The following is a 254574-nucleotide window of genomic DNA, read 5'->3' on the forward strand; positions in this document are numbered from 1 at the left end:
GTGATGGCCGAGCACAAATAAACAAAAAAGGAGGGGATGTAGGATTCATACAAGGTTTATGCGCTTGGCAACATTCAGGGCACACCCGGAGTGTTGTGCTGGACCTGTGCACACACAGCTCCTTTCAAGGGCATCAACCTTGGAATCTCGCCCAGATGACATGAACCGTGGGAAGCCTCCCAGGACTGGGCTCAAGGCCCGAGAGCAAGGACTGCGGTAGATAGAAACTGGTAAATAAGAATGTTAAACAAAGCCAGTTTATTCCTTTTATCTGTTGGAGAACGTAATGCGCGGGGGGAGAGAAAGAATAAAGGTGGAATGCTGACAGGCAGAAGCCTGTTAGCAGACCAGCCGCTTGCTTGCCAAAAGCTCTGTGCTGTCTTGTCATTGAACCGCCACACAAGAGAAACGCACAATGGGGAAAGAAAAGAACGGCAAAGATAGCAAATGCAGTTTCTGTTTCTAGCTTCTGACTTTCCCTTGCAACCTTGCTACTAGAAAAACACAAGCACAGCACACTCTCTTATCAGCCACTCAGAAACATGGCAAGATCATACCAGCACGAGGCTGTTTAAGGCACTGCATTAGCTGCCTGTCTCGTCATAGGCTTACAGCAGTGTTGCAAAATAGGCAGTCTTGACTAGCTAGGCCAGACTCTTATTAGACAGAAGGCAAAAGGAGAGGGATAGAAAAGAAATAAGGCAGGGAAGTAAAAGGACTCAAGGGTGGGTGAGGGATGACAAAGTCTCACATTGCAGGTGGTGTTCAGGATTTAGCCAAAGCTAGTGGATGTGGCAATATCATCTGGGTCCCTCTCTCTGTCTTGGTCTGGTCATGGCATCTCTCAGGATTAGGCTTAAGGAGGGCTGGGGTCCCAGGAGGTGGTGGGGGATGGCAGCCATGATAATGCTTACTGCAGCAGTTGTGAACAGACAGACCTCCTTCTCCTAATTTTTCCCCCAAAGTCATTTCCTTTTGAGCATGTCCAAAGGGAATGTTAGACAGAATAGTCTATTCTTGGTGTCCACCTATAGGCCTACTTTTCAACACACCGTTTGTTACTGATTTTTGGTTTTACTTTTGTTTACCTGACATAATTTTAACACGGTTCTTGACTAGTATTAGTAAAACATTTTCTGTTTAAATTAATTGTTTTTGTCTCCTCTCATTTTTTAAACAATTTTATAGAACAGATTATTGTGATAGTTTATGAACATTCACTCACTTCTTAAAGCTGATTTTACAATTGGGGGAAACTTGTACATGCAGTTATCACAACAGATCTAAGTCTAATCTGTTTCACTGCCTATTATTTGTAGTACTCCCTCCTCTCGGAATATGTACCATGTTAACTAGGTTTCCAGTCTGCACCATAATCACTTTTTAGTCTTGAATCACAGCTTTTGGTATTCTCTGGCTTCTTCAAAAGCAAGGCAGCATTGTCAGTATAGTCTTGGTCAGTGAACACTTCTTGATCAACCTTGATTCCAACGTGTGGGGCGGCAAGTCCTAATACCCAGTCGATGGCTCGCTGTGGTGAGAATGCACCCTTGCCCTGCCCAAGGTTGTACAGAAATTCAGCAAAAGCCATGAACCACTACACACTTTTGCACTGGTACCAGTGTGAAGATAGTGCACCAGAGTGAGCAGAGCTTCTGGGATGCCAGCTCCTTTCTGTGCATGCTGAAGTGCTGACCTGTCAGCTGAGTCAAAAGCCACGTGTAGTGGATGGTTCGATTCTCAGTGCAGCTCAGCCAGAAGCTGGAGGGAAAGACAGCATCAATTGTCGAGTGCCCAGCAGTGACAGTTGATTGCTGTGGATGACAGCGTCTGTTGAGGAGTGGCTGCATCCTGCCAAACAGGACATGAGCGAAAACCTTTCAGGGGAAGAGGGGCGGCTAAGAGGGTACAGTTCCAAGTGCGGTGTTCAGATACTACGGTGTTGAGTGGCATGAATAACTACACACATTAGATAATGATTGTATCTAAAAGGCAGGTGGGGAATGAACTTTGAGGTCCATGGAACAAACTGCAACTGAGCAGTGACCTAGGAATAATATCCCTTTTCAGGCTGCAGCAAGGCTAGATGTGAAGGAGGATAAGATGGTACGAAGGTTTCCAGAGAGCAGGTATAAGCCCTGCTCTGGGAATACTCCAGGTTTAGGAAGCCTCTGCACCACCTTTATAGGAGCAGCACCCCCCACTTCAAACTAAGGATGGGGGCTGGGGGGGGCGGGGCAGGCATTCTGGGTTGATCCAGGGGGTGGAGGAAGCATAGCAGAAGTTTCCTACTGCTGCAAGCTCCATATGGACTGTGACAGTAAAGAGTGTTGCTTGGGCCTTCCCTCTCCTGCACTGGGGACTAAAATAGCTTGTGCAATCCCATAACTGGAAAGGCATAAGCCACCTTCCCTCAGTCCCTGAGGCCCAGGGTTGAATTTGTCCTTTTAACATTGACCAGGTAATGCAGCTAATCCCTCTGCATCCTATCGCAAGAATTATGATTAAGCCACGACATTCATCTTGCTTAGAGACCTCTCTCTTCAAAGATATTTTCATTTTCTTCCTTCAGATTTGTTTGTAATTTAACTAAAGCAGATTTTAGAATGAAAAGTGGATGTCTGTTTAAGTGTTTCCTTCCTCTACTGCCTATTTCCCATCTGCTGTTATAATCCTTTGCATTTGGCATTGTCTTCACAGCAGGCAATCGGTGATGTTACGCACAGGGGATTGTGACTGCAGGTGGAACAATAAGCAGCAGTAGTAGATGGAACTTTTCATGTGCATGTATAGAGTAAACTTTTTGTTTCCGAGATCAGAAAAGACAAATGCAGAAAATTGAACACCATGAAACCTAAACTAACAGCCACCTCCATTAGAACTTCTCCTAAGCAACCAGTTGAAAATTGCCATGTTGCTTTGGTACATTTTTGCTCAGCCTTTAAAGAACATCTCTATTAAGTAACCTAGTTTTCAATGATCCCTTGGGTAGGGAGATGTCACTGAACAGTAAGAAGGGCTGTTCAGAACTTAACAGCTTCACTTTAGGGGTTCATGTGAACATTTTTCTTCAGTTTCAAACCACATGACATCAAAGCCCCTGACTTTCCCTTTCAGTGAACCTTTTATTTACTTACTTTTCTTCACTGAAGGGCATTTAGGATGAATTTTTTAAAATAAACGGATCTCAATTTCATTTATATCGAAGTGCCACTCAGTAAAACCCAAAATACAAAACATTACAGTAGCCAGTCAGACTTCTTAATGTTTTCTCTGGGGTATAGTTTTCTACCAATTCCAGCTGGTAATTTACACATTTATTTCCCTTATTTTGTACTGTGGCTTTCCTGTTGTCTGAAAAGTATTATCTGAAGTGGGCACCTGTCTGAGAGATGTTAACCTCACCAGTGTTTACTTGACTATTAGAGAGACAAGGTGGATGAAGTCATTTCTTTTTTTGGACCAACTTCTGTTGGTGAGAGAGAGCTCTATGTAGCTCGAAAACTTGTCTCACTCAGCAACAGGAGTTGGTCCAATAAAAGATATTACCTCACCCACCTTGTTTCTCTCATATCCTTAGGACCGACACAACTACAACTATACTGCATGCTTTGATTATGGCATTTGCAGTACTCTCTATATTTTGAATGAGAAGTACCATTGTAAGCATATTTACTGTGGGTGATAAATGTCTAATTTTTAAGTGTGCCAGAGTGGTTGCCTCCCCTCCCCCCCCCACACACCCTCCTGCCCCACTTGATTCAGGATTTGCTATTCTAGTTGTCAATTTGTCTGAGAATTCATTACCCTTATATTTTGCTGTGTTTGCATATATAAATATATATAGCTTGTCTGTTCTCACCATAGAGCCTGTACAGAAGCTGGCATTTCTTCACCTCCTCTGTCTTCTCCCATTTCGGCATTAAAGATATCATGAAAGAAAATTTAAAGCCCTCCTCACTAGATTGATGAGTCAGTGTGCGAAGATCCTCTTCTCCTTCTTGGTCAGGTGGAACCCATCTCTTCTCAGCAGACTTTCCTCATGGAACAGCATCCCATGGTCGAAGAAGCTGAAGTTCTCCTGTTGACACCATCTGTGCAGACATGTATTCAAAGTTTAAATAAAAAGAGAGAAGTGGGGATCTGCCAGTAAACACGGTAAAACTTGGAATCTCATGCTAATTGGGGTGGGACTGTACAGCTGAGAAGGGGAAGCAGAGATGGGAGTGGACAGATGGGGCGAGAGAAAGTTGTCAAAGATGTGCAAGGAACACTAAAAAGATGTTTTAATGTTTCCTTTTATATTGAACCAAGGCCAGCTATCAGGGATTGGTGCAGGACTAAGCAGCTGAAAGCAGGCAGTTGAGACGGGAAGAACAGCTGCTAGAGTATTCTCAGTTCCTACTTCTTTCTTTTGAATTATGAGCTCTGAAAGCTGGGATCTGGGTGGGGAGTCTGCAGCTGGAAAGGGGGAATTGGGAGGAGAGGGGGAATAGCTGCCAGAAACTTAAAATAACGTATTTGCTTAAAATTGGGCTTTGATTCAGGTTAGGCAGGTTGAAAAGGGTTTAAAATGGGCAGAATATAATATAACTGACCTTATTTTCCCCATACTGAGTCTTGAATTGTGGAAACAGACTAGGGTAAGTCCAAGAAGGGGGCTGAAACTAAGACATCAACAGAGTGTGTTGTCTTTGCTTTTCAACCAGTATTTCCAGAAATTACAGTGGCAGTCTTCAGTGAAACACGCTGCTTCAAATGATCCCCTTCCCGCAAAGAATAGGTCCATACAGGTGACTGGGGCCCAGATCCACAAAGGGTCTTAGGCATCGCAGAACATAGATAATCACAGGAACAACATTGAAATCCACAAAACCTTAGGCCTGGTTTACACTACAAAGTTATGTTGATGTAAACTCCTTTGCGTCAACCTAATCATGCATGTGTCTACACTTAAATTTGTTGCCCACTAATTTAAGTGCCCTGTTATGCCGATGTAGCAGTGTTGAGCCATGGTCGATGAATGGAGGTTGACATAGCACAAGTGTAGACACTGTTACCTATGCTGACCTTAACAGTCCTCCAGAAACTGTCCCATAATGCCCAACACTGACCTCTCTGGACACAAGTGTGAACTCCACTGCCCAAGGTCATGGAGACTGGAAGGCCGCCCCCTCCCATGAATTTTTGAAATTCCTGTTTCTGATTGCCCAGCTTGGCGAGCACACCTAGCAGCTCTCCATTGTTGAGTGCAACTGCCTAGCTGACCATGCTGGCTCTGCACTCCAAACACATGCCTGAGTAGACAGAGATACTGGATCTCCTGGGCCTGTAGGGAGAAGAGGCTGTGCAGGCAGAGCTCTGTACCAGCCATAGTAATGTCAACTTCTGTGAGCAGATTGCTTAAGAGATGCAGGAGAAGGAGTATGATGGGGCCAATAGCGTGAAAGCCAAGGAGTAGCAGCAGGCATACCAGAGAGGCCAACAATAGATCCAGTGCAAAGCCACAGATCTGCCACTTTTACAATGAGCTGCATGCCATACTTGGCAGAGATCCCGCCACCATCACCTCCAGATCACTGAGGATACCTCCAAGGAGCCCAAGTCACAGTTCCCTGCTGTGACCAGCAAGGAAGAGAAGGGGGATGGGGATGAGGAAGAGAAGGAGGAAGGGGGATAGGGGATAGGCGACTGAGGGATCCGGCTGTTCAGCAAGCCAGGACCTATTTTCACTCCACCACAGTCCAGCCATTCCTGCCAGTTTAGCACTGGAAAGCTCGATGCAGGTCAAGGTAAGTGTGTAGATGAATTGTACATTACAGGGATGGCACCTTTAAAATAGCAGGACACAGCTTTTGACTTTTCATTAATTTACTTATGCTAGAAGAGGTAGTGATACAACCAAGAGAAAGAGTTATCTGCTTTTCATTCCCCACTAGAGTTAGGCAGGTTGGGCCACATGGAGCAGTTTGTTTATGTACTTAGGGATATCCCTGGAATCATCCTGAGAGATCCCGATGAATTTTCATGGAGGGATTCTGCAATCTTCTGCCAAAGGTTTTTAGGGAAGCCTGTCTTATTTTGTCCTCTGTGGTAGGACACTTTCCCACACCAGTCAGCAATAATTCGACACACACCATTGAAATACACAGCCTAGAAGCATGCGGGCCCAAACAGCTTCAAGTCACCCAGTAGCAGCTGGGCTCTCTCTGCCTCTGTTACCCACAGGAGTGAGATATCAGCTAGAATCACAATCATCTGTAGAAACCAGTGCCAGTATTCAATGACATTACCCTATTCTACAAGATTCATGCTGTGACTCACTCTCTATGTTTTTATAAAAGTATGCTGATGAGTGTGAATATAATGTAACTAAAATATGCTTCATGCAAAAGGTCTCTTGTAAGGTATCATTACAAAGCGTATAATCTACTGAGTGTGGTCATCCTGTTTGTATAAATGTATCACTCTTGTATCTGAAACTAGAAATATGAAATATAACTCCGAGGGCCTATTGTAGTTATGCAAATTGTGGGCCATTAATGGTGGTTTGGAATCTTGATGGCTCCCATCAACCAGGACAACTGACTGTGGATGGCTCTGTTTGCAGGCAGGCCTTTCTGTGAGTCAGGCTGGGAGGAATGAAGGCTTGGGGTCTCACAGGAAATGTGACCTGGTACTGAAATCCATCTTAAACCTGGTGCTTTTCCATTTAGGGGGGGACCCAGAGAGACAAAAGATTCCCACCTTGTGCCAAAGCCATACAAGGGGGTGGAACAGAACAAGGGAGGGAGCCATCATGAGGAATCCCCTAGCTACCACCTGAGCTGGAACAAGGGCTGTACCAGGGGAAAGGATTGTGCCCAGACTAGGAAGGTGTCCGGTCTGTGAAAGAAACTTATTGAAACATCTCTAAGGGTGAGATTAAATTTGTTTTCAGTTTTTATTACTGTACTAGACTTAGACTTGCGTGTTTTATTTTATTTTGCTTGGTAATTCACTTTGTTCTGTCTGTTACTACTTGGAACCTCTTAAATCCTACTTTCTGTATTTAATAAAATCACTTTTTACTTATTATTTAACCCAAAGTATGTATTAATACCTGGGGGGTGGGGGAGAGAAAATAGTTGTGCATATCTCTCTGTCAGTGTTAGAGGGCAAACAGTTTATGAGTTTACCCTGTATAAGCTTTATACAGGGTAAAACAGATTTATTTAGGGTTTGGACCCCATTGGAAGTTGGGCATCTGAGTGTTAAAGGCAGGAACACTTCCTAAATTGCTTTCAATTAAGCCTACAGCTGTTAGGGGACGTGGTTCAGACCTGGGTCTGGGTTTGCAGCAGGCTAGCGGGTCTGGCTCAAACCAGGCAGGGTGCTGGAGCCCAAAGCTGACTGGGCAGGAAAGCAGGGGCAGAAGTAGTCTTGGCACATCAGGTGGCAGCTCCCAGGGGGTTTCTGTAATTCAACCCGTCACACATGCAACAAAGCAATTCCCTCATTTTCCCTAACCTCTGGCAGGCCATGCTCACCATGGCTGGTGCTGGGACTGATGCTGTGCACAAGCAGTGCCAAGCAGAAGTGAGAATGTAGTGCTTAAAACTTTACGGGAGTGAGTTCTGCATCTTAAGTAGATGAATAGACTGACAATGGTACCTCTGGGTGTTTTATCTGCAGCTGCTGCCATTGTGGCCTTCAGGGTCTCCCCCTCCACACTTGCAGAGCTCCTGAGCCAGATAAGGAGGATAAAGAAGAGAACGCAGGATGACATGTTCATTGAGATCCTGCAAGCCAGTGCTGCATTAGACTATGAGCACAGGGCCTGAAGGATGAACATTGTGGACAACCTGGAGAAAGAAAGAGTGGAGAGAAGAAAGGCTCAGGAGTTCCAGCAGAAAAAGGAGAGCGAGATGTACCAGGACACAATGGGGCTTCTTAGGCAGCAAACACAAATGCTGCAGCAATCCCAGGCTCACCTCCCTCTGCAGCCCATTGAGAACCCAATATCAGAACCTCCCTAAATCACCCCCCGTCAACGTTGGGTATGGCATCAGAGGTCACTGCATTACCCCTACCACTCCAATCCAGGGAATGTTAAAGACAATCACAGCTTCACATACAAGGACCTGTGAAAGCCTAGGTTCGTGTATGGGTAGCTGAAATGGTCATGAATGTTCTTCATAAGTTCTATTCTCATAATTAATTAAGGTTTATTAAGTTTTAAATATATTTGTTCTAAAATGTCACTTTCTTTTTTTTGTACAGAATTCTTTTACAAAATATATGTGTAACTTAAAACATAGATCATCTTTATAAGTTTGCAACATCCGCTTCTGAGTGATTTGCAGGGCTGAAAGTGACCAATTCAATGTGATACAACTCATGGGATAAGCCACAAACAAAATTAATAGATATATTGATAATGTTATATATCTATATGTAAGGCAAACACCACACAATTCCTAACAGGCCACAAAAGAGCTGAGCCAGGTAGAGCACACTACAGCAAAACACTATTAGTGGCTCACTGTTAAAATGTTCTTTCAAAGCCTCTTCTAATAGCCCTTGTGTCTGGCTGTTCAAACTCACAGACAGTCCCTGGACATCAGCAGAAACTTTCCCCCCTTTGCTTCACATACATTATGCAGGACATAGCAGACAGCTACAACCATTGGATATTTTTCTCGCTGAGGTCCAATCTTATGAGTAAAACAACACCAGCATCCTTTCACCAAAAGCACATTCAACTCTTATTCTGCACCTGCTGATCTGGTAGTTGAATCATTCCTTGGTGCTGTCGAGATGGCCAGTGTATGGCTTTCTGAGCCCGGGGTCACCCAGGATTACTATTGGCATTTCAACATTCCCAGTGGTGGCATGCACGTTTCTGAAAAGTCCTGTGTTCTTAAAGATGCAAGTATCATGCACCTTCCCTGACCAGCCCATACTGATGTCAATGAAGCGATCTCAGTGATCTACCAGTGTTTGCATAACCACTGAAAATTACCCCTTTCTGTTGATGTATTCTGTGGCAAGATGGTCTGGTGCCAAAACGGGGATATGCATGCCGTCTATTGCTCCACCTTGCGCATCCAAAAGTTCTGCAGCCAACGCTCACCTGGATTTAGATGTGATCCCACCAGTCGGTGCTCATTTCTCAGGCCAAGGAGCTGCGCTCCACCAGCTGCTCCATGAACATCACCAACAACCCTGAATTGGTTCTCACTATGTCCCACAGCAATCTGTCCTCCAAGAAATCATCATGTTCCCCACTGATTCAGTTCTTCTTGCGGCTCTGCAAATACTGCAGGATCGGGCGCCCTGTGCTTGCAACGCTCATGACACTAGTGCAGGGCTGTGCAGGCTCCATGCTTCTGTCCAAGATGGTGGACAGCGAGGAGGGCTGCACAGGTTTGTGGGATTTTGAAAAAAGGCACAAAAATTATGCAATACATATAACATTATGGGATGGAGTGGGTTGCAAACTAAGATCTTGATTCTTGCTTCCCATCATCCCTGCATGACTCGTTTCGGACTCATCATGCATTGGCATTTGGACCCATCATCCCAAAAGACAGTGCACTGGACAGTGGTGAGTTGCACAATGGGATATTTACCCGTTGTGCACCTCACTGTACATCACTACAAGCACTCCTGGTAAGTATGTGCTGCGCTGATGCAAGGAGACAAAATATGCATGCACACAAACAATGTATTAACTGTGGCAGCTTTATGCCGATATAACTTGCATTGATATAAGTTTGTAGGGTAGATATGGCTTGAGTTAGGCACCTAGATTTCTATAAAATGCATGAGGAGAGATACACATCTTAGACCCTGATTTAGAAAGCCAGTATGGTAGGTGGGGAGCTGCGAAAGCTAGCCAAGGATAGATGATGACAAGAGGGTGTCTGCTAAGCTCCACACCTCTCTCATGGAGGTTGGCACCAAAGTCCAGGCAGCAGGGAGGTGCATAGCTCTACTTGTGATCCATGAACTGGGGGAACATAGGCCCTTGGCTACCTAAATTGTGTTCAGGATCCAAAACAAAACAGTGGGTGGGAAGGACCACCACCCTTACTGCCTTTAGCATAGTGGATAGGTCACTCACCCCAGATGCGGGAGATGCCCAGTGACCTTTCAGGTGAGTGCCCTATTGTAGCCTATGGAATATTCTGAGTGGGGCTCCCACAGTTTCTCCTACTGAAGTTGTTCCATTTAATTAAATACTTGTGTAAGTAACTATTAATTGGGCCAGAGAGGTGGTGGATTCCTGTTCAAATCCCTGCTCCCGCTTAGGACGTGGAAGGAGTTGAATTGGGTGTTTCCCACATCCTGAGTGAGTACCCTATCTATGAGGTGAGCATAAAACACACTGCACACAACAGCATGAATGAACCCTTAGGCCATTCCAAAGGTCTTAGTCCTGAAAGTAAAACAGCTGGTGCCATTGCTAATGTAACCCACACACCTCCTGGGTGTGGAGCTGTAGCTCACGAAAGCTCATGCTCAAATAAATTGGTTAGTCTCTAAGGTGCCACAAGGACTCCTTTTCTTTTTGCGAATACAGACTAACACGGCTGTTACTCTGAAACCTGTCCCATCTAGTGGCACCAAGAGCACTTGGAGAGAAAGGTAAAATGAGTCTGCTCTACAGCCTTAGCTAACAGCCAGCTGGCTTTTAGCTCCTGCAATAGAAGCCCATGCACTAAGCTCCAGAAGCACCAGGTTCAATCCTGCCCGCTGGCAACCGGGGTCTGTTGGGGTTACACTCACACAGTGCACCCAGAAAGCAGGACTCTCTAACATTGCAGATCTGTTAGGAGTCCTCCTTATGCCTTGTCAAATGATTTATGAGACAGTTTCTGAAGGAGCTATTTCTAGATTTGGCCTTCACAGTTGGCCAGATATATAAGAATCTGTTTACAAGTGTCAAATCAATGGAATGCTAACAAGTAAATGTAAAGGGAACTAAACAATCATGTCTGCTAGTGCTTCACTTTGAGTTTAGAACTATTTTGAAGCAAAACCTAACTTTTTACAAATGTATCTGGCTTTTGTGTCAGTTAATTTAAGACACAAGAGACTTTTCAAGTGACTTCAGAGCTGATTTATTAAATTAAAAATCAGTGTGCACTAGTCAACGCTACAGTATAAATAAATGCCCAGTTTCACTCCTCCAGAGCCACAGGGAGGCATAAACATGGAACTAACATGTAGAACTGATGAACGCATGTTTTCCTAGTTTGGTCTTTCTATTCTGTTTTTGCATGCAGGAAATAATATAAAAGACAATGATCCTGTTCATGGAGGAAAAAGCAGATAAAAGTGATACAGGTATGAATGCAATTTTAAACACATCATTCTGTATACATAATTTGGGCATGTAGAGATGATGAACGCATGTTTTCCTAGTTTGGTCTTTCTATTCTGTTTTTGCATGCAGGAAATAATATAAAAGACAATGATCCTGTTCATGGAGGAAAAAGCAGATAAAAGTGATACAGGTATGAATGCAATTTTAAACACATCATTCTGTATACATAATTTGGGCATTATGACTATATAAACCATCAGACATGAACTCCTCCAAGTAGGAATTGAAGATTATGTCAACTAAAAGGCATTTTTCCTTTCCAATAACGTATCATGTTAGATCTTTGACCCATTGTCACTGTGACGGGATGTACCAGGCATTTGCTGTCCCCTCCCAGAGGCCTTGCTGCCTTGACCTATGAAGCTGTCCTTTTGAAAGAGAATAGCACTAAGTTCTGACTCCAGCAGTTGAATCAGAATCAGCTCCTGGTGGAAACAGTGAGACTTGGTTCTTGTGACACAGGCACTTCTTGATGCAACACTGAGCATCCTGGTGCCAGAGTGCTGGGAGGGCAGGCAGTGCAGCCCGAGCCAGGGCCGCCGCACAGGGGGACCCGCAGAGCGGGAAGCATTGGGGGGCCTACGGGCAGCGTGTGGGCGGGGCCACACCTGGCTGTTTGGGGAGGCACAGCCTCCCCCAGCCTATGACATCCACTGCCCATGCAGCGACTTTAATAAACGTAGGAACTTCCTGGGTAGGGAGTTCTCTAGTTGCTGCTTGAAGTATGGCTCTTTTTGTATTTGTGTCCTCACACTATGCTTGTGTTGCAGAGCACCAAAGGAAGGGCAGCACTCAACAGCACATAGTTTTTAGTGAGCACTTTTGTATTAGGTGAGTTTCAGGATAAAACCCAGGGGCTGAACTTGGAAAAGGGAAAAGAGCGTTAAGCAAGAGTTCAAGACAGAGCTGCTTCTCAGTAACAGAGCGGTGGTGCCTTAACTGAGGCCTGGTCTACGCTATACAGTTAATTATGTCACTGATTATGACAGTGTACACACTACAGCCTTTCCCACCGATGCAAGTGCCCTGCTACCCCTTCGAGAGGGGTAGTACTTATGTCGGTGTAGTTAGGGCGATGCAGAGTCTGTGTAGATGCCTTACTTACATCAGCTGTTGGCTATCTTGTCAATTTCATGGCTCCATGCTGGAGTCCTGAGCCCGGCTGCCCCAGCTACCTGCTCCCAGCCGGGCTGCTGCCCAGAGGCTCCTCGTTCCCGCTCAGGGAGCTAAGAAACCCAGGTAGCTGTCGCCCACTGCCAGGCAGGAGCTGAGAGCCAAGAGCTCGGGGAGACAGCTGGGTTTCCGGCAGGGACCTGCGCAGACCTGAGAGCCCTGGCTCTCAGGCCCCCATACTGCCCCTCTTCAGTCAGTGGAAGCACTCCTGGTGAGGATACATACTACCGACAGAAGGAGGGTAGTGTGGACATCAGCTACTGCAGTAATTACTGCGGTGGCTTAAGTCGACCTAACATAGGTCTACTTAAGACTGTGGTGTAGACATGCCCTGAGACTTCTGCAGGAGGTAGTTGCTGTGTGCAGCTTTGGCTATGTCTACTCCAGGTAAACAGGTCTTCTGTATATGTTGTAAGTAAACTCATTATACTAAAAATACCTTGATTTTGTGCCACAGATTTCTGCTCCAACAAGAAACTGACCTGTAAGGGCCTGAAACCTGCTACTGCTTGGCAAAGGGATAGCATATATATCCATCATATAGGTTATCTCAGACAGGGTGCTCTGCTCGTTCTTTTCTTTTCTTTGTATCATATCAGCCGGCCCACATAAAACATACCATCACTAAAGGGAGTTATAGGAAAATTTTTCCAATGAAGGTACATTTTGCTACTGAATGACCTCTTGCAGCAATTGTAGAAAATCATAAACTAGTCTGTAAATTGTTGCCTAATGTAATGGTGCCTAAATCCCAGAGTCAGGCTCTACTGGGATTCACAAAATCCCTGCTCAGCTGCTGCCGAATGCTGTAGGTACCTAAAATGGCTCGGTGCCTAAATATTTGCAGTAAACGCTGCCTAGGTGTCTATGTTTCTGCCAGTGTGCATGTGCACTGCAGTCTCACCCTAGGCATCCAGACACCTAAGTCCCAGAATGATGCACAAACTGGGACAAGACAGGCATTTCTCCACCTAACTTGCCTGTGGGGTCCAAGCTAGTAAGTGTGCTCAGAGCTTGTCTACCAGATCAGGCCCCCATAGAGGAGCTTACATACAACAGCCAGGGGAGGATGCCAAAGTCTGGGCTGGAGGGACGTGCCTCCCTCTGCTTGGGAGTCTCAGCTGCAAACCCTTTTGTGGTGTTCGGGGCCTATGCCATTTTGAGTAGGAACACTATGATCTCCCTCAGAACTTTTAGTCCAGTGTTTTGGGCACTCACCTAGGATATGGGATACCCCTGCTTCAAGTTCCCCTTGCGCTTGAGGAGAAGGCATCTGAACAGGGATTTGTCACCTCTGTCTCAGGTGAGTGCCCTACCCCCTAAACTATAGGATGTTCCGATGTGGCATTTCCTCAGTCTCTCCTGTGGCATCTGTTCCACTGAGGATACACAATTTAAAAATGTCATTGGAGCAGGGGGACTGGCTCCTGGGTCTCCCGTGTCCCAGATGAGTACCCTAAACACCTGGGCTAAAAGTTCTGAGAGAGGTTAATGTCCTCCTCCTCATCAAAATGGCATAGGAGTCCAACACCAAGAGATCTGAAACCACCAAGTGGAGGGAGGTGCCTCTCTCCAGCCCAGACTTAGGCACCTATGTCTTTGAGAGCGGTGAAGTGTGGGACACACCCCTCACCTTGGCAGCTCCCATTGGCTAGCTTAGGCAGGGAGCCACCTAGCATGCTGTCTTTTGCAAGTCCCATTCCGATGCGCCTATCCCTCCCCATTCATTGTATAGGGATCCAAGGCACCTAACCCAGGCTTTGTGAATACCACAAAATTAGGCGCTTAAAAGTTAGGCATGATGACTCTGAGTTCCTATATAAATCTAGGCATTAGTCCCTTTGCCTTGAATTCCTTGCTGTCACATGCAAAATGTGCCACATGTGGGTCCCTTAGTTTGTAGGAATTCAGCGGGTTTGGAGACTGAAGGACACTAGTGTTCCAGGAACTAACATACTTATGAGTACGACATATAGACAGTCACTTTTTTGGTTCAGTTTGATTTGGTTTCCACTCTTGTACTATGCCAAGAAGCTGAAATCTCACACATTGAATCCTGTGAACTCGTCTATGTTGTTGTTGATTTTTTGGATGGTGATGTTAATTAGCTATTTGTCTTAGTTTCTTCTAGAGTGTCTGTAAATATGAAGATGAGTTGTAACATCTAGGGTAATAAGAAGTTATATGCTGTTGCTGCTCACTCACTTTCTTTGATGGCTTTTTCACCTAAGTATTCTATTAGGGAAGAAAAAAAAATTAAGTTAACAAAAAACCATAGGGAAACATTTTATGTATAAACTACAAGCCAGAGTAGTAAAAAGTACTAGGAAGATGTGATAATCAGCACACAAGAGAGAGAATATTTACACTCTTTCACTTCCCATCCCTGGGAAACAGAGGGAAATTCACCACGTTTTATTGACTTGGAACTGCTTAATTTTGGCTTAGATACCAACATGATAGGCACTCCAGAGAGAGCGAGAGAGTGTGCATGTTTTATCCATGGTTTGTACTTTAGTTTTCACTATCTCTCTGCTTTCTTCCCTCTACATTTCCCCCTTTCTCCCATGTCTACCTTGGGTCCTCAGGGATTTTCTTCTTTACGGAAAATACTCTACTTCTCTCCACTGAGTTTGTTTGTTTGTTTGTGCAAGTATTCTGCCTTTTGTGCAGTGTTAAGGAATGTTTTTGTCTGTAACTTTGGAGGAAGTAACCCAGACAAACCACAACCCAATTAATTCTTGCTTTTATTTTTACATTAAGCATGTACTATACATTTCCAGCACATACTACAAGTCAAATCATGGTCTAAATAGGCATTTTATTAATGCAGCTTCTCATGTGAAGCTATACTGTGCAATGAAAAATAACATAAATGGTATTTTTTCTGCTATTAAATATATGGTGGAAATGAGGTTAAATGAATACTTCTCCATTGTGGATGGTCTCATATGTTACATTGAATAGGAAACATTAATTATAAAGGTGTAGTAATGAAGATATTTAATCATTTATTTAATCATACAGTTTGCACTCACTCCTGCTACATCATTGTAAAACAACATAGAACATTCTAGCTGTGCCCGTGGTGATGGTATTTTCTGTATCTTTCACCATCATTGTAAAGTAGGGAAACTGAGGCATGGTGAAGTTAAATAATTTATTTCAGGTTATCTAGAAAGTGTACGGCATAGCAAGGAACAGAACCTCACTCGCCTAAAGCCTATGTATATACCTGAACCCACAAGACCACTCTTTCCCCTAACTACCTCCCTTTTCATACCATCTATACTCTTCATCCACAGGAGCCTTTAATAGGGCCTAATTGGAGAGGGGCATCGTACTAATCAAAAATCCTAGGTCAAAAATGACACCAATGGTGAACCAATAAAAAAGAAGAAATGAAATCATGAAGCTAAGATGTACGAAAGAATATGAACAATGGGATAAAACACAGGAGAGGTTTTTTTTGGTTTATTTATATAGTGTGTTTAATATAAAGGAAAATAGTTATGACAGCTTGTACCAAGGGCTCCTCACTCAAAAAACAAAATGATTCTAGCATCTCACTTAAACTGATATAAATCTGTATTATTTAATTCCACTGAATTCAATGGTGTTACACCAGTGTGTAAAAGCTTTAAACCAATACAAGATCAAAATTAGGCCACAATGTCTCAGAGGGGATGAGAGGCAGAGAGGGACTTACGTTTATCTGTGATGGGAGAGTTCCTATAATGAAGTTATTGTCTACACTTGAAAGTCTTGCATATTTAACCTTGCTGGCGAAACTCCCCAGTGTAGATGTAGTTATACTAGTATAAAGGTGCTCTTGCCAGCATAGCATAGTCTAGTTCAGCAAAGCAAAATAATCCATCCCGGATTAGACCTCTTATATGAGTATAATTATGTCCACACTAGGGCTTTTACCAACATGTCTATGTTGGAAAAAATCATATCCCAAGCTGATATAGCTATGGCAGGAAAACTTTTAAGTGGAAACCAGACTTTAATGTTTTAAAAAACATGACAAGCTAATCATGCAGAAAATAGTGGCTCCATTAGTTACAGGCCAGGTTCTGATATCGTTTGGCACATTAAAGTGAATGGAACTACTTGTGGATTAAGGTGCTACTCAATGTGAATAATGGTTTCAGACTCTGACCTCTGATGTGATTAGACATCTGTGTGCAGCAAATATATAATATGAAAAGCATGCTCTGTCATCTTTTTAACTACTGTGCATTGCTCTGTAGCATCAGACTGGGAGCAAAAACAATCCAGAGTGGTGACATGTTAAGAATGGCTATGGGATGAAAATCAAGTATATAGAACAGAAAAAAGGTTGAAAATTATCTAATTGACTAGATGCGCTTATAGGATGTGTTGCTGAAGAAAGCACTCAAGAACAAAAGCTGTCAGAATCGGCTTCTTTCTTTATTATGCATAAGCAAGACTTGCCCAGCTTCTTTGGCTGATTGGAGAGGGGTTGGTTGGAGGATAGGATGGCACAAGAGGAAAATATAATGGGTGTGATCCACGAAGGCTTAAACACCCAAGTCCTGATTTTAGGCACCACTGTGATCCACAACACCCCCTCTTGGCTGCAGCCTAACCCTATGGGCACCTAAATTCACTTGGCACCTAAGTTTTTTCCTCGGGGCACTGCAGCCTCACTCTTGGCACCTGGGCACTCTCCTCTGCCTGAGCACGGGCACTACTGCCTTATGATACGTGTCTAGATGTTTGTCTCTTGCCTAAACCTCAGAGTGATTTGCAAACTGGGAAAGATAGGCATTCAACTGCCTAAATTGCAGGCAGAGGCCCAATCTGGTAAGTGGCTTCTGACCATGCCTACTGGATTGGGCCTTTCAGGAAAGTTTACACAAATCAGGCGTGGGGGAGAAGAACTTCCCCTTCTCCCTTTATAACCTTTATCCTAGTGGACAGGACACTTGCGTAGGATGTGAAAGACCCCTCTTCTAGTCCCTCCTCCTCCTCCTGTGGGTGAAAGAAGGAATTTAAACAGGGCTCAGTGGTCATCTCTCAAGTGAGTGCCCTAACCACTAGGCTATAGGGTCATTCTAAATATGTCCCTGCCCAATTATTTAAGTACTGTATCACATTATTTAATTAAAATGGAATTGTGTCAATAGGCGAGACTGAGGAAGACCCACACCAGGCTAGTCCGCAGCCTAGTGGTTAGGGCACTCACCTGAGAGGTGGCTGATTCTTGCTGAAATTCCTTCTCCCTCTCAGGAGGAAATGAGGAGGAGGAGGAGAATAATGACCTCTCTCAGAACTTTTAGCCCAGGTGTTTAGGGTACTCACCTCAGATGTGAGAGACCCAGGAGCCAGTCCCCCTGCTCTAATGACGTTTTTAAATTGTGTATCCACAGTGGAACAAATGCCACAGGAGAGACTGAGGAAATCCCACATTGGAACATCCTATAGTCCAGGGGGTAGGGCACTCATCTGAGCCAGAGGCCTTCGCCTCAAACGCAAGGGGAACTTGAAGCAGGGGTATCCCATAGCCTAGGTGAGTACCCAGGGGAAATTGAACTGGGGGGTTTCCCATTCCTGGGTGAGTATCCTATCCACTAGACTAAAGATTATAAGGGAGAAGATCCTCTTCCCCCAGCTGTTTTTGCTTTGGGTCCCACATAATTTAAGTGGCCAAATGTCTATCTTCCGGCAGTTTCTGGACCACAACTAGAGCTAGGTGCCTCCCTGCAGGGCAAACTCTAGGTACCCATCTCTAAGAGAGGAGTGAGGCTTAGTGCACACCCCTCTAGGCAGCATCTCCCATTGGCTAGCTTAGCTGGCTCTCTGCCTAGTGTACTGACTTTGTGGATTGCATTCTAAAGTGCTTGTCTCTCCCCCACTCATTGTATAGAGAGCCTAGGCACCTAACTCAGGCTTTGTGGATCTTGGTGCTGTTTCTGTGATTTTCTAGGCAGCTAAAATGTAGGTGCTGTGGTTCTCGGCGTTGCAATGCCTAAGTCCCTTCATGGATCCCATTCAATATATGTATTCACTCACTAAATGACACAATTAATTACCTTGTTTCCTTTGAGGTAGACTCTTGACATTTGGTACACTCATACTTTCTAGGATGTTGAGAACAGGAAAAATCCCAAAAGTGAAATTTGACTTTTCCATCCGTTATCACCAAAATGCCATCAGTCATTTCATGTATGCAGTTTAATTGTAGCTGTGTTGGTCCCATTATATTAGAGAGACCAGGTGGGTGAGGTAATATCTTTTATTGGATCAACTTCTATTGGTGAGAGAGATGAGCTTTCGAGCCACTCTGAGCTCTTCTTCAGGTCAAGTCTTGAAAGCTTGTCTCTCTCACCAACAGAAGTTGGTCCAGTAAAAGATATTACCTTCCCTACCTTGTCTCGCTAATCAGTCATTTCAATCAGTTTCCACCCATGCAAGCACCCTTTTTATGTGGCAACAGTTTAGAAATATCACGAGGCCTCCAGTTTGGAGAAATGAAATGTCAGCTAGGTACACACATATCTCTGTAGGAGTATGTGGAAATCAAGGTTAACGCCAGCATTTCTAAACAGACCAAAAGAGAAATCATTTTCCAACTGACATGTGGACTGTGCTGGCAAACATTAGTAGCATAGAACAAGTGAGCCATCGTACTCAAATGGAATCTATGTGAGCATTTTATTTCTAAAAGCAGATTTTCCTAATTTTTTAATAGTGAGAGAGAAGACAAGTGGGTGGTAGATGGTCACTGATCATGCATTATTTTGTTCACTTGTATGGAGCAGGGAAGAGAAATGAATGCCCTGATCCCAGCCCCTATCCTACCACAGGAGTAATAACTTTATGCATGTGTTTGCAGGATTGAGGTCAAAGGCTCTGTGTGACTCTGGCAGACCAGATGCCAGCCTATGTCAAAGCCCAGGGCCTCACTGAACACTAACAAGTGCATAGCTGGAAACCAGTCTGGCTTATCTCTGGGTTAGTATAGTTTCTTAGAATATCTGTATCCCATGGTATAAAGTTACATTGAGTGTTTGCATTGTAAGTCTCTGTAATTGTGTAATTCACCAAACAGGAAACGAAGCATTAATTAGGGTAAAGTGCCTGTCCTGCACAGAAGATGTCCATCTGAAGGCAAATGAGGTATTGTGTAGCATCAAAGGACAGAGACTTCATTGATTGCATTCCTAACTTCCCCCAGGAAGGGCAGACCTATGCATGAACTCATCCCATCAGCTTCAATTTTGGGATGAAGGGGATAAAAATCCCTGACAAGGGTCTCTTTATGCTGTCTGGACTCTGAGGGGCAAAGATTCCTAAACATAAGCAAGAGATCCTAATGCTGCTTGGCACGCGACAGACCTAAAGGAGATATAGAGCTGCTTATTATATAATCTTATATCACCTTTTTAGATCTAAGATTGTAACTCATTTGTGTGTGTATGTTTCCTATTTTAGACTTGTAAATAACTCTAATTTCTTTTCTTAGTTAATAAATCTTTAGTTTATACCAGATTGGCTACCGGTGTTGTCTTTGGTTTGAGATCTGAGTACAATTGACCTAGGGTAAGTGACTGGTGTTTTGGGACTGGGAGTAACCTGAATATCATTGTGATTTTTCATGTAAAGTCACCATCTACTGCACAATCCAACTTGCTTGAGTGGCAAGATAGACTGGAATGCCCAAGGGGTCTGTGACTTCATGGTGAGACTGATACAGTGCTTTAGGAGTTCACACTTGTTACTGGTTTGGTGAAATCTAATTATAGAACATATAACCGGTTAGGGGTTTCTGCCCTAATGTTTGACAGTCTTCCCTGAGGTTGGCACTCAGAGACAGCATGACACCCTGACTGAAGCCCATTGAAGTCTTTGGATCCAATCCCAATGAAGCAAACGCACCAGCAGTAAGAAGACCAAAAGTAAAAGCACCTTTTATCAAGGAAAGCAACAACATGAGAGAAGTAAATCAGTCTATTAATTCTTAATGCTTATTCAAACCTGTGAAATGAAACAGGAGCAAAAAAACCTTTTCCTCTTAGCTATACATAACCAGCAATTCAGGTGGTGGGAAGTGGCTGTCACTGAGCCCCTACAAATATTTTTTTGTAAAAACGTCAGATATTTTAATTCCTCTTTGACATCACAGGTATTTCTACACGTACAAATCATAGTAATATTATAAGGTACCCATTATGAAGCAGGTAGAATTGAACAAGTAACAAAGTGTTAGAGTTCACTTAATGAACATATGGCTGGAGATGAAAAGAGTCTTTGCATTCTTTAGGTTACTGCATCTTTTTCTGACAAAATCCTCCTCTTGTGAATCCACTGCTTGGAGACATTTAAGGCCCCAATTCTACAACTATTTATATACAAGCTTAACTTTGTGCAGATGGGCAGACTTGACTTCATTGGGACAGTTCAGGTATATACAGTTTAAAAAGTAAATCGTTGTGAGATCTGGGCCTAAGTCTCCACCTTCATCATCTTGAATGCAAATTTAATAAATTAAAATAAATTGAATTGTTCCTATTATAGCCTTTTATTGCCTATAGTGTTTTGAATAGCTACACAAAAATGAAAATCATATTATTAACTGTAGACAAAGACTAGTTAAATACTCACTGAAAATGTTCCAGAGGGATGACTGATAAAATTTAGGATTTTGTATTGCTTCGTTAACCTTTCTCATATACATCCTAATTGCTACCTTGCTTTGCTATTGTTCATCTCTATAATTATACTATTTAGCTCTGGAAGGCAATTTTTGAGATCCGGATGGTATTACAAACACCAATTTTTATTATAGTATTCTTATTTTAGCAATCCCAAAGTGCAGGAGTTAAAAACAAAAAACAAGCCCTGTATTGTGTGTTTCATTCTTCAATTTGTATTTCTTGATCAACTCTGATTTAGCAGGCTGTAAGCTTTTCATTTTTTAAAAAGTTTTCTTGAAAATGATTGTTGGTAAAATGGTAAAACGCTCATACAAGACTGACTTTACAGGAATAAAATGATGTTGGATGCAGAAATGATTTGCCAACATTTGGATTGCACCCTCAACAGTTTGCGGATGACACTAAACTGGGAGGAGTGGTAGATACGCTGGAGGGTAGGGATAGGATACAGAGGGACCTAGACAAATTGGAGGATTGGGCCAAAAGAAATCTGATGAAGTTCAACAAGGACAAGTGCACAGTCCTGCACTTAGGATGGAAGAATCCCATGTACCGCTACAGACTAGGGACTGAATGGGTAGGCAGCAGTTCAGCAGAGAAGGACCTAGGGGTGACAGTGGACGAGAAGCTGGATATGAGTCAACAATGTGCCCTTGTTGCCAAGAAGGCAAATGGCATTTTGGGCTGTATAAGTAGGGGCATTGCCAGCAGATCGAGGGACGTGATCATTCCCCTCTATTCGACATTGGTGAGGCCTCATCTGGAGTACTGTGTCCAGTTTTGGGCCCCACACTACAAGAAGAATGTGGAGAAATTGGAGAGAGTCCAGCGAAGGGCAACAAAAATGATTAGGGGACTGGAACACATGAGTTATGAGGAGAGGCTGAGGGAACTGGGATTGTTTAGTCTATGGAAGAGAAGAATGAGGGGGGATTTGATAGCTGCTTTTAACTACTTGAAAGGTAGATCCAAAGAGGATGGATCTAGACTATTCTCAGTGATAACAGATGACAGGACAAGGAGTAATGGTCTCAAGTTGCAGTGGGGGAGGTTTAGGTTGGATATTAGGAAAAACGTTTTCACTAGGAGGGTGGTGAAACACTGGAATGCGTTACCTAGGGAGGTGGTGGAATCCCCTTCCTTAGAAGTTTTTAAGATCAGGCTTGACAAAGCGCTGGCTGGGATGATTTAGTTGGGATTGGTCCTGCTCTGAGCAGGGGGTTGGACTAGATGGCCTCCAGAGGTCCCTTCCAACTCTGTTATTCTATGATTCTAACAGGTTTCAGAGTAACAGCCCTGTTAGTCTGTATTCGCAAAAAGAAAAGGAGTACTTGTGGCACCTTAGAGACTAACCAATTTATTTGAGCATGAGCTTTTGTGAGCTACAGCTCACTTCATCGGATGCATACCGTGGAAACTGCAGCAGACTTTATATATACCTAAGTCTGCTGCAGTTTCCACGGTATGCATCCGATGAAGTGAGCTGTAGCTCACGAAAGCTCATGCTCAAATAAATTGGTTAGTCTCTAAGGTGCCACAAGTACTCCTTTTCTTTTTATGATTCTAACATTGCCCACAATGCGAATAACGACCCTGTCCAGCATGTACTCATAAACAGGATGCTTTATCTTCCCCTCCAACTCGAAAAAGTCCCTGGAAGAAAGCAGAGGGAGGCGGCATTGGGGGGAGGGCTGCTGACCAACTGTCCAGAGGTGGCAGATGCATCCTCATTTCCGTCCACCTTTAGCCCAGGGGCCCTCCCTGAACTTGGCCGAATGATTTTAACTGTTTCCCTTTAAATTGCAGCTCAGAGCACGCGCCGCGCACAGCCTGCCGAGGAGCCCGGGTGAGGCGCTAAGGAGCGGCTGGTTTGCACAGCCCAGGTGCAGTAGGTCTATGGGGGATATTAAATGTACTGGATAACCGATCTCCTAGCTGCTAACCCCCGGCACTAGAGAGCGGGGCTCCCCTTCGCTCTAGCCCGAAGAGCCTCACTTTATTGTGAAGTCCTGTGGAAACGCTCTGCAATACCCAACATTTTCCTCTAGTCGGAGCCCGCTAGCCCCAGGGAAGTGACACGCACTAACGCCGGCTCCTCACGGGCTGGGCAGGGAGCGGAGCTCCCGGGAACGCAGGGAGTCACTTGTCCATCTCCAAGCCTCTTCCCCTCCCCCGCGGCCCAGGAGCCAGCCGCTAGGCTCGGCCGGGCATGAGTCCCTCTTGAAGCCCCCGCCCCCCGGCTCCCACCCCGCGCCACCCCTCTGCAGGAGGCTGCCAGCCGAGCGGGGCGCAGGCAGCAGCAGCCATGGGGCGGCGAGGAGGCGGCCGCTGAGCGTCCCGCGCCGGGACGAGATGGGGGGAGGCGATTAGCGGCGCCGCTGCTGGGACCGGAGCTCCGTGCACGGTGGCGGGAGAGCGAGAGCCGCCCCTGGCGCCCCGCGGCTGGGAGCTCGCTTGGAGCAGTCAGGTACGGGGTAGCTGGGCTCGCTCCCCTGCCGTGCGCGCTCAGCCTGCGCTGGCTTTGCAGGGCTGCCTGCTCGCCCGCAGGGCTGTTGTTCCGCCGGCGGGTGTAATCCGATCCGTCCCGTGCAAGCGGGGGTGTGGGCAGGGGGGTCGCTCGGGGCACGCTCGGCCCTGCTGCTGCGCTGCTATTTTTAGCGGCGAACGCCTGGAAGTTTGGACACGCTGGCGAGCGCCGCGGGCCGGTACGGATGGGCCCCGGGCTGAGCCCAGAGCGGGCTCCCTGCGGCGGGGAGGTGCGGCGGCGCGCTGGTGAGTGCACCACGGGCGGGTCCGGGGCGCCGCTCCCCGCGCGGGGCTGGGCTTGCGGCCGGGCGCGCGTTGCCCTGTGGAACGCCTGGCGGCGAGGTGCCCGCGCTCTCCCTCGCCCCGGCCGCCCACAGGCAGCCCCGCCGGGGGCGGGGGGGGGGGGCTGTTATCGGACAGCGTGTGAAACTCGGGAAAGTTTGGCCAAGCCCGCCTGAGCCCGACAGCGCCTCGGCGGCGGGGAGCCGGAGCCTGGGTGCCGCTGTTCGCGGGGCGCGCAGCCCTGGCCCACAGGGGGGTGGGCAGGGCGCTGGCTGGGCTCAGATGGTAGGTGACGCGAGCCGCGCGTGTCCAAGCGGGAGCGCTGGCCCTGCACAGGTTTGTCGGCTGTTTTGTTCGCTGTCCCTTGGCCAGGCTTGTGCCCATCTCCGCGCCCGGTGTAGCTCTCCCTGGCCCGTGCTAAGAGGGGTGCCGTGGTGGCTGTAGTCAGTGCGGAGAGCAGGTCCCAGGTGGACACAACGTGCAGTGCAAGCCCCGGGGCGATGCCGGTGGGTGCCTTGCTCCCTAGGAGGGGGGTTGGCCGGGAAGGGGAATCTCCTTTTGGCTTGGCTACAGAGGCAACGTGTAACTGTTGATAAGGGGGCAGGCGACCACCCCACAGCGTAGCCTCGGCATCTACAACCGAGGTTTTCAAAGAGGGGGTGCCCCAGTAGGGGGGTGCAGAGGAACGTTTGGGGCAGAGGCACCAGGCGGGGCTCGGGGAGGGGGCGGTCTCACCTCAGCGGGCCACCCAGCCCATCTGGTGGGGGGCACAACCAAAAATTTTAACTCAAAGTGGGGTTATAGCTTACAATTGTTGGTTGTGTCTCCCTCCCGCCCATCCAGACAGGCTGAGTTGCCCCCTAGGTGAGTCGGGGTGGAGATGGTGGTCTCTCCCCCAGCCCTGCGAGAGCTGGCCCGACTCGGCCTGAGTGTTCCAAGGGGGGGACGAGCCCCACAGTTAGAAACCCTCTGATAGAAGTTGTGCTAAATGGAAGGCAGGGTGAGCCCCACTGCAGTGTCAGGGGAGCAGAGCCCCTGCTATAGGAATGGGAGAGCGGCCTCTGCCCTGGGAACAGGCCTGGGGTATTCGCCCCAGGGTGGTCTGCAAAGCAGGTGGCAGGAAGTGCTGGGACTCCAGCAGCAGGGAAGGAGAATAAGCCCCAGGTAGCAGGCTCAGCTCATAGCCAACCGCCCTACTGCTTCCTCCCTCACTGTGCTGCTCGGGAAAGTGGTGAGTGCTGATGCCAGGGAGAGCCACTGGATGCTGGCCATCTTGGGGAAAGGCATGCCTTGCCCACTCCCATTGCTCTGGGGCTGTGGGGCAGAGTCTGCAGCAGCCCCTCTAGATGGGTCCTCTCCAAACATTTAGCTGTTGCTAAATGGAAGGTAGAAATCTGGGGGGAAGGGGCACATGACCCTGTGTCATCCCCCACCGTTGCCTCTGCTTGGCTAGACTGCCCAGCTGTGGTGGGAGTTCTGGTCAATCTCTCCAGATTTAACACTCTCCTTCCCCCACATTCCCCACTGCCCCAAGTTTCTTTATTACAGTTCTTCCTGTGAACATATGTATTGCTGCTGTTATCTTGTTATAACAAATCAGAATCAAGGCTATAGCCAGGTGGAATCACATTGGAACTCAGAGATTGCCGGTCTTCCTGTGACTGGGAGTGGATGTGTCATTACACAAAGTAAAACTATTTCCCCTTGTTTATTCTCTCCCCCCCCACCCCCGTTCCTCACACATTTTGGCAACTGCTGGAAATGGCCCACCTTGATTATCAGTACAAAATGTTTTTTTTCCCTCTCCTGCTGGTAATAGCTCACCTTACCTGACCACTCTCATTACAGTGTGTATGGTAACACCCACTGTTTCATGTTCTCTGTGTATATAAAATCCCCCTACTGTATTTTCCACTGCATGCATCTGATGAAGTGAGCTGTAGCTCATGAAAGCTTATGCTCAAATAAATTTGTTAGTCTCTAAGGTACCACAAATACTCCTTAACTCAGTATGTTTAATATATTCAACCACAGTTGCAGTTTGCTCCTGCCATATCTCAAGGAGCAGCCCCATAAAGACACCATGGATCACACATTTGCTCTGTTATTCCAGTTTAAATAGTTGTAATAACTTAATTGAAGCCAATGGAATAGCTCTCTTTTACACTGGTGCAAGTGAAAGCTAGTTCTTAACAAATCCTCCTGTCAGCCTGCCAGCAAACATTTAATAAGATAAATCAGAAAATTTCATTGAGAATATTTGTGAAATTGATGGACGTTTAACTTGAATTTAAAAAAGACTTTTAAATACCTGTTCACTCACCTCAAAGCTGAAAACACTTTTGGACATAGACCTAATTGGAACAGATTTGTGATGAGATATTGAAAAGATTTGTTTGAGACAAGGATGCTGATGTAAATGACACTATTTAAAATATGGAGGGAGGGATAAAGGGAATTGGAATTAAAATGTCTTGTTGAATCTCATCGAACTACATGAATGTTTATTGAAAGCTGTCCCATCTAGCTTAAAAAAAGAAACCGATTTAAATAGGAATGTTCTATCTTTCATCTCCTCCACGTTATCTCAGCCTCGCATGCCAAGAATTGCAACATGTTAGTTAATATATTATGCTGGTACATTTTAATTATAAAGGGTGTGCAAACAAGGCAGTTAGTTGTCTTTTCAACTTTTAATGGGTTTCCCTGGGAAGCCTGCTGTAGAAAGTGCAGGTAAATGTTCACCTATTCAAGTGAGTCACCAGTGTGGTTTTGTTTTGTTTTGTTTTCCATTTGAGCTGGAATTATTAATTTATCCATAGTGGTAAACTTTTAGAAGTAATTGCTAGCGATAGGCACCTGGCAAATTCCCTAATTACTACCATGCATTGTATTTTACTCTTGTCCATTATCTTCAGTACTGATATAATTCTGTCTTTAACACTTGAAAATCCTACTAATATTTTTGTTTTAATGATGTACAACAGCATCAGTTGGTATCACCATATGTGGAGTTTTGCTATTACAGTCCAAGCGTCTGATCTTACACACACTAACAAAAGTAGTGTTCATAACTGCAAGTGAACCATTGGATCCCTTACCGCTGTGGGAGGCAAAAAAAGCACTTCCTCCAAAGAAATCTTCTTCCTCCAGGGTGGATCTGGAGCTGCCAGAAGCCTAACCCCCCTACCCCACTGAGGTGTGGAAAACAGAAGTTCTCACATGGGGCAGATTCTGCTCCCATACTCCTGTGAAGCAGCACTTTCCTCCACAGTTAGCTCCACTGATTTCAGCAGGACAGGGCAGAATCTTACCCTCAGAGTGTGGGGGAAGCAGGATGGAATAAAGAGAGAACAGAACAAACGGACCCCTTTTCAAACAGCCAGGGGTGGGATGAGAGCCCTTCTAGCCAGTAGTCTGGAGACTTAAAAAGTGTTTTCTTGTTAGCACAGATCTTGGGGATATTGGATTTATAAGGTTTTTACTTCCAAGTTCATTTTCCTAGGACTGTGCTTAATTTTATGTAAACATATTGTGACTGGTTCCTCCTGGGGTGCCACCTTGAACTGGGGTACCACTGAGCCCCCGACTCACCAGTCTGGCTTCCCTCTCACACTGTACAGCTGTGACAAGCTGCAAAGCCCTCCAGTCTATAACTTTCACCAGGTAGGGGTTCACCCAGCTGCAGTTACATGCGGGCTCTCTGACCAGCCCCTGCATAGGAAGGCTATAGCTAAGGCAACTCCCAGCTCCTCAGGCACTCCCTCTCCCCCCAGAGTATAAACCCAAAATGATACAGTCTCATAAAATTCACCCCCTCCCGCAATGCGGAGAGGAATATGCAACAGCCTTTGCCCCTAAGTTATAATTCCCACACACTTCACTCCAATTCACCAGTTTAGATAAAGCAAAAACAAGTTTATTAACTATAAAAGATGGATTTTAAGTGATTATAAGTGATTGCAAACAGATCAAAGCAGATTACCTAGCAAATAAACAAAAAAACACAGCTTAATTTATTAAATAGATTGGATATGAATAACAGATTCTCACCCTAAGAGGTGATATAAGCAGGTTGCAGATTCTTAAGGGGCAAACTGCACTTGCTTTACAGCTTGGAATCCCCAGGTGTTTCAGTCACAGGTAGAAATCCCTTTAGTCTTGGTCCAGCACTTCCCCCAGTTCAGTGTTTGTTCCTCAGGTGTGTGGGGAGTGAAGAACACCAGATGATGTCACTCCCTGCCGTATATAGCTTTTGCATACAGTGGAAACCCTTTGTTCCCAAAGCTTGGTTCCCAGACCAGTCTGGGAAAAATACTGACATCCCAAGCTGGAGTCCAGAGACATGTGGTCTCATCACATGTCGTTGTAGAGTCCTAGCAGCCATTGCTTGGAGGCTGTCTGTTGCGTTCTCACGAAGGTTCCCCAGGTGGGAGATAAGCTTCTCCTAAGGCCTATTATTTTTTCCTGATGGCCCATGGCCCTGAATAGGCTCTTCCCTACCCACTATCTAGACCAGTGCTCTTCACTATTTTTGAAGTGGGGGCCACTTTGGCAAAAAAACCTTCAATATGAAAGCCACATCAACTACTAAATTAATGCCTTGTTTACTGCTCCTTAACAATGTAATGTTACAGAGCCACTCGTGTAACTAAAACAAAGTCTACGTGTACAGTAAAACTATACTCCTTTTGTAAAATAATAACCAGGAAAATATATGGAATTAAAAAGGCAGCTATGCGAGTAAATCTTTTAAGAGCAGAATAATGCAAAACTTACTTTAAAAACTGGATGAGTGAAAGTGTGTCTGTTCCTCCTTGACTTTCTTCATGCAGTATTTGTAATCTGTCATTGCAATCGTAGTAAGGCAGTCCAAATGTTCATTGGTCAATTTGTTCCTCTGTTTTCTTTTCACCACTCTGGCTGGGGCTGAGGGCTCTAGGGTGGAGCTGGGGATGGGGGGTTCGGGGGCTCAGGGCTGGGGCAGAGGGTTAGGATGGGGGGTGAGGAGTTTTGGGGTGCAGGCAGGAGAGGTCCACAGCAGTCCTGCAAGCCCCAACTTTCTCCCCTCCTCAGTTCCTGCCCACCCCCTACCTGCCTCCTCTCCAGGTCCCTGCTGTGTGGCCTTTTAGAGCTGCTGCACGGCTATTTATAGCCTAGCCACACTTAGGGTTGATGGGAGCCGCCACTGGCTCGCGGGCCTTGTGATGAAGAACACTGATCGAGACTGAAAACATCTTGTCTAGTGGGTGTTACCCAGGTGTAACTACATTTTAAATACAGATACATAGTCAATATTCATAACTTCAGGTACAAAAACGATACATGCATTCAAATAGGATAATCATATTCAGCAAATCATGACTTTTCCAGTGACACCTCACATGACTAATCTTACATAAAATAGATCATAGTTATGCCATACTCATATCATAATAACATCACTGTGAAGAATATGGATGGGGTGCAGTGTCACACATATATACTAATTAGATGTGACCCTTGCTTTTATCAAGTTGCTCATGAAGCTGTTTATTGCTGCAGAAATGACTAGTTGTTGATTTATATGAATGGAAAACCTGTCTTATGAAAGGAGACTCAAGGAGCTTGGCTTGTTTAGCCTAACTAAAAGAAGGTTGAGGGGAGATATGATCTCTCTCTATAAATATATCAGAGGGATAAATATCGGAGAGGGAGAGGAATTATTTAAGCTCAGTACCAATGTGGACACAAGAACAAATGGATATAAACTGGCCACCAGGAAGTTTAGACTTGAAATTAGACGAAGGTTTCTAACCATCAGAGGAGTGAAGTTTTGGAATAGCCTTCCAAGGGAAGCAGTGGGGGCAAAAGATCTATCTGGCTTCAAGATTAAACTCGATAAGTTTATGGAGGAGATGGTATGATGGGATAATATGATTTTGGTAATTAATTGATCTTTAAATACTCATGGTAAATAAGCTTAATGGCCTGTGATGTGATGTTAGATGGGGTGGGATCTGAGTTACCCAGGAAAGAATTTTTTGTAGTATCTGGCTGGTGAATCTTGCCCATATGCTCAGGGTTTAGCTGATCGCCATATTTGGGGTCGGGAAGAAATTTTCCTTCAGGGCAGATTGGAAGAGGCCCTGGAGGTTTTTCGCCTTCCTCTGTAGCATGGGGCACGGGTCACTTGCTGGAGGATTCTCTGTTCCTTGAAGTCTTTAAACCACGATTTGAGGACTTCAATAGCTCAGACATAGGTGAGGTTTTTCGCAGGAGTGGGTGGGTGAGATTCTGTGGCCTGCGTTGTGCAGGAGGTCAGACTAGATGATCATAATGGTCCCTTCTGACCTTAGTATCTATGAATGCTCATGTCACATTTAGAATATCAATCGGAGAGTCAAGTTTCAGAGTTTGGAATGTTGCATATGTTATTCCAAATGCCAGATTTTCATGGATAGAATATATGTGAGGAATTCTTGGTACTTAGGAAGGTCTGTATTACATTGACCATTTGTAAATGTTCCAATGCCTAAAACACTGCTAGACAGACATTGTTGCAATTTCACTTTAGGTGGGAAGCAATAAGTGAGCAATAACAAAGAATAGAACGGATGAGGAATGGGTTACCACAATGCAACTGTGTGGTTACTCAGCTAAGTATGCGCATGTTATGATGGTTCAATAGAAGATTTGGGTTTCTTTTTAGTTAAAAGATGTCTTATTGGCTATCTTTTTATTGGCATGACCAATGAGGTGACTGTGTAGGAAGGATTTGAATGAGGAAAGAATAATGGTCTGGCAGAGCAGAATTGGGATGGTGTCCTAAGGTAAGGGTCAGTGTGGGAAGAGCAGGTCAAGGGGCATTGAGTCTGCCATTGCTGGGAAAGTGCTGGAGGCAGAAAGTATCGTATTGCATCAGCCTACCTTGGCAGGAACAGACTAATATTGGGGCTTGAAGGAACACTTTGTGCTCAGATTGTTTACCACAGGTTGTTTACTGTATATGAATCCTGAAATACAGTGGCTGCTTACTTACAGATCGTTTTGATGTGTGAAATGTAGAACACTGCCTATTCTTAAGAGATTAATGCTCAGTGTATGAGAAATGGACTCGTCACATAAATGAGAGAGGCCATCCCTTCCCAAAGACAGATGTTTTCCATATCTTGTTGTCCCAGTGTATGAAATGCTAAATACATTTAAGCAGGTGACCTTTTAAAAAGGAGTCACAGGAAAAGAAACAATAAAACATGTAGTTGATAGTAACTTTATTTTTGTTAAATATCTTAGAAAACAATATAAACTTCAGAAAGGCTTAACAATACTTATGAGCAGGTCTGCAGGTTTGTCATGTTGTTGAAAATGTCAGACACTGGGACTTCTCTGTTTGTCTGTTACTTCTGAGCTGGAAGGCTCTATGTGGGTTAACTCACTGGCCTGGTTCAGATGGGAGGCCCTGAGGGAGGGTCAGAGAGTGAGCCCACGCCGCACTTATCCTGAAGTTTCTCCAGTGTCCTGCAGGGCTGGGCCCAGCTCCCTGGTCCAGGTGTTACGACCTGGCACATGGAATTGTAGCACCTTTCACTCAAATTTGGCCTGTCCATCCCTTCATCATGATGGAAGGTCATCTTGGGCTAACTTGAGTGGTGGTGTGGCCCTGGGCACCAGGTTGCAACACCTGGAGGAGGACCAGAGACATCCCAGAGGAGTGGACAAGGGCAAATATAGTACCTATCTCTGAAAAGGGGAAGAGGGACAACCCAGGGAATTATAGATGTCATATTAACTTCAGTACCTGGAAAGATAAATATTAAAATAATCAATTTGTAAGCATCTAGCAGACAATAAGATAATAAATAACAATCATTGTGGATTTGTCAAGAACAAATCATGTCATACTAACCTAATATCTTTCTTTGATAGGGTAACAAGCCTTGTGGATTGGAGGGAAGTAGTAGCTATATCACATCACGACTTTGATAAGGTTTTAATACTGTCTCACTTGACCTCATAAACAAACTAGGGAAATATAGCTTTAGACTAACCTAGTATAAAGTGAATGCACAACTGGCAACGTTTCACAGGCTGGGAGGGCATATTGAGTGGGCTCCCCCAGGGACCTGTCCTAGGTCCGGTTGTATTCAATATTTTCATGAATGGTTTGGTTAATGGCATAGAAAGTACACTGTATCGTTTGTGGATCCTACCAAGCTGGGAGGGGTTGCAGGCACTCCGGAGGACAGGATTAGAATTCAAAATGATGTTGACAAACTGGAGAAATGTTCTGAAAGAAATAGGATGACATTTAATAAGGACAAATGCACTTAGGAAGGAAAAATGAAATGCACAAATAGAAAATGGGGAATGACTGCCTAGGAAGGAGTACTGCAGAAAAGGATCTGTGGGTTATAGTGGATCACATATGAGTCAACAGTGTAATACTGTTTGAAAAAAAAAGCGAACATCATTCTGGGATGTATGAGCAGGAGTGTTTGTAAGCAAGACACAAGAAATAATTCTTCCACTCTACTCAGCACTGGTAAGGCCTCAAGTGGAGTACTGTGTCCGGTTCTAGGCACCACACTTTGGGAGAAAATGTGAACAAACTGGTGAAAGTCCAGAAGAGAGCAACAAAAATGATTAAAGGTCTAGAAAACATGACCTATGAGGAAAGATTGAAAAAATTGTGTTTGTTTAGTCTGTAGAAAACTGAGCAGCAATGTAACAGTCTTCAAATATGTAAAAGGTTGTTAAATAGAAGAGCATGATAAATTGTTCTCCTTAACCACTGAGGACAGGAAAAGAAGTAATGGGCTTAAATTGCAGCAAGGGAAATTTGGTTAGACATTAGAAGTTTTTCCTAAACTGTAAGGGTAGGTAAGCCATAGAACAAATTACCTAGAGAGGTTGTGGAATCTGTGTCATTGAAGGTTTTTAGGAACAGGTTAGACAAACACCTGTCAGGGATGGTGTAGATTGGGGTGGGCAAACTTTCTGGCCCGAGGGCCACATCGGGGTTGCAAAACTGTATGTAGGGCCAGGTAGGGAAGGCTGTGCCTCCCCAAGCAGCCCGTCCCCCCCATCCCCCTCCTCCCACTTACTGCCCCCGACTGCCCCACTCAGAACCCTCCAGCTATCCAACCCCTCCTTCTCCTTGTTCCCTGACCACCCCCCCCCCGACTACTCTGACCCCTATCCACAACCCCGCCTCCTGACAGGCGCCCCAGGACTCCCATGCCTATCCAATCCCCCCACCCCGCCCCGTTCCCTCTCCCCTAACCGCCCCCCCAGACCCTCCGCCCCATCCAACTGCCCCTGCTCCCTGTCCCCTGATTGCCACCAGGAGCTCCTGCCCCTTATCCAGCCCCGAGTCCCCTTACCATGCCGCTCGGAGCAGCATGTCTGGCAGCAGTGCTGCCCAGAGCGCTGCCCGCATGGCGGCGTGACTGCGGGGAGGGGAGCCAACGGGGGAGGGGCCGGGGGCTGGCCTCCCTGTCTGGGAGCTCAAGGGCCGGGCAGGACGGTCCCGCAGGCTGGATGTGGCCCACGGGCTGTAGTGTGCCCACCACTGGTGTAGATAATACTACTTAGTTCTGCCTGTGTGCTGGGGGCTGGAATAGATAACCTATCAAGGTCCCTTCCAATCCTACATTTCTATTATTTCCTTTTATTTTAAGAAATTTTGCTTGTTCAGCCTAATTTTGTTTTGTTTTTAAGACAGAAAAGGAATACAGATCTGAAGTTAGCTTTGAAAACTATGCCATATGTACAGAACTCTGTGCTTACTCTAGCCCCTATGGACTGGCTTCATAGTCCAATGGACTTTTAGTATTTATCCCTAATCTACAAATAGAGCCAGGCACACATGGATCTACTGCCTGTTGGCCAGTATGCGGCAGTTCTGGTTTCTATTCCATACAGGGTCTATCTCCACCTCATACAAGTGCAGTTGAAGAACTTGGTCAGTACTTAATGGAGTTTGGGGGCTGGATGAAAGCTAGCTGACCGAAGCTCAATCCAGATAAAGTGGAGATAATATTTACAGGCTGGGGGATGTAACCAGAGGAGTTATCTCAATTAAAGGATTGTGCCTGGTAGTTTTTACCGCTATTTGGAACCTGGATATTTTGCTTAATTGCCCAGCTTTATTGCCCATCCAGCTACTTTTGGATGTTCATGTAGCAGACAAGTTCCCGTGTTATGGGCTGCAGCTGGCAAAATATCTGTCCTTTCCTCTTTTGGATGCACACCTCACCACAGTGATTCATGCTTGTGTCTCCTGAAGATTGGCTTGCTGCAATGAGCTCTACACCTTCAGATGATTTGGAAATTTGGCTTGAAGCTGGTGCTGAAGGCTTATTAAACTGTGCTAGTTCAAGGAACATGTTATACCTGTGCTGCTTGATCTAGGGTGGCTGCCGGCTTGGTTTCGGAGTGAAGTTCAGGATATTGGTTTTGGCCTGTAAAAACCTGAATAATTGGGGTCTTGAGTTCCTGTGAGACCACTTGTCACCTCGCATGATGCTGCAGCAGATGTTAAATGAGATGCATGAACTAATAAAAGAGAGGGGACTGGTGAGAGTGCATACTCTGTGAAGGATTCTCAACTCTGCAATACATTTATCTTCCTCTCCTCTCACGCATGTATCTAATAGAGCTTTGTTTGGTTATCTTCAGGACCCCCTTCAAAGCTTCTCTAGCCTTTCTGGGGGAGGAGGCTGTTGGATAAGGAAAAGATGAGAGAATGAATGGGATGTGGTGAGTTGGATACTTTTTTCACAGCTGATTTGGCCTGTGGAGTTTACTAAAGGTTTGTGTAATTATTGTTCATCACCTAGTGTAGTAGGTAGATGCTTATAAATAAATGCAAGTAGTTTAAAAAAAACAAACAAAAAAACCCCTCATAGGTAATACTAATGACAGACTGTGGACAAAGGATAATTTCAGTTCTAAAGCCTACCACCAAGTTCCTTGATCTGTCAGTTATATCCGGTGTTCTCAAACTTTTTCTTTCAGAGGCCCCCCCTCAACATGCTATAAAAACTCCAAGGCCCAGCGGGGACGCGGGAGGGTCCTTGGGCATAGGTGTAGTTTTACTTCTATTTTGGGGGTACAGGGGCTGGCAGGGCTTGAGCCAGCTCCGCACAGTGGGGTCCAGGGAAGGAGTGCCACCTCCACTCCCTGACTCACCTCAGCAAGCCAGCCAGGGAGGGTGCAACCAAAAAATATAACTCAAAGGGCTTTGGGGGGGGCGGGGGACGGGACTTTTTAACTCAGTTTAAAAAAAACCCAACACGTGTTTAAAAAAAAATCCTTCCTCCTACACAACTTGATCAAAATGAACTGACATTTAGGCAAAATAGTCTACTTATATCCCTATTCACTGAATTGGCATACTGTAAAATTTCCCTGAATATCTTAACTCCTGTGAAATCTCCATGAAAGAAGCTGCAGTCATGTGGCCATTTATATACAGGCCACTGGTTCAACTGTAGGCACTGGTAACTTACACTACCGGAATAATCACCACTGTGTGGGCACATAGCTATAGGTTCGTGGTCCTGGAGCCCAATTTGTGGGCACAGTAACTGGATGAGGGGCTACTGGAGTTGGGGAAAGAGTTGTCAACAAAGTACCTGCTGACATTGCCATAGTGGTCCCAGCCAACATTCCCATAGTCACACCATTTCCTCTTGGTGGTGGAACTGGAGCAGGATACATAGTTGCTGGCATGCCATAAGGCTGCACAGCTGTGGGGTGATGGATTATGTGGGGTGTTGCTGCATATCAATGCTGCGTCTAGTAAGTGCCTTTGGATTCTGCTGTGGATAGGCACTTCGAACCGGATACACAGCAGTCTGGTAGGGGTTGGGTGATGAAGAATAAGGTGGCACTGCACCACTGGTGGGTAAACAGGATACTTCATATGGTGTTTCTGGTGTATAACCTGTTTGGAAGGTAGGATTTGCTCCTGGGTACACGTTGGGGGAATAGGCAGGGAGAGCTGCTGCATAGCCCATTGAGAAACCAGTTGGATAACCAATTCCTTTGGCATTTGCATAGGGAACCCCAGAAGATTCAAGACTATAAACAGGATTCATGACTTCAATAACGGGCTGCGGCGCTTCGTGGCAGCGGCCCCGGCTCTGGCTCTGTCACTCGGTGTCTGCTGCAGCCCAGGGAATGGGTGGAGCCTCGCGGTCGGAGGGGGCGGAAGCTAGAGCGGTGGCTGGGGCCTGGGCCTCCTGCTGCTGTGTGATTTGAAAACCACTCAGGGTACATGGAGAGGGGTAGCTGGGGGCTGTGTGCAGGCATGGGGGTAGCTCGGGATGCAGGGAGGGGGTAGCTGGGGGCTGTGTGCAGGCATGGGGGTAGCTCGGGATGCAGGGAGGGGGTAGCTGGGGGCTGTGTGCAGGCATGGGGGTAGCTCGGGATGCAGGGAGGGGGTAGCTGGGGGCTGTGTGCAGGCATGGGGGTAGCTCGGGATGCAGGGAGGGGGTAGCTGGGGGCTGTGTGCAGGCATGGGGGTAGCTCGGGATGCAGGGAGGGGGTAGCTGGGGCTGTGTGCAGGCATGGGGGTAGCTCGGGATTCAGGGAGGGGGTAGCTAGGGGCTGTGTGCAGACATGGGGTAGCTCGGGATGCAGGGAGGGGGTAGCTCGGGATGCAGGGAGGGGGTAGCTGGGGGCTGTGTGCAGGCACGGGGGTAGCTCAGGGTGCAGGGAGGGGGTAGTTAGGGGCTGTGCGCGGACAGAGGAGTAGCTCAGGGTACAGGGAGGGGGTAGCTAGGGACTGTGTGCCAGCAGGGCTCCCCCTGCGGTGGCTGCTCCCCGAGGGCTCGGCTGCCCCAGAGCTGGGTCACCCTGTCCAGGCTGCTCTTGCCGGCTGCATGAGCAGTCAAAGGGGGCAGCAAGCTGAGGAGCTGCCGCAAGCCCGGGCACCAGCAGCAGACAGGGGAAAGCCACAGCTGCCTGCTCCATGGTACCACCTCTCCCCACCCCGCTCTGGCTTCTGACCTATGACTTGGCCAGAGGGCCGAACCTGAGGCAGACTGGGAGAGAGGCGGAGAGGGCTGGAGCTGCCCCCGGGACTGCCACGCTCTGGGTACGGCACTGAGTTATGGTCTCTCATGAAATAGGATCAATTCAGTAACATCTAGGCTAGAGGGAGAAACAACATTAAAAGTGTGAAGTGCAGATTGGCATGTGCCCAGTAATTCTGTGGAGGAAGCCATTGGGGAGGGGTGGGAATGCATTGTATGCATAGTGAGACTGGAAGCCTCAAAAACAGAAGTCCATGCATTAGCTGCAACATGGTAATAGTGAGCATTTAGATAGCATGTTCCATGTGAGATATCAAATCACATCTCCCGCATGATTTAGGTATGGTAATGCATCAGCAATATTGATAGTGATCAGATTGGCATAAATTTGATTATTCATATAGGACCTGATCCAAAGTTTTCATTCACTTCATTGAGATTCATCCTAAAAGTTCTCAAGCACCGTCAATTCCATTGGGACAGGTGGGTAGTCCAGACCTTGCAGGACGGGTTTAGAGAAGGGTTGCCTTTCTTGATTCTCAAAAAGAAAAGGAGTACTTGTGGCACCTTAGAGACTAACCAATTTATTTGAGCATAAGCTTTTGTGAGCTACAGCTCACTTCATCGGATGCATACTGTGGAAAGTGTAGAAGATCTTTTTATACACACACAGCATGAAAAAATACCTCTCCCCACCCCACTCTCCTGCTGGTAATAGCTTATCTAAAGTGATCACTCTCCTTACAATGTGTATGATAATCAAGGTGGGCCATTTCCAGCACAAATCCAGGGTTTAACAAGAACATCCGGGGGAGGGGGGGAGAAATAGGAAAAAACAAGGGGAAATAGGTTACCTTGCATAATGACTTAGCCACTCCCAGTCTCTATTCAAGCCTAAGTTAATTGTATCCAATTTGCAAAAGAATTCCAATTCAACAGTTTCTCGCTGGAGTCTGGATTTGAAGTTTTTTTGTTATAATATCGCAACTTTCATGTCTGTAATCGCGTGACCAGAGAGATTGAAGTGTTCTCCGACTGGTTTATGAATGTTATAATCTTGACATCTGATTTGTGTCCATTGATTCTTTTACGTAGAGACTGTCCAGTTTGACCAATGTACATGGCAGAGGGGCATTGCCGGCACATGATGGCATATATCACATTGGTGGATGTGCAGGTGAACAAGCCTCTGATAGTGTGGCTGATGTTATTAGGCTCTGTGATGGTGTCCCCTGAATAGATATGTGGGCACAGTTGGCAATGGGCTTTGTTGCAAGGATAGGTTCCTGGGTTAGTGGTTCTGTTGTGTGGTATGTGGTTGCTGGTGAGTATTTGCTTCAGGTTGGGGGGCTGTCTGTAGGCAAGGACTGGCCTGTCTCCCAAGATTTGTGAGAGTGTTGGGTCATCCTTCAGGATAGGTTGTAGATCCTTAATAATGCATTGGAGGGGTTTTAGTTGGGGGCTGAAGGTGACAGCTAGTGGCGTTCTGTTATTTTCTTTGTTAGGCCTGTCCTGTAGTAGGTGACTTCTGGGAACTCTTCTGGCTCTATCAATCTGTTTCTTCACTTCCGCAGGTGGGTATTGTAGTTGTAAGAATGCTTGATAGAGATCTTGTAGGTGTTTGTCTCTGTCTGAGGGGTTGGAGCAAATGTGGTTGTATCACAGAGCTTGGCTGTAGACGATGGATCGTGTGGTGTGGTCAGGGTGAAAGCTGGAGGCATGTAGGTAGGAATAGCGGTCAGTAGGTTTCTGGTATAAGGATTACAGACATGAAAGTTGCGATATGACAACAAAAAAACTTCAAATCCAGACTCCAGTGAGAAACTGTTGAATTGGAATTCTTTTGCAAATTGGATACAATTAATTTAGGCTTGAATAGAGACTGGGAGTGGCTAAGTCATTATGCAAGGTAACCTATTTCCCCTTGTTTTTTCCTATTTCCCCCCCCCCCCCCGGATGTTCTTGTTAAACCCTGGATTTGTGCTGGAAATGGCCCACCTTGATTATCATACACATTGTAAGGAGAGTGATCACTTTAGATAAGCTATTACCAGCAGGAGAGTGGGGTGGGGAGAGGTATTTTTTCATGCTGTGTGTGTATAAAAAGATCTTCTACACGAAAGCTTATGCTCAGATAAATTGGTTAGTCTCTAAGGTGCCACAAGTACTCCTTTTCTTTTTGTGAATACAGACTAACACAGCTGTTACTCTGAAACCTTTCTTGATTCTGTGACTTTTACTTTGCATGTTGGTGAAGGAGATTTGAATCTTAGCTCTTTAAATACGACAAGGTAGTAATAGTGTGAACATCAAAACCATGGCTTTTTTTCTCTGGCTTCTTGATTAAGTTTTTTTTGGGGGGAGGGCATGAGATGAGGCAAACAAGGTCTCCCATCCAGCACGTTGTCTTCCTTCTGTCTCCCTCCAAAACCTATTGCAGTCAATGGACTTCATACGGCTTAGGATCAGGTACTTTAAATTTCTAAATTCTCTCACTTTCCAGCACCAACTGCATAGCATGTATAATACAGGTGGACAAACAATGTAACCGCTGGAATAACAGGATCCTGAATTGCACCTCCAGCAGGAGAGTGGGGTGGGGGGAGAGAAAACCTTTTGTAGTGGTAAACACCCATTTTTTCATGGTTTGTATGTATAAGAACAACTTCTGTATTTTCCACAGTATGCATCCAATGAAGTGAGCTGTAGCTCACGAAAGCTTATGCTCAAATAAATTGGTTAGTCTCTAAGGTGCGACAAGTACTCTTTTTCTTTTTGCGAATACAGACTAACACGGCTGTTACTCTGAAACCTCTGACATGTAATTTTGCAAAGGTTTTCACACGATAACAAGGATCAGGTTCACATGGGCCTGTTGTAGTTCCTGAAATATTCTTGGTGAGGTAGAATTTCTATTTTATTAGAAGTTTCTAGTGCTGTGATTTCCAGATCGCACATTGATTGCACTGCTGTGTAATAGTCACAGTTCAGCAACCCCAAACTGGGCACTGAGAACTGAAAATAGGTATTTCTGCATCACATATTTAGTTGTGATACAGCTTTTATTCATATCTCTTCGTATGAAATGTGTAAAGTTTGTTTAGTGTCGGTCATTTCTGTTGACTTACTGTTTCCTTTCTCTTAAGGCTGATATGGAAGAAGGATTCTGACTAGTTATTTACATCTCTGAACTTATTAAAACAAATGAAATATGTTCCTATTTGAAAAATGGCAATTTGCCAAGGAGCCGTCTTTGGCAGAGACTGCAATGCAATAACTGTAATCCTGGGGTGTGTAGGTGAAAGTTTGAGAAGTGAGAGAGCACAGAGAAGAATGCAACAGAGAAGAATCTTGTTTCTGATCTAATTAATCAGACACTTTGGAAGCTAGCATGAAAATTATATGGTTTCTCCCTCACTGAGTACGCAATATCATAGAGACATGGTAGGGACTTCATTGTTATCTATCAGTCTGATTCTGTTCTGTTTCCCTCCTCCAACCCATATGAACTTTTGCTTCTCAATCTCTGGGGCTGAAAATTCATCTACTTAGTCCCAGCTCATAGATGATTTATTTATTTATGGGAAGTTGACATGGGCTGACCATGGGAAGGGATGAAGAAGTAGAATGAAAGGGAGCAGAGTATCCTCATAATCCCCTCCGCTTCCATGACTTGTGCTGCATGAACATCAGTACTGGCCATGAAGAAGAAGGCGGCAATTTATGTCTGTTCTACAGGGAAGGGCTGCTGTTATCTTCTGACTATGAATCTTTGAGCAGTTATGTTAAAAACTATCAGCAATTTGGCCAGAATCTGAATTTGTGTTCAAAGTAGGGCTGTCGATTAATCACAGTTAACTCACATGATTAACTCAAAAAAAATTAATCATGATTAATAGCACTGTTAAATAATAGAATACTAATAGAAATTTATTAAATATTTTGGATGTTTTGTATATTTTCAAATATATTGATTTCTATTACAACAGAATACAAAGTGTACAGTAATCGCTTTATTATTTTTATTACAAATATTTGCACTGTAAAAATGACAAACAAAAGAAATAGTATTTTTCAATTCACCTCATACAAGTACAGTAATGTAGTCTCATTATTGTGAAAGTGTAACTTACAAATACAGATCTTTCTTTTACATAACTACACTCACAAATAAAATAATATAAAACTTTAGAGCCTGCTCAGTTCTACTTCTTGTTCAGCCAATCGCGAAGACAAACAAGTTTGTTTACATTTATGGGAGATAATGCTGCCCTCTTCTTATTTACAATGTCACCAGTAATTGAGAACATGTGTTTGCATGGCACGTCTGTAGCCGGCGTTGCAAGGTGTTTATGTGCTAGATATAAAAATTTTATTAAAGGTAATGGTTAAAAATATATATATATATATATAATATAATACATAGGTTGAGAAAAGAGTCTCTGTACGTCTGGGCATAGTGCTTAGATTATCCACAAATACAAAGTTTGTTTTTAAAAGTCATATGATACATAGAGCACATAATCGGCAATAACCCAAATTTAGGTCGATAGATTTAACAGAAGGTTAGATATTAGAATCCGAATACTTGGGTACATCACTCATGAAAAGTTGTACCGAGATTTTTTTGTGGAAAGCAAAATATATCAATGAGTGGAGATTGTCCCTAGTAAATGAGGATTAGGTAGGTTGTCCATTTAGAACAGGGGTGGGCAAACTATGGCCCGGGGCCCACATCCGGCCCTTCAGACATTTTAATCCGAACCTCAAGCTCCCGCCGGAGAGCAGGGTCCGGGGCTGGCCCCACTCCGCGTGTGCCTTTGCTCCACATGGCTCCCAGAAGCAGCATCATGTCCCCCCTCCGTTTCCTATGTGTAGAGGCATAGGAGCTGGAGGTGGACGTGCCGTTGCTTCCGGGAGCTGCTTGAGGTAAGTGCCACCCGGAGCCTGCACCCCTGACCCCCCCCTCCTGCCCTCTGAGCAGCCCATAGCACCCCCCTGCACCCCCAACCCTTCATCCCCAACCCCATGCCAGAGCTCGCACCCGAACCCCCTGCCCCAGTCTGGAGCCCCCTCCCACACCCTGAACTCCTCACTTCTGGCCACACCCCGGAGCCCTCACCCTTCCCCGCACCCCAACCCCCAATTTCGTGAGCATTCATGGCTCGCCATACAATTTCCATACCCACATGTGGCCCTCGAGCCAAAAAGTTTGCCCACCCCTGATTTATAAAATACAATCCATGAGGAAAGTATCATCCCTCCTAGTATTGCCGATGTCCAGTGATGTGTCCTATGTAAATGTCCCTCAACTACCTGATGGCATCTGACACCATGAGTTGCCGCATCAGCTGAGCGTAGCATTGACAGATTCTGCATTCTCTCAGCACTCTTTCGTTACTAGGGTCCCATACACCCAAGGCTCCGACGATCAGTGTGTATCTCTGAACCTGGTAACCCATAGCTCTCAAAGTTTCGGCCAGAGAAGCATATTTCTCTACCTTTCGAGCTCAGGCATTGTGAAAGACTGAGACCCTGTTCTGGAAGGTCACTGTGACGTCCACCATGATGATCTTCTTCCGGGCCTCGTTGGTGATGACGGTGTCCGGTCGCAGTTGGCTGTTGGTTCCGGAGATGGCAGCATTTATGGCAACCTTCCCCCACGGGTGGCAGGATGGCTCTGCCCAGGCAATCTTGGATGGTGTTGTGTTGCAGCTGCCAAGCTCTCGAATGGGGTTTCCAGCTACACAGGACATGTCCATTTTTGGGGCTGCGCAGAACAGGAATTATGGTAGAAGGGTATGAGTTTCCCAGATGAACAACACCGACTTCTTCATATCTCCCACAATGTAAATATTTGCTCACAGACAGGTCTGATTTTGTGCACTGACTTTTGACTCAGCTCCCTCCCAGTTTTCGTTTTGTGGTAAATTGCATTTTCCTTTCTCCCACCACCTTTAATTTATGGTAGTGTTCTTCAACTGAGCATTACATGGGGCTCACTGCAGAGTCCATCTATGCTGGTCCTGATCAACCAAAAGAGTAGCTAGCTGTACATTCCTTCCTCCTTCCTTCCTTCCCAGTAGCCACAGGATAATGCCTTCAGAACCCTCTCAGTCCTTGCTGTCCCTGAGATTGAGAAATTGGCCTTTTGCTTTTTGCATGGGCCTGTTCCTATGCTGTTGCGTGCTCACATCAATGTAAAAAAGGATATACTTTCAGTTGGTGGCTTTGGATTTTCTGGCTCTGACCATTATCTGGACAGAGATTCAGGAGACCTGGGTTCCATTCCAAGTTCTGCCGGTGGCCTCCTGGATGACCTTGAGCAAGTCACTTTACCTTCCTGTGTCTCCAATTTCCCCATCTGTAACACTGGAATAATGATATCAACCTTCTTTGTAAAGCCTTTTGAGATCTACGATGCCAGGGTTAGGCATTTTTATTATTTGTCACAACCTGAATGTTATGTAAAACTTTTTCTTTTTTCTCTCATTATTGGCTGTGCTAGTCTGTAGAAGACAGCCATTTCGTAGTGATGGATTTAACAGTCGGCAAAGAGGAAGGGCAATGGGGATGTGCCATGGGGACTGTTAGAAAGAATTATCTGGGAATCGGGAGGCCTTGAACAGTGTTGTTTAGTCTTAGATCATCAATATAGTCAAGCATGTAGAAGCTGGGAAGTAAAGATCCAAGGCTGTCACAAAGCACCTTAAAGGGGTGTGAACCATCTGGAGTTGGTAGAAGGCAGCCAAAAATGGGGAGTATAAGAGGACAGCCACCACCTTTGGGGAGTTGAATTTTCTGGGGAGTTTAATTTTCTACAATTGCTCAAAGTTAATTTCAGTGAGATTGCATTATGGCATTATCAAGGCTTTATTGAGTGCACTGTAATGTGTATGAAGAGTTATTAAAGAACAGAGCAGTCTCAGGGCCTCTCAGCATAGTAGCTTCTAGATTATAGTACACTCTTATTTCTCACATTTGGGCTTGACTCTGGCTTTTACAGCCATATTAATGTTATGGGTGGTGAGGAAGGGGAGGGGATGTTTTATTTTTCCTAGGTAGCAATCTCTGGAAGCATTATGCCTGTGGTGGCTAGGAGCTCGATACCTTCTAAGTAGCTGTCACCAGCAGCCTGGCTATGACTGCAGAATAGGTATAGCATGTGTTTTTTGCAGTGCAGCTTGTAAGACAGCAACTGTGCGTGGGGGTATGGCCCGGCCTCTACCCAGCCATTTATCCTGGGACAGTAAGTGCTGCCTGCTTCTCTAGCATCTCACGCCCATTGTGTTCTTAGTGCTGGCTTCCAGATTAGAGCAGAAGGAAAAGTCATGCAGTCCAGGGTCTTCAAATTTATATTTGTCTCATTATAGGGCAAAGCATTATGGGTCAAAAGTCATGTTGATGGATTGACTGCAGAGTTGAGTCTGGTGTGCTTTCCCTTTTTGCACACCCTTACGCCTGGTCTACATTACACAGTTAAGTTGACATAAGGCAGCTTACGTTGAACTAATTACTTAAGTGTACACACTACAGACTTGCCCTGCCGATGTAAGTGCCCTACTACACCGACCTAATAACTCCACCTCCATGAGAGGCATAGGGCTTTTGTCAGTGTAGTTAGGGTGATGCATCGTCTGTGTAGACACGCATTACTTATGTCGGCTGTTGGCTGTCTTGTCAATTTCAGGGCTGCATGCTGGAGCTGTGAAATTGACAAGAAAGCCATGCAGCTAGAGCAGGGGTAGGCAACCTATGGCACAGGTGCCAAAGGCAGCACGTGAGCTGGCCACTGGTCCGGGGGGGACTCTGCATTTTAATTTAATTTTAAGTTAAGCGTCTTAAACATTTTAAAAACCTTATTTACTTTACAACAATAGTTTAGTTATATATTATAGACTTATAGAAAGAGACCTTCTAAAAACATTAAAATGTATTACTGGCACGCGAAACCTTAAATTAGAGTGAATAAATGAAGACTCGGCACACCACTTCTGAAAGGTTGCCGACCCCTGAGCTAGAGCCTGGCTGCTCCCCACTCAGGGAGCCAAGAAGCCTGGGAGGGAGCAGGGAGGCAGCTGGGCCCCCAGCACGGTGCTGTGCAGAGCTGAGAGCCCGGGTTTTCAGCCTCCCACATTGCCCCTCTTCAGTCAGTGGAAGTGCTTCTGATGAGGACGTGCACCACTGATAGAAGGAAGGTAGCGTGGACATCAGCCACCACAGTAATTACATAGGTCGACTTAAGTCGTGTAGTGTAGACATGCCCTTAGAATAAATACAGTGCCAAATAATAGTTGCAACCATCAAATTTTGTTTTCATTTTAAAGGTAGCATGCTAAATGTAACAGTTTCCCAATTACATCCGTACAGGGGCTCTTTTCTTTGCAGCTAGTGTGATCTGTTGAAAGTTTCACATGAATTAAAGATCCTTGTGAGCTATGAATAACTACCTAAAGAGCCAGACCAGTAAAGTTCCCTTATCACCATTCAGACTGTTACTATGGAGGCAGTGAAAATCTGTAAGGGGAGAAAGCCATTAACTCATATTTAATTGCCTCAGTGACTGATGCTGTTAGGGGGTATGAAAGAGTCAACAATGCAGAAACAGTGCATCATTGTTACTAGAGTCCAATTTGCCTGTTAGTGTAAGACCCAGTTGGCAGCAGGTCTGTCTTGTACACAGAGAAGTTATATCAGGTTCTTCACAGCTTTATTGTTAAGTAATACTAAAGTACCTATGCAAGCATTTAGGACAAACATGCATAGGATATGCATACAACTGACAGTCCGGTGACTGGAAAAAGAGATTATTTTATTCTATTATGACTTCCCCATGTTCTTTGTTGATAAATAGAACCTGAAAAACTCTTATATCTGCAAGATCTGACCGTAAGTGAGTGCTAGTTCAGGAAACAGGAAATTACTCAACACCCAGTGTTGATCATTGGAAGAGTTCATTTAATTTTTCTGAGATCTCTGGCACCTAACCAGAACCCTAGATATTCCCCCAAAAATCCAAAATTGAAATTGCCTCATTAGAATTACATGCACATGGCGAAACACTGCATGCACAACGGTTTGCACAGAAGCACAACAGTTTGCACAGAAGCACAACAATTTGTACAGAAGAAATTTTGTGTGCACACAGCCTATCAAAAACAGGGAACATTGCTCCCCACCCAATCCCATCTCCCAGTGTACTGTCAAGAAAAGATGAGCTCTTCAGTGTGTCCAGAAAACTAACAAGTTGGGGCTCTGACAGATCAAGCAAGAAAATTCCAGAGTCTTGGAGAATATCCTGTTTCAGAGTAGCAGCCGTGTTAGTCTGTATTCACAAAAAGAAAAGGAGTACTTGTGGCACCTTGGAGACGAACAAATTTATTTGAGTATAAGCTTTCATGAGCTACAGAATCCGATGAAATGAGTTGTAGCTCACGAAAGCTTATGCTCAAATAAATTTGTTCATCTCTAAGGTGCCACAAGTACTCCTTTTCTTTTTGGAGAATATTCTGTCAGCCACACATCCCTCCATCTCTGCTTTCATTCAGAGCAGCAGTGGATACAATAAAATAAAAGTAATCAGTGCAGGCAACTTGGATGACTGGAGAGAAACTTTTTCCTTCTCAGTTATCTGAACTCTGCCTCTGTGGTAGGTTGCCATGATTCTCTTCTTTTTGAATTAAAAATTCCAATTGTGCATAAAAGATTTGATGCAAAAACATTCCATATTCGTACATATTAAGCATTAAGGCCTGAGTGCTTTTAGTCTGTATGTCATTTTATGCTTGTTATAGCTAATTACGTTCTGGCACATACTTGGGAGTTCTACAGACTGGAAAATACATTTTGGTGGTGTTTTGTTTTGTTACAGAGAGCCAAAACTTTCTTTAATTGCAGCTGAAGATCAAATTATTTTGAAGGTCTACAAAGATGGCAAAATACTTAGAGAAATAAATGTGTAAACATAATAGACTTAACTTGCTGTTCTCCGGAAATGTAATAGGCTTAATCCGTTATTGTCTGTAATCATTTTGTCTAGATTTTTACGTTTTGTAACTGAAATTTAGTTGCCAAACAGACCAGTTGTTTTCAAAAGATTAGGAAAACAGTATCTATGAATTGCCTTTTATGTATTCTACCCATTTGTATAGACTATTAGTAACAGATGTTTAGAAATGTGGCATTTGCATGCAAAATTTTACACACACAGCCAGATTTACCTGTGATAACCCTGACTCCGGACTTCCGCCAGTGTGCAGTTGAAATAACTCCATTGAGGCCAGTGGAGTTAAAGCAGTGTTAAATGCAGAAGGCAAAGGCATATCCAATCCTGTATTGCTGAGTTAGGAGTACCACTTTCATCAGTTTCCAGCATTTTACACCAAGTATCTGTGGAATGCCAAGACCCAGGTGGTTTTGTTTGTTTAGAATGCTACAACACTCTCCCCTCCCATAGATCAGATTTCTCAAGCTAATTTTTCATGCACCCGTAACTATGATCAGAGAGTGACACAGTGGACAATATTTAAATTCTGTATTTTGATTAGCATATTTTCAAACATAAATACGCTCAAAAGATTGTGACAGACAACAACGAAGGGATTATAATAAGAGATCAAATCTCCACCAGTTAGGCACACCAGAGCACAGCTGACTATAATTAGGTTCGAATAGGGATCATGTTGTCTAGTAGAGGCTGGTACTATTCCTATGTGGCTGTCTGGATTACATCACAAGATTTACTTCCTTTTCATGCTCAGACACGTATACTTAATTTAAAAAGGAAAAATTTGCTCTGTTATGCTAGAAACACTTTATGCTTTTGTAGTATTATTACACTGGGATGGTTGCTGCTACCATGCAATCCATTTGGGGAAAATGAAAAACCTGGGTTAACTCTGCTGGGAACACTGGTTAATGCCATTGAAATCAGTGAGGTGTATTCTTGTCACAATAATGTTGTTAGGGTGAGATTCCTCTGCCTCCAACTGACAAAACCTGATTGTAGGGGAACAGTTTAGGGGCAGACTCAAAGCTTAGAGTAGGAAATGGAGTAGTTCTTCTGCGGCTATTACTCCACCTCTGGGTTTGGAATAGGAGCTGTGCTCTGCACTCACACCATACGTGAGATTTTTTAGCCATTGGATCTATGGCAGGGGCACCAGAGCCTTTCCAAAAGTGGGGGGGGGGTTGGGGACCCCATCCCTCCTCTCCCCCCAGAGGCCCCGGCCAAGCTGGAAGCCAGAGCAGGGGGTGGGGGAAGAAAAAGTAGCCTCCTGCCCATGTCCTTCCCCGCCCCATCCAGGGCAGGTAAATGGACCCGCTCCTCACAGCTGCCAGGCAGCTCTCCCCGACCTGGCTCCAGATGGGGTGGGGGCTAGGAGCTGCAGCCTGACCATGGTAAGAGTCGCAGGGGCACCTGTGAAGAGCTGGGGTGGACCCTCCACCCACCCTGGGCAGGGGGTCAGGATATAGGCTGAGGCTGTTCTCAGCGGGGCCCCCGCACTGTGGGCAGGTGGAGGGTCTGCCCCGGCTCCCACAGCTGCCTGTGCAGCTCTTATCATGGCCGGGCCGTGGCTCCAAGGGCCCCTCCAGGAGCCAGAGCTGGGTCGGGGAGTGCCACACAGGCAGCTGTGGGGAGTTGGCATGGAGTCACGGACCCTTTACCTCCACCTGCCCTGGGCCAGGTGGGGAGGCCAGGGGGCGGAGACATGGGCCAGGGGCTATTCTTCAGCCTCCCCACGTTCCGGGCAAGTGGAGGGTCCGCATGGCTCCCACAACTGCCTGGGCTCCATGTTGGCCTTGCCAGGGGGTGGAGCCTCAGGGGAAAGAGGCAGGGTCCACCCCAGTGAAAAATGGATGGGTTATGGCATCACTGACCTATGACAACCCATGGCAACATGCCACACTCCTCTGCCTGCCTGCCTGCCTGCCTGTGATGAACCAGCATGAAGGCTGTTTCCACCAAATACTCCTTCATATTCAGCCACTTTGCACAATGCAATCATGGTGGCTACAATATCTGTCTTCATTATTTTAGGTACTTATATGGTCCTCATTACTCTAGTATCTGAGCACCTCAGTAGCTTTAATGTATGTGTCCTTACCTCTCCCCTGTTAGGTAGGGCAGTGGTATAACTGAGACACAGAGAGATTGAGTGAGTTGCCCAAACTCAGGCAGAAATACTACACTGAGGGTTTTGTACAGCCCTTGCATTGCTAGGGGAATTTCAGCCTTGAGAGAAATAGTACACAGCTGTAGTAGCCAACATTTTGAAACATTGGTTACTCAAAGTTTATGCACCTAAATCCACATATGGATATGTACTTGGTTAAGTACAAAACTCTCCTAATCTTCATCTGCGCTAAACAGATTATTAGATTGGTCTGGCAAATGGAAGCAGAAAATCTGGCCCCAGGTTCCATTTTACTTATGGCTCATATAGTGCCATAAGTATAACTTATAATTGGTAAATTGTGCCAAACAAATAACGAGATCTCTGCCCTGGAGAACTGGCAGTCTATAGACATGTGTTGACACAGTAGGATAGATTACAATAGACAGTAGAACCTCAGTTACAAACACCTCGAGAGTGGAGGTTTTTCGTAACTCTGAACAAAACATTATGGTGGTTCTTTCAAAAGTTTACAACTAATCATTGACTTAATACAGCTTTGAAATTTTACTATGCAGAAGAAAAATGCTGCTTTCAGCCATCTTAATGTAAATGAAACAAGGACAGAAACCGTTTCCTTACCCTGTCAAATCTTTTCCTTAAACTTTCCCTTCATTTTTGAATAGTTTACGTTTAACACTGTACTGTATTTGCATGGGTTTTTTTTTTTCTTTTTCTTTTTCATCTCTGCTGCTGCCTGATTGCGTACTTCTGGTTCCAAATGAGGTGTGTAGTTGACCAGTCAGTTTGTAACTCTGGTGTTTGTAATTCTGAGGTTCTGCTCTAATACAAAACAAACGCAGTTGTGTGTGGCTGTGTACATGTTTTGTCTTTTAAATATTTTATATATTTTTGCTGGAGAGCAAAATGCCTTCTGAAATCAGACTCTCCCCAAAACTCAGCTGTGTTTTTTCTACTTTTCTGAAATGACTGTAGAAAAAAATACTTTGTAAGGGAGACCTCCAGCTTTAGCTACATTGGGCTTTGTCATACTTGGTATGAGTGGCTTTTAATCGTCATCACTGAGTTAAGTGCCTGAAATTAGGGATTTGTAAGGGACCAGTGAATACAACCTGATGTGTAGGGTTGCTAGGATCAAGTGATGTGAGAAAAAGATACACGTGCACAAATGTCTGTGTATATATGTGTTACAGCTTTTCATATAAATTTGATAACTGCTCTAAGTTGTTTTCATACAGTGCCAGTCGTTGTCATGTTGATATGCAGATATCAAGAGGCCACTGAACAGACATAAAATGTAGTCTACCTAAAGTAAAACTGGTCTCTGCTGATGTCTGATTCGAATGCAGCTATATATCTCTTTTATATCAATTCTGTTCCTATTGATTTCAGTGGAAGCTGCTTTAGAGAGCAGAATTTGTCCTGTTAATGAAATAGTGGGTCCCCATACTTGGTGATTTCTCACTGAGCTATTGTAACAATGTGTCTGGTTCAGGTGATGATAAGAAGCCTATTGTGTGTTACAGTTCATGGGGTGTGCGTAGCAATAGTATGTAGACTGGAAGGTAGATTGTTTTGGAAGACTCTGCCCCTCACATGTCCTCTCTAGGAGGAAGATGACAATCCTGTGCCCTTGAAACAAGCTGGTCTCCAGAGGTTATGAAAACCATGGACAGGATTCGCTTTTGAGCCATTTTCAGATGATGGGCTGCCTCAGTGCTGCTATTGAATGTCACAGATATGATACAACAATAGTTTGCTTGCTTATAATGATACTTCTTTAAAAGCATGCGTCTCCAGGCTCTGGGGAGGAGGAGGGGTTACACCAGGGTGATAAGAATTAGGGAAAAAACAACAGTAAGGATAATGGACTAGTGCACCCAGGTTGTGTGTGAACAGGCCGATGCAGATAATTGCCACATTTATCTACTTATGGAATTTCTGTAGTGCTCACTGCTGTAGTATTGGAGCACTAAATACAGTAATTTGAACAATCCCCTCCCCAGCAGACTTGTTTCAAGTGCCCCAACACGTTTTAAATTAAATTTTAAAGACTTTTCATCACAAAGCGGCTGGGGCCATCTTTGGACATAGGCTTCTGAGGGTTATCTTCATCTGCTCCTACCCTTTTCCCCACCTCTCTCCTTTTGGTTCTGTGTGTAAGTTATTAAAATGCATTGTATTTATAATACAGTAGCCTGAAGAGGGCCCCATCTGAGATCCGAGCCCCATTGTGCGAGGCACTGTACACACACACAGTAAGAGACAATTCTGCCCCGAAGCGTTCACACTCTAAATAGACCACTTAAAAGAATAAGAGAAAGGAATGATTTTAACCCCTTTGTACAGATGGGGAACGGAGGCACAGAGAGTAATTAAACGACTTGTCCAAGGTCACACAGGAGTCTGTGGCATAGCCGGAATTTGAACCCAGATCTCCAAAGGCACAATCTGCCTTAACAACAGTATTATACTTCTATAAGTACTTAAGACCAACTGTCTGGATGGTTTTGGTCTTACTAGTATTTATTATTCTACTCTTTTCTATAGCCCCCATTACTATAGTTTCTAAACACTCCTGATACACTGATTAATAGCAGAATGTCCGTCTAAAACATTTACACGTATGATTAAAAGCAATGAGAAAACTAACTTGAATCATGCAGATTCCCTAACTGTAAACACTCACGCTCCTGCCATTTAAGGACAGATCTTTCTCTTTTCTTTTCTACTTTTATAGTCCCCAAAACAAATATTTGAAAACTGCTTTAGTGAAAGACTGCCTTTATCTCCAGGCTAGGTGGTGAAATACTAAAAAAGCTCTACTTGAGGAATCTAGATCAGTTCCAGCAGTTACATTAGCATGACATTGAAGCGCTGCCCCTGAAACTGTCCTTTCAGATTAAATGTTTAAACAAGGTCCTGCTTGTTTTGTAGTCTGTAAAGATCCTGTCAGGACTTTTCTAAGGATTAGGGTGGTACCTGTGGTGTCTGAAGTAAGCCACTCACATATAGTTTCCCTTTTGCTCCTAACTGAAGCTTTTCAGGCTTTGCAAAGACAAATACTAAGCTGGAGGCTGGTTTTTCTGTCTCCGGGCTCTCCAGGGGTAGCAGCTCTTGCTCTTCCTGAGGTCTGTTGCAAAATGAGAATGTTCCCTATGCCTCTGGAACTGAGTCAGACTTGTAAACGTTGTTAACTGAAGCAATACTGAGTTCAGTTTCTAAAATACTTGGAATCTAGTTGTTGACTTTTGGGTACATAGGGTCGTTGCTCTTGCATAGCACAGTCTTGCGTTAAACTTCCAGATGATCCCTGTACATGCTTTCTCTGTTTATTCCCCTTCCAGAGAAGGGTTTTTCTTGGAAATCCAATGTTAGCGTGTCTTCCAATTTGTGCCTAGGGTGATCAGAAAGGGCTATAAAAGTGCTAAGTGCCGTTGATTTTGCCACTGTGGAAGGTTTGGAGTCATGGGGAGAGTGTGTGAAGGGGGCTTGTCCCTGGGTGATGAGGCGAAGTTGGCAGCTGAGAGATGTGAGTGGAACTGAGGTCAGGGATGTTTGCCAATGTGGCACATGGGAAGGCTTGGCAGCTGGGGGGAGGGGCTAAAATTACTGACCAGTGCTCTCAAAGGATGGATGACCTTGTGACTATCACCTGCTGTACTTATAGCTGCCCACACACATTATCTTTCCAGCTTGTCTCATTACCCTGTATGTCTCACCCTCTATCTCCCTTTAAAGTTGACCTTGGAGCTCAACTGCACGTGTGCTGAGCATTGGAGCCAGAATAGTCCAGTGCTTTGAATTGCGGCAGTGTGGGCTTCCCAATTTTAATTATAATTTTTTTCCAATTGTCCTTTCGGTATGGCATGCCAAATTACAAAGGTTTGCAGAGCGCTGTGAAGATGTGAATGGCTGTGTACTAGAAGTGCTGTTATTTACAAAACAATCACTGTTAACTTAAATTCCTTTCCCCTGCAGCAGGACTGCTGTACTCACTTTGCACTGCAGGCTACCTATACAAGTAATATATATGAAAGACCCTTTTTGCCTGCTAAATGAATTCTATGGTGAAAACTATATTTATATTTATTTAATTGTATTTAATGTATTTATATTTAATTAAATATTCCTGAAGCAGGCAGTGGAGAGATGTGTTTATAACAGCTAGGCTACTACTCTGCATTCTAACTGATCAAGGGAAGCTGGGAACCTACTTGAGAAATGGTGTCAGCTGTATGAGTTTCTGCTACATTACTGGTCAGTTCAACTGGCTGAAAAAAGGGGCTGGCATTTAGAAAGGACACAATCAACTTGAATTTTGCAAATAAAATGTTTTGGTTTTTTTTTTTTTAAATAAGCTTGTTGGTTATAACCCACCATAAATAAACTGTCCCAATTTTTTTTATTTATTATAAGCTGCAGAATGGAAAAGCTCTTGTGTTCAGAAAGGTCTTTTGCGTGGACCTGTAAGAGGTGAGCAAGAATGCTGAGGTCAGTTCCTCATCCACATTTCTCCCAGGCCTGGCTCATGATTTGTGAATGCTTGGAGTTGACAATACATTTATCTATAAATATGGCCCCCATCACCATAGCATTTGAATACCTCTCAACTATTTAAATAGAGAGAACAGTAACTCTCTGTGTGTCTTTCTCTGTCGTCTTAGTCAAGCTATTCATAGCTGAGAATTTGACAGGGCTTTTGTTTGCTGGGTGTACATGAGTGGGTGTTCTGTGTGTTGTTGTGTGTGTGCAGAATTTAGACCTCCAACCCTCTATAGTGAGCTTCTTGCAGGTAGACCCGGGCCACTGATGTCACTTAGGCTGATGTGCATGAGTCTGCCTGACCAGCACTCATTGCAGGACTGGGCAACAATGGGGGAAGGCTGTGAGGCACACTTTGAACTGGAAATGCTAATGGGAAGAATTCTGTCATTGCAAGGTGGAGAAGAGAGCAGCAAATTATCAGCTGTGAAAACACCATTGTTTATGTTTTGAGTTGTAGTAGCTATTTCATTATATCAGAAACTGGGCTTTATTGTAAACACAAACATTAATTGTATTTGCTTTCTTGAATTTTTTAAATAAGTGTTTTGCTAATGGGCCATTGTCTGAACCTTGCACTGTTATTAAAAAACAAACTGCATTCCAGAGTTAAGCAGCTTTTGAAAACAAAGAAATCATCATCTCCTCAGTTCTTTCCACTGTTTCTTTAAACAGCAGTAAAATCAGCTAGCTCTGGCATCCAATTATCTTTGAGAAAGATATGAATGTTAAGTTGACAGCAAGAGTGTTTCCTTTGCAATTTACAGGTACCTTGAGGGTGCTAATAAAGGGCTTGTATTAAATGGAAAACTACTAATAGATGGCAAGTCACTTTTTGCCTAGTTCTAATTATATTTCCCGAACTTTCTTCCTTCTTAGATCAATTGATACTTTCAGGTTTTTTTATCTCTTTCACTACAGTCTAAAACCAACCAATGTTAATACTGCAACATTATAGGGCCTGCTCATCTTGCCCCCAAGAAAAGCAAGCAGTGCAGTTTATCTACTGGTCCTATCCAGTGTCACTGCTGAAATGTACATTGTGGGTGCATGCTCACTTAACCCAAACACAGGATCGGCTTCTCAGTGTTCATGTCTGCAAAGGCACCTAAAGCAGTCTGTGTCTGACATGTAGACAAACTGAACTACAGTATTTGCCTTCCGTGTTGTGATATGAATAGGTACTAGACTGTGGGAGTTAAAATTTGCCTTGGTTTGAGACTGGAGGGAAAGAAATGTTACAAAAACATCCTTTTAAAAACATTTGTCTATATCAAAAAGTCCAGTTCATTTAATACATGTAAAAGTTTTATATAGTTAATATCTGTTGGGAAAGACTTTGTGGGGAGGAGAATGGAATGTGTTTTGGCACAGGAGAAAAAGGTTTTGTTGGAAATATTTCATCATTTTTTTCTCTGATTATTTCCATCTGAAATTTCAAAATAATCAGGGTCTTTCTGAAAGGGAAGGAGGGCCTGTTTACGTTTTTTTGCAGGTTTTTTTTAACCAACTTCCTTTGATAGTGTTTTTATTTTAATCTGTAATTTTTTTTTAAAGCATTGCTGGATTACCAAGGGTTATGTCTGTCCATGAATGGTGTGTGAGTGGCTCTAAGCCAATTAAATTTTCCATTTCACTTTATCCTGTGACTTCAAGGAAGAAGAAGAGAAGCTGAATGAGCAGGACATTAGAAATGAAAGTTATAGTTAACATTATTTCATAATAGATGATGCTGGGCACCCTAGAAGAACTAATGAGTCGTGCTCTGTCTGTTTGGAAATGTTGTAGTACAGTATTTAATTAAGCAGCACTCATTTTCAAGAGCAACCTACCGGAATCATATGCAGTTCTTTAAAACACACACAAGTGAATTCCCAGAACCTTCATACTCTGTAAATAAACTCTGTTTCCAGTGAGTTCTAATTGATGATGGCAGTTAATGCAGCACCTGCTGGCTAGCCCTGGCTTTTAATGACAGCTGTTCGAAACTATTCATTGTAACAGCAGGTTGAGTTCAGAAAAAACATTAAATTAATTTTTAATACTTTATATTTCATTAGAGATTGGAGAGAGTGAGAGTGGAAGCTCTTTGTGACAGAGACCTTGTCTACCATTTGTGTTTGTAAAACGCCTAACAGAATGGGTCTCAATATGATTGGGGCCTCTGGAACTACCATAATATAAATATTAAATAATAATACAGGACCATTCTTCCTTCTCTTAATTTTGGTTAGTGGCAGAGTTTCTCAGGCTATTCTAAAATAGGGACATAGGCTTTTCCCTACCCTAGTAGGTCATTGATTCATTAGGGGTTAGTTCTTGCTTACCTTACTTATGCAATTAGTCACAGATTCATAGATTCTAAGGTCAGAAGGCACCACTATGATCATCTAGTCTGAACTCCTGTATAACACAGGCATAGAACTGCCCCAAAACAATTTCTGTCACTAGAGCATATCTTTTAAAAAAAAAAATAATCCAATCTTAAAAATTCCAGTAATGGAGACTCCACCAAGCTCCTTGCTAAGTTGGTCAAATGGTTAATTATGCTCACTGTTAAAAAATGTATTCCTTATTTCCAGCTGAATTTGTTTATCTACTTTTGGGAACTCCAGATCAAAGACCCATGATCTGTCTAAAAGGGTGGAGTAAACTTGTCATGAATGTGCTTGTTGTGAGCTGAAGCTGTGATGAACTGAATGCATCCGATGAAGTGAGCTGTAGCTCACGAAAGCTTATACTCAAATAAATTTGGTGGTCTCTAAGGTGCCACAAGTACTCCTTTTCTTTTTGCGGATACAGTCTAACACGGCTGCTACTCTGAAACCTGTGATGAACTGGTAACCATAGGAACTCCCTCAAAGTGGGGATTGAAGGACTGCTCTTGCCAGAATCCATGTTAGGGTTGTGGTTAACTCCATTAAATTTATTAGCTTGCGTGTAGGTTCTTTTATTGTTTAAAATATGTTTTTTTCTGTAATGCTTTTTACCTTGAGAATACCTGCATAGGAAGAACTGTGGTGTAACTTTTACCTATAACCATCACTCTGTTCTCAGTCGCTGAAAAGAAAGCAAGCGGGTCTATTTAGGCAGACTGTCTTTGCTGGGAATAACATAGTGAAGGCAGGGAACTGTTTAGCCTGCACATATCGTGGTCAGAAGAGAGTGAGATGTAGGTCTTCACCCAAGAAAGGCTTCCAGCTCCCCGCCTGTAGCCTGAGATTGGGAGCCCTTACTGAACAAGTGGAGGGAAATACAGGGGCAGTTACTCTGAACTGTGACACCTGGCATTGTACAAATATCAAATAATTAATCCCTAGCCAATAATGGCCTAGTCAGCTCTTCTGTAATGCATGTGGAGGATGAGAATTCAGTCCTCCATCTTGCAGTCAGCATGCACCTAGATGTCAGAGGTTTGATTCAATTACCTCTATCACAGAGTGTGTAATTAGAAACATTGGTCAAAAAGTTATCCAGCTAGGATATCTCTCATGGTTTTGTGTCCAATTTTTCTCTTATTTCTCAGCTGATAGTTTCTTAATTTTTTTGCATCCGGAATAGTCACTTACTGCTAGAGAGGCTAAGTTTAAAGGGACATGATCAACTTAAAATCACATCTAAATTCCTTTTAACCTCCTTTGTTTGATTGTTTGTATTACCTTAATGTCTAGGAGCCACAGACCAACATTCCCATTGTGCTAGGCGCTGTACAAATACAGAACAAAAAGACAGTATTTATGCCTTAAAATGATGGTAGCTGAAAGATTAGTGAGAATATTTTCTCTCTTTTGTTTCCAGGGTATTTACTTTGTACCTATGAGAGCACTTTGTACATAGTTGCTTTTACAGTTACCCCTGACTAGTCGGTTTATCTGGCTGCTTACATCAATGGGGGAGTGAAAAACACTTTGAAAAACAGGGAAAACATATTTGTGTAATCACAAAACTTAGCTGGGGTTTTGGGGAACAGGTGTAACCCCTGAAAGAACTTTCACATCAATGTTGTTTTTAATTGACTGGATTTAAAGTTACATTCCTTTAAAACGCAATAGTATGTGCTTCTCCAGTGGCTAGTGCATGGCCCCTTACCACCTCCCATAGTGTGCTCTTTTGCTCAGGCTTTACTGATTGTGTCATATTTGTTAGCTGATTGGAACTATCTTTTTAATCCTTAGTACAAAAATAAAAATGACCTGATGTGGTGATTATTGTCAGTCCAGTGCTGTTCAGAATGTAGTACTCCAACATGCACTGTGCTGTATACCAGTGGTTCTCAAACAGGGGTATGCGTACCTCTGGGGGTGCGCAGAGGTCTTCCAGGGGGTACATCAACTCATCTAAATATTTGCCTAGTTTTACAATAGGTTACATAACAAAGTCTAGCAAAGTCTGTACAAACTAAAATTTCATACAGTGACTTGTTTATACTGCTCTATATCCTATACACTGTAATGGATGTACAATATTTACGTTCCAAGCAATTCATTTTATAATTATATGGTAAAATTAGAAAGTAAGCAATTTTCCAATAAAAGTATGCTGGGACACTTTTGTATTTTTGTCTGATTTTGTAAGCAAGTAGTTTTTAAGTGAGATGAAACTTGGGGGTGTGCAAGACAAATCAGACTCCTGAAAGAGGTACAGTAATCTGGAAAGATTGAGAGCCACTGCTATACACTAGTCCAGAGAGAGTGGGAAATGATGAAGTTGTATATGAGCCTTGGGGAAAAACAAAGCAATCAAACAATTCACCCTGCAGTGGAGTGAGTGCCATTTAAAAATTGAACATTAGTACAGTATAGTGTACACCTTGCTCTGGTGTATATAGTCTAAATATAGGCATAATAAATTACACTTGCTATTTAAATTTTAATGGCATCCTCTGTGTCGTTTAAAATAGTAATAGTTTCCAGGGTTTTTGCAACTAGTATTGCAACTAGTCCATAAGCCCCATCTATACTAATAAACTGACCCATTTGGTGAGAACTGTCATGATAAACTTTCTGTAGATCTTTTGAATTACCCTGTAGAATTTAATAGTTATATCCCTGCTCAAGAATTATATGGAATGATTAAAAAGGTCTGTAGAAAGTATCTTGTTCTTTATTAAATTCTGTAGAGTTTCAGCATCATTTTTATGCAATTCTATAACATTTCTCGAGAACCCTTTTGATTTCATCCTTATTAAATTCTTTAGGACTTATTTAGAAGTGCTGTAAACAATTCAACTACTCTTGTGAATGGGGCAAAACAATTTCCAGGAACTTGTAGATAGCATGATGATTTTCTCAAGAATGCTTTCTGCAATGGTGCTGACAGTGATTTTGTCCCATCCTGTTAGTCAAACTGTCTTCAGCTCTAATTCAGCAGACCCACTGCTGTCAACATGTGTAAACAGGGCCAGACAGTACCAATCGGTTTTGCATTTTCCCGGTATGAATTTGTATCCTGGTTATTCAATCACATTTTCAGCAAGTGGTTTCATTGAACATTAACTCTAATTTCTCGTGTCTTTACTGGTGTCTGTCCATTCTAAACATTCTCACAAATTAAAGACAATAGACAAACTCATTCATTCTATAAATCCCTTGCATGTCTTAATTCCATGTTATTTGCCTGTTTTTAGTTGTTTTTAGTGGGCTTTTGAATAGCAAGAACTAGCTCTCATATAGTGCTTTTATCCACAGATTTCAAAACACTTTATAAAGGAGGTAAGTATTATAAACCAGGGGTGGCCAACCTCAGTGTGAAAAGGAGCCAGAATTTACCAATGAACATTGCCAAAGAGCCACAGTAATATGTCAGCAGTCCCCCATCTGCTACCCCGCTCCAGCCCCCAGCGCCTCCCCATCCCTCCCCACGCCTCCTGCCCGCCACAATCAGCTGTTTTGCAGTGTGCAGGAGGCTCTGGTGGGGAGGGGGGAGGAGCGAGGGCATGGCAGGTTTGGGAGAAGGGGCAGGAGTCTTGGGGGAAGGGGTGGAATGGTGGCAGGACTTGGGGCAGAGCAGGGGGTTGAGCAGTGAGCACCCCACAGCACATTGGAAAGTTAGCATCTGTAGCTCCAGCCTCGGAGTCAGCGCCTATACAAGGAGCCGCATATTAACCTCTGAAGAGCTGCATGCGGCTCCAGAGCCACAGGTTGGCCACCCCTATTATAAACTCTCAGTGGCCAGACGAATGCACTCCATCCTCTGGAAGTGGGTGGTTTTTTTTTTTTTTGTCACCATGAGCAGTAGTACTTGAAGTGCTTCTCTCTTCCTGCCAGTCTTGCCTAGATTCAGATTTACCCAGTTGTTCCTCATGTAGGTGCACTGAGAAAGCTTGGAGATGGGACATAGCTTCCTTGCAGATCGATTTCTAGCTAGGTCCTTAAGATGGTCTGGCTGGATATTCAGTTTGTGTCCATCACTGATACCCATGTGATTGCTGGCAGTGTAGCAGCATTCCATGGTAAAGGTGGTATGGAATTCATTAGTCTTTCATTCTACGGATATGGCCGTACCAAGAAAGCTGCCAAAACCAAACCAGTGCTAACAGAGGCAGTTGCTGTGTTCAGCTTTGAATATCCTCACTTCTGTTCTGATCCTGCTATGTAATATAGAGGAGCTGACAAAGATTGTTAGAATTGAAAATGTCAATCCAGTGTTCTTATAGGATGATGAATCTAGGATTCATATAGATGATGAATAATACAAGGTTAGATCTTGTTGGCATGCCACAGGTTGAGGGCTTTGGAGACTGAGCATTATTTGTCCATAATCCTCCACTGGGTTCACGCATCTTGGGAGCTGTGAAGCTCCTCTACATCAACTTGCAACTGCCATCTTCCTCATGAAACCAGAAAAGAGGCCCAATAGCTTCACTCAGACCTTTATTTCTTAAATGTTTCTGCCCCCTTCCCCTTCTCTGAAAAAGAATAAACTTATTTAGAAGAAGCTTTGAATTCCTTGCCTTCCCAGCCAGCTCACTATCTGGGTCTTATAATCTGTCACCTAGAAAGAGACAGGGAGACCAGGTTAACCATATTAATTGATTCAAGCTTCGAAATGCTTCCTTCTGAATAACAACAAAACAAGGCTCAGTTGACTGGCTGTCTGCTTGTGTACCCCAATTTACAAAGGCAACTTGTCACAAGGGAAAGAAGGAATGGTTGGTTCTTCTACAGACCACTGAATCAGACAACAAGCATATCATGCTCCTTTAGCGGTCCTTTGGCATAACTGTACTGCAAATGTTGGCCTTAGTTTTCAGATCCATTGACTTCACTGGATTTATGGATTGACCTCTGAAAACCAGGCCCATAGCCTTTCAAGAAACTTAGTTAATTTTCTCTCTCAAATTATATTCTAGTGTGTGATTTGATGTAACCATACGGGTATCTATTTCTAAGCTGGATAACTGGTGAAAATTACAAGAGCTTTCGTACATTAGTAACTAGCATAATATGAGGTCTGGAATTCAACTGTTTCTCACCGTCCACTCTGCTGATTACTGATGCAAGTTTCTACTTCAATTAGCAACCAAATGTTGTGTGTCTTTGCATTCAAAGCCTCTTGCATCAAAGAGGAGCTGAGAGAATTACAGAGGAAGACAGAGAACAAAGAAGGAAAAGCTAGTGATCCGTAAAACCAAATTGCTAATAAAAAGATTAAGTTTAAACCAGATTAGCTACCTTGTAGACCTGAAATTTTCAAAGCAAATTATTGCCAATGATGTCAACCCTCATGAATGAATCAGTGCTATGCATTGTATGGAGTAGTTTCACAGCAATATGTAGAAATTAGAGCAAGAGCCTAGGAGTCTAGAATTATATGTTCTATTCCCATCTCTGCCATTGATTTACTGTGTGATCTTGGGCAAGTCATTTCACTTCTCTGTGCCTTCAGGTATCCACCTGTAAAACATGTAATGAGCTATACAAACCCTATACTGAGCAACATGGGGTTAATGAGCTCATCTGGGTTTAGATGGTCCTGCCCCATCACACCTGTGAGATGTCAGACATAGTGGGAGGAGCCTAAAAGGGAGAAACAGAGCTCCTCTAAGGGCAGACCAGAAAGGAGAGTAGACCTTTAGATCTCATTTCCTGGAGAGAGATGACCTAAGACAGGAGCTCAATAGGTGACTGCTGCCTGATGGTCCCTGAAGGAAGGAAGGGCTGGTGGACTGGCTTCCCTACTGGCTAGCAGGCTGTCCTGATGCTGACTCGTCTTGATAGAGGATTATTGCTCTCTGTTTGTGAACTCAGTTTAGGGCTGTAGCCTTAGCTCAACTTTGGAATGATTCATTGTGTCAGTTCCCCTTTGTTCTGTTCACTGACAACCCCAGAAGGCAACTGTAGAGCTGAGCCTCTTAGGACTGGAGCTGGAGTGGGAGAACCACTTGGATGTTGCAGAGCCTGGGTGAGTACTGGGATCCCACCCAGAGCCTAGGGGGTCCCTGGGGGAAGGAACTCTGGTGATAAACAATAATAATAAAGTCTACCTCTGTGGCTTACTCAGTTGGATGTAAACTGCTTTGGGATCATTGGCTGAAAGGTGCTATAAGTACAAAGTGTTCTTAGCTCTGTTAGTTTTTAATTATACAACTGAAATTGCTGCTCTCAGAATGTTAACTTTAAACAGAAGAACTTTTCCCACAAGCGTGTTCAGTACAAACCTGGGGCTAGAATGAGTCATTATGTTCAGCGCAGAGTAAGAGGTGGTGTGTAGTTGCACAATGCAGGAGGAACAACGGGAAGGACTTTTGCCTTTGAGTCGCCCTTCTCCTTGCTCTGGGTAGGGTATAAGTCACTCCACCACTTTTCGGGCTGAGGTTCGCTCCCACTCTGTTCACCCAGCCAACTGTTGTGGTTGGTTAGTAGGGGTCTGCTCCTCCCCCCTGTATCTCGCCATACCCTTCCCACCCCCTTGATCACCAGGGGGCATATCAGGCACACAGCTACTGCTTTACCTCTCCACATGGCTGGAGCTGCAAACTGGGCAGCTTTTCCTCAGCCAAGTAGGGGAGAAATGGGGCTCCACATAGCCAACTAAGGGCTAAGGACAATCTAGCCCCCTGTAATTGGTTAGGGAGGTGACCGCCTTGATTACTGATTTATTCAAATACTGGTTTCTGCTGTTACTCCTTTCACCCCCATTTGCTGGTTTATTCACCTGTGCGTGTTGTCTAATGCTAGACTGTGAGGTCTCTGGGGTAGGGACCATTTGTCTAGAGTGCCTAGTATAGTTGGCTGCTGATCCATGGTCGGGGTCCGTAGGTGCTACTGCAATAGAAATAAATAAGTGGTTGTCATACAGGGTATTTAAAGAACACCTCTTGAGTCAGTCTTACAGTTGAGGATTTACAATTGGAAACAGACTAGGCCAGTAAGATCACACTTGCCTAACATACCTATCTGGATGTGGTTCTTTTATTAAGATTTCAGCTGCATTGGTTTTTGAGGGGCTTATTTTGAGGACTTCTCAATTCCAGGTCTGGATCCACATTTGGCACTTGTTCGTCCTCTGCTGAATTAAGTCTTTTCACACTACGTTTCAAAAATAGGATTGGATACCATGCCCTTTCGTTTTGCAAGTTACGGTACTGAATTTAAAGGGATGCTGTCAAGATAGTTAAAACAAATTAAAATCACAGCAGTCTGTATGAAAACTTTGGGAGACAGATCTGACTACTACTTTTTTATCGGTAATGCTAATGTCCTGGAAGGAATCAAGTCTTTTATGGATCTAATCGGTACTTTAATTGGAGGCTTTTGTGTAAAGGTCAGAAGGGACCATCATTATCATCTAGTCTGACTTCCTGCATGATGCAGGCTACGTAACCTCACCCACCCACTCCTATAATAGACCCATAATCTCAGGCTGAGTTACTGAAGTCCTCAAATCTTTATTTAAAAACTTTAAATTACAGAGAATTCACCGAAAAGGAGTACTTGTGGCACCTTAGAGACTAACCAATTTATTTGAGCATGAGCTTTCGTGAGCTACAGCTCACTTCATGAAGTGAGCTGTAGCTCACGAAAGCTCATGCTCAAATAAATTGGTTAGTCTCTAAGGTGCCACAAGTACTCCTTCGAAAAGGAGTACTTGTGGCACCTTAGAGACTAACCAATTTATTTGAGCATGAGCTTTCGTGAGCTACAGCTCACTTCATGAAGTGAGCTGTAGCTCACGAAAGCTCATGCTCAAATAAATTGGTTAGTCTCTAAGGTGCCACAAGTACTCCTTTTCTTTTTGCGAATACAGACTAACACGGCTGTTACTCTGAAACCAGAGAATTCACCATTTACATTAGTTTAAACCTGCAAGTGACCCATGACCTATGCCGCAGAGGAAGGTGAAACACCCCCAGAGTCTCTGCCAACCTGACGCAGGGGAAATTTTCTTCCTGACCCCAAATGTGGTGATCAGTTAGACCCTGAGCATATGGATAAGACCCACTAGCCCAGGGGTCGGCAACCTGCAGCACGCGTACCAAAGGCGGCACGTGAGCCAATTTTTACTGTCACTCCACTGCCAGCCGGGGTCCCAGCTGCCAGCCCTGTTCAGCCCACTGCCTGCCTGAGTGAACAGAACCCCAGGCCGGCAGCAGGCTGAGCGGGGCTAGCGACCAGGACCCTGGCTGACAGGAGCTGGCAGAACCCCAGACCAGCAGTGGGTGAGCTGCTGCCGGTCTGGGGTTCTTTCTGCCACCCAGCTCAGCCCGCTGACAGTCTGGAGTTCTGGCCGCCAGCCCCTTGCTAGCTGGGGTCCCAGCCATCTGCCCGTTCAGCCTGCTGCCAGCCTGGGATACCAGCTGCCGGCCCTGCTCACCTCACAGCTGGTCTGGGGTTCCAGCTGCGCAGCCCCCTGCCAGCCGTGGTCTGGGCCTCTGTCCCTGCTCAGCCCTCCTGCCGGTTTTGGGTACTGGCAGGCAGCCCAGGGCTCTGCTCCTGGCCTGGGCCCAGCGCTCTGAAGCCCTTATCAAAAATTACACTACAATTAGCTTAAAAACTTGAAAACTTAAAAACTCTGTTTATTACAGTAATCATTAAAAAATGTATAAAGTTAATAAATACATAGGTTTGATGAAACAAAATAGTTGTACTTATGTGCCTGTGCTTAATTTGTATTTTCGATGATTTACCTTCTAAAAAATTCTCACGTCTCGCACCCCTAGAAAGGGTATCTTGCACCCCCAGGGGGTGCGTGCACCCCAGGTTAAGAACCACTGCACTAAACTGATAAGATCTGCATTTTAATTTAATTGAAGCTTCTTAAACATTTTAAAAACCTTGTTTACTTTACATACAACAATAGTTTAGTTATATAATACAGACTTAGAGAGAGAGACCTTCTAAAAACATTAAAATGTATTACCGGCATGCAAAACCTTAAATTAGAGTGAATAAATGAAGACTCGGGGCACGCTTCTGAAACGTTGCTGACCCCTGCACTAGCCAGACACCTGGGAAAGAATTCTCTGTAGTAATTCAGAGCCCTCCCCATCTAGTTTCTCATCACCGGTTATTGGAGTTATTTGCTGCTAGCCATCGCAGATCAGCTACATGCCGTTGTAGGCAGTCTCATCGTACCTCCCTTGCATAAACTTATCAAGCTCAGTCTTGATGCCAGTTAGATGTTTTGCTCCCACTGCTCCTTTAGAAGGCTGTTCTAGACTTCACTCCTGCATCTAATTTCAAGCCCAAACTTGTTGATGGCCAGTTTATATCCATTTGTTCTTGTGCCGACATTGGCACTTAAATAACTCTTCTCCCTCCCTGCTATTTATCCCTCTGATGTATTTATAGAGAACAATCATATCTTCCCTCAGACTTTTTTTGGTTATGCTAACCAAGCCAAGCTCTTTCAGTCTCCTTGCATAAGGTAGGTCTTGCATTCCTCAGATCATCCTAATAGACCCTCTCTGCACCTGTTCCAGTTTGAATTCATCTCTCTTAAACATGGGAGACCAGAATTGCAGACAGTATTCCAGATGGTCTCACCAGTGCCTTGTATAATGGTATTAACACTTCCTTGTTTCTACTGGAAATACCTCGCTGGATGCATCCTAGGCCTGCGTCACATTGATGAGTGACCGTCATTCTGTGATCAACCCGTACACCCAGGTCTTTTTCCTCCACTGTCACTTCCAACTGATACATCCCCAGTTTATAACAAAAATTCTTGTTGTTAGTCCCTTGCACTTTGCACTATTAAATTTCATCCCATTTCTATTATTCCAGTGTACAAGGTCGTCCAGTGGATTTGGGGCTTGGAAGATTGAGATTCAGTTCTTGATTCTGCTACAGATTTCCTGTGTGAAGTCATTGGGGCCTTTAGGTGCTAATGCAATACAATGATACTTATTAAGAATACATCTGCCATGTAGAGGAACTTACTGTGAGGTTTAGGCTCTGTAGTGTGCCTGGGCTGGCAAAAGAGCCCATAAAGTTTGTGTGAGGGACTTTATCTGACTGTCCCATAACATATGGGAGTTTGCCCAGTCATTCTCTCCTCTGGGTTTCCCAGTGTATCCTGTCCCTGACTGTCAATTTAGATCATAAATTCTTTAGAGCAGTAGCTATCTTCATCTTTTCTCGCATACAATATCAAGAATGATAAATAATGCTAATAACATATCCCAAAAACCAGAGCAAATAAATAGAGCACTTAGTATTTTAATTTCCTTAGCACCTCCAGGCCCCAATGAAGACCAGGGCCCTGTTGTGGGATGTAAAGTGTTAACACAGCAGTAAGCCAATCCGTTCCTCAAAGAGGTCATGTTCCAATTACAAGGACAAAGGGCGGGAGGGTAAACAGGCACACAGAGGGGAAGTGATTTGCCTACAGTCATTCAGCAGGTTTGTGGCAGAGCCAGGAATAGAACCTAAGTCTTCTGAGTTCCATGCTACTGCTCTATCCACTGGCCTACATTGGCTCTCTGAGCAGAGCCTTGGGAAGGGCATCTAAGCTGCAGCACCATCCTCCCATCCATCCCCACTCCTTCTCAGCCACAGCTGTGATATGTAGCCCCTAATCCTCTTAAGATCTCTTCACAACAACCTCCACCATCACCATCCTAAATATATTTTTCTGTAATGTTGATACGTTTCTGCAAGAGCGCTAATGCACTGGTGGGACAAGTGTCTTTTTATGTAGAACGTCTAAAGAGTGTGATTACCTACAAAAGTGTTCCTTTTTCTTTAAAAGATGCTGGGTTATTGTTAATGACTACAGATTTATAAGTGAGGCTAAATCTTTGCATAATATAACAGTAGTCAGACAGAATCTCTACTACTTAATGACTTTCTAATGGATTCATCATTCAAGTGTTTTTTTATTTTTTCTCATTGTGCTATGTTATATTATGCCACTGATTTCTGGTAGGCATCTAACCATTAGAAAATGGCTCAATTTGAATGACATATCTTGGAGGTCTCATGCTGCCAGTATTAAAACATGCCTCAAATTTCTAAATATCATGGATGGCTTCCTAATTCAACAAATGTTGCAGCCAACATGGGAGGATTCTTTATTAGACCTTGTCCTAAGAGATAAAGAGGAACTGATCACAGAACTAAAAATTCATGGTAGCTTAGGTACAAGTGATCGTGACCTGATCACATTTATAATGTGTAAACAAAATAAAGTCCAGACCAGTAGTATATATACTTGATGCTTTAGTAGGGCCAGTTTCACAAAGCTGAAAACAATTTTGAGCCACATCAGCTGGGAGGAAGACTTTAGTCGGAAAAATGGGGAATCATTTAAGAGCACCTTATTAGATGCCCAAAAAGCCACAGTCCCACAACTGAAAAAGAAGGTTGTTTTGGCTTAAAAACTGACCGGGTTTAGAAGGAAAGTGAAGGCAGCTATTAAAAAAAATATGGAAGAAAGGGGAAGCTGATATTAATGCATATAAACCAGAAGTTAGGAATTGTAGAAAATTAATAAAGGATACAATAAATCTATGGCCAGCAGAATTCAGGACATAAAAAGATGTCTTTGTAAATATATTAGGAACAAAAAGAAACCCGACAATGGTATTAGTCCATTACTAGATGGGAATGGTAGGATTATCAATAATGAGAAAAGACAAGTGTTCAATAAATATTTCTGTTCTGCATTTGGGAGGTGGGGGGAGACTGATGATGCAGTTTCATCTAGTGATAACACACTTTCCATTCCACTAACATCTCTAGAGGATGTTAAAGCTGCTCAAAGTAGACATTTTTAAATCAGCAGGTCTTGCATCAAGAGTTTTGAAAGAACTGGCTGAGGAGCTCACTGGACCATTAATGTTGATTTTCAATAAGTCTTGGAACACTGGGAGAGTTCCAGAAGACTGCAAGAAAGCTAGTGTTGCGCCAATCTTTAAAAAGGGTAAATGGGATGACCCAAGTAATTATAAGCCTGACGCTGATGCCAGGCAAGATAATGAAGTAGCTGATATGAGGGTCTTACAACGTTTGTTTGGTTTTTTTGGTGGCCTTACAGTGTGGCCACCAACTCTTGCTGGTGGCTGCTGTTACAATTTTAACTACAATTCCTAATTAAGTTTAGAAAAGACAAAGAAATAAATATGCACATATACATGTCCAAATCATTCCAATTTATTTATGTTGGGATTTTTTGCAGACTCAGTAGTAAAAATAACGTACACTTGTCTCTCTTCTTTACTGGACCTAAACAGAATAGAAACACAAATAAGGCATATTGCACATTCTTGTCTTTGTTGTTGTTTCTTTTGTGGTTTTGGTTGTTTTTTTTAAGACTTGCTAGCTAGTAAGTCTGCTGTTGTGAAAAGTGATATTAACAAATATCACTTACTCAGCTCTGGCAAGCCCAGGGACAAATTTAAGCCCTAAATGGGGAGGTGGGTAGGGAGGCAGTGGGGGTCAGAGGCAATGGAGAGAATGGATGGGGGGGCAGGAGAGGCAGTGGGGCCGGGGGGAATGGATGGGACCCTATGGAAGGTGGGGAATTCACTAGCAGCCTGCTCCTCCAGCATTTGTCTCTCCAAACGGGGACAGGACCCAACCCCTACTGGTAGCCTCGGGGTAGGGGCCACTGCTTTGCCCCTCTCCCTCAAAGCTGTCCAGGAGGCTGTGGCCGCCAGAAAAGCCCCTGGTGGCTGCATTGAGAAATGCTGGACTAGATTAATAAAGAATTAAAGGGAGGTAATATAACTAATGCCAATCAACATTGGTTTAAGGAAAATAAATCCTGTCAAACTGACTAGATATATTTTTCTTTATGAGCTTACAAGTTTGATAAATGTAATGGACGCAACATACTGGGACTCCTGTGAGGTGCTTGATTCAGTACTGCATGACATTTTGATTTTTTAAAAAAACCTAGAATGATATAAAATGAACATAACACACATTAAATAGATTAAAAACTGGCTAACTGATAAGTCTCAAAACGTAATTGTAAGCAGGGGTTCATTATCAAGCAGATATGTGTCCATTGGGGTTCCCCTGGGATTGGGTCTCAGCTCTAGGCTATTTAGTATTTTTATCAATGACGTGGAAGAAAACATAAAATCATCACTGATGAAGTTTGCAGATGACCCAAAAATTGCGGGAATGGCAAATAATGAAGACAGGTCACTGATTCAGAGCAATCTGGATTGCTTGGTAAACTGGGTGCAAGCCAACAATATGCATTTTAATATGTCTAAATGTATACATCTAGGAACACAAGATGTAGGCCATACTTACAGAATGGAGGACTCTATCCTAGGAAGCAATGACTCTGAAAAAGATTTGAGTGTCATGGTGGATAATCGGCTGCACGTGAGTTCCCAGTGTGACACTGTGGCCAAAATAGCTAATGTGATCTTGGGATACCATCTCGAGTAAAAGTAGAGGGGGGATTTTACCTCTGTATTTGGCACTCATGTGACCGCTGCTGGAATACTATGTCCAGTTATGGTGCCAGCTATTTAAGAAGGATGTTGATAAATTGGAGAGAGTTCAAAGCAGACCCTTAAGAATGATTAAAGGATTAAAAAACATGTCTTATAGTGATAGACTGAAGGAGCTCAATCTGTTTACTTTAACAAAGTGAAGGTTAAGGGGTAACTTGATCACAGTCTATAAGTACCTGCGTGGGGAACAAATATTTAATAGTGGGCTCTTCAGTCTAGCAGAGAAAGGTATAACGTAATCCAATGGCTGGAAGTTGAAACTAGACAAATTCAGATTGGAAGTAAGGCATAATTTTTTGACAGTGAGGGTAATTAACAATTTGGAACAATTTACCATGGGTTGTAGTGGAGTCTCCATCACTGACTATTTTAAAAACAAGATTGGATGTTTTTGTATAAAATATACTCCAGAAGTTATTTTGGGGAAATTCCGTGGCCTGTGTTATACAGGAGTTCAAACTCGATGATGACAGTGGTCCCTTCTGGCCATGAAATCACATCATGAATCCCAATCAGTTAAAATTCAGTCTTGCAGGACAGCTTTTCCAGTCTCCTTTAATGGCAACAATACAACTTTGAGTGCTATCTATGTGTAGTGCGGTATTCTGTTCTACTCTAAGGCCTGCTTTACATCTAAAAATTAAATTGATCTAGCCAGCTCGCTTGGAGCTATGAAAACCTGTGCACCTTCTGCAGGGTTGTTAGGTTGACCCCTGTAGATGCCACTAGGTCAAAGGAACAATTCTTCCCTAGATCTAGCTGCAGCCTGTGGTGGAGGGGGATTGCCACCATTGAGGAAAAAAACCCTTCTGTTGACAGAGGAAGCTGTGCTGCTGTAGTGTAGGCATATGCCGCTGTAGCTATGCCAGGATAACCCCACAGTGTAGATGCAGTCTCCTCTGGCAGCAGGGGATTTCCGTCAGCGTAAGAACACCATGTTCCCAAACCATAGTAGCTAGGTCAATGGAATCATTCTTCCACCGTCCTAACTGCGTCTACACTGGGGGCTAGGTCGACATAGTGGGTTTTGGTTTTTTTGGTTGGTTGGTGGTTTTTTTTGTTTTGTTTTGTTTTTTTTTACACTGGTGTATCTACAAAAAATAAAGTTGCACCAGTGCAACCAAACCTTAGTGTTGCAGTCAGATAAAAAAGTGAATAACGCTGGTGCAGCTTACCCAAGTTCCCCTGTCTTTTTACTTACCTGTCCAGCATGTCTATATGAGGGGTGAGCACTAGTGCAGCTGCACCATTTTAAAAAAAATCCTAGTGTAGGCAAGTCCTAAAGTTAATGAGCCTTATGAGTTGACTGTAAATCTGGGCCAATTGAAAATATTTATGTGAAAACCTATCATACAACTTGGTAAAAATGCATGGGATTTAGACTTCTAAAGGCCAGATTTTTTTTTAAAGGGTTGGAATTAGTTGCCCTTAAAAATCTGGCCCTTAGAAGTGCCACGTTCCCTTTGAAAATGTCATTTTGGCACTCTGGGAAAATTTTACCTAGGATCTATAAATTCAGAATGTGTGACTAAATACATCTTAAGTGATTTGGGGGAGGGGTAAGGAAGAGAATATCTCTTGGGTTTTTCTTCTTAAAGAATCATTCAGTCACTGAACATATTCAGTGTTAATGTTTTGGAGTCCTGGATGCCTTTCAAGTTTCATATGCAGAGAGCCTTCTATTGTGTTAATTATCTTTCCCTTCAGTAAGCAAGTGTAATTTTACAAAAGAAATGATGTGGGTATCAAAGCTTTGAATTTGGCAGCAAAGATCTGTGAAGGAAAATAGGTTACTAAACAGTTCCTAATTTTAAAGAGGAAAAATCTTTTAGGTTTGATTAGCTTTGTTGAACTGTAAATAGCTGTGTTAAAAAATTATTTGTGAATAGTTATCTATATCTGTAGCTGGCAATGCCAAGTCACTTATTTTCCAAAGCAAGGTGGCCTATGCTAAGAACTTATGTAGATGAGAAATATTGATTTTGTTTTAATTATAATACAGAAATACTTTATTTTTCATGGCACAGAACATAGCTGAAAATAATTGTAGCTGATACAAAACAACAAATAATACTTTGCACTTCCATCAAGTTTTTCATCACAGGTCCTGGCAAAGTTTTAACTAAGCATCCAACATCTATAAACTAGATAAGGAATATTAGGACTTAGGAACAATTCCATCTGTAGGCGATTAACTCCATGTGTGGACACTTGTTCCAGATTAAGAATATCATCTTCTTCTTTAGCTGTTTTCACCTATCTTAAGTATGTCCATGGCCCCATAGCTGCAGTGTCTGAGCAGCTCATAATCCTCAATGTATTTATCCTCACAACATCCCTATGAGGTAGGGCAGTGCTATTTACCCCAATTTTACAGATGCAGAACCAAGGCAGCACAGGAAATCTGTGGTAGCTCTGCAGATTGAACTGGTCTCCAGAGTCCCAGGCTATTGCCCTAACCACTGGATAATTCTTTCTCTCTTCCACATCTGCCCAATGGATGCCTGCTTTGGTATGTATTAGCTGCCTGAGGGCTTCACCTAACTTGCATAATGTGAAGCAATTTGCAGCAATCCTCTTCTTTAATATTTTATTTTGGGTTTATAAAATGGTCTGAATAACACCAATTCTTATAGACCAATCCTAGAAGAACAAGAAGTAACTGAGTCACTACTTTATGGCCTGATCCAACTCCAATTAAATTGATGGAAAGTCAGACCTTGACTTCAGTAGCATTAGGATCATGCCTTAGTGTCTGTCTGGGATTGCAGCTTCTGCTTCCCACCCCATCTACTCTTCCATAACAGGAAAAACAAATTGCATTTTCCACACCAAAAATGCAAATGGGAGAATGGATAATTCTTTAACCAATGGAAAAATCAAGTAAGATAGGCAAATGGAGTGAAAGTAAAATCATGGAACTGATTAAACATCTAGTAATGCATAGATGTGAGGTCTGAGGTTTGGAATCATTCATGCATCTGAGGGGCTCCCTATCCATAATTATGTATATCTTCCTTTGCTGCAACAGCAGACCCACAGCTGTCTTGTGCCTATTCACAAGAGTCAGACTTAACAGTGATGTGCAGTGCAATGGAAAAGCTACTGCTTGGAGAAAGAAAATTTTAACCATGCGATTAATAGATTGTAAAGCTAAAAGGGACCATTATGATCTAGTCTGGCCGCCTGCAAAACACAAACCAAAGAACCATATCTGGAGTTCTTGTATTATTATTATTTGTGTACTACAAATAGACTGCAATTGAGATCAGGGCCCCACTTGTTAGGACCTGCACGTATACGTAGTAACGGGTAGTCCCTGCCCAAAAGAGCTTACAATCTAAGTAGACAAAGACTAAGGGTAGGTCTACCCTGCAATTAGACATCTGAAGTTGGCCTGATGCCAGCTGACTTGGGCTAAGGGGCTGTTTAATTGCGATGTAGACATTCAGGCTTGGGCTGGAGCCTGGGCTCTGGGACCCTGTGAGGTGGGAGGATCCCAGAGCTCAGGCTGCAGCCTGAGCCCAAATGTCTACACTGCAATTAAACACCCCCTTAGCTGGAGCCCTGTGAACTGAATCAGTCACAGGCCAGCTGTGGGTTTTTAATTGCAGCATAGACATATCCTAAGAGTAAGAGGAAAAACCGAGGCACAAAGTGAAGTGTCTAGCTCAGAGTCACACAGCTGAGATGGGGTCAGACTGTAGGTCTCCTGACTCTCAGTCCATTAGATCAACAGCTTTTGAACTTGCGCAGTTAGTTCTAGTATGTAACTGGCTCTCCAGTCTTCGTACTGTAGCACATTTACTGTCACAATGTAGTCAATTATTCATCTGCATTGTATTTCTAATGTAAAACATTGTTTTAAACTACAAAAACCATAATGTCTTTGCATTAATGTACATACTGTAACTGGGGATCAGACTCTATTTTTGCTCTGTCTGTATTTTGTTTTATGCCAAACCAAATTAATAACCTCCAGACATTTATTTGCAATACACTTTTGGAATTGCGTTACACAGTACTTGATTTCATTTCTGGTATTTGTTATGAAAATAGTAACAAAGGTTAACTTATATTACAAATGAGGGCTGTCCAGATCTTCACTCACCTTTTCGTTTCTTTCCTGTTTTTTCTCTTAATATGTTTTGAGTCTATTAATTTTATTTCAAGATACTTTGCTGTTGTATCGTAATAGCAGCAACCCCTATTTTAATTAATATTAATTATAGCATGAACAAGATCATTATTAATACTCAATATTCTGTTCTCATGAGTGTGACTTTCAAAATCTATTAGCTAAATTATGGTCCTGAGAGCCAAAGAAATGCTGGGGAAGAAGAGGGGGAAGCACCTGTGGTTAACCCAGCACTAGTAGGAAGGGGGTTATTACATAGAGGAAGAGCTGCTTGCTAGTTCGTCCCCCTGTCTTGTCTGCAAAGTATTTTATGTTGCATTTTTCGAATGAGTGTTCATTGTTCCAAGTGGCCCCCTCTCCCCATTCTTCTGTCTGTGTGTAGACTGTCTGTGATCTCTTCAGGGCAAGGCTCTGTTGTGTAAAGCATTTATCGTACTTCGGAGGACTACGGGTTGGACTTTTAAAAAACCTCAGTGATGGCTTAACCATGCTCCCATTGAAGTCAACAGTAAACCCAATTGACTTCAACTGGAGAAAACTTAGGCAAGCAATAAGCACTTTTGAAAATCCCTCCCTGTCTAAATAGTGGCTATACACTTGTATAGTGTGTGCTGTTTAATCAGCACTAGCTGCTCTTAGTGGTGGTGTGGTGGGACCATGGCCATCATTGTACATCATTGTGAGCAGCATTTGCAAGACAATTGTACATCATTGTGAGCAGCATTTGCAAGACCCTACTTGTGCTCAGGGAGAACAAGTAGATGTAATATGGCAGTCTTCTGCACTGCAGTATGGGTGGGGATGAGGTGCTCCCTGTGTCCTGTAATTACCACCATCTCCTGGAGTAACCATATTTTTGCTCTGGTAGTAATTGGGTCATAGATTCTTTATCTAGCGGAGGCAAATGTGTGTGTAAAATCATGTGGTTCTCTGGAGAGTCTAGCGTATGTAAGATTTTTTCAGCAATGTTATAAAAAAAAGAGAGCATTTACTAGTGACATTTGAGTGTTGTTAATGTTATATGTAGCAGACAAAGGCATGAGACTCAGTGGCTGGAAGCTGAAGCTAGACAAATTCAGACTAGAAATAAGGTGCATATTTTTAATGGTGGCGATAACTAACCATTGGAACAACTTACCTAGGGATGTGCTGGATTCTCTGTCACTAGAAGTCTTCAAGTCAGGGTATGCTTCTAAAAGATATTCTATGGGTTTGATGCAAAAATTACTGTGTGTAGTTCCTGGGTTTGTGTTATGCAGGAGGTCAAACTATATGATCATAATGGTCCCTTCTCTCTTACAATCTGTGGGTGAAATCTTGGCCCCATTAAACTCAATGACAAAATTCCATTGACTTCAGTTGGGCCAGGAATTCACTCGATGAATCTATTTAATATATTAAAAACTAGGAGGTAAAATTTATTGATATTATTTTACTTTTCTAAGGAAAAAAAGTGAGTCTGAGTTAAAAGGTACAAGGGTGGGGTTTGCGGGGGTTGTTTGAAGCTGGCTGTGTGATTTTTTTTTTTTTTTTTTAAATCTAGATCAGAGGTGTGTTTGCCAAGTATATAGCAGAAACAAGGAGGGTGAGGTAATATATATTATTGGACCAGCTTCTATTAGTAATAAAAGGTATTACCTCTCCCACCTTGTCTGCCCCATATCCTGGGCCAACACTGCAAACAAGTATGTAGCAAACAGTTTGCTTCCATTGCAATTAAATGCTAGGGAGATGGAAAGTAGGAGTGTCAAAAGCAGATTTTGTTCTAACTTGGATGCTTATGATGTTTTACGTATAATAATTAGGAGCCATTGCATGGCAGAGTAGTTTTCTGTTATAACTGCCTTCCAGTGTGGATGCAGAAAATATCTTATCCAAGAAGTCAAAATGCACTCAGGCCAGAAAAAAAACATTTACGAAAATGGATTTTCCTTTCACTTCTCCAGTCTATGACCAAACCCCATTCCTGAATACACTGAGATGGAGCTGCTGTATCATTTTTTCACCATTAAAAATTCTTCCTGGAAGTAGCTTGATAGTGAATGATTTAGTTACATTTTGCAATATTTTAACTATAATCATCTAATGTTATTTTGTTTCACGTTCTTCGTTAAGAAACTCTGGAAAGAATCCCACAATTTAATACAAAGCCAAAACTTGGTTCCATTTTAGTACTTGGCTTCTATTTTAATATTTTAAAGGTTGCATGTTGTATCAGTCAACTCTGATACCCCATTAATTACTAAAATTACTTTACCTCTGATTGTTCTTTCTTGTATCGTGCTAGTATTACTGCATAAAACTGACGGCACACAGACATTTATCATCAGTCTGTAGTTAAGTTGATAAACTTAATAATTATACACCAATATAAATACAGTCAGATTGACTAAAATAACTTTCCCTGATAGCTTTCTGCATAAATCCATTGCTCGATTGTGGTGGTCAGGTAATGGACGGTTCATCACATAGATTTACAAGAAAAAACTGAAGAGTAATAGGACTTGGACTTTATCATGTGAAGATGTAAACCCTGAGATAAGCTTCTCTGAGACAGCTAATTTGATGAACCAGTGTGCTTAAAAACACAAAAGATCACAGCGTGGAGCAAAAAGATTGAGGTGATGGTTCCTAAGAGCTGCACCATAGGTCTCCGCCTTCTAGGATAATTGAGACTCGGGGGCACTTCTACTGAAAAGGCACCTCTTCCACGGTTCCAGCTACCTGAACAGAAAGGTGCCCTCAGGCACAGAAGCTAACCTGCATGGAGAACCTCAAGAAGAGAGTTGTGAGGCAGGCTAGTAGGACAGCATGTGAAAGCTACTGCTGCTTTTGCTATGCCTGTGCTTTGAATAAATTAACAACTTCAGCCTCTAGTGTTGCCAATCCAATATAGGTTTGCTCAGGTTTTTGTCCCCCTACCCAACTGAGGTCTTAAGTCTCTGCTATGGTCCATCCCCCACCTGAAGGGCTGGGGCCTTGTTTTGCTTCCGTGGGCTTTGCCCAGTTATCAAACAAGCTACAGTAAAAGTTGTTTCAGAGTAGTAGCCATGTTAGTCTGTATCCGCAAAAAGAAAAGGGGGACTTGTGGCACCTTAGAGACTAACACATTTATTTGAGCATAAGCTTTGTAGTAAAAGTTGTGTTATCCGGCACTTCATCAACCAGAAAGCTCTATTAACCGGCATTTCTGGTATCTCCCAATACAAATCTTCAATCTAGTAACTGGGACTAATATACTGCCCAGGAGGTTGTGCAATTGCACATTCCGCACTCAACTTTTATGCAAAAGAGGCAGAAGACAAGCAAGCAAGCTGGTATCAGGGATTTATTCAAAAAAGCAGCTTCCAGGGTATGTCATTGGGCTGGATCTGTAATGACCCTATCTCCTGCACTTTCTACAGTACATCAACCACGATAGTTGATGTTAATAATGATGATCCTGAGGCACTGCAAGATCTTGAAGTGCCTTCTGAATTATTAAAGAAAGATTAAATTATGTTCAGTATAGTTTTAGTGTTCAGTATATTTTTAGTGGTCTGGGTATATGCCAGTGCTGCCCATAGTGATATGAAGTGTCATATGATAACTTAATGTATAGAAAACTTTACCTGTATACACCTAAGTGCTTCAAGAAACCAACCACTGTACAGTGCAGTACGACTACTGGATTCATGAGTACCTGTATACTATTTTACACTTTATTCATTTTATTGTATTCGAATTCTTTGAAAATTGGTAAGTATAACTCTTAGTTAACCAGAATTTTTGACTAACCAGCACCCGCCATTCCTCCAACATGCTGGATAACAAAGCTTTTACTGCAATACCTTTGTGAACATTTAACCTAATTTTTTTAAATTAAAAAATCATTTAGAATTCAGCCCGATGTCTGTGATCACTACATTTTTCTTCTTTTTTTTTTTTAACCTGTGTGCATGGATTAAATTTCATTGCATCTTCAAGAATTTGCTGATTATGAATTATGTAATTATGAAATGGTGAAAAATGTTGGCATTTAGCAATCATCATTAGATTTCAAGGTCAGAATTCCATTAAAATAAATGGTGGAACCTCACATCTTTTGTTACTTTTAATTCTTACTGTGCTCGGCTGGAGGTCCAACAGGACAAAAGTACAGCCATGCATGGTTGGCTTCACAACCAGAAGTACTAGAAATGTCTTTCTCCTTTGTATCTTTCCCTGTATTAGTATTATAGCAACATTTATGGATTTCTTGCATCCATATCATCTCAGGTGATGAAGAAACTTTACCCTAAAAGGGAACGAGCTATGTCATTCTTTACCCCACTTATGTAATGCAGGCATTCACAACCTTTTTCTTTCTGAGGGCCCCTCCCCAACATGCTATAAAAATTCTGTGGCACACCTGCACCACAAAAATATTTTTCTGCATATCCAGTAGATTAAAAGCCAGGCTCAGCGTTAAAGGATAGAAAGCAGGGCAGTTGTCCAAGGCCCCATGCCACAAGGGGCTCCGCAAAGCTAAGTTAGATTCATCCCCACACGGCAGGTTCAGGCTTCAGCTTTGGCCTTAGCCAGCAGGGCTCAGGCTTCGGCTTTCTTCCCTGGGCCCCGGTGACTCTAACGTCAGCCCTGCACTCTGGTTTATTTTGACAGACTCCCTGAAACCTGCTCGTGGCCACCCGGGGGGCCTTGGACCCCTGGTTGAGAACCACTGGTGTAATGTGTACAACTAGAGATGAGCTGTGTGCTGCAGGATGAGTGGAATGCAGTGAAGTGTGTTTGCAAGCCTTTGACAAATTTAAGTCCAAGATAATTAGTCCATATCTAACTGAGGCTGATGTGAAACAAAAGCATCTTAGCTGATAGGCCAATAATAAGCATGTTTTGTTTCCTCCATCACCAGTCAAATTGTTGAATTGGTATGCAGCTGTGTGGGCTAGAATTCGGAGTGCCAGCTGTGGTTTTAGGAGCTTGAAAAGAAAAGAAAATGTGATTTATGGTAAAGGAGACTGAAGTCACGTGCAGCAATGATCACGTGGCATTTTCTCTTGGGAGGCAGAAGCAGTGAATATAATTTTCTTTAGCTAAGAATAGCCAAAGCCAATTTTCCAGTTTAAATCCGGAAATGTGGAAGCATTGTTCTTTTTTTCTCCATGTGGCTTTAACAGTTTTTTATATGATACAAGCTAAAGAGTTTAGAGGGAATTGTTAATACAACTGGTAGAGAGAGTGGCTAAAGGAAAACAGTATTCCATGCAGAAATAACCTAGGTTTGTTGGTGGTTTACAAGTGACAACTTGTCTACACTATAAATACAACCATGTCAGGGGATCTGATTACAACACTCTTGCCCCTAACTTAGTCACAATACAGTTCTGATTTGTAGTGCAGATGGGACTGCGGTGCCCAGATAGCAAGTATGAAAAATAGGGACAGAATGTGGGGGGGTAATAGGCACTACATAAGAAAAAGCCCCAAATATCAGGACTGTCCCTATAAAATCGGGATATCTGGTCACCCTAGATGGGGCTATGATTTGTAACTGTGCTAAAGCTTTGAGTGTGACCAATGGGTCTGTTTTAGGCAGGCCCTAAGAGAAAAAAGTTTTGTACAGTAACACAATAACTCCATTATATTGTATGTATCAGAGGTCTTTAGTGGACACCCAAAACATTGAGGTAAATAAAGTTAGGTTGATTTGGGAAGCCACCCAAACAGCTGGCTAACATGATTTTGGGGTGTTGGTTGCCTTACCAGCTGGTGTCCTCACTGGTCCATAGTACCAACAACATGCTGTTCAGTGTGCTTCAGAGTCAGAAATTGTCTGACACAGCATTCTGAATGTGTAGATCTTGGAATGCCATGAAAACTAGAGCCTCAGGTATATAGCCTATTTTAGGATGAATGTTCCTGTTATTGGGTTGTGTTATGTTAGAAAAACATAAGGTCATGGGTGCAGAGAAGAGCTGGCTGCTTCCTACACTTAGCTCGGAGCTAATCAAAGATTGCACTTAACAATTTTTACTGACCTTGTACATTGCTATTTTGTACAGAATCAAAAAGCTTTTTGCCAAGACCAGTAAATGCTATCTAGGTCCCTGGGTTACACAACCTCTGTGATGTCAATTCTTGTTTTCACAAAGAATCCTATCAGCTGTATTAGGTTGAATGTGCCTTTGTGTGAATATCCATATTGATTATGAAAAATGTAAATAGCCTTCAGTATTTCAGCATTCATTGCCGTCTGATTCATGTGCAATGTTCATTGTTAATTCTGCTGTTGACAAAATGCAACCAATTGTGGGGACTCTACAGTCCATTTGCAGTGGGTTTTTATGGAAGGGAATGGGCTTTAAGGGCTGAATCCAAAGCCCATTGAGGTCCATGGGAGTCTTTCCATTGACTTCAGTGGGTTTTGAGTAAAGCCCTAATTTACCAGAGGGAAAGACAAAAGAAGTTTTTAATAATTAAGAATTATGGTTTTGCTCGGCAGGTGCAGGCCCAGCATAGGTGACTGACTACAAAGAAAACAATGTAGTGATTTATAGTATTAGTGGTGGTATCATATAGTAGTCTAGTACTAAAAAATATGTATATCATTAGACCCCAGTCCTACAAAGACTTACACACATGCCTCAGTTTACATGCTGTGAGTGCTACCATTAACTTCAGTGGGTCTGTCGCAGTCTGTCTAGATAAGTATGTGAGCAGGTCTTGGTAGGATAAAGGCCCAGGTGGCTATACTTAATTATGATAGAATCTCAGTGTGCAGCGGTTCTAATTTCTTCGTCTTCCCACCCCCCCATCTTCTTCTAATGAGCACTGAGACACAACATTAATTTATCAGCAATATCACTATTCCAATAAATTACCTTCCATCCCTTAGAAACTCCACTTCCTCCACTTGTTCCTTACCTGTTTGATATAATATTTGTCGTTTGTTAACCTTTTGTCCCAGCTGATTTTAGTGCCTGTCAGATATTATGTATACTCGTTCGGTAATCTTCTCATTCCTGCTATCACTGTACAACACGGGTTTTTTTATACCTCATGTCTCTCTTTGTTATCTATGATAATCTTTGTGCTTTTTTGCTCTTGTACACTGGCCCCTTTCTTTTTGTTTGTTTAGCTCCCAGCCTATCTGTTGCTATGACATGAATAATCATGAGGTATATGATGATTAATCTTTAAGCACTTCTAACAAGTTTGCTTTGTGCTGCTGCTCTTTTCAGAGCTTCTATTTTGAGGTCAGAGCATGGCTAAAAAGCTAGTAGAAAAGAGCTGATCTCTGCAGGATACAGAATTTGGGGAAAAATAAGTATAGGACACTACTTGAACTCCACCCACAAGATCACCCTCCACACACAATCCCTGAAGAGCTATATGTGTTAACACAGTTGATGTTTTAAATTTATCATTTAGCTTCAGAGTTCCATTCTGATGAACTGGAGAGTTCATATCTCTTGGAGCTGTTGTTTTGTCAGCCCATCTGATGATTTAGGAACATTAGATTGCATTTAGAAGGTGATCTTTGCAAACACAGAGCTGGAAACAGTTCAGGGTGCGTGTTCGTGGGTTTTTAATAACAGAAGTTTACATGTTGCAGAAACTGATAGGGTACCAGAAAAGTGTTTATATGGCATATTGCCACTTACCGGCACACAAAAAACGAGGAGTTCTTGTGGCACCCTAGAGACTAACAAATTTATTTGGGCATAAGCTTTCATGGGCTAGAACCCACTTCATCAGACGTACGAAGTAAAAGATACAAGAGCAGGTATAAATACATGAAAGGATGTGGGTCGCTTTACCAAGCGTTAGGTCAGTCTAACGAGATAAATCAATTAACAGCAGGATACTAAGGGAGGAGAAATAACTTCTGAAGAGATAAGAGAGTGGCCCATTACAGAGAGTTGACAAGAAGGTGTGCCTGTTACCTGCACAATGTGACTCTTGGTTAGGGGTAGCTGTAACCTGCTGCATTCTGTGGGCAATGTTCTGCCCTCGGTTACAGCAGAGCAATTTGCTGAAGACAGGGGAGCTGCATGATTGTAACTGAGAAACACCGTTTGGCTACTTGTGTTAATTCTTTCAATTGTTCCAAAGTTTATATTTTTTTAAAAAAGTGCAAGCAGATCAGCATAAGGCTGAGAAGTTCTATGCAGAATCACAGGACAGGACTAAGGAAGAAAGAGCCATGGGAGTTGTAATCAGTGAGGAGGGGGTGTCTTTAAAAATCCTGTAACATCTAAAGTTTGAGACAGTCCTATTCTAAATACTGATATGAGTTCCCTGGGTCTGTTGCAGGTTTGGGTTTCCAGGCCATATCCGTATCTGCTGTTTCATTAAACCAGCCCTGTCAGCTTCATCATCAAATAAAGTTCCAGTATCTTAAATAGCCAAAGAATCATTAAAGGAAAATGAAACCTGCAGTAGTGCTACATGTATCAAAGAAACATCTGTAAGATGAGAAACAGTTCATGGACAGTTAATGGATGGACCAGGCTGAAGATAACTGCTCAGACTTGCCTTCACTGCCTGTTCTTGAAAGTTATTAATTAGTAATCAAGGAAAACATCTGTAACGCTCTAGGCAAATGCAAAGTATTGATAGATGTGCACAACTAAATACGAGAATTCTAAACACCACCCTTCTCTACGCTTACTCTTTATCCATCTGGATATGTCTCCTTGACACAGTCTTGATTTTGCTCCCAAAGAAACCTATCTTCCAGATTTACATTAGGACTTTACCTTTCTGGAGCATGAAACATCCAAAGCCCTCTAGCAAAGTGACAAAACCCCCTGCCATTCAATTGTTACCTTTTGTTTCTGGGTAAATTCTGTTAGGGTGTCTGTGTAATATGATTCATTTCACTCCTGAAAGTTGCTTTAAAGAACAGCTTTTCTTTCCATCCCTCCCTGAGAGATCTTAACCATATTGCTCTCTTCTTGTCTGCTACCTGAGAGCGTGAGGGACTGAGACCAAGAAGAGTGGGAGGGGAACGACTGTTCCACAGTATCTTCTGGCTTACATAGCAAAACTGTCTGCGGTTACAAGTGACTATTGTTATAATTCATCAGCACAGCTTGGTAGAAGAAAGGAGAGACCTGTAGTTGGTTAGTCCTGTCCTGGGTAACAGGTGTCACTGTAGACAAGGGCTTTAGAATGGTAAGGGTCCTGCAGGTTACTTAAACAGCTGTGCAACAGAGAGCTGGTAATTGAATTGTGAAGCATTACTATTGTAGGATTGTTCAGAAAAAAATCTTCTTTCCTTCCAGGCCTGGACTAAAAGAACGGACCACCAGAGCTATCATGAGTGAAGGTCCCTAATATCCTGTAACATTCTTACATTAAATACATAATATTATGAAAGTCCCATTGGTGATGTCCCAGGTTGTCTATTGAATTCAGAATGTCACTCCTTCTTCTGCTTTCTGCTGAGTTTCTCCACATGAGTGATATTGCAGCTCAGGAAGTGACAACCTATACAAGCAACAAGAAAATCATTCAAATTCAAATTGGATGATTGACTGGTTCTCTGAGAATGGTACAGGCAGAATATTTATCTAATGTTCTGATCTGTGGCTGCATGAATTCTTAGATACTGCAGTTGTCCCCTGAATCATCTATGTGGCATGGGGAATAGAACTTTCAGCTCTTCCATCCGAAACCACTTTTCTCTCCCACTTGAGCTAAGGGAGAATATCCAGCTAGCTTAGTCAAGTTGCATGTACATTCCAGCCAATAGATGGCAGTGAAACATGACAGTTCAGTATGCTCAGCTCAGGTGCAGCGGGGATGGAATAAATGGATAAATTAGCATAAATGCATGCATGGGAGCAGTATTTTCAGGATTTCTTAGTTTCTTGAGTGTTTCTTAGACTGTAAGCTGTTGTTGGGAGGAACAGTTTCTACCTTTTTATATAGCCTAGCATAATACATCTGCAACCCTTATTGGGGATTGTGGATACATGTTGTAAATCATAAATAACAAAGTGAATTTTCTTATAACAGAGAGATGATGAAAGAAAACATTTTGGCAGATGAAAATGCTTACATAGTGGGTATCAGCTGTAAACCCATGTGTGATGACTCACTAACCGCTGTGTGCAAAAGTGGAACAAGAAATAACTTCAATAATTCAACTCATGCAGGATAATGATATGAACTCCCAGGCAGCCTGCCCTGCAGAATGAGCACAGGGCTGAGAGTAGGACAACCCTGAGTTCATAGTTGGCTCTCTACTTGTCACTCAATCGGTAGTCTTGAGCAAATCACTTAAGCTTCCTGTCTCAATTTTCCCATCTATGAAATGAAGATATTGGTACCCATTTATCATATAGCAGTGTTGTTGTAAAAATTAGTCAATATTTGCAGAGTGCTGTGAATGGGTAAATGTCCTATAAGTGGTATTATTGCTATACCCTGTCTACCCTTCTCCAGTGACTAAAACATGAGTTGTTTGAATTACTACTTCACAACACACCAAGGCATAGAGAAATTCATAATATCTGCCCCCTTTGTCCTGAAGCACCCTATACTATTTGGCCACTTGTTATAGCTTTGTGTTACATGTGCATGTGCATAGTGATAACAGATTCGTGTGCCCTCTCTCTGTTACTACACTACGCTGCCTCGGAATCCTGGCTCTCTGCTTGTACTCCTGTTATCCCACTCCCACCTTTGGAGTAAAACACTCTGACTCTATTCTGCATGGATCTATCTTTGCCCTTTATTAAATCATCACAGCAGCAAACAGAAGGGACAGTATGCTTGGCTGTACAGTGTGACATACAGTTGCGGCTATGCTCATATGAAAGCAATGCACAAAAGCACATTAGGGGATCCTGGAGGGCTGTCGTGGCTGACAGGATGCACCTGCTAGAAGAATGAGAGAGCAGTATCATCACTATGTAGTCTTTTGTTCGTGACTCAGCAGTGACATGTAGGTAGGGAGATGAACAAAAGACAAAGTCTTTACCACATTTTACTCTGACATCCCTCCTGCAGCCTTGCTATAATAAGATGTACTGTCATGAAGACTGTGCAAGCACCTAGTGTTGTCTGCTCTTCAAGTTAAGAGATGGATCATTAGTCTGCTCTGGGGGAGCTAGTTACAATATTTTAGCAGTGTGACTTTCTGAATCAATGAGTCAAGGCATGTTGGAGGGAAATCCTGGCTCCACTGAAGTCAATGGTAAAAGTCCTATTGACTCCATCAGGGCCAGGATTTCACCCATTGTCTTTAAATCCAACAATCCTTTAATGCAGCCAGTGCCTACGCCTTCCCCTGGAGCCAGCTCCAGGCACCACCACCCGAGAGCGTTGTTTTCTTTTTCTTTCCTTCCCCCCAGCTTCTTGTGAATGCCGGGCACCTACAATGAACTGGTAAGGGAGGGGAATGCCATTAGGGGTGTGTTACTGTAGCAGGATTGCCAACCCCAAGGATTCAAAAATGAGTCAGGGCTCAAAAAATCATGATACTGGCTTTAAAATTAAGAGATTTTAAAATGATAAAATATCAGTTTCTTTTTATTTGTCTTTTAGTTTCTGAGCCTTTAAGATGCACTTGGGTCACATTTTCAATCTTTTCTCTGTAAAGATGGGGGCTAGAAATATTTTTTTAAATGCGAGCCGACTTTCTGACCTAATCAGTTGATTCCAGGAGCAGAGGCTTCAAGAGATGCAACAAATATCATGAGAGTTGTAATTAAAATCCATGAGTGTTGGCAACACTGCAAATAGATAGCTCTGAAATGGAAAGGTCCATGCTGCCTTAATAGCTATCTTGATGGGCCTTCCTGTGGAAGGGGTTTTACAGCCAGTTGGTGTTTAATTCCTAATACACCCCTATCAGTCAAGGACCTATCCTTCTGCAGCTGCTATGGAATGTGGAAGCATCTCCATGGAAACTTCATTCGCTGTCCTGCATCCATTGTACAACCGCCTGACTTCTTCCCCAAGTTCCATATCCTCCTCACCCAGACACCCAAGAACGTGGGGGGGGGAGGCTTCATGCACCGGACACCCAGCCACTCCACTCCAGAGGATGACCCAAGCAACAGAAGGCTGTCATTCAAACAGTTTGATTTGTAGTGTGGCTACAATAATCAATGTGGCCTCGTCCTTCCCTCCTCCCCCACCCCACCCGGGCTACCTTGACAGTTATCTTCCTTTTTTTTAAATTAATAAAGAAAGAATGCATGGTTTCAAAACAATAGTTACTTCATTTTGAAGGAGGGAGGGTGGTTGGCTTACAGGAAATTAAAATCAACAAAGGAGGCGGGTTTGCATCAAGGAGAAATATACACAGCTGTCACACCGAAGCCTGACCAGTCATGAAACTGGCTTTCAAAGCCTCTCTGGTGCGTAGCGCACCTTGCTGTGCTCTTCTAATCGCCCTGATATCTGGCTGCTCAAAATAGGATGCCAGGCAATTTGCCTCAACCTCCCACTCCGCCATAAACGTCTTCCTGTTACTCTCACAGATATTATGGAGCACACAGCAAGCAGCAATAACAATGGGAATGTTGGTTGCACTGAGGTCTGACCTAGTCAGCAAATAGCGCCAGCAAGCTTTTAAATGTCCAAAGGCACATTCTACCACCATTCCGCACTTGCCCAGCCTATAGTTGAACTGCTCCTTACTACTGTCCAGGCTGCCTGTGTAGGGCTTCATGAGCCATGGGAGCAAGGGGTAGGCTGGGTCCCCAAGGATAACTATTGGCATTTCAACATCCCCAATGGTAATTTTCTGGTCTGGGAAGTAAGTCCCTTCTTGCAACTGCTCGAACAGCCCAGAGTTCCTAAAGATGCGAGCGTCATGCACCTTTCCTGGCCATCCCACATTGATGTCAGTGAAACGTCCCTTGTGATCCACCAGTGCTTGCAGCACCATTGAAAAGTACTCTTGTGGCTTATGTACAGTTGGCAAGGTGGTCTGGTGCCAAGACAGGGATATGCATTCCGTCTATCTACCTACCACAGCTAGGGAAATCCATTGCAGCAAAGCCATCCACTATGACCTGCACATTTCCCAGAGTCACTACCCTTGATAATAGAACGTCAGTGATTGCATTGGCTACTTGGATCACAGCAGCCCCCACAGTAGATTTGCCCACTCCTGATTGATTCCCGACTGACTGGTAGCAGTCAGGCATAGCAAGCTTCCACAGGGCTATCGCTACTCACTTCTCAACCGTCAGAGCAGCTCTCATCTTGGTATTCCTGGCTTCAGGGTAGGGGAAAGCAACTCACAGAGTTCCAGGAAAGTGGCCTTACGCATGTGAAAGTTTTGCAGCCACTGTGACTTATCCCGCACCCGCAACACTATGCGTCCCACCAGTCTGTGCTTGTTTGGCAGGCCCAGAGTCGGCATTTCACTGTAGCAACCAGCTCCACTGCCACCATGATGTCCCAATTGCCACAGCCCGTGCTTTCAGGAATATCTGTGTCCACGTCCTCATCAAAATCGTCCTTGTGCTGGCATCTCTTAGCCCAGTTCTGCATATACTCCAGGATAATGCACGAGGTGTTTACAATGCTCACAACAACAGAGGTGAGCTGAGCGGGCTCCATGCTTGCCATGGTATGGCATCTGCAGGAGAGCAGAGTTGCAGAGGAAACAGTGGATGATGACGGATGCCACGAGAATAGATATTTATACAGAACGACGAGGGGACCTGCGAGGTGGATTCATGGCACCTGGAGAACAGAGTTGCAGCAGAAGCGGTGAATGATGACGGTTAGCACTCGTACTGCACCGTCTGCTGACAGCCGCACCCAGGACACAACAGCAGTGGTGATGGTGAGCTGAGTGGGCTCCATGCTTGCCATGGTATGGTGTCTGCATGGAAAAAAGGTGCGAAACAATTGTCTGCCGTTGCTTTCACAGAGAGAGGGGTGACTGACGACATTTACCCAAAACCACCCTCGACAATGTTTTTGCTTCATCAGGCATTGGGAGCTTAACCCAGAATTCCAATGGGTGGCGGAGAGTGCGGGAACTGTGGGATCTCCCTAAGTCGATGCTAGCCATGGTAGTGAGGACACACTCTGCCGACTTAATGCACTTAGTGTGGACATATGCAATCCACTGTATAAAATCAATTTCTAAAAATCGACTTCAAGAAATTGACCTAATTTCGTAATGTAGACATATCCTTTGTCTAAGGAAAGAGATCAGAGTTCATCCCCGCCTCTCTCTGCTCCAAAATAAAAGCAGGCAAAGGGAGAATGAAGTAGAAAATGACACTGACAAGTGACCTTATGCCTGGATTAAAGGGATGGATCCCTTTGAGAATTGCCCTCACATTTATATTTTTAATTTTAGAAGCCCTATTTTGCAATTCTGTAGTAATCTTATCCTTCTGGAATCCTGCGGTACACAGAGGATTGGTGTGGTGACCTATAATTACCCATTTCCTGGACTGATGGCCTGGAGTAGCTCAAATGTCTGGGGCATCAAACATAAAAACAAGAGTGCTCAGTGATCTCATTGTGGTGTTTGTGCTTTGCCTAAAGTCCCCAAAGCATGTTTGGACAATTGGAAATCTAACTTGGTTCTGCTGGAACTGGGAAAGGACAAGCTTTACAGCAATGTTCCTTCTGTATTTGGCCCCTCAGGCTACAGAGAAAAGACCCATTTAAGGAACACGTGGGCTCAGTTTGCAAAGTTGGTACTGAGGGCAAAAACAAACCAACATAAAGTCCTGCCACCAAAGAACTTTCTCTTGTTTAGCTGGCTAGTTAGACCATCCATAAGTAAAGATTCATTTTTGTGGTAAGGGTGGGGTGGTTTCATCATTTAGTCTTTGCCCTACCACAGATGGGCAAGCTAATGGCTGTTGACATAGATGCTGTGCCTTTCCTGCCATGTGCCAGCAGTAGCTCAGACAAAAGAGGCCGCCTGGAGATACTCTCTCAGCCAAGGAGCCAACAAATCACCATCACAGTGAATCTGCTGTAGAAAATTTCTACATGTGAGGTTCTTTTTTTGGTCTGTTTTTTGTTTTAACATAATTGGCTAAATACTTAGAGAGAGAGAAAAGAGCCCATTAAAATGTTAAAGTATCATGAAGCTATGAAACTTCTTGGTCAGAGCAAAGTCTTGGTAGCCTGGAGTCTTCTGTAGTCTTAGCTGGACTGAATAACTTCTTGTCACCTTGGAATATCAGGTGACTTCCTTGTTTCACAGCAGTTGGGTCAGTTATGAAACTGGGTAAACCCAGGGCATCACTGAAAATCAGATGCAGCTCCATGCTAAGCTTCCACTGGTAAATAAATCCCAGGGAAGAACGTATAATGCAAAATGCACATGTGAGACTTGTGTGTATACATGTTAATTTAAATGTGTGTATTTTTCCTGCTGCTGTCAATTTGAAGTTAATGATTCAAGTCAAGAGGTGTGGGGTTTTTTAAACTGACTTATTCAGGTTATTCCTGTTACTAGCCATTTCTACTGGATTCTGTTTCTAAACTTGAATCTACTTAGGGAAGTCTGGAAGCAACATGGGTTGGTTGTTTGTTTTTTAAGTAATTGCTACAGAAATTGGAGCAACACTTTCTCTTCAGAAGCCAAGCAATAAGTTTCAGATGATTAAGTTAAAAGAAAGAAGAAGACAGACCCAATTTTCATATTGCCTACCTTATGGTATCTGCAACAGGGTGGCTTGCCCCTGGGCTGGAGAGGCTGGGACAAAATCAGCTCTGATTTAAAAATGAGCCCCCACCTGAAGGGAATCATGTATTTTTAACATAAAAGGAAGCAGGAAGCTGTAGGGAGAGGGGTGTGGTTGAGATTGGTAGAGGCCAAAGGCATGGTAGTAAACTAGGGAAGAAGCTGTGCTGAGCCTGGAACTGATGAAAGACTTTGTTTTGGGGATTTCTATGAGTTCTGTTTAGGACAAGCTTTGTTGCCAGTTTGGTGAAGAATGAATTAAAGAATTCTGGTCTGAAAAAGGTAACTGGAACTTTTTGTGAGTTTGAAAAGGGGCCCTGCTGAAGGGGAAACAGAGGTGAGTGGTGGCCATGGAACTACAGTGCATACTCTGCATTTTTTTTTTATGCTCCTAGTTTAAGGCTAGAAGGGACCAGTAGTCATCTATTGAGACCTTCTGTATAAAACAGGCCAGACAGCCTCACCCAGTAACTTCTGTTTGACCAATAGCATAATTTTTGAAAAGATACACTAATCACTAATTGAGATATCAAGTGTTGGAGAATCCACCCATACCATTCCTAGGTAAGTTGTTCCAATGGGTAATTACACTGAAAAATGTTGACCTTATTTCCAGTCAGTTTGTCTAGATCAGTGGGGCCCAAACTTTTCCTGTCTGAACCCCCACCCCCCATTACTGCACAGTTGGCTTAGCAGAGGCGCTTGGGCTGAAGGCAGAGCTGGAGGCAGAACTGGGGATGGGGGAGGAGCTGGGGCTTGAGGTGGAGCTGGCCTAGGGGTGGAGAGGGAATGAGGGCAGAGCTGGGCTGTGGGCAGAGTAGAGCTGCGGCTGGGGTTAGAGCTGGTCTCGGGGCAGAGCGGGGCTAAGTGGTGCTCCCTCTCCGCCCCCTGTGGGGGCTGGCCCGCTCCCTGATGTGCGCCCCACAAATGTTCCTCCATGCCACCCTGGGGGGCACACCCCACAGTTTAGGGCCTATTGGTCTAGATTCAGCTCCCATTATGCCCGTTTCTGTTAAATAGTGATCTGCTCTCAAATATCTTCCTTGTGTAAATAATTGTAAGCCATGATCATGTCACTTCTTAGCTTTCTCTTGGATGAACTAAATAGATTAAGCGTCTGAAATGTCACTGTAAGTCAGATTTTCTAGACCTTGGATTGTTCTTGTAGCTTGTGACTGGGTCCACTCACTACTCCAGTGGCTCCTCGTGGCCAGTACGGGAATTAGCTCTGGTAGCCAGTATGTCTTGCTCTGGTGGTGCTCCACCCATCACCTCTTCTGCTTCTGGACCCACATCCCTCCAAGGGCCGCAATGTCCTCTTCAGTGTGACAGCCCTCCAGCCATGTCACACTTAGTGCTCCCCCCTTCCGGGGGATGTCTCTCTAGTCCCTGTCCAGCCATTTCTCTCAATGATAACTGCAGTCTGCTGTTTAGCCACTTCCCCCATGGCAAGTGGAGGGGACCTGGGCCTTCCCACTGCTCCGGGTCCCAGCCCAGGGACCCTGTGGTGCCCCCTCCGACTCTTCAGTAGGTTTCCCTGGACCACAGCCCGAGCACCCTCTTTACCCTTGTCTGAAGGCCTCTGCCTGCAGATCCTTATAGCTGCCTTTAGCTCGCTAGGTCTCTGCCTGCAGCACCGCTCTGTCCAGGGTGCTTGCTGCCTTCAGCCTGCAAGGCAGCCAGTTCTGCTCCCTCCTCAAGCTCCAGGGAGTGACTGAAGCTGTTCTGCAGCCCTTCTTATATGGGCCTGCCCTGGCTGGCTGCTCCTTGAAGCCCTTCTCTGATTGGCTGCCTTCCGCGCAGCCTCCCAAGGGCTCTATTAATTCCTTAGGGCCCAGTGTGGGTCAGATGCCCTATCACACAGCACTTTTCTGAATTCTTTGCAATTTCTAGACCTCTCCTTTTGAAATGTGTACACAAGAACTAGAGGCAGTCTTCTAATAATGGTCTCATTAGTGCTCTTTAGTCCTCCTTGGTATTTCTCCCTGGGCTAATTCAGTCAAGGAGCACACTGATGTGTCAATGGCAGTTTCAGATAATGTTTTGGATTTTCTTGCATCCAAGATCTGAAAACACTTTATTAAAATGATTACGTAAGCCTCACAACATCCCTACGGTGAGAAGTAGATAATTAACTGTATCTGGGACTATAGCAGTCATTACCCACAAACGAACTTGGCAGTTCTATTTGTGGATGCAATGAGCTCTGTCCTATATGTTGGAAGCAGTAATACTGCCTACTTAAAGACTTTGGACTGAATGCTGCCTGACTCACACCCTTTGCAACTCCATTGGTTTCCATTGCAACCCAGAGAGTTTTAATTGGGTTGAGCTAGGTGGTGTAGAAATGGTATTTTCACCCCACAAATATTTTTGAGCTTTACATGTCTTCCCCCCCCGCCCACCCCCTTCAGAAGAAATGTAAACCTTTCAAAAAAATTTTGCAAGAAAGAGGCCCAACCAGAATAGCCAGTGGTTAGGGCACTCACCTGGGATGTGGGAGTCCCAAGTTCAAGTCCCTGCCCAAAATCAGACAGATCAAGGGGTGAACCTGTGTCTTCCAGGTGAATGTCCTCATCACTGGACTATTGGCTAGTCCAAATGGGTCTCTTTCTCTCCAACAGAAATTCCATCCTGGACTTGAGAAAGTTTTGTTGATGCTGATAGGTTCTCAGAAAAAGTTTAAATTTTGATGAATTTGCATTTTCCAGTGACCAACTGTTTTGACAAAAAATTCCTGATGAATGATTGCTGTATTTGGTCCTTTATTTCATTTCTTGTGTGGCACCTTCTGAGCTAGTCTGTCCTGTAATATAAATATATGTATATCTAAGTAGTATTTAGTTAAGGCTGAAAGTTCATTCAACCTTCAGACAAACTACTGGGGCCAAAACAAACATCCGCTGCTACAGTCTATTCTGTTAATAAGAAAACATTCCTCCTGCTGTTGTACGAAAGAGTCAAAGATTATCAGCTTTGTAAGAACAGGTCTCTGGTTGGTTGAAGCATTTAGTGCATGAAGGGCAGCGTGGATTTACTCCCAAACTCCTAAAGATGTTAAGAGGATAGATGGGGACAGCTTCCAGTTTATCCCTATCTTGTGTAAGAAAAACAAAATCTTAGTTGACATTTACGTTAACTTGTCCCTAACAGGAAAAAAAGGACAAAGGGAAGGGTGGGTGCCAGTTTTACATACAAGCAGGTTTCTCAGTGTTTCAGTGTAGCGTTCAAATAACTGTTGACTTTTCTTAACGCCTGTGCTTTAAGTGTAGGCTTTGGTGCCAGTGACTTCATGTAACATTATTCATTTGCCACTGATAATGGGCTTGTTGCTTTAAATACATATAAGGAGACATAGTCCCAGTCCTTAAATGCTTACAATCTAGTTCAGAGGTTCTTAACCTTTGCTACGCTATGAACCCATTTTGCAACAGGTTTATTAAAAAAAAGGTTTTTGACTCCCTCTCACCCTCATTTAATTGGCCTGGCAAAGGGAGATCCCTGGTGTAAGATTTTGAGTCTTTCTTCTCTGTTTATTGGGGAGGGACTGCTGGAGGTACCAGGTTTTTGGGGGTGGGCAGAGCAACAATATTCGTTTTGTAAATAAAGTTTTTGTAATAGTAGAAAGGCTAAATGAAAGGGGAAGACCTAGCAACTTTCCTAAATGTGGTCAAATTGTGGAAGTTTGATCTCGTCTTGTGACCCTTAGAAGTCCCTCAGTGTCCACTGGCAAAGGGTCTACTGTCATGTAACAGCATCTCCTATCAGGCCTGACAAATTCACTACATCTAACACATGGCTGTCATGGTATTTTTCTATAAAGATTGTTTTGTGTAAGGTATCAAATGAGAACTTATACTGCCATCATAATCAGTGTGATTATATGTACAAGTAACAATTAAAAGTTGTAGATGTGTATTTAAATATGCCCAAACCATGAAAAATGCAGAGTTGGTGAACAAGTTTGTCCCACACAAAGGCATGTTGATTGCCTGTCTGCCTCAAATACAAATGGAACAGGGTAGGCCAAAGACAATGGGATTACATTTGTATCAGAAATCAACAAGAAGAACAAATTAACAAAGGGACAAGTAAAGGGGACATGGCACCAGCACTATGGGGAACAAACAGCAAGAATACTTTTCAAAGTTTTACTGGACTCTAAGAAGAAGGTGGGGTGCGGGGAAAGGAAATTATGCATTTCATCACTGAGGATGAGAGGAGACAAACTTTGGTCTGTGCCAGAGAAGAAAAGATTTGTGGGAGGGAAAAGAAAAGCAATCTGAGGAGAGGGAAAAGGTCATGTCACTTGTCAATTTTCTCTTGGAAGAAATTGGCAAGATCCTGTGGGGAGAGAGGGGGAGGGGAGGGGAAGGTTTGAGGACTGAGCCAAAAGAGAGCTGGGACCAGGGACTTGTGGTTCAGTTAAGTTGGAGAGGTGGGGTTGTTTAGTTAAGGAGACAGGAGAAGTGAAGGAGAGAACAAATTTGTAGTGGAGAAAATTCCACTTGATGACATGATTTCTGCTGGAGATGCTTTGCAATTCAAGAGTAGGAGTGGAGGAATTGGATGTTTGGGGGTAAGTGAGAGCTGGGGATTATAATAGAGGAGGACTCAAAGGTGGAAGAGTGGAGAGGATCAATAGAAGAAGTCATGAACACAGATAGATTGGAGGCCACAGAGAGGCTGAGCGACCAGCTGATGGTCTTCACCAAATACTACTCTTTCTTCTTTATGTTGTGAGTTTTCCCCTCTCTAACCAAGTCAAGTCCATAGCCCTTTTGGTGATAGATTTGAACCACAGCTTCAGATTGAATGAAGAGGTGATGAAAAAGAAACATGCATTTAAGGGGTTGGATAGGTCATCAACATAAAGTTGGAGCCAGAGGATGAGTATGGGGGAGAGAGAGCAAGGAGTTGAAATCTGAGAGAGAGGCTGATGGCAAAGAGTTGGGTGGACAATCGATAACATGGATAAATCAGCCCACGGCTCATGAATATTTCTGAAGAGCTTTTTCTTTTTCCTTTGTTTTCCTGGGATCAGCCATACTGGGTCAGGTATTCTCCAAAAATGTTTGCAGGAAAGGTATTTTGAGGCCTTCTACAAGTCTGCACTGCACATGTCAGCTGGTATGACATAGAACTACTCTCCGTCAAATATATTTAATATATTTGTTTGCCAAGCTGGGTTGCCTCTTTCCTAGGATATGATTGAGAAAGTTGTTTAAATGAGAAGCCAAGAAAATTCCCCAGCCCCTCCTCTCACTATGAGCACAATTCACCCAGAACAAGGGGTTTATCACTGGCTCAGACAGAACATTTTTATGGAAGTCTCTTGTTATAACACTGTCAGCAGGCCTTCTGCAGCATGGGTAAAGGAAGGAGTTCTTGAACGTTCTGGCAACACCTACCACGAATGCAGGCTGCACAAGATTGCTTCCAAATAGCTTGCCCTTCCTTGATGGCATATGCAATTGGCCATGAAGCTGGTACACAATCTCCTCCCAGTGCATGCTTCTTCCACCCTCTCTCTTTCTGGCTGCTGTCAGCCATATTCTCAAGGAAGCAGTCCTGGCCCCAGCTCCACCTTCTCTTTATTGATATTTTTTGTGGTGAGGCTCAATATAAATCTCACTTACAGAATATTCTTTCTGAGTTGATGCTCATGTTAATAGCGTCCATCTTCAGTATAGCTTCCTTTGGTTCATTCTGCAACATGTATCCCTGAGCTACATATAAATAGAAATTATAGCAGCCCCATCTCTTCTCAGGCATACATTTGTGCAGCACAACATTTGAAATATCTGAAAATAGCATTTCTCTGGCCTTTTCAGAAGCCTGAAAGAGAAAGTTGGTAGGAATCTAAAGCTATAATACTCCAAGGATTGCCACCTAATTTTGAGAAGTACCCTAACGTAAGGCCAATTTCCAGATCTATTCAAGTCAACCAAAAGACTCCAATCATCTTCACTTGCAGTGGAATTGGCCCTATCTTCAAAATGGCTCAGGACTCTTGTTCTTTTCATTGGCAGAAATGGCCGCTCCAGTGTGTTCTGACCTCCCGACTAATGCAGGCCATAGTGATTCCTGCAGCAAGCCCATAGCATCTGGCTAAGCTAGAGCTAAAAGACATTCTTGCCGTGAATGAGAAGCTGTTCCAAAGGTTTAAGTAAGAACATAATTTTAAGCACATAAGTAATCCCTCTACTGTCAATGAAACTACTCATGCTGAAAGTTACAAGTGATTAAGTAGCTTTTTGGACTGGGTCCACTGATCTTAAAAAGAAGGAATCCCCCCGGGGTGAAATAGTGCGATATTAAATTCCTCAATAAATGCCACCTTCTACAAAAACTTAAAAGCATAAATCTTTCCCTCCGCTTTTCACTATGACTCTCTATGACACAGTCTGTATCTGAACCCCCATGTAAATATCCTGTTGCCATTAATGCAGTTTTGTTTAGGGAGCAATTGCAGAATATACAACAGAAGTGTGCAGTGTGGATGAGACAGTTGGAATTGGCCCTGACTCTGTTTCAGTTGTGTGCTGTAATTTTCTTATTCCCTGCAAGTTATATATAATTTTAAAGTTGCTCAACTGTATAAAATTTGGCAGATAATGAAATGAAGTAGCACATTACAGATAATCAACATCACTTCTTTTCCTTCTGTGCAATGTAGGTGTGTGTGTTTTTAGTAGTAGTTATATTTACAAGGACGTAAGATGGATGAAAATGCAAGAACATTCAATGGACAGTTATGTCATATAGCTAATAGTTTAAGCGACAAAGAATCTTTGATCCCTTTTATAACTCTTGTTTGGAACTCCGTGAGTATAAAATAATGTTGTCTTTTTGCGGCTTTTTGTATTTTGTGTAATAGTAAAATTTGAATAAATATATTTGTAAAAGTTATCTGAGAAGGAAACTTGGAATCCGTAAAATCAGCCTAAACACTGTAATCTTGCCAGAATATTTTAGTCTAAGTAGCCTTACAAGCTGAAAGTGTAAACAAATTGTGGCAATTCAAAGGGTTCTTTGCCAGGTAATTTAATATAAATAGTATTTAACTTGGACAACAACAAACTGTAACCCGTGGGGCAATGTAGTGGTTTTACCTGATTGGCAAGAGTTCAGCTTTATTTCCTTTCTCTAAGGGTAATTAGAGGCAGAATGTTGCAATCTTTTGTGTTCGGCACTCTGGTCCTTTGTTAGAAAAAGCAAAGGTGCTCCTGAAAAGAAATCCTTCCCAAGAATCTAATCACACAGCTTGATGCTCTCCCTTTGTGGGACATTTATTTCTTCAAAGAATGGACTGGAGTGTGGCTTCTTTCCATTTAAATATCCACTTCCCTTTTGCACAGTTGGTTGTAGCTGTATCGAAGACCAAATATAAATATAACTCTGTGTATGAAGTGAGCTGTAGCTTACAAAAGCTTATGCTCAGATAAATTGGTTAGTCTCTAAGGTGCCACAAGTACTCCTTTTCTTTTTGCGAATACAGACTAACACGGCTGTTACTCTGAAATCTGTGTGTGTCTGTCACTGGCTCTAAACTGCAACTTTGCAAACAAAATTGTGCCAGGGTGAGGCTTTGCTAAAAGCATTATATGGTTGCGAAGTCAAACACCCAAAAATTAAGAAATGGAAGAATTGAGGTTGCCTATGCAACCTTAAAAACAACGAGGAATCCTGTGGCACCTTGAAGACTAACAGATTTATTTGGGCATAATTTTTCATGGGTAAAAACCCCCACTTCTTCAGATTTGATTCTTAAAAGCTGAAGAAGTGCGGATTTTTACCCACAAAAGATGCCACCGGATGCCACTGGACTCCTCGTTGTTTTTGTGGATACAGACTAACACGGCTACCCATCTGACACTATGCAATCTTAGTTCAGTCTGTTATTAATATGCATTATGATACAGTCTGTATCTACATGATCACATATTGTTTTTTCCACAGGATTCTTAACTTTTGAGTGTTTAACTTTGCAACTTCAATGTTCCTTTGTGTAGGATTTTTGTGTTTAATATATATAACGAGCATTTTTTTAGCCCTCAGGTTTAGTTAAGCCTCGAATGCAGGTGCACAACATTCTTGCTTTTGCATGGAAATTCTCTCTCTCTCTCTCCAATTTTCAAATCCTGTCAGTTTAACATTTCTCTCTAGGTCAATATTTATTTAGCATTGTTGCAAGCATGTTAATGTGCCTCACTCACAGCTACCCTAAAGGCGTGCGTGAATTGTGATTCTTGATTTCTTTATTTAATGACTGATTTTCCTCTGGGCCTGTTGAGAAGAGGCTACCACAGTATATGACAAATGATGATGATGTATTTTTCAATCATGGTAAGTGTGATGGATTGGACCCCCCCCCCTTTTGGGGTGCCACCGGATGTGCTGGGGTCCCACTGAGCCTGTCTGTCTCACCAGCCTGGGTTTCCCTCACTCTGTGCTGCTGTGACCGGCTCTCAAGCTCCTTTCCAACACACACACACACACACACACACACACACACACACACACACACACACACACACACACACACACACACACACACACACACACACACACGTAGGGACACACCCAGCTGCAGAGTCACACAGTCTGTAATCAGCTCTCTGTGGGAGGACTCAGCTTGAGGACTGGCCAGCACTCTTGTGCACATACCCTCTGGAGTGAAAACCCCAAATTATGTTGTCTTACACTGTATAGAAATCCATATAGCGTAAGCTCATGAAATTCGCCCCCTCCATCAATGTGGAGGGAGATATGCACAGCTCTTTGCCACCCTCCCACCCCCCCAGTTATGAATTGCGCAATCTGGGTTTTTGTATAAACAAGAAATAAGTTTATTAACTACAAAAGGTAAATTTTAAGTGATTATAAGGGAGAGCAAACAGAGCAAAGCAGATTACTGAGCAAATAAAACAAAACACGCAAACTAGGCTTAATACACTAAAGTATTAAACTAAATTACTATAGTAATTTCTCACCCTAAATGTTGTTTTAGGCAGGTTGCAGAGTTTCTGCAGTTCAGAATTCCAGTTATTTCCCTTCATAGGCTAGACCCCTGTCTGATTCTGGTCTCAGCCTGGACTTGCCTTTTTCCAGCTTAGTCCCTTTGTCTGTTCAGGTGCTTTCATCAGTCTTCCTTCCTGGGCAGGGAGACAATGGAGAAGAGCTCTGATTGACTAACTTCCCAGCCTTAAGCAGGATTTACATAAGGCAGGAATCCTTTGTTTCCAGTGGAAAAAGACCAGCAGTGTCCAAGGTGGAACTCCGTACCAAGTGACACCATCACGTGACCCTGCAATGTCAAAGCAACATCCCAGGAAGCTTCTCAGGAAGGTGGGAGATTGGTATCTTCAAAGTTCTGTTGTCCTTCTTACATGGCCCATTCAGGCTGATGGCCTACTGTTCTTAACTACATGGGGAAAAAATGAAGCAAAATCTGTGGGGTTTCTGCCACACCTAAATTTCTTAAAGCCAAATACTGTAACCCTTAATTTAGAAAAACTGTCTCTGGAGACACTGAGGCCCCCATATAGGACAATAGAATATGCCCTCAGCAGTCAGTTAAACCTGAACATATCCGTACATTTTTGTTTTGTTTTTTATTTTTTTCATGGACTTTCTTCTCTGTTGGCTATTCAAGGAGTCCTAAGTATTATGAAATATGATCTTTCTATTCCCACCAACTGGAATTACTGTGAGAGCAGCAGGTCTGATGATTTGTCACCATAACTGGCTGACTGAAACACTTAACGAAGACCATAAAAATATATGTAACAAGAAACAGAAATTTTAGAACCTGCATACCCCTGTAGATACCTTGAACATATTTGTCACATTTATTCATTTAAATAAGAATTACTATTGTATAAACTCCTGGAAACAGTTGTACCCTTTGCATTGGTTTTCCTGAGCAAACTATTTCTGCTTTACTCATGGGCCTTTATCTTCCTAGATACATTTACTCATTGCTTCTACTGTTCTAATCTGAATCAGGCAGTAAATCCCTACCCCCATGCTCAGGAATAACTTAATTTCTGTGTTTAATTAATTGACTCTTTTTAAACCATTGGCATAGAACCACTTCAGACTGTGCTTCTCTGCCAAAGATCAAGACTGCACTAATATATTTGACAATTCTGAACATAAATTCCTTGCAGCATTTGTCTTTCCTAACAGTATGCAATTCTAATCGTACTGGGTCTGTGTATGTGGACTGTTTTGAAACAGAGATATCATTTTCTTGAGATTAACGGTTACCAAAAAGTGACTCTTTCAGATGTCTATGGCAGTTTACCTGTTGTAGTATGATTAATCAAATCCTCTCTGGCAGTGGCACATAACCAGCAATTTATACCTCACATGGGCATTGAGAAATCTCTCTCACCTCAGCATCTCAGACGTCTCTTTGCTATTCAAATCTATATTAATGGTGCTTTAATGCCAAGGATAACATTGTATGCTGTGGCCTCGCCAACAGCAAATGGCCAAAGGCATTTCTACCAGCCATTACTGTTTGAGAGTCCAGATGGACCCTATTGGTATGCATTGTTTGACAATCTGCTGGCAGCCTTGCTTGGTGGAGGGTGCAAATTACTATTTCAAAACGTGTTCCTCTTCCCACCAACATGACTTCCGTATTGCCCAGGTTCAATTTATGCCAGCTGTACTCCATCCATTCACTGCAAATCTACACTACAAAATTAAGCTGACCTAAGTTATAGTGACGTGCAGCCACCTCAGTAATTGAATCAGTTTTACATGTCCACATTATGTTCCTTGTGTCAGCTATGCATGTCTTCACCAGGAGCACTTGTGCAGATTTAACTGTCAGTGTGGGGCATTGTGGGATGGTTTCTGAAAAGCAGCAGCAATCGATTGTAAGCAACACAGTGTCTACACTGACACTGCATCGACCTAGTTACATCGACTTAAGCACTGCGCCTTTCGTGGAGGTGGAGTTAAGTTGGTGTAGTGGGTGAGTTCCATCGATGGGAGCTGTATTTTAGTATAGACGCTTCTAGAGTTAGGTTGATATAAGCTGCCTTACGTCCAACCTAACTCTGTAGTGTAGAGGAGGCCTCAGTGACTTCAGTTAGGCACAATGCTAGCTGAGTAATGCTGGCTTTTTGCTGTTGACATGAAGGTTGAGTTATGTGGGGAATGCTGTCATCCTTGCCAGATGGTTGGTTCAGGTACTGCACACACACAGGCTGCTGCTTGTCCCTGCTCCTATGGCTGCTACAGCAGTGGGTGTGCTTTAAAAGTTGGTTTCAGTTCTAGAGAGAGTACCAGTTCTAGTGGTATTTCCCCATTTTGAGCATAGGGAATATCACCAAAACCGACAATATTTCTAACACCACATTGAACTTTTATATGCATCTTCTGCACTTTTCAGTTTAAACTTGCGAGATTTCTGTTGCACTGATGACTTTTTTTTTTTTTTTAAGTGCGGAATAATGAAGGAGCATGTGTTCATAAAGTGGGGTTAATTTATAATCCTAGAAACTGAATTATAGAAACCTGTATGTTAGGTTGTCTTCCTTATGAGGTGTATTTTGTAACAACTTTATACACCACAGTTCATGAATAACTTCTTCTGTCTTGCTTTATAGCCCAAACAAAGTAGCACAGCACTCTCAAATAGAAGAACTTCTTCCATTCTTGATTTTCCTTGTTCTGTTCCATCAGCCCCTCCCAGCTAAACCTGCTCCTCTCATTCCTCTTAAAGAAATGATGCAGGAAGAAGTGACTAGTGGTTAGAGCACAAACTGAGTCAGGACTTCTAGATTCTATTCCCAGCTCTGCCATGGGGTTTCCATGTGACTTTCGGCAAGTCACTTACCCTCTCTCTTGTTATTCACATCTGTAAAATGGGGAGAGTTGCATCTTCATGGATAGTGAAGTATTAAACACTTTGCTGCCCAAGAGAGCAATATTACTCACATAGTATGTCATTATCTATTTTTGCTGCTCGTGCTATGTTACCAAAGGTGAAGTCTTCTAACACTCTCTTTATTTGGCCACGTGCCGGTCCTTGGAGAATACAGTGAATCTCAATGGGAGAGAATTAGATTCACTGTCATGATTGTGCCTTCTTTTTTGGTGCGTCTCCTAAGATGGCAAAGAATATTTTGCATTTGGCAGGGTGAGCATAAGATCAGCCTTCTCCAAAACTGGCTACTTAGGTTGCCGTTGGGGGGAGGGTGAGTATTATTGTAACTGGATTTTCCAGGGAGTTCTGTATGGTCCCAGTGTAGTGCAACTTGGGTCTCTGTCTGCTCTGGTGACATACTAAATCTGAAATGCACCTCTGGACTCAGATGTTAGGGAGCAGGTTTACTTGCTAAGCACTTTTATTTAAATTGATCTGTGTTTTTTCCATGCACAGCAGGAGCTGTACAGTACTGTGGCAGGGTGGTCCACTGGGGAATAGCTCATGAGGTCAATGCCTCTTCTTGGGGTTGCATGCCATCTCTTCACCTCTCTTTCTGGGTCTGCGGCCCCCATCTTGCTCTACGAGCTGCTGTTGCTGCTTCTCCGTGACTCAGCCCTCTGGCCATGTCGCTATCCAGGGTATCAAAGTCTTTCCTCATCCAGGGTATCAAAGTCTTTCCTCGCCAGCAGTCCTAGGCACTTTTCCCATTCGCTGCCTCACAGTGAAACTCCCTCTGTGGCTGGCAGGGGAAGCTGGGCCACTCTCTACTCTGGGTTCCAGCTCAGGGACCCTCTACCCAGTGGTTCTCAATCTGTGGCCTGCGGGCCAATCAGCACAAAGCTGTGGCCCATGTGACCTCTCCAGGGTCATACAAGTAGTATTGGATGCAGCCTGCATATGCGGCTCACAATGGTAAATAAGTTGAGAACCACTGTCTAGCCAGCAATCAAGGCTTGTTCCCTCTTAGACCTTAGACTGCCTTTCCCAGAGCCCTGTCCTACCTTCCTGGCTCTGCCCCCCCCTCTGGGTTTGCCAGTCCAAACACACCTCCCTTCTCCCAGCGACTCCAGACTTGCCCAGCAGCCCCCTCAGTTACCAGTTTCCTCCCTTTATAAATCCAGCCCAGCTCATTCCTCCCCACCAAGGCTTCCTCCCGCAATCAGGGGATTGCTTAGTCACCTGACTCCTCTCAGCTGTGGCCTGTTGGGTTAATTAGCACCCTTCTCAATTTGTCTTAACTTTTTCAGGGGAAGTCTTGGGTGGACACATTTTATAAATTGAAATTAATAAACACATGTTTGCGGTAAAATATATCCCTTTTATTCTGAGCTCAGTATGTGACCCCCTCCATTAAAAAGCAAATAAGCACAGCCATTAATTTATGTTCAGGACTCTGAATTTTTCCCTTTGACATGGAGAGAGTAAAATGCACTAATCACTGTTAGTCAAGGTGGAAGGTAAGACACAGGGAACAGCTTTAGTTTTTTGACGGTATAACTAGCTCTGCTGAATACTGTAGAAAGACCGGGGCAATTTCTGACTGAATGTGTCAGAGGTGATGTAAAACATTCTGATTTAATTGAGTTTCTTAGCTGTTAATGGTTTATCATACTACTTCAGTACATGGTCAGCACCCATGTCACACACACTCAGATGGAGACTGGCTAGAGTGCTTGCTGATAATGTGGCCAGCATGTGCAAAGCAGGATCCAGTCTGGGTATTATGCCTACAGAATGAAAGATAAGAGAGTGGGACAGAAGTTTATAATCTCTTGCTCTGTAAATTGGAAAAGGAAGCTATAGGCTGAGTATGCTATTGTCCACTGAAACCCCCATTTTTTAAGGTAGGAGGTAAATCTAGCTCACACTGAAAATGCCAGTCTGTGTACATTCTCGTTACTTAGCAGCTCCTTCCACCCAACAATATCTTCCAACCAAACAACTCCACATGCTCCCTTAATGAAATGTTCTCCTCTCCATCCCTTCCCATCCACCAGGTTACCTGCCTTTTGCAAGGCTTCTGTTTCTTTCTGTCATGGTTCCTCCTTTGAGTTATTGCAATTGAAAACAGATAGCATCTTGAGTTTGTCTTGAAAGTGGCATCTTCTGCAGCTTCTCAGAGAAGTGCAGCTTTGTTGTGAGAGTTCCTAGTTACAGACAAGATGTTAGAAGCATGCCAGAAACTTGTTGCAATAGATGCTGCACCATCTCTTATGAAGTGGAGGGGAAGAATTAGGTAAGGGAGGGAGAGAAAAAAACTGCACCACCATTACACAAGATGTAAGTGTTGGGGGTTAGATAAGCTCCTTAGGGCAGGGACTCTGATTTAGTGAGTTTGTGTAGCTCCTTGCACAGTGGGCTTGCTGGTCCCAATTGGGACCTCAATATGCTACTCCAGTATGTATATTTCATAATATAAAACACACCAATTGAAAAAAGGTAGGGGAGTTGCAAAGTGCCTTGCACTTGGATTACTAAACATGGTCGCGTGATCTGCTATGTGACCCTCTGGCTAACTGCTCTGTGGTTACTTTTAGAGTGATTTGAAATGTGCTTGCACCATTTTAAATCAGGAATGACTCTGTTGAAGGCTAACTAGTGTATTGTATGTGAAATCAGAATCGGGCCTTATGTGTACAAGGGACTTGAAACATACAGATCCATTTCAAAGGAGTAGAGAAGGGTCCACCCAGTGTGGTATTCTGCAGCTTTATGAAGTAGACACATTCGACCCTCGGTATAAAGGTTAGACTCTACAGATGCTGATTCATTCAAGTGTCTGGGACTTCTAAGATTATGGCTATGTTTACACTAGCACTTTTGTTGGTAAAACTTTTGTCGGTCCGGGGTGTGAAAAAACCACACCCCTGGTTGACATAAGTTTCACCGCCAAGTGCCGGTGTGGATAGGGCTATGTTGGCGGGAGACACTCTCCTGCTGATCTAGCTACTGCTCCTAGTTGGGGATGGTTTAATTATGTTGACGGGAGAGCTCTCTCCCATCAGCATAGAGTGGCAACATGGGAGACCTTACAGCGGCGCAGCTGCAGCCGTACAGCTGTGCCGCTGTAGGTATGTAAAGTAAGACATTAGTCTCAATTTCAGTTTTAAGACCTAAGGTCAATTAGTGTCATGACGAATGTTGCTCATTGTGACTGTAATTACATACAAACCTGATTCAAGTTTGAGTTTGAAGTGCCATACGTATCTTGGGAGCATATGAAATAACTGTTAATGTCTTCCAAACATTAACAGTATCTTTGTATCCAATGCAATAAGGTCTCTTTAAAAACACAACCATGAATGCCTCTATATGTATGATTTGTCCCTTGACTTGTTTCTTGCAACTTCAAACTTGGTGAGTGTAAGAACTGTTTTGTTTTTTGGTTTTTTTTTTTTAAAAAAAAAAGGTGGGGGCAGTCATACTGTTTTCCCAAAGCCACTAGGTAGAATCAAGTAACTGGGGTGCCCCTGGCAGTTGGTCATGTGTGGAATGAGAAGAGATTCCATGCATGATCACATAAGTAAGACTAATAGCCTTGTGGTTAAACTGCAATCCTAACTATTCAGTAATGTGTTATAAACGTGTAGATTAAGTGCAGGAGAGCCAGTTACACAGGGCACTTTGCTGCTTGATTCATATCAAAGCAGAATTACCGGTTATTTCAGCATCAACACAAGGTCAATGAGGTGAGGGTGGCTTTTAAAATCTGAAAAGTAATCTGAAAAGAATGGTGGCTATGTTGGACTTATTGAGAGATGGTATGTCGGTCTCCAACATGGCATGTAAATATGGCCGCAACGAATCTAGCATCTGTGCCATCAAGATTTGAGAGAGAGAAATTCGTCAAGCCGTGGCATCAGGTGCTCCAATAACTGCTACAGTGACGAGCCAGGTGCGTGATAAGACTTTAGTGAAGACTGAAAAGGCATTAAACTTATGGCTGGAAGACATGAACTGTAAACCTGTGCCTATCGATGGCAACACATTGCGAGAAAAGGCTCTTAGCCTCTACATGCTATTCAAACCTCCCGCCGAAGAGGGACAGCCTTCTGATGAGAAGGAATTCAAAGCCAGCCAAGGTTGGCTTAATAGTTTTAGGAACCGCTTCAACCTCAAACATGTGCAGACTACTGGTGAAACTGCATCTGCCAATGAAGAGGCAGCAAAAGCCTACCCCGAACAATTAAAGAAAATCACAGAAGAAAAGGGCTTTCTTCCGGAACAAGTTTTTAATGCTGACCAGACTGGGCTCTTCTGGGAAAAAAAATGCCCAACTGCACTTACCCTTCGAAATCAGAAGGACAAGCCCCTGGCTTCAAAGCAGTTAAAGACGGTGTGACTGTGTTGTTTTGTGGCAAGGCATTTAATAAAGCTGGGCTTGCTCTACAGGGCTGCAAATCCCTGTGCCCTAAAAGGCAAGAACAGAAATCTCCTGCCTGTGTTCTGGCAATCCAATAAAAAGGCTTGGGTGATGGCAGCATTATTTCTGGATTGGTTCCACAAGTGTTTCATTCCGGAGGTCAAGCGGTACCTCGAAGAGAAAGGACTTGACTTTAAAGTGTTGCTGATCATAGACAGTGCTCCTGGCCATCCTGAGGCACTCCGGTTTGTGCATAACAATGTTGAAGTCGTCTTTCTCTTCCGCCCCAGACCCCAATACCTCCTCCAACCTCTCAACCAAGGCATGATTCGCTGTTTCAAGGCCATGTACATGAGGCTTACATTCTCACAAATACGTAGCGCTATGGATGCTGATCCCAATCTTAATGTGATGGAGTGTTGGAAGTCCTTCAACATTGCCAATTGCATCACTTATATTAAACAGAAAATGGATGTAATCAAGCCTGAAACAGTCAATGCATGTTGGCAAAACCTATGGAGAGAATGTGTGAATGATTTTAAGGGTTTCCCAATCATTGACAAAGAAGTGAAACACATTGTTCAGGTGGCCAGGCAAGTGGGTGGTGATGGCTTCGTCGACATCCTTGAGGAAGAAATTGAAGAATTAATTGAGAACTGTAGAGAAACATTGACTAACGAAGAGTTAGAGGAACTGATAAAATTGTCTACAGAACATGAAGATGATGACGACTAACAGGAAGAGCCAGCAAATTGGAATCTTCATAAATTTGCTGAAGTGTTCCCAGCAGCGAAACACTTAAATGATTTAATTTCTGAATACGATCCCTCTATGGAACGAAGCCTCAAAATCACACGTAGTATTACGGACGATTTGAGACCGTATCAAGAAATGTTTGAGCAGCTCAAGAGACCAACAGCGACAGTTGCCAATCACCATGTTTTTCCTTGAAAAACAACCAGCAACAGATGAGCCTATGCAATCAACTTCTCGAGCTGAACCAGGGCCAACCATCACCCAAGCTCTCTGTCACCTCTGTCTCCTGGATCGACATCAAGCCCTGATAACCCCCTGTAATTAAAAATACAGTACTATAAAATTATATTTTGCATATGTACTCTTTATTATATACTGTACATTACTGTATACATTTATACATATTACTGTACAGGGTTGTATACACAAACCCATGTACAGTATACTGTACTTTATGGGTGATTTAAGGGATTTTCAAGGGTAATTTTGACTGTGATTTTCGCCTTACGTGCTGACTTTAGAACCTAACCCCTGTGTGAGATGCGACTCCACTGTATGTGCAGTAGTAAGTGGTAAGCCTGGTAGTTAAGTGTGAAAAGGATCAGGCTGTTAGCTTGTAAATTCCTCAGGGCAAAAATCTTGTAATTTTGTCTGTAAAGTGCCAAACACTCCTGTGGAGCTGTATAAATAATAAAAATTAGGACAATACAGACACATGGTTTCCCAATTTAATACTCAAAGCATGTGAATCTGCTCCAGAGGTTTTACACCTCCTTTACCTTAGAATATAGTGCTGTGAATTTCCTGTAGATGAGGGTCATGGCATTGATTCATCCAGGTCAGCATCAGTTTGTCAGCCACTCTTTCTCCCTGTCAAGAGACCCTTCTATTTATAACACACAAAGTAAAATGTTGGTGCCATGGTTTTGTGGGTTGATAGCTACACTTCTTCCATCTTTCATGTCTGAAGATAAAAGTTGTGATACAGAGTTACTAGTGCACTCCTCTTTGGTGTTTTAGTGGTGATTAATGTGCCACTTCACATCTGCCATTGCTCCTTAGTTACACTGGTTGAAGAAGACAAATAAACATACAGAAGATACAACTCAGTGTTAATATTTGAAAAAGCAAGTAGATAGAGGACTAACTAATGGTTAGCAATATCTAAATTGCTAATCACTTTGGATTATAGGTGGTTGTCATTATTTCTTTCTTCACTGTGTGCTACAACTTTATTCTATGATCTTGAGGTCTCCAATAGTTCATTTCTTGTCTCACTGAGAGATTTGTTGTGAGAGTTCAAAAACTGCTACTAATTTCTCATACAAATTTGTATAAAATACCAAATCAGATCCTCATCCTTAGTTGACATAAATCAATTTAACTCTATTGACTTCAGTGGTGCTATGCCAGTTTACACCAGCTAAGGACCTGACCCATTATCTTTTCTGTATGGCTATATATTAAGTAATACAACTCTCGAATGCAAGAGTTACTGCTAGGTAATTTTCTGTGGCTTTCATCTTCAGTTTTGCGAGGTGTGAAACTGCAAGGCAATGGAGAATCAGCCCATGATTCAGTACCTAAGGGGTCTGACTTTATAGCTGGTATTGCCAATAAACTCTTTAATGATGGTCTGGTGCTTGCCTAAAATATTTCTTCTGTATGCTATCTGGGACATGGGGCTTGTTTACACACCCAAGTTGCACCAGTCTGACTTTCAGTTGCTTTAAAAAACAATTTAATTGAACCATTGCAAACTCCTGTGTGGACACACATCAGTTTAAATCAGGCTTACTCAGGTTAGTAAATTACAGGTGCAGACTTAACTAATAAATATCGAGACACAAAGTTGCATTGGTATAACTAAATCAGCTTAACGCCACACCTTCTATTAAACCTGTGCAACTTTGTAGTACAGGCCATAGAAAATATAGGAGAGTGGGGTGTGGGATGAAAAGGTTTGATTTAGTACTTTTTTCTGATGACCAGTATACAGGAGCTTCTCACTTAAAGTCGTCCCAGTTAATGTTGTTTCGTTCTTACGTTGCTGATGTAACCCTTTTGCCAGGCCAAGTTGATAGCAGCAAGGGCCGGGTTCAGTACACAGGGGTTCCCGCTCATCAAAGCAAATGCAAAACTGGCTCGAGCCTCCACCCAGTGACCTGCGAAAATCTTACACACACCCTGGGCGCCTCAAAGAGGCAATACTTCCCCTCTCGCAAGCACAGAGTCTCGGTGTAGCAGAGAATCTTTAATAACATGAAGTAAACGACATCAGCATTAAATTGGGGAAACACCACAACTAGTGTTCATTAACCAAACCATGAGCAAAGAGCCACCCCAGCAAATTGGGCCTCATCCTTTCCTTCGGGTTCTTGAGTCCCAGAACCCAAACGTCTCTTGAATCCAGCAAACCACAAATCACCCAAAGTCCAAAAAAGTCCAGCCCCAGAGTTCAAAATTTCATCTGCAGAGTGTTACTCCCCAGTCTGGCTAAAATGTGCCTGTGTGTGGGGAAAGAGGTAAGGGGCACCTTACGTGTCCTGAAGCTGACTGCCCCACAGGGCTCCGCTCCACTCCACTCCACCACGAACGGCTCCGCTCTGCACAGCTCGCTGTCTCACGAATGCTCCACTCCGCCGTCTCACGAACGGCTCCGCTCTGCACAGCTCGCCGTCTCACGAACGCTCCACTCCGCTGTCTCACGAACAGCTCCGCTCTGCACAGCTCGCCTCGCTGTCTCACGAATGCTCCGCCAGCCTATCCACGAACAGCACCCCTGCACTCTAGATCTTCCGGCTCCCCACTACTTGACACAGTGCTCAGTGATTTCAGCTCTCAGTGATTCCAGCTCATAGTAGTGGGAGCCTTAGTGCTGGTGCACCATAAGGCCAAAGTGAATTCAACACAGTACCTGTAGCAAGACTCTTAATAGACCCAAAATTAGCTCTGACATTCCACAGTGGAGAGAGACAGAGGTACAATTGGTGTTTCAGGCCCTCACAAAGGGACCCACACCACCAGGTACTAATACATGTCTCAAGCCTCTCTCAATTCACAGAGTTTTGGAACCCATTTCTCTTGCCTAGCGAGCACTACTCAGTTGGGGGAGAGTCCCTCCATCATAACAAAAGGCCAAGTACAGTTCCAAGCACAGTTCCCATAATCAGGGTAATAACAATTTATTCTTCCCGCCCCAATAACAGAGACACTGGGGATCCCACAACAGCCAAAGTGACCATTTGGGCAGTTATGGCTTCATTCTAGGCGGGGTGGGTGTGCCTATGCAAATGAGATCGGCCCCTGAAGTTCTTTTCCACAACTTGTCACACCTCACCACCAGATGTCAGGGTGGAGCTCATCCTGACTCTGCTTACATCGATCAGTTAGAGAACATGCTCGTTTAAAGTTGTGTAATGCTCCCTTCTAACATTTGGCAGCCATCTGCTTTGTCCACTGCTTGCAGGAAGAACAGCCTGTTGCAGCTAGCTGGTGGGGGCTTGGAACCAAGGTGGACCAGCAGCCCCTCATCAGCTCCCCACTCCCCTAAGTTCCCTGTGCGGCAGCCACCCAGCAGGCTATCAATTGCCAGCAGTTCAGCTGTCCCTCCCCCCACTGCTATGTGCTGCTCCTGCCCTCTGCCTTGGAGCTGCTCCCGGGAGCCTCCTGCTTTCTGTCCGGGAGTGGGGGGGAGGAAGGGGAGGGGTGTGGGGGGGGGCTAATGTCAGGGTGTCCCCCTGCACCCCGCTTACTCCTTCTCCATATAGAGCAGGCTGGGGACATGGACAGAGAGAGACAGAGAGAGCTTGGGCAGGTGCTGTCTCAACTTCCTGATCCACTTGTAACCCTTCTGCCCGTCAGAGTTGGCAGCAACAAGGGCCGGGTTCAATATCTAGGGGATCCATTCCAATAACACAATGCAAACCGGCTCGAGCCCCCACCCAGTGACCTGGGACAAATATATACCACCCCCGCTGGGCGCCTCCAAGAGGCAATACTTCCCCTCTCGCAAGCACATAGTCTGAGTGTAGCAAAAGCCTTTTAATAACAGAGAGAAACAATGTGGCATTATGTTGGGGAAACACCACCAACAGGATTCATAACACAACCCATGAGCAAAAAAAAAACCCACCCCAGGCAAATTGGGGCATGCCCTTTTCCCTTTGGTTCTTGAGTCCAGCAACCCCAAATCACCCAAAGTCCCAAAAGTCCAATGCCCCAAAAGTCTCTGTCCCTGGTCAGGGCAGCCCCAGAGTTCAAAAGTTTATCTGCGGAGCTTTACCTCCCAACCTGGGTGGAAATGGGACGGGGGTAAGAGGCACCTTACATGATCTGAAGCTGACCGCCCCATAGCTCCATAGCGGCGCTCCGCTCCGCCAGCCGCCCCACGAACTCCTTCGCTCAGCTGCGCTCCGCTCCGCCAGCCGCCCCACGAACTCCTTCGCTCAGCTGCGCTCCGCTCCGCCAGCCGCCCCACGAACTCCTTCGCTCAGCTCCACGGCCCACAAGCAGCTCCTGCCATCCACACGCTGCTCCGCGTCGAACTGCTTCACCAGCCGTCCCGCAAACTGCTCCACAATATATCTTCAGGCTCCCCCACTACTTAACACAACACTCAGTGATTTCAGCTCTTAGGTGAATTCAGCTTGTAGTAGGGGAGCCCCAGTGCGGGTGCACTGTCAGCCCAAAGTGAGCTCAGCAGCCTATAACTAGACTTCTAATGAAATCAAAATTAGCTCTGATATTCCACAGTGGAGAAAGTGCAATTAGCATGTAAGGCCCTCACCAAGGGGCCCATGCCACCAAGTATTCATACTTGTCCCCAGCCTCTCTCTATTCACACAGTTTTGGAACCCATGACCCTTGCCTAGCGAGTGCTACTTAGTTGATGGTGAATCCCTCCATCATAACAAAAGGCCACGTACAGTTCCAAGCACAGTTCCCATAATCAGGGTAATAACAATTTATTCTTCCTGCCCCAATAACAGAGACGCTGGGGATCCCACAGCAGCCAAAGTGACCATTTGAGCAGCTATGGCCTCATTCTAGGCGTGGTGGGTGTGCCTATGCAAATGACATCGGCCCCTGAAGTTCTTTTCCACAACTTGCCACACCTCACCACCAGATGTCAGGGTGGAGCTCATCCTGACACTGCTTACACACTTAAAAATGAGATCAGCTTACTTAAAGGGGCAGTGCACATCTCTCTCTCACACACACAGGGTGTGTGTGTCTGTCTCTTGTCTGCCATGCTTGCTGTGTCCCTTTCCTCCATTCCTGCTGCCTTGTAGTGTGAGGCTACATTAACAATGTGTTAACCCTTGAGGGCTCAGCCAAAAGCTAGTTCATCACTATTTACATTAATTCTTATGGGGAAATTGGGTTCGCTTAACATGGTTTCACTTAAAGTCGCATTTTTCAGGAACATAACTACAACGTTAAGTGAGGAGTTCTTGTAATTCTCAGATCATTTGGCCACTTGTGAGTAATGTGGTCTTCCCAAACTCATGCCAGTAAAAACCCTTTGACTATCACTTATCATCCTGTATTTTATCTAATACTTACATCAATAACTTTTGCTTAATACTATGTCAATTCTTCTTATGCAGATTTTAATCTGATTAGTAGCATGTGAAATAATTTAGCATGAATTTAGTGTTTATAACACATTTTGTTTCTTGTTAATCCACCATTAAGCAGTTCCATTAGTCCACATAAATTCCAGCTTCCTATACTTTATTTTATGGCCTCTGGAAGGTGCTGGCATTACAGAAAATAAATTAAGTGTAGCTATTTAAAATGAGCCACTTAATGACAACCCTCCCTCCATCTCATTTACTTAATGTTCACTGAAACAGTCCGGGGTTGATTTAAAGATAGTACTTTTTAAAAGTCATGTGGTAGTTTCAAAAATACTCTGCGTTAGCCAGCCTGCTCCCACTGAGTTAAGCGAGCGTTTCATCACCCTTCATATTTAACCTTTTAAATTTCACTTACACTAATTGTTGTATCCTTAGCTATATCTGTTGTGCATGTCAAGCTTGGAAAAGTTTGAGACATCATATGCTGACTTCATAGTGGGTGCAAATCCAGTCTTCCATTATCCCAATGCCACACTGTTCTCCAAAAAGTGCTTCCATGCTTGTTTGTTTCCTGCAATACGTAAATACCATAGTGATCAACATTAAAAAGACTTGAGACTGAACATCTGCCATAGCAGTAGAAGTAGCTTCCTCTAAGGTTCCGATCAAATGGAGCACTGAAACAAATGCATGACTTTAAGTAAGCGAGTAGCCCTATAAGTCGCAACTTATGTTTAAGCGCATACTTAAGTGCATTGCTGGATGGGAGTCTAATTCTACTTTTGTTACTGTTACATAACTTTGTGGCCATAAGGTGATTTTGCTTGTGTTTCCATTTCTGTGTTGTGTTCCTAGGACTTTGTCCTACAAGGTGCTGAGAACTCTGGTTCCAATCAAGTGGAATATTTAAGCGTGTGCTTCACTTTGGGACTACTTGCATGCTTAAAGTCAGAATTCTAGAAAACATTTTACAGATACATTAGAAGCAAGAGGAAGACCAAGGACAGGGTAGGCCCATTATTCAATGAGGGGAGAAAAACAATAACAGAAAATGTGAAAATGACAGAAATGCTAAATGACTCTTTTTGTTTGTTTTTCACCAAAAGTGTTAGTAGCGATTAGACATCTAACGTAGTGAATGCCAGTGAAAGTGAGCTAGGATCTGAGGCTAAAATAGGGAGAGAACAAGTTTAAAAATTAGTAGGGCTGTCAAGTGATTAAAAAAATTAATTGTGATTAATCACGTGATTAAACAGTAACAGAATACCATTTATTTTAATATTTTGTATGTTTTCTACATTTTCAAATATCTTGATTTCAATTACAACACAGAATATAAAGTGTACAGTGCTCACTTTATATTTTTGATTACATATATTTCGCTGTAAAAAACAAAAGAAATAGTGTGTTTCAATTCACCTAATACAAGTACTTTAGTGCAATCTCTTTATAATGAAAGTTGAACTTACAAATGTGAATTATGTACAAAAAATAACTGCATTAAAAAATACAACAATCTAAAACTTTAGAACCTACAAGTCCACTTGGTCCTACTTTTGCCAATTCCTCAGACAAACAAGTTTGGTTATAATTGCAGAAGAGAATGCTGCCCACGTCTTGTTCACAGTGTCACCTGAAAATGAGAACAGGCATTCGCATGGCACTGTTGTAGCTGGCACTGCAAGATATTTATGTGCCAGATGTGCTAAAGATTCATATGTCCTTTCATGCTTCAACCACCATTCCAGAAGACATGCGTCTTCTGCTCGATAACGATCCAAAGCAGAGGAGAGCGGATTTTCATCATTTGAGTCAGGTGTCACCAGCAGAAGGTTGATTTTCTTTTTTGGGGGTTCCGGGTCTGTAGTTTCTGCATCGGAGTGTTGTTCTTTTAAGACATCTAAAAGCATGCTCCACACCTTGTCCCTCTCAGATTTTGGAAGGCACTTCAGATTCTTAAACCTTGGGTCGAGTGCTGTAGCTATCTTTAGAAATCTCACACTGGTGCTTTCTTTGTGTTTTGTCAAATCTGCTGTGAAAGTGTTCTGAAAACGGACATGTGCTGGGTAATCATCCGAGACTGCTATAACATTAAATATATGGCAGAATGCAGGTAAAATGGAACAGGAGACATACAATTCTCCTCCAAGTACAGTCACAAATTTAATTAACACATTCTTTTTTTAACGAGAATCATCAGCATGGAAGCATGTCCTCTGGAATGGTGGTCGAATCATGAAGAGACATACCAGTGTTTAGCATATCTGGCACATAAATATCTTTCAACACTGGCTATAAAAGTGGCATGCGAATGCCTGTTCTCATTTTCAGATGAAATGGTAAATAAGAAGCAGGCAGCATTATCTCCCATAAATGTAAACAAACTTGTTTGTCTTTGCGATTGGCTGAATAAGAAGTAGGACTGAGTGGACTTGTGGGTTCTGAAGTTTTACATTGTTTTGTTTTTGAGTGCAGTTATGTAACCAAAAAAAAAAATCTACATTTGTAAGTTGCACTTTCACGATAAAGAGATTGCACTACAGTACTTGTATGACGGGAATTGAAAATACTGTTTTTGTTTATCATTTTTACAGTGCATGTATTTGTAATAAAAATAATATAAAGTGAGCACTGTACACTGTGTATTCTACGTTGTAATTGAAATCCATGTATGTAGAAAAACATCCAAAAATATTTCATAAGTTTCAGTTGATATTCTATTATTATTTAACAGTGCAATTAAAACTGCAGTGAATCGCAGTGCATTTTTTTGAGTTAATCACGTGAGTTAACTGCAGTTGACAGCCCTAGTCATAAAGAGTTATTTTAAACAAAAAGCTAAGCAGCTGCTAAATGTTCCAGGTGCATTCAAGTGGAATACATCTGCTCTGCTGTCAAGTGTACAGTACCATGGCAGTTAGTGGATGACAGAAGGAAAAACATAGAGCTTGGAAAAAGTTTTCTGTTTCTGTGTCAAATGAATACCCAGAACAGGTCCCTGCATCCATCCTTACAATTTAGCACTCTTCTGCAGGCAGAAGCCTCCTGTCTTGCTACCCTTCAATCAGTCTTTGGTGCTGCTCAGTTGACCTGTTTCTCCCTGTCTTCTGTTGAAGTGGGGACATCAAATTAAGTATTTGATGTATCCATCCATAAAAGAGAGATTTTTCTCCTGGTCAAATTACTGAAGGCATATAATGTGAATGGTGATATTTTATCAGCTAAATTAGGACTAGCTGAGGTCTCTGGGGCTTGATCTTGAAGTGAGGCTTTTGAGTAGTTAAGGTCAGTGTCTCTCAAACTTTCCAAACTACAGTATCCCTGGCAGCAGTCTGATTTATCTTGCGTACCCCTCACTTAAAAACTACTTGCATACAAAATCAGACATAAAATACAAAAATGTCACAGCACGCTATTACTGAAAAATCACTTACTTTCTCACTTTTACCATATAGTTCTAAGTAAATTGGAATATAAATTTTGTACTTACATTTCAGCGTATAGTATATAGAGCAATATAAACAAGTCTGTCTGTGTGAAATTTTAGTTTGTACTGACTTCTCTAGTGCTTTTCATGTAGCCTATTGTAAAACTAGGCAAACATTTAGATGAGTCAATGTACTCTCTGGAAGACCCCTACATACTCCCAGAGGTATGTGTATGTTGAGAACCACTGGTTTAGGTCCAAAACTTGGGGTGGGGAGTTAAGTTATACAAAATCTAATCTGAACAGAAATTTATACATGGATGTATTTTTTTTTCCAGTTTCAATAATTAAAGCTGTTAGTAATAGGTGAGAACCTCTTTTATCAGAGCTCCTTTTAACTCTTTTTTGAATCTCTTCCTTATTATGTAAAAGTCTGATTAATGAAAGAAAGATGCCTTTATTTCATGGTTCAGTTTACTGGTAGGTTGTGTTTTGTGATAATCCCAAAATATGGGCTAACCCACATATAAAATACTGCAGTATTTTATGAGACTTGCTCAGTATTGCATTCTGAGTTTTTCTGGTTGATGACACTGGATTGTTTGTTTGCAAGGCACAATTTCTTATTTCACAGAATTATTTCTCATTCTTTAGTGTAATGCAGGGGTGGGCAAAGTTTTTGGGCCGAGGGCCCCATCTGGGTGGGGAAATTGTATGCAGGGCGGGGGTTGGGGTGTGGGAGGGGGTGCAGTGTCCAGAAACGGGGTCAGGGCAAGGGATTGGGGCAGAGGAGGGCTGTGGGGCATATGAGGGGGCTCAGGGAAGGGCATTGGGGTGCAGGAAGGGTGCGGAGTGCATGAGGGGGCTCAGATCAGGGGGTTGGGGTGCAGGAGGGGCTCAGGTCAGGATTGGGGGTGCAGGGTGCAGCAGGGGGCTCAGAGCAGGGAGTTGGGGTGCAGGAGGGGTGTGAGGTGCAGGCAGGGGGCTTAGGACAGGGAGTTGGGGGGTGGGGTACAGGAGGGGCTCGGAAGCCTCTGTCTCTCCCCTCTTCCCCCTCCCCCCCCCCGGGCTCCCAGGGATGTGGTGCCGGCCGCTTCTGAGAGTGGCGCGGGGCTTGCGGCACCACGGGGGGAAATCGCACGGGCCAGATCCAAAGCCCTGAGGGGCTGGATCCAGCCTGCAGGCTGTAGTTTGCCCACCCCGGTGTAATGGATTATCACTTGCAATATGTGTACTGTAGCTTTTTAATACAAATTCAACAGTTATTTCTGTCCTTTAATTCAAGTGGGTACATAATACTGAAAAAGACACTGTTGAAAAAGCCATTCATTCAGGCATTGTTGGTTAGTTAATCCAGACTTCAGTGTTGGTTGGGAATGATGCAACGGTTTGGGTCTGTGGCCATTTTAATTTGTGTAGATTTGAAGGGCGTTAACTCATTCTAGCTGGAGAACTGTTCTTTCTTGTTGGTATTCTGTGGAACAAGGGTGAGCAGACAAAATGCCTTCACCAAGTACATTGGACAGAATCTGTATTTCATTATACAAGAATAGAAACGAGACTTTCTTTGCTATCACAAGTCTTGCCATGAGGTAATTTGTGAGGAATGTATAAATACTCTGCAAGAATTACACAGGAATATTTTCTCCAGGAAAACACTGCAAGGCTATATATTTCAACTCAGTAATAAATCTCCTTCTCCAATAAATGTTACATCTGTCTTAAATGCAGCATAGTTCTGTGCTTTAAAGCCCCTGATATTGCATGTATTTTTCCCCTACAAGCATATTAATTGGTAATTGAGGTATCTGTATGTGTTTATTTTTACTTGTACGTTTTCTATGCCTTTCTCCTTGCCCATCATTGCCAGCAGCACAGCGAAAACTAAACCTTCCTCCCCAAATCAGTTCTATGTTCTTAATAATAATTTTGTTCAGCTTATGGCAAATAAGCTATATATAAATTTTCAGGAACCAAGAATGTAATAGGGTAGGCTCACTACACTGAAGCTGACTGACTGTAGTTGAAATGACCTCATGTTTCAAGGTTGGAGAGTTGTTGCTGGTAGCAAAGGCAAAAAGCTTTTGTGCTAGCCAGAGGTCAGTATATTCAGGACAAAATGGCTTTCTGAAGTCCTTTTCCCTTTGTCTTACGAGGTCCCAGGGACTCTCCAGATTCAGAGGTCTGACTCTAGAATAACATTCTTGTTAACAGGGTGTTGAGATGTTTTATCTGGCCAGTACAGAACAGTGTTACAATCCTTGCTGTAAACTAAAAACTGTGCTAGGTTTCTTGTCTCTAGCATGGTTTTCTGTACCGATTTCTAGTCTGGGTCACCCCTGCCTACACTGACAGTGTGAGCACCCTACTAGCAGAAGTCAAGTTTAAATCTCCTTGTGGCTATCATCACTCCAGCACTGGTATAGAAAGGCCCAGAAAGAGAAATTCTTTCCCTTTTTATAGCTCCTGGTTCCCTTTCTCTGTTGGAGCAATTAGCCCCAGCTGACCCATATAAACATTCCCTGGTGGCGGGGGTTCTTGGCAATCACTATAGTGAGGACAGTCAGCTATTGTAACCCTTCTTGCTGGTTTTAACCCTCTTCCCCCATACCCACTGCAGGGCAGAGTTTATACAGCCTACCACACAGCTTTCCCCAAAATATTGTGCATTGCAATTGTTGCTTTTTTTGATCTGCTAGGCAATAGGAGCCTTCACAGTGGAATTTGTCTTCTCCTACGCTTAATGGTATGTGGTGGAAGGAACCATTACTGGACTATGTAAAGGGTCGGTTTTTCTGAAGCTGGGGGTGGGGAAGCAGCTCTTACTAAACTAGTGTTCCAGCCACTGAACAATGCTGTCCTTGTGGGAAACCGATTTGCGAGACAGCCCTCAGCATCGCAATCTGCTGTCACTTCTAAATATTCCTCTGTGGATTTCTGCTAGGCAATGGCTCTGTCTAATTAGAGGGCAGCTGGCATTTCACAGAAATGGTTTCTCCTGAGAATGATCTTGTCTACCAAGAACAGTTTCATCATGCAATATGTTTTTTTTTTGTTTTTGTTTATTTTTGTGTGTGTGTTTTTACTTCAGCTCTTAGAACAGATCTCTCCTTTCCTTCCCCTCTGAGATCATTCTCAAGCTGTCAATGCCAGATGTGTGGCAAGATATCACTGTTTGTGGCCTCTCTCCAACCCTCCAGATAGTTCTCCTGGGGGGGAAGTTACCAAGTCCTCTTCGGAGCTGCAGGTGTGCGCTGTGGACGCCAGTGAGACGCTCAGTCCCTGTTGCCTTCAGAACTAGAACTCCTTTTAGTAAAGGACCTTGGGTTGCTATTGGATATCACAGCTCCTTCAAGGAGGATCGTCTCCCATCATACCTTCCCTCTGAGACACCTCTGAGACACATGCAGGCTGCAGGCATGCATAAGAGAACAAGTTGGTAGGAACCTGAAGTAGAGCTCTGTAAGCGCAAAAGTGTGTCTTTCTCACCAACAGAAGTTGATCCAATAAAAAATATTCTCACCCACCTTGTCTACTAAATTCAAACATTCAAGTGTGCAATAGAGGGACTGCCATCCTGTTTTAAATTCAGATCACAAAACAGCCCTAATGATGAAGCTGCTAATGTGACTCCATAATGAATGTCTCCAGTAGTCCACTGAGCTGGGGTGCACAGTTTGTTCTCCGGAGTCCCATACCATAGGACACGGTGCTGGCCCTGGAGTATTAGATCAGCCTTGGCATTTGTTTGGGAGTTGTACCCCTTATTTAAGAAAGTCTTTAGTAATATCCCTAAAAACACAGGGTATCTATCTTACATATTTGTATGGCCCCATCACCGTAGTATCTGAGCACGTCACAACTCTTAATGCTTTTATCTTCATACCACCTCTGACGTTGGGCAGTGCTATTATCGCCATCTTACAGAGAACTGAGGCGCAGAGACCATAAATAACTTGCTTGAGATCACAGAAGAACTCTGTGGCAGAGCAGCGAATTGAACTCAGGTCTCCCAAGTCCCATATTGGCACCATAACTGCAGGACTAGCCTTCTTCTCTATTTTATTTGGTATTGTTATGCATAGATTCTAATGCTAGAAGGGACCATTGTGATCATCTCGCCCACTTGTTCCCAAACTGGGATTCGCAGAACGTTACAGGGGCTTTGCCAAAAAAATTTCATTCACGGCTGCCAGAGGACCCCGGGCATTGGAGGCAGCAGGTGGGACCCGGTTGCAGGGCAGACAGCCCAAGCCCCAGGATGAGCGGTGCTCGGCAGTTGGGGCTGGCAACCCAAGCCCTGCCCCTGTCAGCGGGGGAGCTGGCAGCCCGAACCCCAGCGCTCCACACAGGGCTGGCAGCTTGAGCCCCAGGGAGAGCAGGGCCAGGCAGTTGGGGCGGCAGCCCAGACCCCAGCACGGGGCCAGTATTCTGAGCCCTGTGGTGGGTAGGGCGGCAGCTGAGACCTGAGGCGCACAGGTGGCAGCTCGGACCCCGTCCTTGTCAGACAGGGGAAGTTGGCATCGAGGGCAGAATGAGCAGGGGCCATGCTGTACGTGGGGCGTGGTCCAAGCTAATTTGTCCCTCACAGGGCACACTCATAGAGACAGACCTCATAGCAGAAGAAAAGCTGTTTGTAACCAGTGTGACAGTGTTAAGGTGCCTCAGTAACTGTCATTCTCTCTGGAGAGCTGTTTTGCTTCAGTGAGACGTGAGTGAATCTTCTCATTTTCTAGTTTGTTGGTTGTTGGCAGTCTCTCTCTGTTATTTTTATTAGAACTTTTGTACACAAGTTCAACGGATAAGTGGCTGAAAAAGGAAAGTGTAAAAACGCAAGGATCAGCTAGTGTTTCCTCAAGTCCACACTATGGAAAATCTAAGTCTAATGATCATGATGATCCTGGAAACTCACTTACAAAGAAAAGAAAATATGGTGATGATTATATAAAATATGGCTTTACATGCATTGGTGATCAAGAATAGATCACCACTGTGTGTGATTTGTGGTGATGTTCTAGCAAACGGCAGCCTCAAACCTTTTCTACTTTGGCGCCATTTAGAAACTAGGCATCCTGCACAACTCGACAACCCTGTTGATTATTTTCAAGCGAAAATTAGCTGAGAGGAAAAGTGACATTACCAGATTTATATTCAAAGCAAGTACTGATAATGAAAATGCACTTGAAGTGTCATACCACGTGAGCTACCGAGTAGCAAAAGCATCAGAAGCCCATACCATAGCAGAGAGCTTGATTGATCCATGTATAAAAGACATAGTTCATTGCATGCTCGGAGAAAAGGCTGCAAAAAGGATTGACATGGTACCTTTGTCCAATAATACATTTTCATGAAGAATTAATGACCTGTCAAATAATGTAGAGACCACGATTGTACATAGAGTGAAAACTAGTCCATATTATGCTATACAGTTGGATGAATCAACTGATGTAGCTAATCTAGCCCATTTTGCTATGGTTTGTACGTTATGTGAATGAAGCTATGGTTGAAGACTTGTTGTTTTGTTGACCATTGGAAGAACGTACAACTGGAGAAGATATCTTCAATCTGACTAATGAATATTTTCAAGAAAAGGAAATAGATTGGTTTCGTTGCCTAGGCATTTACACTGATGGGGCCACATGAATGACGGGGAAGTATACTGGATTTGTAGCTCGAACAAAAAAGGTTGCATCAAAAGTCTCTTGGACTCACTGCAGTATCCATAGACAAGCCCTTGCAACAAAACGCATGCCTGAGGGACTGAAGAAAGTGCTGGACAATGCAGTGAAAATGGTGAATTTCATAAAATCACGGCCTACAAATTCCAGAATATTTCATGTACTTTGTGAAGAAATGGGTAGTATACACAATTGTCTGTTGACCCATACTGAAGTTAGATGGCTCTCACGGGGCAAAATCTTTGAGTGCTTGTTTGAGCTTAGAATGGAAATCCTAGGTTTTTTTCCCAATAGCCACCCTTTCCACCTTGCCAGCTATATGGAAAATAATGTCTGGCTCCAGAGTCTAGCTTATTTAGCAGATATTGTCTCAAGAATTAATGACCTAAATTTATCTTTTCAAGGCCTCAATATAACAGTTTTCAATGTGCAAGAGCGAGCTGAATCCATGATAAAGAAGTTGCAGTTCTGGGAAAGTTGTTTCGAAAATAATCAAACTGAGTGTTTCAGTACTCTTCATGACTTCCTGGCAGAACATAACCTTCAGTTGGATCAGTGCACTAAAACCAATATAACTGCACACCTAAAAGGACTTTGCACAACTTTCAGGGAATACTTTCCAGCTATGTTAAGTGATAATGACTGGATTTGCAACCCTTTTGATGATACCACTTTCTCAACACAGATATTGAACACTGAGGAAAAAGAGAAATTGATTGAGATCTCCTGTGATTACGAATTGAAAAGGAGTTTCAGAAATCTGTTATTGATCAACTTTTGGCTGAGTTTAAGAAACGAGTACCCTCTTCTGGAAGAAAAAGCTGCTGCAGTTTTGTTACCATTTTCAACAACATACTTATGCGAGAAAGTGTTTTCCTCATATGCACATCTGAAAACCAAATACAGAAACAGACTCTATGCCAAACCAGACCTGAGACTTTATCTTTCTCCAGTGGTTCCAGACTTCCAAGAGCTATGCAGAGCAAAACAAGCACATCCATCACACTGAGGAAATTTAAACTTAAATCCCTGGAAATATTCATTTTTAGGAGGGGGTTCACGAGATTTCACAATTTAGTGAAAGAGGTTCACGAGCTGTTAAAGTTTTGGAACCACTGATCTAACCTGACCTCCTGTGTAACACAGGCCATAGAACTTCTGCAAATAATTCCTAGAGCAGATCTTTTAGAAAAACATCCAATATTGATTTAAAAATTGCCAGTGATGGAGAATTCACCACGGTCCTTGGTAAATTGTTCGAATGGAGTTAATTGCTCTCACGGTTAAAAATATACACTTTCTTTCCAGTTTGAATTTGTCTAGTTTCAATTTGCCGCCATTGAATCGTGTTACACCTTTCTTTGCTAAACTGAGGAGCCCATTTTCAAATATTTGTTCCCTTTGTGGGTACTTATAGACTGTAACCAAGTCAGCCCTGAACCTTCTCTTTGTTACACTTAAGAAGCCCAATCTAATCAGTTTATCACTATTAAGCCAGTGGTTCTCAATATATTTACCATAGTGGACCGCATATGTGACCCACAATGTGCTATGTGGACCGCATCCAATACTACCTCAATGGCTCAGTTGCTAGTAGGGCTTTGTGGTGGTCTCATTCCTTGTAAGGACAAGTGTTTGAAGTTACATATTCAAGTCACCAGTTAATACCTGCGAGCCTCTGAGCATGCTCAGTGTGAATTAAATATTACCCAAAGCTTAAGCAGTCTCAGTCTGAGCTGGTTGCTCATGAATTTGTTAGCAAGTGCAGTGTCTCCTCTCCATCCATTCTGCCTCATGAGTGCTTCAACAGTATGTTCCCTGTAAGGGCAGCAAGACCCACAGATTGTATTTTTCTCACTTGTTCTTGGCCTCACTGCTCTATGGCCCTGAGGATGTCACATGGGCCACAGCTCTGTGCTGATCGGGCCACAGGTTGAGAACCACTGCTATAAGCTTTGTTTTCTAATCCTCTAATCACTTCCCTGGCTCTTCTTTGAACCCTCTTCAATTTATCTGTACTTTTTTTTTCTGGTGATGCTACCAATGTGGTAGGCAACATAGCACTGGAAGTCCACTAAGGTAAAGGAGAGAAACCAACAGAACTTTTGAGAGATGTGAACTACTGCAAATGAAATAAAATATTTTTCCCTTTAAAAATGCATTACTAACAGCTCTTATTTTCAAAGTGAATACAAGATAATGCTTTCATTTCATTCTCAAAAGGCTGTGTGGGGAAAATGTGATGAAGGAGAATTCCTGGAATATAGGCCAAGGCCAGAAAATCCCTCATTGCCCTCAGTATTTATTAAACAAGCAGTCCTCTGGAAGTAGTATTTACTGTCTGTCAGAGAGAGTAATATAATGTAGGACTTTGAGGCAATAAAATGTATTCTAACATGCTTCCGTCATAAACTTTTTAAACATAAACGCTTTAACTCCATTCAGAAATTAAATAAACTACATGATACATTAAACTGCAATTAAATGTAATGAGATGAGTTCATAAAGAATCTGATTGTACTGTCTCTTTTGTGATTGCAGAACCCAGAGGTATGGATCTTCAGCAGCTGTTGCTTATTCTGGCACTGGTTCATGCAAATGATTCTCTTTCTACAAGCGAGGGTGAGTTACTGAGTTTAAACATCTTTTGGCCATTGTTGGTGATGTCTGTGTTCCTTGGTCTCTGCAAAGTGTGTGCACTGCAGATTTTCTGAAAAAGAAGATGTAGCTGTTATCTTTAAAGCCATAGAAAGTTTAAGACAAAGTGTTACAGCACAAAAGGAGTGGTGAATTTAGCATGCAGCCAACAGTGCACGGCACTGGATGAGATGGAAGTGGGATCAATGTTTATGTTTGATATCTACACACCAAAGAGAAAATTACAAATCCGTCTAAAGCAAATTGTGCTGCTTGCAACTCAAATTGGGAAACTAACTGAAGCTTCCTGGGGATATGTTCGGTTGCTGATTTAAGATTTAATGATTTAATAATCTCCACTTGTCTGAGATCAGAGCAGAGCTCTTTTAGTCTTTATCCTGATTCTTGAAATCCCACCCTGTGCTGAAAGTACGTCTCTGGTACAGAGATTGTAAAAGAATTATACATTTTTCAAAAAGAGCTCTTTTAATTTCTTGATGCACTTAGTGTTAAAATGGCTAGAAGTAAGGAGGAAACATTTTCATGATGCAGATCTCAAGTCTAAAGCCGGCACTATATGAGCAAGCCATAGAAGAAATTCCAGTAGGGGAAATTACTGAGAATGGAGTAAAATCAGTTAAAAGGGTCTGAAAGAGGATACAGGACTGTTGTTGTTAACATCAACTGGCCAGACCACTCATCGAGTCAGGCTGTAGACCTTAATATAGGCTATGAGGAGGAACACTGGATATGACCCTCCCCCTCTATATGGGGTTTTAGGTCCAATGGAACAACTCAGTTCACAGATCCACTGACCATACCTCTGGCCTCCCACAATTCTTCCTCTACCCATCCCACTGCCTATACATATACAGATCTGTGCCAAGTTGCACGCTAGCGGTTAAGGGGGCAGGAGGTGGGGAGGAAAGAAGAGTAACCCCTCCTGCTGAGTTTTCTCCGCTGCTTCTCACAACCCACTGCTTTTGTGCTATCCAGAGGTAATATGAAGACCCCACAGATTAAGCCCTTTGGGGTCTGATCCCATACTCCTTCAGAATGAAAAATTCCCTTTGACTTCCATGGGAGTTTTATCTTGCATCAGACCTATACAGTTTGTCTCTGGGTTCATGCTTTACCATGTCTGTTCTGCCTTGTTGGTGCCTTTGGACAGATCAGTAGACTGTCATCTATGATAGCTAAATATTTGCTCACTTAAGATTAACAGGTGCCTGCCACTCTATAACTAGGCATGGCAGGATTAGATTTTTGTTGGTAAACGTCTATTTCATCAAACACACTCAAATTGATGGCAAAATATTTCCATCAATAATAGAAATTTACAAATAGGCAAAGTAAGAAATGCTGCTTGAGCACTTCGTAGAGTTAAGACTGTTTCCTTTGTATATTTTGACGTGCTACTGACGCTTTATTTTGTGTTAATGGTTAGGTTAAAGCTTTAACTTTTAAAATCTCAATGTCTACGGTCATTCAGTAATTACTGTCTTCCTCCCCCCATTGTCTGAAACCCCCCGTAACTTCCCACAGCTGTGAACATTTAAATGGATAAAAATAGAAAAATACTCAAAACAAACATTAGCTGTCAAATGTATTAAAAAAATAAAATTCTGCCAAGCCTATTTGTAACAGACCTCCAGAGACAGAGCTAAAGAACAGCTGCAAGACAGGCAGCTCCTTAAGGAAATGCCCCCGACCTTCTAGCCCGAAAATGTCAAAAGAGATCAGTTTTCAGATGGTTCATTTCCGTAAAGCTTTTGACTTAAGACAAGAACTAAAGTTTTTTGGATGGGAAAACATGTAATTCCTTACTTTTATTTGAGCTGATCAGTAACAATCAAAGATAATATAATTACCCTACTGCCATGTAGATCTACTATAAAATTCTCCTGAGCATATTTCTGACACTTGCTGGTCAGGAAGCTTTCACGTTTCTTTCGCGTGGGGTTGGTTGATTTTAATCCTGCTTGGAGTTCCATTGCTCGTTTTGTTCAGGTATGGTTGCTCTGTTCTGCATTCTTTACATGTGGTTGTCTGAGGCCAGCCAGCAATGAAGGCAGCAGTGATACTGTCTCCAATGGTGGAGGGGTGATCAATGTAGTGTGCAGGAAAAACTTCTTTTGTAATTTAAAGCATTACTATAGATAATGGCTATAGATATAGACTCATAGATACTAAGGTCAGAAGGGACCATTATGATCATCTAGTCTGACCTCCTGCATGACGCAGGCCACAGAATCTCACCCACCCATTCCGGTGATAAACCTCTCACCTGCGTCTGAGCTATTGAAGTCCTCAAATGATGGTTTAAAGACTTCAAGGTGCAGAGAATCCTCCAGCAAGTGACCTGTGTCCCATGCTACAGAGGAAGGTGAAAAACCCCCAGGTGCTCTTCCAATCTGCCCTGGAGGAAAATTCCTTCCTGACCCCAAATAGGGCGATCAGCTGAACCCTGAGCATGTGGGCAAGATTCACCAGCCAGATACCCAGGAAAGAATTCTCTGTAGTAACTCAGATTCCACCCCATCTAACATCCCATCACAGACCATTGGGCTATTTACCATGAATAGTTAAAGATCAATTAATTGCCAACATCATGTTATCCCATCATACCATCTCCTCCATAAATTTACCGAGTTTAATCTTGAAGCCAGATAGGTCTTTTGCCCCCCACTGCTTTCCTTGGAAGGCTGTTCCAGAATTTCACTCCTCTGATGGTTAGAAACCTTCGTCTAATTTCAAGTCTAAACTTCCCGATGGCCAGTATATACTACAGAAGTTAGTAAAATAATGAAGGTGGAGGCATAACATCGAGGGTTTTTTTTTCTGTTCTGTATCTTATCAACTTTAAAGTGAAATTCACTTATTTGTAGAGAGCCAGCACAAGTCTCTATTAAAACCTGTTATGAAGGCTTGAAGTGGTGCCTAGCCTGTGGGCTGGCCTCTTGCACAGAGTAAATTTCACCCTTCTATAGCATCTGTTACCAAAGAATGCAGGTGCTGTTGAAAACTATTTAATTTTTTAGCATTCAGTGATGATGCAAGTTATTTCCTGGGCTTTCCCCCATTTTCTGTTTGCATGGATCAAACTTCTACAGTCCATTGAGTCTGCTTACCCAAGACATCCTTTGAAAATGAATGTGCATATGTAAGAAACGTAGGTCAGTCTGATAGTCACTGATGAGTTTATTTTGCTACTCAAAATGGACTGGAACCACTTTGTTTCTTTTCTTATGTGCTGCTCCATCATTTGATACAGTCAAAAGAAAAGGCTCTTTGTGACAAGCAATTTGGTGGATAAAACAATGTCCTAAAACCTGTGTCCCTCTGAGTGCCACTTAGTACAGCTGCATGTTGTAACAGGAGCAAAATCTCCAAGCTGCTTCTTGGTCTGGGCAAAACCCTAAGTTTGTGATTTTTTTTTTTTTTTTTTATTGGTGGACTATTAAGCAATGTAATGAGTATTGGTAATTCCTTTCTAAAGGCCGAACTGTACAATAAAAGTTAAAATGTCCCAGATTTTACTTCCCTTCCCTCCCCCATCCCCCGGCCCCATTGTCTAGATTTCACAATGGAGTAATTAAGTGGCCATTTGAAATGCCATAAAACTCACTCATTTAGACACAGTGGGTGCAGGAACAGATTGATGTCTCCCTCTCTTGGTTTATGGATGTAAAAGGTTCTGTGCTCTTCTGGCAGTTGAGATGTGGACTAGCTGCATTAAGAGTTTTTCTGCAAATCTGTGTGCTGCATTCTAAATCAGACGGGCTCATTTTAGATTGTGGAATGTGCTGATCAAACAGATTCTTCCCTCAATCTGCTTTGTGAATTAAAGCACTTAAGGAGCAAATGCATTTCTTTTTGTAAAAATGTCCATCTCTTTGCCATCTTAAAGTAATCAAATACACACAACATAAGTAGAATTTAAGTCCTGTTTTGACGGGTAGAATGGGCTTACGTGATGCATAGAGCTTGGGCAGGCTTTCTTCCCAGGGATGCATTTCACTTGTCAAATATATGCCAGCACTTCTGAATTACAGTAGAGCTGGGCAGAATGACAAGCAAAACAAACAGAAGGATACTGTACTCTGCTATTCTACTGCTGCTGATCTGTAGGTGTCAGCCAAAAGGTGATGGTAAAGTATAATGTCTGAAATATGTTGTCATTCATTGCAAAATGATGACATCCTGTTACAATGTGTTCAGAATATAAAGCTATCAAAATACAAAAGTGCCTGAGGAACATAAACTGCAAGACAAGGAAGTGTGTGTGAATGTGAGCGGGTGCCTTTTTGTGGGTGAGATTGTTAAAAACCAACAAACATTTATTGAGATAGCAAGATGTTGTGTAAATGAATTGCACCCATTCCCCCCCTGATCCTGCAATCTGCTCCAAAGGGGTGGACCCTTAGGCCCAGCCCCATGAAGTCAGTGGGGCTCCACACAGGTGCAAGGAGGGGTCTGCCCACGTCTTGGGACCATGAGAGCTTGTTTCTAGGCGTATGTCTATACTGCAATGGAAGCCCAGGGCTAGCAGAAATTGAGTTAGCAGACCCTGGGTTTGTTAACCTAGGGCTTGACCAACTACACTCATGTGTAACCCCGGCATAGGAATTATTGAACCCTGCATCCCAACGTCTACATTGCTTTATGCAGGCCCGAGTTCAACCATCCATATCCAGACTTCCTAGAGCCCCCCCAAAATGTGGCTGCTCTAGCCTTTGTGATGCAGTGTGGGAAATCTTAACTGTTCACCAAACTTGACCAGAGGACAAAGAAAGTTGGCCCATGGGATTGTGGGATACTTTTGGTGGACTCCCAGTGCACGAGTCCAGGAGGGCTGCATCTACACCACAAAGCAATAGGGCTTGAACCCTGGCTCCCAGCTTGACTCTGGCTCGGACTCTTCACTCATGTGTGGTCCTGGAAAAGGGGTATAAGATAGCAAGCACCATTATCTCTTGTTGAAGTCAGTAGGAGCTTCAGGGGCACACCACCTCACAGGATTGGTGCAACATGTGAACTGAGAGATTTTGTACCTACAGACCATAATAATTAATTTCATATGTACTGTAATGCCTACTACTTGCTAGGCACATTCCAGGTACTCAAGAAGGATAGTCCCTGTGCTGAGGATTTTACAATCTAGAGACAAATAAACAGAGGGTGGGGGAAGCAGAACCAGAGTAGGCAATTAAGGCATGTTCCATGTGTGAGGGAGCCTAAAATTAATTCACAGTGGGAGCTGCGGAGCTGGCACTCAGGGTGGCGGCTGCAGGCGGAGGCCACACACGGAGCCTCCCTGGCCACCGCTCTATCTAAGAGCCGGATATACTGGCCGCTTCCCAGGAGCCGCACAGAGCCGGGCAGGGATTCTGCCAGCTCTGCTGTGCTGTCATCCAGACTTTTAATGCCAGAGCTGCCATGGTTCCTTTTCGGCTGGGTGTTCCAGTAGAAAACCAGACACCTGGCAACCCTAGAGGGGGGATGGAGTGGGTGGAGTAGGGGCGGGGCAAGGGTGTTTGGTTTTCTGCAATTAGAAAGTTGGCTCCCCTACTGAGGAACTGCAAGGCATTCACGATCAGATCTTGTACCGTGGTCCAACCATTCATTGTCTGGTCTTGGTCCACCTCTCATTGAAGCCTTTCCATTGACTACAGTGGGTGCTGGATCAGAGCCTCTGTGCAGTTTATCCAGCTCCCCTTTCAGTGTGAGAAGCCTGGCTTGTAAACTTCTTATGCTACCGTTAGTAGCCTGCCTCACGTGCTTACTCCATCAATGGCACAGAGAGACCTGAATTCAAATTGAAAAATCACAAGTGAGAATGGTTTGGGGTGTCTCAAAATACAATCTTCCTTATGCAAAAATATATAAAGTGGTAGTTGCTGTGCAAACATTAAATAAAGGAGCCTGCCCTATAAAACTGATGTCATAAAGACACACTGTGATTGGGGGCATAGAACATAAAGAGGGGTGGATGGCGGAGAGAAGGGTCATAGTAGTGGGACAGCAAGGTTTCAGTTACTAACAAGTGTAGAGGCACCATGGATAAAATTTTCAAAGGTGCCTAGGTCCCATTTTCAAAACTAAGACACACAGGAGCCTAGGCCTAGGATAGGTACCTAACTCCCATTGTCTTCAGTGGGAGCTAGGCACCTAAATGTTTGGGGATCTGGGCACTAAGTGTGATTTAAAGTAAATGGGATTTAGGCTCCTAGGTGCTTTGGAGCCAGCTTTTTAAAGGTAGTGAGGCACCTACCTACCTTTAAAAACCCGTCCTGAGATCACTTTAGAAAATGGGACTTAGGAGCTCTTGAAAATTTTACTCTGTAGCTTTATTTGTAGCTAATGAGGCAAATGAGCAAGAGGCTGTGATGATTTACTAACAGGTCACTTGCCTCACTATATTTTTTATTGTGTGATAATAATTGTGGCTCTAGTAAGACAGTAAGCTTTAATATACATATAATTTGGTCTATATTTTAGAAATATAAATTAAAAATAACTTTGTATTAAGTACTTATAATGAAAACAAAATATTTTAAGGTACTTGGCAACATCAAAAGACATTTACTAAAAAATAAACTGTAATTTTAAACTGCAGCAGTCACAGGTTGCAAACTGCTTTTACAAGGCAAGAATGATTTTGTCTGCTCACTTCTACTGAACTATGGCAGGCTGTTGAATAAGCCACCCTGCCTCAGATAAGGGAAAGGAAGAGAGGACTGGGAACCAGTCCCAGCTAGTGGAACAAACACATCAGCTCGAGCGGTTCCAAAACCAATCTTTTCCCAGTGGAAAAGAGGCCAGGCACATCCTGTTTTGTTTAGATTCTAGAATAAACTTTGATCCAGTAATAACTCCAGCTATGCTGCCTTGTAATATTAATTTTTCAGCCTGAACATGTGTAAAAAGTCATTCATGATTAATAAAAGCAAAACAAAACCATATTTGAATACGTCCACATATAGATCTGTAGTCTTTACCAACCCCCCCGCCCCACCACACACACACACCCCAAAGTCTGGGGGCCTTTGGATATTTGGATCCAGCCTCTTCATTGGGGCCTACTTGTTAAAAAAATAAAATAAAATACATGACCCTGCTCCTGTGTTTTAGGAGATCTGCAGGATTAGACCACAAAGGATGGGATTTTCCAAAGTGCTCAACACTGGTCTAACTGCATTGCATGTAATGGAAGCAGAGTTAGGCCATTGCTGAGCACTTTGGAAAATCCCACCCGTATAGTACATGGAAATCAACCAACCATTGTTCACATAGGCGACCCTGCAATTCCTAGGCACATGGAAAACGTTAAAATCTAGAACTGAGCTTCTCTTTGAGAGCTTTAATAATGATCAAAACTCTGAAATCTATTGTCTTGGGGCCTTTTTTCATAAATAAAGAAAAAGCTATAATTTACTGTACCAACTTTGTGTTCTGAGGGCATGTTAATGGGCATTGTATGATTATGATATTTGTATAGTAGTAATTCACAACATACGATTCCGTATTTCCAACAAAGTAGTTCCAGTGCATGCCGTGAATGTGCATTGAAAGGTGTACACTTTCCCTTTCCCTATTATGGATGTGTGGTACGGAATGTTTTTTGTAGTGTTGGTGTAGTCATTCTTAAAAGGCATTCCACTATACAGCATGCACTAGACTGGCAACCGTTTTTACAGTGTGCAGTTGCACAGAATGGACCCATCATAGCTGACAAACTCCCAGCCAAAATGTATAATTAATGTATATTTGCTTGAGCTACCTTTCAGCTCTTGGTACTTCGGCCATTGCATTAAATATCAGTCTACTGAAAAGACAAATTGCTTGCAAAGCTTCATGTAAAGAATGCAGCCACATTAAACTGAAATAAAACCGGAATCAGCAGTATTTCTCATTGTTAAGCAATTTTCTTATACGACCATAACATAAATGGACATAACACATTGTTTTCTCCCAAGAAACATTAAGTGTCTGTGAGCGGAGGCTTTTCTTTGCCAGATTTGAGCTCGGAATGATTTAGCTCTAGAAGTTTTTATGATTTTACGACAAGCATTGACAAACCATAAACAGAGGGACACCGCTGCGTGAGGCTATAATAAATAAGAGGAGTATTTCAGACAAGAAAGTAGGGACAAAGTAGGCACACAAACACAACTTCTATTGTACTCACATGGAATTGTGTATCTGTATATGAGAAATTTACTATGTAGTACAAGTAGGGTTTGCTGATATTTATTCTCTCTGATACAGTAAGGCCATCTCACTATAATGGGAGCCATACACAATCATAGCCTTGATATTATAGCAGTTGGCACTTTAATAGATAACACATAATCCCTCTAAACTTGATTTTAGGTTAATGTGCTAAATGCTTTGTTGAAACACAGCTTATCCCTCTTCAGCAAAGCACTTAAACTTATGCTTTAAAGTTCATCACATGTGTTTGGCAGAACTGGAGCTTCTAACTTGAGATACGGATGTAATCCAAGGGCTCGTTGATAAAACATACAAAATAAAGCTGATGTTATAACACAGTTTTTTGACTATACAAATTATTTTAGCAGTTGTATTTGGAGTGGCAGCGTTTTGAAGGTGTAAAATAAATGCCATTATTCTAGTTTTATTTCTTAAGTAGCTACGGGCTACTTAATAGTGATGGAAATGTCTTATCTTACTTTTTAGATCAAAGTGTCTCCCTTTTGTGTTGTAATAAAACAGCTTGACTCTTTCAACAAGAAAAGAAGGTAAGAACTCGGTGTACTAATTAGAGCTCTTTTAATTATTCTAGAAAAATTACTCCAGGCTAACATGAAAATATTGTAAACAGCCACTTCTCTAATTAATATATTGAGTTCTTACCAACTTTTCTTCAGTGTGGGACTGTTTCACTGAAACACAAACTTTGGTCTAAAAATAGCACTGATTGAAACATCTGAAGTAGCATCTGCCCTGAGTGATTTTAAAAATACAATATAAAGATAAAATTGATAATCACAATATTCCATTTCATTATTTGTTATTCTGACCCCATGTTATATGACAGGTAATTATGAACTACTACTTCTGGCATATCATGAAATAATGTCAAAAACATATAAAAATGAAAAAAATCAAAACAATTGTTTTGAAAAGAAACTTCACATTTTTTCCAGAACAAAACTTTTGAAACTTTTTTTTCCCAGAATTTCTATTTCTTGAAATGTTGAAGATAGTTGGTTTTGTTCTAAATCAGAATTTGAAATGTCAACATTTCTTGCAAACCAAATTCCAGTTTTCTACGCTTCCTATTAAATCTCGGTTAATGTAAGACTCTGTTGCTTCCTAGAATTGTGTGTGTAGTGGACAACTGCAGCAGAATCCAGTGTACAGAAAAGACAAGGGAAATATCTTGTCCTCTCCACATAAACAAACATCTGGATCATCACCTTCCAGGCTACTGAGCTCACTAGATTTAATGCTGAATACTATTCTCTCCTGTAGCTGCACCTAGTTTTGGCAGATTCTGCAAACAGAGTTCTATGGCTGTGAAGTTAAGCAAACCAATGCTGACTTGAAATGGTTGGTGATTCAGGCCAAAGAATAACTAAATTAGAGAATTCAGTGCATCCCAGTGTCTGTTTGGGTGCTACCATAGAAGTGCCAAATACTACAGGCTTGTGTTAATTTTACCAGTATGCCCTATTAGGAGATTTTGTCCGTTGTATGAAGTCATCTCTCCTTTGAGAACCCTGCTCTCGGAAAATGTATTTCACCTGTATTGTGTGAGCTTTTAAGTTTGGGGGCTCTCATTTCAAAGATATCCATAATTAGGTATCTAGCCTGATTAAGTGCTGAGCACCCAGGAACTCCAATGTAAGTCATTGTGGCGTGGTTAGTACATTTGAAAAACCAGGTCACTTATCTGTCTGGTCCTTGAATGGTCCCCATCATTATGGTACCTGAGCACCAGAGGCAGATTACAGTTTTGTGGGGCCCTGGGTCACAGGAACAGGAAGTGGGGGGCCCTCCCCACCCCTTCCACCTGCAGTCCCCCTTCCATGCTCCTGCCGGGTAGGGGGTCGGGGTGTGGGGGTGCTGGGTGGGCAGAGCGGGGCAAGCCCCCGTACCCCAACCCCGCTCCCTGGCAGGAGCACGGGGTGGGCAGAGCAGGGCATGCCCCAACGCCCCAACTCTGCTCCCCAGCAGGAGCACTGCATGGGCGTCCATTTTTCTGGGAGGCCCCCAATTGGCCGGAGCCCCTGGGCACAAGCCTCATTGGCCCAGTGGCTAATCCACTACTGCTGAGCACCTCGTAGTCTTTAATGTAGTTACCTCCTAACACCTCTGTGAGGTTGAGAATAACAATTATCCCCCATTTTACAGATAGGGAACTGACACAAAGACTAAGGGACAGATTTTTAATGGTATTTAGGCAGATCTCCTATGGAAGGGACCTATGCTGCTCAAAGCTGCCTCAGCTACTGAGCATGTGGAAGTCCTGTGATCCTCTTGGACACCACCTTGCTAGATGCTTTGTGGCATTGAGAGAGAGCACTTCGTCCTCAGTGGCCTAAAGGTTTCTCCTCCCAGCTCCTAGCTGCAGTTGCAGAGGATGAAGAACACTCACCTGAAATACAGGAACCCTCAAACCCAAATGGTAATAATTATCAAGGAAGGAGCATATCTTTCTCCCCACTATACGCCAAGGTGGCTAGGAACCCACAGGGGGCAGAGGTAGGGGGCTCCCCACATTGAGAGGTCCTTTTTGCCCCTAAAAAGAGAACCAGACTGGTTCATCTCTCCTCTCCTTCTTGCATAGTGCACAGGATTACTCCTGGCCCAGGGCTGTAGTAACTGCCAATCTCTGCACAACCCAAGAAAGAAAGAGGGATAGGGTAGGAATAGATAGCAGTTCTGCTGTGCAGGGAGACACTGATTAGTGTTGCCTAGTTCATGAACATGAACAGGCCCAGCAATGCAGTGAGGCAAGAGGTGTTGTGTTACAGCTTGCTCTTTTTTATGCCCTTTATAGAAAGCTCTATAAAATTTAAGTAATAATAACACCGAGCTCTTACAGAGCACTTTTCATCACCTAAAAAAAGTAATCTTTTTAGAGTTTCATGAACCGTTTCAGTTCTTACCAAAAAATTCCAAGGTTTTACAGCTGTTGATTTTTACAATTTTTTTTTTTACCTGAATTTTGGACCACTCAAGTATGTGAAAATACAGATTGTTACCAACTATGTTAATCCCATATATTAAGTAGATGTTTCTTAATAAATTATTGTAAGTGTAAATGCAAGGCTTTCTGTTAAAGTACGGCAGCATATTAGCACACACACACACCCCTCTCTCAATGCTGAGTCTTTAAAAAAAGAAGTGCTGGAACTCCCTGCTCTGACCAAGCTGCCATCTCTCCTTCCAGAGCAGGGAGCCAGGTCAGAAGTTCTTATTTTTCTCTATTTGTTGCTTTTTTTTTCGGTTCTCCCTTCCCCCAATATTAACCCTAATATTTACTCAGAAAACTGTAACATTAATTTTTGTATCAATTTGCACCTGTTTTTTGTGTGTGTGTGAGAAATAAACTTCCTGGAAAAATTTAAAAAACTAAAAATGAAGACCTTGACCATCATATAACTTAATAGATAATTTTATCCCTGAATACAGAATTTTTATTATGATGCTTCAAAAATCCTATAGCTTGAACGATATCTACAGATCAGTATTTTCTGTAGAACCTCTTTTCCTATTAAGTTCTGTAGGACTTTTTCATATGAGTGCATATGTGGTCTTCTCAGCCCTAGATCAAGGGTTGAAGACCTAGGTCAGTTTCTAGGTCTCCTGTTCTCACAAAGTTTGTGCGCATAAAGTTTCCAAGACTTCACTGATGGAATATAGGGCTAGACGATAAAGGTACAGCTGATTATTAAAAGGCAGAATTCCATCCTGACTCCTGTCTTTTTTGTGGCTAACTCTAACAATCAACATTCTGAAATATATTCAGGAGGATTTATTGTAGTGCAGTATTTGTGATACTGTATTAGGTCTATTCTTGTACTGTGTAGGGGGAAAAAATAGCTTGATTTTAGAAATGGGGCTGACCCCACATAATTCAGAGACAGAACCCAAATTCCCCCAAAGTTCTAGGGTATTTGGATAAAGGATTTTAAACTTGGGCTCATTTCTATTTAAATTAAAATATATATGGCCCTAACCCTGCGTTTTCCACTTTTCAGGAGACAAAGCAACTACAATAATAACGTGTTCTGCTGGCACATGCTGCTCTAAATGCTGTGAATGGTGTTTGTCTTGAAAGGCACTTAGTGGCTGTCACTTATACCTTTTGCAAGAGACAGAACTATTCTAGCATTCAACAAATTCCAGTCTGAAACATTTTCATATGAATATACAAATTATCATGATGCTCAGTTTCATTACATCTTTTGAACTGATGTATTGTCATTTCACCATTGAAAAACTAGGCATTGGAATACTGGCTGCAAAACATATCATTTAACATGGCATTGCAAGTGCTAAAGAAGCTGGTTACAGGTAATTATTAATAGCATATATTAATATTCATAATTTAATGGGAGTGGTAGCGATCACTATATTTATTGTTACATAGCTTGCCATTCAAACCACTTGTTTTCATCCATCTATATATTTTCACAACTTTTGCCTTTTGGGCTAACGTTATCTTGGGTTGGTCTCTGCTTGGAGTTAAATAATTTTCTGGAACTTTTAAGCAAACATTTGTTCAGTCAGTGGGCAGTGCAAAGGTGAGGAGGAAAAGAAACACCATTACCAATTCCAAAAGTCCTTGGCACCTTTTTTGGAATGAGTCTACAACAGATATGACATGGGGAAGATGTTGAAACTGAAAAGCATTGCTCTGTCAGGACTATGGTGAAATTTGTTTGTGATTTGAGTAAGGTGATTAAGTTATCTAAAATAAATATAGAATTATATGATAGATTTAATCTGCAGCAAGGGAGATTTAGGTTAGATATTAGGAAAACCTTTCCAACCATAAGGGTAGCTGAGCTCTGCAACAGACTTCCAAGGGAGGTCGTAGAGTCCCCATCACTGGAAGTTTAAAAAAAACAAGTTGTACAAACCTGTCAGGGGTGGTCTACGTTTGCTTGGTCCTGCCACAACGCAGGGAAATGTGGGGGGTGGACTGGATGACTTCAAGGTCCCTTCCAGCTCTACATTTGTATGATTCTATGATGTTTTCTGCTACTGAAGAGACACCTGTGTAACCTCTTGCAGTACTGTGCATTGCCCTGTGTATGCTAGAGTTTTAGGAAAGCCATTTATATTAAAAAGGCAAAGTCAAATGTTTGTACACAACATATTATAAATTAAGTATATGACCTAAGGTAGTAGTGAAAATTTGCTGGCATCTAAAGGTTACCTACCTTTTCAGCCAAGTTCATTTAATCATTAACTCACTCATCCTCCAAACTACACTTAAGGCAGCCTGTAATGCACATGCATGTGCAGCTAAGTTAGTATTGTGGGTAACTGCCTCATCTATTCTGACTGTGATTCTTTTTGTTAACTAGGGAAGCCTGTGCTCAACTCCAGAGCCCAGCATTTCCTGCTGTGAAGAACAGTCAACCCACTTTGCAGGGAAAATCACTTGTATGTTGGGGGAACCTTTCAGAACCCCAGGAGTAATGCAGTGTTTGTGGGCTTGATAACTCCCTTTCTGATAACTCTTCCCTTCCTGAATCAAGCCCATTTGCACAACAGGCAATCCTAAAAACTCAGCAGGGAAACCAAGTAGTCATCTGAAACACTGACCCGTGCCTTTCATAGCTAGTAAAAAAAGCATCGAGAACTTCTAGAACCCCTTGCTAATGGGAGGAGTCAATATCTCCTTATAGGAAGGAAATCTCCCTATCCTCTCCAGAGCATGCCATTATCCAGCCAGCATTTAAATCATCACTTGATACAGCCTACCTTGCCAGCTGGCACCCAGTATCCAACATCCCATTCCTGAGCAAGCTAATGTAGAAAGATCACAGCTATCACCACAGAGATATTTTCCTTGTCATGAAGTCCTTCTAATTAGGCTTCAGGTCAGGGTGTGGAGCAGGGAGAGTGCTGGTGGCATTTGATTTGGTTGCTTAGGGAATCCTGCCGTTCTGTCTCAGAGGCACTGCAGGGTCATACTGCAAGATGGCTTTGATCATTCCTCTCAAGCTTCAGAGAAGTGTGTAGGGACACGTGCGTCTCCAGAACCCTCACCACTGGAGTTCCACCAGTATCCATCCCTCTCCCCATCCTGCTCAGCATCTATAAGCCAGCAGGGAAGATTATGGAACAGGATGGACTAAAATGCTAGCAACATGCAAATGACATGCCGACCCTACATCATTTCACATCTCCCAGCTAGCTGAGGGCTTGGCTGAGTTTAGCTAAGGATGGATGAAGAACAGCAGGCTGAAGCTGAATCCAGGAAAGACTGCAGTGATGCTGGTGAGCAAAGGAAAGCACTAATTGGCTCATCCTTGCAACACTTCTGTGAGGTAGATGGGTAGATAAGTATTACCCCTGATGAGGGAGTCATGAGCTTATAGATGAGTCTAATTCCAGAAAACCAGTAAAATGAAATGGGAGTGATGTGATGTGGCAAAACCCCATCACAGGCTGGAAAGGGGTGTGATGGAACGCACCCTTATTCATACCCTATGGACTATTGTAATCTTTGTACACAATGTGCCTTGAGAGGTGTCATTTCAAAACTCCTAACTTGCTGATCAGTAATATCCTGTGTACGAGATGGCCGATGTTCATATGGTGGGTCCTGTGCTTTTCTTGGGGGGAGAAGGGGGATGCTACAACGCCACCCCTTGCCCCTGCTCTTGGGTGCCAAGGGCCCCGCTAGTGGCCCAGGAAGGTGATAAAGGAGGGAAGTGGGGGAGGGGTCTGGGTTTGCTCCTCACTCTGAGTCCCAGCCCCTCTCAACCCCTGCGGGTTTTTTACCCTCATCCCCCATAGGTGGCGTTACCCTCAGTCCTTAGACACTGAGGGGGGGGGGGTCTCCCTGTCCTGCTGGGGCAGGGTCTCCCTTACTTCAATTCTCTGGTCTTCACAACGCACCTCCAAGCACCAGTCTTCTCTCCTTCCTCCTCTTCCTCTGATTGCCTGAAGCAGGAGGGTTCATTAGGTTCCTGACAGGGTCTTAATTGATAACAGGTGCTTCAATTAACTTGTACAACCCTCCCTAGTCTACAGGGAACCATGCCTTAATTAGCCTAGGGCTTATATATTTCCCCTCTAACACTCTAACATTGCTCCCTGGTCCTCCTGTATCACACCTGATAAAATGAGTGGTAAATCATATGTGAAGTTATAAGATTCCCCTGTATGATATTAACACATGTTCCAGGCAGAAGTTGGCAAACTGGTCTGTACTAACAAAGGAATGTGTGCTTTCCTTAATTTGCATTTAAATAATAAATGGAGTTATTAAGTAGGAAGGGAAAATGAAGGAAGCTCAAACAGGTGGGAGAAAAAAAGAGCAGGGAAAATCCTTCCACATAGATTCTTTGTCTCCTAGTTCTCAGCTGGAAATGTTTTTCAGGAGGGGGTCTGCAACTATAAAAAGGAGGGACAAACATCCTAAAGCGTCGTCTGTCTCTTCCCCCCTTCTACCCGCCTCCTCCCCTTTCTTCCCCAATTGCATTCTCTGCACCTAAGGAGAAAAAGGAAATATCAATTAGACTTGTGTGGGGTCCTGACCTGAAGAGTTTGGCCAGTAATTTCTCTGGAAGAGTGTGTGGGAAATTTTGCTTGACTCTAATATAGTTTAAGTTAAGCTCTAGAGAGTGTTTTATCTTTATTTTTCTTGAAACCATGTCTGACTTTTTATACTTCATTACTTGTACTCACTTAAAATCTATCTCTTTGTAGTTTTAAAAACTTATTGTTTCATCTAGTCTGGTATGATTGTTAGTGTCTGGGTAACTTCATTTATCATGGTAAGTTGTTGTACAGTATTCCCTTAAAGGAATAAGAAAGTTAATATTTCTGGTCTGTCTGGGAGAGAGCTGGACAGGGCAGGACATACACTTCTGGGGGAAAAGTCCAGGACTGTGGGTGTGTTGGTATAACCACAGCTGGTGAAAGCTACGGTGTGACTGGCTGGCAGGCTGCAGTTACATAAACACATCTGGAAGTGGCTTGCATGTTGGTGGCTGGTTGCGAGCAGTCCAGGTTGGAAGTTACAACAGTAAGGCGTTGCAAGTCACCTCAAGTTAGAGGGCAGGGATGATGCAGCCAATGGTCTGGATTATATCCTGGAATGTCACAGTGGTTAATGGCCAGTTAGTTACATGCATTGCACCTGAGCCATCACTAATTAGTTTCTTCTCAATCAGAGGGGCAGGACTGAGAGGCATGAGGTGATAACTTAATGGATACCTGAGCTGCATAAAAGGGGGAGAGTTCAGTCTGAAGGAAGAAACCACAAGCAGCAGCAAGAACAAGCACCTGAGAAGGACTCAGTCTGAGGGTCCAGTACTCAGTACCAGAGCTGGTGAGGAGATTCCAGAGTAGCCGAGAATGGAGATCGAAGACAGAGCCCTGAGGAAGGCCTGATTTGTTGAGAGACTTTGGACATTAGTTTGAGCTTTTGTTATCCTGAAAGGGATCTGAACTAGATGCTCCTCAGATAGAAGACTGAATTGTGCCCAGAAGGGGTGCTGGAGATGATGACCCTACACTGTTGTGCCCTGATGCAAAAGGGGGCACTCTGGTGGTGAGTGTGCACTCTAAGGGTTGGTCTACACTAACACTATAAGTCGATCTAAGTTACGCTAGTTCAGTTGCGTAAGTTACCTAACTTAGGTCGACTTACAGCAGTGTCTACACCAGTATGTGTTGACGAGACAGCACTCTTCTGTCAACATAGCTTGCATGTCTCAGGGAGGTGGAGTACAGACATCAATGGGAAAGTGCTCTCCCATCAATTTAGCATGTCTTCACCAGACCCACTAAAATGGCACCACTGCATCGATTGCAGCACTGCTGAGTTAGCCAGTAGCGTAGACATGGCCTAACAGATGATCAAAGGGTATGAGCTTGCAGAGAAGCTAAATGATTTGCATTGTTCTTCAGCACAGGTTATTAGGGGAATACACTGTACTTATCTATAGGTTCTCCTTAAAAGTAATGAAGATGAGCACTTTCAGAGAAAGTCTGAAAATCCCAGCAAATAGATGGAAATCCTGAAGGTAAATGGGAATAAATCTCCAGGACCAGATGACATGCATCCAAAAGTCTTTAAGAAAAGTTACTCAACTTCTAGCAAAAGTATTAATTTAACATTAAACATGGCTACTGTGCTTGAGAACTACAGTGTGGCCAATTACCTATTTTTAAGAAGTAGCTAAGCGATTTGGCAAGCAAGCTGGGTAGCAATCAGATACTGCAATTGACAGGTGCCATATAAGAGCAGCTCTGTGTAGCTTGAAAGATTGTCTCTTTCACCAACAGATGTTGGCCCAATAAAAAATATTACCTCACCCACCTTGTCTCTCTAGATAGTGGCATTTTTCTTGTAAACTGTGGAGTTTTATCCAAAGCATAATGGCAAACTAGCAAGAATTTATCTTAAATTATCTATCTTATTGAGAGTAACATAGTAGAAAAAATGGATCGGATATTCTTCTGTACTCTGTGCTTTTCATTTAAAAAAAAATACTCTCTTTAGTCTTTAAGAGCTTGAAGAAAGCCAAAGCTGCTGTTGGTTTTCTGGGCTGTAGAAATAAGACATTTGTATACAAAGGCAGATCACCTGCAAACTGCAGAATGAATAGAGAAGCTAAAATTTCACTTGATTGGCTGCCAGCTCCCCACTTGAAAGCAAGAAGAGGAACAAATAGGTGTCCCCAACAACAAAGTCCATCAGCAGAAAGCTGCACTACATAGAAAATGTCACCAGCTAATTTCAATACATTCCCTTGTATTCCCTCAAGAAGCATAAATATTATAATACTTTGCATTTCTATAGATTTTACATATGAGGACCTCAAAATGGTTTGTGAAGATTAATCAGGTCTTACAATGATCCTGGGAGGTGTGTGAATAAGCACAGACTCTTAAACTGAGTTCAGTAGCATCTTATCCAAGGTTGTTCCTCTGGTGGATAGGGAATAGAACCGAAGAGACATGGTTCGCAGTCCATTGTTAAATAGAGAAATGAGAACTAAACTCAAAACAAGATTACTACATTGATCTTTTCTACTTCCATGGAGTAGGCTCATGGATTTAAAAAGATAGCATATTTGTATTCTGACCAGTTCAGTAAAATCCTATCATGCAGTCAATTACAGTTCATGAAATGCCAGACCAATTTTTCAGACAGCTTGTTTTCAAAAGAACATTGGATCAGTCTCTTCTTTGTTATACTAATGGTAGTACATGCTGACGTCTTGTGATGTAGGCCAAAAGCACCCAAGCATTTCCTAGTTATTAGTGGCAGACTGTGTGTGACTTTTAAATAGAGAATGTTTGTTTTTTAAAAAGAAACACATTTTTAGACCAATTTACAGGAAAAACAACTTTCTCCTTATTCTTGCTTGGTGTGTATCAAGACAAGGTTCAGGGGGTACCTAGAGAGTGGAAAGTACTCCATCTCCCCAGCTGGAATTCCTGTACCATGCCTTTCTTGCAGCACTAGCATAGGGGACATGTCTGGGCGGACTTGAATGCACTGAATTCCATCTAGCCTCATCTGGCAAACAGTCTCTAAGTGCAATTTTTGATGTATTTTGTTAATGTATGGGCTGGCTGCTCCCAGGCCTGTGTGAAATAAGTCTGCCGGTCTGGTCTGTCTGTTTTCTAGAGCATGTATCCATGTAACAGTTGACACTGACATTCTTAGTCGTAGTCTCAGCAAAAAAACCAAGGACTGATTGGGACATAGTGCCTTAAGAGACCTGAACAGGGTTGAGTATATTGTAGGTGGAGTGAGAAGCTTCACAGCCACTTACTGTGCTATACTTGTCTTGTGGTAAACAACAAAACTAAATGTCCAGAAAGGGCTAATGGTTTTGCAGCTAAGGCACTGGTCTGGGAGTTGAGAGATAGGGGTGCAATTCCTGGTTCTGCCACAGAGCTTCCACAGTGACTTTGGTAAATCATTTAATCTCTGTGCCTCAGCCACCAATCAGTGAATAGGGGATGATAATTTCCCATTTTACAGGGGTGCTTTGAGAATAAACTCATTAAAGTGTTTTGTGTTGCTCAGATACTACAGAAATGGGATGATTTAAGTCCTAGGTAAAGGACTATAAATCTGGCATCTGTCACCAGCATTAAATTAACTGTATAAAGCTAAATAGTTACATAACTAATAGGCCAGCTCCTTGGCTGGCCTAAATGGCTGTTGCTCAGTTAACTTCAATGGATGGGTGACTGGAAAAGTGTCATCCTATCCATACATTTCTGCACGAAATTGTGTGCTTGCAGAAACCACACTCCTCTTCCACATGCAAGCACAGTAACTTGTATTCTTCCATAACAAATTTTCTGTTGTAAACCCTGGAATGGGTTCATTTCTGTATCTGAATAGAGCCTGTGTTTAGGCATATTCTTCAATCGCCCTCTGCAAATATATGTGTTTGCCATTCATCTCTTCCCTCTTCCCCCGCATGATGGCATATTCAAAATGAAATGTAAAAACATCCTGCAGCTTTAAGATTCTTAGGAGCCACAGTAACGTCTCTAACAATTTTCTTACTGGGTTGTTCAGGGAGTTAAGGATACCCAGAATGCCGCTTTCTGTTGCTGGGCTCCATTGTTGTGGACACTCGTGTGTTCCTCTTTTTGGTTTCAAGTAGGAAGGTGGCAGCCAGTAAACGGAAATTTTAGCTCTTCTTCCTCCTCCATTAGTTCCCCTGTTTGCATCCTGCCTCCAGGTACTGTCTAGTCTGCTTGTACTTGGGGAAACACTGTTTTATTAATATCCAGGAGACAAAGAAAAGTCATATGCGATCAGAAAAATGACTGTATCCGTGACATTTTTACCACTGTGACAAACCTGCAGTCCTAATGACGACTTAAGGGAATGGTAATAGGGTACAGAGCCTTTCACTTCTAGTTCATCAATTAGAATCTATTCTTATGGTAGTAAAGGACTAAAAATCATAACCATTTGAAAGCTTTTAGGTAACTGTATGAAACCAGTTTGCCTAAATCCATCAACTTTACATTCCTGAAACTATCACGTTTGTTGGATTCTCAGCAGAGGAAGCTGAGGACTTGTAGAAATCTAAGCACTCTGTCATCACTCTAGACCAGGGGTTCTCAAACTGGGGGTCACAAGTACATGCACAAAACAGAGAGCAACTCCTATAAAATATATAATTTAAATCTAGCGTTTTAGAAAATTACACACACCTTTCCATCCCAATGTAGTGTATTTACTTCAAAAAGTATTGTAAACATATAATGCAGTGATCATTGTTCCTAAACACAATATATATTTGTATTGTCACCACTTAAGGAAATTGGACTCTGGAGATTATAGTATTGTGTGTGCAAGTTTGTTGTCTTGACACTAAAACAATGGGACTGAGACAACATTAAAGGGCTTCATTATTCAGCAGCTGAAGAGCTGCTTTAAACTGCAGACCAGTCAGAACACAGAGATCACCAAAAAAAGTAATGTATCATTAAACAGTCAGACACACAGGCAGGGACAGTGTTGGAGGGATTTGGGGGGGTTATAGCCACACCAAAATTTGCCTTAAACACCCCTCGTAGCCACCCCTCCCAGCACAAAGGTCAAACATTACGCAGAAGTAAGGGTGGTATAATATGGCATTGCCACCCTTAATTCTGCAATTCTGTGCTGGTGCTGCCTTCAGAGCTGGGCACCCAGCCAGAGCAGCCATCACCCTCCAGATTCCCAGCTCTGAAGGATAGCGCCTGCCACCAGCAGCGGCGCAGAAGTAAGAGTGGCAATAGGGTACTAAGTCTGCTGGGAAAAGTGATATTGACAAAGTTTCTTCCTGCCCCCTCCCACCCGTATTAAACAATACTAGTTAAAGAGAGAACTTTTCTGCTTATAATAATAATTCAATAAAAATGTCTTTTAGTCTTAATGTGAAAGTGGTGAGAAAAGGTAAATTTATTTAAAACAATAGGGTTATAAGTTTAAATGCTTTTTATATTTAACACCATTTTAAATGCTAATTTATAAGAGCGAGGGGTCACACGCAGAAGCTTGTTGGCTGAAAGGAGCTGCCAATACAAAAAGTTTGAGACACAGTCTTCCCAAATCAGGTTTGAAGCACGTTGATGGAGTATTATGCAGAAGGCTGCATTATTACTGCCTCTGCTATATATGGGCTCGGTTTAGCCCGGGTTAGGCAACCTGTGGTACACGTGCCAAAGGCGGCACGCAAGCTGATTATCAGTGGCACTCACACTGCCCAGGTCCTGGCCACCAGTCCGGGGGGCTCTGCATTTTAATTTAATTTTAAATGAAGCTTCTTAAACATTTTTAAAACCTTATTTACTTTACATACAACAATAGTTTAGTTATGTATTATAGACTTATAGAAAGAGACCTCCTAAAAACGTTAAAATGTATTACCGGCACGTGAAACCTTAAATTAGAGTGAATAAATGAAGACTCGGCACACCACTTCTGAAAGGTTGCTGACCCCTGCTTTAGCCAAAGAACATCAATAGTCAAGGTTGTCAGTTTAGCACCTTTTGTGAGCTAGTAACATCACAAATATTAGAACACAGTGTCTGGCTTTTTGTCCGTTGTTCAAAACATTAGTCTAAACTGCCACTTCTTTTTATCTATCTATCTATCTCTCCTGGGTAGCTTTAAAAAAAGGAGTTGTACTCTCTATCGAGTCCGGTGCTCAAAACACCACCTATGGGAGGACGTGCTGCATGTTGATGTAACATCCAGAATAATGGAAGAGAAAGGAAGGAAGAGGTCAAGTCTGGATATAGGTTTCCTTAACAAACATGATGTGGGGTGTGATTGATGTAGTAACATAAGGCCAGATTTTAAAAGTACTTAGGTGCCAAAAGATGCAGATAAGCACCTAGTGGGATTTTCAAAAGTACCTAACTTCCACACTCCTCCCCCCCCCCCCCAACACACACACTTAAAGAAATAAATAAAGGGGCAACATCACCTAGAAAAATCTTGTCTGTTTGTTTAAAATTCTGAACCTTTTTTATGAACAAGTAACACCTCATAGTACTAAAGCTGAAATAAGGTAGTTTCACTGTTTCCCTGTATCCTAATTTATCAAGGAGGGGGGGGCAGGAGATAGCTCAGTGGTTTGAGCATTAGCCTGCTAAACCTAGGGTTCTGAATTCAATCCTTGAGGGGGCCATTTAGGGATCTGGGGCAAAAATTGGGGTTGGTCCTGCTTTGAGCAGGGGGTTGGACTAGACGACCTCCTGAGGTCCCTTCCAATCCTGATATTCTATGATAAGAGAGAAATTGAATAACTGGAAAGACATGAGCAGAAACCCCTTTCATAAGTGTTTTTATTCTTTTTAGAGGACTTTAAATAAAAGACCATATTTAAATAAGGTGCAGTCAGAAAACTGATTTGTTTTAAATTGACCTTTTTAAAATAATCAAGTTGACAGTGGCCCTTTAACTTTCTTCATTTCTTAATCTGTATTTAAATTTGTAGCATTAGTATTTTACTGATAGTTGTTTGTTTTTTTTTAAACTTAATGTTCCCTTTGCAAAGGTAACCCATCTACCTTGTGTTACATATATTTTTGATAACATTACCTTAAATTTATACAATAAATACAATGTGGACAACTTAGAAAGAACTTACATTATTTTATTTCTCGAGCGCTATGTACTTAAATTGATAGTATCAATTGTTTAAAATTGTATAGTAGTAACAGAATAGTGTTCATACATGCAGTATAATTTTAATGGTGATTGTAGAACCCTGGGCATAACTGAAGTTTTTTGATAATACCTGACACTTAGTGATGTTGTAATTATGTGTACGATGTAAAGTGTTTTCTTTTACTTTCTAGAATACCTCCTAGTATTGTATAGTTCACACTATACAAGTATATATTTAAGATGTCCCTATTTTAATCATTCCACTTATCTTTTGAAACATGAACAAAAATCTATAACAAAATAGACATCTCCATGGAGGCAGTACTTTCTAAACAATTTTTTTTAAAAAAGGCACTTGAAAGTGCTTTCAAGAACAAAATTCCTGCATTTAAAGTGGGTGCAAAACAATAGCTTGGATTTTGCTACATTTTTATTCTAAACTATTTTATTTTTCCATCCATTACTGTAAGCTTTCATCCTATTTAACTTAGCCCTAAGGTACTGCTTGTTTCAGCTTTTTTTAAACTGCCTTACTTTGCACATAGACAGTTTAAGTCCTTTAAACAACAAAGGGAAAGAAGTTGTGTTCAAAGTTCAGAAATGTTCTGTTGGCTTTTATCACCAGTGAGAATCATTTGGTACTCTAGCTGTTTACACTAGTTGGTTCACAAAGCCTAGTGAAACAGTAAACTAAATATGTCTGGCATAAAAAAAATCTGAGTAGATTTTTCAATCTCAAACCATTTGGCACAAGGATTGGGGATGGGGGCAGCGCAGGTTCCAAAGAATTTTGCTTGTTTAAAGGTGCAGTCCTGGAAGCAGAAGTCCCTTTTTATCCCTGGAACTGGTATAGCATGGGCACCACACACCACCCCCACCCCCTGCTGCCAAATGCTTCAACCCTATTCTTGTGTGACGATCTTCCCTTCCTACAGGGTAATTCAGGCTCCATGCCAAATCAACACTTGACCTCTTTTCTGTACTGCCAGCAAGAAAGGAAAGATAGTTTTGTGGTTAAGGCAGTAGACTGTAACTTGTAAGGCAGTTTTGTGGTTAAGGCAGTAGACTGTGCTGTAGAGCAGATTACAGGATTGTGAATTGCAGAGCCCACCAAAGTGGTGTGATCAAACTGCCCTGTGTGGATGCCGCTGGTGTGAACTAAAAGGTTCTTTGGATGCTGAGAAGTTCTTCGACCAGCTGGAGTGGAAGTACCTCAGACAGGTTTTGGTAAGGTTTGGTTTTGGAAATTAATTTTATAGGGGCATATTGGCTGTGAGCTTCTGCTTTGGTTCATGGTCCTCGATCCACTCCTTTTAATTTTTCTGGGGTACAAGGCAGGATTGTACGTTATCTCTCCTGCTTGTTCTGGCAATGGAGCCATTTGCAATAAAGGTGAGAAATTAGCCAAGAGGCATCAAAACAATTTTTGGATTTGAACCCAAAAGATTGGTATGCTGAAGATGTCCTGTTGTATTTGCTGGAGCCGGATGCATTATACAAGAATTTATTTTTGGAGTTGGGCAAGTATCAGGCTTCAAAATGTACTATGATAAATCTCAAATTTTAGGAAATAATAGTCTCAAAAGGGTCAAAACAAACTGTCAGCTACATAAATTCAAAGGGTAGAGGAAATTTAGGAATAAATATTGTGGGGAAACAAATTTTTTTGAGTATCAGAAGGGTAGCCGTGTTAGTCTGGATCTGTAAAAGCGGCAAAGAGCGGCAAAAGTGGCACCTTATAGAGTAACAGACGTATTGGAGCATAAGCTTTCGTGGGTGAATACCCACTTCGTCGGATGCATGTAGTGGAAATTTCCAGAGGCAGGTATAAATACGCAGGCTGGGGATAACGAGGTCAGTTCAATCAGGGAGGATGAGGCCCTGTTCTAGCAGCTGAGGTGTGAATACCAAGGGAGGAGAAACTGCTTTTGTAGTGGGCGAACCGTTCACAGGCTTTGTTTAATTCTGAGATGATGGTGTTAAATTTGCAAATGAACTGAAGCTCAGCAGTTTCTCTTTGAAGTCTGGTCCTGAAGTTTTTTTGCTGCAGGATGGCGATCTTTAAATCTGCTATTGTGTGTCCAGCGAGGTTGAAGTGTTCTCCTACAGGTTTTTGTATTAGAGAAACTGCTGAACTTCAGTTCATTTGCAGCAGGAGACTAATCATCTGTTGATGAGTCAGGCTGCCCAGGACCGAGCCCTGCTGCAGGAGCTGGTGAACCAGATGAAGGCCCTTATGGAGCTGAACCGCAACTGCGACGGGACCCGGACCATATGGGCCAACCACTGCCTACAGAAAATGACACGGGAGGATGATATGGAGGCGTACCTCCTGGCTTTTGAAAGAGCAGCCCTGCAGGAGGCCTGGCCCCCAGATCAGTGGTCTGGTATCTTCGCCCCGTTCCTGTGTGGGGAGGCCCAGAAGGTCTACTACAATATGGCGTGGAGACTGCAACAGATTACCCCTAGCTGAAGGCAGAGATCCTGGCCAGAGCCGGAGTAACGACAGCGTTGCAAGCCCAGAGGTTCCATGAGTGGCAGTATACAGAGGACAAGACACCCCAATCACAATTGTTTGACCTGATCCACCTGACCTGGATACGGCTGTGCCCTGGGGCCCTCAGCTCTGAGAAGATGATAGAGCTCCTGGTACTGGACCGGTATATGAGGGGGCTACCACCAGGCCTCTGGGCTTGGGTTGTCCAGAATGACCCCTCCACCTATGATGAGTTGGTTTCCCTCGTGGAAAGGCAGCTGGCAGCCCGCAAACTGTTCCAGACCCCAGGGGGTGAGACACGGCAAACCAGGAAGCCAGTCCCAAACCTAAGGCCCTGGACTGTCAAGAACTCCAGGAGAACCATAACTGGGAGGAAAGAATGGCCTGAGGCCAAGCAGGGCCCTGGGGGTTTGGGAAGAGAGGAGTGGGGGGCCGGCCAAATAGCCCCAGGCCAAGGGCAGCAACCAGAATAAAGGGGCGGTGTTACGAGTGTGGGGAATTGGGGCATATAGCAGCCCAATGCCCCAACAGGGAAGAACCTATGCAATGTAATCTGGGGGATCACGGGGAGCAATGTGGCCTAATCGGCCTGGTAGGGATCGCAATGACCTTGCATGGGTATACAAGATCAGTAAAAATGAATGGTATTGAGACCATAGCATTAATAGATTCCGGGAGTGCTGTCATGCTGGTCTCGGGGAAGTTGGTGGGGCAAGACCAACTAACCTGGGCCAAAAACACAGGGGTAACCGTAAATTATGGCACTGTAAATTTCTACCCCACAATCCCGGTATGGATTGAGATCCAGGGGAATACTACCAGGGTGACTGCAGGGGTTGTCCCAAGGCTTCCCTACCCTGTCTTAATTGGTAGGGACTTCTCTGGGTTTGAGAGCTTACTCCCCCCAGTAGAGCCAGGAAGGGTAGCAACCGCCGGGATGAGACAGAGGCACGTACAGATAGCCTCACCCCAATGTTTGCCGAATTTGCCCCAGAGTTATTCTCATCCCCCGGAAAACCCCGAAAGTCTAGGTGGGAAATGAGAGCAGATAAAAGATTAGGGACCAGGATTCTAGCAGAGAACCAGAAAACCTCCCTTGTTGGTAGGTGAACCCATTCAGGAGGCCAGGAGATAATTCAGCCCAGCGAGGACTCGGAGGCGGTTCCTAGCCCAAGTAGGGGCAACCCAGGGGGTGGAGTAGAGACAGGCCTCCTGGAATTAGGTCAGATTGGTACCGCATGTGAGAATTTCGGGCAGGACCAAGTCAATGACCCTCTATAAGCAAATGTAAGGGAGGAGGTAGTGAAAGTAAATGGCGTATCCATGGAAGGAAAGACCAAAGGCCCAAGGCCATATTATGTGCTCAAACGCGATCTGTTGTACAGGATAGCTCAAATACAAGGGGAAGAAGTAGAGCAACTCTAAGTCCCAGTGAAGTGGGGTGGCTGCCCCACTCCTATCCTAGAATGGGGCTTCAGCAGGCCAGGGAGGCGGTACAGGTGGGCGGCCAATCAGAGAAGGCCTGCTAGGGAGCCAATCAGAGGCTGCGTTAGAGACAGCCAATTAGAGCCAGACTCAGCCATATATAAAGGCTGCCCAGGAAGGGAGTGGGTAGTCTCTCCCTGGTGGTCAAGGGAGGAGGACTGGCTCCTCTTCTGGAAGGTAGCACCTTGGACAGAGCAGTGCTGGGGAAGGCCAGAAGGAGCTGGGGAGCTCCGGCCAAGGAAAAACCCCAGGCTGCCGGCCTAGGCCAGGCAGGTGCATAGGGCCGAAGGGGAAGTGACCCAGGGACAATAGCCGGGTAAAGGGAGAGAAGGAGGGTAGAGAGGACCCAGAGTAACGGGTGGGCCTGGGTCCCTCCCCTTCCACTTGTGCTACACCGGGCTGAAGAGGAGCGTGGCCTGATCCAGGCTGTGGCTGGGCCCTGCGATAAGGGGCGAAACTTAGAGGCTGCAGCTGGCCACTACAACAGGTGCAGGTCGTGAACTGCTGATACCCCCTTCCCGGGATTTGGGGTTGAGACCGGAGCAGTGGGCACTGCCGGAGGGCAGTGTCCTGAAGAGGACACTGCCGAGCGGGGAGCAACGAGGGTCATCAAAGCAGCAGAGTGGATGAGGGGCAAGGCACCATGCAAATAAGATGCTCCATGACTGGACAGAGCTAATTCCCGGGGCAGCCAGTGGGAGGCGCCAGCGGTGGTGAGTCCTAACCCCATCACACCCACGGAAACACACAAGGGCAGTACTAGAGTTAGCTCACAGTCATCTATTTGGGGGACATCTAGGAGTAGACAAGACACTGGATAGAATCCTAAGAAGGTTTTATTGGCGAGGAATATGTGCAGAGGTCCAGCACTATTGTGCCTCCTGCCCTGAATGCCAGTTGCATAGCCCCCGACCTCACTTGTGGGCTCCATTAGTACCTTTGTCTATTATTGAAGTCCCTTTCGAGAGGATAGCCATGGACATAGTGGGCCCACTGGAAAGATCAGCACGGGGCCACCAAAATGTACTAGTCATCCTTGACTACACCACGCGGTATCCAGAAGCCAGTCCTTTAAGAAAACCCACATCCAAGGCAATAGCAAAAAACTACTCCATGTTTTTGCCAGAGTGGGCATCCCTAAGGAGATCCTGACTGACTAAGGAACCCCTTTCATGTCAAAATTAATGAAAGACTTATGTACCCTACTCCGCATCCAGGCCATACGGACCTCAGTCTTCCATCCACAAACAGATAGCCTGGTCGAGTGGTTTAACCGTACCCTTAAAAGTATGATCCAGAAGGTGGTAGCTCAGGACGGAAAAGACTGGGATACCCCTCTACCGTATCTAATGTTTGCTATACAGGAAGTCCCCCAGGCGTCCACTGGTTTCTCTCCCTTTGGACTACTATACGGATGCTATGCACACGGAATATTAGATATTGCCAAGGAAGATTGGGAAGAACAACCCAACCCAGGAAAGAATGTCATTGAACACATGACACAGATGAGAGCGCGAATAACTCGAGTAACCCTTATAATATGAGAACGTTTTGGAAAAAGCACAAGAGGCCCAGCGGACATATTTCGCCTGACGGTTGTAAGTACGGAGATTTCAGCCGGGGGAACGGGTGATGGTGCTAGTGCCGACAGCAGAAAGCAAACTCCTGGCCAGCTGGCATGGACCATATGAGACAGTGGAAGCCACTGGGGAGGTGGACTATAAGGTCAGATGACCAGACCACCGAAGGCCAGGGCAAATCTACCACATCAACTTACTGAAGCCCTGGTGTGACCGAGAGACGTGCCTAGTCATTTGGGGAGCTCCACCCCAGACAGACGACCCACAGGGGCGAGTGAAGATATCTCCTGAGTTAACTCCAGAACAACGAACAGAGGACATTGATATGATCCAACGGAACCAGGACATGTTCTGTACACAGCCGGCCCATACGACACTGGTCCAACATCATATTGTCACCAGGCCTAGAGTAAGGATACCTGATACCGGAAGCTAAAAGGGAAGAAATTAGGACAGAAGTGAGGAAGATGCTGGAACTCGGGGTTATTGAAGAATCCCACAGCCAGTGGTCCAGCCCTATCATACTAGTCCCCAAGCCTGACGGCACCCTGAGGTTTTGCAACGACTTCCGAAAATTGAATGAAGTATCCCAATTCAATGCCTATCCGATATCACGCATTGACGAGCTAGTTGATCAATTAGGCAAGGCCCAATACCTAACCACCCTGGACCTGACCAAAGGATATTGGCAAATTCCCCTGGCCGAGAATGCCAAGGAAAAGACTGCCTTCTCTACACCCGATGGCCTGTTCCAATACACTGTCCTCCCTTTCGGACTCCATGGAGCCCCTGCAACATTCCAACTATGCGCTAATAATAATTGATGACTTATGGAAAATTGCTGCGACCCCATGCCAAGTATGCCGCCGCCTATCTAGACGACATAGTCATCCATAGTCCTGACTGGGAAACGCACCTAGGAAAAGTAGAAGTGGTGCTAGATGCCCTGCGGAAGGCCTGCCTCACTGCCAATCCTCTCAAGGGCATGATAGGACTAGCTGAGGCCAGATACCTCGGGTATGTAGTAGAGAATGGTTTGGTGAAACCCCAACGGAATAAAGTGGAGGCAATACAAGGTTGGCCTCGACCAGTCCGCAAAAAGCAGGTCAGAGCATTTCTAGGGATAGTAGGATACTATCAGAGATTCATCCCTCATTTCTCCACAAGAGCAGGGCCATTGACGGATTTGATAAAGGCTCGGGGCCCCGAGATAGTAAAGTGGACTGATTCATCAGAAGGAGCATTTGCAGATTTAAGGACAGCCCTGTGCTGCCATCCAGTACTTATAGCCCCAGACTTTGAGAAGGAATTCATCCTACAAACAGATGCCTCAGAGGTAGGGCTAGGAGCTGTCCTTTCGCAGATGGTAGGGTAGGAGGAACACCTGATCTTGTACCTCAGCCGGAAACTCCTCCCCAGGGAACAAAAGTATGCCGTCGTTGAAAAGCAATGTCTGGCGGTAAAATGGGCTATGGAGACTCTCCGCTACTACCTTCTGGGGTGGCGGTTTACCCTCATGACAGACCACGCCCCACTCCAGTGGTTGCACAGAAACAAGGAGAAGAAAGCAAGAGTGACCAGGTGGTTCCTATCCCTGCAGCCCTTCCATTTCCGGGTACAGCATAGGGCCGGAAGCCAACACGGCAACACTGATGGCCTATCACGACAGCACTGCCTCTCATCCCACGTAGCCCAACCCCATGGTGTTGAGCAAGGGGGGCGGATATGTGATACAGCATGGCCAGAGGGCAGCACGAGAGTGTTAGAAGGGAGCCTTATTCCCTGTAGAGGGAAGAAAGTTTGCTATAAATTAATTAAAGCACCTGAAGCCAATGAAAGCACCTGAAGCCAGTCACATGATAAAAACTCCCTGCTTCAATCAGACAAGAGGAGGAGTTGAAGCAGAGTGGATTGGTGTTGGAGCAGAAAGCAGTTTGGAGGGGAGCAGAAAGCAGTTTGGAGAAGTGCTGCAGTGGGCTAAGAAGACCAAGACCCTAGGTAAAGGGACACCTGGTTTGTGCAGAGGGAGAGCAGGAAGCCCCACAAGCTGAAGAGCAGGAGAGGGAAGTAGCCCAGGGGAAGGAACGGCTAGTTCTAGTGGTTTACCGCTATCCCTAGGGCCCCTAGGCTGGTACCCGGAGTAGAGGGCAGGCCCGGGTCCCTCCCTCTTCACTCCCCTTCTCTAGGACACTAGTGCGGCAGTTAATACCCCAGTTCAGGGGCAAGAAATGGTGCCCTGAAACCCCCCCCCCCAAGAAGAGAAAGCGCGAGATCCATCATAGTAGTGCCGTCAATTTGCCACAATAGTAAAAATTAATTATTTACTGTCTGTCTGAAGTTTTTAAAGTAATTTATTTTTACAAACATTAACTGAATTAAAGTTCAAAGCACTCTTTTTAAGTCATAAGTTTTATGTTTGTTTTGCAGCTAACACAAGCATACAGAGGAAATTCAGTGACTTGCCACCAGTCACAAAGGAAATCTGTGGCCAGGTTGGGGATAGAACCTAAATCTTCCAGCTCCTTGTCCTATGGCTTAATCATAAGACCATGCCTCGTTCTTATTTCATTACTTTCATATTTTCCCCTGTTAGTAATAGATATACATTCTTTTTTTAAAACATGAATAGCAGCTGTTGATCACAGTTAAATAACACTTCAAGGAATCGTTTTTCACCAGTGCATTATTGGTAATATTTTAAACACTAAACAGTTATATTCTGAAACCCTTGTGTGACCTATAACGAAAGGTCAAATCTGTTATTTATTTCAGATGTCTTTATGTATAATTATTAGTTTAATAATGTTTGTTCCTCTTAAAGCATTTGATGTGGAAATACTAACATGTGGTGCTGATAAAACGGGAGCTACATTCATGCTGAGACTGACGAGCATGGTTGGTCTGCAGCTTCTGTCTGGCTTTTGTCCACCCCTTGTTTCAGATGCCTACTGACTGCAATTAAACATGAGATGAGGCTTTTCACTTGTGCTTGCAGTGCATGCAAAGCTTTATATCCCTATTAGTTTACTGGGATCAAAAGCTCCTGGCACATCATGTCTAGACAACTTAATTTATGAAGTATAATTTGTGATTTTGAAAATTGTCCTTATTGAAAGCTGGCAGTTGCTTTTACGGACATAGCAGAAAGGCAAAATAAATGTAGAGAGAGAATGTCTAATCTGTGCCGCTTAGTAACTATGAATTCACAGAGGTGTGTTCTAAATGGATCCTTCTAGCTAGGATATAAAAATTGGATTTCTTCTTCGAGGGCTGTCCCTGTGGATGCTCCATTCCAGGTGTCGGTGCGTCCCGGCGCCGTTGATCGGAGATTTTCGGTAGCAGTGCCTGGTCGGGACGCAGGCGCCCAGTTAGTATCTCCCATCTCATTGGAATCTTCCTGAGCACCTGCGTCCCACACCCCCCTCAGTTCCTTCTCAACCATCCTCAGCTAAAGACGGGACTCGGGGCAGTGCTACTTCTCTTCCCTGGTCTCTGTAGGAAACAGTAATAAAGAACATAGAAATAGTTAGTAGTTACATCCCAGTTGTTTCCCTTCCTTTAGAATAGTTACATAGTTTAGTTACTTAGGTTAAAAAACAAAAAACTAAACACTTTTCGCCTCAGGCTTGTCTCCCGCTGACACACCCCTGCCATTTCTAATTCAGTATGCCAGGTGCTTCAGGATTCAAGAAGTGTGTTTCCTATCAGGTCTCCATGCCAAGGTCTGATGGGCACTCACGATGTGCGAAGTGCCTTGGTGAAACACACGTCCCTGCTAAATGCCTTCACTATGTAAGACTCAAGACCAGAGCTCGTCGCAACAGGAACCAGTGGCTTAAAATGTTACTAATGGAAAAATCTCTGCAGCCGCCTTTGGAGACGGGGAAAATTAAACCCTCTCCCTCACGCTCCCCAGCCAGATCAGAGCCAACTGGGAGCATAGCTTCACCCTCTCTGTAGCAGAGGCAAGAAGCCCAACAGTCTCCGAGGAGAGACTTTAACAAGGGTAAAGGGTCTCCCACAAGATCCTTACCCTCTGTATTGACAGCGCAGAAGGCAGGTGCCTTAGGCTGTCACAACGCCTCAGCTGTGGTTCCCGCAGAGGCAGGAACCCGACCTCCCGTGCTGGGAAGGCTTCTGCGGCACCAAGCACTTCAGCGCTAAAAATAGCCGGTGGTGCGGACTGCACTCTCTGCTCCGGTGCCGGGAAGAATGTCAGCACCGACCCCCTCTGGGCTAAAAATAGCCGGTGGTGCGGACTGCACTCTCTGCTCCGGTGCTGGGAAGAACGTCGGCACCAAACCTGCCTCCCGCCCCCGCACCAGCAGCGGAGCCCCTGCAGGGCTCCTCCACATGCCCCGGGGCACCAGTGAGGCTTTCAATTGACAATGCACTAGAGCACAGTCCAGGCTCAGCGCTGCCCAGGGAGCAGGAGCAACAGTTTCTCACTCAAGGTGACCTCTCAATGCCACCTGAGCCTAACTCCCCGCTCCTGGACAAACAGGGCTCATTTTTTGAACAGCTGCTCTCCCCACCTGAACTGGCTACCTTTACTGATAGCGAACCTGATGTACAGTAGCAGGCGGAGTTCACCCCATCTGCCTCTCCTCCTCCACTGGAACCTTTTCCGCCTCAGGTCACAGCTCACAACCACCAGTCTCAGTTTCCCTACTTCACCCATCCGTGGACGGCACCTGGCTTCTCCTACCCTATGCCTTGGCCTTGGTGGTACCGTTGGCCACATCCTCCTACCACTCACCCTCAGACCTCTTCTACCGAACCACTACCTTCTTCTGTGCCTTGATCTCCAGCTCCGTCCACTTCTAGAGTGCCTGAACCCCCTCCTGAGAACATGAGCTACAGACCATATCCTGACTCACTGATCCCCTGACTCTCCATCAGCTCCAGATGGAGCCCTCTTCCTCTGCCTCCACAGAACATGGATGACTGTAAACAATTTCAAGAACTTTTCAAGAGGGTGGCACTCAGTCAAGACATCCCCTAGAAGAGGTTCAGGAAACACAACACAGACTCCTCAGAATCCTTCCATCCTCTGTGCCCACAAAGATCGTGCTCCTCATAAACGAGGCACTCTTGGAGCCAGCTGACACTCTCTGGCAAACTCCAGTTTCTTTATTACCAACTTGCAAAAGGCTGAACGTAAATACTATGTTCCCGCAAAGGACGCTGACTTCCTATTTTCTCATCCACAACTGAACTCTCTTGTCATGGATGCAGTTGCAGAACAGACAAAACAGCCGCAATATTGGCCCACCCCGCAAGACAAGGACCTTAAATGCCTTGCTGTCTTCGGTCGCAAGGTTTACACATCCTCCACTCTGCAATTCAGAATTGCTAATTATTCTGCCCTCCTCACCAGCTACGACTTCGATAATTACAATAAACTTTTCAAATTTGCCTCCTACATTCCAGAGGGTAGGAGAGCAGACTTCAAATCAATCCTGGTTGAGGGCCAATTAATGTCCAGAACGGCCCTACAAGAAGATCTAGACACAGCAGCCCGTACTATTGCAGCTGCTGTGGTTATGTGCAGATCTTCATGGCTCTCTGCATCTGGCATCCCTAAAGATCTGCAGACCAAAGTGGAGGACCTCCCCTTTGATAAGGATAAACTTTTCTCAAGAAAAAAAAAACAAAAACCATGAACTCCTCCACACCATGAAAGATTCTAGAGCGACACTGCATACCCTGGGCGTTCACCCATCTTTTCCCAGGAGACAACACTACCAACCCTACTAAAGACCATGCACACAATAGTATTATCGGCCTCAACCCAATTCATATGACATAACTAGGAGTCGCACTAGACTCCTAAGCGCAGACAAAATCAAAATCAAGCTCAAGCAACCACTTCCCACCCACCGGGAAATAAACAACAATTTTGAAATGTTGATAGAGGGTCTGCAGGACCTCCCCTTGAATCCACTGCCTACTTGCCCCTGAGGCCACCACCTCCAAAGTTTCCAACATGCCCGGCAGCGGATTACACAGGACCGCTGGGTGCTCGAAATAGTGCAGTCCGGTTACTCTATCCCCTTTACATCCTACCCTTCCCCGTCCCTCTTCAGAGACCCCTCTAATAAGCACTTACTTTGCGTAGAAGTGGTTCACCTTCTACAACTAGGTGCAGTGGAAACTGTGCCGACACAACATTGAGCGAAAGGGTTCTTCTCCCATTACTTTCTGACCCAGAAAAAGACCGGGGGATGGAGGCCTATACTGGACCTACGCCGACTGAACAAATTCGTGAGGATACAAAAATTCAAGATGGTCACACTGGGCACAATAATTCCTGCACTGGATCAAGGGGACTGGTTCACAGCCCTCGACCTCCAGGACATTTATTTTCATATTCCAGTTCATCCAGCTCACAGACACTTCCTACGATTCACAATCGGTCACAACCATTTTTAATACAGAGTTCTTCCTTTCGGACTCTCTACAGCGCCGAGAGTCTTTTTCCAAGACTATAGCCGTGGTCGTGGTTCACCTCCACAGACATGGAAAGACGCTTTTTCACCTAGCTGGAGGATTGCCTCATCAAGGGCCACTCCTATGGCGAGACATTTCAAACTACCCATTTCGCCATCTCCCTCTTTCACAGCCAATGCCTCCAAATAAACGTCCAGAAATCCACCCTGACACCTACACAACAGATCGAGTTCATTGGGGCTCATCTGGACTCAATCTGGAGCAGAGCCTCACTCCCAAATCACAGATTCCTCACTATCACACAACTGATAAGCACGCTCTCTATTCGTCCCAGGACACAGGCAAGAATCTGCCTACAGCTCCTTGGTCACATGGCAGCCACCACCTTCGTGGTCCCCAGGCTACACATGAGATATCTTCAGGGCTGGCTCAACTCCAACTTCAAACCCAACAGACACGCCTTAGGGATGGTGCTAACTCCTCCTCCTCCCAATGTTCTAGCTTCCCTACTCTGGTGCACAAGACCAGAAAACCTTTGCACAGGCATTCCCTTCCAGCAACGATCCCCAACACTCATGCTCACCGCGGACGCTTCCCTAATGGGCTGGGGAGCGTGTCTAGGGGGACACAGGGCACAAGGCTGGTGGTCCGCATCAGACACACACCTACGCATAAATCTCTTAGAGCTCAGAGCAGTGCGACGAGCATGCCTTCACTTTCTTCTCATAAAGAACAACTCTATTTGGGTCTTAACAGACAACATAGCATGTATGTTTTACATCAACAGACAAGGGGGAGCCCGATCACACTCCCTTTGCATGGAAGCCATCCTACTATTGAATTGGTGCACACAACATCAAATATGAATCATTGCCTACCCAGCTGCCACAATACTACTGCCGACGCACTCAGCAAGCACTTTTCAACAGAACCCGAATGGGAACTGCAACCCGCAATACTGCAACAGCTCTTCTCCCTCTGGGGCACCCCGTCAATAGACCTCCTCGCCACAACCCAGAATCGAAAATGTCGACTGTTTTGCTCCAGAGCAGGACTCGGGACTGCATCCCTAGGAGACGCGTTCCTCATCCCATGGAACAACTCTCTCCTGTATGCCTTCCCACCAATCCTGCTACACAGGTTCTGAGGAAGATCATAGATGATGATGCACAGGTCATGCTTATTGGGCGGCTGGCCCAGACAGTCATGGTATCCTTACCTACTCCGCATGTCCTCCTGTCATCCACAGACTTTCCCACCATAAAACGATTTCGCATGGGCCTACAAAATCTCTACCCTGAAATTTACCCAACGGCAGCTACATGGAATCTTAACCTCGTTCTTCATGCTCTCATGAAACCTCCATTTGAGTCTTTGGCTACCTCCTCTCTTCTCCATATGTCCATGAAGGTAGCTTTCTTAGTTGCAATAACATCAGCAAGGAGAGTAGGTGAAATAAGCGCCCTGATGGCCCATCCTCCCAACACAATCTTCTCCAAAGACAAAGTCACTCTGAGACCACATCCTAAATTTCTCCCTAAGGTGGAATCCACCTTCTAACTTAACCAGCCACTATACTTGCCTACTTTTTATCCCAAACCTCACAAGACTCCACACAAGGCATCCCTGCATACTCTCGATGTCAGGTGAGCAATCGCCTTTTACTTAGACCGGACTAAGCCATTTCATAAATCTCCATGACTCTGTCTCCATCACTGAAAGATCAAAAGGTACAGCTATCTCTAAATAATGTCTGTCCAAGTGGATCTCTGACTGCATCAGATCCTCTTACCGTATTAAAAATATTCAACCGCCCGAAGGCATTAGAATTCATTCCACTCAAGCTATGTCAACGTCGTTCCCTCCCTACATAATGTACCCGTTTCTGACATCTGTAGAGCAGCTACATGGTCATGTGAACACACATTTGCCAAACTCTATGCTATCACGCAAGATACCACGGCAGACACCACAGTAGGCCATACAGTACTTTCTACAGTACTCACTGCCAAATCTCCAAAGTCCCACCAACCATAGTGAGCACTGCTACACATTCACCTAGAGTGGAGCACCCACAGGGACAGCACTCGAAGAAGGGGAAGTTACTCACCTTGCAGTAACTGAGGTTCTTTGAGATGTGTGTCCCTGTGGGTGCTCTACTCCCCGACCCTCCTCCTCTCTACTTTGGAGTACTAGTATAATTGCTCCACAGTAGAGAAGGAAGTGAGGGGGGGGCGGGACGCAGGCGCTCAGGAAGATTCCAATGAGATGGGAGATACCAACTGGGCGCCTGCGTCCCAACCAGGCACTGCTACCGAAAATCTCCGATCAACGGCGCCGGGATGCACCGACACCTAGAGTGGAGCACCTACAGGGACACACATCTCGAAGAACCTCAGTTACTGCAAGGTGAGTAACTTCCCCTTCTGTGGGCTGCAGTTGTAAGAAAATTTGGGGAAAAATAAACAATTTTCTACCACCAGATGGGAACAAATGTCTGTGTCTGTGTGTGAGAGAGAGAAAATAATTTCAGAGTAGCAGCCGTGTTAGTCTGTATTCGCAAAAAGAAAAGGAGTACTTGTGGCACCTTAGGGACTAACCAATTTATTTGAGCATAAGCTTTCGTGAGCTACAATTAAATGTGTTAGTCTCTAAGGTGCCACAAGTACTCCTTTTCTTTTGGAGAAAATAGTTTGTTTCCCAAAGAAGAGAGAAAGTTTGTATCATTAGTGCCCACACAGGGAATGAGGCTGGTCAGCCGAGGGTGGGATGGGAGAATAAAAAACTCAGAAGAATGAGCAGTTGAAAGGCAAAGGGAAAGGCAGAAGTGTCCTTTAGTTTAGTTTTCTCATGCTTATGAATGTGAGTAATCAATTCATTTGGGAAAATGCATCTTGCTGCTTGGTATCTGGAGCAATTCCCTTTGGGGGAAACCGTGCTTTTTGAAAAGCTTTTAAAAAATTCTAACCATTTATCAAAGCCAAGCTGCTACTCCAGTCCTGAGTCTATGAACTCCGTGTCACTGAGCTGAAGAATCCCTGCCCTACTTAAATAAGTGGATTTGTGGAGCTTCAAGGTTGAATGACACTTGTGTAGTATGTATGAATAACAGACAACTGATGTAAGTGAATCAATAAAGGAGCATTTTTATCTGCCTTGACTTCATAGTTCTCTTTAAAATGATCACATAGAAAGTAAATTTATTCTATTTAATTTGAGAGGTATATGAGTACATTACTGGAGGGGTGGGCTTATTTAAACCTATATAGAGAAGGAAAAGGTCAGCCTACCCCTACTGTACAGTTATTTTTTAATTAAATTGTTACACGGGGCAACAGCTCCTTCTTTTTCCAGAAGAACATGTCTTCTGGGACCAGATGCAGGGGGTGAATTTGAACTGCACATAGTGCAAGTGAAGGGTGGTATACAGAGGTGGGCTCTGAAAATTGAGGGATATAACTTAACTCTGAAAAGTATCAAGAACAAACTGCTATGTATGTAGTGCATAAGTTTTAATGGAGGCAAGTGTAACACCGACAGACCCCAGTCATCGTCAAGCATTGTAGACTTCTGAGACCCACAGTGTATGTGAGTCAGACCTGAGCGTGGAGACACCTTTACCCTTTCCACTACTTGTCATGGTGAGTAGCTGGATCTGTTTTCATGCAAACTTGCATGGCGTGCAGGGATCACAAGCAGTAGATAGCTAGGAAAGTTTTCATTTGGAGTCACAGATGACGGAGGACTGATCCTAGCTATAAGACTAAGTTATTTTAAGCACCAAAAAGTGCAGTAATCATTTTGGAATTTCCAGTCTGAAGGAACTTTTTATTCTATAATGAATTGGAATTTATACATGAAAACACAAGGAGACTTATTTAGACCTGGACATTTGCTGACTGCTATAGCTATGACTAGATTGACAGCAAATCAGAAAGTGTTGCTTGTGTCCATACATCTAAATCAATTCTGTAAATTAAAATAGAAACTGACTGAACACAGCAGATACTATAGATTTGCTATACAATTTGAAGCAAATGTCCTTGTGGAGTATTGCTGTGGAGTCTGCAGAGGGATGCTTAGTGAATCACCAATTTCAGAATGTATCTGCTTTGTCTCTTAACACCAATCTTTTACTGGTGCCAAATATTTCACGCCTGCAGCTTTCCTTTGGACTAAAATGTCTGAAAAGCCTTTTAAATTAACGTTGGGTTGTATGGCTGTCCCATTTGTTGTGTGCATGTTTGCTGGCACTCTGATTTGGTATTTGTTTTCTGCACTAGGGTAGTTATAATCTTTGACTATGTTAGGCACTGAAATTGTTGCTCCGTTATATTCTGGTATGTTCTAGCTCTGGCAAAAGACAGTTTCGAAAGTGCCTATGTGTAAAAGATTTTCTGGCAGGAACATATTTTGGCAGCTAAGGTTGTTAAAGAGGCCAGGACTACTTTGGTCAAATTAATCTTTAAAGGACAGGTGGCTTCAAGCCCCCTCCCTTTCTCATCCCCCTCCTTCAAAACATTCTTGAAATTCCAGCCCCCAAACTTTGCCAGAATAAGGTGGCATTGGGGATTGTGCTGAGGTGACAAGCACCTACTGTCTCAACTCTGGATTTGTTTCCCAATCCTGTATATTTAGCTACTGAACTCCTGTTAAAGACAATAGAATTCTGTTGCTAAATGTCTTGAAGCTGTTCAAAAATGTGGAGAGTTTTTTTGTTTTGTTTTGTTTTCATAGAAATTTCTTAATTCCACTGAGTTGTGTGAAGCCATCCCAAATGCTTCCCTTTGTGCCAAATCTTGGTTCAGTTGAAGGCAGTGAGATCAAGATTTGGCTCAAAGAGCATGACACTGGGGAGCATTTAGTATTATTAAGCTTTTTCTCTGAGTGTCTTTCTAAGCTCTCACAAATATATTCAGGAGAATCTTCATCCAGCTGTAACATCTTAGAGCAGCGATTCTCAAATTCGGCCACCAGGGCCTTTTCTTGTGGCCACAGCTTCCTGGGCTCTGATTAGGAGGAAGGGGAGGGCAAAGTAGTGGCCCCTCCCTGTTGCTCCTGGATGTATTTCCTTGGTATTGGTTGCTGGGGCCGCCAACAGGGGTTGGACCAACACCTAGGGTACAACGCTGGAGGAGCTGGCAGCCAGTGAATTTCCCACCTTCCTGGAGTGATGGGGCTCAGGCTTTGGGCTTCAGCCCTGGGCTCCGGCTGCACGGTGGCAGGCCCCCGCCTCCAGCTGCAGGGCTTCAGGTTCTAGTCCCCAGTTGCCTCCTCTGGCCTCCCATCCAGGGCTTAATTTGTCCCCAGGCTTGGCAGGGCTGAGTAAGTCTGCTGTGAAAAGTGATACTTGTATGTTGGTTAATATCACTTTTCACAGCAGACTTACTAGCTAGCAATAAATACATTATAATGTTTTGGACATGTCTATGTGCATATTTATTTGTTTTTCTTTACGCTAATTAAGTACTTCAGGAAAAAGTGTGAGAGCGGCCACCAGCAAAAGTTGGTGGCCTCACTCTGAAGCCACCAAAAAATTTATCCTGAGAACCCCTGTCTTAAAGGATGTTGTATCCCTGCTGTGCCTCCCTGAAGAAAAGCTCCCTCTTTGAACTTCTGGATACTTAGAAATCCCCCAGATGTCCAGCAGTTAAATCTTTTTCCCCCAGCTCTTCCAGGTGCACAAAATGGGTTGGAGAAAAAAGCATATTATTTAACTCCTCCCCCTGCATGTTCCAGGGGCCAATTCTGCCATGCTTCATGAAAAAACAACCAGAGAGAGAGAACCAACCTGAAGTCTCTCCATGGGAGGGATAGAACACAAGTACCATTGTGCAACTGTCTCACAGTCGCCCCTGAAGCCCATAGGGAAACCCCTATATAATAATTTAAAGGTGCATACACAGCAAATGGAATGCCCTTTCCCTCCATTACACAGCTGCCTAAGCAACCCATAAGCACGTTTCTGTACCACTGAAGCCAAATTATAGCGGATGTTGTGTGCAGCTTTTATACAGATATAACATGCATTTGCATGTGTCAAATACGTGGCCAAAAAATGATAAACCTAAAAACAACTGGCCTGATTTTTCAGAAGTCCTCGGCTCTCATGCCCCATGTAATTCTATAGAAAAGCTGCAAATGCTCAGTACCTTTGAAATCAGATCTCTGAAGTGCACATGTATTTGCATGCGCGTGCACGCATATACAGGTATTGCAAATACATTTTGTTGGGGGTTTTTTTCCTACTTGCTGCTCAAGACAGACTATTATTCAGTACAAACCTAGATTCAAATCTAACTGCTGTGACCAGAAAAGGTCTGTGATGGGTGTGTATTGCTTTCGGGAATGATGCCTGTCTGACTTGCAATTTGCAGGGAAGCAACAGAAATCGCTTTGGGAATACTAAAAATATTGGAAATGTTTGTGCGATGAACTGGTGCCCTTGACAGGATTCGAAGAGTTTAGTGTACATGCACGCTAACAAATGTATCTTTTAAAAAATAAATAGAAATGTAAATGGAATGCGTCTTTAAGTGGGAGGCTAGTTCCTATCTGTTCAAAGGCTGCATTTAAAACCCAGGCTGTAGTATCCATTGCTAATTAGTAGCAGATGCAGCCCTACCTGCACAAGCATGTGTCAAGGGGACGTTTGGAAACCATACCAGAATGCACACTGCCAGACAGGAAGGGAATATGTGAAGTATAAGCTGGGAGTTGTTAGGAAACTTCAACATTTGTTCTGTACAGCTGGAGCGGCAGAGGGGCGATTGTTAAGAGGGGAAGTTTTCCACAAGTCTGTATGGAGATGCTTCTTTCTGAATCCTTTCTTTAGTTGAGATGTGTAATCACCTATTCAAACACATGAGAGCTGCATTTCAGTTAGAGGGAAACCGTGATATAGTTAGTTTTCAATAATATGTTTTAAATAGGTTTCAGAGTAGCAGCCGTGTTAGTCTGTATTCGCAAAAAGAAAAGGAGTACTTGTGGCACCTTAGAGACTAAAATTTATTTGAGCATAAGCTTTCGTGAGCTACAGCTCACTTCATTGGATGCATTCAGTGGAAAATACAGTGGGGAGGTTTATATACATAGAGAACAAATATTTACACCTAGCCCTGAGTCCCGTCCCCCCCCACACAACACTTTTTATGGTTTAACAATCATATTTTCCTGTTTTTGAGTTTTTTTTTCTCCCTCCTCCACCATGTTGCTGTGTGAAAGATATACACAAGCAATGGGGAAACTGTCTGACTATACAAAGGAATGCAGTGAAAATAGTAAATAGGAAGTGCTGTCAAATGTATCGAATAAACTGGGACCGCAGGAACAGAGAGACACATTTTTTCTGCAGTCTCTTATAGTGCTATTCTTCAGTGGTTACTTTTAACAATACTATAAAAATATTTCAGACAGAAGTGAGTTAGGCTGATAGTGTCCATTGAAGCATAAATGTGCAACTTTTTGGCTAGTAAATTGCTTCACTGGTCTCTCAAACGTATCTCTTTCACTCACCAGGGATGTGACAAAATGTTTAATCCCAAATAAAAGCATTTATCTTTACAATAGTCAATAAATCTATTAAATTATGTTGAAAGGACTCTGAACATTCCATTACAAAGATTTGGATACAATATGTATTTTTAAAGCACTAAGATCTCATATATGTCTTAAAAGCCAATAATTTTTTGCCAATGACTGTATTTCATCAAAAATAATATTACAAGAAAAAGGTTATTAGAAATTTATCTTAAATGCAGTTAATGGGAGGAAGGTTGGTCTTATGGCTAAGGCATAAGTTTGGTAGTCAGGAAATGTGGGTACAGCTATTGGCTCTGGTTCTTATGTCCTGTGGGCAAATCACTTAACATTGCTGCACATCATATTCTGTCTTTAAAACTGGGATGGAAAATGAAACCTGGTTTATCACTCCTATAATTTATCCTTCCAAGTTAGGATTTCTGTGTAGCAAAGAAACTGGAGCTGGGAGTCAGGGTGGGGAGACTGGTGCTGGGCACTAGTGAGAGAAATGGAGGGAGAGCTGGGAGCCAATTGGCTGGGTGCGGGGAGGAACACTGAGACTGAACAAAGAGTTGGGGGAGGGCGAGAGACTGGGACTAAGAGCCAATGGGGGATATGGCAGAGAGTGTGGAGAGAGGAAAGACAGGTCTGACAAGAAGCTGGGATGTGGAGGAAGAACTAATTGGCTAGGCAAAGAAACTAGGACAAAGAGCCAGGAAGAGGAGGACTAAGATTGGGGTAGGTAGCCCAGGGAAAGAGACTACAACTGGGAGCCAGTGTGGGGAGCAAAGAGACTGATTGGACAAGGAGCCGGGAAGAGGGAACAGGGACTATCTGGACAAAATGACTGTAATTGGGGTGAAAAGCCTCAGGAGTGGAGACTGAGACTGTGTAGGTAAGGAGAAGCGGGCTGGAGCCAGGGGTAGGGAAGAAGCAGGACTGGAACAGGGAAAGGCCGGAGAGGACAGGGCAGAAGAGGTTAAGCTGTGCGGGGAACAGGCAAAAAAGTCTATGCCCACTGGAGCGTCTGCCCCTTTGCAGCTGGAATGGAACTAGTCCTCTGCTGTCAACAAAATTGTGAAACTCACTGGCAAAGTATTCCATCCCCCTCTCGTGCTGGCTGATAGAGAATTACTCCATTGGCTCAAGTGGCAGAGGTCTATTGGTGCATCTGAAGGTTCCACCATTGCTGGTGAATCATATGAGTGTCAGTACGATGCCCTAAATGTAATTTCTGATTTTAGTTTGCTTTTTTTAAAACCTAGAAAATTACACATGCAAAACTGCATTAAAACAACATTATTTGAGGTTACATAGTCAAGCACTCAAATGTCAGAATTAAGGTTGCCTATGGAACCTTAATTCAGCTCCCTTGTGCATATGCATTATGATAATTTTAATTATGTCCTCACATACTATTTTCCATGGGATCCCAGGATCATTCAGTGCAAAGGATGGGCTTGCTCTTGGGATGAATCAGGGTTGTGTAGTGTAGGAGGCTGTTTGTCTGTAGTACCCCTGCTTTAATTGTTGCAGAAGTTCAAAGGTGTGTCGTAAATGAGGGAGGGGTAACAGGAAGACAAAGGAATGTCCAGTGGTACTGCTGTAGCTTCTCTGCTCTCGTACCTGAGCTAGCTAGATTAGAACTAGCTCAAATATGTCTACCCAAGCTGCAGTCACACACCATGATTGCAGTACTGTATAAACATACACTAGTGGGAGCTGAAAGTACTAGACACCTTGTTAGCAGTGCCCAGAGTCTCTCTCAACTGGGCTGTTAGAGCTGGAATAAATTAATTGGGTCTGTCTGATACTGACAGTGGCGGCTGATTAATGTTGGCCATTCATGAAGCTTGGCCTGGGGTTTAGCATATTCACTTTCTTCTTGGCCATGTGCCGTTTTTTCCACTGTGCACTAGAGCTGCAAAGAGTAGAAGTCCATAAATCTGCTGTTTCCCCTGGTGGCTGAGATTCATGTAAGTGCTCTACCAGAAATGCACCCAACTTTGAGGAAACTTGTGCACTCTGTTACCCTGTGCAACGATGCATTTGATCAGCATTTTAAGGCTTTAAAATCTGAAGGGGAAGTTAAATTGTTTAATGGAATAGTTTAAATTTGTCCCATTTTTACTATATGTGCTTGGAATCGAAGTGAGCAGGAACACACATTTATCACCCAACTTTTTTTTAATTGTTGAAATGTTGATGCACCCTCAAATATACCTTGCGTATATATAGCCTTATAAGATGCTCTGCAAATTGAAAAATTTGACATGATGATGTAGTATCCTATACCATGTGTCTCTCCAAGCAAGGAGCCTTTGCTGGGAATAAATCTGTCTGTCAACTTCATAACAAATTGCTGAAATGCTGCAACAGCTGCATTCTATAAGGTTTTTAACAAGGATGGCAATATCTTCTAAATTCCTTCATAACAGCTTTCGGGGAGGGGTTTTGTAGCAGTTAGAGGATTTACTGCATTGTCTCTGGTAACTCTTGGGCAGCTCATATGATTTATTGTTGTTGCAGCGTTAAAACTGAGCATGTTTCCATGAGTGCTCAGAATCCTATAACTGATCAACAGTTATCCTTGGTGCCTATATGATTCCAGGTTGCAATTGCTAAATGGAATTCTGATAGTCCAACTAGATTTTCTTACTTTCCATTTCATAGGCAGCTCTGGTTTTATCATATAGCACTAGTGGCAACTACTTGCTATTCCGTGTAGGACACACAGCACAATTATTTTAGGTGGCTTAACTGTGTAACTGCAAACATCTTCTGCAGATCTGTAAGTAAATCTGTTTTTCTAATTTTAATTGCATTTAAACATGGCCAGTTTCACCCTTACCCCCCACCCCATTTACAAGCTAGCAGAAGAGTTGCAGCTGTAAGGAAAGAGGAGGGGAGTGCTTGGGAAGGTTCTAGTTGGGTTGTGCCTGTGAAAGAGGAACGTCAGCCTCTTCTGCAACACTCTCCCTCGCACGTTGGAAGCCCCCCATGAAATCGGTGGTCCATGAGGGACAGGTGTGTCACCCTAATAACTCCCATAGCGGCCAGAAGATTTCTGATAATGACTACAGAATGAAATTATACTGCAGAACTCCCCCAAGCATGAAGAGGAGTGCCAAAGGTAGTGAGAAATGAAATGGGAGGAGAACTTCAGGGACTCAAGGAGAAAGATGAAGAAAGGGACCAATGGTGGAAATGAATGGGCCCCATGGAGGAAAGCAAGAAGGGAGAAGTGGAAAAAATAGGAAGAACAAGGGACTTCTATCAGGTAAGTGATTCTTCAGTGGAAAACTGTCCCCCCTCTCCGCTTTGCAAGATGGGCCTAGAAGGTTGCCTCCGCCTGTCTCTCCCCCAGCTAGGGACCCAGGCCTGTAAGGTTCTGAGTGCCCTCAATTCCCATTGAAGTGTATGGAGTTGAGTGCATTCTGCACTTCACAGAACTGGATCTCTTACTTTGAACCAACAGTTTCTCTTACCAGGGGTTCTTGAGCTCCATGGGCTTATGCATGCCTCCTCTGCACTGCCACAAATCCCTCCCTGAGACTGTCCGATTGTCTTGTTCTCTGCAGCTCGAAAGCTAAGAGAGAGATTAGGTTATTTCTCTCCTCTTTTCATAGGTTGGGAGTGTATAGACCATTGTCCCCCTTTCCATTATGAGCTAGTATGGGCTTTGTAGCCTGCAGATGCCATGAGAGAACCTGCTGCTGGGCCACCCCACTGCTGGCAGCCTAGCTCTCATGTTACCAGTGACTGGTTCCCATGGCTATGCATTCTTCCCCACCCCGTGTGTGGGGTCGAAGTCACAGAGGAGAGAGGTATTGCTGCTTCTGGAAATATTAACTACAACATGGATTTCCACTAAAAATCAGATCCTGTTTATAGGAAGCCCCACACCATAAAGGGCAGCTTTTTCCTGCTGTTGCCACCATCTGCTCCAAAGGCTGGCCCTGTCCCACAGGGATCTCTCAGAGGTGGGGTAAGCGTGCTGCTTGGGTTCCCACCTCCACACAGCTTCAGGGACCATTCTGGCCCTTCTTTTACTCACTTCTGCAACATGGAGGGGGCACATCAGGCTCTAACACCAATTGTTCTATGAAGCTGAATTTATATGGGTGATGCATAATGCCTTCCTTGCATTAGGCTGACATTTGAAGCATCAGGAAAGAACCTGTCAGTGCTGTAGTGCACAAGTCTCACCCTGGGTTGGGGCAGAGAAAGTTAATAGAGAAGTTGGTTGGTTGTTCAGTACTCCCAGCGGGTTATTAACGTTTATCATATTTTCCTTGGATCAAGGCTGGAAGTTGGCGAGAAACAGAGAATAACAGAAAAAAATGCCAGCTGGAAAGTGTTTATTTTATAAATTCTCACGATTTCATGTCCAGGGTTCTCAGATCTTGTCGTGTCTGGAGTAAACATACACCATGGCCCTGGTGCTTTTAGCTATGGTGATAAGGGTTGCAGTTTGGGGAGTGCCTTGGGAAACAGCCTGGAAAGCAGCCTAAAAAGTCACGCTCAATGCTGTGTGAGTTCTATTAACTGAATAGTTAAAGCAGGGTTTGTATAAACAAGGGTCAGCCCATCACATTTTATTGGAGCAAAGTTATTGTGTCAGATGTTTGAGGCTTGTTAAGCTGCCTTTTCTTATAGTTTGCTGCATTCATCTCCATGACATGTTGCAATGAGACAAATTAGTTGGAGTCCATGGGCCAAATTCAGAGGTGAAATGAAAAGTGATTTAACTTAGGGTAAGAGAGTCTTACCTGAGTTCCTTTACACTTGGTTGCATTCCCAGAGTCCTATGTACGCATCGAGGTGTGAGGGAACCTGAGATGGTGTAACTTAGATGCTGTGGAGGTATGAGAAAGTTCAAGGAAATAGGACATGATCTTCCTAAATCCTGGAGTTAGTGGCTTTTTTTTTTTTTTTTTTTTTGCTACACTCCTTGTGATGCCTAAGGATTCGAGTTATGCGACTGGCTTTGTTACAGGAACAAGGTAACACAAAATGACCATATTGGATCAGAACTGTGGTCCAGCATCCTATCTCTGACAGTGGCTAGAAATAGCTGATGTAGAGGAAGGTGCTGGAAAACCTGGGTCATTAACCTTCACCTCTGTCTCTGTTCTGGTCTCTCAGTGCACCTTCTCCGATCTCTGGGTTTGTGCTTGCACCTACCCAGAGTTGGAATTTCACAATTCTCCCACTCTTAGACGAGGACTTGGGCTATAATACCCTGTATCCACCATGTTTACCCAGCAGGTCTGACTAGGGTTTAGATGCCTGTGGTTCTTTCCTTCAGGAGTCTGTGATGAATATAGTGACTCGGCAGCCTTCTTAAACCAAAGTATTGTTTGTGTTTTGTAATAGGAGCAAAGCATTTAGAGAAAAAGGGGTTTAAAATAATGAACAGTCTACTCATTATTATCTAAAAGGTTATTCTGTGATGGTACCCCTAGGTAGGCCTAACTTCAGACACCCAGCAAGTCCCTCTGTCTCAGTCTAGATCCCAAACAGCTACCCCAGCTTGATAGTATTCCCTTTAAAACCTGCCAGGGTTCTTTTTATATCCTATGTGCATGGGCCTTTTTCTGCCCTGGCAATCTCTCTTTACTCTCCAGTATTTGTTGAGGGGTAGTTTATCTTGAGCCATATATGTCCAAACTCTTGAATCCTGCTAAACTCTTGACCTCAGTGAAAATTAGTTTCATAAGAAAGGATTTACTTTTATTAGTTTTAAACTGCCATTCAAGTTTTGTAGAATGGTTATAAACTGGTCATGGATGGTTATAAACTGTTCAGGAAGGACAGGCAGGGCAGAAAAGCTGGGGGAGTAGCACTGTATGTAAGGGAGCAGTATGACTGCTCAGAGCTCCAGTATGAAACTGCAGAAAAACCTGAGTGTCTCTGGATTAAGCTTAGAAGTGTGAGCAACAAGAGTGATGTAGTGGTGGAGTCTGCTATAGACCACCGGACCAGGAGGATGAGGTGGATGAGGCTTTCTTCCGGCAGCTCACAGAAGCTACTAGATCGCACGCCCTGGTTCTCATGGGCGACTTTAATCACCCTGATGTCTGCTGGGAGAGCACTACAGCGGTGCACAGACAATCCAGGAAGTTTTTGGAAAATGTAGGGGACAATTTCCTGGTGCAAGTGCTGGAGGAGCCAACTAGGGGGAGAGCTTTTCTTGACCTGCTGCTCACAAACCAAGAAGAATTAGTAGGGGAAGCAAAAGTGGATGGGAACCTGGGAGGCAGTGACCATGAGTTGGTCGAGTTCAGGATCCTGACACAGGGAAGAAAGGTAAGCAGCAGAATATGGACTCTGGACTTCAGGAAGGCAGACTTCGACTCCCTCAGGGAACTGATGGGTAGGATCCCCTGGGGGAATAACATGAGAGGGAAAGGAGTCCAGGAGAGGTGGCTGTATTTCAAAGAATCCCTATTGAGGTTACAGGGACAAACCATCCCGATGTGTCAAAAGAATAGTAAATATGGCAGGCGACCAGCTTGGCTTAACGGTGAAATCCTTGCGGATCTTAAACATAAAAAAGAAGCTTACAAGAAGTGGTAGATTGGACAAATGACCAGGGAAGAGTATAAAAATATTGCTCGGGCATGTAGGAATGAAATCAGGAGGGCCAAATTGCACCTGGAGCTGCAGCTAGCAAGAGATGTTAAGAGTAACAAGAAGGGTTTCTTCAGGTATGTTGGCAACAAGAAGAAAGCCAAGGAAAGTGTGGGCCCCTTACTGAATGAGGGAGGCAACCTAGTGACAGAGGATGTGCAAAAAGCTAATGTACTCCATGCTTTTTTTGCCTCAGTCTTCACGAACAAGTTTACCCAATATTCTCCCAGCATATTACAGCCAAGTTTGGCTGGGATCTTCTGTTCATGAAGCATTCCCACTGTCAGCTTTCTTCCTGGGTGAAAGATACCACAGTGTCCATTTGTAACCCCAGATATATCAAAACAGTCTTTTAATCTTTATTCCTAAACCAGGAGCCCTCCTGCTGTGTGTTCCTTATTGTAGATTTTGCAATCTCTTGTTAATTTCTTAATCTTGACTAGCTGGTAGCTAAACATGCAAATAGAATCATAGAATATCAGGGTTGGAAGGGACATCAGGAGGTCATCTAGTCCAACCCCCTGCTCAAAGCAGGACCAATCCCCAACTAAATCATCCCAGCCAGGGCTTTGCCAAGCCTGACCTTAAAAACCTCTAAGGAAGGAGATTCCACCACCTCCCTAGTAACCCATTCCAGTGCTTCACCACCCTCCTAGTGAAAAAGTTTTTCCTAAATCCAACCTAAACCTCCCCCGCTGCAACTTGAGACCATTACTCCTTGTTCTGTCATCTGCTACCACTGAGAACAGCCTAAATCCATCCTCTTTGGGTCCCCCTTCTGTTAACTGTTAATTTTACATAACTGAGGTTCCGGATAATCAGTGGAATTTTTGTTGTCCTCCGACATTCAAATAATTGAAAAAGAATTGTCAAGATACAAAGGGCTGTGGTCCTTCCAAATTAAAGGTGGTGCACAAATATAATATTTTGTTTTGTGTACACATGTATATAATTCTATATTCATAGAATCAAAGACCAGAAGGGACCACTGTGATCCTCTTGTGTGGCCTCCTTTATTAGGGACCCTAGAACCTTCCTGATACAATATTAGCTTGAACTAGAGCATATCTTTTAGAAAAGGAAAAAAAACAAATTTAATTTAAAAATTGCTAGTAATGAAGAATCCACCAGAACCCTTGGTAAGTTGTTCCAATAATTAATTACCCTCATGGTTCAACATTTGCACCTTATTTTCCTGTTTGAATTTGAAAGGCTGGAAGTTGAAGCTAGACAGTCTTGTGATATCGTTTTCTGCTAGATTGGAGAGTCCACTATCAAATATAAATATATAAAATACTTGTATGGGGGGCGGGAGGGTGTACACACATATGTATACCATATTTATGTATAAGTGTGCACCTGCCCTCTACACTCAGAGAAATTCACCCTAAAAGCTCAATTCTGTTCTCAATTACATGGCAGCTTCCATTTACTTCACATTGCAATTGAGTGGAGAACTGAGCCCTAGGGACCCAATCTTGCAAACATTTACTATTGAGTGTAAGAGTTCTTGAGATGACTTTGAGAACATTTATTGGCTACACACACACACAGAGGCAGTGACTGTCCAACTCCTCTCCTATAACACAGCATTAGAGATATTCCCATTTTAGCAGCACCACTCCTCAGAGATTTTACAGCCCCTGGTGTTTCAGAAGCACTTGACATTTGAGTCTATTCCTTAATTAATCCTATGGTTTCCAAAGGGCTTGGCACTTCTGTGAGAAAAGGGATCCTGCTTGAACACAATTAAGAATATTTGCTCAGCAGTTTCTAAAAGGAATTTTGTGAAAATATGTCTGACTTGCCTTACTAAGACATAGCATGCACTTTGTGTGCCCCAGGTGAAGATAAATCTGTCAGCGATTCACCACTGTTCTAGGAATATTAGGACATGTACCATTTGTGTTATGTGCCTACAGGATTCCAAAGGGAGGTCGTTTCCTAGCTCATATAACTAAATGAGCATCTTGCCAATACATAGACCTACAGTGACTTACAATATCATTATGTAATTAGCCATTATAATAAAAAGAAAAGTACATTTTTGAGCATGTATTCCCATGAGATGGCATTCACTCTTGTACAAAACAGTGAAAGGTCCACACATCACTTAATCCCTCAGTGCAGTGCTTAATGGAATGTGTGTGTGTGTGTGTAGGTCTTGTGCTGTCATAGCATAACGTAGCACAGAATTTCATCTAGGTAAATAAAGGAGGAATAACAATCAGAAAATAGTCATAGTCCATTATGTGTAGTGGGAATACTGTATTTTGTATAGTTTTTTGCGTGTGTGCACACATTCACTCTGGTAAAAGGACGTTAAGATTGCACAGCCTAGCACTCACAAGTTAGAACAGAGGTGAGCAAACTATGGCCCGTGGGCCACATTTGGCCTGCGGGACCCTCCTGCCTGGTCCCTGAGCTCCTGGCCTGGGAGGCTAGTCCCCGGCCCCTCCCCTGCTCTTCCCCCTCCCCCACAGCAGGCCGTGCTGCCGGCACAACGCTCTAGGCAGCTGGGCAGCGCGGTTGCAGAGCCGCAGCCTGACCGGTGCTCTGGGCGGTGCAACTGTAGCACCGCCAGCCACTGGTGCTCCAGGCAGCGTGGTAAGGGGGTCGGGGGGGGGGTCAGGGGCAGGGGCGGTCAGAGGTCAAGTAACAGGGGGGTTGGATGGGGCAGGGGTCACGGGGGGCAAGTCAGGAATGAGAGGGGGGTTGGATGGGGCGGCAGGGGGCAGTCAGGGGGGCGGGGTCCAGGGGGGGCGGTCAGGGGACAGGGAGCAGGGGGTGGTGGATGGGGTAGGAGTCCGGGGGGGGGGCCATCAGGGAACAGGGGGGCTTGGATGGGGCAGAAGTCCTGGGGGAGCCGTTGGGGGGTGAGTAGCGGAAGGGTCGTATGTGGGGTGGGGTCGGATAGGAGGCGGGGGCCGGGCCATGCCTGGCTATGTGGGGAGGCACAGCCCCCACCAACCAGCACTCCGTACAATTTCAGAAACCTGATGTGGCCCTCAGGCCAAAAAGTTTACCCGCCCCGAGTTAGAAAATAGCAGAATTAAGTTTAGCTGTGCAGCGTCCCCGCCGCCTTCCCCATCCCAGTTGCCTTTCCCAAGCCAGTCCCATTCTAGCTTCTCATTTGATCTTTCTTCCCCCACTCTGGCTTCCAGTTGCCCACTGCCCACATTCCCTTTCCCCACTAGCTCCCAGCCCAATCTCCCTCCCCAGGCTCCTCATACAACTTCAGTTTCCCACTCCTCCCCAACTCCTCGTCCCTGTCTCATTGTCCAGCCAGTCCCAGTTTTCCACCCACGTTGTGACACCTAGTTAGATCTGTCGTCCTTCCCCTTGCCCCACTAGTTTTCTAGTCCCGGTCTCCTTTCCCAGCTATTCACAGTCCTTCCAGCTCCTCATCAGATCTCAGGCCCTCTCTCATTTGGTTCAGGCAGCTTCTTCCTCCTCACACTGCTTTGGCCCAGCAGGGGGAGCACTGAGAGCACAGAAGGGACAGGGTCCCTACTCTCAGTCCAGGTGCTGGAACCCAGACCTGCTGCAATTGCAGGGAAAGTCCTGCTCGGCCTCAGGACACATGTGTGTCCAATGTGTGTCCAGAATTTTCAGGGAATTTAGTTGCTTCACAGGGATGGCAAAAGGTACATCCCTGACCCAACAGCCACCCTCCCCTGTACCAAATGTCAAGTCCCTGCTCCAAAGCATGGGGATGCTAGTTCTTTTCAAAGAAAAAGTTGCCAGAATGTTTTAAGATTGGAGACGGGGGGGGGGGGGGGGGAGTATGTTTTTCCCTGGCCTGATTGTCAGAAATGGATGAACTGTTTGGGGTGAAAATTTCCATAAAATTTCAGCTGGATGCAAACTACTAGCATGGAAATGTTTAGCCCGGATGATTAGTTTGGCAAAGTTATAACAGCTGAAAGCAGAATCTTATCATGGGAAGTGTTGGGCAACCTGGACAGATCAAGCTACCAGCCCCACCTATAATATATGCTTTTATTTTGGCAATTTTCTGGCATTTTATAACCTTGTTCTACCCTATGAATGTCTTTTTCTACCATCCAGCTCTGGTTCTCTCAATTAGTGCTCATATGACGTGCCAGCAATTAATAAGGTTCTTGAACTCTGTACTGTGCCCCCTAACCATGGTAGCTGACAACCACAATTTTTTTCTCCCTTACAAAATTAAGCTGTTTACATTTCCTCATTTGTTTTCAAATTATGTTTGAAGGTTCAAGTTGGATGAACTTTTGGCTGCTGAGCCCAACCTCTTTGGTCTGACCTCTTTGGTCAGAATGGAAATCTCACAAGAGCAGACTTTCACACTAGATTGCCTATATTTTCTGGGTTTGATTTGATTAGAATTTTTTTTAAACTTTTCTCATAATAGTTTGGTATTTCCTCTTCTCTTCCCTAATGAAAGTAGTTCAGAGGCAGAAGAAAGTAAAAGCAAAGGAGTGAAGAAAAATGAACCGCACTTTTTTCAAACAGCAAACAAAACAAAAAACATAACCGTTGATTTTTATTTTCTGAGCTAGTTTTTCTGTGGATATTTGCAGTGTGTGCAACTTGCAATTATTAGAGCCAGTCTTAGTATTACTACTATTACTAATAGAGGTTTTATTAAAGGATCTCAAACTGCTATTATAAATCTAAATTAATCTCCACAAACCCTTGGGTAGATGAGTAACATAGATGGTGAGCCCTTAGGACAGGGATTATCTTTTTTTTTTTTTTTTCATGTATATATTTATGGTACCTAACACAATAGGGCCCTGATGTTTGATGGTGCCCCTAGGCACTTCTTACTACAATAAAATAATGAATGATAATAAAGTATTATCCAAATTTATAGAAGGGGATATTGTGGTATAAGTAACTTGCTCAAAGTTACACAGCAAAGAAGTGGCCCCGGCAGGGGCGGGGCCTAGAGTGGAAGGGGCGGGGCTGAGGGGGTCAGAGCCAGCCCCAGCCCACCCTGTAAGGTAAGTGCCCCTCCATCCTCCCCCCTCTTGGGTAGCAGCAGCAGCCTGGGGCTCCCCTGCTTCTACTGCCTTGGTCCTTTAATTAGCCACCAGAGCCCTGGGGAAGCAGCAGGTCTCCAGTGGCTATATAAAGGACCGGGGCGGCAGAGGCAGCTGGAGCCCCAGCCCTTTAAATAGCCCCTGGAGCCCCCGCTACCCCAGGGCTCTGGGGGCTATTTAAAGGGCCTGGGGCTCCCCTGCTTCTACTGCCACAGTCCTTTAAATAGCCCCCGGAGCCCTGGAGTAGCAGCTGCGGGGCTCCGGCGGTTATTTAAAGGGCTGGGGCGGTAGAAGCAGGGGAGCCCCAGGCCCTTTAAATAGCCGCCGGAGCCCCACAGCCGCTACCCCGTGCTCCAGCAGCGGGGCTTTGGCTGGGAGCCCCATGCCCTTTAAATTGCCTCCTGGGGAAGCCGGGCTGCCCAGTACAGGGTAGCGGCTCTTGCCGGTACGCTGTACTGGGGCGTACCGGCTTACTTCAGATTCCTATTCCCTTGCTCCAAGCACTTTGGTCCAGATCCTCAAAGGTATTTAGGCACCTAACAACCATCATTTTTGTAGTAAAAAGAACAGAAGTACTTGTGGCACCTTAGAGACTAGCAAATTTATTTGAGCATAAGCTTTCATGGGCTACAGCCCACATGCCACAAGTACTCCTGTTCTTTTTTGCGGATATAGAGTAACAGGGCTGCTACTCTGAAACCTGTCATTTTTGTAGTGCCGCTCTAAGCACGTTGTGATTTAAGAAATAGAATGGAAGACCTTTGCATGTAAGATTTTTGTATTGCAATGTTACAAGATTTGTACAGTTTTCTCTAGTCATAAATTAGTGAATATTTATTTAATGTATTTCAGTTGGTTTAACACTGCTCAGGGATTTGACCTTTGTTAGGCACTTCATAGATGTTGGTAGCCATTTGTTTCCAGCTGATCTTTATTAAATTATTTTGATTAGCTAAAGGTGATTTCTATAATATACATGTGTAGCCTATCCAAACATTTGGCAGTGTATGTGTAAAGTGGATCTGTTCAAATACGCGTATAGTGCTGTGGGGGGTTTCTATCAGTCGCAAACCAGTGGGATTATTCTTGAATTAGGTAGCAGTTGTTGAGAGTCAATAAGAAATATGTTCATCCTTAAAGGACTCTGTCGAGGTTGTCAGGTCTTTACCTCAAAAGTTGTCCCATATTGGAGCTTTTCCTTTAAAGATTACAACTGTGCAAAACAAAAAATTGTTTTAAGTCAATAAACTAATCTCTTCTGTGGCACTAAAGTGTAAACAAATATGCTCCAAATAATGCTGTTTTTCTGTTTATTCCCCCATCAACATAATGCCTCCCCTATATTTAAAAATAGAAATAGGTTTCTCAGTCTTTCTTCCCGTCCAGCCAGTAGGAGAAATATCTTGATTTGGTTTTGGTATTTTGTCTGATAGTTTTTGCTTGCTTGTTTCTATGGGTGGATAGGTGTCTCTGGAGCATTTGCATCTGCGTGAAGAAATTGTTGGAGGAAAGCTAAGCTGAAGAAATCAGTTTTGCCTGTAATTGAAAATGGTTAGCTCCATGTCCTTTTTAACCCCCTGTGGGAGTGAGTTCTGTGGTCTAGGTCCATCTCCTATCTCTGGCATTCATGAGCCTCTGCTACTGGTTGTCATTGTCACCTTTATTTTTCTTATCAGATCATAGCTCTTGTGGGAGGTCATGGTTGTGAACTGAAAGGAGGGGTCTCGGGTATCTAAGGACAGTCCTGTGGAGGCCGAAGAATACTGAAACAGACACCTCAAACTGGACTGTATATTCAACAGGGAACCAGTGTAGTCAGCAGATCACTGGGGTGACATATGTTAAACAGATGGGCTGCTGTGTTTTTATGCCAGCTGGAGCTTTTTCTGGATGTATGGTATCACTCTTAGTTACAGTATTGAAGCTCAGACATCTTGAATACCTGGATCACTGTGTCCAGGTCTGTACCCAGTAGGATGGGGTACACAATCTTCTGCCCAGCCACAGATGGAAATGAGAAATTGTTTGCCATATTTGGATATCCAGTATCACTGAGGAATCCCAAAGGCTGGTGGCCAGACTTAACCTGGGGGCAAATGCACTCATTAGTGGGGGATGTTATAGAGGAGGCAAATTTTTTTGAAGCATGTCCCTCTTCTTACGAGATTCGCCTCAATCTTGCCTGCATTCATCTTTTGCTAGTTGCTTTTATTCCAGGTTTTTTTTTCAGCTAGGCATTGAGAAGGAGGAAGATGGTGCTGCTCATGGTCTCACTAGTCCTCCTGACAAATTTCTGTCTATGATTGAATACAACAGACCCTTGTAGGTCTCTATGGTGAAAGCTATGGACATAGAGGAGCGGGGTTAGCTGCACTGCTACGGTTCCATCTAAGAGGAAGAGCCCTGAGCCTTTTCCTTTCACACCACATCCTCTTGGAGGGAGTACAAGATTATAGGCCCAATTCTGCAACCTGGATTCACACAATTAATGCTCATTGTCCCTAATTTTAAACACCTGCAACTTTTACCAAAACAAGTAGAATGTTTCTTGTTCAACCCATTTATCTCCAGGCCATGAAGCCACCTCACCTGTCTGTTTTAGAGCATGAATTGCAGAGAGTGCATATTGGCATTCAGTTTGCTCAGTATTTCTATAGCATTCATCATGTAGAATCTAGATAAATAAACTCATGCACCTGTGACAACGATTACACAATCACTTTCAGAGCCTGAGCCTGCAAATCGCCCACTCAGGCTGTGGTCAGTGCCATGGGCCTGACTTCACAATGTGAAAAGAAGCAAGCCCACAGTGCCTCCATATTTAAAACACTTTGGGATTGATAAAAATAGGTGCTATGCTGTTGTGTAGACAGTACACAAAACAGACAGGAGTGGGAGAGAATTGTTTGCTCTATAACAGGGGTGGGCAAACTACGGCCTGCAGGCCAGATCCGGCCCATCAGGACTTTGGATCCGGCCCGCAGGATTGCCAGCCATATGGCAGGCACCGCCCCCCACAGCTTCAGTTGGCTGGGAATGGGGAACCGTGGCCAATGGGAGCTTTGTGGGAGGTACCCGCAGGCAAGGGCAGCACGCGGAGCCCTCTGCTTCCCCTCCCTCCCCACCAGGGGCTGCTGGGATGTGGTGCCAGCCGCTTCCCAGAGCGGCGCAGGGACAGGAAGCCTGCCTTTGCCCCGCTGTACGCCACTGCCACCCCTGACCCACTCAAGGTAAGCGGCGCTGAGCCGGAGCCCGCACCCAGAACCCCTCCTGCACCCCGCATCCCAACCCCCTGCCCTGAGCCCCCTGCCACAGCCCGCACCTTTCCTGCACCCCAACCCCCTGCCCTGTGCCCCTTCCTGCACCCCACACTCCCTCCCACACCCCAATCCCCAGCCCCAGCCCTACATTCATGGCCCTGCATGCAATTTCCCCACCCAAATATGGCCCTCAGGCCAAAAAGTTTGCCCACCCCTGCTCTGTAATTTACAAGTTAGAAGAGATTCAACTCACAAGAAGCACTATCTGACACATACCTATGGTATGGTATGTTCTAGTAACAATCTTTTGTATTAAAAAGAATACATTTTCTGGCCTTTATTTCAACACCTTGATTGCTTTGGGAAGGTGTTAGTGGATACCCCAGTCACCAGCTATAGAAAGTTACTGTTTAGTACCGTTTCTTGCAAAGCATCTTCGTCATGGTGCTGAGAACTTTCAGCTCCAGTGATGTCCCTGGCAGGGTCAGACCCTTAATCAGTAAGGAAGGGTCCAAAAGTGTGAGTGAAACCAAGTTAAAATGAGCCCAAGGAAGACCCATATGATGATAAAAGGTGTCAGCATAGGGTTGCCAGGTGTCCGATTTTTCACCGGAACACCCGGTCGAAAAGGGACCTTGGCAGCTCCAGTCAGCACTGCTGACTGGGCTGTTAAAAATCCGGTTGTTGGCGCAGTGGGGCTGGCAGGTTCCCTGTCCAGCTCTGCGCGGCTTCCAGGAAGCAGTGACACGTCCCTCCGGCTCAGGGGCGGCAATGGGTGCTCCACAGTCTGCTCCCACACCAAGCACCAGCTCCGCAGCTCCCATTGCCTGGGAACTGCAGCTATTGGGAACTGCGGGGGCAGTGCCTGCAGATGGGGGCAGTGCGTAAAGGCCCCTCCCACACCCCAAACTCCTGCCCCAGCCCTGAGTATCTCCAGCACCCTGAACCCCACATTTCTGGCTCCATCCTGGAGCCTGCACCCCCAGCCCAGAGCCCATACCCCCCCCACACACCCCAACCCCCTGCCTCATCCTGGAGCCCCCTCCCACACTCCGAACCCCTGAGCCCCAGTCCAGAGCCCCCTCCTGCATCCCAACCCCGTGCCCCAGCCCAGTGAAAATGAGCAAGGGTGGGGGAGAGAAAGCGATGGAGGGCGGGGGTGGAATGAGCAGGGGATGGGGCCTCGGAGAAGGGATGGGGTTTTGGGGAAGGAGCAGAGAAGGGAGCAGGGCAAGGGTATTCGGTTTTCTGTGATTAGAAAGTTGGCAACACTATGTCAGGATCAGATGTTATCAAACATCATTACTGGCCATGTAAGTGGAAGTATGTGCTCTGCAAGCTGTGGATTGCAGTTGGGTGGTTAATACTATCTGCTGTGTCATGAGGAAAATAGGTTTCTGAAATATTGTTGTCAGGGTGGAGATGTTTCACGCAGTTCCAATAACAATATTTATTTGATTTTAGCTCAATTCTGCCCCCTACCCCATACTTGCACAATTATTCCTCAATAGCCTTCATTTTAAATGCTGGCAACTTTTATCAAAACAAAGCACAAGATTTAAGAAGCGTCTTCCTCACCGCCAGCCCCTCCCCCCCCCACACACCCTCTTTTCTCCAAGCCCTAAACCCACTGCATCTATTGACTCATTTGTGGGGTATGAAGTACTTAGATAGAAACCAGCTCCTCATAGCAATACTCTGAGTATCTGCCACTGAGGATCAAGCACTCGAGGTTGTCACTTTACAGGTTGTTCTGTGGAGAAAACTGTGATTAAATTATTTCAAACTGCTAAATCCTTCATTTTTAGCTACTTTTCTGGAGCGTTACTGGGTATGTCTGATTTGGTATTTTCTTAACTGAGATATAAATGTTGAATATTAGTTTCCATGGAGATTAATTCATTAAAGGGGAATTCTGTGCTTGACAGGACACTGTCAGTTAGGTACATGTATTGTTTTCCTTCCCAAAAGAAGCAAAAATTCTGGAAGCCATCAGGGAGCAGGGCTGATTTTGTGCTTTATGGATTCCTGACAGTTTTCCTCTTTTGAAAATATTTGGCACGTAAACACAAGCTGCTAAGCACATTAAAATAGTCAAAAGCATTTCCATTTTAATTTTCTTGGACATGACCTGGGGTGGTTCATTTTGGTCCAGACATTCTGTCGAGCATAGATCCCATTCACTGTTGCATATATGTCCAATGCATTGGAGGAGCTCAGTCATTGGTTAATGCATGTTGAGACATTCATATCCAGCTCAGACCAAATGCAAACCACATCTACAATATTCTGGAGTGATCACACTGGTATGATAGCTTGTATTTTTCATGGAATATTATTTCAATCACCTATGTCGGTGTTGTGAACAGCAAAACTATAGTTTTTCGTAGACTCTGATCCTTATAAAACTTTCACTTACTGGTAATTACTATGTTGTTTGACTATCCCCTTAGTAATTCTGATATCTGTATATTCAAAACATTACAAAGACAGACAACTTGGCAAATATAGCAGGCCAAGTGGGACTCAGAATTATTTATGCTAAAACAAACATCCTTGAAACCCAGAATACAGGCAGTAACATCACATTAGAAGGCAAAAATATCAAAGTAAAACAGTTCATCTACCTGGGCAACACCATATTAACCAACATAGATCTCGAGAAGGAAGTCACATTGAGGACTACAAAAGGCATCCACTCAATTTACTAAACTCAACAATATATGAAAATCAAAGATATAGTGTCATAGTTTCAGGATAACTGCACATGTATTCCTCCTCCATGGTCCCTCGAGGGTACCTCCTTAAAGGTTTCTGGCTCACAGTCATCACCTCTCTTGGGCAAAGACCTGCATCTCACTCACTGCTGTTTGGGGTTTTAAGGCTGCACAGTTCACTGGATTTACGCTGATATCCCCAGCAAACCAGGCTGCCTAAACAGCCCAGTGCTTGCACTTTGCTTTCTCTCTGAAGGCTATGGCCAGTGTATTACCTGCAGTTAAAAGTTACGACACAGCTCCTTCCAAGCAAGCACATTTATTCTTAAGATAAAAGCACTGCAGAGAAAATTATATTAAAACAATAATAGAACCAATATGCATGCCAAAACATGTACCAGAGGTCACTCGCAACTCCACTCTAGGTAACTCTGGTAAGTTTCAGTCCTTCAAAACTCACAACTGGGTTTTCCCCATGGGTGCAAGTTCATATCACTCTTAAATCTAGAATGAGAACAACAAGTGGACAGAGCAGTCATTTCTTTATACAGCTCAGGCCTTTGATCTTTGTCTGATGATTAGCTGTTACAGAAGGCCAAGACGCTCTCTTCAGGGCGTAGCTTCAAAATGCTGAGTTTTTCATAATTGGATTTGGGTAACTTGCATTAATCTCTTCTGATGCTTCCCTGGGGTACTCTGGATTGTGCGGCACCCTGCTTCTACCTGCCTTTAGCATGAGAAATCCTTGTCTGTGTCTGCCGTGGATCAGCTCCCGAACTCAACTGGCCATAGGCAACACAAGCACTCTCCTCTAAGGCTGTGAAGACCCTGCTGTCTCTCTGCAGGTTAGTGATATGCACACTCCAATCCCAAAGCCCTCCAAGCATCTCCCTGGAGTGTCCAGGCCCTGTTCCACTGCACACTTGTAGTATTCACAGATTTGCTGCTTTCAGAGAAGCAGTATACCCCAGCTTACCATTACACCTCACATCATCACTCCATTTAACACACAGCACTTTAGGTATGTTTATAGTGAAAAGAAGTAAAAGTTTATTTAACAAAGTACAGAGATTCAAGTGATAGCAAGTAGCATTGGAAGCAACGTGGTTACATATGAAATAAAATCATAACACGTATTCTAGAATCTTGACTTACTTAAATAGATACTTCCTGTATTATAGAGCAATGCTCACCCAAAGTCCTTTCAGCGTTTTACAGCCAGGACTGACTGTGGTCTTCCTTTTATGAAACAAGTCGTGCCATCAGCTTGCCTCCTCAGTGAAAGATCCTGGATATCCGTTTGCACCCCCAGACATATCAGAACAATCTGTTGTCTTTATTCTTAAGCAGGACACTCTCTGCTGGGTATTTTTCTTGCTGTATGCACCATTCTTGTAGATTTTGCAATCTCTTATTCAGCATCTGGCTCAGTATACAAATAGACCAGAAAGGGACATAAGTGTCTGTTACCCCCTGCTGGAAAGGAACCTGTCAGAGACAGGTCACTTCCTGGAAATCTGCCTTAAGAATATAGTTTTCAGTACAGACACCTAACTCCTTAAATATTATCTGTACAAACATTTCACAATAATTATAATGACCAGTGGGTTACTGGCTCTTGTTAGAGTCCTCACGTGTCACTCTTTAGTGAGTAATTATGTAACTGTCTGACCCAGTAGATCCCTGGAAAACTCTGTATCCCCTGTGCCCTCTGCCAGTTGGCACCAAGAGGTTCCCGGGTCAAATCTCTCCCTAGGGATTCCCCAGGAAACCCACTTAACACTTATTGTCTCAAAAGTACATACTTGTCTGGAACGTTTTTAGTAAAGTCTTTTGAACTTCGGTCTTACATTTTGCACTTACCTCCCTCCTTCCCTTCCTCCCCACAGACACAGGAGTGTTATACAATCCCAACCCACAATAATATATAATTTAATACAATAAGGTTTTTCAAGGATATTACAGGAAACTGCCATATCTATCACCTACAGGACCAGAACAAAACTGAGAATTTTCAATTCAAACATAATATTGGTGCTAATATACGGCTATAAGAGCTGGAGATCTACTAAAACATTAGACAAAACTAGATGCCTTTGAAAATAAGTGGCTATGAAAGATTCTGGGTATTTTTTTGGAAAGACTTCACCACCAGTGAAGAAATCCAAGAAATCACCAACTAGCAGCTCATTTCCACCAGAATCAGGAGGACACGCTGGCCATGTTTGGGGCATGTACTCTGAATAGTACATATTCATAAGCCAGTACACAGATACCCATATGAAGCTGTCAAGTAGAAACCAACAGCTGTGAGGGAACGAGGGTGCCCAAGAGAAACCTGAAAAAGAAGGGAAGGCAGAATAATTTGATCTCAACATCATGGAGCAAATGGAAGCAGCAGCAAATGACAGAGGAATGGATGAGACTGATTGCAGCCCTGTGTGCCAACATTGGTATGGGAAGAATGTAGTAGCAGAGAACTGTAAAATTATAATGATTTTCAAAGTGGTTGAATACAAAGCCATATAGATAACCTCTCTAAAGCATAATCACCATGCAACAACATAGCATGTTATTTTGCAAGCTCTGGATTTTTTTGGTTGGTTGGTTTTGTTTTGTTTCATTTTTAGTTATTTCAGCACTCAAGGAAAGATGCCAGAGCCAGACCGATGGTACAGGAGTTTGATTTTTCTTTCCATCCATACAAGTGTGCAGCACAGGAAGTAGCCGTGTAACATCCCTTTCTCCCACCCCTCCATTCTCCACCAAGGTGCATGGATGCTAATTTGACACTTCTTTGGTAAGGAGAATAATTCAGTGTCTGTATCCAGTAAATCTTTGATCACTTAGCTGAGACTGTCAACAAATGTGCCAATAGAAACATGAAAAAAAACATACCCAATGAAGGAATGTCTAGACAGACACTTCAAATAGGACAACGCACACATGGACAAAGAGGACATAGTGCAGCATCTGGTCATGAGAGTTTGAACAGTTCATGGAAAAGGTGGATTTTGAGTAGTTTCTTGAAATTTTAAATGGTCTACAACTCATTCTGGAATATGCACTGAGGCTGTAAAGTTCTGTCTCTTCTGGGCTATGTGGTACATTGGAATATATGTATAGCAGTACTCTTTTTCTTAAGGAGAAATCCGTCAGAGATAATAGAATATATGTTACTCTTTAATTTTCAGTGTCTTGATCCCCTTCTCTTTTGTTTCAAACCAAGGCTAAAATGGAAGAGCTGAAAAACCAATACAGAGACCATTCTCATGATACTTCTAGCCTGGCTGGAAATGGGAGACATTAGAAATCTCATGAGACATTGCTCAGTTTTTGTGCTCTGATTTGCAGGCCAGTAATCAAGTTCCCAGAAGTTCAGATAAGAATCCAAGCTTTTAAGTGCTGACTATGTTTTCAGAGGTTAGCCCATCGCGATGACAAGCGTTCAGCCAAGTTGAGTGGCTGAACGTCCATCGGATAAATGCTTCATAATGAAGAGAGTGGTGTTCTTTGTGTTGGTTTCTTCATTTGAGCTGATTTAGGAAATAAAGGCTTGCACGGTGTTAAAGATTAGCTTCTAATGTAACTTGTCAGACTGAGCTAATTCTAGTCTCAAAGATAGTGAGGAAATACAAACATGATAACATATCAATAAAAGCCTATCATCCTGGACATTCCAATGGATCCATGTAAATCTCAGTCTTGCAACATACTCATGAGTTTGGTTTCACCATCTCTTTTTATTCCTCTGGTCAGGGACTTCTTGAGGTTTTCTAATCTATTACATTGATATCTGCCTGGCCATTGTGTTACTTGAACATCAAGGTTCCACGGAAAGTTAGACTTTGCCTCCCCCTCCCCACCACTGGCAAATATTTTTCCTAGATAATCAGAAGCACAAAGATTGGATCTATTGCAAAACCAAATATTTGCTTTATATTGAGATTTTTGTCTGGTACTTGTACCTGCTCTGTGCTTTATGCTTTGTGCATGGGCATAAAATCACTACTCAACTAATGTCTAAGTACATAATTTATGGACTCTGCCTTCTTTGAAAAGAAAACAAAATGTGGATAAATATTAAAGGTAGCTAATGATCTGGTTTGCTATCATACTGAATAATCATTTACTGATGTAAAGTATTTGTAACGGAGCAGTGGCTCCAGAGGGATTTTCAAGGCAAATATAAAGATCACAGAAGCCATGGCTTCCCCTCATCAGGACATGTTTTGTTAGTCTCCTGTTCCAACTTTAGGCCTCTTTAATTAAAAATAAAACATGTTGCCACATGTCTGTTTTACTGTGCAATACTATCAGGTAGTGTGTACAGCCAACCCGCTGAGCTCAATTTATTTTGTACATAGGCTCTGAGATTAAAGCATATGCCCTGGGACAGTATGTCTCTCCATCCAGATTAAGAAACAGCCTTGAGGTTTCTGTGCTGGAGATCAGTGAAGTTTAGGATGGCCAGGTGCCTGATTTTCGACTGAAAAGTCCAGTTGAAAAGGGGAATTGACAGTGTCCAGTCAGATCTACTGACCAGACATCTAAAGTCTGGTTACTGCGGGCAGGGAAGGTGCCAGGTCATCACCTGTACTAGTTTCTACTCAGCTGGGGCCACTTCCTACCTGCATCAGGTGGCTGCAGCTCCCAGCCCCAACTCAGGGCGGGGGGGAAGCAGCGAACAATAGCGGGAGGGCCCTTGGGGAAGAGGCAGGGTCTCAGTGGAAGGGACGGGGCAGGGAAGGTTCCGGCACTCCTGCTGGAGTGTCCGGTTTTTAAATATTACAAAGTTGGCAACCCTAGTGAAGTTATGGTGCAGTGGTGACTGTCTACTGGGTTGAAAGCTGTGCTATTAACCAGTGTAGCCTTCAATGTTCAACATGAAGCCACAGTAGCAGCCACCTCGGAAGTTACTGTAACATGTCTTCTGCTGTTCTGGGATGGGCGGAGAGGAGGAATGAGAGTATGGTAATTAATGCCATCCACAGAAGCAGTAAAATCAGGGAGAAATACGTGACCTTCCTCAAAACAAACTGAACATGTTCACGATTTATATAGACATACTGCTCAAGACAGAAGCAGGACCATAAACAATCAAAATAAGACAATGGGGGAGGAATTTCTAGTTGCATGTTCTGATGTGTTCAAGTGTCCCTTTCTCACCAAATTAAATACAGGAACTACTAATACCCTGCTATTGGCAAGCGATGGGCCAGACCCACCAAAATTGAGCATATCAAGAGAGACAAAGGATAGTTTGCAACCCAAATTAAGATCAGGGGCTGATTTCTCCTCTCCCTTATGCTGGTGTAAATCAGGTGTAACTCCGTTGAAGTCAGTGAATTTATTCCAATGTAAAACCAATGCAAGCTAGGAGCAAGTCAAGCTCCAAGTCCTCATTGACGTACCCATCTTCAGCTCGTCACTAAAAATGAGTCATTTGCTGTGGTCATCCGGGCGGCTTCACTTCACTCATGCACATTTCCACACTATTTCTTTGATTTTTTCTATTTGTATTTTTTGTTACAGAAGTACATTAAATGATAAAACTCCCTGCAGTCACCATGTTTTTCTGCTATTGGCAGAGGAGGTGAATTAATCACTTAATTCCAAAAAGAAAAGGAGTACTTGTGGCACTTTAGAGACTAACAAATTTATTTGAGCATAAGTTTTCGTGAGCTACAGCTCACTTCATCGGATGCATTCAGAAGTGAGCTGTAGCTCATGAAAGCTTATGCTCAAATAAATTGATTAGTCTCTAAGGTGCCACAAGTACTCCTTTTCTTTTTGCGAACACAGACTAACACGGCTGCTACTCTGAAACCTGTCACTTAATTCCATACACTTCAGTGCCTTATAAACATTTTGTGTAATTATAGCCTGTGGTCCCTGTGGCTGAGAAAGTGGTGTAATTATATATATACTTTTTGAGAACTGTCAGAGTGGAAACCTCTGTCACACAGTTCAGAGGTGTAAATGGGATTATAGTCACCTTCATTGTCCTGATTGGTCAAGCGCCTTTTGGCGCCTCATTAGCAGCAGTTTCAAATCAAAGTATTGGAGCAAGAGCAATGGGCAGATAATCAGTGTGAATGTTGCCTTTGATCTGTACAAAGTAAACAGGGAAAATAGGGCAAAAGAGAAGAGAACCCTGGAGGGGAAGGGACAGGGAGCAGAAGCCAGGTTACAGATTTCCACTGCCAAAGGCAATGAATTCTGCATTATCTGTCTTAGATTGCAAAGTCTTTAGGGCAAGGAAAGTGCATTACTCTGTAAAAGCCTGGTGTGAAATTATTGCACTATATAAATGATTAGTAAGTGCCTTTAGAAATCTGGACATAAGTGGAATTTCCTGGCTGGCTGACTGCATGGTTTAAATAATAGTTCTGGCTTTGCACCTCCCCTTCCTTCCCACCTCCCCAGTTTGGTTTGGGACCACCTGCTGCTTAATCTCTCTTACTCTGTTTCCCCATTTATAAGAGAAGGAAAACATGCACCTCACAGCAGCATGAAATGGATTACAAAGTTACTGTTTGCAAAGCACTTTTATAAAGCACCTTCCATTTTCAGTGCTAAGTTTGTTTATGTATTAACTATGTTCTCTTTATCTAAAATAGCCCAAATCCGTTGATCTTCAGAGCATACAACAAGCCATATCGTTTTAGAAGGGCAGTTGGAGAAACAAATATTTTTAGAACTAATGCATAGGGGAACAGAGCTTCTGGCTTTTTCCCCCCTGCCTTATGTAGTATAAGTTGTGGGATTGCTGTTCCTTTGGATTTATTTTATTTGTTAGGTAGTGAAGGAAATTTTCAGAGAAGCACCTCGTTTTTGCTGTTATTGTTTTGTTTCATGAATTGAAATAAAAAATGAGCACAGGACTTCAGCTGAAGTACTGCTTCTTTCTGAGTGTCACATAACCTTTGAAAAAGGACCCCTTTCTGACAAAAGATACTCTGAGCCCATGGAGTCTTTTCAAGTGTAGCCTTTGTTGCTCAGAGAGAGTAACGTGGTACCAATTACTGCAGATGCAGGGCACATGCTGTCTCTTGGCACTGGTGAGATAATGAGATACAGTTCATGTCTCGTTTTGTTTTTTCCTGTCATGAGATGGTCCTATGTTCAAATGACCAATCTGAAGACGTACCTCCAGTTCCACCTCCCTTTATTTGAAAGCCAGTCAATTCAAATGCGTTGCTAGGAGCCAAGCCAGAAGATAAATCCCCTGCTTTCAGAGGTCAAATCTACCCTAGTTGTAACTCCACTGCCCTGCACTTTCACCAGGAGTAAATTTGTCCCCAGGAGCCCATGTTTAGAAGAGGACGAGTTTGGTAGCTCTTGCTTCCTGTTGTTCTCTTTCCTATGACTGGGTCTTACTCGCACGAATGACTGAGAATAGACAGATCTGAAATGTAAAACTGGCAGCACTGGATTCTCACAAAGAGGCAGTGAGTATTTGAAAAGGAGAGGTCAGCAGAGGATACATAAAACTTAAATCACCTCTGGAAACTTGTCAGAAAACGCTGCAGCTTAATTTACTAATCCGCTTACTGTAGATTGCTCGCACCTGTATGGTCCAAATTTGTGCATGAGTCACCAAATGCAATAGTAATGTAAGGCTGAATTGGGAAACGCACATGAAGCTAGACAACACTGTGTGGATGATCAGAAACCCCCTCTATATGTGCAGCCCTGAGGATCACAGAAATTAAAGATGCTGGGGGTGTACTAGGTCATTTGGTCCAACTCCCTTCCAGTGCAAGACTGTTCCCATGTGTATATTCTCCATCCCTTTGTCAAACCTAATTAAATGTCTGCTGCTATCTTTGGTATGTGAGAGACTGCTCTGCCATCTGATAGAACTCACTGTCAGGAAGGTTTTCTTGATATTCAACCTAAATTTCCCCTTTCTTTAATTTAATCCTGCTGCTCTGAGATATAGGTGCTTGTGCCACTTTAATAATTTCTCTTTGTGTTTGCACCCTCCTGAATCTAACATCAGGTTGAATATTTAAAAAGATTAATCGTTCATAGAAATTGACCTGTTTGGGGAAATTTTACAGATACTTCAAACAAAATTTAGCTAATGGGGCCGCATTTATTTTCCTTCATGCTCACAAATCCAGATGGACCCAGGAATCAAGGTAGCAATGAAAGTGTATATGCAAAAGTAGGTTGCTGACTTAGCTAACAGAACTTCTGTGGTAGTCTGAACTTTATGATAATTAGATTCTCTATGCAGAGCCAATGTTTTGTTAAAAAAGGTGATATGCTAGAAAGGCTTTTGTTTTAGAAACCCTATTAAAGTAAAAATCTTTATTAAACTTCTGAGAACCCTCAAAAAAACCAGAGGATGTGTGTAGAGGACAGTATTGTCAGTTTCTTTTTTAAATGCTTGGAAGAGAAGGCTATTAAGAGTACTGTGCAAAAAAAACAAAAATATGAGAAAGAAAGGAAGATGCATCATCAATTTGAAGACAAAATTAGAGGAAAACCAGTACTTTGTTATTCCTTTATTTTGTATTTCTTTACAATTTCATTGAAGCTTCCTATGGGTGGGTGAATCATAACTGAAGAGCCTCGGCAGTAATAAAACTCTGAATTAGTGTATCAATAAGCTTCCATACTATAATGATTAATCTTGCAATTTAAAAACCATAAATGAAACACTTTGTACCAGAGATTTCTACAGTACCAAAACTGAATTGATCATACTTCTTTCTTAAACGAAGAAAGATCATAGGATCCAAATATTATATATAAAAAGAATACTGAATAATAAAATGCATGCTTTCTTGGCCTCAGAAAATGCAAACTCACATGTATTTCCCTCCCAAAAAGTCTTGGGCTGAAATTTTCAAAGCTGTGTAAAGGATTTTGATACCCAGTTAAAATTAATGGGACTTGGACTTCCTAGTCCCTTACATGGCTTTGAAATCTCCCCTGTTATTCTGTACAGTTTTCTTTTCTGTGTTGATATAGGCCTTCTAGTGAAAGAATGATGGTGTTTCAGAGCCTTTCAGAGGATGCCCTGAATGAAAAATTAAATTTTCATCCCTCCCCACGTACCTCCACGCATTGATTGGCTTATACTCCAGGCATGAAAAAGTAACGGAATGACAATGTTTTGTACAAAAATGTCTGTTAGATACATAGCAGCTGCCTTCTGCAATTACAAACTCTCTGATTTTGGGCTGACTATGTGGATAGGTATAATCTTTTATTGGGCCAACTTCTGTTGGTGAAAGAAACATGCTTTTGTTCTTACACAGAGCTCTTCTTCAGGTCTGATTTAGCAGTGAATATATCTTCGAATTGAAAAACAGAATCTCTGTGGTTTACCAACTCTGGGCAATTTTATGTAAGGCTTTTTTAGGAGGTTTTATTTCCCACAAATTCAGAGTACTTGCCACCAATAAACTTCCTATAGATGATTATTCTGTAGAGATGGCTGCTATTTTCACTCTTCCTGTGCCTAAAAATAGCTGAGTTTTTAGTCTCTAGATTTTGTGTAGCCATTGGAAAATTAGTGCACACCTTGCCTAAAAGATCCAAGGAGAATATAAAGTGGGATTGTTCTGCCTGCCAGTCAGATATCACAGATTAGGTAATCATTGTTTTGGCAAATGGCTCTTGCCATTTATCTACATGAATATCTGCAGAAATCGGAAGCAGCCTGAATGTTTGACAATGGCAAGTTCAGGTATCATAGGCTTGATTCTGATCTCATGTGTGCCAGTGTAAAGCAGGAGTGACTTAGTCACAGGTGTAAATAATGAACTCTGATGCAGGCCCAATATCACCACCAGTTACCCAGGGGAAACATCCAATGAGTTGTAATTCAGCTCCAACTTCATGAACTATTGGGAGGATTCTGTGCCCAACATGAGTCCTTTTGATGATGTCATGAAGTTCAGTATAAAGTGTCATGAGTAAAGTGATAATCCGCAGCTGTGTGTCTCTTGCCCCAGGGACCCTGCAAATTTGATGGCTGGACTGCTTTCGACAAAAATGAGAGAGAGCGGTGTTGGACTTAACAGGGGGAGATCCTGGCTCCACTGAGGTCAATGGCTCGATGACTTCATTCTCACCAGGATTTCACGCACCGTGTCCACAATACTAGGAAACTAGAACATTTATTACTGGGTAGAAGTCATCATTATGAGGGCTAGCTCCTCCTTTTCCCTTCTTATCAATGTGGTGCCTTCAATGATAGTGAATCAGGTTACAAATCTTGGTTCATTTTCAGCCATACCCTCTCTATGAACAGCACCATGTGTTGGATGCAGTATGAATATACTTCCACAGACTGACCTTATATTAGCAACATGTGCCCTCATGAGCACAAGCGTCATTTATTCTCATTCTCTTTTAGCAGGGTTTCTTTGCCTTAGGATATCTTATTCTTGGGAAGCTCACCTTTGTAATTGACAATTCTATTGTTCCTAAGGAGTGCAGCTGTCATGGAAGGTCATGACCAGGGAGGTGGTCCCTTTGATATCCTGAGTGTGTCCTGCTCTGTGAATGGGTGTGGTGTTGAAGTTTTGGATTTGTGTAGTTGAGGTGTCACCAGAGGGAATATTAGTCTCCCAATACAAAGACATATGGAAATTCCACTTCCATCCCATCTCTAAGGCATGAAATGTGTTCTTCAAAAACAATTGGCACAGTTCAACTCTGATTTTTAAAAATATTTCAAAAATGTTTTCAGTTAAATCTGCTTTTCTTTTGACCACTGTTGGGCTCATGTATAACTCCAGGTTAACCCCCCTTTTTCTTGCATTTTGACAATCTCACTTAATTCTAAGGGGATGTTTTCTACTAGACTTTTTGTGCTGTTTCTGTATCATTAGGCAGGGCTTCAGTGAGGGCTGCTTGGTAAATAAAACTATTTATATTTTTCTTTAACTGTTTTGGGATCTCTCCTGGGTTGCACAGTTGTTCTTTCTATGTTCCTTCCATCTTCCGTCTTATCTTCCAACTCCAATCATCTTATTTATGTTCTCTCATGCTTTCCCTCCCATTTTCTATCCACCTCCCGTTTTGTTTTATTTTTCCTAATATTTCTTTGTTCATTTTAATTCCTCTTCCCTTCTAGTTCCATGTTGTCTGTTCCCCTCAATCCACTCCCACTGTGTGTTTTGTATTCCCCCACACCTTAACTTTCCCTTGGTAGTGCATTCCCCAAGTGGTGTTCTCTTCATATACACTTCTGTGTTGCTCTTTTAGTTAAACTTAGGACACTAATGTGTAAATATTTGCTGCCATTTAGAGTAGCTACACAGGTATTGCATCCTTGCCCAGCTACTGTGCTGACCAGTCAGGATAGTATTAAATGTCATCAGCAGAATTCTTTTCTGACTTTTTGGTGATTGTGAATGTCTCTTTCTATCCAAGACTAGGTTGACCGATTTCTAATGCCAAAGACTTCCCTTTGTCACATGGGAAGGAGGGCAGTTACACGTAAGAGGGTTCTTGCAGTTGTTGGAGTGAGTCAGGTTAAGTGTATATATCCACCTGACCCACATTGGGTCACAAGGGGCATCTGGCCACCATCCTCTCCCTTCTTTAAAGGAACTCAGGGGGTCTAGCTGCTTCTATTCCAGGACCTAGTGCAATATTTGCTCAATCCTGATGAACTGTGCCCTTGCTGTTTAGCATACCATTCGATCCAAGGTGTGACACATCCACAAGTGCCTCAAAGAGGGGGATATGAAGCACTTTGGGCTTTCTTTTGCCCCATTGTCTATGGGCATATGGAACATGTGAGCAGGTTGCAGGGAGACGGTTTGCTAATGTCCAGCACAGAGAAATCTAGGCTTTGAATTCAATCTCCCGGGCCTTGTTCAAGGCCCTGTGTACCCAGCCCCAGTCTGTGTCTCCTTGTGCTTTCACTCAGTCTCTTCCACTCTGTCAGCGAAGCTTTCCTCATTCCCACCTCCTTCTGTGCTGCCCCCTCTGTGTGGAATGCCATTTCCAAGCCTGGTAACCAAGATACCTCCCCTCTCCTCATTCAGTTCTCTTCTGCCTTTTTGCCTATAAGAAAAGAATTATTGTTAATCAAGAGGGGAAACTTAAAAATCAAATTTAGCTGAACCATCAGGATTTGAACATGCCTGGCAAAGTAACTGGGTGACTTTACTATTATAACCTTGTGTGATGGTTTGGGGGATATGCCTGTCAACGTGTGAATTCCATTTTGGTTTTGTGTATGCCATGCTGTATTTCAACCTCCATTTTTAAAGTAACCTGTAGCGTGGCTCAGAGCAATCATTTTATAGCAGGAACTTGACACTTAGTAGAAAGACTGTCTGGAAAGTTCCCCTAGTGAAACGATGAGTTGCTACCAGATGGGCCATTGATTTTGAACAGCTCTCCCAGAAGCTAATCTGGAGGTTGGAGCCTGGGAAGTCCCCAGCAGAAAAACGGGGGTAGAGAAATGTCAGGAGCTGTTTTAAAAGAGGAATGCTCCCTAACCAAAGGGAGCCATTCCACTTCTTGAATACCAGACCAAGTAGGCAGGAAGAGCTGCCTGGTCTAAAGGACAAACTCTGGACTCACATAGGTGGTTGGGACACACTCAGGGGGGTTACATTCAGGAGTTGGTTTTAAGAGTAAAAGTGCTTGTGGTTAAGAAATTCCTTTGCTAAGCCTGCACTTCCTTGCTGTATTGTCATGTTGTCCCTTAAGAGTGTAGCTAGAAAAAACAGGGCTCCCACAGCCAATTGGGATGCATTGTGCATAAGTGACAGGGGTTCTTAGAGGGGCTGTGGCATTGGTTCTGGAGTCAAGGCAACTGGACTGTGAGGTCCCACTGCCCAAGAAGGGCGTCAGACACAGGGTCTTCATCTGGGAATACACCTGAAAGACCCAGAGCTAGGAACAGTAACCAGTCACTATCCAGACTGAGGAGGCTTGGAACCATATGGGATTCAATGGCTTGTTCCCATCACAACACACTGGTGTTGTTCAGAGAACAGGACTAGGCTAAACTACAACACTTTGGTCCTACCTCCCCGTGTCCCTGACTTTTAAGTTTGTTTGTGACCCTCTCATTATTAATCTGAATTCAGATTATAAGCTGTTTGGGGCAGAAAATGTGATTCTATTTATCTCTATGCCAGTGGAGACTCAAATACAGAGGGCATTGGGGCACTGCCCCACCCCCCAAAATAAAACACGCATGGAGGGGGCTGCTATAGATTTGTTGGGTTTGCGATTTGTAGAGTAGCAAGGTGCTCTTCATCACCCCTTTCTGGCTCGTGCACAGACTGCTGACAGAAGGAAACCCTTGCCAATTCTGAGTGTGATTTTAGATGCTGGATTCACCGCCCAAGCCACAGGCTTGACTACATTAATGTGCTCAGGGTATCTTTTAGAGCATGCTAGCAGGGTCTACACAAGGGGTGGGCAAACTTTTTGGCCTGAGGGCCACATCTGGGTATGAAAATTGTATGGCGGGCCATGAATGCTCACGAAATTGGGGTTTGGGGTGCGGGCTTTGGGGTGGGGTCAGAAATGAGGAATTCAGGATGCAGGAAGGGGCTCCAGGCTAGGGTAGCGGGTTGAGATGATTGGGGTGTGAGGGCTCCAGCTGGGGGTGCTGGCTCTTGGGTGGGGCTGGGGATGAGGGGTTGGGGGTGCAGGAGGGCGCTTCGGGCTGGGACCAAGGGGTTTGGAGGGTGGGAGGGGGATCAGGATTGGGTCAGAGGGTTGGGGCACCGGAGGGAGTCGGGTGCAAGCTCAGGGGCGGCGCTTACCTCAAGCAGCTCCCAGAAGCAGCAGCATGTTCCCCCTCTAGCTCCTATGTGGAGGCGCAGTCAGGCGGCTCTGCACGCTGCCCTGTCCGCAGGTGCTTGGGGCGGGGGCAGCGTGCAAAGCCCCCTTACTGCCCCTACATGTAGGAGCCGGACGGGGGACATGCTGCTGCTTCCGGGAGCCACACGGAGTGAGGCAAGCCTCTGGCCCCGCTCCCTGGCTGGAGTGCCGGAGTGGGGCAAGCCCCGGACCCCGCTCCCCAGCGGGAGCTCAAGGGCCAGATTAAAACATCTGGAGGGCCGGATGTGGCCCCTGCGCCATAGTTTGCCCACCCCTGGTCTACGCAGTGCAGTTGGAATACAACGCTTTAGAGCACTCTGCAGTCACCACAGCTTGTGACTTGGGCAGTGAATGTGGTGCTCCAAACCCCACCCAAAATAGCCACAATTTGCCTCCTATCAGACCTTCACTGCGCAATCTGCAGGGGACGAGGCAGTGGAGAGAGAGAACATAACAGAGGAAAAAGATGAGGACCACCACCATCCTGGGAAGAGTCCAGGCCCGGGACTGGCCAGGGTAAGTAAGGGCCCTAGACAGCATGGGAGGGTAACCTTCCTAGGGCCCGTCCTCCCGTTTGCCATGTTTGGAGGTGGGTGTGGATGGTAGTCCATGGGGACAAGTGGGCATGATTTGTTTTATAGGCTATGCCCACATGCCACAAAGTTCATCAGCGGCTGCTGCTCTGTGTACCACCTACCACATTCAAGTGCAATAAGAAATAAAAATTTAAAAATAGGACAGTATGTTAGCACAAGTTGCACAAATGTTGAAAGTCCTGACTGGTTATATTGGTTCTGCTGAGTTCCTCTTCCTAAAGGTAACTTACATTGGAAGGGAAAATGACATTTATTATTATTTTTATAGCACTCAATGTTTATTTAAATACTAAATGGAAGAAAATAGAGTAGGGCTTGTGATACTGACTGATTTAATTAATTAATTTGCCATACTTTTTGTATTCAACATGGAGTATTTATCTTTTGAATAAATGTGTTATTTCTCTTCATAATGAATGATACGCAGATTTATTTTTCCCCCATACACTTTTTTATACTAAGTGATAACATCAGTATAGTGCAGAATCCTTACAGTTTCAAATCATTAGAATATAGGACAGTTAATCCCTAACTAAAAATTCAGATCCTCAGCAGGCAACTGATTCCAGGAAAATAATCTTACCAATAAATAAATATGTAACCATAACACAGTATGTTAAATAATAAAGAAAAGTGGAGATAGTGAGGGCAATACATTTTTTAGACAAGTTCTGTTAGTGCAGCTACAGATTAGAGGGAGCCCTGTCCAGAAAAAAGTTGCGGCAATGAAGTTCTGCTGAGGAAAAGGGGTGGACATTATAACTTAAAGGATATCATATCATGAAGGCATATAAAACTCTACAGCCTAAATACTTAATGCTCGGCCTACTAACCTTCTGTCCCCTTCTAGAAAGGTACTTGTGCTGGGGTGGGACGACTGCACTGTAGCAAAGAGTGCATATTCATTCCTATGGCTGCACATAAATATGCTCAAAATTACCAAATACCATGGTAATGATCACACTGTAAAAGAGGACATGTCCCCAAATCACTCAGGTCCTGCACGGCATGATATGTCATTGAGGCCTGGGATCAGGTCCTTGTTGTCTAGTGCCTATGTCCCCTGAAAGAGCTGCCCCATGTTTACGCAGATGATTTCACAGGAAGCAGCAGCTAGTCTGACTGTCAGCACACAGTAATGCTACTTTGCTGCATTTACGTTCCTCTGTGTCTCAACAGTGCTGAGGGCCTGAATTTGACCCATAAACAAGCATTCAGGGTAACAATTTTAGACTGCAAGTCTCATACTTGAAAGGGAAACATCACAGAGGAGCCATTTAGGCCATGATCCATGAAGGTAAAAATGTGCTTAATGGTAAAAGAAAAACAATTTAGAGTGAGGTTGTCAGGTCAGAGGAAAGATCCCCTTCTCCCTCCTGGGCATAGAGTTAAACATAAAATCCAAGAGTACTTAGTCTTGATTTTTCTGAGACCTGTTTTCTGTTCATGGAGGTCTTACAAATGGGCATTTTGGAGTAGACACAGAATTTATAGCAATTACGCTCTTCCAGGAGCATTGCTTGCTGTTGAAGAGCGTAGTCAATCATGTGTGGTATTCATTTACCACCTACGCTGCACTCTCCTTATTTATCCTTCTGATGAGAGTACAGCTCTAACCACATCCTACTGAAAACATCATCCTAATGTTGATTGACTACACTAATTGTGTGCAATACATAAATGTACTGCTAGTTTTTTTCACAAGAAAGGATTCCATTTTAGATAATAAAAAGGCACAAGCATCTGTTTCCCCATCACTCCCCGAAACATAATTGCAAGCTGAGTCATTCAGATAAATTGGGAAATAATTGGAAACTTATTAGTTACCCTTATTGTTTTGTAAATGAGAGAAGTACAAACTCTTGCTGTACTTACTAATGCAGTCAATTTTGCCAGTGGTGTTTATGTCTGCAGGCTGGTTTTCTAAGGGACAAATCCTAACTGGTCTTCTGAGGCCACTGGAGGATACTGTTTGCCTACCCTGAGTGGTGTGGTTCCTCTGCACACTGAGGGGAAAGGCAGGGAGAGATTTGGAGAGAATATGTCACAGGGCCCAGCTCCTTAGGGGTGCCTCCACATCCCTGCTCTGTGGGGCTTTCTGTTGGGCCAAGGGTATGGGAATGATTGCCCAAGGGCAGCAGGTGCTCAGTAGCTGTTGTATTTGCTGCAGAGTGGCTCCCACTAATCTAACTCAGGCCTGATCTACACCTAAAATGTAGGTCAACCTAGGTACGTCACACCCCTGAAAGAGATAGTTCAGCCAACCTGAGTCCTGTTACAGAAACCACTAGTTTGACAGAAGACTTCTTCCGATGACCCAGTTACCACTTTTTGAGGGGCTGGATTAAGTACAGAGACGGAAAAACCCCTTCTGTCTCTGTAGCAAGTCTCTACACTCCAATGCTACAGCTGCAGCACCATAGTTGTGCTGCTGTACCATCTGTAGTGTAGACATATCCTTAGACAGTAGATTCTTTCCGCCCCGCTACTTGGGCTCTGTGCAGGTGGATGAGTTATGGGTAAGCAGTACATTTGTCTGATTTTAAGCTGGACAGTCCTGTTTTTCTCTGGTTTGTCCCCTGTCCGGTACTTATGTAAAACCGGGCATGGTTTTGTCTGGTATCACCCATGGAGGAAGCCATTTTATAGAGTGTACAGTTCTACTCCTGCCAGCGTGACCTTGCACACTCGGTGCATGCAAGTTCACAACAGCGGGAGCGGGGCGGCATGCTCTGCCAAATGGTGTCCTCTGTGCAGTGTGACCTCCCATGCACCATGTGTGAGGTCACATTGGCAGGGAAAACTGAGGACTCATGTCCTGTGTTCTGGGCACGGGAGGATTTGGCCCTAAGAGAGGAAATGATTGTCCATTACTGCCTCATTTCCCACTATTAAGTTCCTGTATAGGATTTTTTCTTCTTCGTCTCTTTTTCCTTTATTCTGCTTTTCCTGGTGAGGGTCGCAGCGGCAGCATGGAGAGTAGGGAGGACCACACCTCCCTTTCTTTCACAAAAGGTTCCAGCTCCTTCTGGGGCATTCCCCAGTGTTCCCTGGCCAGCTGGGAGATATAATCCCTCCAGCGTGTCCTGGGTCAGCCTCCTTCCAGTGGGATGTGCCTGGTAGAGTTCCAAAGGAAACCTCCCAGGAGGCATCCTTATCAGGTGCCTGAACCACCTCAGCTGGCTCCTCTGTATCGATAGAGTTTTTTTCTTTTTAACTTAATTAACTAGACTATATTGAGAAAGTGTTAAAAATCCCTTTGACAACCTAGAGAGTTGAAACCAACAATATTTGTTGACAATTTACGTAATCCTACTACAACATTTAGAGAATACTTGTTACTCAAGCAAACTGATCTGTGCTTCATCATCGCCAAGGCAAATCCCAAAGGGAAGTAACCTCCATGTAGATTGAGTTCAACCTGGATTGATCTCAAGCTGGGTTCTTAAGGTGATCTAGCTGGATATTCAGTTTGTCCTTCATTGGAGATTTTATTACATCACTGAAGCTTTTTTGCCATGTGATTGCCAGCCACATGTTTACTAAGGAATGCTGCTAAGCATCATAATTCATTGGTCTTCCATCCTAATAACATGTCCATACTAAAAAAGTTCCCGAAACTGAACTAGTGCTGATGGAGGTGGTTTCTGGATTCAGCTACAAATATCCTCATTGCTGATTGTGTCCTGCCATTTAATATCGAGCAGCAGATAAAGACAATGAGAACTTGTAGCTGATCTGTTGATTGTATATTAATTAAAATGATTACTTAAGAATTCCCCATTAACAGTCTGAGATTTGGTAGGTTCTTGTTCAAAAATCAGGCTGAGTATATTAAAATTATTGTTCAGTTGGGAACCCCAATGTGCAGGGGTAAACCCTCTGTATTTGTAACAGTTTTATTAACACAGTTAGCAAAGTTACAAACACTCCTACACAACAAGGTAGGTAGAGATAACACAGGATGTGCCATGTGTCTGAGCATCTGTATACTACTTGCAAAAAGAACCAAAATATTAGTCCTCATCATCATCATCAGTGGTTGTCATTGTGGCATCTCCCAAGAGTTACGGCTCCCAGAGAACACAACTTTTATAATGTGTTACACTGATGCTACTATGCCTAATGCATAAGGCTACTTTTATGTCATGGAGGTCGTGGAAGTCACGGAATCCGTGACTTCCAGAGACCTCTGTGACATTCTCTGCTTCAGCCCCAGGGGCTGCAGGACTCTGGAGCTGGCAGCCAGCGGGACCATGGCAGGGTTCTGGGGACAGCAGCAACAGGGGCCCCCCCGACAAGGTTCTAGCGACAGGTGACAAATTCCTGAGGGGGCCCTCCTCAGGGTTTCAGTGACGGGCGACAGCCTCACAAAGGGGGTGTGGGACGCCTCAGGCAAGCGGCTGGGGGTGTCCTGTTTTCTCCTTGGGAAATATGGTCACCCTGCAGCTTTCAGCTGCCGTGGGCAGAAGAGGAACTCCACAGCTCCCAGCCACCACAGTGGCAGGGGAAACCATAGAGCCACAGCAGCAAAAGTCAGACAGGTCACAAGCAATAAACAGAAATTCACGGAAGCAGTGACCTGTCTGTGACTTTTGCTGCTGCGGCTTCCATGAATTTTTGTTTATTGCTTTTGACCTTTCCGTGACTTTTATTAAAAATAACCATGACAAAATCTTAGCCTTACTAATGCATAATCAATAGGGATTTCATTCCCTTTTCCTTATTTGTATTTCCTCACCTTACTAATGTTGGGGTGCTCTTCTCCCATAGGCTATTTGGCTGATTTATTACCTCAAGTTTATTAGCATGTATGTCAATTCGTTACCTTGATATTCTTGTGGTGGGACATCTGCTGATGTTCCTAACTTAAAATATGCCAAACTGGTATAAATTAGTATCTTGTGGTTACCTGTCAACAGTTTAGTCATTACAGCACTCTGTCTTGTGATAGCTTATGATCCAAGGTTACTCCTGGTTAACTGCACGTGTAAGGCTTTGGGCCTTATGCCTTGTTTAGATAAACTGTTATCTTACAGGCCTGAGGTGTGTAGGGCTCATTGCTTTACTGCCTTAACTTATTCATATGTCTTACCTGGCAAATAACTATACCTATAGGCTACAAATTGAAAACTTCAATCCACTGCTCTTCAGTGTTCCTCAGCACCCACATTATACTGCCATACTATAGAGTTGGTCTAACTCTGTTTCTGTATATCTGCAGCTATGTAGTAGCCAAGAGTTTCTGTGCCACTGAGGCAAAAATGACCAATGAAACCTTGTAAAAAGGCCATTCTGATATCCTAAGTGTTGGCAGCAAATTGGTGCTGGGAATGTTCTCCTCTTCGGCCCTTTCCTCCAACCATCTTAGGCCTTGTCTACACTACACAATTAAGTCGGCCTAAGTTAAGTCAATGTACAGCCACCGCAGTAATTACTGCAGTGGTTCATGTCCACACTACGCCCTCTCTGTAGGTGGTGTGCATCCTCACCAGGAGTGCTTCCATTGATTTAACTGTGTGGGGCATTGTGAGGCACTGGCAGCTGGAGCCCCACCCTGGGACCTATAGCCCAAGCTGTCAGCCCCCTCAGGGCTCATAGCCAGAGCGTCCCCCACTCCACCCTGGGACTCACAGCCCACTGTCAACGTAAGCAATGAAGTGATCGCCCTAACTACACTGACCTAAGCACTACGCCTCTCACAGAGATAGATTTATACGGTCGTGTAGTAAGTGATTTACAGGAGCAGGAGGAGCAACGTTGTAGTGTAGACACTTACAGAGTTAGGTCAACATAAGCTGCCTTACATCGACCTAACTCTGTGGTGTAGACCAAGCCTCAGCAATAAAACCTTTAATTTTTCAGATACAGGAACATTCTACTTTCTTTCTTCCAGGCATTGTCATGCAAAGGGATCTCTTCCATTGCTGATTTACATTCATGAAAAAAGTTCTACCATTTCCCAAATGGAGGAGGGGAGTTGACCCAGAACCTTACTGCTATCCATTCATGCAAGGGTTCTACCTGGAGCCTAGTTAGTGATAGACTAGAAAGTGGCCTACTTTGCTAGTGTTATTGTATCTGTTTACCACATCTGGAGAGAAAATTCCAGTTTGCCCATATTTGGTGCTTATTAGTTTATTAGCACAAGGCTGTTTATATTTGAAGTTGCCTTTATTGATAGCCAGCGCTGTTCATTTCTCTGTGTATCTTGAAAGAGTCACTGAGTTAGAATCTCAGAACATGTTCTCTTGATATCCAGCATAGTAGACATCATCCTACTTCCATTAAAATAAACACCAAACTGATTGACCTTAGTGGATAGGGGTAAGTTCAGATTGAGCATTCAGTTTCATTATATGAACTCCCAACTACAATAAATAGTCTCTCAGCTCCTAATGTCTGTTTCCCACTTAGTTGTTTCCTTTACTTTCTCCTCCATATTTCTCCATTAAGCTCCCCTAATTCTACGTTGTGATCAATTTGAGAATTTCTTAAATGAAAGTAGTACTTCCTGTTGCATGAAATATCTTTTCCTAAGGCCACTTTATTTTTTAGAACATGTTGTCCATCGTTTCTTATGTGTGTGTTCTGTTTTTGATTTGTTCTGCATTATCACTTGTCTTTGTAATTTATAAAAACCTTTTAAATAGACAACCAGAAGTTTTTTGTTTTTAAGAGAGAATATGGCCTTCTGCATCTGTTATGGTCAGGTAGCTTGATTCTGTATATCATTTGCATCATTACATTACATTTTCATCTACCAGAACCCTGTATTAAATAAAGAAGAGCTTTTTAATCTCATCTAGTTCAGAAACATCTGCTTTCTTTTGTAATCAAAGTATTTGCTTGTTCATCAGATCTGCCGTAGGAGAAACTAAACTAGGAAATGCTAGGGATTTTATCCATCTCCCATGGGATGTGAATGGGAGTTTAGCCATTGAATTTACTGGGTACAGGATAAAGCCCTCTCTTAGTGTTCAGTACATAAGGCTTGTTGGCTGAAACCCAGGCTAAGAATTTATACTTTTGATTTTTACTTTTTTTTGGAGCAGTAGTGAGGTTAGGGGGTCGAGATCAGTTTGTTCCCTACCTGCCTCTAATACATCACTACACAAATATATTAACATAACAAATCCATGGCCACTTGAAATTTCATGGTGAAAGTGGGGAAAGACCTCGGATCCTGTTGCTCAAAAAACACAGGACCCTGACACTTGAGCTAAAGGATGATCTCCTCTCTGTGTTAGCAGTTTAGGACCTGTGACAAACAACTGAATAGTTTTGATCCCATCTAGTAGGGAACATGCTTTTGTGCTCACATCTCTCCGCTATGGCTGTGAGACCTGGACACCATACAAATGGCATATCAAACAGCTAGAGGCCTTCCATATGCAGTCTCTGCACACCAGCATGGGCATCCGTTGGCAGAACAAAATTACCAACCTGGAGCTTCTCCAAAAGTCAAATGCCATAAGCATCGAGGCCAGGCTAATTAAAGCCCAACTATGCTGGGTTGGACACGTCATTAGGATTCCTGAAGATCGACTCCCCATAAAAATTTTCTATGGAGAACTGGCACAAGGGCATCGGAATCAAGGCCGTCCCAGAAAGCGCTACAAGGACAGCATCAAGGACAGCATACACTTTGGTACAATAAAACCAGATGATCTTGAGAAGGCTACATTAAATAGATTAGCAGGGCAACCCACAACACTCAGAGCTTCTCAAGCCTTTGAAGAGGACATAAATAACTGATTGTTAGTTGCAAGGGAAAAGCGTCATGCTACTGTTGTAGTTACCAAGATGCTCACCAATGACTGTCAGTTTATTACAAGAAGAAATTGAGAGTTTCAGATTGAAAGACAAAGTTTATCCCAGCACTCTTTGAAGGGGGAATGAACAGTAGACCTGCCTTCACAATCCTTCAGTGCAAGGATCCACACAGTGCCCTTGATCCAGAGCAGTATACCATCATTGTTATCAAAGTAATCTTAGCACACTGGTGTCAGTGGGAGTTCTGCCATGAATCAAGCTGTAAGTGGCCTACTTTTGGATGTACCACATTTCATTTACAGACTGAAATTTACAGACAATGAAATTTAGGCTTCACTATTCTGTCAGGGCTCAGTCCTTTGTGGATTGATTTCCCTCTATTTTAATTTACATAGCTTTTTGTTTAAAGGGCTGGCTACACATACTGTTTCCATTAGTCTGTAGTTACAGTAATATACTGTTTTTGAGTGGCTAAACCATATTTGCGGTTGAAACTGAGCTATATGGGAAAGAACATCAAGCTAGATAATCACAAGAGATAGGTGACGTGCTTGCATTCTCAATTATTTCCATAAAATGCACTGGTTTTGCTACTGTATTGGAGCAGCTACTTCCAACTGAGCCAGAGCTCAGACCATAGCTAATATGTGGTCATAAAAAAATAAACAGCAGGATCTGAAGAGTTTGTTTGGCTTTTGTATCATGACTATAGTAGTTGTACATTGTGCTGATCCCCAAGGCAGAGACTAGGAATTTTTTACCAGATGGGCTTGGTTATAATGGAAGCCACAGAGTCACTGGAGCGTTCCCTACTTCATAATACCTTCTGCTGTTGGGCCTGAATATTTAGCAAGTTTGAGATTACTAACTAGTCTAATATCCATTAAAGTGCACAGAGTGAACATTTTTGCTGACTGCATCTTTTATACTTTAGCTGATATGGTCAAGTAGGAAAACAAGAATACACACTCAGTGTTTTGTTTTGCTATTTTAGTCTGTTTTAAATCTCATCTTGAGAGATTCCCAGATTAATGTCTTTAACCTTTACCTTCAGTAGCCTAAACCTGCTCACTTTGTCTAAATTAATTTAGGTATTGTGTATCTCATTTTGGTACAGTATGTTCAGGAGACAGAGCTCATGCAGGGCTCTGTTACATGTTGATAACTGTTTTTTAGTGGGAAGTAAAGGAGACTTGCTCAAAGAGTGCCAAGCATTATGTAAGTCAAGTTCACAACCTTTCCTGTGATCACTAAGACTTGCTCTTGTGGAGCCTGGAAACTTGACACAGCGGCTAGAAGCGATCAGCTAGAAAAATCCGTATTACAAACGTTGGCACTGATTGTAAAAAACAAAGTCATAAATTACAAATCAGGAAACTGAGCACATATGTATTGTAGGGAAATCTCTTTCATGCCTAAAAACTCTTGAGGCCGTTGAAGGATCAACTTATTCAAAAATAGTCTTGAAATAAACATAAACAAATAAAATAAATAAAAATAAAGTTAGGAGATGAAAGAGGTTGCTTTTGTAAGTTATTACTCCACTCAGCCCTGTCGTGTATATGCATTACTATAATCTCTATTTCCATGATCACAGATAGAACTGAGTGAATAATTTATTTTTCTGGTTCACTGGCTGAAACAATAATTTTATTTGTTTTTTATTTTTGGATTAGAAGCAAACCTGAATTGTTTTTAGTTTTTTCTCACCAGACCAAAAAACAAGAAAACAAATATTTGTTTAGGTCAAAAGGATTTACTATTCCTTGAAAATATTTCATCTTGCTTTAGTGACTGTTGTTACCACATTCCTATTTCATCTTGCTTTAGTGGCTGTTGTTACCTACCCTATTCAGTGTCCAGGCTGGATAGTAAATCAGGCAGGGTTGTGTAGTGAATGAGGCTCACTGGATGCAAGTAGGAGAGTCTGGGGGTAATATCCAGGCCTCATTGACGTTAATAACAAAAGTCCCATTGACTTCAAGGGGACAGAATTTCACCCTGGATCTTATTTCAAACACTCTGTAGTTTGACCGTGTTGGATCAGAGCTTTTGATTTGGCCCATTATCAGGATCTGCATCACTTGCAAAATGTTTATGTGACTTTGTTTGGATGGTGAACACCCTCACAATATAAGGGGTGTTTGGATCTGAAGTTGTGTTCTGCTCACACTCTAGTGTGTATCTTGCTGTGTGTACAAACAATTGGGGGGCAAAGTCATCCATGTTTATCGGTAACAATAATAGCAATATGCTGTGGGGTTTTTTTTATCTCAAGATGGTGATTGTTAAGGTGGTGCCCAGGATTTCAGCACGGTATTTGTCTGGTTTTACATGTTTGTTTCATTTCTTTCTTTTTCTTCCCATTTTTCATTAGTTATTTTGGGACGGCCACAAATCATCAAGTGCAGATCACCTGAACAGGAAACATTTTCATGTCATTGGACAGATAGGGATTTTTACAACCTCACTACTCCAGGAACAGTACAACTGTTGTATATGAGAAGGTAAAGAGAGTATGCAATTTGAAATGCCTAACAGTCACTCATTAAAATGCAAAGCAGTTCATTTCATATCATGAAAAAAGGCTAAGAAGGCACAGTTTAAGTAAATGTTTTTGAAACCAAAGATGTCTGTTGTTTGTCAGGTATAATGCAATGACTAATATGGATTGGGAAAGAATGGGTTAAACACCGAAGGAAACATTCTTAGTAGAAATAGGCCCAAGGTGCAGAATCTGGAATTTGAACACCCCACAGCTTGGGGAAGAGGTTTAGGATATGGGGTTTTCGTTTGTTCCCCTATGAACCTAACAGACAGCTTTGAAACTAAAGCCATGTTTTTGAACCTTACCAAGTTTGAGTTGTGTTCACATCTGGGGGTCTGCTTCAGGCCCATCTAAAATTCTGGTTCAAGCTTTAGTAGAAGCTTCCTAAATCAACTGTTAGTTTGAACTCCTTTGAATCCTAAATGCTCAAGGATGCCACTATTCCATCTAATGTAAATGATTATCAGATAATTGTGATATCTCTGTGTGTGTCCAACTGTAAAGCGTGAGCTATAAAGACTAAGTAGGTTCCATTTAATAACTCAATATAACAATTCCACACAAATTGGACATATCACACATTTTATCTTCTTACTGGAAACAAGAATGATGTAATAAAAAATTGAACTAAATGGCAAAAGAGGTCATTAGGATATGTTGTTATACACATTTGCATTTAATGCCACTTATTGTATGTTCATAGATTAGAAGGCAACACTGAGTTCACCTAATTTGACCTCCTGTATCGCATAGGTCATAGATTTCATGCAGTAACTCCTGCATCAAGTCCATAACTTCTGGTTGAGCTAGAGCATATCGTTTAGAAAGATAACCAATCTAAATTTAAGACTTCAAGTGACAGGGAATGTTGTAGCAGTGCCATTTGATTATTACATAATCATTGGGCTACTAGGTGATTAATAGAATTGCTAATCATGAATTTTCTTGCCTTTAAGTTTCTGACCACATTCTTATAATGTAATTCAGGGTACTAGAAGTTTTGCCTAATGCCTGCTTAAGGACTCAAAAAGAAAAGGAGTACTTGTGGCACCTTAGAGACTAACCAATTTATTTGAGCATAAGCTTTAGCTCATGAAAGCTTATGCTCAAATAAATTGGTTAGTCTCTAAGGTGCCACGAGTACTCCTTTTCTTTTTGCAAATAAAGACTAACATGGCTGCTACTCTGAAACCTGCTTAAGGACTGTGCATATGGAGATATGTTCTCTTCTTGGTACATGTGCATAGTTTCCATCTCTGCTGGTGGGCATTGCAGTATGTTTGTATGGAAAGAGCATATTCTAAATTATTTCTGGGTAGAGGGTTATTATTTTAAGCCACGGGTGGCCAAACTTTGCAATATCAAGGGCCTCAGTGCCTACTTGCCAGGAGCCCAAGGGCTTTGCTTAATTTTCATGTTAAAAAATAGCACACATTCACAGTATTTGCTTGTACTTGTATCTTTCTTGATACCTGAATACAACTTGCTTGTTGTTTTTCACCAGCAACAAAAGCCTATAGCTGATTACTTTTGTCCTAACCCTACTGTTTCTGGGAAAGGACAGATGTGGGCCACATTTTAGTTTTTCATATAACCTAAGGCTGCATTTTGGGTAACCGCATGCCAGTCTGTTTCAGCTCCCATTACAGCCTGAATTGCAATCAAATGGAGAAAAGATTAATTAGAAGTATTTCTGTGATATAGTGGTCTGTGAGTTTCTAGCGCACATATACCCTGTTTTCAAGTATTACAAGCTACATGAACAGAGAAACCGATTATAATTTTTCCAACAAACATCAGACTATTAAAGACTGTTTTCCACAATATATTTTCTGTTTTGTGAAGAAAGAAATGTATCTTCCCATCTCTTGACAATGAAGTTAAAGACATCAGTGAGTGCAATTAAAATAAATGTCTTTAACCATGTCTCTGGCTTTGTATTACATTTCAGGTGGGCATAATCTTCCTCTAAAAAGTTTCATTGAGCAGCGTAATTTGTTAAAATTATGAACTTCTGCAGAGTTCTCATCCAGCATAAAAGGCAAAGGAACAACTGTTTTATTTTTCTCCTCAAATTCTGTTAGCTGTTCCAGTGGCTTTTAAACTTCCTTTATCAACTTTACTCAGGTGAAATGAAACTGATTTCAGATACTGACTATTAAGGGCTCTCCAGCAAACCACTGCAGAAATTCTATCACCTTCCACACATGCAAAAATCTAGAGGGAAGCTCATCATCATCCTGGGCTGTGCAAAGTGTTGGAACCCCCTTATCCCCATGAAAGAGTCTGTGCAGGGCGTCTCCCTACCACACAAAGACCTGGCATTAGGTTGGCTCTACACCAGCTCAAACAGAAGCCCCTGGTGCAGGAGATGTGCCAGGCCACCCTAGGTATAGTCATGGCATCCTTATGCCCTAGCCATTCTCAAGTGCACCTTGAAGTCAGGAAAAAAGTTAGGGAAGTCTTCAGGACTGCTGTGACCAAGTGACGCCTGGCATCCCTATGAATGGAGAGGTGCAAGCTGTCTCCTACTGTTCCCTACACCTATCTCAGCAGGCAGAAGGAAGAATCAGGAGGCCCAGTGTTTGTACAGTTTTGTTCTGATTTTTAAATTTGCCATTTAGTCTTTAACAACCAGTGACAGGGCAGGCTCCTTTCCCATGCTGGGGTCCCTCACAAACAATCTTGGACACCTCTTGCTTGTCAAGACCTCTGAGTTTTATTAATATTACCACCACCAAGTCCCCATCACAGTCCCTGTGCAGCACATATAACTACATCTAACTAATTATCCCTAACTCGTGCGATAACTTGCTCCTTAGCTCACCAAACCCCAGCTTCTCCTCCTCCATCAGGGTGGAGCTAATTATTGTTTAAGTGATCAGAGTGCTGGATCAGCTACTGGGTCTCAGTATTCTATCACACCACTACTTTAAACTGCCTTGTTTCCTCACACTGGTTTCAACAATTCAAATCTGATTCTTTCCCAGTGCATGATGCATCAGAAATGTAGAGGCATCCATTCTTCCCTCAGAAAATCCAAAACAGCTTCACTGTATACCTATAAATATATGTAATGGTTCGGGGGACAAGCTCTTGTTAGTCTGAGTCTTTTCATTTTGTTTTAACTGAAGACTTTTGCCATTTTTCTTTGAAAATCCTGGCGTTATTCAGACCTGCCATATGAAAACGAAGCTAGAGAAATATCATTGCCCCTTTGCCTGACTTGTTAGCCAATATTTGGAGTCTGCTGGATGGTTTCTGTTAGGAGGAGAAGCCGGCCAGTGTTTTGGGTGGTGGCTTCTACTGTTTCATCTTTCACTACACAAAGGAACATTTAATTGTTCCTTCCACTTAGCTTGAATGAAGGGTGCTTGGTACACACACCAACTTTACCCAGGCCTGCGATTGATAGCAGATGTTTAATACCTTCCAGCATAACAATATAATCTAACAGACTGTTTTGGAATTTCACCAAAGTCCATAAAAATAGCCACATGATCATATACATATGGCTTCGGGTGGCTTTGGGTAATTTATTATAAAACATGATCAATACAGACATGATTCCTCATTTCCATTTCTATACTAGCTGTGACTTGCCACTAGCCACCTTGTAATATGTGTTTTGTTGTAATTCTAGGAATGATGAAGAATGGAAAGAATGTCCCGATTATGTAACTGCTGGAGAAAATAGCTGTTATTTCAACACATCGTACACCTCTATTTGGATAACTTATTGTGTTAAGCTTATCAATAAAGATGAAGTGTTAGATGAAAAATGCTTCAGTGTTGATGAAATAGGTATCCATTATATATTTTACACTGCTTTATTTTTATAATATGATACGTATAATCAAATACATTGGCTTGGTTACCATGATTTCTTTTCATTAATTTGGGAGTTTTATATATTTAAATTCATATTGTGGTAAAGAATAATCTTTTAAAAGTAGATGGTATAAAGCTTGAAAGTACAACCTAGGAAAATGTTCCAATAGAGGGGAAAACTCCCATGGATTTCAATTCGTTTGGTATAGGGGAGGTTGTTTTTGTTTTTTCCTTTTCTTTTCTTTTAAATGCACTGTTCAGCACAGATTAGTTTTAAAATATAATATAAATCCATGAAATATTATGAGCAAAATGTTGTTAGTTAGAGTTCAGGGAAAGTTTTGGGCCCAGAGTTTCAAAATTCTAAAACATACATATCTGATTTTCCTAAATTCCTATGTAATCTTAGGGTGAAATCCTAACCCTATTAAAGCTAGCAGAAGTTTTGCCATTGACATTAATGAGGCCAGGATTTTATCCTTAAAGTCAGCAGGAGTTTTTTCAGCATCAGGGCTGTGTGATGGGCCCTCTGAGATTTAGGTGCAAAATGTCTGACTCAAATGAAAATATAACACCTGTTATCAAATCTTCAGTAATTTTTATATTAATTTGTAGGTTGAGACTGGAATTACTGTATGTGTGGTTCAAATACTTCTTTAATCATGAACAGTGTTGAGCAAGAATAGTGATTTCAGACTGAAAACTGTTTTATTTCCAACACGCTGTTTAAATAAACAGTACAACCTGATCCTCCAGTCGGTCTCAACTGGACTCTACTGAACACCAGCCTGACCGGGATCCATGCAGACATCCAAGTAAGATGGGATCCACCACCATCAGCCGACGTTCAGAAGGGATGGATTACGCTGGAGTATGAACTGCAGTACAAAGAAGTAAATGAGACGAAATGGAGGGAGGTATGAAGGAAACATTTATATATAAAAAATTGTAATATACTAAGAACTCATTTGTGCCTGGTTCTGGAAGGAATCTCCCCCATTTGTGCCTCCTTGGGGCAACTAGTGAGTGCTCCCTTTTGCGTAGAACAGGCAATGCTCCTTACTAGCAGTAGCCACCTGAAAGGAGGCAGGGTGATGGTAGGCCTTTGCCCTGCTTGCAGTCTACACTGGGCAGCGTAACTAGCAAGGCATGGAGGAGAACGTGTGCTGCACTAGTTGCAAGGGTAATGATTGGGTGGCTCTGCATTGTGCATTCTCCAGAATTCTTCCTTGAAGCTCCAGATGCAGCATACTCCCTCCCTGGTGTGGACAGTGATTCAGTAGCCACAATCTGGCCCTAAAGCGTTTATGCTGCTAATATGAAAGAAAGGAAATAAATAAAATGAGATAACATACCCTAAGCCTTTAACAAACAATATAAATATTTCTCTACAGCCTGTAGGCAGGCCAACTTTGGTTGTGATCTTGTAAGATCTCATAAGTGAAGTACTATTGGGCTTGGTCAGCACTTGAATGGGAGATCTCCAAAGAAAACCCAGATAGTACTGGGGGTGTAGCAGGTTTCGCTCTTCTCTCTAAGGCTGTGCTAAATTGCACAATCTTTTGTTGGAAGTCCTGCCTTTAAGATAAGACATAAAACCAAGCTCCTGATCACTTGTGTGGTTGGTAAACATTTTGGGCCATGTTTCACAAGAGTGTTTAATCCTGATATTATGGCCAAATTCTAATTTGACAAGTTACTTTTTTTGTCTACTTAGAGAAATTAACCTGCACTTTTCCTCCTCAGTCCTGCTGAGTGGAGTTGTCAGTGCAGGATGGCTGCTGATTCCTTCCCCAAAAGTAGTTATATCTTAGTGATGGATGAAGTGGTAATAGGCTCACGTGATAATAATAAAAGACTTTGAGATCCTTGTGGATAAATGTAAAGTAAGATTATTATCAGTGATCTCAAATTTTCCTGTAATAAAATAATCTTCTGTTAGTTTCCTAAATTTTAGCTGTTGTACAAAAAAAAAAAAAAGTTATTCTGTTATATCTGTTATTTTTATTTTTTGGCACAACAATATTAGTTTGATGCCAGGATATCAGATTTTCAGGTTAGTCTGTGAAATTTCTGGGTTTTATACATTTTGGTTAACCCTTTAAAATTGCTTACATTTTAAATGTACTTCTGAATGCAATTCTGTGGAAAATTCTTGTAATTATGCATTGATTTAAAAGAGCATTTGTAATACTTTTAGTATTCATTTTATGTTTTCTTTTATTTCCATTGCACATTTTGAATCATGAAAATGGAATTTTGCATCCTTACCATCTGCCTCCTTTTCCATTTGGCAAATGCCCTTTGTTTCAAATGGAACTTAATCACTTTGGCTTTTTTCTAAGATACTATCAAATTAAAATGAATATTTTTTAAAAAATCTGATCTTTTCTGTCACAAACAATATCGTAGCTTTTTGAAACTCAAAGAAATTTGAATCAGACTTTTCTTGCATTTTTCTCATTTCGGAAAGTGAAAATGTAATAGTTTTCACTTCATTTTATAATCAGTATCTGCTAAGTTTTAAGTTCAAATTCTCATGCATTAGCACAATGTTGCAATGTTACATTTCAAAGACTTTAAAAGACTTGTTAAAAAATTTAACAAGGAATTATATAGTTTTCAAAAAATGAAATATTAACTATTGTCACTTGGTTTTATAAACAGTTATTTTTATTACATTTTTATTTTGGACCAAAATATACCTTGCATTATCCCTTTAAGAACAACTTAAAGATCACCTGCAAGGTTTTTGAGGAAGATTTTCAAATACATGGCAATTTAGGTGCCTAACTACTATTTGTGCCTTGGAAAATTTTTCCTTCTTTGTTTTTTTCTAAAGACCTCTAGATGTTAGTATATATATTTTTAATTTTCCCCAATACATGTTAAAAAAACTATTTGATTTGTCTTTTATATGCCCTTGAAGTCTTCTGTTTGGACACATGCCTTTTTAGCTTCAAACTGCATGTGTTACTCCATTTTCAGTGAATAGTAGCATCAGAAGCCCAAAGAACATGGTTAATCACTGTCTATAAAACTGTAATCTGAGCTGCTTCTGTTCTGAGTTATTTGCCTTCCAATATTATCTGTGTTGGGAGGCTGTAATGTAGTGGCTTCAAACAAGACTATGTAGCAATATATATAGTGCTTAGCATGCAAATATAAGTGATGTCAACAGGGGAGGAGCTTACATCTCTCTTGCTGATTTTTTTGGTATGGGGCAGGTGACAGACACTAGTTTTACAAAATCGTGAAAAGGGGGGGTTAAATTAAAGCAGAAGGACCATGAGTCTCATAAGCTAAAAAGGTCTTTACTTTAGAGACCTTATCTGTGCTGCTGTCACATCAGGCAGTCCAGTTCCTCCACTGATTACGGTCCCTTGCTAGTTGTAGTGCTTCTTCCCCGCTGACACCAGTACATTCTATGTCCTCTGCCACTGTCTTCTGCCCAGTTCTTCCTTGGCCTTCCCCGCTTTCTCTTTCCTCCGTTGGGTACCCAATGCAGTGCTTGCTTAGCATGCCTCCCCTCTTCCCTACGGCGTACATGGCCCAAACACCTGAGCCTGCTTTCTTTGATATTCACTCACATGTCTTGCTCTGTTGGCTCCCTTGCTTTCACATTTGTTGTTTTGTTTTTCCATGTCCTTTATACTCTCTCCCTCAGCCAGCTGTGGTAGGCAGCCTCCTATCACTTTTTGTTAACCACAGTCATCAGCCAAGTCTCTTCTCAGTAGAGTAGCATGCTTAGTACAATTGCATGGTATGATCCAGAGGAGGGCAAACTACAGCCTACGGACCACATCCGGCCAGTGGGACCGTCCTCCCGGCCCTTGAGCTCCCAGCCGGGGAGGCTAGCCCCTGGCCCCACCCCTGCTGTCCCCACTCCCCTGCAGCTCTGCCACCACGTGGCACGGCTTCCAGTCCTGCCGCTCTGAGCGGCATGGTAAGGGGGCAGGGAGCAGTGGGGTTGGATAAGGGGCAGGAGGTTTTGGGGGGCAGTCAGGGGACATGGAGCAAGGGGCGGTTGGATGGGGCGGAGGTTCAGGGTGGGGGCAGTCAGGGGACGGGGAACAGTGGGGCGGTTTGATAGGCGTGGGAGTCCCGGGGGGCCTGTCAGGGGGTGAGCGGTGTGAATAGGGGTCGGGGCAGTCAGGGGACAGGGAGCGGGGGTGTTGGATGGGGGCATGGTGGGGGTCACCCTTTATTTTTTGGCAATGTCATGGTAATGCCATCTTTCCAGTCTTGTGGCACTTGTTTTTTCACCCATATTTTATTAGTTTTCTTAGCTCCTTGGTCAGAATTTCACCTCTCACTTTAATATCTCTGCTTGCATTCTTGTGGCACCTTAGAGACTAACCAATTTATTTGAGCATAAGCTTTCGTGAGCTACAGCTCACTTCATCGGATGCATACTGTGGAAAGTGTAGAAGATCTTTTTATACACACAAAGCATGAAAAAATACCTCCCCCCATCCCACTCTCCCACTGGCAATTGCCCATCTAAAGTGACCACTCTCCTTACAATGTGTATGATAATCAAAGTGGGCCATTTCCAGCACAAATCCAGGGTTTAAACAAGAACGTCGGGGTGGGGGGAGGGGAGGAAAAAACAAGGGGAAATAGGTTATCTTACATAATGACTTAGCCACTCCCAGTCTCTATTCAAGCTTAAGTTAATTGTATCCAATTTGCAAATGAATTCCAATTCAACAGTCTCTCGCTGGAGTCTGGTTTTGAAGTTTTTTTGTTGTAATATCACAACTTTCATGTCTGTAATCGCGTGACCAGAGAGATTGAAGTGTTCTCCGACTGGTTTATGAATGTTATAATTCTTGACATCTGATTTGTGTCCATTTATTCTTTTACGTAGAGACTGTCCAGTTTGACCAATGTACATGGCAGAGGGGCATTGCTGGAACATGATGGCATATATCACATTGGTGGATGTGCAGGTGAACGAGCGTCTGATAGTGTGACTGATGTTAGTAGGCCCTGTGATGGTGTCCCCTGAACAGATATGTGGGCACAGTTGGCAACGGGCTTTGTTGCAAGAATAGGTTCCTAGGTCAGTGGTTCTGTTATGTGGTTGCTGGTGAGTATTTGCTTCAGGTTGGGGGGCTGTCTATAGGCAAGGACTGGCCTGTCTCCCAAGATTTGTGAGAGTGTTGGATCATCCTTCAGGATAGGTTGTAGATCCTTAATAATGCGTTGGAAGGGTTTTAGTTGGGGGCTGAAGATGACGGCTAGTGGCGTTCTGTTATTTTATTTGTTAGGCCTGTCCTGTAATAGGTGACTTCTGGAAACTCTTCTGGCTCTATCAATCTGTTTCTTCACTTCCGCAGGTGGGTATTGTAGTTGTAAGAATGCCTGATAGAGATCTTGTAGGTGTTTGTCTCTGTCTGAGGGGTTGGAGCAAATGCGGGTGTACTACACTTTCCACAGTATGCATCCGATGAAGTGAGCTGTAGTTCATGAAAGCTTATGCTCAAATAAATTGGTTGGTCTCTAAGGTGCCACAAATACTCCTTTTCTTTTTGCAAATACAGACTAACACAGCTGTTACTCTGAAACCTGCTTGTATTCTGTCAGCACTTTCCCCTGTTTAAGGCCTTTCTTTGATAGCAATTTTAATTTCATCGGGCATTGTTGGTCCCTCTTCTGTTTCTAGCTTAGCATTGGTATTTCTCATGAACCTGTGCATGATCGTCAGCTCTGGACAATTTAATATGGAATGGAAATATTCTTTCTATTATCTAGCTTCTGTCCATGATTGTCCCTGATGGTCTGGTTCTTCCTGAGAGGTTTTCATTGTTCTTTAGAGTTGCTTGAAGTCTGCACCCTGTAGTGCTACTTATGCCTCTGCAGCCTTCTGAATCCTGGCATTTCCATCTTGCCTGAATGTATTTATTTCTTTGTCTTCTACTCTATATCTTGCATCCACTTCTAAAAGTTCTGCCTGCATCTTGCACTGTTCCTTTTTTGCCTTCAAAGCTTCCTGCTCCTCAATCAGTTCCCTTGTTCCAGATGTAATGGATCATTCTTTCTTCTGCCCTCTTCGGAGGCCCACTACTACCCATGCTGTCTCGACTGCCTTCTTGCAGTTCCACCATTTGCTTTCCAGACTTTTATCAGCCTAGTCCTAGAAAACACTGGATCAGTTGCTACAAGCAATCTGGAATCTGCTGTGTGTTTCTGTCTTTGAACTTATCCACTGCTATAACACTCTTTTTGTCTGCCTTCATGATCTTTTGAGATTGTTATAACATGTCCACTAAAAGATAATGATCTGAGCCAACATCTGCTCCCCTGCTGACTCTGACATCCCTCAGAGAAGATGCCCATCTCTTAGCTATACACACATCATCTACCTGGTTGACAGACATGTTGTCTGGTGATCTCCATGTGAACCTGGGAATCCTCTTTTGCTGGAAAAGACCGCCTCCTATCATTAGGGTGTTTGTGCCACAGAGATTCAAAAGCCATTCACCATTATCAGTTAGGATCCTTCTGCTGCTATGCTCATGACTCCTTCGCAGCCAGTAGAGTTGTTGCCAATTTGTGCATTTAAGCCATCTATCAAGAATAAAGGCCAGAGTAGTGATTAGCAATGGAAGGTAAAACAAAAGAAGTGACTCTTGAAAGGTGTGAAGAAGGAGAGTAAAGCTGCATGGCACAAAGAATAAGGCAGGACATTGCAAGCATGCAGTGGCAACAAATTGTAAAAGTCCAGAGTCTTCCGTAGGCCGCTCTGTACAGAAAACTGGAGCAAACAATATAATCCTTGACTTGTAGTTTTGAATAGGACTGTCAATTAATCGCAGTTTTAATCACACTGTTAAACAACAATAGAATACCAATTTAAATTTATTATAAATATTTGGATGTTTTTCTATATTTTCAAAGATATTGATTTCAATTACGAGACAGAATACAAAGTGTACAATACTCACTTTATATTATTTATTATTACAAATATTTGCACTGTAAAAAAGATGAAGAAATAGTATTTTTCAGTTCATCTCTTTATTGTGAAAGTGCAACTTATAAATGTAGAATTTTTTTTTACATAACTGCACTAAAAAACAAAACAATGTAAAACTTTAGAGCCTAGAAGTCTACTCAGTCCTACTTCTTGTACAGCCAGTGGCTAAGACAAACAAGTTTGTTTACATTTATGGGAGATACTGCTGCCTGCTTATTTACAATGTCACCTAAAAGTAAGAACAGGCATTTGCATAGCACTGTTGTAGCAGCATAGCAAGGTTTTTATGTGCCAGGTATGCTAAAAATTCATATGCCCCTTCATGCTTCGAACACCATTCCAAGCGCATGCATCCATGCTGAATTTAAATTTGTATTCTCTTATTGTTTAACAGTGTGATTAAAACTGTGCAAAGGAAGATAGATGGCATTGTTGCTGCCTAGCCTTCCCTGTTGACTTTCTGCTGGAGAAGGCCAGCTTTACATTATGATCAAGCTTTCATACTATCCTTCCCATGTGAGTCTGTTAAGAGAATGGGTTCAATCAGTGCATCCTCAGGACAGCACTACTTATATTTGAGGTTACATTGGCCCCGTGGGGCTCCAGCACTAGAGAAGTTGTGACCGCTTTTTACCACTACAGCCTTCCTGTCTCTAGTAGATTTTCCACCGTTAGGGACCTACTCCAAGGTGTATCTCAGTAAAAGAAGGTTTCAGAGTAACAGCCGTGTTAGTCTGTATCCGCAAAAAGAAAAGGAGTACTTGTGGCACCTTAGAGACTAACCAATTTATTTGAGCATAAGCTTTCTTGAGCTACAGCTCACTTCATCGGATGCATACTGTGGAAAGTACACAAGATCTTTTTATACACACAAAGCATGAAAAAAATGGGTGTTTACCACTACAAAAGGTTTTCTCTCCCCCCACCCCACTCTCCTGCTGGTAATAGCTTATCTAAAGTGATCACTCTCCTTACAGTGTGTATGATAATCAAGGTGGGCCATTTCCAGCACAAATCCAGGGTTTAACAAGAACGTCTTGGGGTGGGGGGAGGGGAGGAAAAAACAAGGGGAAATAGGTTACCTTGCATAATGACTTAGCCACTCCCAGTCTCTATTCAAGCCTAAGTTAATTGTATCCAATTTGCAAATGAATTCCAATTCAACAGTTTCTCGCTGGAGTCTGGATTTGAAGTTTTTTTGTTGTAATATCACAACTTTCATGTCTGTAATCGCGTGACCAGAGAGATTGAAGTGTTCTCCAACTGGTTTATGAATGTTATAATTCTTGACATCTGATTTGTGTCCATTTATTCTTTTACGTAGAGACTGTCCAGTTTGACCAATGTACATGGCAGAGGGGCATTGCTGGCACATGGTGGCATATATCACATTGGTGGATGTGCAGGTGAACGAGCCTCTGATAGTGGGGCTGATGTTATTAGGCCCTGTGATGGTGTCCCCTGAATAGATATGTGGGCACAGTTGGCAACGGGCTTTGTTGCAAGGATAGGTTCCTGGGTTAGTGGTTCTTTTGTGTGGTATGTGGTTGCTGGTGAGTATTTGCTTCAGGTTGGGGGGCTGTCTGAAGGCAAGGACTGGCCTGTCTCCCAAGATATGTGAGAGTGTTGGGTCATCCTTCAGGATAGGTTGTAGATCCTTAATAATACATTGGAGGGGTTTTAGTTGGGGGCTGAAGGTGACGGCTAGTGGCGTTCTGTTATTTTCTTTGTTAGACCTGTCCTGTAGTAGGTGACTTCTGGGAACTCTTCTGGCTCTATCAGTCTGTTTCTTCACTTCCACAGGTGGGTATTGTAGTTGTAAGAATGCTTGATAGAGATCTTGTAGGTGTTTGTCTCTGTCTGAGGGGTTGGAGCAAATGCGATTGTATCGCAGAGCTTGGCTGTAGACAATGGATCATGTGGTGTGGTCACGGTGAAAGCTGGAGGCATGTAGGTAGGAATAGCGGTCAGTAGGTTTCCGGTAGAGGGTGGTGTTTATGTGACCATCGTTTATTAGCACTGTAGTGTCCAGGAAGTGGATCTCTTGTGTGGACTGGACCAGGCTGAGGTTGATGGTGGGATGGAAATTGTTGAAATCATGGTGGAATTCCTCAAGGGCTTCTTTTCCATGGGTCCAGATGATGAAGATGTCATCAATATAGCGCAAGTAGAGTAGGGGCGTTAGGGGACGAGAGCTGAGGAAGCGTTGTTCTAAGTCAGCCATAAAAATGTTGGCATACTGTGGGGCCATGCGGGTACCCATAGCAGTGCCGCTGATTTGAAGGTATACATTGTCCCCAAATGTAAAATAGTTATGGGTAAGGACAAAGTCACAAAGTTCAGCCACCAGGTTAGCCATGACATTATTGGGGATAGTGTTCTTGATGGCTTGTAGTCCATCTTTGTGTGGAATGTTGGTGTAGAGGGTTGGTGTAGAGGGCCATAGTGGCCAGGATGGTGTTATCAGGAAGATCACCGATGGATTGTAGTTTCCTCAGGAAGTCAGTGGTGTCTCGAAGGTAGCTGGGAGTGCTGGTAGCGTAGGGCCTGAGGAGGGAGTCTACATAGCCAGACAGTCCTGCTGTCAGGGTGCCAATGCCTGAGATGATGGGGCACCCAGGATTTCTAGGTTTATGGATCTTGGGTAGTAGATAGAATATCCCAGGTTGGGGTTCGAGGGGTGTGTCTGTGCAGATTTGATCTTGTGCTTTTTCAGGGAGTTTCTTGAGCAAATGCTGTAGTTTCTTTTGGTAACTCTCAGTGGGATTAGAGGGTAATGGCTTGTAGAAAGTGGTGTTGGAGAGCTGCTGAGCAGCCTCTTGTTCATATTCCGACCTATTCATGATGACAACAGCACCTCCTTTGTCAGCCTTTTTGATTATGATGTCAGAGTTGTTTCTGAGGCTGTGGATGGCATTGTGTTCTGCACGGCTGAGGTTGCAGGGCAAGTGATGCTGCTTTTCCACAATTTTAGCCCGTGCACGTCAGCAGAAGCACTCTATGTAGAAGTCCAGGCTGCTGTCTCGACCTTCAGGAGGAGTCCACCTAGAATCCTTTTTGTAGTGTTGGTAGGGAGGTCTCTGTGGATTAGTATGTTGTTCAGAAGTGTGTTGGAAATATTCCTTGAGTTGGAGACGTCGAAAATAGGATTCTAGGTCACCATAGAACTGTATCATGTTCGTGGGGGTGGAGGGGCAGAAGGAGAGGCCCTGAGATAGGACAGCTGCTTCTGCTGGTCTCTAAGGTGCCACAAGTACTCCTTTTCTTTTTTCAGTAAAAGAAAAGACACTATGCCACGGTGTGAAAATCCAATGTATTTCATTGTTTCTGGATTTATACAACTACAGTATGAAACAAGCAAGCTAAATTAGTTTTGGATTGTGTTCTTAGCTGCCTTCCAGCCCGATTGGCTTTGCATGCTAAGAGTCAGTAAGACATAATATCATGGTTCTCTCAACTTCTTCCTGTGGACCACAGGGGACGGGAAGGAGCCTCTCCTCTCCCAACACCGCAATTCCTGACTGATTTGTTCACAAGATATTTCAACCTATAGGGGTACTTGTGGTCCAAAGACCACAGTCTCATAACAACAGAGAGAATGTGTTTTAAAGTACACATTTAGGCAAACACAGCTTATTTAGATTGCACAGTTCAAGCACAAACTTATTCCAAATCTGTGGGATCATAAATCCTGTTTTGGCCAAATGATTTCAGGCTAATCTATTCCACTCTGTCTGGTTTTCTGACTCTCATTCACTCTTGCCAATCATACTACTGGGTTCTGCAAACATAAATTCAATGTAACTCCCACCAGAGGGAATTGTATTTAGAGCACATTATCATTATTTTTGTGTATTCTGATGCTGGAGCTGGAAATAGATTATATAAGGGAGGAAGACTGGTCTTAAGGAAGGGAGGTGTTCAGATACTATGGGATGGGGCCCGTGTACATAGGTAGGTACCAAGGCAGGTAGATCTGTGGTTAATATTTATATATAAGCGTCTTGATTCCTGAAATCTGTTCCCACTCTTCATATGTTACCATTACATTTTATTCACTCTGATTTTTGGGGGGAGGGGTTTACACAATATTCCTAAAATAAGTACGTTTATAAGATGTGCAGTGAGTTTAGTGTTTGTGCACAGAAAAGAGTTTAAAAAATTTTAGTTCATAAGATCTGTGCTGAAGTGTGGACTCTAGAGCATAGTATTATCCGGGATGGGGTTTAGGAAGTATACCTAATCCTGCCTCATCGTGGGGGACTGGACTAGATGCCCTTTCAAGGTCCCTTACAGCCATGCCTCTATATTTCCAATATGTCCTCTTGTTTTTAACAAGACGGTTTTCATTGGGAAGTTAGTAGAATAGTGTTGGAACAATAAAAGGGCTTGCCGTTTGACATATACCCTCTATACCTCTGAACAGTAAACGTAAACGTTCCATGTAAGTAAAAATGCCTGCAGATGTTTGTATTTGTCAACTAGTATCAGTCATTTTGTCTTTGTAGCTGGATCCTGTGCTCGCAACAGTAGTTCCATTGTACTCATTGAAGTTGGGAAGAGACTATGAGATTCGAGTCCGATCAAGACAACGTGCTTCTGAAAAATTTGGGGTGTTTAGTGAAGCCCTTTATGTGTCTCTTTCTTCAATTAGCTCAGTTCTGTGTAATGAAGGTAAGTGAGGAAGAACAACTCTGCAATGAAGTGTCATTCTAAACATTGCCCTGCTTTCCATTGCTTCCTCTCCTTAGTGTTTAGTACTTGAATACGCTAGAAACTCAAATGACTGCAATAAAAAACACTTGGTGAGACTGGCTCTGGCACAGCAGAAGATCCTTGCATCGTGGTACAGGAAGGACAGATTCGGAAACAAACTCAGTGGGGCTGTTTCCCAACTTTGCAGAGATAAAAATAATTTTAGGATTATTAATGAGTTCTGTAGTTCATGCCATACACGCTTAGAGAAGGGCAATTACACTGTGAAAGCAATTTGCTTTCCTCCTGGCCTGCCAGAGGTGGCAAGGGATAGTAACTTTCTGACTCCTGCTCCTCTTTCTTTTTCTAAAACTCTTTTAAAAATGGGCAAACAGCTGATATGAGCCTTCCCATTTCTTTTTATCTAAAAATAAGGAACTCATCATTCTGAAACATCATTGGGCCTGACCTGCAAATTTACCAACTCAAAACTTAGTATCATTGGCAAATTTATTTAGTTCTGTTTTAGTCTCTTTTCCAGATCACTAGTAGAGATTGTGATACAGCATGGCCAGAAGGCAGCAGGAGAGTGATATAGGAGAGATATGTAAGCCCCAGGATGAGGAGAAGCCTTATTCCCTGTAGAGGGAAGAAAGGTTGCTATAGATTAAAAGCACCTGAAGCCAGTCACCTGATAAAAACCCCCTGCTTCAGTCAGCCAGGGGAAGGAGTTGGAGCAGAGTGCAGTTTGGAGGAGTTGAAGTAGAGGAGAGTTTGGAGAAGTGCCATGGCTGGCTAGAAGACCAAGACCCTAGGTAAAGAGACAGCCGGCTTGTGCAGAGAGAGGGCAGGAAGCCCCACAAGCTGAAGAGCAGGAGAGGGAAGTAGCCCAGGGGAAAGAAGCACTAGTTCAAGTGGTTTGCCACTATCCCTAGGGTCCCTGGGATGGGACCCAGAGTAGAGGGTGGGCCCGGGTCCCTCCTTCTCTGGGTTACTAGTGGGACAGTAGATACCCTAGTTCAGGGGCAGGAAACTGCGCCCTGAACCCTCCCCCACCCCCTACCAGAAAAGGAAGCTCAGGACCCATCATAATTGTGCTGGCAATTTGCCACAAGATGTAAAATAAAACTGAACCAAACAATGATCCCTTCAAAATCCCACTGGACACCTCCCCTCCACTATTTATATTGACAGTTTCTATGGACATTTAGCCTGTGTTCTGTCCATATGGTACTATTCTTCCTACCCATGTCAATTCAAATTAAATTTTCAAGTAAGATTTTGTGGAAACAGAATGACAAAATACCTTAATAAAGTCCAAATACACTGTGCGTGCTGGGTTCCCTTCATCCTTAAAGACCGGATTCTGGAAGCTGAGCCATATGGGTGCACCTGTACCTCTGACTTTGCTGATCTGAGTTCTGTATTTGGCATTTCTCAGTTTTGGAGCATAAAGTTAGATTTGAAAATTTTTGCCTTAAAGTTAGGCACTTAAATCCTTGTGTAGGCACCTAATTTTTCAAAGATGCTGTGCATCCACAAATCCCATTGACTTCAGTGGGACTTTTTGGGTGCTCTGCACCTTTTCAAATGGGGCCTGTTATTTAGGTGTCTCCATATGGATTTAGGTGCCTAATTTCAAGCACCCTGTGACAGGCGTCGGTCGGTCCTCCGAGCCCCTACGGGAGATGGAGAGCAATGGTCTCCGTGGCAGGCCTCGGCCCCACCTCCCGGGCGTTGGGGAATTAGCGGGAAGGTGTGCCGGCCAGAGTCAGTCGCGCGCCCCTCAGGCAGGGGAGCGCTGGCCAGAGTCAGTCGCGCGCCCCTCAGGCAGGGGAGCGCCGGGGTAGGTGAACGCAGGCCCACCCAACTCCACTGCGTTCCAGCCCAGGGCCCTGACAGTGGCGGGAGGCGAAGGTCCCGCCGCTGGGTCAGCGGGGCAGTCCGCGCCCGCTGACCAAACACACCCACCCCACGGTGTAGTTGGGCCCCTGGGCTACTTCCTACCCGGTCTGTCTCAGGCGGGTCGCTCCGGTCCCTCCATCTCCTCCAGGTATTCCGCTGCGGGCAGCTCCGGATCCTCCATCTCCTCCGGGTAATCCGCTGCGGGCAGCTCCGGTTCCTCCGGGTATTCCGCTGCGGGCCACCCCTGCTCCCCTTCGGTATTGGACTCACACTGGCCCGGGCTGCAGTCAGGCCCCTCCAGGTCCTCTGGGTATTCAGCGGCCGGCAGCCCTGGTTGCCACAGGCCTTCCCCCCGGTCAGGCTCCTCCTTGCCCAGGGCTTCACCTGGGTCAGCAGCAGGATTGCGAGGGAGCAGCCTGTGTCTGTCTCCCTCCCTGGTGCTCTCCTCACTGGGCAGAGGGCCCGCCCTTTGTACTTCCTGTCCCACCCTTCCCCTTCCGGGGATTGGCGGAAGCTTGGCCTGGCCCTGCCCACTCAGGCTCAGAGGGTGGCTCTTTACCCTCTGGTTCGGAGGGGAGCCACCCTGGCTCCCTACACACCCAAACTTGAAAATTTGGCCTAAGGATCAAAAAGCTGAGCCATTAACTGAACGGGAAAAGTGGTCTCTGAAAATATTTTTTATATTTATGTTCTTACATACAAGTTTTAAAGCTCCTTGTTCAATCATTCTTGGCCAGAAAAATGAGTGAGGCCTAAAGTTAAAACAGGGAATCAGAGAAATCTTAAGGGCTGCAGCCGGAACAGATTTCCATGTGTTTTCCTGATTTGTTACCCTTTACAGTCAGAGCTACAGTAGAATGAGAGTGCCATTATTTAAGAAGAATGTTTCACTTATCAGCATGGTTTCTCATTCCTATCATACCACACATGTTAAGTTCTCTCCTTGCATGTGCCAGGCTGCAAGGCAGGGGTAAAAAGCCATCAACCTTTGTACAATTTCAGAGTGGTAGCCGTGTTAGTCTGTATCAGCAAAAACGACAAGGAGTTCTTGTGGCACCTCAGAGATGAACAAATTTATTTGGGCATAAGCTTTTGTGCATCTGATGAAGTGGGTTCTAGCCCACAAAAACTTATGCCCAAATAAATTTGTTAGTCTCTAAGGTGCTACAAGGACTCCTTGTCATTTTTTCTTTGTACAACTGATACTACTCAAAACATAAGTGACCAGCCTGGCCTTGTGGAGAGGCACATGCTGGCTGTTACATCATGTTATGCTGTTGGGTGACTGCCTGGGCCAAAGGGCATGGTTTGCTCAGAAAGGAGGATGGCTAGTGGTCTAGTGAAGGCATCTGCTCCCAGTAATGAGCACTCTTCTCTTGCTTAGAGGAGCAGTAAAATACCCCTGCGGCAAGGTTTGCTGGCAATACTACCGCTGTCCGGCCCTGAGAAGGCCTTCCGTGCATGCATCTGTCTCCTTCTTAGGCTATGTCTACGCTACAGCTTATGGTGGCATAATTTGTCGCTTGGGGGGCTGTGAATAAATCACCCCCTGAGGGATATAAGTTACACCAACATAGCTACTGCAACTTGCAGGGGCTGGAGCAGTTAAGCCGACGGGAAAGCTCTCTCCCATCAACTTAGAGCAGCTACATTAGAGAGCTTACAGCAGCGCAGCTGTAAACTGTCTAGCGTAACTATGCCCTTCATATAAGTGCTTCTGCCCATGCTACATTTGCCAGGATTTGGTTCTATAATAGAAAACTTCATCCTCTTTTCGAGGTGTTGAATTGGACTCATGAAACGCAATATTAAAAGGGTTGAGATTGGACGGACATTTTTACTTGTTTTTTGTGCAGCATTTTTGGTTGAGTGACCAACAGCCCCGTAAAATACATAACTTGTGGAATCCTTTGGAACTAACAGGAAAGTTAAATGTAAGGTCACAGCAAAGCCTTGCAGATTCCTGCCAGTATGATTTTGTTATGTTGTTGCAGAAATTCAGTTTCCATGGCTCTTGGTTATCCTCTTCGGAACATTTGGGCTGATAGTGGTGATGTTCTTAATTCTGTTCTCTAAACACCGCAGGTAAGTGTGCTTCATCTGTTCCCTTTTCTTTAGCAGTTGTTTGGCGTGATCCATTATGTCATCAAATCACAGATTTGTACTGCCCTTTCAGTAAAGTCTACTGACTCTTACGTTGCACGTTGAATTGACAGTTTGCTCTGAGGAGTTTGCTGTTTGTAGATTTGAAAAAAAAAAAAAAAAAAGTTAAAGAAAATTCCATAGTAGCAGCCAAATGAGTCATCTAATTTAAATACTTCCAGAGATACAGCTGACTGTAAAAAAAACAACACACACACACACCCCAACTGCTGTCTTGTGTGTTGCAGTTACAGACAAGATAACTGTAAGATGAGGCAATCCATTCTCAGCTCTGCAGTGGTCTGTGGAATAGAAAAAATTCTGAATTATGAGATGCATTTTTAAAAAATTGTCAGGTTTTAGCAGGCTTACATTGGGGGGAAGAAAGAGGGGGAGAATAATCTATTCCTTGAGATTTTTCAATGATGCATTAACTTCTCACTGAAGCTGAACTTTTATTTGTCCCTGAACAATGGAACCTGTCCCTATGAGGTTTACATGTAAAACTGAATTGTAGACCTTTTATTTTAAAAGTTTTTACACCATTTTCAGGATAAAGCAGATCCCATATACTGGTGGTACATGGAACTCATTGGTTTTACTGAACATGATGTGTGAACTTCTGCAGAGTAGTCTCATATATTGATGGCTCCTACTCCTTCCAGGCTGCAGATAGTCATGTCCTTGCTACTCGTAACTAGAACTGGGCAATTACTCGATATGGGGGATTGGACACCTAAATCACATGGTATTATTTCTCGTCCATGGTTGGATGACTGAAACTTTTTATAAGCAGCAGGAGAAAAAGAAAGAAAGTTCATGATGACCATGGATAAAAAGGACATAAATACTGATGAAGTGAACTCATGGCTCTCATTTAACTGTGTGTTCATCGATATCTTTTGCAGACTTCACTCAGCTCAGTTGTTACCTCAGCACCCTCCTGGGCTAAGGAGCAAGGGCATAATCAAGCATAACTTATTTAAAGTATTCTTGTAAATCCCCCCAATGGTCTTGCATATGCACATTTAAATATTTAGACTATAAGTGTTTTTCACATGCCAAGTGGAGCAAAAGTCAATACAAGGCCCACAAGATGGAACCGCTAGTTCAGAAGGTCATTAAAGCTCTGGAACTCGTTCTGTGACACAGTAACCCTGAAGCAGAAACTTTCGGGAAAAAATACATGGCATGGGAGCCAGTATTCCATCACGGGCCTATTAGACAAGAAGCTAGATACATTACAAAAGACAAGCAGGATTTTCCTTCCACGGATATGGTAACCCTCTTTGGTGAAAGAGGAGAGGTGGTATGTATGCCCACTGTTAATGTAAAGCCTAGCTTTTCACAAAACACAAGAAATAGTTGAAGATCAGTTCTTTTTCACCCAGGCTAAAATTCACCACTGTGTAGAGTACCACACAAGGCCTACAAACATTTCAATATCACTTAATGGTGCAGAGAGAGCATGCTGGCCCTCTCCCCATTATGATGATCTTCAGATTGCTGTCATGGAAATTTGTTATTTTAGTGGATGGTCTGAATTCACAAACACAATCATTTAAAATTTTGCTTTCATTAATCTGCAGGTTTTGTTTAGCAGGCCTAAAATACCTTCCCTCCCTTTCGCTATCTAACCCTTTCCATTCCTCTGTTTACTACTTATTGGACTTCTGCAAGAACCCCTTGTCCCTGAAGATACTTAGGGAAAGTTGCTTGGCATGTTGAGTAACCCATGCTGACTCATAAGGTTTTTTTGTAAATTATACAAGAGGGACCTTCCATAGGGCTTTCCTGGAATTTATTCAAGAACTGACTTGTGGAGTGTAAACTATGAAGACCTGTATCCAAAATGTGTGTGATCTGGACATAAATTTACTTGACTTTAACAAGCCAGATTTCAGAAAACCTGCTTCTTATTGGAAATGAGACTAGTAAACAGCAGTTTTTTAAAAATATTTTTATATTGAGTCCATCACACTGGAGTCTTGGAATAAATAAGCAATAAAGCAATGGAATGCCAACATCTTATTTCTCTGTGTGCCAAAAAAAGTAACAGTTTAAATTATTTGGAATTAAAATCCAATTTTTATTTTTCAAGGTTAAAAATGCTGATTCTTCCTCCGGTTCCAGCTCCAAAGATTAAAGGGATTGATCCAGACCTCTTGAAGGTAATTATATATTGTACAATATAATTCTGCAGAGTGGGCATCAGTTCAGTGATGATACTTGGAAAAAAAGCTTTCCCATGCAGCCGGATTTTGCAGGAAAACTATCAGATAGAGGTGTTCCATGCTGGGAGAGATGCCCAAGTATTTAACGTAATACACCGTGCAACTGCTACCATTGCAACAGTTACTTTTCCTTGAACAAACGTGTTACATAAAAAAGCATAACCATTCTTGACTATTTCCTTTATAACATACACATTTTGGTTTTGCTCTGTAGAAAGGAAAGCTAGATGAAGTGAACTCCATCTTAGCCAGCCATGACAGCTGCAAGCCACAGCTGTATAACGACGACTCATGGGTTGAGTTTATCGAATTGGATATAGATGACCCCGATGAGAAGACAGACGGATTGGACACTGACAGGCTCCTGGGTGATGACCGTGGTAAGTCTCACAACTGTCTTGGAGTGAAAGATGATGATTCTGGACGTGCCAGTTGTTGTGAACCGGACATTCCAGAGACTGACTTCAGTGCAAGTGACACATGTGATGGCGCCTCAGATACTGATCAGCCCAAAAAGACAAGTGAAAAACAAGAGGATCTCTTGTGCCTTGATCAAAAAGATAATGATGAGTCACATGCTAGTCCTGCTGACCCAACTACTCAGAAGCCTAATACTAATATTCAGTCTGAAGATAACCAGTCAAAGCCGCCTTTTGCTGACAGTATTGAATCAACTAGCCCACCTGTCCATACACAGCTAAGCAACCAGAGTTCGGTAGCAAATATTGACTTTTATGCGCAAGTAAGTGACGTTACTCCAGCAGGAAGTGTCGTACTATCTCCAGGGCAAACAAACAAGACAAGGAGAACACAGTGTGAAGCCTACACAGAACCAGCTATACAATGTCAACCAAACTTCACCCTGGACAATGCCTATTTCTGTGAGGCGGATGTGAAAAAATGTATCTCTGCAACATCTCACGATGCGGTTGAGCCACATGTTCAGGAGCAGAGCTTTAATGAGGATGTTTACTTCACCACAGAGAGCCTTACCACTACTGCCGAGAATCCAGGTGCAGCTGCAGTAGAAGCCTCAAGTTCCGAAATGCCTGTCCCAGACTATACCTCCATTCATATAGTGCACTCTCCACAAGGCCTTGTACTTAATGCTACTGCACTGCCTGTGCCAGACAAAGAATTTATGATATCATGTGGCTACGTGAGCACAGACCAACTGAACAAAATCATGCCATAGCCTTTCTTCGATAATGTGCGTACAGTATGTATTTAATGGCATAGAGTTGGCTTGGGCTTATATGCTTAAACCAAAATAATGTTTTAAACTTTTTTGTGGTTCTTACGCTTTTACCTGAAATGTCAAAACGTAAAATGTTACATCAAAATATTCCCATTGTGTATTGTAAATATCTATGAATTGTCTTAAAAGACTGTTTAGTAGTAGTGACTGTCTTGTTATTGTGGGTGTTGATTTTTGTGATACTAAGCATTGAATTACTATATTTAATATACAGTAAATCATGCTTTTTGAAAAAGCTAAAGTCAGGTGGATTTTGAAGTTTGAGAATTTAATGCAAATTATATCACGTGCTGAGATCTTTATATCAGTAACTGGGAACTGAAAATATAAAATAGGTGGGAAAGAAAAAGTTGTTTGGATAAATACATTTATTTTGAATTACATAAATTAATAAATATTTTAATTTTAAACAAAGGCATGGATATCTTATATTATACTACATACTGTAGTTTAAATATGATGCTCCATCTAAGGAATGTATTTGCTGCAATCTGATAAGAGCTTGTTCCTGCATCAGTCATTGCAGGAGGGAGGGGAGGGGAATTAGTTTTTTACAGAGCCATTTTTATACCTCTAAAGAAACCTGTAGAGAAATTAAAAATTGTAGCAACTCACATTATCTGATATTAATTTCTTACCGTAAGTATAGAAAAGTATTAATAAATTTTAAGTTTTTCAGAAAACTTTACAATGTTACAAAACGAGTCTCTTCTTCACTGGATTCTAGTTAGTGCCAATAATACACATTTTATATAACTGTAGAAACAACAGTAAGGTTTGTTTACCAAGATCTTTAAATACTTACAATTACACTTTTATTGAATGGTTCTCAAGAATAAGTTCTGGTGACTTGGCAGCTTTATTTCTTCACATGGGGACAAATTCTGAAGTCCTCACTCAGACAAATCTGCTGTTGAAGTCACTAGTAGCTTTGCCTGAGTATGGAATAAAAGTTAAGTAAGAACTTCAGGATTTGGCCAATAATGCATTTTTGAAGCTGAAACAGAATCAAATGAAGTTAACAGAACAAAGGAGTTTGAGTACAGTATTGTTCAGCAGTGTGTTTTCTTTTTCACAGCCTAGCACAGAGAGAGAGAGTCTCAGCAACATTAGGAAGACTTTCAGAAATCTATGAAAGAGAAAACCAAAATTCAGTGTAATAGCTTTCTTCATTCTTATGCATTTTTAAGAAGGTGATAAAGCTTTGCAATGAACCATTATTTGCTTCAGAAGTTGCCTTTATAAGAAACAATTTCCATCTTAGCAGAAATATTTTTAGAAAGCAAACATAACCAGGGATTTTAATTTCCCTTTTCTTACGTGAATAGCAATCTATGGGCCCAATGAGGCAGACCTTGCTTACATGAGCACTCCCGCTTAATTCAGTGGGACTCAGCCTTTGACTAAGGGCTGCAGAACTGAACCCTATGGTTGGATGGGATTTAAGTTTAGCATGTACTTTATGGTAAATGTTTATTAAATATTCTGCCAACAGCTGTATTATTTGGTTTCATATAAAATTTAACAAGTGTACGACACTAATGCGATTAACAGCTATGTATGTGTTTGGAAAAAGTTTCTTACTATATTTCTATTGCCAAAAATAGAAGATACCTCAATCAATCTCAGAATGTCATTTTGGTACTTTAGTGGTTACGCAAGTCATTATACACCAGTATGAAGATTTGTGCCTTTCAATTTCTATTTAACTTTCCTTATGTCAGTGTTTTTTCTTTCAAAGTTTAATAAATTTATTTTCTTTGATCCATCTTGACACGGTGTTCTTTGTTGTAGGTGCATTAAATAGCTTTTAGCATTTGTGAATTATGCCAGTGTATTCAGGGTTTTCCATCAAATGAAGCAGAATGCAGCCACTCTTGCTTGGACCAGGCGCATTGCATGCTAGGACCTGTGTTCTCTGTGGGCCACATGTATACAGTTAAATGTGGGTAGAATTAATTGTAGGTGGGCCACTTTGTATAAAAATTAAAAATTATATATTTATTGAAGATGGCTCTCCCATATCCCAGATGAGTGCCCTAACCCCTGGCCCACAGAGTCAAATCTCTTTCTCTGTAATTATTTAATACAAAGTGGAACTTCAGCAGGGGAGATTGAGAGCCCTACCCCAAAATCCCATTAGCCTGGTGGTCAGGGCACACTCCTGAAAGGTTCAAGCACCTGCTTCAAATCAGGCAGGCGGAGTGCACATACCACAGCCACCTGAGCAATTCATGACCCGCTCACGCGCTGCTGTCCTAAATGCGAGACCTGCTCTGAGAACACCAACCAGATTGGGCCCTGGTGGGGAGAGAAGGGTGGGGGGTGCCTAGTTTGAGAATCCTACTGGGGCATAGGTCTCCAAGCAGTTTGTTAGCTCTGGGGCAGCATCAGGGCTGAGGCAGCTTTGTGCATGCCTACCGGAGGACATTTAGACACCTAATGGACTAGAGGCACCTACAGGGTTAGGTGACAGCTGTATGGTGGTTTTGAGAACCTCAGTGGTGCCTAAATGTTGGACTTTGCCACCTCAAGAGGCAGTTGGATGCCTGAATAGTACCTTTGTGGATTTAGCCTTAGGGTCCAATGTTGCTACTCTTTTACACAGAGGAGTAGTGTCTTTCCTAGTCCCAAAGTAACATATGACTCAATGTAAGAGTATGAGAATCAGTCCCTCTTGAAATTGTTGAGAAACAGCATGGCCAACCCCCTACTATAGCTACATTTTCCTCCCTCAATTCTTCCTGCATGTAATCAGCACACTGAGATTTTATAATCAAATCACAGATGACAAATAGACACTGGAGACAAGTAACAGTTTGGTGAAAAGCAAAACAATGCCACTTAACTGAATCTTTCTTCTGGCATTAAATAGTCATTGTTCTAAGTATGGGGAATAAATTAGCATACTAATTGCTCAGTATGCTCATATGCTTCCTGGTAGAGGCTGGATATTGAGATTACAATTTGATTCTCAAGGGGAGAGGGAAGGGTTTTGGTGCTGTACTTAAGCAAATGCACTTAACTTGGAGCAGAGTACAATTTCCATTCCTTCTCTGCATTGGTGACAATAGGAGATCCCATGGTTTGAGGATATTTTTGATAGAAGGTTGAAAGAAAACCAGATGGTGTGAGTGCACTGCCACTGGGTTAAGAGCAGTTGGTTGTTTTTGTTTTTTTTAAATGTGTAATTTTGAGAAAGCTGATAGTTAAAGGCCTGTATTCTGTATATTGTCCCAAATAGTTTGTGCTTTCCCACATGTGGCTGAGCCCGTATGAGGAATGAGACTCTATGACCTCATAGGGTATGTCTACACTGCAATTAGACACCTGTGGCTGGCCCATGCCAGCTGACTCAGGCTCATAGGGCTCAGGCCAAGGGGCTGGGGCTGTTTAATTGCAGTGTAGCTGTTCGGTCTCGGACTGCAGCCTAGGCTTTGGGACCCTCTGACCACAATTAAATACCCCTTATCCTTGGCTCAGGCCAGTCTCAGGTGTCTAATTGCAGTGTAGACATGCCCATACAGGCCAAGTGTAAATCAGTAATGATTGGAGGCCAAGGGGACCTCAATATATCTCTGCACTCCCCCAATGTCTATTTGAATGTCAATTAACATCTGAAAAAGTGTAATCAATTTTTCATGGTAACGAGCAACAAAGGAAAATGTGGGAGGTGTTTTAGAAGCAGTTGAAAACCTTAGTACAGGGATGATAAACTTAAAGTGGCACTTAATCCAAGCTTCAAGCATGCTACTGGAGTTCATAGCCTCTTATGGACAGATGTAGCAGGATAGCCTTACAAGCAGAAAGAATGCTGTGGTTCAAAGCAACACTTGAACCTATAAGAAACATGACTGGGGCTACCATTTGTTATTTCAAGGAACTAGTTAAGGGGAGGGGGAGGAATGGCTACTCTCTGTTACCCTTTGAATGGTAGCCAGCTAATGTCTTGCAAAGGAAGAAAAGAATCTCAAATACTTCATGGTTTAATCAAAGAGGATATAAAAATTGCATTTTGAAGGGGAAAAGGGGGGATGATATTTGCTTTTTAGGCATTTTTCAGATTACATGCAAATTCTAATTCAGATTATCCTAATTTATATGTAGGGTGGAAGTTATAGGGACTTTAAGAAAATCAACTAGCTTTAACAATTATTGATTTTGGAAGGAGTACTTCCAATCATATTTGGTCACATTTTTCATGCTGGAGCTTCCTTTGGCTAAATATAATTTTATTGTACACGCTCCACTTCCAGACTAAGCATCGCTAACCATACAAATGTCCATGCAGAATTGGCCCATATGGAAGCCATATTGCAAATACCAGGAATATATATTTCTGACCCATTGTCACTATTTATATATTACTGCTGAGCCCCCTGGAATGGAACACACTTTCAGTAGCATTGAATTTATCTACTACATCCTTGCATTTTCTGATCCTATTAGTAGGTTAATATAATGGTGAAAATACACAAGCAGGTGGAGAACAGAGATAGCAGATATATTGGAGGTGGAGTGGATGCCAATACAGATAATACACAGATAGACAGAGGTAGGTAGATCTGTGAAAATGGACTGGATCACAATGCAGACAGCATAGTAAATGGCTATGTAAATACTGTGAAGTATCTTGACATAAGTGCTGGGGGAGAGGTAGTTTTGGTTCCTTGAAATTGCTTTCATAATTTTTCATTCTTCATTATGGCCTTCCCCTACCCGCTGCCCCAATATGGAAAATTTAGCAGTATAAAGAAATGTTATCTGGAAACAGTTCAGAGAGAGAGAGTGTCACATACAAATCAAGAATGTACTGAAAGTGTGTGTGTGTGTGTGAGAGAGAGAGATCCGGTTATAGGGAGAGAGTTACATACATCATCCATTCTCATTTTATTTTTCTGAAACCTACTGCTACTTAAGATTTAGGGGACAAACATGCAAAAGTAGTGATGATGATCATGCAAGTTTTTACTAAATTCTAAAATGTCACAGATTTTATTGAAATGCATTTCTCTGTGTGAGTGTATATATAATACCCTTTCCCCTTTGATTATGTCATAAATAACCTATGATAGATACTATATATAATTGGTGCACTAGAAACACTTAAGATACTTAGATCCAGTTAAAATCTAAGGAGAAACTCTATGACATCTGTCAGTGTGCTGCTTAGCATATAGTTAAAGGAAACATTCACAATATTAAATATAATTTAATCTTCTTGCAGACTTTAATTTTGGTAAAAAAATGTCTGTGGTTTAAGTGTTTTGCATACAGCAATTAGCTTCCAAGTGGTTGTGTTGCATTTATATACAGACCATTTAACTTCAGGCAAACATACCGCAGGGCCATAAAAAATTTGCCCAAACAAGATGGTCAGCACCGAGTATCTTCTCGGTATCTTCCCATGAATGCAACCTACAAAATAAGATAAACCACTTCATAACTATAACCAATGTCATCCTGCACAATCCAGTTTCTTACAATGCTTTAAAATTTTATTCCCTCACCACTCACAAATCTATTTGTTTTTGCAGTTAATATCTACGTGCACCATTTTTCCAAGGTTGACAAGAGCAACACTAGTCATTTCCTATTGATTGAAGCAGTTTGGTCTAGTCTAGCAAATAGTTGCTTCTACCAGAGTTGTAATTTTTATTTTTTTTTTTTTAAACAGACCAATCCTTTAAAGCACACTTTTGGGGAATGGATACAGGCTTTTAGAGAGACAGTTATGGTATCCAGCAGTAAAATTTTTCAAACAGAAAAGAATGTATAGTACTCCCAACTCATTAGTGATATTGTGGAGGAAAAGCTTCATTAAGCTTCTAGAAATCACAACAGATACTCTCAGAGCATGCACAGATATGATTTTATTTTCTTATTTTTTCCTCCAAAAATATGGCAATATTCTTTCCTCTAGTTACATAAGCACGGGAAGCCATATCTGTGATGCTGTAGCCACTGAGTTTGCTGAAGTAACCACCCCTAGCTGCAGAATTGTGCTAGACTCTTCTTTTTTCTCTAAACAAAAATCAAACCCATGACAATGAAAGCTGCAGGGTGTTCAGCACAAGCCAATTATTATGGGATGTAAATGTAGATTTAAGAGCCTAATTTTATGCATCCATTTTTGAAAATCATGACTGATTTCACACTAACAAGGGCTGGAAACTATAATCTTCCAAACATGAATAAAATGCAAATTAATGCTAAGGTGTGTACCTGAGTCCATAACTGCGTTAATCAATCACTCTGAGGCATGTGAACTGCCCATTCGCCCCAATAAGATAATACTGAAAACTAATGGTGATTTTAAATGTCAGCATTGTTAATTGCTTTACAGTTGACCATTACAGTAGGAACATCCAGCTAATATGCTTAACCCACAGTCCCAGACTAGCTCTGATGCCTTACCAGGTGACAAGAAGCCCCAGCTGCCTCCTGACAACTTCCATAATGCTTCTACACACTTTCAATGCAAGATTCTGTAGAACATTAAAAATGCAGGGGCAGCATGAACTAAACTGAATTTGATATCAAATTGAATAACATAAGTAGTAAAGCAGTGATTGGTTCCTTTTTTATATTTCATTCAGTAGTACTCTGAATTTCTTAATTTATCTGAAGCTGCCACAGATCTCCAGTCTAAGAACATAACAATGGCCATACTGAGTCAGAACAATAGTCCATCTAGCACAATATCATGTCTTCTGACGGTAGCCAGGGCCAGATGCTTCAGACAGAGTGAACAAAACAAGGCAATTTATCAAGTAATGAAGCAGTCCCAGTGTCTAGCAGTCAGAGGTTGAGAGACATGCTGAGCATGAGGTTACATCATTGACCCTCTTGCTTAACAGCCACTGATGGACCTATCTTCCAGGAACTTATCTAATTCTTTTTTGAACCGAGTTATAGTTTTGACCTTCACAACAGCCCCTAGCAATGAGTTTCACAAGTTGGCGGTGCACGGTGTGAAGCAGTACTTATGTTTGTGTCACGGGGTGCAGACTCACCCAGCAGTGCCTCCTGCTGGTCATCTTGGGGAATTAGCATTCCAGCGTCTCGAGCACCCTCTTCAGGCTGGTGTCTCACTGCCCCGGCCCCCGTGTCCCTCCTGGACCCCAGTACTCTTGTCTTGGGTGCTGCCCCCTGGCAGTACCCCCACACCTCTGGGTCTCCCCCTCCCAGGGGAACCCCCCACCCACTATCCCTACCTCACCACAGTCAGAAGCTCCTGCCAGTCACCAGCTAGCCCCCCAGGGCAGACTGCAGTATGAGCCACTCATCACCAGCAAGGTTGAGTTTGGACCTGCTGCCTCTGCCTACCCATGGCTGCCCCTGCAACCCCTGTACCTAATAGCCTTTCCCAGGCCTGCAGCTTTCCTAGGCCAGAGCTCCCCGGCTCCCTTGGCCTTTCCCCAGCCCTGCTCCAAACTAGGTCCTCTATTCAGGTCTCTGCAGCCAGGTCCCTCCCTCTCAGAGCTAGAGACAGTGTGGTCTTCTGCTCCTGGCTCTTATGAGGCCTGCTGGGTCTGTTTGGGGCATGGGCCCCAGCTGCAGCTGTTCTGCCAATCTGCCCAGCTCTTCCCCTGCCCTAGCCCTCTCCCAGGGCTATCTTAAACCACTCTGGGCCTGAACAGGTGTCCACCCTGTGTCAAAGTCAGATTCAGGACTCACATAATTTGTCAGACCACACTGTTTATTAGCAAAGCGCTTTGCTAATGCACCCAGATGTGAGCCCCCCTCTGAGGCTAAAGATAACTTATTTATACAGCTAAGCCAAAGCCAATTTAACATAAGAGACAAAAGGAAGCAGAAACTGACAAATATACATACATATCTTATTTGCATACTATCGTTTACCAATCTCCTAGCTCAGTAGGAGCTCTAAGTTAATTAGTTTGAGGACTCATTGTCTCACACTCCTTAATGTTTCTCTTCCTGACAACTATATTTCAACAAACCCTTCAAGTAGCATTTCTTTAATGAATTATAATTTCAATATAATTCATTCTACTTTCACACCTGCTACAGTTTGTTTTAAACTTGCTGCCTACTAATTTCATTGGATAACCTCTGATTCTTGTGTTATGTGACGGGATAAGTAACACTTCCTTATTTGCTTTCTCCACATCATTCATGATTTTATAGACCTCTATCATATCCCCATGAATGGTCCCAGTCTTTTTTTCTCTCTCCTCCATACGGAAGCTGTTTCATACACCTCATCATTTTGTTGCCCTTCTCCAGACTTTTTCCAATTCTAATATATCTTTGAGATGGGGTGACTAGAATTGCATGTAGAATTCAATGTGTAGGCATACCATGGATGTATACAGTGGCATTATGATATTTTCTGTCTTATTATCTATCCCTTTCTTAATGGTTCCTAATATTCTGTTAACTTTTTTGACTGCACATTGAGCAGATGTTTTCAGGGAACTATCCACAGTAATGCCAGGATCTCTTTCTTGTGTGGTAACAGCTAATTTAGACCCCATCATTTTGTATGTGTAGTTGGGATTATGTTTTCCAATGTGCATTACTTTGCATTAATTAACATTGAATTTCATCTGTCATTTTATTGCCCAGTCACCCAGTTTTGTGAGATCCCTTTGTAAGTAACTCTTTGCAATCTGCTTTGGACTTCTCTATCTTGAGTAATTTTGTATAATTTGCCACCTCACTTTTTACCCCTTTTCCCAGATCATTTATGACTATGTTGAACAGCACGGGTCCCAGTGTACAATAGAATGCAGCCGAATCCAGATGTCTGGCTGCAAAACTTAGGTCAACCTTCCTGCAAAGTACCCCAGGGCTTGACCATAATCATTAAATCCCAGTTGAGGAGTGTGAAAGGAGTCCAAGCCCTGTAGCATGCTCCCACCCAGCCTGTGATACCATGGAAGCTTTCCCCCAAAACTCTTTGATGTTAGATTTCCCCAGAAAAATGAGGGATGGGGTCAAGAGGTAGCCACCGATTGGAAGCCGGGGTGACAAGCACAGTATAAATGCTGAGAGAGGATAGAGTCAGAGAGATGTCAATCTGTCTGTCATACCCAGCAGCATGCTATTTCCTATTCAAAATCCATTTGGGCTTGAATGCTGCTTGAAGAAGCATTCACACCCTATTTACCCCCTCTGCTGATGATGACATAAAGGAGTCAATCAGAATCGTTCTGTATACAACACAGTTGGGGTACGAGGAAGGTAGAGGTACAGGGCATCTATGGATCTCAGAAGATCCAGTGGTTTGGGGGACTACAGTTCATCAATGTCCCCTTCTCCCCAGAATAAATGAGTAGGAACCTCTAAGGTTGCACAGGGGCTAGTATTTCCCAGGATACTCTGTTTAATGGAGGGAAAACTATATCTTAAGCTTGGGAGGTTTTGTTCAATTATTTTTCAGTTTTTGGAAAGTTAAATTGTAGGCTGAAAGTGGTGTGTTTTTTCATTCAGTCATAATCAAAAAGCAGTGGAATGATTTTCCCCTCAAACTTTTAATAACAAAAGGGCAGAGATCATAGAAGATGGAAAAATTGAAACCCTCAGAAAGAATATTTGAGAAAATTACAAGCTTGTGACTATGGGGATTAATATAAGGTTTGTTTGGACTCGACAAGCTTTCACTGTTGCAAAAGCTGTAATAAATCTTGCAGGTCTAGAATACAGACTTACATTTTATAATGCAACCTCACTATCAGGCCAACAGAAACAAAGATACAATTATGCTTTCAAAAAGCTGAATTCAGGTTCCTGTCTTATCAGCTTTTATTATTAGAATGCGAAACAGGGTTTCTTGCATGTCCTTTGACATCTCAAAATAATCCATGGTTCTTGATTAACTTCTTGCTGCTAGAAATCAATTTGTCAAGGGTTGGCATTAGTGAAGCACAAATATAGTGGTACTTAGCTGAGTAACCTCAGTCCCAAGGGAGTAAACGTTACAAGCTGCCCAACACTGACTATTGCATGCAAAGAATGCCAAAAATACCATAACAAACTATAAGTAAGGAAGAAGGTTTTGATCACATTAATTTGAGCAATATGCTCCACTCTTGCTGGACAAAAATGTAGAAATGTGCATGCTGCTGAAAAATGATGTCTCTAAGACATGTTTTGGAATGATTTTTCATTTCAGAACACCAACATAAAAAATATTTAAGACCCTTACCTATTTCTATCATATGTATGAAATCCTGAACGTAATCAAGTTGACTTTGCTTAACAAGGACAGAATACTATTGGACACAGTCATGGCTTTTGGTATAAGAATCTAAACAGAAAAGATGAGTGGCTTCCTTTTCTGTTCTAACAAAAGACATCTTTTCAACAGTAGTGTTGCAGAGCAGAAAACTGCAGCCAGCCTCAAACCTTACCAATGAAGTTGGGAGGAGGCGCTATCTGCCCTGGAATAAGAATTGCTGCTAGAAATCTATTATGGTCCCCCTGCAAGTGCCATAAAGGGAGCAGGTTACCTGTGGGAGACAGTGGTGAATCACTCTGTGTGTGTTCTGTTAGTGATAAGAAGAGATTGAAAGATGATATCAGGAGAATAGACACAAGAACCAGCCTGAAAATCTCATATACAACATTTAAGCACCACCAAATTCCTAGTTAAACAGACTTCCTAATTAAGCAGTGTAAACTGAAATCCTATTTGGCACAGTTCGCCCTGTAATGCGGCCTAGCAGTAACACCACTTGTATTTTTAACATCAGAATTTTCTGGAATTTTGTTGAAACTAGAAACCTTAGAAAGCCTACAATAGGAAAAGGCTTCAGAAACTGTTATAATTTTACATGCTTTAGAAAGGTGAGTATTATCCCAGTTTTATAGATGAGAAAACTAAAGTATAGAGAGGCAACTTGCCCAACATCCCATGTTGCGTCACTAACAAAACAGGAAATAGAACCTGGGTTACATGTTGTAACCACTAGATCACATTTCCTCCCTGGCCCCAGGATAATGTGCTTGTTCATAGAATAGAATAATACAGCAAGAGCATCTTCAAGAAAATTTCCATTTTAAAATTCCTAGCTTTTGTCTGAGTTTTCTAGAGAAGTATTTAACCATGTGAATCTGCAGTTCTAGATAAATAATTAAAGACTGTGTTTTGAGCCTTATTTTAGACAAATATATCTTATGCACCACCCCCTTGTCTAATTTTACTCAATTACATTGGCTTAGTTTAGATTCAGTACTATGGAATGATGTGGTAGTACAATACAATGTTACATATAAATTATCAGGGTCATATACTGTAATTCAAAGATTTTAATGTGTTGGGAATTACATGGTTGAATTTCTGAGATTTCATTGATAAGTATATTCTCAGTATATCTTTCCCTGTTCCTTCTCCCTCCCGTTCCTTTCACCACTTACACATAGTTCAGAAAAGAGATCGATTTCTGCTGTCCGGTATGCTGGTGTAAATCCACTGACTTCACTGAATAACCATCTCTTTGTTACTGGGCATAATCATATGGCTATACTTACTGCTTCTATAGTGTTTTATCAACATTAACTAAATAAGTGAACAATCAGGACTTCACAGTCATTGAACAGAGATGATGGTTTGCACACTATTATGGCAAGATGACAATTTGATTTGTTAATGTGAAACCAAACCTCTAATCTCTGATTTAGGAAACTAAGAACTACAGATAAAATATATTCAAATTACTGTATTCTGTATACATGTAAATTTATAAGCCTGTCTAAGGACCCAGTCCTGAGAGGTGCATAGTCCTCTCAACTCCCATGAAAATCCCAATGATGTCACTGGGAACTGAAAATGCTTCCATCTTTCAGAGGTATTCATTCCCTATATCTGCACATACCAGATCCCTAAAGACTAGATACTACTCAGGGAAGAAGTACTCTGAAAAAAGTCCTTCCAAAACAATCCATTAGCTGCTTTGCTGTCTCTGAACACATCAGACTGTATTCATAAGCCCTGACACTTAGGCTACATCTACACTGCAGGAGGTCATATTAGATGATCATGCTGGTCCCTTCTGGCCTTAAAGTCTGAATCATCTGAAATTTAAAGAGTGTGGCTTTAACCCAAAATATTGGATCTATGACAGTCCTCTTTTCCCTTTAGAATTTGTTGCTCACTAGGTGGAAACTACATAGTGATTTAAATTTAAAGCCTGATTGATAAGATTGTATTTAATGGCCTTGCTTATTTTAAAAACATTAGCGTGACATGGAGTCAGTGGCAATGATTGGTCTTTTTTTCCCTTAAAAGCCACTAATTATTTAAAATTAGTCTGAATTCCCATCACCCTTTTCTGCTTCTCCTCCCCTAGCCCCATCTCATGCAGAAACAATGATTTTTTTCCCCCATTTCTTCAAGGTCATCAGCATAAAGCACCCTCTCTGTTTCCACTTCATTTCCCTGGAAGCATTGCCACTCATCGCTACACCAAGCCTGACGCTTAGGCTATGTCTACACTGCACACCAGAGACAGTGGAGCCGCAGCGTTCGGGATATGGATCTACACACCTCACTGAAAAACAAGCTGTGTCCACACAGTGGTACAGACTTACACATGACAGTGAAAGTTTCAGGCAGGTGGGAGGCAGTTGGGAAAGGCTTCAGCAGCTCCCCACTGATACAGCCTTTCACTGCAGTGAGGTAAGGCTTTGGTGGGGTGGGAGGCAGTGGTGGAAAGCTCCAGCAGTGGGGAAGCAGCAGGACACTACGCTGCTAAAAATAGTAATATACATGGGGAGACATGGCTTGGGCAAATAGGGAGCTGAGTATGGTACATTCCCACAGGCTTCAGGCATGTTTTTACTCACCTAAGCAATGCTTCACAATCTGTGCGGCTGTTTGTACCTGTGCTAGGGGGTATGTACTCTACACACTACCAAAAGAAGTGTGCAGTGTTGCCGTTTCTTTATCTACTCTGATAATAGGTATCTTAGAATCACTATAGACTAGATGGCATTGCATGTACTCATTGTCACCCAGCAAGATCCAGCCCCTCCAACACTGAATCAATCTTCCTTTCTTACCTAAGCCCATCTCCAATTTCCAAACAGGCTACATCTGTCCTCTTGCCTCCCCAGCCTGAGAGCCAACAGCCCCACACTGCACTGACTGCATCCAGCCTGAGCATTACACCCACCCTTCCTTGCATTCATTTTATCCATCAGCCTCATAGCTTTGGATCCACCTCTTGTGTCTCCCCGCCATCACCCAGAGCCATCCAGTCACCCCCCTCTGCTGCAGTGCTGCATCCATTCTCCCCTAGTACCATGCTTACCTGCCCTGATTCTCCCCCATCCCCATGCACTGTGCTGTCCTTTCCTTCCACTGCTCCCTTCCCCTGACACAGCAAGCAGAGCTTGCTTGGGGGGACGTGCATCAGATGCCACCATGCAGGGTGTGGGAAGCAGATGGTTCAGCAGCTCTGTGGTTGGGTGGCCTCCTCCATTAGCTGGTTGGTGTGGGGGGAGTGTAGAAAATCTCCCTCCTGTGCCCCCAAGGACGCTAGTGGTACAGTCCATGTTGTGCTGAGGGATTCTCCCGCCTGTCTGGGAAGGCGCCAGCGCTGCTCCTCAGCCTGGCGCGAGGGGCAGGAGGCTGAGGGGGGTGCAGAGGGAGTCAGGTGAGCTGGGTCCTATCCCCTTTCCCCAGGGGCCTGGCGCAGACTCTGGGCACTCTCCCTCTGTGCCCCACAGACACATGCTGCAGCCCCAAGGGTGCCTCTGGAGCCTGCCCGGTGTAGGAGCCGTGGGGTGTACCTGACCCCACAGAGGTCAAGGGGAGCTTGCAGTGGGAGGCGCTGGGCCGCCCACCAACACTCGGTGCCAGCCTTCTGGAGGTTTGGCTTTGGGGAGGTTTATTGATTGTGCCTTTGCTGGGTGGGGGTAGTTTTCCACCCTGAGTGATGTCACTCCTACGGCGGCTGGAGTGACGAGCCCCTGCGTGCATCCACCCGAATCCCAGAGGCCAGGTCATATTGTGGGCTTGGCCTAGGGGGCAGAGCACCAGTCTGGATCTCAGAAGAGCTGGGTTCCATTCCTGGCACAGCCACCAGCCTGCTGGGTGATTTGGGCAGGTCACATCACCTCCCTGTGCCTCAGCATGCTCATCAGTAAAATGGGGTGATGATACTAACCCCCTTCAGAAAGGGCTTTGAGATCTACTGATGAAAAGCACTGTATAAGAGTGGGGGATTATTATTACTAATGCTTAGGGCAGGTACTACAGCCACTCCTAGTACCGAGGGCTCAGGTGGAAACATTATTCAACACAGAGCATTGCATCCTGGGACCTCTGTTCTTCACTGTGGGCACTCTGTACAAAGGGCCTTGGTGAGCACTATAGGTCATGCATGATTCAACATTGCATCCTAGAATACCTAACCTCCACGGCCCCTCTACTTAAATCTTCATATTTGAGTGGACACTCATCTGTGAAGTCCTGCATAGTGTCTCAGTGTCATTGTGTGGTCCATAATTCCAAACAGAAGACACAGGGAGTAAGGGCCACATTGCAGAATCCATACTTCAGCTGTCCCTGCCATGATAATTTTTTTAGAGCTCTAAAAATACACACAAAAGGGGAGAAAATACTGGCGCTTACTGAGTGAATTTTAAAACATTCACAAAATCAACAGGTTTCAGAGTAGCAGCCATGTTAGTCTGTATCCGCAAAAAGAAAAGGTGTACTTGTGGCACCTTAGAGACTAACAAATTTATTTGAGCATAAGCTGTCATGAGCTACAGCTCACTTCATTGTATGCATCCGATGAAGTGAGCTGTAGCTCACGAAAGCTTATGCTCAAATAAATTTGTTAGTCTCTAAGGTGCCACAAGTACTCCTTTTCTTTTTACAAAATTAAGTTATTTTAACTCACCACAAATATATTTTTAAAGCACAGTACAATTAATTATATAAATTGCCTTCATTTTTCTTTATGCCTTTTTTAACCATTATTTAAATTTTCTATATCTTTTCACAGCAGCAAAAACAACAAACATATTGGAAGATGACTATGCGTATTAAGGCCTCTATCCTGCAGACTTACACACGCTTAACTTTATGCAGTTAGCCATCCCGCTGAAGTTAATAGGACTCCTAACGGTGTAAAATTAAGCACCATTTTTTTGTAGCCTCAGGACCTTATTAACAGAAAGGAAAGTAAGGATTGCTACTTCTGTTTGTAAAGATAAAGAGCAGTCAAAATAAAGCTACATTTCCCCATTGATAGCCTCCTAAAGGCTTTGAGGTAGGTAGGTTAAAATGCTGCCACTTGTTCCATGTGACATACAGTGTGACCATAACTACACCCTCTAAGTGTGGGGCAGCTCAAGCCTTCCACTGTGGCCAACATATTCTACTGTCCCTTTTGGGTTGGCTAGAGACCATAAGGCCTGCAGTTGAGCTAGGTACTCATGAGTCCTTTCCCACACTTGCACACCCACAGGTTACCTGGGCAGAATGCGACACTTGATTAAAAACTGACTTTTAATATTCACAAACATATCTTTCCTCTTCTGGTATTCTCAGGATATCCTTTGAAGACCAAGCAATTAAAGTGAGATACATATAACTATACATATAAAATGATGGGATCTAAATTAGCTGTTACCACACAAGAAAGAGATCTTGGAGTCATTGTGGATAGTTCTCTGAAAACATCCACTCAGTGTGCAGCGGCAGTCAAAAAAGCGAATGGAATGTTGGGAATCATTAAGAAAGGGATAGATAATAAGACATAAAAATATCATATTGCCTCTATATAAATCCATAGTACGCCCACATCTTGAATACTGCGTTCAGATGTAGTTGCCCCATCTCAAAAAAGATATACTGGAATTGGAAAAGATTCAGAAAAGGGCACCAAAACTGATTAGGGGTGTGGAACAGCTGCCATATGAGGAGAGATTAATTAGACTGGGACTTATCAGCTTGGAAAAGAGATAACTAAGGGGGGGATATGATAGAGGTCTGTAAAATCATGACTGGTGTGGAGAAAGTAAATAAGTAAGTGTTATTTACTCCTTCTCATAACACAACAGCTAGGGGTCACCAAATGAAACTAATAGGCAGCAGATTTGAAACAAACAAAAGGAAGTATTTTTTCACACAACGCACAGTCAGCCTGTGGAACTTCTTGCCATAAGATGTTGTGAAGGCCAAGACTATAACGGGGTTCAAAAAAGAACTAGATAAGTTCATGGAGGATTAGTTCACCAACAGCTATTAGACAAGATGGACAGGGATGGTGTCCCTACCCTCTGTTTGCCAGAAGCTGGAAATTGGTGAAGGATGGATCACTTGACGATTACCTGTTCTGTTCATTCTCTCTGGGTCACCTGCCATTGGCCACTGTTGGGAGACAGGATACTGGGCTAGATGGACCTTTGGTCTGATCCAGTATGGCCCTTCTTATGTTCTTATGAGATTAGATTTGGTGCAAATGTTAACTGCCTCACTTATCAAAGTGTGAAACAATGGAAAGAACAGATAAGGCTGTTACAGAAACTCATCATTGAATAATTAATATTCCACTGATATACACTTAATTTTTACAGAAACTTTTGATGTTAAGCTGGCAGTCATGAATTAAATGATCAGTTACTTGTTGTAGAGAAAGTATCAAATCAAATTTCAAAAGCAGATTATCAGTTACTATGCTGAAAAATTTTTTAAAAATCATGTTTTTCTTCTTTCATCTCACCCACAACATGCTTTTTCTGTTGTAATGGGATGAGAATGTGAATTATTTTCCAGGATAGATTAAAAGAGGCTATTTAATTGAATTGTGAGTATGCTCAGAAAAGTGTCTATGTTAGAAAGGTACCATATACTTCTTAATATTGAAATAAATAAGGATATAACACAATTCAAAATGTGGATAAAAAACTTAATGCAATATCGTTAGAGGAAGAGATATATGAAAAATGAACTAATAAGCAAAAATACTAAAAACATAACCTTTCTTTTTAGATTATTTGAACAGGGACAGTTTAACAGCAATAATATAACATCTTCTGTTAAACATTTCTTTAAATTTTTCATTATTTCAGTTTAGCAGGAGTTTTATTTTGTATGGTACTGTTAACCTGATGCTACAAAGTGCTTTGGTTCTCGTATCTTCCAATGGGAACGGAGGACCTGCAACACTTCTCAAGAGGCACTTCTCTGTATCTTGCAAGATCAGGCAAATCCTCTCACTCCCACCCAGAAATTGTGATGTAAATATTAGACCAAAGACATAACGGGACTACAGAAAAGGAAGATATTTATGCTTATGAGAAAGAGGAATGGTTATAAGCAAATGGAAACAGTATAGATATTTTTAAGGACTGTATAATACAGGGCTTTACATTCATACTACATAGTTTCCTCAGCAGGTATATTTTGTAGAGAGAGAATTATTTTGCAAAACTATGTACCTAGAAAAGCATATACGATGTGCAGTTGGATAATTACTGATAAATTATACAGCATCAGGCAGATTTTTCTTTATTTTATTTTTTCAAACCCCATTATAATAGTAATAATTATAATCAAACTACAGGAACAACTGAGTAGGTGGCAGTAGCACTTAAAAGGGTCTGGGGGTTATAGTGGATCACAAATTGAATATAAATCAACAATGTGTTTGTAGATGTGACAAAGGTTAATATGATTCTGGGGTGTATTCATAGGAGTGTCATATGTAAGGCACGGGAGGTAATTGTCCCACTCTACTGGACACTGGTGAGGCCTCATGTACTGTGTCCAGTTCTGGGTGACACACTTCAGGAAAAATGTGGACAAACTGGAGAGTCCAGAGGAGAGGGGGAATATGATAAATGGTTAAGAAAACTTGACCTATGAGGAACGGTTAAAAAAACTGGGCATGTTTAGAATTGAGAAAAGAAGACTGAAGGGGAAACCTGGTAACAGTCTTCAAATATGTTAAGGGCTGTTATAAAGAAAAACTGTTCTCCATGCCCACTGAAGGTAGAAGAAGAAATAATGGGTTTAATCTGCACCAAGGGAGATTTAGGTTAGGCATTAGGAAAATCTTTCTAAATATAAGGGTAGTTAAGTACTGGAATAGGTTTCCAAGGGAGGTTGTGGAATCCCCATCACTGCAGGTTTTTATGAACAGGCTAGACCAGTGGTTCCCAAACTGGGGTTCGCATACCCCTGGGGGTTCGCACAACGTTACAGGGGGTTTGCCAGAAAAATTTCTCTAATGGTGGCCAGAGGACCCCGGGCATGGGAGGCAGCAGGTGGGACCTGGTTGCAGGGCAGACAGCCCGAGACCCACGGAGTGCTGAGCAGGTAGCCGAGCCCCGGTCAGTGGAGGGACTGGCAGCCCAAGCCTGTGGAAGTTGGGGCCAGCAGCCCGAGCTCTGCAGAGCACGCAGCTGAGCCCTGGTCGGCAGGAGCCTGAGCTCCAGTGGTCAATGTGGGGCTGGCAGCCTAAGCCCCATGGAAAGCGGGGCCAGGAAGTTGGAGCTAGCAGCCCGAGCCCTGCCCCAGTCAGCAGGGGCGCCGGCAGCCCAAGCTCCCGTGGTCAGCATGGAGTCAGCAGCCCAAGTCCCATGGAGCGCGGGGCTGGGCAGTTGGGACCGGTAGCCCAAGCTCAGTGGAGCACTGAGTGGGCAGCCTGAGCCCTGTGGAGTGTGGATCCAGCAGCCCAGACCCCCGCACAGGGCCAGCAGCCTGAGCCCCATGGTGGGCAGGACAGCAGCTGGGACCCCAGGCGCACAGATGGGTAGCTTGGACCCTTGGCCAACAGGGGAAGTTGGGTGGCATAAAGGGCAGAGTGAGCAGGGGCCACACTGTATGTGGAGGGTGGTCCAGGCTAATTTGTCCCTTATGGGGCACCCCCCTAGGAATGGCCCTGGTGGTGGAAGAAAAGGTTTTTGCACGCCAAACCAGCCACAACCACGTTGTAGTCAGTGTAGCAGAGTTAAGGTGACTCAGTAATTCGATACTAAGTCATTCTCTCTGGAGTGCTACAGTGAGACGTAAGTGAATCTTCTCATTTTCTAGTTTGTTGGTTGTTAGCATTCTCTCTGTTTTATTTTTATTACAACACAATAAATATTTTGTACACAAGTTCAGTGGATAAGTGGCTGAAAAAGGAAAGTGTAAAGACACAAAAATCAGCTAGTGTTTCCTCAAGTCCACACTATGGAAAATCTAAGTCTAATGATCATGATGGTCCTGGAAACTCACCTACAAAGAAAAGAAAATATGACGATGATTATATAAAATATGGCTTTACATGCATTGGTGATCAAGAATAGATCACCACTGTGTGTGATTTGTGGTGATGTTCTAGCAAACAGCATTCTCAAACCTTCTCTACTTCGGTGCCATTTAGAAACTAGGCATCCTGCACAACTCGACAAGCATGTTGATTTTTTCAAGCGAAAATTAGCTGAGAGGAAAAGTGACACTACCAGTTTTATATCCAAAGCAAGTACTGATAATGAAAATGCACTTGAAGGATCATATTGCATGAGCTACTGAGTAGCAAAAGCATCAGAAGCCTATACCGTAGCAGAGAGCTTGATTGGTCCATGTATAAAAGACGTAGTTCATTGCATGCTCGGAGAAAAGGCTGCAAAAAGGATTGACATGGTACCTTTGTCCAATAATACATTGTCACGAAGAATTAATGACAAGTCAAATAACGTAGAGACTACAATGGTACATAGAGTGAAAACTAGTCCATATTATGCTATACAGTTGGATGAATCAACTGATGTAGCTAATCTAGCCCATTTTGCTATGGTTTGTACGTTATGTGAATGAAGCTATGGTTGAAGACTTGTTGTTTTGTTGACCATTGGAAGAACGTACAACTGGAGAAGATATCTTCAATCTGACTAATGAATATTTTCAAGAAAAGGAAATAGATTGGTTTCGTTGCCTAGGCATTTACACTGATGGGGCCTCATGAATGATGGGGAAGTATACTGGATTTGTAGATAAAACAAAAAAGGTTGCATCAAAAGTCTCTTGGACTCATTGCAGTATCCATAGACAAGCCCTTGCAACAAAATGCATGCCTGAGGGACTGAAGGAAGTGCTGGAATATGCAGTAAAAATGGTGAATTTCATAAAATCACAGCCAACAAATTCCAGAATATTTCACGTACTTTGTGAAGAAATGGGTAGTATACACAATTTTCTGTTGACCCACACCGAAGTTAGATGGCTCTCACGGGGCAAAATCCTTTTGCGCTTGTTTGAGCTTAGAATGGAAATCCTAGGGTTTTTTTCAACAGCCACCCTTTCCACCTTGTCAGCTGTATGGAAAATAACGTCTGACTCCAGAACCTGGCTTATTTAGCAGATATTTTCTCAAGAATTAATTACCTAAATTTATCTCTTCAAGGCCTCAATATAACAGTTTTCAATGTGCAAGAGCGAGCTGAATCCATGATAAAGAAGTTGCAGTTCTGGGAAAGTTGTCTGAAAACAATCAAACTGAGTGTTTCAGTACTCTTCATGACTTCCTGGCAGAACATAAACTTCAGTTGGATCAGTGCACTAAAACCAATACACCTAACAGGACTTTGCACAACTTTCCAGCTCTGTCAGGCGATAATGACTGGATTCACAACCCTTTTGATGATACCACTTTCTCAACACAGATATTGAACACTGAGAAAAAGAGAAATTGATTGAGATCTCCTGTGATTACTGAAAAGGAGTTTCAGAAATCTGTCATTGATCAACTTTTGGCTGAGTTTAAGAAATGAGTAGCTTTTTCTGCCAGAAGAGGGTATTACAGTTTTGTTACCATTTTCAACAACATACTTATGTGAGAAAGCATTTTCCTCATATGCACATCTGAAAACCAAATACAGAAACAGACTTGATGCCGAACCAGACCTGAGACTTTATCTTTCTCCAGTGGTTCCAGACTTCCAAGAGCTATGCAGAGCAAAGCAAGCACATCCATCACACTGAGGAAATTTAAACTTAAATCCCTGGAAAATTTTTAGGAGGGGGTTCACAAGATTTCACAATTTAGTGAAAGGGGTTCGCGGGTTCTTAAAGTTTGGAAACCACTGGGCTAGACAACTATATTTCAAGGATGGCACAGGTTTACTTGGCCCTCCCTTACCACTGGGCTTTATAACTTCTCGAGGTCCTTTATAGCCCTCCATTTCTATGATTCTGTACAGGTAATTACTTATTAGGAAGAAAAGTTTTATTCTGTAATGCTAACCACATTTTGTACATATCTTCCTGAAAAATATTTGTAAAGTTAATTAGCTGTTTAAGTAATCTGTGAGAACAAAAAAAAAAAATGTACTCATCACAGAGTGCTAATGTTTTTACATTATTGTTTTACTAATGAAGCTATATAATATATGTGTATATATATATTATACAGGCTTCTAATCATTACATTACCAAGAATATCTGCTGGCTTGATGACATAATTTTGTCTGCTAATCAAAACTGGTCACTTAAATGCACATTTCTGTGTAATTTTCTCTTAAATGGTTTTATCTAGAAATCCATTCAATTTTTTTTTATACTGCACATTCCAACCTCTGGTCTTTTTCTATCATGTTGCCACTTACTGTTTGTAAAAATTGAAAACAAAAGGTTGTACAAACCATCTTGAAATTAAAAGTTGAAATTAAAAGTTGAAGTTAAAGCTCTGTCCTAATTCATAATTTGTTCTGGTCTTTCGGTTGTTTCCTAATAGAGTCTTCAGGTTAATGCATATAGATTGTCTTTATAAATATTTATTACAAGTGAGACTTTCTTGTAAATTTATGTTTAAGTTCTTAGAGTGAAATTTCAAAAGTGTTGACCTTTGTTTCCACTCAAGTCAATGGAAGTTTTTTACTGTTCACTTCAGTGGGAAAAGAGTTAGGCCAGCACAGATTGCTTTTGAAAATCACACCCCACTGTGAGACATAAAACTGTGAATATATGTTATATATACTGTAATACAAGGCTCACTGGCCTGCACCCAAATCATGGTTTAAAAGAACACATAAAAGTGAATTTATGCAGGATTGTAAACCTGAGTAGTTAAGTCTAGCAGCATGTACATTATAAACATAAAATAACTGGGCCAAATTCTATATTAATTTACACTCTGTAAAATCCCACTGATATCAGTAGCATTGTATAGGTTTTAAAGCAGCACAACATTTGATCCACTGGTTCTAGTATCGGTGCAGTGTGGTATAAAGGAGTAAGCACATAGCTGTCTTAACTATTCATGTACTGTGTAGTTTGGGTACATCACTTAGCCTTTCTGATTCAGTTTCCCTAGCTATAAAATGAGGACAATCTATTTCACAGGATACTGTGGATTAATTGTCTTTTAATGTTTGTAAAGTTCTTTGTACATGTAAACCACTAATATTTATTTGGCATAGTATGTTGATGATATGGTTGCAGCTTTAGTTTTGAACTTCAGCAGAAAATTCAAATTCTTACAAGATTGCCCGCTATTCTATTTAATAACATTGCCTCTGTTTTCTGACATTTAAATATCATTCCTAGAAATGTCACTAAAGGTACTAGAGAGACAAGATGGGTGAGGTAATATCTTTTATTGGACTAAATTCTGTTGATGAGAGAAACAAGTTTTTGAGCTTACACAGAGCTCTTATTCGGATACTAGTGAGAATGATTTTTTAAAATGGTTCTCATAGGTGCATATGAAATAGTACATCTAGAAAAATGTCTGCAACACTTTCTGGCTTATTAATAAAGATAAGTGAAATATTATATGTAAAATCAGCTATGTCTAAGTTGGATAGAAATTCATTTTAATTTGCAAGACTAATTTGATTTGAAGATAAGACATATTTTGCTCACATTCACACCCATGCAATCCCTT

At 43.1% G+C, this 254574-nt stretch overlaps 1 protein-coding gene and 1 pseudogene across 1 annotated transcript; one reads left to right on the top strand and one right to left on the bottom strand.

The window, feature by feature from the left end:
- The first annotated feature begins 23945 nt into the window (after nucleotides 1–23945).
- GHR (growth hormone receptor) lies at nucleotides 23946–231652 on the top strand. The gene is made up of 9 exons (XM_077816261.1): nucleotides 23946–24006; nucleotides 123780–123860; nucleotides 208495–208624; nucleotides 212309–212469; nucleotides 213235–213413; nucleotides 223990–224155; nucleotides 228076–228166; nucleotides 230325–230394; nucleotides 230672–231652. The coding sequence occupies exons 1-9, from the start codon at nucleotides 23946–23948 to the stop codon at nucleotides 231650–231652; spliced, it is 1920 nt and encodes a 639-aa protein (XP_077672387.1).
- Nucleotides 35551–36128, bottom strand: LOC144264515 (myelin-associated neurite-outgrowth inhibitor pseudogene; annotated as a pseudogene).
- Nucleotides 231653–254574: the final 22922 nt, after the last annotated feature.

This window comes from Eretmochelys imbricata, chromosome 5 (assembly GCF_965152235.1).
Source record: "Eretmochelys imbricata isolate rEreImb1 chromosome 5, rEreImb1.hap1, whole genome shotgun sequence".
Taxonomy (NCBI): Eukaryota; Metazoa; Chordata; order Testudines; family Cheloniidae; genus Eretmochelys; species Eretmochelys imbricata.

Coding starts and splice junctions, on each gene's coding strand:
- GHR (XM_077816261.1), top strand. CDS start 23,946: ATGGGCCCCGGGCTGAGCCCAGAGCGGGCTCCCTGCGGCGGGGAGGTG. Junction 228,167..230,324: donor CTGTTCTCTAAACACCGCAG/GTAAGTGTGCTT, acceptor TTATTTTTCAAG/GTTAAAAATGCTGATTCTTC. Junction 230,395..230,671: donor TTGATCCAGACCTCTTGAAG/GTAATTATATAT, acceptor TTTGCTCTGTAG/AAAGGAAAGCTAGATGAAGT.